Source organism: Malaclemys terrapin, chromosome 15 (assembly GCF_027887155.1).
Source record: "Malaclemys terrapin pileata isolate rMalTer1 chromosome 15, rMalTer1.hap1, whole genome shotgun sequence".
In the NCBI taxonomy this organism is placed as follows: Eukaryota; Metazoa; Chordata; order Testudines; family Emydidae; genus Malaclemys; species Malaclemys terrapin.
In genome coordinates this window covers 3,248,035-3,462,634 of record NC_071519.1, presented here as the reverse complement: position 1 = coordinate 3,462,634, position 214,600 = coordinate 3,248,035, and the positions used below count along the sequence as shown (strand labels likewise).

At 60.6% G+C, this 214,600-nt stretch overlaps 5 protein-coding genes and 1 long non-coding RNA gene across 7 annotated transcripts in view; 2 read left to right on the top strand and 4 right to left on the bottom strand.

Moving 5' to 3' along the window:
• Positions 1 to 13,190: 13,190 nt before the first annotated feature.
• DNAH2 (dynein axonemal heavy chain 2) lies at positions 13,191 to 157,154 on the bottom strand. Its single transcript, XM_054005333.1, is given in 88 exon segments — positions 13,191 to 13,379; positions 13,712 to 13,862; positions 14,471 to 14,545; positions 15,025 to 15,201; positions 15,657 to 15,771; positions 16,292 to 16,443; positions 16,735 to 16,963; positions 17,798 to 17,982; positions 18,968 to 19,159; positions 19,270 to 19,460; positions 20,229 to 20,412; positions 21,196 to 21,344; positions 28,111 to 28,297; positions 29,357 to 29,483; positions 30,667 to 30,866; positions 31,149 to 31,293; positions 39,513 to 39,646; positions 39,814 to 39,962; positions 40,288 to 40,438; positions 40,663 to 40,729; positions 42,001 to 42,149; positions 42,416 to 42,541; positions 43,149 to 43,313; positions 43,390 to 43,506; positions 44,028 to 44,197; positions 44,686 to 44,827; positions 44,958 to 45,074; positions 45,512 to 45,722; positions 46,823 to 46,962; positions 48,035 to 48,167; positions 49,039 to 49,178; positions 49,709 to 49,869; positions 49,958 to 50,125; positions 50,592 to 50,741; positions 50,974 to 51,104; positions 51,897 to 51,982; positions 52,515 to 52,703; positions 52,967 to 53,071; positions 53,875 to 54,099; positions 54,712 to 54,910; positions 62,618 to 62,709; positions 63,079 to 63,231; positions 64,339 to 64,497; positions 64,730 to 64,867; positions 64,949 to 65,085; positions 66,319 to 66,436; positions 66,657 to 66,776; positions 66,778 to 66,876; positions 67,477 to 67,602; positions 67,883 to 68,035; positions 68,432 to 68,559; positions 68,809 to 68,989; positions 69,216 to 69,405; positions 69,986 to 70,089; positions 80,311 to 80,499; positions 80,647 to 80,757; positions 81,406 to 81,531; positions 81,910 to 82,008; positions 82,503 to 82,720; positions 85,429 to 85,567; positions 85,674 to 85,854; positions 87,027 to 87,109; positions 87,688 to 87,844; positions 90,163 to 90,266; positions 90,648 to 90,809; positions 90,903 to 91,066; positions 98,578 to 98,752; positions 99,440 to 99,596; positions 100,370 to 100,570; positions 119,744 to 119,936; positions 120,496 to 120,643; positions 121,639 to 121,827; positions 123,232 to 123,471; positions 123,778 to 123,934; positions 125,888 to 126,034; positions 126,139 to 126,353; positions 128,363 to 128,545; positions 128,977 to 129,106; positions 129,605 to 129,810; positions 131,618 to 131,705; positions 139,310 to 139,467; positions 140,009 to 140,200; positions 140,593 to 140,831; positions 145,638 to 145,748; positions 146,453 to 146,681; positions 147,304 to 147,474; positions 148,663 to 148,754; positions 157,034 to 157,154. Coding segments are annotated over 88 exon segments (13,512 nt in total). The 3' UTR covers positions 13,191 to 13,224.
• Positions 157,155 to 162,206: 5,052 nt separating this feature from the next.
• Positions 162,207 to 164,373, top strand: LOC128823344 (T-complex protein 1 subunit theta-like). Its single transcript, XM_054005586.1, has 2 exons — positions 162,207 to 162,308; positions 162,718 to 164,373. The coding sequence occupies exons 1-2, from the start codon at positions 162,207 to 162,209 to the stop codon at positions 164,371 to 164,373; spliced, it is 1,758 nt and encodes a 585-aa protein (XP_053861561.1).
• Positions 164,374 to 174,202: 9,829 nt separating this feature from the next.
• On the bottom strand, positions 174,203 to 189,278 carry EFNB3 (ephrin B3). Of its 2 annotated transcripts, XM_054005871.1 has the most exons (6): positions 189,206 to 189,278; positions 188,386 to 188,506; positions 183,685 to 183,977; positions 178,450 to 178,542; positions 177,221 to 177,325; positions 174,203 to 175,701 (listed from the first exon to the last, which is right to left on the bottom strand). In XM_054005871.1, the coding sequence occupies exons 2-6, from the start codon at positions 188,502 to 188,504 to the stop codon at positions 175,301 to 175,303; spliced, it is 1,011 nt and encodes a 336-aa protein (XP_053861846.1). In that variant the 5' UTR covers positions 188,505 to 188,506; positions 189,206 to 189,278; the 3' UTR covers positions 174,203 to 175,300. The 2 variants fall into 2 exon arrangements, with proteins under 2 accessions (XP_053861846.1, XP_053861845.1); XM_054005870.1 differs by lacking the exon at positions 189,206 to 189,278 and having other exon boundaries at positions 188,386 to 188,984.
• On the top strand, positions 186,840 to 189,056 carry LOC128823528 (uncharacterized). The gene is made up of 2 exons (XR_008441775.1): positions 186,840 to 187,324; positions 188,978 to 189,056. It is a non-coding gene; the product is annotated as an uncharacterized LOC128823528 (long non-coding RNA).
• A 4,804-nt stretch (positions 189,279 to 194,082) lies between the features above and the next one.
• Positions 194,083 to 200,162, bottom strand: WRAP53 (WD repeat containing antisense to TP53). Its single transcript, XM_054005270.1, has 11 exons — positions 199,888 to 200,162; positions 199,134 to 199,506; positions 198,373 to 198,471; positions 197,676 to 197,784; positions 197,197 to 197,285; positions 196,880 to 196,970; positions 196,500 to 196,632; positions 195,542 to 195,750; positions 195,335 to 195,438; positions 194,723 to 194,866; positions 194,083 to 194,364 (listed from the first exon to the last, which is right to left on the bottom strand). Exons 2-11 carry the CDS (start codon positions 199,379 to 199,381, stop codon positions 194,181 to 194,183), a joined length of 1,410 nt encoding a protein of 469 aa, XP_053861245.1. The 5' UTR covers positions 199,382 to 199,506; positions 199,888 to 200,162; the 3' UTR covers positions 194,083 to 194,180.
• A 1,827-nt stretch (positions 200,163 to 201,989) lies between these two features.
• LOC128823343 (uncharacterized) overlaps positions 201,990 to 214,600 on the bottom strand; it is a 19,251-nt gene continuing 6,640 nt past the window's right edge. Inside the window, exons 3-14 of the mRNA XM_054005584.1 lie at positions 214,231 to 214,315; positions 213,712 to 213,762; positions 213,215 to 213,250; positions 212,568 to 212,689; positions 212,123 to 212,365; positions 210,753 to 210,928; positions 207,798 to 207,972; positions 207,226 to 207,343; positions 204,245 to 204,292; positions 203,803 to 203,921; positions 203,209 to 203,350; positions 201,990 to 203,057 (exon numbers count right to left, since the gene is read on the bottom strand). Coding sequence (XP_053861559.1) covers positions 202,948 to 203,057; positions 203,209 to 203,350; positions 203,803 to 203,921; positions 204,245 to 204,292; positions 207,226 to 207,343; positions 207,798 to 207,972; positions 210,753 to 210,928; positions 212,123 to 212,365; positions 212,568 to 212,689; positions 213,215 to 213,250; positions 213,712 to 213,762; positions 214,231 to 214,315 — 1,425 coding nt within the window. The 3' untranslated portion in view covers positions 201,990 to 202,947. The remainder of the gene's footprint in view (positions 203,058 to 203,208; positions 203,351 to 203,802; positions 203,922 to 204,244; positions 204,293 to 207,225; positions 207,344 to 207,797; positions 207,973 to 210,752; positions 210,929 to 212,122; positions 212,366 to 212,567; positions 212,690 to 213,214; positions 213,251 to 213,711; positions 213,763 to 214,230; positions 214,316 to 214,600) is intronic.

Below are 214,600 nucleotides of genomic sequence, written 5' to 3'. Positions count from 1 at the left end.
CCAGCGCAGCGAGTGCAGTGCTGTAAAGCGCGAGTGTACTCAGCGCCTGCAGCGCTGCAAACTATTCCCCTCGGAGAGGTGGATACCCACCCCCCGCTGGCGGTGCGACTACACTCGCGCTTTGTGAATCCGCAACTGTAGCCAAGGCCAGGGATGTGTGGGTGGGTCGATGGTTGGATGGGTAGGGAAGGGAATGGAGGAAGATTGATGTTTGGATGGGTGGGGACGGGGATGTGTGGGTGGGTCGATGGTTGGATGGGTAGGGAAGGGAATGGAGGAAGATTGATGTTTGGATGGGTGGGGACGGGGATGTGTGGGTGGGTCGATGGTTGGATGGGTAGGGAAGGGAATGGGGGTGGATTGATGGTTGGACGTGTGGAGACCGGGATGGGTGGGGAGATCGACTGTATGATGGTTGGGGAAGGGGATGGGTGTGTAGATTGATGGTTGAATGGTCGGGGACAGGGTGGGTGGATTGATGGGTGGATGAGTAGGGAAGGGGATATGTGGGTGGATCGATGGTTGGACGGGTGTGGAAGGGGATGGGTAGCTGGATTGATGGTTGGACATGAGGGGACAGGAATGGGTGGGAGGATCGATGTTTCGATGGCTAGGGAAGGGGACGGGGGTGGATCAATGGTTGGATGGGTAGCGAAGGGGTGGGTAGATTGATGGTTGGATGGGTGGGGACAGAGATGGGTGGGTAGATCGATTGTATGATGGTTGGGGAAGGGGATGGGTGTGTAGATTGATGGTTGGATGGTCGGGGACAGGGATCAGTGGGTGGATCGATGTTTGGATGGGTACGGAAGGGAATGGGGGATGGATCGAAGGTTGGATGGGTGGGGAGGGGATGGGTATGTAGATTGATGGTTGGATGGGTGGGGACGGGGATTGGTGCCTGGATCTATGGTTGGATGCCTGGGGATTGGTGGGTGGATCGATGTTTGGACAGGTGGGGAAGGGGATGGGGGAGGATCCATGGCATGACGGGTGGGGAAGGGGATAGGTGCGTGGATTGATGGTTGGATGGTCATACACAGGGATCGTGGGTGGATGGATGGTTGGATGGGTAGAGAAGGGGATGGATTGATGGTTGGATGGGTTGGGTGGGTGGGTGGGTGGATCGATGGTTGGATGGGTGGAGATGGGGATCTGTTCCTGGATCTATGGTTGGACGGGTAAGGATATGGATGGGCAGGGAGATCGATGGTTGGACGGGTGGGGACGGGGATGGGTGAATGGATGGAACAGGAATCGGTGGGTAGATCGATGGTTGAATGAGAAGGGAAGGGGATGGGTGCGTGGATCAATGGTGGGATGGGTGCGGATGGGGATGGTTGAGAGGATCGATGGTTGGATGGGTAGGGAAGGGGACAGGGATGGATCGAAGGTTGGATGGTTGGGTGTATTGACGGATGGGGATGGGGATCAGTGGGTGGATTGATGGTTGGATGGGTGGGAACGGGGATGGAATGGATTGATGGTTGGACATGATGAGATGTGGATGGGTGGGTGGATCGAAGGTTAGACGGGTGTGGAAGGGGATGGGGTGGGTGGATCGATGGTTGGACGGGTGTGGAAGGGGATGGGTGGGTGGACTGATGGTTCGACGGTGAGGACGGGAATGGGAGGTGGATCAGTGGTTGGACGTGAGGGGACAGGGATGGGTGGGAGGATCGATGGTTGGATGGGTAGGGGAAGGGGTGGGTGGATTGATGGTTGGATGGGTGTGGAAGGGGATGGGTGGGTGGATTGATGGTTCGACAGGTGGGGATGGGTGGGAGGATCGATGGTTGGATGGTCGTAGGACAGGAATCCATGAGTGGATGGATGGTTGGATGGATAGAGAAGGGGATGGATTGATGGTTGTATGGGTTGCATGAGTGGGTGGATCGATGGCTGGACAGGCAGGGAAGGAGATGGGTGGGTGGATGGGTAGTTGGACGTGTGGGGGACAGGGATGGGTGGGTGCATCGATGGCTGGACAGGTGGGGAAGGAGACGGATAGTTGGATGGGTGGGGAAGGGGACGCAGATGGGTGGGTAGATCGATGATTGGATGGGTGAGAAGGGGATCGGTGGATGAATCGATGGTTGGATGGGTGAGTATGGGGATGGGTGGGTGGATCGATGGTTGGACGGGTGGGAATGGGTGGGTGGATCGATGGTTGGATGGATGGGGAAGGGGATGGGTGGGTGGGTGGATGGATGGTTGGACGGATGGGGACGGGGGTGGGTGGCTGGATTGATGATTGGACGTGAGGGAACAGGGATGGGTGGGTGAATCAATGGTTGGATGGGTGGGTACGGGGGTCGGTGGGTGGATTGATGGTGGGATGGGTAGGGAAGGGGGTGGGTGGATCAATGGTTGAACATCTGGAGATTGGGATGGGTGGGTGGATTGGATAGGAGGGGACAAGTGGTTGGATGGGTGGGAACGGGGATGATATTGTGGATCGATGGTTGGACGAGCAGGGATGGGTGAGTGGATGGATGTTTGGACGGGAGGGGAAGGGGATGGGTGGCGACGGGGATGGGGTGGTGGGTCGATGGTTGGACGGTGGGGACGGGGATCGGTGGTTGGATCAATGGTTGGATGGGTGGGGACGGGTGGGTGGATCGATATATGGTGGTTGGGGAAGGGGATGGGTGGGTGGATGGGTGACGACGGGGATTATAGGGTGGATCGATGGTTGGACAGGTAAGGAAGGGGACAGAGGGGGATGGGTGGGTGGATCGATGGTATAATGGGTGGGGATGGGATGGGTGGTTGGATCAATGGTTGGACAGGTGGGGATGGGTGGGTGGATCGATTGTATGAGGGTTGGGGAAGGGGATTGGTGGGTGGATGGGTGGTGACAGGGATGATAGGGTGGATTGATGGTTGGATGAGCAGGGACGGGGATGGGTGGGTGGATGGATGGTTGGATACATGCGGACAGGGATCGTTGGGGGGATCAATGGTTGGATGGGAAGGGAAGGGGACGGGTGGGGACGGGGATGGGTTGGTGGGTCAGTGGTTGGATGGGAGGAGACGGGGATGGGTGGTTGGATCAATGGTTGGATGGGTTGGTGGATTGATTGTATGATGGATGGGGAAGGGGATGGATGGGTGGCGACGGGGATGATAGGATGGATCAATGGTTGGACGGGTAAGGAAGGGGGGGATGGGGATGGGGTGGTGGGTCGATGGTTGGACGGGTGGGGACGGGTGGGTGGATCGATTGTATGATGGTTGGGGAAGGGGATGGGTGGGTGGCGACGGGGATGATAGGGTGGATCAATGGTTTGATGGGTAAGGAAGGGGACGGGCAGGGACAGGGATGGGTTGGTGGGTCGATGGTTGGACGGTGGGGACAGGGATCAATGGTTGGACGGACGGGGACAGGGATTTGGGTGCATCGATGGTTGGGGACAGGGATCTAAGCAGGGGGCGCTGTGCTGATCGAGGCAGGGGAGTTACATGGAGGTGGAAGGAACTGGACAGTTGTGTGATGAATGCTTTGTGCAGAGCCTGGGTGAGTATGTGCATTCACGTATCAGGTCGTATGTATCTGTTTGGAGGGGTGTGCTTGTAAGCGTTGTGTAGCGAGCTGAGTACGTTTCAAGGCACGGAGGCAGTGAGTGTGCATCGGGGGCGTATTTGTTAAAGTGTGCGGTGAACTCCGCGTCTCACATTGTGTGTGCTTTGGTTTTGCGTTGGGTTGTGTAGAAGGTGACGTGTATTTGAGTTAGGTGTTAGCTCAGGTTGTGTAGCCTATGTGTGTCTGGGGGTGGGGGTGTTTTGAGGGGTGTGTGGGGAGGGTGGAAGGTGTTGTAGGGGATGTGCAGTGGATAGGGGTGTATTCTGCAAGGGTGCAGGTGTGTGGGCGGAAGGGTGACTGTTCTGTGTGTAACTGGGTGGGTGTAAAGCAGGGTTTGTGGTCTATGGGAAGAGTGGAGCAGTAGTGCATATGCAGAAGAGGTTTTGTATTCTGTGTGCGCGCGCGCAGCAGGAGATGTGTGTGTGTGTGTGCGCGCGAAGGGGACTTGGGCAGCAGGGTGTGCGCGTTCTCCCGGTGTACGCCCGGCAGCAGGGTGTGTATTCTCCGGGTGTGCGCCCAGCAGCAGGGTGTGTATTCTCCGGGTGTGCGCCCGGCAGCAGGGTGTGTATTCTCCGGGTGTGTGCCCGGCAGCAGGGTATGAATTCTCTGGGTGTGCGCCTGGCGGCAGGGTGTGTATTCTCTGGGTGTGTGCCTGGCAACAAGGTGTGTCTATTCTCCGGGTGTGCGCCTGGTGGGAGGGTGTGTGTATTCTCCGGGTGTGAACCCGGCGGCAGGGTGTGCATGTTCTCTGAGTGTGTGCCCAGCAACAGGGTATGTCTATTCTCCAGGTGTGCACCTGGTGGCAGGGTGTGCATGTTCTCCGAGTGTGTGCGATGGGTGTGTGTGTTCTCTGCGTGTGTGCCCAGCAGCGTCTGTGTAAACAGCAGGGGTGTGTGTGTGTGTGTGTGTGTGTGTGTGTGTGTGTGTGTGGAGAGAGATAGAGAAAGAGGACAGCTCCCTTTCCCCCCAGATTCAGAAGGACAATCCAGCCCAACACAGCCCCACCCAAACCCTGGCCCCAGGACCAAGGAAAGGGGGGGAAGAGAAGGGGAATTAGTCCTTTTGGCAGAAAGTAGGGCAGTGGGATCTGGTGGTTAGAGCAGGGGGGGCTGGGAGCCTGGACTCCTGGGTTCTCTCCCGTCAGAGCAGGGGGGGCTGGGAGCCAGGACTCCTGGGTTCTCTCCCCCGCTCTGGAAGGGGAGTGGGGGCTGGTGGTTAGAGCAGGGGGGGCTGGGAGCCAGGACTCCTGGGTTCTCTCCCCGGCTCTGGGAGGGGAGTGGGGGGCTGGTGGGTCAGAGGAGGGGGGGAAGAGCCCAGATTTCTGGGTTCTATTAACCCTTCCCCCACAGCTGCCTGCCCTGTGGGGGGGGGGGGGGGGGGCTTCCAAACCCCCTCAGCCCCTGGCTGCAGGCACGTCCGCAATGGCTGATCTCTCCCCCCCGCCAGCCAATGGCAGCGCACACAGCCTCAGACAGCCAATGGAAGAGGAGCAATAACAGCAGCTGGGCTGGGAGGGTCTGAGAGTGACCCCGCCCCCCACAGAGCCGCCCTTTCCCTTCCCTGCACGTGTAGGGCACAGCCCCAAGTGTGTGTGTGGGGGGGTCAGTCACACTAGGGTGCCCCTCATTCCTGACCCGCAGCCCCTGCCAGCCCAGCCCCCTCCCAGCCCCTCACTCCCGACCCACAGCCCCTGCCAGCCCAGCCCTGCCCCCCCCAGCTCTGCCGGTGCCCCTCACTCCCGACCCATAGCCCTCGCTAGCCCAGCCCTGCCGGTGCCCCTCACTCCCGACCCACAGCCCCTGCTAGCCCAGCCCTGCCCCCCCCAGCTCTGCCGGTGCCCCTCACTCCTGACCCATAGCCCTCGCTAGCCCAGCCCTGCCCCCCCAGCTCTGCCGTGCCCCTCACTCCCGACCCGCAGCCCCTGCCGCCCCCCCAGCTCTGCCGGTGTCCCTCACTCCTGACCCACAGCCCCTGCTAGCCCAGCCCTGCCCCCCCCAGCTCTGCCGGTGCCCCTCACTCCCAACCTACGGCCCCTGCCAGCCCTGCCCTGCCCCCCCCAGCTCTGCCGGTGCCCCTCACTCCCGACCCGCAGCCCCTGCCAGCCCAGCCCTGCCGGTGCCCCTCACTCCCGACCCACAGCCCCTGCCAGCCCAGCCCTGCCCCCCCCAGCCCTGCCAGTGCCCCTCACTCCCTGTGCGGTTCCCAGAGGCAGGTTCGGTTGCTGGGGCCCAGCTGCTCAGAGGATCATGTTCCCTCGGTAGCTGCCCGCCCCCCCCCCCCGGCCCCGTTTGGGGTTTGTCACCTGGGGAACCAACCGCCTGGCCTGTGTCTGCCACCTGCACCCACCATGCCCGGGGCGGGGGGGGAGGGGGGCTGTAGTCTTCAAAATACCAGATCCGTACCCCACAGCACAGTGCCCCCAGCCGAGCCCCCCCCCCGCCAGCTCCCCTGCTCAGTGCTCTGGGCTGGGGTCTCTGCTGGCAGGGCGGGGGGGAGGGCTGTTACACAGGATGCAGCTGTAACTGGTGCAACCGCCAGGCAGGTGCCAGTTGTGGGGGTGGTCTCGGGTGTCAGCCTGGTGGGGGAGGAGTGCAGAGGGGGAGGTGTTCAGTGGAGGAGGGTGTGGGGGTGCAATGGGGGGAGAGTGTGGGGGGTGCAGAGGGGGAGGGGGGAGAGCTGGGGTGCAGGGGGAGGGTGTGGGGGTGCTGTGGGGGGTGCAGAGGGGGGAGGGTGTGGGGTTGCAGGGGGGAGGGGTGCAGTGGGGGGAAGGTTGCTGAGGGGGGAGGGTCTGGAGGTGCAGGGGGGAGGGTGCAGAGCGGGGAGGGCGTGGGGGTGCAGGGGCGAGGGGTGCAATGGGGAAGGGTGTGGGGTGCAGAGGGGGGAGGGCTGCTGAGGGGGGGGTGCAGAGGGGGGAGGGTCTGGAGGTGCACTGGGTGAGGAGCAGGGTTACGCCGGTGGGGTGGGGGCTCCGGCACGTTCTGGTTCCTTCCTGCTCAGCACTTGGCCGGGTGCCCGGCCCGGGCGGCTATTTATATCCTGTCCCCATGTGCCCTGCGCTGGCAGCCACGCGGCGGTGGGGGAAGGGGTGGGGCGGGGGCTGGGCCCCACGCGTGTGCAGAGCTGGGGGAGACACGCTGGCACATGCGTGTGTGTTTTGGATGTTCGCATATGCAGGCGTGTGTGTGTGTCCCCCACCCCCTCTCTCTGTGGCTCGCAGAGCGTGTTCAGGTGTGTTTGGGGACCGGATCAGTGCTTGAGAGAAGATTACCATGTGGCTGCCCTCATGTGTACTGACATGGCCCCTGTATGTGTCAGTGTAGCCAGGATGTGTCTTAGCATGTCTGCGTAGCCATGGCTGGCATATGTATTAGTGTGTCTTGGCATGTCTAGCCATGTTTGCTAATTTAGGACTCAGTGCAAGCGTGTCCTGCATAGTGAGGTATGCGTTAGTGTGTCTGGCGTATGCAGTGATCTGGGTGGGTCTGTACATGCCGTTGTAGTGAGTTTGGTGGGTGCGCTGGCATGGCCGGGGCGTGTCGCAGCGTGTCCAGGCGTGTGGCTGTACATGGCACGTTAGCATGTTCAGTGTGTGTGTTGCCATGGCCGGGGCGTGTTGCAGCGTGTCCAGGCGTGCGGCTGTACATGGCATGTTAGTGTGTTCGGTGTGTGTGTGTTGCCATGGCCGGGGCGTGTTGCAGCGTGTCCAGGCATGTGGCTGTACATGGCGTGTTAGCGTGTTCTGTCTGTCGCCCCCCCATATCCTGACCCCCCACGTGTGTCTCCAAGCAGCTGTTTCCCAGCTCCCCTTCCATCACCGAGCAACAAGGCAGAGCCGGGCCCCCATTGGCTGACAGGGCGATGACATAAGCAGCCCAGGCACAATTAATAGGGCGGCCCTGGAGCCAGGTCATCGTTCCTGCCTCTGTTACCATAGCAACAGGGTAAGCGCTGGGCTCCATCACCTCTCCACACGGGCCAAAGGCCCCCTCCTTCCCTGCCCGCCCAGTCTCCCATTTCTGGGGGGGCAGGGTAGGGCTGGCAGGGGCTGTGGGTCGGGAGTGAGGGGCACCGGCAGAGCTGGGGGGGGCAGGGCTGGGCTGGCAGGGGCTGCGGGTCGGGAGTGAGGGGCACCGGCAGAGCTGGGGGGGGCAGGGCTGGGCTATCAGGGGCTGCGGGTCGGGAGTGAGGGGCACCGGCAGAGCTGGGGGGGGCAGGGCCGGGCTGGCAGGGGCTGCGGGTCGGGAGTGAGGGGCACCGGCAGAGCGGGGGGGGCAGGGCCGGGCTGGCAGGGGCTGCGGGTCGGGAGTGAGGGGCACCGGCAGAGCTGGGGGGGGCAGGGCCGGGCTGGCAGGGGCTGCGGGTCGGGAGTGAGGGGCACCGGCAGAGCTGGGGGGGGCAGGGCCGGGCTGGCAGGGGCTGCGGGTCGGGAGTGAGGGGCACCGGCAGAGCTGAGGGGTGGGGGCTGGGCTGGCAGGGGCTGCGGGTCGGGAGTGAGGGGCACCGGCAGAGCTGGGGGGGGGCAGGGCTGGGCTGGCGGGGGCTGCGGGTCGGGAGTGAGGGGCACTGGCAGAGCTGGGGGGGGCAGGGCTGGGCTGGCGGGGGCTGCGGGTCGGGAGTGAGGGGCACTGGCAGAGCTGGGGGGGGCAGGGCTGGGCTGGCGGGGGCTGCGGGTCGGGAGTGAGGGGCACCGGCAGAGCTGGGGGGGGCAGGGCTGGGCTGGCAGGGGCTGCGGGTCGGGAGTGAGGGGCACCGGCAGAGCTGGGGGGGGGCAGGGCTGGGCTAGCAGGAGCTGCGGGTCGGGAGTGAGGGGCACCGGCAGAGCTGGGGATCAGGGCCGGGGGGCAGGGCCTGGGGGGGAACCCCTGGCCTAGGGCAGGCTGGCTCCTGTCTGTCTCTCTGTGGGGGCGAGGGGGGGGGGGCAGAGATCAGCGGGTCCCAGGCTCCCAGTTACTGATTAACTCCTGCCCAGGGCTCAGGGAGCTGTTGGGGAGGGGACGGGGCCTGCGCCCAACCCTACAATAACAACCCTTCACCGCACGCTCCGTTGGCCAATCAGCATCCTTCACGGCATGGTCCAGAGAAGGGAAACCGAGGCAGAGAGATGCAGGGACTCACCCTCATATAACCCCCAGACCCCTCCTCCCCGTCTCGTACCCAGCCCCACCTCTGTGCCAGGGCAGGCAGGTCGGAGCAGAGTGCTGGGAGACAGGACTCCTGGGTTCTCTCTTGGCTTTGGGAGGGGAGTGGGGGCTGGTGGGTTAGAGCAGTGGGGGCTGGGAGCCAGGACTCCTGGGTTCTCTCCCGGCTCTGGGAGGGGAGTGGGGGCTTGTGGGTTAGAGCAGGGCGGGTTGGGAGCCAGGACGCCTGGGTTCTCTCCCTGGCTTGCGGGTGGTGGGTTAGAGCAGGGGAGAGTGGTGCAGGGAAGCTAAGATGCCTGGGGTCCTTCCCCAGCTCCATCACTGACTATGGGGGAGTTCCTGCCTCTCTCTGTGCCTCTGTTTATACAGATTTCAAGCTCTTTGGCACAAGGGGTGTGTGAAGCTTGGCAGTGCCCGGTGCGACGGGGCCAAATCTCAGTCGGGGGGGTCTGGGCAGCGCCCGGCGCAACGGGGCCCCACCAGCCTGGCTCCTGCAGCCAGGAAACTGGTTGGCATGAGACTTCATCGCCACCACCCGGGGGCGGGTTGAGGCGTTGGCACTGTGAGCCGGCCCCCAGGGCACCGGCTCCTGGTGTCATCTGCCAGGCCCCCCGGCTGGGAGAATGGACGATTGTGCCCGACAGGGTAACATTGCCTGAGTCTGCCGAGAGCCTGATTTGTGGGAGGGGGAGAACTGCCCTGAGCCTGTCAATGGGGTGTTAACTCCAGGCCTCAGAGCTCTGCATGACCTGAGGGGACTGCCCTCAAGGGGGGGAAAGGAGCCACCAAGCCCCATGGACCCCCTGGTGAAACCCATTCAGATGGGGGCGGGGCTATGACAGTGGGTGGGGCCACAAGGCACCGCCTCCCCCCCAGATGGGGATCCATAGGGTCACATGCAGGGGCCAAATGGAATCGGCAGATGGGCCAGACCAGAGACAGGGACGGGGGACACAGGGTACCTGGGTTCCATTCCCAGTGCGTTGGAGCTATGGCCCAGCTGTGCGACTCAGTTTTCCCTCCTGCCTTCGGCTAATTGGACTGGAAGGAGTTTGGGGCAGGGGTTTCTGAGCCGCCCCTCGTGTCAGGACAGCGTCGGGCACTACGGGCAATGGGTGGCATGATGTAGCTAGCAGTAATTAGTGGGTCTCATCCATTTTCCTGGGCTCTGCATGACCTGGGCACCGGGAGATCCCCTAGCTGGAGCACCGCAAGGGAAACCGAGGAAGGCCGGGGTGGAAAATCCTCCCCCCGCCCCGCTAGCCCTCTGCCCCTGTCCTTTGGCACACCCGTCACCCCAGCTTTAGGGGGGTGCAGAGCGGCTGCGTTTGCTGGAAAGGGTCATGCCAGACCCCTCCAGCAGCAGAGGTATGCCACAGAACCGAGCTGAGGGCTGGCAGGAGGAGCCGGAGTGGGGGGGAGAATATCCCAGGCCCCAAAGGGAACCAGCCCAGTGGGCACCGAACATGTTCACACTGGAAAATGGTCCTCAGTGTTTAAGCAGGAGGGGGAGGGGTATGCAACAAGCTGCCTGAGGAACAGGGCAGGGGGCAGGGGGAGCTGGCCCAGCGTTGGGGGTTCGGATCAGCCGGGAGGCCTATCTGGAAGGCGCTTTACTGGCCTCCCTCCAGGGGGAGATTCTCTGGCCTGGATCAGTCAGGAGTCCTGGCTCCCAGCCTCCCCTGCTCTAACCCACCAGCCCCCACTCCCCTTCCAGAGCCGGGGAGAGAACCCAGGAGTCCTGGCTCCCAGCCCCCCCTGCTCTGACCCACCAGCCCCCACTCCCCTTCCAGAGCCGGGGAGAGAACCCAGGAGTCCTGGCTCCCAGCCTCCCCTGCTCTAACCCACCAGCCCCCACTCCCCTTCCAGAGCCGGGGAGAGAACCCAGAAGTCCTGGCTCCCAGCCCCCCCTGCTCTGACCCACCAGCCCCCACTCCCCTTCCAGAGCCGGGGAGAGAACCCAGGAGTCCTGGCTCCCAGCCTCCCCTGCTCTAACCCACCAGCCCCCACTCCCCTTCCAGAGCCGGGGAGAGAACCCAGAAGTCCTGGCTCCCAGCCCCCCCTGCTCTGACCCACCAGCCCCCACTCCCCTTCCAGAGCCAGGGAGAGAACCCAGGAGTCCTGGCTCCCAGCCTCCCCTGCTCTAACTCACCAGCCCCCACTCCCCTTCCAGAGATGGGGAGAGAACCCAGGAGTCCTGGCTCCCAGAGCCCTCTGCTCTAACCCACCAGCCCCCGCTCCCCTCCCAGAGCTGGGGAGAGAACCCAGGAGTCCTGGCTCCCAGGCCCCCCAGCTCTAACCACCAGCCCCCATTCCCCTCCCCTCCCGGGGTGTCCCACTAGGCGTGTAAGGAAAGTGAATTAAAGGCATTGAAGGAATCTCTGTGCCATGAGCCCAGGGAACTCCCTGGCACTAGATGTCGCAGCTCAGCAGGCTGGGGGGGCGGGGGGGGGCTGAGAAAATCACCCAGAATGACAGGAAGGGGGTGTTAACCCCCATGCGTCACGGCAGGGACTGGCTGGGTCAGGAAGGTGCGTCCCCCTGCGCCTCGGTCTGACCGAGAGCCGCCCGCAGAGCGCCTCGTTCTGTCGCCTGTCGCCCTCTAGTGGGCAAATGTCAGAACAGCTCCCACCCGTCCCCAGGGCGGAGACTGGCTGGCTCAGGGGGGCGAGGAAGGGGCTAGGGGGCGCCGGCTCCCACCCGGCCCCAGGGTTCACGGCTCAGCCAGCACTAGATTTCTAACCAATCACGGCGAGGCGTGAGAGCCCCACCCCCCCGGCTCCCTATCGCCCGGTTGGCTGAGCGCGGGGGAGATTGAGATCTTGCTGCCCAATCAGAAATGGCTGGAAAACTCACAACTCTGCCGGGCGTGGGGAGGTTCCTTTGGGCGGGGCCAGATCCAGGGGGGCGGGGCGTGCGCGCTGGATGCGGGGTTCAGGGGGATGGCAGGTGTAGGTGGGCGCTTCTGAGTGGGGGATCCGGACCCCAGGAAGGGGAAGCCTATCGCGGGGGGTGGTGGTGTCTGGGTTAGATCCAGGCGGGGAATCCAGGCTGGACCAGTGTGTGTGTGTGTGGGGGGGCCTGCACCCCACCCCCGCCGGCTCTGCCCGCACGGCCCCCGCCCCGGCTCTGCCCGCACCCCTTCGCCGGCTCCCCGCACTCTTCCCCGCCGATGTGACGCATCGAAAGTTGCATCCACGCCCCCCCACTCCATCCCGTTACCTGCGCGCGGGTCCCGCCGCTCGCAGCCGGGCTCGGCGGGGGTAGGGGGGCGCCCCAATCTCCCTCCGCCGCCCTTTGATTGACAGCCGGGCGGCCCCGCAGCCCGCGGGCCCCCACCCCCCATCCTCGGGCGGCTGGGGGCGGGGGCGGGGCCGGGCTGGGCCGTGGCGCAGTTCGGGCCCCGGCTCCGGGCTTCGCCTTGCGGCTCAGGCTGGTTCTTCCTCCGGAGCCAAACCGGAGTCAAACCGCCCCGCCCCCTGCACCCCCCTCCCGCCGGAGGGGGAGTCACAGCGGCTCTACCCCTCCCTCCCCCCCCCGTGTGTGTAGGGGGTGTCATAGCCCCTGTACCCCCCCCGTGTGTGTGTGGGGGGTGACAGTGTCTTTACCCCCCCATCTCTGAGTGTGGCGGGGAGGTCACACCGTCTCTACCCCCCGTGTGTGTGTGTGTGTGGGGGGGTGTCACAGCGTCTCTAACCACCCCCCCGTGTGGGGGAGGGTCACAGCGTCTCACCCCCCCATGTCTGTGTGGGGGTCACAGCACCTCTACTCCCCCGTGTGTATGTGTGTGTGTGGGGGAGTCACAGCGTCTCTTCCCCCCCCGTGGGTGTCCCACAGCGCCTCCTGCTGGGGAGACTCATCTCACCTGTTCCCCCCTGCCCCCCAAACGCCGTGGGCTGGGACGCCCCGCCCCCCCGTGCAGTGAGTGTGTTTACACCCACACCCCGTCACACGCCTGGTGGTGGAGGCGCCCAGACAAGGACCTGCCCCCGCCTCCTCCCCCCCCAGGGCCTGGGCTGCAGCTGGGGAGGGGGCAGGGCGCTGACATGGGGGGTTCAGGGTTCTGGGGAAATCTCACCCTCCCCGGCATTGCAGAGCCCCCCCAGATTACACTCCCCTTGCCCCGCTCCAGCTTGGCTCTCCCGGTGGGTACCACGGCCGCTAGCCCAGGGCCCCATGGGGCAGCTGCTCCCCGAGCCCCCCCTGGTGGCAAGTTGTGGGATTGCTGCGGGCCTCAGTTTCCCCACGCGCCAAGCAGCCGTTCCGCTGGGGAGGCCCCGAGCCCACACGGCCCCCGGCTACTGGGGAACGCCGGGGCCTGGGGGACAGAGCTGGGTTCGAGTCTGGCCTCAGCAGCACGACGTGGGGACCCGGGAGAAGCTGGGAAACTGAGGCCCGGGGCCCAGACTGTGGGCCTGTCCCACCCCATCTCCCCGTGGGGAGGGTCACACACAGGCCCCGCGGCGCTCGGCCAAAGGGTGGGTTTATTGCGGGGGGGGCTCAGCTGTCCAGGCTCATCAGCAGGGCGGTGCCCCGTTTGATCCAGTGGTCGGGGGGGGCGGCGCCGGCCCGCAGCTCCACTCCGATGACGAAGGAGGGGCGCCCGGGGGAGCCAGTCCGGTTTGGGTAGTAATAGCAGGGGCAGGCGTAGGTCCCTGCGAGAGAGGGGGGTCAGGGGGTGGGGCCAGGCTACCCCCCGTCAGCCCCACGCCCCCCCAGACCCCTCCCCCCTCAGCCCAGTAGCCCCCCCAGCCGGTCCCCCATGTGGTCAGCGCCCCCACACCCCCCGCCCCCCTCAGCGCCCCCAGCCCCAGCCCCTCCTGTCAGCCCTGCGCCCCCCAAACCCTCCCCCACATGGGAAGCCCCCCTCAGCGCCCCCATCCCCAAACCCTCCCCCACGGGAAGCCCCGACCCCCAGCCCCTCCCCCGTCAGCCCTGCACCCCCCAGCCTCCTCCCCCCACTGTCAGTGCGCCCCCGACCCCCCACCTTTGCTGCTCTTCTTCTTGCTCTCGGCGGGTTTGAAGTGCACCGTGGGCAGGGGGCAGACGAGCTGCATCGGCTCCGCTTCCACCAGACACGAGTTCTTCTTGTCCCAGCCCGCGCCCTCCAGGTACAGCCCCCGGACCCACACGCCATCCTGTGGGGCAGGGAGCGTCACCCGGCGCGCCCCCCCCATCACCCCGGTATGCCCCCTCCCCGGACCCACACGCCGTCCTGTGGGGCAGGGAGCGTCACCCAGCATGTCCCCCCCATCACCCCGGTATGCCCCCTCCCCGGACCCACACGCCGTCCTGTGGGGCAGGGAGCGTCACCCGGCACGCCCCCCCCCATCACCCCGGTATGCCCCCTCCCCAGACCCACACGCCGTCCTGTGGGGCAGGGAGCGTCACCCGGCACGCCCCCCCCCCATCATCCTGGTATGCCCCCTCCCCGGACCCACACGCCGTCCTGTGGGGCAGGGAGCATCACCCCGGCACGGGCCCTGGACCCACACACCATCCTGGGGGGCAGCGAACGTCACCATGGGCACGGTCCCCAGATCCCCACACCGTCCTGGGGTCAGGGAGCATCACCCCAGGTACAGCCTCCCCAATGCCGTCCTGGGGGGCAGCAGGTGTCAGGGGGTGGGGCGAGGCTGCCCCCCGTCAGCCCCGTGCCCCCCCAGACCCCTCCCCCCTCAGCCCAGTGGCCCCCAGCCCCCACGCCGTCCCGGAACCCCCATGGGCTCTGGCCCCAGCCACGCACCTTGGGCGGATACACCAGGTTGTTGTCATCCACCGTGGAGACGATGAACTCCCAGGACAGGGCGTCCACCGAGATCTGGAGGGGGGGGGCAGTGAGAGGGGGTGGGACGGCCCCAGCCCCCCATCCTAGGAGTCTCCCCGCCCCCCAGCAGAGCTGGGAACTGCCCCAGGTGCCTCCAGCCCCCACTCTTCTCCCAGAGCCAGGGAGATAACCCAGGAGTCCTGGCTCCCAGCCCCCCCTGCTCTAACCCACCAGCCCCCACTCCCCTCCCAGAGCCAGGGAGAGAACCCAGGAGTCCTGGCTCCCAGCACCCCCTACTCTAACCCACCAGCCCCCACTCCCCTCCCAGAGCCGGGGAGAGAACCCAGGAGTCCTGGCTCCCAGCCCCCCGTGCTCTAACCACCAGCCCCCACTCCCCTCCCAGAGCCGGGGAGAGAACCCAGGAGTCCTGGCTCCCAGCCCCCCCTGCTCTGACCCACCAGCCCCCACTCCCCTCCCAGAGCCGGGGAGAGAACCCAGGCGTCCTGGCGCCCCGCCCCCCCAGCGGTACCCACGTTGTTCTGGCGGGCTGCTGCCTGCAGCACGGCTGTCAGGAACCCAGTGGGGAAGGTGAAGCCGGAGAGCCAGAAGAGCACGGGAGGATGCGCCGTCTCGGCCCAGCGGGCAAACTGCTCCACCCGCTGGCCCAAGTCCCGGGTCCAGGCGGCCAGCGGCTTCTGCGAGGGGTAGGCCTGCGAGGGGCAGAACACAGGGGCTGGGGGGGGGGTGGGCACATGGCACAGCTCAGCATCGCTCGCCCCCCCAGCACTTGGAGGCTTTCACACACAGGGAAACGGAGGCACAAATCAGACAGGAGCCCCCAGTCCTAGCTCCACTCCCCCACTCTCTCCAGAAGGGCTCCTCAGACTGGGGGGTGGGGGTGATAAAGGGGGTGGTGCTTCTCCAAGCCCTGCCCACACCACCCGTGCAGCAGTTGAAGATTTGATGTGGGGGGGTCACTGGGCTCAGGGGGGGCAGGAACCTTCCTAATCGACCCACCAGTGGCCCCAAAGCCAGACACCCCTGGGCCCCCCAACCCGTGTGGGAGGGCAGGACTGGGGAGTCTCTGGGCCCCCAGGAAGGGCAGGGGGCACTCCCATGGGGCAGCAACTCCAGCTTTTCCCCCGGCGGCCGGGGGCGCCCTTACCCTCTCCCACATGGGGGGCACGCGGGCGTCGAAGATGCAGTTGAAGATCTCTTCCAAGGTGGTGGACATGACCACCAGCCCCTGGATGCCCCTCTCCAGCTCCACCAGCGAGGACCTAGGGGGAGGGCACAGGTCAGGCGGGGTCCCCCTTGGCCGGCCCCAGACCCGACCCCCAACGCTGCCCCCTGGGCCAAGGAGCTGCCAGAGTCGGGGCAGCATCGGTCGGGGATTGGGAGGTTCCTCGCTACCCACCGGGATCCCACGTTCGGTTTTCTGACTTGCAGGAGGCTGGGCAGGGGTTTGCTGTAGTCTGGGCACTGCACAGAGCCCCAGACCAAGATTGGGGCCCCGTCGTGCCAGGCGCTGCCCACACCCCCCCGACCGAGATTGGGGCCCGTCGTGCCAGGCGCTGCCCACACACCCCCGACCGAGATTGGGGCCCGTCGTGCCAGGCGCTGCCCACACACCCCCGACCGAGATCAGGGGCTCACCCTACCGCACTGCACAGCCCCACGGAAAGGCAGTCCCTGGAGTGGGGATAACAGCTAAGCCGGACCGGGGCCCATCCAGCCACACGAGCCAGGGTTGAGCCTTGTGCCCCCCAGGCCCCGAGGCCCGGCAGTCGTGGCGCTGACCTGATGACCTGCAGCAGGGCGTTGTAGCGCTGGATCTCCTGCAGCAGCACCACGTTGAGGGGCGAAGGGTCGTCAGCCAGCACCTTCTGGGTGCCCCTGTAGTCTAGCTCCTGCGGGATCTTGCTCAGCACGTCGGCCGACAGCTCCAGGACCTGCCGGGCGAGGGGCGCGTGAGCCGCGGGCGGGACCTGGGGGAGATCCCTGCGGGATGGAGCCCCCGTGCCCCAGAACTGCGGGCAGGTGGGGACCGTGGGGGTGTCCCCGCAGGATTGAGCCCCCTCGTCTCAGAACCACGGGTGGCTCTCGGAGTCTGCAGGCAGCCAGGAGAGTCGGTGGCGGTGCCTGATTGGGAGCAAACCCCCAGACCCAGGTTGCAGCACCCAGGACCCTCCCCTCTAGAGTGCAGGTGGCACCGGAGCCCGGGTCCCCCTGCCACCAGGTACCTTGTCCTCGCGGCTCTGCCCGGCGGCCCCGCTGGGCGTGATCTGGGGCTGCAGGGACAGTAGGGTCTCAAAGAGGGTCCTGGCCTCGGTGATCTGGGAGGCCACGTCGGCGTTGGGGTGCTGGCCGAAGGCCTCAGGCAGGTCCATGCCGGGCAGCATGCTGATGAACTCCCGGTAGGAGGCCAGGTTCCCGTCCTTGGGGATGTAGTAGGTGTCGAGCACCGACAGCCTGAGGGCACGGGGAGACTCAGGGCTCGCAACTACTCGGCCCCCCCAGCCCCGCTCACCCAGCCCCCCCACTTGGGCTATTTCTGCCTGCACAGGGCGAGCCATCCTCACAGGAGACCCCCGAGGAGAGGAGCGGGCAGGGAAGCACCCACGAGGGGGGTACAACTCAAAGCGCCACTGTTACTGCCCTCTGCCTCCTTTGAGCCGGGTCCCTTGGGTGCCCCTCTGCAGTGGTGCCCCAGGACACTTCCCCACCCACCCCAGCGATTTCAGCATCCCTGCTTTATACAGAGTGAAACGGATTTATTTGGGGGTTGGATCCCATTGGGAGCTGGGGAGCTGGGTGCTGGAGACAGGAGCACTTGCTGAGCAGTTTTTGGTTAAAGTCTGCAGCGTTGGGGGCAGGCTGTAGCAGGCTGGCGTGTCTGGCTCAACAAGGCAGGGTTCTGGAGTCCCAAACTGGCAGGAAAACGGGCTCAGAGGTAATCTCAGCACGTCAGGTGACAGTGCCAAGGGGGCCTCTGTGATCAAACCCGTCATAAACAGGATCCAGAGGTAGACGGGAAGGACAAGGGGGATCAGGATCACGAAAAGCCCAGAACAACCCTCAGATGGGGACAGAACAAACGAAGGGGAAAGCCAGCATCAACCGGAGTGACACCGACCCAGCCGTGTGAACGAGGCTTGGGGCAGACGGAAGCTGGTTGAGAAGGGACTGAGGGCGGATTGCTGGCGCAGCCCTATGCGCAGGGCGTGTGGGTGGGCCGAACGGGCACCGACACTGCTCGCAGGAGGAGGGGTTGAGGTTGACGCTGAGCAGGCCCCGCCCCCGTACTTGTAGAAGGGCGCGGCCAAGCTCTGCTCGCAGAAGTAGTCGTTGATGTAGGTGGTAAGCAGGCGCCGGTCCCAGCTGTCTGTCACGTGTCCCCCGTAGTTGACACCTGCGATCAGGTACTTGAGGGCGTCCCAGGGCGTCTCCTCGTACTCATCCAGGTACAGGCTCAGCAGGTTCTCCGACACCTGGGGGGTGCAGACGGCACCACGCCAATGCCACAGGGCCCATGGCGTCCGCTCGGGTGGGCACCAGCGGCTGTTATTGCCAGGTTCAGCAGAGCGCCTCGCAGGGAGCCCTGGGGCCTTCTGGGGGCCCTGGGGCATGAGCTGCCTGGCTCTCGTGGGGGTCCCAGGGTCTTGTGAGGGGAGGGGGGTTGTTATTGTAGGTTCCCAGAGAAGTATGTGGGCTGGTTTGTTACTGTAGGGTCTCATGAAGCCAGGCTTGTTATTGTAGGGTCTGATGGGGGAACACACAGGGGTTTGTTGTTGTAGGGTCTGTGGGTGGTGGTGGTGTGGGGTTGTTATCATTGGCTCTGGTGGCGGCAGGGAGTTGTTATCGTAGGGTCTGACGGGGCAAACACCTGGGGGGGTTTGTTGTAGGGTCTGACCGGGGAATACACTGGGGGGGAGGGTTGTTGTTGTAAGGTCTGGGGGTCGGAGTGGCTTGTTATCATTGGCTCTGGCGGTGGTGGTGGGTTGCTACCGTTGGCTCTGGGGGTGCCAGGAGGGTGGTTATCGTTGGCTCCTGTGGTGGTGGTGCCGGGGGGTAATTACCGTTGGCTCTGGAGGTGCCGGGGGGTTGTTACTGTTGGCTCTGGGGGTACCAGGGGATTGTTACTGTTGGCTCTGGTGGTGGTGGTGCCGGGGGGTTGTTACTGTTGGCTCTGGGGGTGCCAGGGGGTTGTTACCATTGGCTCTGGGGGTGCCGGGGGGTAGTTACCATTGGCTCTGCGGGTGCCGGGGGTTGTTACCGTGGCTCTGGCGGTGGTGGGGGGTTGTTACAGTTGGCTCTGGGGGTGCTGGGGGGTTGTTACTGTTGGCTCGGGGAGTGGGGGTGGTGCCGGGGGTTTGTTACCGTTGGCTCTGGGGTTGATTATCGGCTCTGGCGGGGGGTTGTTCCCGTAGGGTTTGGCCACGGCCGTCACCCCCCCGCCCCCGGTGCCCCGCCCACCTCGAAGTCGGAGTCATTGAAGCCGTACACCACGTTCCAGCCGAGCTGCAGGAATTTCTTGCGCTCCAGCAGGACGCTGTGGAAGAAGCAGAGGGCGAACAGCAGCTTCTTGTACTTGGCCGGCTTGGTGCAGCGCCCGAACTGTGGCTCCGTCACCAGCTGGTACAGGCGCTTCATGTTGGCCTTGAGACCCTGCCAGGGAGAGGGGGAGGGGCTCAGCACGGGCACCAGCCTGCCCCTGCCCGGCTGGGACGCAGGGCTCGGGCACGGCTGGCACAGGGCGGGGCGGGTGCCCCTCTCACCGTGGGAGGCTCCGTGGTCATCTTGATGCTGGCCTGCAGGATGGAGATGGGGAAGTCGGGGTGGGGGCTGGAGCTGAGCCAGAGGCGGAAGGCCGGGTGCGGCTCCTCCACCTGCAGCTGCTCCACCAGCTTGTCCAGCTGCGGCATCCAGGACAGCGAGAGGTGGCAGTTGGCCAGGAACACCCAGTTCCCTGTCGGCGAGCACAGGGGAGAGACGAGTGGGCCTCCAGGACGCCGGGGTCCGCGCCGGCCGGGCCCAGCCCCTCCCCGATCCCACCCACGGATCCCACCCATGGGTCCACCGGCCGGCCGGGCCCAGCCCCTCCCCGATCCCACCCACAGGTCCCCCGGCTGGCAGGGCCCCGAGCCTCCCCGGATCCCATCCCTGTGACTCCTGGCCAGGCCCAGCCCCTCCCTGGATCCCACCCCCAGATCCTACCCAATTAGTCCCCGCCGACCAGGCCTAGACCCTCCCCGGATCCCACCCATGGGTCCCCCGGCCCCCAACCCCAGCTGTACTGGAGATATGGCCTCCCGTCCGGCATGGTTGTCCTGGTTCAGGCACAGATCCTAGCGGGCTGATCTTTCTCTGGGGTCTGGCTTGGATCCACTGGCTGGGCCCCCATCCCTGTGCCCGCTGCCCCTCAGCCCCAGCCCTGGGGGCACAGGATGCCGCGTGGCATGAGGGCCAGCGAACGAGACAGACCATCAGGGCCTGACAGAGCCTCGGGCAGGGAGTCCCCTGGTTCTTCAGCAACCCCTGGCATCGGGCCGGGGCCCCAGCGCGAGCTCTGCTGTGGGAGGCTCTGGGGTTGGCGGGGAGCATGTGCAATGGGGAGTGTGTGGATCTGTGGGTCGGATGGCAGCAGAGGCTCCTGGGGCGCTGCCCACCCGTAACGCCAGGGTGAGGCAAGGATCCCCTGGCGCTGCTGGCAGTAGAGGGGCTATGACACACTCACCGTCCCGGACCCCCTCCTGGATCATGCGGGTGGCGATGGGGGCCTGGCCCTGCCCCAGCGACAGGGCGTGGAAGCGCTGGGCCATGCCCGACTGGTCAGCCAGCTGCAGCAGCGAGGAGGTGGGGTCCACGCCGGGGGACAGCACGAAGATCAGGGGGGTCCGGGGCGTGGAGTCCTCCACCACCTGCGGCAGGGGGAGGGAAGCAGTACGCTCTGGGGGGGGGCAGGGATCCTGGCTGCCCCGTTTGCTGGGGAGCTTGTCGGGGGGAGGGTGGCAGGGCAGGAGGCCGGTTTGGGGGGGCACAGAGGCCCATCTACCCCGGTATCCCACTTCCTTGGACCAGCCCCATGGGCCCATCTACCCCAGCGTCCCGCCTCCTCCCTGGCCCCCCTGGATCAGCCCCATGGGCCTGTCTACCCCGGCGTCCCGCCTCCTCGGACCAGCCCCAGGGGCCCGTCTACCCCGGCGTCCCGCCTCCTCGGACCAGCCCCAGGGGCCCGTCTACCCCGGCGTCCCGCCTCCTCGGACCAGCCCCATGGGCCCATCTACCCTGGCGTCCCGCCTCCTCCCTGCCCGCTGGATCAGCCCCAGGGGCCTGTCTACCCCGGCGTCCCGCCTCCTCGGATCAGCCCCATGGGCCAGTCTAACCCGGTATCCCACCTCCTCCCTGCCCCCCTGGATCAGCCCCTTGGGTCCATGCAGACTGGGATCCTGCCTCCAGCTGTTGCCTGCACCAGATTATCTCTGAGGAACTGCCTGTTGTGCCATGGTGCGGGTGGGGGGGGGTCCTCTTGGGGGGCCCCCGGGAAAATGGTTTCACTGCCCTTATTCCAGCACGTGTCTGAAAGGGGGCCCCGGGGTCCTGGGTAAAGGCATCCAGTGGCAGGGAGTTCCGCAGGTTCCCACATCCGTCTGCCGCTGGCCGATCCCTTCACCCAGGGAGGGGGAGCCCCCCCGCCCACTCACCGACTTCATGTTGAGCACGGGCGGCTCGATGAACTGGGAGCCCAGGTTGGAGACGATGAAGAACGTGACGCAGAAGGCGACGCGGTCCGGCCGCAGGGACCGCACCACCAGCATCCGCTGCATCTGGTTGCAGGAGTTCTCCCACTCGCCTGCAGGGGGCGACACGGGGAGGGGAGGCCAACGGTGGGTTGCTGGTGGGGCAGCCCCATGCTCAGCACACTGTTGGGGGGGGCCCCCCAAGGAGTCGGAGGGAGCCAGGAGGCAGTGGGGAGATAACCATGGCGCCCCCCACCTTCCCCCCACACACACTGCCGCCGCCTGGCATCATCGCTGGGCACGGGACACCATGCAGCGCACCAGCAGCACCTCCTTTCCCTGTCGCTGTCCTGGACTTACCTGGCCAGAGCCAGGGAGAGAAAAGACGGTTACTCACCGTTGTAACTGTTGTTCTTCGAGATGTGTTGCTCATATCCATTCCATTAGGTGTGTGCGCGCCGCGTGCACGATCGTCGGAAGATTTTCTACCCTAGCAACACCGGCGGGTCGGCTGTGGAGCCCCCTAGAGTGGCGCCTTCAAGGCGCTGGATATATACCCCAGCCGACCCGGCGCCCCCTCAGTTCCTTCTTGCCGGCTACTCCGACAGTGGGGACGGGGGGCGGGTTTGGAATGGATATGAGCAACACATCTCGAAGAACAACAGTTACAACGGTGAGTAATCGTCTTTTCTTCTTCGAGTGCTTGCTCATATCCATTCCATTAGGTGACTCCCAAGCCCAACTTAGGTGGTGGGGTCGGAGTGAGACATTGCTGTGTGCAAAACCGCTGATCCGAAAGCAGCATCGTCTCTAGACTGCTGCACTAGTGCATAGTGAGCTGTAAATGTGTGGACTGATGACCAAACCGCTGCTCTACAAATGTCCTGGATCGGAACTTGTGCCAGGAAAGCCGTCGAGGAAGCCTGGGCCCTCGTGGAGTGAGCGGTGAGGTGCGGTGCTGAGACACCTGCCAGGTCATAGCAAGTCCGGATGCAAGACGTAATCCAGGAGGATAGGCGTTGTGAGGAGACCGGTGAGCCTTTCATTCAGTCGGCCACTGCAACGAAGAGTTGTGTCGTCTTTCTAAAGTGCTTTGTGTGGTCAATATAGAAGGCCAGGGCCCTTCGTACGTCCAGGGAATGCAAACGTTGATCCTGGCGAGTGGCATGTGGTTTGGGATGAAAGACCGGGAGAAAGATGTCCTGGTTGATATGAAAAGGAGAAACCACCTTAGGGAGAAAGGCAGGATGTGGACGAAGCTGCACTTTATCCTTATGGAAAACTGTATAAGGGGGCTCGGATGTAAGCGCCCTGAGTTCAGAAACGCGCCTTGCTGAGGTGATGGCTACAAGGAAGGCTGTCTTCCAGGATAGGTACAAAAGTGAACAGGTGGCCAGTGGCTCGAATGGAGGACCTGTGAGCTTGGAGAGAACCAGGTTGAGGTCCCACGTCTGAACGGGCTGACGTTGTTGTGGGTACATCCGGTCTAACCCTTGAGGAATCTAACGACCATCGGGTTAGAGAATACCGAGGACGCGAGTTCCCCTGGGTGAAAGGCCGATATAGCGGCCAGGTGAACTCTAATTGAAGATATCGCCAACCCCTGCTGTTTTAGGGAGAGGAGATATTCCAAAATGAGAGGAATGGGTGCCTGCAACGGGGACATGGCTCGTTGTTCGCACCAACAGGAGAACCGCTTCCACTTGGCCAGGTACGTGGTGCGTGTTGAGGGCTTCCTACTGCTCAGCAGAATCTGTTGGACAGAATGCGAGCATTGCTGCTCTGCCTGGGTGAACCATGGAGCAGCCACGCCGTGAGGTGGAGTGATTGCAGGTCGGGGTGACGCAGCCGGCCGTGGTCCTGAGAGATGAGATCCGGACACAACGGAAGCGGGATCGGTGTCTGAACCGAGAGTTCCAACAGTGTGGTGTACCAATGTTGTCTCGGCCACGCTGGAGCGACCAGAATTACCTGTGCCTGGTCTCTGCACAATTTTAACAGTACCTTGTGGACCAGAGGAAACGGAGGGAAGGCATAAAACAGGTGGTCTTTCCAGGGAAGGAGAAACGCATCCGAGAGGGAGCCCGGAGCTCGACCTTGCAGGGAGCAGAACACGTGGCACTTCCTGTTGTCTCGAGATGCAAACAGGTCTATCTGGGGAAACCCCCACCTCCGGAAGATGGAATGTATGATGTCCGGACGGATAGACCACTCGTGCGTCTGGAAGGACCTGCTGAGTCGGTCCGCTAGAGTGTTCTGGACTCCAGGGAGGAACGATGCCGTGAGATGGATTGAGTGGGCGATGCAGAAGTCCCACAGGCGAATGGCCTCTTGGCATAGAATTGACGAACGTGCTCCTCCTTGCTTGTTGATGTAAAACATGGCCGTGGTGTTGTCGATGAGAACTAACACACATCGGCCACGTAGGAGGTTGAGAAATGCCTGGCACGCCAGGCGCACCGCCATCAGTTCCCGAACATTGATGTGCAGGGCTAGCTGGGGTGCAGTCCACAGGCCCTGGGTATGGTGTTCGTTGAGATGGGCGCCCCAACCCAGAGATGAAGCGTCTGTGACCAGGTGCAGAGAGGGTTGTGGGGCGTGAAATGGCATCCCCTCGCAGACCACATTGTGATCTAGCCACCAGGTGAGGGAGGTCAGGACCGAGATCGGGACCGTGACCACCATGTTCAGGCTGTCCCGATTTGGTCGATATATTGACGACACCCAGGTCTGGAGTGGGCGAAGCCGAAGTCTGGCATGCCTGGTTACGTACGTGCAGGAGGCCATGTGACCCAGCAGGGTAAGGCACGACCTCACCGTGGTAGTTGGGAACGCCTGGAGCCCTTGAATGAGGCTCGTGATGGTGCCAAATCGGTTGTCTGGCAGGATGGCTTGTGCACGTCTGGAGTCTAGAACTGCGCCTATGAATTCTATTCTCTGGGTAGGTTCTAGAGTGGATTTGTCCTTGTTGAGTAGGATGCCCAACTCGTTGAATGTGTGCACTATTATGTGGACGTGAGCTTGAACTTGCTCCTTGGTGCGACCGCGTACCAGCCAGTCGTCTAGGTACGGGAACACCTGTATCCCTTGCCGACGAAGGTACGCTGCCACGACAGCCATACATTTCGTGAACACTCTTGGGGCCGAGGATAGGCCGAAGGGAAGGACTGCAAATTGGTAGTGCACCATGTTTACCACGAATCGCAGGAAGCGTCTGTGAGGTGGGTAAATTGAGATGTGAAAGTATGCGTCTTTCATGTCGAGGGCGGCGAACCAGTCTCCAGGATCGAGGGAAGGGATAATGGCCCCCAAAGAGACCATGCGGAACTTCAACTTTACTACGAATTTGTTGAGTCCGCGCAAGTCCAAGATGGGCCGCAGACCTCCTTTGGACTTGGGGATCAGGAAGTAACGGGAATAAAATCCCCTGCCCCTTAACTCTACTGGAACCTCCTCTATGGCCCCCATAGCAAGGAGCGTGGAAACCTCCTGTATAAGAAGTTGCTCGTGAGAAGGGTCCCTGAAGAGGGACGGGGAAGGGGGGTGGGAGGGGGGGATAGAAGAAAACTGGATAGCGTATCCCCTCTCCACTGTGCGGAGGACCCAACGGTCCGAAGTTATAAGGGACCAAGCACGGTGGAAGTGGGAGAGACGATCCCGAAAGGAGGGGGCTGGATCCTGGGGGATGACTGGGGCGCCGTCCTCGACCGCACCTTCAAAAGTTCTGCCTGGGGCCTGAAGGTGGTCTAGGTGGCCCCTGGTTCTGGCCGGGTTGAGGGCCGGCCCACCTTCTTCTACCACCTCGCCCTCGCCTCCGGGTCGAGTCCTGTCTCTGACGAGGCGGGGGGGGGGGGGGGGTAGAAGCGCTGAGGCTGCGGCCTAAATGGTCTGCGCTGAGGGCCCACAACATGCATCCCCAGGGAGCGCATGATTGTTCTCGAGTCCTTGAGGCTCTGCAGGCGAGAGTCCGTCTTGTCCGAGAACAATCCATGTCCCTCAAAGGGCAGATCCTGTAGGGTTTGCTGTAGCTCCGGAGGCAAACCCGAAACTTGAAGCCAGGAGATCCTCCGCATAGCGATACCCGAAGCCAGGGTCCTCGCAGCTGAGTCTGCTATGTCCAAGGAGGCCTGCAAGGAGGTCCGAGCCACCTTCTTACCCTCCTCTACCATGACTCCAAACTCTTCCCTGGACTCTTGGGGAATCAACTCCTTAAACTTCCCCATAGAGTTCCAGGAGTTAAAATTGTAACGGCTCAATAGCGCCTGTTGGTTCGCCGCTCTAAGTTGCAGCCCTCCGGCTGAGTAAACCTTACGGCCAAACAAATCGAGCCGCTTAGCCTCTTTTGATTTAGGCGCTGCAGCCTGCTGGCCGTGGCGCTCTCGTGCGTTCACTGATTCCACCACCAGTGAACACGGTTGGGGGTGGGTATACAAGTACCCGTAGTCCTTAGACGGGACAAAGTACTTCCTTTCCACCCCTCTCGCTGTGGGTGGGATAGAGGCAGGAGTTTGCCATATCGTATCCGCATTGGTTTGTATCGTGCGGATCAGGGGTAGCGCCACCCTCGATGGGGCATCCGCTCCGAGGATGTTCACGATAGGGTCCTGTACTTCCATTATCTCCTCCGCCTGCAGGTCCATATTACGGGCCATCCTACGCAGGAGATCCTGGTGAGCCCGAAGATCTATCGGAGGGGGACCCGTACATGAAGTGCCCGCCACTGCCTCATCCGGAGAGGAGGAGGAAGACGCCTCCGGTGGTACTGGATCCAAGGGGGGGTCCTGATCCCCCTGCTCTTGGGCCGGAGCATCACCTGTACTCGGGTCTATGGTGTCAGGTGGCGTGGACACGGAAGCCTCCATGCCCCCTGGCGGAGGCCGAGAGATGGTGGATTCTGGGGCCCTTCTAACCGAGTGACCCGAGCGAGAGGTCGATGGTATTGGAGCCCCTTGCTCCTGGTGGTACGCCCACGGGGTCCAAAATGACCAGTGAGATGGTCCATGAGAGTGGTCCTCTGCCATCTCCTGCCAATGGCCCAAGTTCCGTTCCTCGGCTTGCCCTTGAGGGGGGTATGCCGATCTCGACAGGTCCTCCGAGGAGCGAGACACCGATCTTGACGGCCATGGCGGTGCCGAGAGAGATGAAACGACCCCCGTGGGCTGCGGTGCCGCACGGTACCGGTCCGGAGATGATCTATCTCTGCGCGGTGCCGGCGAACGGTGCCGGGACCGCGATCGGTGCCGATGACCTCGTCGGTGCCGGGAGCCGGATCTGGACCTCGACGAGGACCTGGAGTATGCCCGGTGCCGGGAGCGGCCTCTCGACGTCGAGCGTCGACCGTAGCGGTGCCGAGAACTACGTCTCGACGTTGATCGGTGCCGACGATCATAGCGGTGCCGAGACGTAGACCGGTGCCGCGACGAAGATCTTGGCCGCGAGTACGACCGGTGCCGAGGTGATATTCGGTGCCGGGACTGCGAGCGGCGTGGGGACCTGCTTCTGGACCTGGACCGGTGCCGAGGTTCCAGCCCTTGTGATGGAGGGCGCATCAAGGCAGGTTTCCCCCTTGACTGGACCGGGCGGGTCAACGGTGCCGTCGGTGCCAGTGGTTGAGGCGGTGCCGGCTCTGTGAGAGCTATCAAGTCTCTCGCCGCCACGAAGGTCTCCGGAGTCGACGGGAGTTGTATTACCGCCGGTCTCGGTGGAGACGCTATCTGCACCGGACTCAACGGCCTCGGTGCCGGAGTCGACAGTGCTGGAGGCACCTGTTTCCGGTGCTCCACCGGCGCACTCGGCTCTACCCCCGGCACTGGGGGAGCCGGCGTCTTCGGTACAGAGGTCCCCGTCTTATGGGCTTTTTTATGCCCCGGGGATAATGACCGGCGCCGAGGTGCCTGCTGCGGTGCCGACGAGGTCCGGTGCCGGGGAGGTTTGTCCGACACCGCCCGCGTTGTCGGCATTGCCGGTGCTGCTGGGGCACTGCGCACCGAGGCGCTAGGTGCCTGGGCCTGGCTCGTAGAAGGAGTGTCCGGGCTAAGTGCCGCCTCCATCAGGAGTTGCCGGAGCCGAAAGTCCCGCTCTTTCTTGGTCCTTGGTCTGAAGGCCTTACAGATCTTGCACTTATCTGTTTGGTGGGACTCTCCCAGGCACTTCAGACAGGAGTCGTGCGGGTCGCTCGTGGGCATAGGTTTAGCGCAGGAGGCGCACTGCTTGAAGCCGGGAGCTCTGGGCATGAGCCCGGGCCCGCGGCCGGGGGAGAAAGGGGGCGACGACCCCCTTAGTCCCCTGGACTATTATAACAAATCTAACAACTTTAAACTATTTAACTATTAAACTACAAACACTAGAACTATAACTATAACTACAACTGCGAATAACTAATTAAGCTAGGGAGAGTGGAGAACAGCTATGCCGCACTCCACAGTTCCAACGACCGTCAGGGGCGGTAAGAAGGAACTGAGGGGGCGCCGGGTCGGCTGGGGTATATATTCAGCGCCATGAAGGCGCCACTCTAGGGGGCTCCACAGCCGACCCGCCGGTGTTGCTAGGGTAGAAAATCTTCCGACGATCGTGCACGCGGCGCGCACACACCTAATGGAATGGATATGAGCAAGCACTCGAAGAAGAACCCAGGAGTCCTGGCTGCTTGCCCCCCTGCTCTAACCCACCAGCCCCCACTCCCCTTCCAGAGCTGGGGAGAGAACCCAGGAGTCCTGGCTCCTTCCCCACCTGTTCTAACCCACCAGCCCCCACTCCCCTCCCAGAGCCAGGGAGAGAACCCAGGAGTCCTGGCTCCCTGCTCTCACCCACCAGCCCTCACTCCCCTCCCAGCGCCGGGGAGGGAACCCAGCCGTCCCGGCTCCCGTGCCCGCGGCTGACCTGGCAGCAGGGCCTTCTCGGGCTTGGCGCTGGTGTACCAGAGGTGCCAGTCCCGTGGGTACTGCTCGAAGGAGTTCATGATGCCGTGGAAGTTGGTGAGCTTGTCCAGCTCGGTGACGTTGTCCCAGTAGGTGTCGGCCAGCCAGCCACTGCAGGGGTTGTCCATCTGCCCCTCCCGGTCCAGCACCTGCGGGGGGCAGCTGAGCCGGGCACCATGCGGAGCCAGCCCCCCTGCACCAGGAGGGTGCCGGGGGCCCCAGCAACATGTGCCAGCCCCCAGGGGGCAAATACGGCCAGGACGCCGGGGCTCCTGGGCTAGAATTCACTGTAAAATGGCACCTCCAGCTTCACAGAGCCCCCTAGTGCTGCCCTGGGGCCAGCCGCCTGCCAGGGGAGAGCGCCCCCTGCTGAACCCCCCGCCCTGCTGTGACGAACTGGGACTGTTCTTAACGTGGCCTTTGAATGCTGAGTGGGGAGTGTTGGCTGGGAAGGTCGCAGGGGAGTGTGGCTAGGACGGTCTGCATTGGGGGGTGGGAGACTGGCCGAGGGAAGATACCTGAGCATGTAACATGAGAACCCAGGAAGGGGTTAGAGGCCAGGTGACACCTTTGCCCGGGAAACTGAACAAAGTCTGGGGGAGGAGTTTTTCAGGAGCTGGCTGGTAATGGAGGGAGCCCTGACGGGGCTCTGCCCCCCAATGGGGCTGTGGTGCCCCTGGGACCCCAAGATGGACGTAACTGAGGGGGGTCCTGTTGTCTGTGCCTGCAAGACCTGTCTTGGACTGTATTCCTGTCGTCTAAATAAACCTTCTGCTTTACTGGCTGGCTGAGAGTGCAGGGCTTTGTGTCCCCCCACACTCTGTGACACCCGCTCTCTGCCCCACAGCGCCCCCTAGTGCTGCCCTGGGGCCAGCCCTGCCTGCCAGGGGAGAGTGCCCCCTGCTGAGCCCCCTGCCCTGCTCCCTGCCCCACAGCGTCCTCTAGCGCCACCCTGGGGCCAGCCCCCTGCCAGGGGAGAGCGCCCCCTGCTGCCCCCGCCCCGCTCCCTGCCCCACAGCGCCCCCTAGCGCCACCCTGGGGCATTGAGGTCAGCCCGCCCCATGTTGGTGGCAGCTGTGCTGGGGTTGCTCTAACAGCTGCATTTCAAGGGAGGCTCCGTAGGGAGCAGAGGGGGTTCCAGCCCCGTTCCCCAGCAGGGAGGAGAGGAGGGTGCCCCCTGCTGGGGAGCAGCTCGCTGCCGCACTCACCACGCCCCCTCGCAGGAAGAAGTTGTACTCGTCCATCTTGAGGTTGCCCGAGGTCTCCAGGATCTTGGCGCACATCTGGAAGCTGAAGAGCAGCTTGTGGCGCTCAAAGAGGCCGCGGCAGGTGAACCTGCGGGGAGAGCAGGGGGTCCTGGCCATGGGGCAGGACGGTCTCCCCTCGGCACCCACCGCGGGCCGGGCTGGAGGCCAGTCTCCCATCCCCCACATCTCTGTCTGTAGCTCCCCATGCCCCGGGACCTGTACGCAGTGTAGGAAGGGAGATCTCCGTACCTGTACCCGGTGTCCCCATACCCATACCTGGCATGGGGGGGTCCCTGTACCCATACCCGGCGTAGGGGGCTCCCCGTACCCGGTGTGGGGGTCCCTGTACCCGGCGTGGGGGGATCCCCGTACCCATACCCGGCATGGGGGGCTCCCCGTACCCAGCGTAGGGTATCCGTCCCCGGCGTGGGAGGTCCCCGCCCCCGGCTCGGGCCCCGTACCTGTACACGACATAGGGGGCGGTTCCCGTCCCCAGCGTGGGGCCCCGTACCTGTACACGGCGTAGGGGGGCGGTTCCCGTCCCCGGCGTGGGGTCCCGTACCTGTACACGGCGTAGGGGGGCGGTTCCCGTCCCCGGCGCGGGGTCCCGTACCTGTACACGACATGGGGGCGGTTCCCGTCCCCGGCGTGGGGCCCCGTACCTGTACACGGCGTAGGGGGGCGGTTCCCGTCCCCGGCGTGGGGTCCCGTACCTGTACACGGCGTAGGGGGCGGTTCCCGTCCCCGGCGCGGGGTCCCGTACCTGTACACGGCGTAGGGGGGCGGTTCCCGTCCCCGGCGCGGGGTCCCGTACCTGTACACGGCGTAGGGGGGCGGTTCCCGTCCCCGGCGCGGGGTCCCGTACCTGTACACGGCGTAGGGGGGCGGTTCCCGTCCCCGGCGCGGGGTCCCGTACCTGTACACGGCGTAGGGGGGCGGTTCCCGTCCCCGGCGCGGGGTCCCGTACCTGTACACGGCGTAGGGGGGCGGTTCCCGTCCCCGGCGCGGGGTCCCGTACCTGTACACGGCGTAGGGGGCGGTTCCCGTCCCCGGCGCGGGGTCCCGTACCTGTACACGGCGTAGGGGGGCGGTTCCCGTCCCCGGCGCGGGGTCCCGTACCTGTACACGGCGTAGGGGGCGGTTCCCGTCCCCGGCGCGGGGCCCCGTACCTGTACACGGCGTAGGGGGGCGGTTCCCGTCCCCGGCGTGGGGTCCCGTACCTGTACACGGCGTAGGGGGGTGGTTCCCGTCCCCGGCGCGGGGCCCTGTACCTGTACACGGCGTAGGTGTGGTACTCGTTCAGGTAGCGGATCCGCTCCTCCAGTTTGGCGCTGCGGTGGCTCTTGTGGATGCTCATGTTGAACAGGTCGATGTAGGCGTCCAGGGAGAACTGGTACATGGGGTCGATGCGGCCCATGTCATTGAGCACGAAGAAGAGGATGGAGGCTCTCTGGGCGCAGGGCCTGTAGGCCTGTGGGGAAAGGCGGGAGCATGGCGCCCGTCAGCCTCAGGCAGGACTCCCAGAGGGCGCCCACACAGCACCCACATGCCCTCCCGGGGCTCGGCACGTCTCCACTGGCACAGGCCAGCAGCGGGCGTCTAACCGCAGTGTGGATGGCCTCTCCTGCCGAGCCATCTGGGCCCGGATCAGAGCCCCCATTCCCTGGGCATGGCTGGCATTGCCAGGGAGCCAGGCTGAAGCCCATGCGGAAGATGGGCGGGGGGTGCCGGACACAGCCCCGGCCCCCCTCACCTCGCGGGCGGTGTCGATCTTGATCTCCGTGGTCTCGCTGGTCTCCAGCTGCTCTGTCACCTCGTTGGCCGTCACCTTGGAGGTCTGCAGGGTGTTCACCAGTTGCACGTCGTCCAGCAGCGAGCCGGTGGCTTCGTTCAGCAGCCTGCGGGGATGGGCGGCAGGCAAGGGTCAGCAGGCTCCCGCCGCCCCCCAATCCTGCCCTGTGCCCCTGTCACGGAGTATTGGGGGACTCAGGGCCCTGCACCCCCGGCTTCCTGCGATTCACCATGACTCTCAGCCAGCCAGTAAAGCAGAAGGTTTATTTAGACGACAGGAATACAGTCCAAGACAGGTCTTGCAGGCACAGACAACAGGGCCCCCCTCAGTCAGGTCCATCTTGGGGTCCCAGGGCGCCCCACCCCTTTGGGAGGTCAGAGCCATCTCTGCCTCCCAGCCACATCACCAGCCAGCCCTGAAACTCTGCCTTCAGCGACCCCTCCCACAGCCTTTGTTCAGTTTCCCGGGCAAAGGTGTCACCTGGCCTCTAACCCCTTCCTGGGTTCTCATGTTACATGCTCAGGTATTCTCCATCGGTCAGTCTCCCATCCCCCAATGCAGACTATCCTAGCCACACTCCCCTGTCAGCATTCACACACCACAGTAAGAACTGTCCCAGTTCGTCACATCTCCCCGCCTTTTGAGATCGAACTGAGCAGGGTCACTTTAGCCAGTGACCCGGGGAAGTTTGAACCTACCCCCGTTCCCATGGATGCCCCCGCATCCCTCCCATTCCTTGGTGAGAATTACACCAGGCCCCTCCAGTTTCACGCCCCCCCCTAGGTCGGGGGTGCTCGATGGCACTCGCAGTTCGCATGTGGGAAGGTTTATGCGGCCTGTGCCCTTTTCCCACCCCAATACCCCTGGGGTTCCAACTGGGCTGTGGTCTTCTCCCAGCGCTCCAGTCTGGAGGTCGGTGATTCGGGCTCTCTGGTTCAGAGCCCCCCTTTTAACCTTGGCCACCCTCTGGAAAAGCTCCTCTATGCTGAGCAAGGGTCCTAAGGCCATTTTCCCCTTGTCCCAGGCCTTCCTCCCCCTCTGACAGGGGTCACAGGATCTGCAGTACTGTCGGACAGTAACAAAGACCCCAGGCCAGTAAAAGCCCCATAGCAGCCTCTGCTGGGTACGCCAGGTTCCCTGGTGCCCTGAGAGGGGACTGTTATGGGCCCGGTACAGCAGCTGGCAGCGATACTTCTGGGGTACCACCAGCTGCCTCCTGATCCCCCCTGACTCCATTTTCCCTGGGGGAGCCCATTCTCGGTACAGGAACCCCTTCTCCCACAGGAACCTTTTCCGGCCACCTCGTCCAATGGTCTGTACCGCACTGAGGTTGGCCAGGTCCCTTATCTTCCGCAAGGAGGGATCTTTCTGCACCTCGGCCTGGAACTCAGCATCTGGGACAGGGATGGCCACCTGCTCTTTCTCGCCCGCTGGGTCTGAAGCTGCAGCCTCCCTGAGCCGTGTCCCTGGGCGTTCCCTCCCCACCAGGTTAGGGTCCTGCGCCTCAGGCAAGGCACCCCCCCCAAGGCCAGGGCGCAGGGCCCCTCGCCGGCTCTGACTGCGGGTCACAACCAGTGCCCTTTGGGGGTTGCTTGGCCAGTCCTCCAGGTCCCCCCCCCATCAACACCTCAGTGGGCAAATACGGGTGTACCCCCACGTCCTTGGGGCCCTCCTTGGCCCCCCACTTCAGGTGTACCCTCGCCACGGGCACTTTGACTGGTGTCCCGCCCACCCCCCTCAGGGTCAGGTAGGTGTTGGGCACCACCTGATCTGGGGCCACCTGTCACGGAGTATTGGGGGACTCAGGGCCCTGCACCCCCGGCTTCCTGCGATTCAGCATGACTCTCAGCCAGCCAGTAAAGCAGAAGGTTTATTTGGATGACAGGAATACAGTCCAAGACAGGTCTTGCAGGCACAGACAACAGGGCCCCCCTCAGTTAGGTCCAGCTTGGGGTCCCAGGGCATGCCAGCCCACCCCCCTTGGGGGGTCAGAGCCATCTCTGCCTTCCAGCCATCTCTCCAGCCTCCTTCCAGCCTGCTTCCCGCACTCTCCTTTTAGCGACCCCTCCCACAGCCTTTGTTCAGTTTCCCCGGGCCCCGGAGTCACCTGACCTCCAACCCCCTCCTGGGTTCTCATGTTACAAGCTCAGGTATGTTCCCTTGGGCCGACTCCCATCCTCCGATGCAGACCATCCTAATCACACTTCCCTGTCAGCATTCACACACCCCAGCAAGAACAGTCCCAGTTCGTCACATCTCTCCCCCCTTCGAGACCGAACTGAGCGGGGTCACTTTAGCCAGTGACCTGGGGAAGTTCGAACCTACCCCCGTTCCCATGGATGCCCCCGCATCCCTCCAGTTCCTTGGTGGGAATTACACCAGGCCCCTTCAGTTTCACGCCCCCCCTTAGGTCGGGGGTGCTTGATGGCACTCGCAGTTCGCATGTGGGAAGGTTTATGCGGCCTGTGCCCTTTTCCCACCCCCATACCTCTGGGGTTCCAACTGGGCTGTGGTCTTCTCCCAGCGCTCCAGTCTGGAGGTCTGTGCTTTGGGCTCTCTTGGTTTAGAGCCCCCCTTTTAACCTTGGCCACCCTCTGGAAAAGATCCTTTATGCTGGGCAAGGGTCCTAAAGCTGTTTTCCCCTTGTCCCAGGCCTTCCTCCCCCTCTGACAGGGGTCACAGGATCCGCAGTACTGTCGGACAGTAACAAAGACCCCAGGCCAGTAAAAGCTCCGTAGCAGCCTCTGCTGGGTACGCCAGGTTCCCTGGTGCCCTGAGAGGGGAATATCATGGGCCCGGCACAGCAGCTGGCGGCGATACTTCTGGGGTACCACCAGCTGCCTCCTGATCCCCCCTGACTCCATTTTCCCTGGGGGAGCCCATTCTCGGTACAGGAACCCCTTCTCCCACAAGAACCTTTTCCGGCCACCTCGTCCCATGGTCTGTACCGCATTGAGGTCGGCCAGGTCCCTTATCTTCCGCAAGGAGGGATCTCTCTGCAACTCAGCCTGGAACTCAGCAGCTGGGACAGGGATGGCCACCTGCTCTTTCTCGCCCGCTGGGTCTGAAGCTGCAGCCTCCCTGAGCCGTGTCCCTGGGCGTTCCCTCCCCACCAGGTTAGGATCCTGCGCCTCAGGCAAGGCACCCCCCCCCAAGGCCAGGGCGCAGGGCCCCTCGCCGGCTCTGACTGCGGGTCACAACCAGTGCCTTTTGGGGGTTGCTTGGCCAGTTCTCCAGGTTCCCCCCCCATCAATACCTCAGTGGGCAAATACGGGTGTACCCCCACATCCTTGGGGCCCTCCTTGGCCCCCCACTTCAGGTGTACCCTTGCCACGGGCACTTTGACTGGTGTTCCGCCCACCCCCGTCAGGGTCAGGTAGGAGTTGGGCAGCACCTGATCTGGGGCCACCACCTCGGGCCGAGCCAGCGTCACCTCTGCGCCCGTATCCCAGTATCCATTGACCTTCCTCCCATCCACCTCCAGGGGAACAAGGTACTCTCTCCGGAGGGACAGCCCCGCGCCCACCGTATAAACCAAAAACCCTGAGTCTGGGGCATCCAGCCCCCTAGAGGAGCTGGCCTGGGGCCCTTCTCTCTCTTGAGCAGTTGATAAGCTGCCAGCCCCTCTTGCGTGAGAAGCCTGCCCCTCGTCCGTCTGGGCCTCTACCAAGTTAACCCTATGCGGGTTCGGTCTGCTCAGTCTGTCCTTGAGCTTGGGGCACTGGGCCCGAACGTGGCCTCTTCGGCCGCAGTAATAGCAGCTCATGTCCTGTGGGTCCCCTCGAGCCGGTCGGTTGTCCCTGACGCTGGGCATTCCCCGTGGGAGGGGATTCCCCATATTCCCCCTTTGGGAGGTCCCAGGGTGACTCTCTCTCTGCATCGCGGCGGGCCTGTTCCTTTGGGGCTCCTCCCTGCCACCCCCTGACTGGCTCTTTACAAACTCATCGGCCAGCTGCCCTGCGTGTCGCGGGTTCTCTGGCTTTCGGTCCACCAACCACAGCCTCAGGTCGGATGGGCACCGCTCATACAGTTGCTCCAGTACCAGCAGTTTAATCAGGTCCTCCTTCGTCTGGGCCCCACCAGCCCACTTGCTGGCGTATCTTTCCATGCGGACGGCTAGTTGCAGATATGAGATCTCAGGGGTTTTATCCTGACTCCGGAACCTTTCCCGGTACATCTCAGGAGTCAGCCCAAACTCACGTAGCAGGGCCTTTTTGAATAGTTCGTAGTCCCCTTTCTCTGCCTCTCCCAGTTGGCGGTACAATGCCACGGATTTGGGGTCCAGTAAGGGGTAAGGACCCGGAGTCTGTCCGCGGGATCAACCCGGTGCAGCTCGCAGGCCGTCTCAAAGGCCTCCAGGAAGTCATCCATGTCCTCCCCCTCCTTGTATGGGGCCATGATGCACTTATCAAAGCTCCGTCCAGTCCCGGGTCCCCCCTCACTCACCGCAGCCGGGGGTTCACTGCCCCTCAGTCTCGCCAGTTCCAGTTCACGCTGATGCTGTCTCTCATTCTCCTCCCGTTCATGCTGTCTCTGTTGTTCACGATCCTCCAGCTCTCTCAGTTTTAGCTCTTTCTCCCATTCCAGCCAATTCCGCTCCACGGATGCCGAACGTCGCCGGGAGGATCCTCTGCTGGCCGGCGAGCTTCGCCGGGAGGGTCCCCTGCTGGCCGGGGGGCCCACGGCGCCTTCGGTATTTGCTGGGCTCCTCCCCACCCTTCCCCTAGGCATAGGAAGGAGGGGTCTCGGGAAGCCCTCAGCAGCCGGCTGACCACTCCCAGCTGGGACAGACACTGGTGCCTGCGCTGCATTTGCCAGGCTGCTTCCCTGAGACACAGGGATCAGTTCATTCGCGCGATCTTCCTCCTCCAGCCGGGCAATGAGCTGTGCTTTGGTGAGCCTCCCAATGCGCAGCCGCCTCTGCTTGCACAGCTCCACCAGGTCGCTCTTAAGCCGCTTGGCATACATCTTCCTGCTGGCCACTCACCGGCCTGTGTGCTCACAGCTCCCCACAGTTCCCAGGGGGACCCCTAGTGTGCCAGCCCTTCTCGAGGTCACCGCCTCTCTGCCAGGGTCGAGCTGCAGACTCCTCCGCCCCTGGGACCACTCGCTGCGATCCCCCCGGGGGACCCTGTTACTGCAAAAGTCCTTCTCACTGGTCACACACTCCCAGGGGTAATAACCGTCTCTCTCTCACTCTTCAGCACGCCTGGTCCCCGTCAATCCCCCTTCGTTTTACTGCTCCCCAGTCACTTACTGCAGGAAGCGCCGTCCACGGGGTGCAGTAGATCCCGCCGCTGCCACCAGTTGTCACGGAGTATTGGGGGACTCAGGGCCCTGCACCCCCGGCTTCCTGCGATTCACCATGACTCTCAGCCAGCCAGTAAAGCAGAAGGTTTATTTGGATGACAGGAATACAGTCCAAGACAGGTCTTGCAGGCACAGACAACAGGGCCCCCCTCAGTTAGGTCCAGCTTGGGGTCCCAGGGCATGCCAGCCCACCCCCCTTGGGGGGTCAGAGCCATCTCTGCCTTCCAGCCATCTCTCCAGCCTCCTTCCAGCCTGCTTCCCGCACTCTCCTTTTAGCGACCCCTCCCACAGCCTTTGTTCAGTTTCCCGGGCCCCGGAGTCACCTGACCTCCAACCCCCTCCTGGGTTCTCATGTTACAAGCTCAGGTATGTTCCCTTGGGCCGACTCCCATCCACCGATGCAGACCATCCTAATCACACTTCCCTGTCAGCATTCACACACCCCAGCAAGAACAGTCCCAGTTCGTCACACCACCACCTCGGGCCGGGACCAGCGTCACCTCTGCGCCCGTATCCCAGTATCCACTGACCTTCCTCCCATCCACCTCCAGGGGAACAAGGTACTCTCTCCGAAGGGACAGCCCCGCGCCCACCGTATAAACCAAAAACCCTGAGTCTGGAGCATCCAGCCCCCCAGAGGAGCTGGCCTGGAGCTCTCCTCCCTCCTTAGCAGGTGGTACTCTGCCAGCCCCCCTTCTCTGGGAATGCTGCCCCTCGTCTGGCTGGGTCTCTACCCCGTCAACCCTCTGTGGGTTCGGTCTGCTCAGTCTGTCCCTGAGCCTGGGGCACTGTCCCGTATGTGGCCTTTCTGGCCACAGTGATAGCAGCCCATGTCCCGTGGGTCCCCTCGAGTGGGTCGGATGGACCTGATGCCGGATGTTCCCCTTTGATGGGGGTTTTCCGTATTTTCCCACGGGAAGGTCCCATGGTGACTCTCCCTCTGCGTTGTGGTGGGACTGTTCCTTTGGGAATCCTCCAGGTTATCCCCTGACTGGCTCTTTACAAACTCATCGGCCAGCTGGCCCGCATGTCGCCGGTTCTCTGGTTTTTTGTCCCTCAACCACAGCCTCAGGTCGGATGGGCACCGCTCATAGAGTTGCTCCAGTACCAGCAGTTTAACCAGGTCCTCCTTTGTCTGGGCCCCATCTGCCCACTTGCTGGCGTATCCCTCCATGCGGACGGCTAGTTGCAGATATGAGATCTCAGGGGTTTTATCCTGACTCCGGAACCTTTCCCGGTACATCTCAGGAGTCAGCCCAAACTCACGTAGCAGGGCCTTTTTGAATAGTTCGTAGTCCCCTTTCTCTGCCTCTTCCAGTTGGCGGTACAATGCCACGGCTTTGGGGTCCAGTAAGGGGGTGAGAACCCGGAGTCTGTCCGCAGGATCAACCTGGTGCAGCTCGCAGGCCGTCTCAAAGGCATCCAGGAAGTCATCCATGTCCTCCCCCTCCTTGCGTGGGGCCAGGATGCACTTATCAAAGCTCCGTGCAGTCCTGGGTCCCCCCTCACTCACCGCAGCCGGGGACTCGCTGCCCCTCAGCCTCGCCAGCTCCAGTTCATGATGCCTCAGCCTCTGTCTCTCTTCATGCTGCCTCTGCCTCCCATTTTCCTCCAGTTCATGATGCCTCTGTCTCTCTTCATGCTGTCTCTGTTGTTCACGATCCTCCAGCTCTCTCAGTTTTAGCTCTTTGTCCCATTCCAGCCATTTCCGCTCCATGGATGCCGAACGTCGCCGGGAGGATCCCCTGCTGGCCGGGGGGGTCACGGTGCCCTCGGTATTTGCTGGGCTCCTCCCCACCCTTCCCCTAGGCATAGGAAGGAGGGGTCTCGGGAAGCCCTCAGCAGCCGGCTGACCACTCCCAGCTGGGACAGACACTGGTGCCTGCGCTGCATCTGCCAGGCTGCTTCCCTCAGAGACAGGGATCAGTTCATTTGAGTGATCTCCCTCCTCCAGCTGGGCAATGAGCTGTTCTTTGGTGAGCCTCCCAATGCGCAGCCGCCTCTGCTTGCACAGCTCCACCAGGTCGCTCTTAAGCTGCTTGGCATACATCTTCCTGCTGGCCACTCACCGGCCTGTGTGCTCACAGCTCCCCACAGTTCCCAGGGGGCCCCCTAGTGTGCCAGCCCTTCTCGAGGTCACCACCTCTCTGCCAGGGTCGAGCTGCAGACTCCTCCACCCCTGGGACCACTCGCTGCGATCCCCCGGGGGACCCTGTTACTGCAACAGTCCTTCTCGCTGGTCACACACTCCCAGGGGTAATAACCGTCTCTCTCTCACTCTTCAGCATGCCTGGTCCCCGTCAATCCCCCTTCGTTTTACTGCTCCCCAGTCACTTACTGCAGGAAGCGCCGTCCACGGGGTGCAGTAGATCCCACCGCTGCCACCAGTTGTTGCGGAGTGTGGGGGACTCTGGGCCCTGCATCCCCGGCTTCCTGCGATTCACCGTGACTCTCAGCCAGCCAGTAAAGCAGAAGGTTTATTTAGACGACAGGAACACAGTCCAAGACAGGTCTTGCAGGCACAGACAACAGGACCTCCCTCAGTTACGTCCATCTTGGGGTCCCAGGGTGCCCCAGCCCCTTTGGGAGGTCAGAGCCCTGTCTGCCTCCCAGCCACATCACCAGCCAGCTCCTGAAACTCTGCCTTCAGCGACCCCTCCCACAGCCTTTGTTCAGTTTCCCGGGCAAAGGTGTCACCTGGCCTCTAACCCCTCCCTGGGTTCTCATGTTACACGCTCAGGTATTCTCCCTCGGTCAGTCTCCCATCCCCCATTGCAGACTATCCTAGCCACACTCCCCTGTCAGCATTCCCAGACCACAGTAAGAACAGTCCCAGTTCATCACAGCCCCCTAAGATATACCGCCCTTCTGTTCACCGGGGAATGGGGCATGGGGCCGAATCTCCGCGCTGGGCGAGGCGTCCCTGGATAACCAGCCACCCCACCCCAGAGGTGGACGCATCTCAGCGCTGGGCGAGGGGTCCCTGCGTCACCAGCTGCCCTGCCCCAGCCCCACCTCAGAATCTCGTCCTCCAGCTCCTTCAGCTTGGTCTTGCCAGCCGCGATGTTGAGCACGAGTGAGTCCTTCTGCTCCTCCAACTCAGGCCGCTCCTTCCGCACCACGGTGCCCAGCAACTGGGCCTCCAAGCTCTGCCGAGACGAGGGGCGTCAGGCCTGCCCGGGCTGCTGCAGGCTGGGGGTCCCTCCAGAGCAAGCCAGCCCCCATGTGCCACCCATCTCCAGTCGTCCCCCTAGCCCTGGAGGTTTCAGCCCCCTGGCAGTGACCCCTTACCCCCCAGGAACCGGCCCTGCCCCACCTGCTCCTTGACGGCGAAGTTGACGATGGTGGTCTGGGAGGAGGTCTCCGGGGTGTAGTGGGGGTTTGACAGCTTGGTGGTGAGGTAGAAGCGGAAGTCGGGGCTGTACTCCACCTCCTTGTCCGCCAGCCGCAGCAACAGGCGCCCACCTGGCACACACATGGGGGCAGTCAGGGCCCCCCGAACGCAGCCGGGCCCTGCCTGGGGATGTGAGCAGGGGCCCCAGGCCAGCCCCCACTCCCCTCCCAGAGCCAGGAGAGAACCCAGGAGTCCCGGCTCCCAGCCCCCCCTGCTCTAACCCATCAGCCCCCACTCCCCTCCCAGAGCCAGGAAGAGAACCCAGGAGTCTCGGCTCCCAGCCCCGCCTGTTCTAGCCCACCAGCCCCCACTCCCCTCCCAGAGCCGGGAGAGAACCCAGGAGTCCTGGCTCCCAGCCCCTGCCCCCACAGCGGAGGCCCGGGTGCCTGGCCTCACCAACTCTGGTGACGGACTTGTTGAGGATGGGGGCGAGCGAGGGGTCCAGCTCTTCCTGCACGTTCTGCAGCAGCACGGGCGAGCCGAACTGCACGGCGCCCTCCAGCACCCGCAGGTAGTCGCCCATCTGCAGGTCGATGATCTTCAGGCCCTGCAGGGGGCGCCAGCACCGGGGTGAGCAGTCAGTCCCCCACTCCCGGACCCTCTGCGCCCCCAGCCCTCGCCAGCTGCCAACCCCCGGGGGCACGGGATGGACAGGAGCCGGGAGGAGAGTGCAGAGGGCACACGGCAGGGTGTGGCCTAGTGGGGGCAGTGGCTCTGGTCAGCTCCGCCCCCCGAGTGAGTGGATCCCAGGCACCGCCCCCTGCTGCTCACCTTGGCAGCTTCCATGTTCTTGATCCACTTGGAGGCCTGGCACTGCGGGTCGATCATCAGCGGCCACCTGGCAACGGGGACAGGGGCAGATCAATGGGGCTCAGAGCTGGGCCGCCTCCTGCCAGGATCTCAGCGCCAGCCAGCACCTAGCGTTCGCCCCCCGTCCCCGCCTCAGCCGCTCCTCTGCCCCCCAGCGCAGCTGGGAAACAGCTGCCATGCCCCACCCGGGGCGAGGGATCCCTAGGTAACCAGCTGCCCGCCCCAGAGGTGGCTGCATCTCAGCTCCGGGGGAGGAGTCCCTGGATAACCAGCCACCTCGCCCCAGAGGTGGCTGAATCTCAGCGCCGGGCGAGGGGTCCCTGGGTAACCAGCCGCCCTGCCCAGAGGTGGCTGCATATCAGCGCCGGGCAAGGGGTCCCTGCCAGGGGCAATGCGTTGGGCGGGGCCGGGGGCAGTGTGTCGGGCGGGGCCGGGGGCAGTGCGTTGGGCGGGGCTGGGGCTGGGGCCAGCGCGGTGGACGGGGACAGGGCCGGGGGCAGCGCGGTGGACGGGGATAGAGCCAGGGGCAGTGCAGTGGACGGGACAGGGCCAGGGGCAGTGCGTCGGGCAAGGCCGGGGGCAGCGTGGTGGACGGGAACAGGGCCGGGGGCAGTGCGTCGGGCAGGGCCGGGGGCAGCGTGGTGGACGGGGACAGGGCCGGGGGCAGTGCAGTGGACGGGACAGAGCCGGGGGCAGTGCGTTGGGCGGGGCCGGGGGCAGTGTGTCGGGCGGGGCCGGGGGCAGTGCGTCGGGCGGGGCCGGGGCTGGGGCCAGCGCGGTGGACGGGGACAGGGCCGGGGGCAGCGCGGTGGACGGGGATAGAGCCAGGGGCAGTGCAGTGGACGGGACAGGGCCAGGGGCAGTGCGTCGGGCAGGGCCGGGGGCAGCGTGGTGGACGGGAACAGGGCCAGGGGCAGTGCGTCGGGCAGGGCCGGGGGCAGCGTGGTGGACGGGGACAGGGCCGGGGGCAGTGCAGTGGACGGGACAGAGCCGGGGGCAGTGCGTTGGGTGGGGCCGGGGGCAGTGCGTCGGGCGGGGCTGGGGCCGGGGCCAGCGCGGTGGACGGGGACAGGGCCGGGGGCAGTGCAGTGGACGGGACAGGGCCAGGGGCAGTGCGTTGGGCAGGGCCGGGGGCAGTGCATCGGGCAGGGCCGGGGGCAGCACGGTGGACGGGAACAGGGCCGGGAGCAGTGCGTCGGGCAGGGCCGGGGGCAGCGTGGTGGACGGGGACAGGGCCGGGGGCAGTGGATCAGGTGGGGCCGGGAGCACCGGAGGCAGGCCGGCGGCCAGGCCCCTCACCGGTTGCCGCGGGTGACGATGAGCCCGTTCTCGGTGGAGAAGGCATCGGAGGGCAGCCCCTGCAGGTTCCAGGTGCGCACGATGGTGGGGTTGCAGAGGAAGCTGTCGAAGGTGAACCGTGGCGAGCAGGGCACCTGCAGCTCCCGGATCTGCGGGCACAGAGCACAGGGTCACCGGGGCTGCCCGCCCCCCAGCTGCCCCATGGCGCGGGGCTCACAGGGGCAAGTGCCCGGAGCCCAGTGGGAGGACTTGGCCAGCGTGACTCAAAGGCAGCAAGCCCACCTGCCCCCTGGAGCCTCAGGGACATGTGGGGCCGGAGGGGGCGGCCCCCAGGCAGAGCGCCAGGCAGGGACAGCAGCAGTCGGGGCTCCGAGCGCTCGGGGTGCCGTGCCCAGGGCCCGCGGGTGCCAGACACCTGCTTCATCCAGATGCTGGAGACGATCTCGTCGCGGTAGCCGGACAGGAAGGGCCCCATGTAGGACAGGAAGGCAGCGGCCAGCAGGCAGTCGCCCACCACGTAGCCCAGGTCCTCCTCCAGCCCCTGCGGAGACAGCACGGCTGAGAGCCCCGCACCGCTGGGAGCCCCACCCCCCTGACCACCTTGGGATCCACGCCCCCCCCCCCCGGGATACATGCCCCCCAGGATCCCCGCCCCCACTGCCCCCCTTAGGATCCTGCCCCCTTGGGATCCCTGCCCCCACTGCCCCTCTTGGGATCCACACCCCCCGGGATCCCTGCCCCCCTGGGATCCCCACCCCCACAGCCCCCCTTGGGATCCATGTCTCCTGGGATCCTCCACCCCCACTGCTGCCCTTGGGATCCCCGCCTCCCAGATCCTGCCCCTGGGATCCCCACCCCACTGGGATCCCCGCCTCCCAGATCCCATCCGCTGGGATCCCTGCAGCCCCCTCCGGGATCCCCACCTCCCAGATCCCATCCGCTGGGATCCCTGCAGCCCCCCCCCCCGGGATCCCCGCATCCCAGATCCCATCCGCTGGGATCCCTGCAGCCCCCCCCCCCCGGGATCCCCGCATCCCAGATCCCGTCCGCTGGGATCCCTGCCCCCTGGCCTGGCTATGGCATTGCTGTACCCGACCCCCTGCCCCCCAGATCCTCCCCACTGGGATCCCTGCCCCCAGCCCCCATACCTGCACCGTCTCCTCCCAGCGTGCCTTTTCCCCCGCCAGCCCCGACACCAGCTTGTCAGCGCGGTCCAGCTTGATCTCCATCTCCTCGGAGCGCTTGCGCAGGTCCTCCTTCTGCGCCAGCTTTTCCTCGTACTCCTGCTTCAGCCGCTCCAGCTTCTCCGCCACCTGGGGGGGCAGAGCCGTGAGCCCCCCAGCGCCATGCCCAGCCCAGCGCCTCCCCCTCGCCCCTGGGCACACCGACCTCCCGCAGCTTCTCCTGTGCCTCGGCCTGCGACGCCTGCTTCTCGGCCAGCTGGGCCATGGCGGCGTTCATGCGGGCACGCTTGGGCTCCACCACCCGGTATATCCGGCCGTACATCTGGGGTGGGACAGCGAATGGTGAGCCCCCCGCACAGCACTGCCGCTGGCCTGGGAGAGGAGAACCCTGGAGTCCTGCCCCCCCCAGCTCTAACCACCAGACCTCACTCCCCTGCCAGAGCCGGGAGAGAACTCAGGAGTCCTGGCTCCCAGCCCCCTATGCTCTAACCCACCAGACCCCACTCCCTTCCCAGAGCCAGGGAGAGAACCTGACATTTGTTTCTCTTTCTCCTTCTTGTCTTCTGAGTTTTCACTCACAGCCATCGTCCTGCCAAACCTGGCACTCCCCTCCCCCAGCATGGCACCACTTGCCCTCAGCCTGGCACTCCCCTCCTGCCACCTCCCCAGCTCCCTCCCCCTAACTGTGGCCGGTCCCTCCGCACCCCAGCTCCCTCCCCATGCCTGTGGCTGGTGCCCGGCCCCTCCCCTCCCCAGATCCCTCCACCTGCCCGTGACTGGTGCCCGGCCCCTCCCCTCCTTGGCTGGCACGCCTCCCCTGCCCCACCCGCGCCAGCCCCTCACCTCCATGGCGCGCACCCACATGCAGAGGGACTTGGCGGCGAGTGAGACGCGCCCGATGATGTCAGGCTGGAAGTCGGGCTGGGAGCAGTACCCGCTGATCTTCTTCAGCACCTTGTCCGAGATGTTGTCCTTGTCGAAGTTGATCAGCTGTTTGATGAAGGTGGCCTCTCCTGGGGGGGCACCGGGATCAGGGGGGGCGGGGCCTGGGGACTGGCACATGCTGGGCACAGCCTGCCTGGCAATGACCCGCGAGGGGCAACCCGTCTCGGGGCCCAGCAACCCTCTGGGTGCCGGGCAGGGCCCTGCCTGCTCCTCCAGGCTGCTGCTGGGATCCCACTGCACACGGAGCAGCAGGACAGGGTGCCCACGGTGCCCACCTCACCCACTGCCCACCTCACCCACTCCCCCCCAGCCCAGTGCCAGCCCTCAGCTCCCCCTGCACTGTCTTCTGCGCCCCAACCACTGCCCGCCTCCTCTGCCCCCCAGCCCAGCGCCCGGCCCTCAGCTCCCCCTGCACCGCCTCCTCTGCCCCAGGTACTGCCCTCTTGCTCGCAGGCTCCACCCCTTAGTTCTCCCCCCAACCCCAGGCTCCTCCTCCTCAGCCCAAGCCCCGCCTCCCTCGGTCCCCCATCTGCCCTGGCCCCTCCCCACTCTTCACCCAGCTGCCTCTTGGCTTCAGCCCAGGTCGGCTCGTTGCCGCGCAGGATCATGACGGCCTGCATCACCGTCTCCACCAGCGTGGGCGGGCGCCCGTAGGACTTGATCTCCGTCATGTCCTTCTTGTTGAGCGACTCCAGGGCCTGTGGGGGCGGGGAGGCAGGTCGGGGAGGTGCCCGAGGGGAAGGGCCCCGCTGCCAAGGGCTCTGGAGCACCACCCGCAGGACAGACCCCAGAGCCAGAGCAGCTGGGTCCCACCCCTTTGCCCGTTACCTTCATGGCCTCCTCTAGCGCGGGCAGCGCCTCCTCCAGGTCCTTCTGGGCGTTGTCAGCCAGCGTCTTGCACTTGATCTCCTCCGCGGCGATCTTCTCGCTGTTAGCGCCCACCGTCTGGGGAGAGGGGCCAGGCAGGACAGCCGTGGGGCAGGGGCTTTGCCGAGTCTCCCCTCCTGCCCCACGCCCTCACCGCGTGTCTGGATCCGGGACCCCCCACGCCCGTCACCTGCGTACAGATCCGGATCCCCCGTTCCCATCACCCTGCGTCCGGATCCGGGCCCCCCATACCTGTCAGCCTGCGTCAGGATCCAGGCACCCCGCGCTCATCAGCCCACGTCCGGATCCGGGCCCCCTGCGCCCATCAGCCGAAGTCCTGATCCAGGCCCCCCCGTGCCTGTCAGCTCGCATCCGGATCTGGCCCCACCGTGCCCGTCAGCCCATGCCTTGATCTGAGCCCAGCGCCAAGCCCCACACTCAGATCCAAGCCTTGCCCCTGCACCCATCAGCCTGTGCCTGGATCCGAGCCCAGCCCCTGCCCCCGCCCGCCTCACCTTCTGCTGCTCGTCGGCCTCTCTCTTCTGCCGCACGATGATGACCAGGTACTCCTCGCACTGCTTCTGGAACTCCGCCACCTTCTTCTTGGCGTCCTCCAGCTCCAGCGACATCACCTCCACCTTGTGGCGTGTCTCGTCGATCTTGAAGAGCCCGTTGCGCAGCTTGTTGGCCTGGTCCGAGAGCTCCTTGCGCTTCTCCGCCAGGAGCCTGCGGGAAGATGGCCCCGGGGCCCTCCCACCTGAGCCACGCCCCGCAGCGCCGGGCAGGGCTCTCTGCCGGGCTACAGCCCCCACGATACACCAGGGACCCCTCTGATGCATCCCCAAGAGGGGACAAAGCAATGCCTCATGGGAGATGTAGTCTGGCTGGGGCGCCTGCCTAGAGAGGAGGATGGGAGCACGAGGCACCCGAACTACAACTCCCATGAGCCACTGTGGTGCCCATTGCCAATGAAATATTTCAATCCGGGGCTGAAACGACATTTGCCATGGGAAACCCGCCCCCCCTTTTCCCATCAATTCTGGGCCTCAGCCCAGGGGATGGGGCTACCGGAGCCTGGCAGATCCCCTCGGCTCCCCTGCCCCCGGGGAGACCCCTCCGCGTCCAGGCAGATCCCCTCGGCTCCCCTGCCCCCGGGGAGACCCCTCCGCGTCCGGGCAGATCCCCTCGGCTCCCCTGCCCCCGGGGAGACTCCTCTGCATCCAGGCAGATCCCCTCGGCTCCCACTGGCCCACCCCCGGGGAGACCCCTCCGCGTCCGGGCAGATCCCCTCGGCTCCCCTGCCCCCGGGGAGACCCCTCTGCGTCCGGGCAGACCCCCTCGGCTCCCCTGCCCCCGGGGAGACCCCTCCGCGTCCAGGCAGATCCCCTTGGCTCCCCTGCCCCCGGGGAGACCCCTCCGCGTCCGGGCAGATCCCCTCGGCTCCCCTGCCCCCGGGGAGACCCCTCCGCGTCCGGGCAGATCCCCTCGGCTCCCACTGGCCCACCCCCGGGGAGACCCCTCCGCGTCCGGGCAGATCCCCTCGGCTCCCCTGCCCCCGGGGAGACCCCTCTGCATCCAGGCAGATCCCCTCGGCTCCCACTGGCCCACCCCCGGGGAGACCCCTCCGCGTCCGGGCAGATCCCCTCGGCTCCCCTGCCCCCGGGGAGACCCCTCTGCGTCCGGGCAGATCCCCTCGGCTCCCACTGGCCCACCCCCGGGGAGAGCTCTCCACGTCCGGGCAGATCCCCTCGCGCTCCCACCGGCCCCTCGGCTCCCCAGCCAGTATCCCGGTGGCCAGCCCGCGGGACCGTGAGGCAGGGACTCACTTCTTGTAGCCCGAGACCAGCTCCAGGTAGTTGGTGGGGGTGACGTAGTTATGGCGCCGGAGCTCCAAGAGCATCTTCTGCGAGTAGGAGGCCACGGACCAGTGCATGGTCACAAAGATCCTGGCCACTTTCTTGTGGATCTGGGGAAGCAGATGGGTCCGGGTCAGCAGTGGGGAGGGGCGCCCAGACTGAGAGGGGTTGGTGGAGGGGAGGGGGCACCACCAGAGGCCCTGCACCCCCCTTGAGGGAGAAGATGGGAAGGGACCAGCTTTCGAGTAACCGATGTGTCTGCAGGGGGCACGGAGATGCAGCCACCTCTGGGGAGAGGCATGGCTGGCTCCAGCAAGGGGCGCGGATGGACGGTTGGCTCCGGGGAGGGGTTTGGCCAGTGATGGCGGCTCTGGGGAGGGGCACGGCGGCTGTCTCTGGGGAGGGGTGTGGCTGGTGATGGCAGCTCCGGGGAGGGGCGTGGCGGCTGGCTCCAGGGAGGGGCATGGCTGGTGATGGCGGCTCCGTTGAGGGTGGCCGGCTGGCTCTCAGGAGGCGTGTGGCCGGTGATGGCGGCTCTGGGGAGGGCGGCTGGTTGGGTCTGGGGAGGGGTGTGGCCAGTGATGGCGGCTCTGGGGAGGGGCACGGCGTCTGGGTCTGGGGAGGGGTGTGGCCGTTGATGGCGGCTCCAGCGAGGGCTGTGGCGGCTGGCTCTGGGAATGGGTGTGGCCGGTGATGGTGGCTCTGGGGAGGGGTGCGGCGGCTGGCTCTGGGGAGGGGTGTGGCCAGTGATGGAGGCACCAGGGAGGGGTGCGGTGGCTGGCTCCAGCGAGGGGTCTGGACGGTGATGGCGGCTCTGGGGAGGGGTACGGCAGCTGGCTCTGGGGAGGGGCACGGCGGCTGGCTTTGGGGAGGCGTGCAGCCGGTAATGGAGGCTCCGGGGAGGGGTGCGGCGGCTGGCTCTGGTGAGGGGTCTGGCTGATGATGGAGGCTCCGGGAAGGAGTACGGCGGCTGGCTCTGGGGAGGGGCGCCCAGCTGGAGAATCCTGGGTCCGGTTCGAAGCCCAGGGGAGTCTGGGAGGCCGAATGGGAACCCCGGGGCTGGGCTGCGGCCGGGACCCCGACTCCACGCCAGGCCGACTGACTCTGAGCACCGGCTCCCCCGGACAATCTCCCAGGGGGCCCTGGCCTGCCCCCCCAGCACAACCCGCGTGCGGCTCTCACCTCTGGCAGGCCCCCCAGGTCCACACCCTCAAGGTACTTCTCTGCTACCTCCAGCAGCGCCTGGCGCGGCCACTCCGAGAACCAGTCGATGGTGGTGCAGTTCACCAGCGCCGGGTACTGACGGATCCAGTTCCTGGGGAGACAGGGGGGTGCCAAGCTGAGCACTCCCACACCTCTGCCCCTCCCATCCTGCCCCCCATCCCTGGCCTGCTCCCACCCCACCCCCCAATTCTGCCCCGCCCCATCCCCATCCCTGCCCCGCTCCCGCCCCCATTTCTGCCCTGACCCCTCCCATCCTGCCCCTCATCTCTGCCCTGCTCCCACCCCCTCCCATCCCTGCTCCCTCCCGCTATGCCCCATCTCTTCCCTGCTCCCACCCCACCCCCCAATTCTGCCCCGCCCCATCCCATCCCTGCCCCACTCCTGCCCCTGCCCTGCTCCCGCCCCCATCCCTGCCCCGCTCCCACTCCTGCCCCATCCCCATCCCTGCCCCGCTCCCACCCCGTCCCCATCCCTGGCCCGCTCCCACCCCTGCCCTGCTTCCGCCTCATCACCGCCCCTTCCCGGTTCCCACCCCTTCCCTGCTCCCACCCCTGCCCTGTTCCCACCCCGACCCCATCCCAGGCCCGCTCCCACCTCATCACCACCCCTAAACCTGCTCCCACCCCCGTCCCTTCCCTGCTCCCACCCCTGCCCTGTTCCCGCCCGTCCCCATTCCTGCCCCTCTCCCACCCCTGCCCTGCTCCCAAATCCCCCCCGCCCCGTCCCCATCCCTTCCCTGCTCCCACCCTGCCTCCATCTCTGCCCCGCTCCTACCCATGCCCCATCTCTACCACGCTCCCACCCCACCATCTCCCTAGCTCCAGCCCTCACACAGCTGTGAACTCCTAGCTGTGCTCCCCCCCCCCCCCCCCCCGCTTTAGGTCCTGGCTGCCGGTGACTCCTGAGCTGCCCACCAGGGGGCGCTGTTTCTCCAGGCAGCAGCGCAGCTCCGGGCCCCTCACCTGAAGGGGTCCCCGATGGGGCTGAGGCAGACCACCACGTGCAGGTTGTTCCGCACCCTCTCGATCAGGTACCCAAAGAGGCTGTCGGCCGTCTCGGGGATGCCATCGGCTCGGGCCGCGTCAAGGATCATGGACTGGATCTGGGACAAAAGGGAAGTGTCTGCAGCTGGGCACAGAGTCCTGGGCACTGCCCCCTACAAGGGGCCCACCTCCCTCTCCAGCCACCGTGGGCAGCACCCACGTGCCGGCTGCGGGGGGGGGGGGGGAAATTGGGACAGTTCCTCCAGGGAAACGGGGGCAAAACTGCACATCAGGCCACAGTTGTGTGTAGGAGCCCAGGGCCAGGCTAGCAGGGGCTGTGGGTCGGGAGTGAAGGCCACCAGCAGAGCTGGGGGGGGGCAGGGCCGGGCTGGCAGGGGCTGCGGGTCGGGAGTGAGGGGCACCAGCAGAGCTGGGGGGGCAGGGCTGGGCTGGATAGGGCTGCGGTCAGAGGTGAGAGGCACCGGCAGCGCTGGGAGGGGGGGCAGGGCTGGGCTAGCAGGGGCTGCGGGTCGGGAGTGAGGGGCACTGGCAGGGCACTCCTTTGGCACAGCTGTCGCAGGGAGACCCCTGGGCCCTGCCAGCCCCTCGCCCGTGGTGCCCCCCAGCCGGTGCTGGCACATGCTCGCACCTCCTCAAACTCGTCGGCCTTGTAGAGGTTGGGCACCTCCCCGGAGCTCAGGATGTTGTTGATGTCCTCCAGGAAGGAGTCGTCCATGATCTGCGTGTCCACGAAGAGGAAGGTGGTGGGTTTCAGGTCCACCCCCGCCTGCCGGTACAGCTTCTTGATGTCTGTGGGGAGAGGCCGGGAGGCCGTCAGCTCCCGGGGAGCTGGCCACGTGGGAGGCCGAGGGCCGGGAGCAGGTCGGGGGGCACTCACCGTCTCTGAACTCCTGCTTGCGGTAGTGCTTGGTCACCTCGATCTGGAAGGTCTGGTCCTCGCAGATGGAGGAGGCCAGGCGTGCCAGGCTCTGGCGCCCGCTGCCCCCGATGCCCACCAGCAGCATGTTCCCGCGCGGCTGGCCGATCACCCTCACGATCCGGGTAACTGCCGGGGGAGCCGCTGGTCAGAAGGGGGCAGCCTGGAGCCGGAGTGGGCTGCTGACCGGTAGACCAAAAGGCTTGCATTGCATGCTGGGATTTTTCCTCCACCAAAAGTGGAGGCTGCAGTCAGCTCCCTCCATGGCACCCGAGGTGGGGTAAAGATTTAACTCCGAGAGATCTCGAAGAGCAAGGGGCCAGGACTCCTGGGTCCCATCTGCCGTTCCACTGCTGCCCTGAGCGGTGTGCCCCGGTTTCCCACGTTTGGGGAAGCGTGCGCGGCCTGCTTGGTCACGTGGGGCTCCGTGTCGGTTCACTCAGGGGCAGAGCAGGTTCTGGTCTGCAGCCAGGTGCCAGGGCTGGGCTGGCGATGGGGAGTGAGGGGCACCAGCGGGGCTGAGGGGGGAGCCATGGTGGCACCTGGCAGGGGCACAGTGCGGGAGGCGCCGCCTGCCCCGGCCAGCGTCACTCACTGTGTTCGATGGCATCTCTGAAGAGCACGAGCTGCATCTGCACCACGCCGGGCGTCTGGTTGTACTCGTCCAGCACCCGCTCCATCTCCAGCTTCAGGGCCGACAGGTCCACCAAGTCCTCGTACACCCGCGGCTCCCGCATGAAGTCCCCTGGCCGGCAGGCAAGAGGAAGGGTCAGTGCTCCCTGTCTGGGTCACCATCCAGCACGGACCCCAGGAGTCCTGGCTCCTAGGCCTGAGTCCCGCTCTAACCACTACAACCCTGCCCTCTTCTCCCAGAGCCGGGGAGAGAACCCAGGAGTCCTGGATCTCCCCACTAGCCCCAGAGCGGGGGCTTGGCAGTGCCAGTCAGACCGCCAGGCCCGGCGCCCCGTGGCGCTCACCGAAGATGGGCGGGCACTTGCTGGGGCAGAGGTTGTGGAAGGTCAGGTCGAAGAAGGAGCCCAGCTTCTCGCTCAGGAGGGCGACGAAGGAGTCCTTGTCGGCCGAGTCCACCAGGCGGTCGGAGAAGACCCTGCCGAGAGAGGGGGCTGGACTCATGTGCTGGGGGTTGCCCCACCCCCAGGAGCAGGGAGAAGCCAGGCCCCACGTGGGAGGAAAGAGGGGGGGGCGTCGTCTCACGGAACCCCCGATGCCACAGGAGGACCCAGGAGGCTGGACGCAGCGTGGCCGGCCGTGGGGGGAGGGGAGATGTCCCCCGGCACCGCGATGGCAGTGCCCGGGAGGCTGGAGGCGGGGCGTGGCCGGCCGTGGGGGGAGGGGAGATGCCCGCTGGCACCGGGATGGCAGTGCCCGGGAGGCTGGAGGCGGGGCGTGGCCGGCCGTGGGGGGAGGGGAGATGCCCGCCGGCACCGGGATGGCAGTGCCCGGGAGGCTGGAGGCGGGGCGCGGCGTGGCCAGCCGTGGGGGAGGGGAGATGCCCGCCGGCACCGGGATGGCAGTGCCCGGGAGGCTGGAGGCGTGGCGTGGCCGGCCGTGGGGGGAGGGGAGATGCCCGCCGGCACCGGGATGGCAGTGCCCGGGAGGCTGGAGGCGGGGCGCGGCGTGGCCAGCCGTGGGGGAGGGGAGATGCCTCCCAGCACCGGGATGGCAGTGCCCGGGAGGCTGGAGGCGGGGCGCGGCGTGGCCGGCTGTCGTGGGAGGGGAGATGCCCGCCGGCACCGGGATGGCAGTGCCCGGGAGGCTGGAGGCGGGGCGCGGCGTGGCCAGCCGTGGGGGAGGGGAGATGCCCGCTGGCACTGGGATGGCAGTGCCCGGGAGGCTGGAGGCGGGGCGCGGCGTAGCCAGCCGTCGGGGGAGGCTCTACCTGAAGCACTCGTGAATCCACAGGCGGGTGAGGCTGGGCTTGGTATCGTGGAAGTCCTTGTGCGCCCGCAGCATGCCCTGGAACACCTGCGCCAGGGGCAGAGCCTGAGCCACCGGCTGGGGACCCTCCCCCACCCGTCCCGCCCCCCCAAGCTGAGCCAGCCAGTCCCCGCCCTGGGGCTGGATGGGAGCCAACGCCCCCTAGAGGGGACAGGCCCCTGCCCCATTCCCCGCCCCCCTGAGCCAGCCAGTCCCTGCCCTGGGGCTGGGTGGGAGCCGGCGCCCCCTAGAGGGGACAGGCCCCAGGCCCATTCCCCGCCCCCCTGAGCCAGCTATTCCTAGAAGTCTCTCGCCCAGAACCCGTCTGCGTGTGGCTGCTCCTGTGATGGGCAGGACAGGGACCCAACGTGCAGGACACACTGAGGGGCTGGCACTGGGCACCAACACCAAACCTCTGCTGGATTCCTCCCTGTGCCAGCCCCGGTCTTGCCAGGGGCCTTCTGTGCCCCCAACCCCCATGTGTGGGCACAGCAGATACTGTGAGCGGGGCCCCCTGGCTCCATGCTGGGCTCCGGGCTCAGCTCTGACCCAGGGGGCGAGCGGGGCACCAGCCGGGTACCTTGGAGATGTCGCGCAGGTTGAAAAGGTAGTGGATCTTGGCGGGCGTGGGCAGGAACTTCTGCACCACAGCATGGTACAGCTCGACCGTGGCCTCGGTGGTGACGTTCCCAAGCGGCTTCACCGCCTCCTCGAAGTTCTGCAGCTTCTGGTTGAGCATGGTGCCGAAGATGCGCCGGATCTGCGTCTCCTGTGGGGTGCCCAGAGTGGCACCTAGCGCCAGTTGCTCTCCACCCCGCCCGCCTGTGGGTCCCCCTGTTCCCAGTGCAGGAGAGAGGGGACGCAGCTGACTGGGCTGTGGGCATCCTGGGGGCTGAGAGGCCTGGCACCCACCTGCTCTAAGGAAAGGGTGCCCAGGGGCAAATGGCACCAGGGAGAGGGGGCCCCAAGGCCCAGCTGTTGCACAAAGCTGCTCTGACTCTGCTGTGTGGCACGTGGCTAAGCCGTCCTTACCGTGGGGAAGGTCATGTTGATGAGGTTGAATCTGCTCTGAAGCCGGCCGGATATGACGGTTCGGCCGCCTCCCGGGGGGCCCATGGCCGCCATCAAGAACATGTCCTGAGGGGAGACAACCAAAGTCAAGCGAGGCCTTTCTTCTCCCCCCAGCTGGAGGGGCCTGCGGCGCAGGAGGGGCGGCACGGCTGCCGCATACTAATAGCACTGCAGCGGCAGCACCCGGCGCTGACATCTGCTGTGGCCCACGCCAACTAGATTCCGGGCACAGGCGCCCACCTCAGCAGGTGCCCTGTCCGCATGGACTGTTGGAACGACCTCCCCGCGGTGCAGCCGCCATCCTCACCAGCTTTTCCCACCAGGATGGGGGGGGCTCTTAAGTACCCGTCCCAGGAGGGGTTGGGACAGTTCTCTGGCCTGTGCCAGCGCGCCTGTCCCGCTTTGGAATCCATCCAGCTAGTACCCGGAGGAGAGCAAAGCGCTGCCCTGGGCCCCGGCGCTGCCAGCTGCCCCGGCCTGCAGGGACCCCGCCTCCGCCGAGCTCCCCCGACCTGAAGGGGGGACACGCTGAAGAAAGGGGGCAGGCCCAGCAGGTGACACAGCTGAGCCCCTCCCCGGGCAGCGAGCCACTCAGCGCCCGGCAGAGAGGCGGCACCAAGGGGGCTGGGGTTGGCACAGCTCAGTGCTGGGTGCCCCCCCCAAATGAGACTGTGCAGAGACCCCTCGGAGAAGTGTTTCCAGGGGCCGAGCCAGCCGCCCGTCTGGCTGCAGAATAGTCCCTGGGAGGACGTGCCCGCCCCGCCGGCCACCCCCGAGACGCAGCAGGTGTGAGCCATGGGGCTCGCAGCCCAAGCCCCGGAGGGAGTCAGACGGGCAGCGACGCAGACCGGCAGTGCCGGGCTCCTCACCTTGATGTATTTGATGGTTTGCTTCTCGCGGTCGTACCAGAAGCCGTAGTCGATCCAGAGGCGCAGCAGCTCCAGTGGGGGCTGGGAGCCGAAGGCGTCCTTGGCCGGCATGTTGAGATCATCCATGAAGGTGATCATGCTCTTGCCGCCCATGGGCACGTAGACCCCCTTGGTCCTCTTCTCTACCCGGCTCTCGATGATGTTCTGCACATTGTTGGATGTGGTCTGGGGGCGGGGGGGGGGGGGGGGGGGGAAGGACGTGAGGTTGAGCAGGGACCTGAGTCCACGGACAGCAGGGGGCTTGTGGCTCCATGGGACGGGCCCAGGGCCCAGCCCCACCCAGGGGTCAGCCCTTCCCCGTGGGCCAACAGGCACGTCACTGGACTGAGAGTTTGGATGTGACTGCCAGCCTGTGACTACCCGGTACCTGCCCAGCCGCCAACGCCTGCCCAGCACCTGCCCAGCCTCCCCGACACCTCCCCAGCCTCCGTCTGCCAGCCACTGACTGCCCGGCACCTGCCCAGCCACCAAAGATTGCCGGGCACCCATTAGCTCTGGGAGGGGAGTGGGGGCTGCAGGGTTAGAGCAGCGGGGGCTGAGAGCCAGGACTCCCGGGTCCTCTCCCTGGTTTGCTCTAACTCACGTGTGACCAGAGCTAAGTCCCTTCCCCCACACATTTGCCACTGTTTCCCCTGCGTATAAAGGGCTGAGGATACTTCCCTCCCTCAAGGGGGCTGTGCCACTACATGGCTCCATGGCCCCCCTGGCCCAGCACAGGGGGCTCTCCATGGCCCTGCCCCCCTAGCCCGGCACTGGGGGATCTCCATGGCCCGTTACCTGTGCCGACATGTTGACGGTCAGCACGGCCCACTTGGTGTTGTCCAGGGACTGCAGCACGCTCTGGGCAATGGAGGTCTTCCCGGTGCCGACCGGGCCCACGAGCAACACTGGGTTCTGATTGGACACCAGGGCGTTCACCAGGTAGTTGTAGCGCACCGTGTCCACCGTGGGGACGATGATCTTATAGAAGGGGGCGCTGGGGAGAGGGGGACAGATGGGAGCATCAGCCCGAATCATAGAATATCAGGGTTGGAAGGGACCACAGGAGGTATCTAGTCCAACCCCCTGCTCAAAGCAGGACCTAATCCCAACTAAATCATCCCAGCCAGGGCTTTGTCAAGCCGGGCCTTAAAAACCTCCAAGGATGGAGATTCCACCACCTCCCTAGGTAACCCATTCCAATGCTTCACCACCCTCCTAGTGAAATAGTGTTTCCTAATATCCAACCTAGACCACCCCCACTGCAACTTGAGACCATTACTCCTTGTTCTGTCATCTGCTACCATTGAGGACAGTCTAGATCCATCCTCTTTGGAACCCCCCTTCAGGTAGTTGAAAGCAGCTATCAAATCCCTCCTCATTCTTCTCTTCTGCAGACTAAACAATCCCAGTTCCCTCAGCCTGTCCTCATAAGTCATGTGCCCCAGCCCCCTAATAATTTTTGTTGCCCTCCGCTGGACTCTTTCCAATTTTTCCACATCCTTCTTGTAGTGTGGGGCCCCAAACTGGACACAGTACTCCAGATGAGGCCTCACCAATGTCGAATAGAGGGGAATGATCACGTCTCTCGATCTGCTGGCAATGCCCCTACTTATACAGACCAAAATGCCATTAGCCATCTTGGCAACAAGGGCACACTGTTGACTCATATCCATCTTCTTGTCCACTGTAACCCCTAGGTACTTTTCTGCAGAATGGCTGCCTAGCCACTCGGTCCCTAGTCTGTAGCAGTGCAGGGGATTCTTCCTTCCTAAGTGCACTTGTCCTTTTTGAACCTCATCAGATTTCTTTTGGCCCAATCCTCCAATTTGTCTAGGTCACTCTGAACCCAATCCCTACCCTCCAGCGAATCCACCTCTCCCCCCAGCTTAGTGTCATCTGCAAACTTGCTGAGGGTGCAATCCATCCCATCACCCAGATCATTAATGAAGATGCTGAACAAAACCAGCCCCAGGACCGACCCTTGGGGCACTCCGCTTGATACCGGCTGCCAACTGGACCCGGCGGGCTGAGGTGATAGCCACTAAGAACGCCACCTTCCACGACAGGTGGGACCACGAACACGTGGCTAAGGGCTCAAAAGGAGGCCCCGTGAGACCAGGTTTAGATCCCAGAGCGGGACCAGGGGTCTGGCATAAGGAAATGCCCAATCTAACCCTTTCAGAAACCGGGCTATCATGTGATGTGAGAACACAGACAGGCCCAGCACCGGGGGATGGAAGGCTGAAAGGGCTTCCTGGCATAAGGCCCGGGAATGTGTGCCCCCGTTTGTTGATGTAGTACATGGCGGTCATGTTGTCCGTGAGGACTCTGACCACCTTCCCCTGTATGTGGTGGCAAAAGGCCACGCATACCAGATGTACAGACCTGAGCTCCCTGACATTTATGTGCAGGGTTAGCTCCTCTGGTGACCACATACCCTGGGTCCTGAAATCCCCCATGTGGGCTCCCCAGCCCAGGTCCGAGGCGTCCGACACTAGATCTAGTGAGGGATGAGGCTCTCGGAAGGGGATACCGTGGAGCATGTTGCTCGGGAGGGACCACCAATGGAGGTTTGCCACCACCCTGGGCGGCACTGTGACAACCTTGTCCAGGCAGTCCCTGGCCTGGGAGTACCGGGAGGCCAGCCAAAGCTGGAGGGGCCTCATCTGAAGCCTGGCATGTCGCACCACGTAGGTGCATGCTGCCATGTAGCCTAGTATTTGAAGGCACACACGATAACCGTGATAAGCTTTTCACGGTTATCGGAAAAGCCGTGATGGAGGCAATGAGAGCCTTGAGCGTCTCGAACCTGTCCCGTGGGAGGGAGGCCGTGGCTACTCGGGAATCTAGCAGCACCCCTATGAATTGTATATGCTGGACTGGGAGTAACATGGATTTCTCCTCATTTACCAGTAGGCCTAGAGCCCCGCAGGTGTCTAACAAGAACTTCACCTGCTGCTGCACCAGAGCACGAGACCGGCCCTTGAGTAGCCAGTCATCGAGGTAGGGGAAGATCTGCAGCCCTCGCCTCCTGAGGTGGGCCGCCACCACTGCCATACACTTTGTAAATACCCTGGGGACAGTAGAAAGGCCAAAGGGGAGGACCGTAAATTGGAAGTGGTCCTGACCCACCAGGAAACGGAGGTAGCGCCTGTGACCCTTGAAAATGTGGATGTGAAAGTACGCACCCTGGAGGTCCAGCGCAGTAAACCAATCCCCCTGGTCTAGGGATGGAATAATAGAGGCCAGGGACACCATGCGGAATTTGCAACGCACCAGAAACTGGTTGAGGTTCCGCAGGTCGAGGATGGGCCGAAGCCCACCCTTTGCCCTGGAGATGAGGAAATACCTGGAGTAAAAACCCTTGCCCTGGTATTCCTGAGGTACTCGTTCCACCGCTCCCAGAGAGAGGAGGTGCTCTACTTCCTGGTAAAGGAGTAAGGCATGCTCCGGGGACCCGTCCGGCTGCCTGGACGGGGGACAAGTGGGAGGGGCCGAAACAAACTGCAGCTTGTACCTTTGGGAGATGGTACTGAGGACCCATTGGTCCGACATGATATGGAACCATCGCAGTCAGAAGTCCGATAAATGGTTTAGAAAAGGTAACTTATTAACTGGGTGGGGGTACACTGGCAACAGGCTCGGTGACCCCCCTCAACAAGTCAAAAACGCCGTTTTCCCTGCCGTTTGGCCTTCGAGGCCTTAGGCCGTGGGGCCAAGCGGGATTGGCGTTGGGACTGACGTCTTTGATCCCTCTGCCGCTTAGGCAGGGGTTCATATCTGCCCTTAGCTTGCGGAGCAGAGGGTTGAGGCCTGGGTTTGTCCTTAGCAGGCAGGACGTAGAGGCCTAGCGTCTGCAGGGTAGTACGGGAGTCCTTCATCCCGTGCAGACGGGTGTCTGTCTGGTCCACGAAAAGGGCCTTGCCATCAAATATGCATTATGGACTGGAATTCTGATGACAGCCCCGAAAGCGAGAGCCACACCGCCCATCGCATGGAGACAGCGGTCGCCATCGAACGAGCGGCTGTATCTGCAGCATCCGAAGCCGCCTGGAGAACCGCTTTGGTGGCGGTCGCACCCTCTTCAACCAACACCCTGAACTCCTTCACCTCCTTGTCAGGAATGAGGGGCTCAAATTTGGGGAGGGATCCCCACAGGTTAAACTCGTAGCAGCTCAGAAACGCCTGATGGTTGGCCACTCTGAGCTGGAAACTCGTTGACTAATAAACCTTTTTACCAAAGGCATCAAGTCTACGAGCATCCTTGTCCTTTGGCGTGGGTGTGGGCTGGCCATTCCATTCACGGTGGTGGACCGACTCAACCACTAGGGAGTTTGGAGCTGGGTCGGTATAAAGGTACTCGAGACCCCTCGCAGGGACGAAGTACTTCCTCTCGGCCTTCTTGGAAATAGGCCCAAGAGAGGGTGGGGTCTGCCAAAGGCCAGTGGTGATGTTGGCAACTCCCTGATGGAAAGGGAGCGCCACACACCCCGGTACCGAGGAGGCGAGGACATTGAAGAGGGTGTCAGCGGGCTCCTCAATCTCCTCAGCCCGGAGCTTGAGGTTGGCTGCCACCCTCCGAAGCAGCTCTTGGTGGGCTTTAAAGTCCTCCTGGGAAGAAGGAGGCGGTACCGCAACCGAATCGCCCTGCACCGAAGGGGTGGGTGGCGTGGCGACTTCAGTGGCTAACGGCACCGTGGGCTCCCCATACGGGTTCGGTGCTGGAGTCGGTGCCGGAGGTTCGGCACCCACGAGTTGATCTCGGTGCCGTGAAGGTGACACGGGTCGGCACTGAGAAGCTCCAGCCACAGAGTGAGGGCCTGGCTGCGCAGGTGCCTGAGGCCACGGTGCCCACTGGCACCACTGTCCCTGCCAGGGCACGGCCTGGAGCAGAGGTGCATCGGGCGCCGGCAGGGCAGGCTGGTCCTGCGGTGCCGTGCGGCCCTGGGAGAGATGGCTGCGCGCCAACGCCGAGGCGCGGGAGGAGCGCACGGTGCCGTAAGAGCGGCTGGAGCGGTCCTGATCGTGACGACTCCTTCCCCGAGACTTCGACCTAGAGGAGGTCGAGACATATATGTCTGAGGAGCTGTCCCTGGATTCATTGCGGCGCCTGTGGCCACGGTGCCTCGGTGCCAGGGACTCTCGGGACGCGCCACAAGCATGGGATCTGTGACGGCGGGTGCCCGAATTGGAGCATCGGTGCCGACGGCGTCGCGACTTGTCCCTCTCGGACTTGCTGGAAGAGGAACAGCGCTGTCTCTTGCCTCTTCCTCGACGGCGCTCAAGGCCGGGAGTGGGATCTGCTCTTGGAAGAGTCCAGATGCGGAGTCGACGCGGGGCTCTAATAGGCACCTTGACCAGGGAAGGTGCGTCGGCCTCCGACACCTCCGGAGAGTGCTGATGGGCGCCCAAAGGCGGCTTTCCACGGGACCGGGGGCCCGACTGCAGTGGCGCTCCCGGCACCGGAAGTGTCAGTATATCGTGTGCAGCCTGAGCTGCCTCCAGTGTCGAAGGCAGGTGTACCTCCAGTGAGGCTCGCGCGGACAGGACTGGACTACTCCGCTCAGCGTGAGTCGGAGGTCTCTGTCCCGGTGGGGATCGTGGGCTGCCCAACTTGGGTCTGGCCTCACCCTTATTCTTCTCGCGGTGCCACTGAGACTTCCCTGGCTTCTTAGCTGGGGAGCGGTGCCGTGACGTCGACGGTGCTTTGCTGTGCATCGGGGAGGCGGTGCCTGGTGCCAATTCAGAACGACACACTGGAGGCGCCTCACCACGTGCCGATGACGCGGAGCCCGGCGCGGTGTCAGGTTGACGCACTGGTGCCGGGGCCAATGCCGACTCCATTAAAAGAGCCCGGAGTCGGATCTTACGCTCCTTCTTCGTCCGTGGCTTGAAGGAGCGGCAGATCTTGCACTTCTCACTACCGTGAGACTCGCCCAGACAGCGAAGACACTGATTGTGGGGATCGCTTCTGCGCATAGAATTGCGACAGGAGTCGCACGACGTGAAGCCTGCGCCACGGGGCATGCCCTGAGCCAGGCACTCACGAAAGAAAGTTCAATAACGGAGAGAGATTAGTGAACCGGATACCACTAAGCTACCTACGCTGCAGGTACACTAAGCTGGAGCAAGTTCTGACTACCTTCACTGGCGGCAAGAAGGAACTGAGGGTGGGGGGAGCCCCCTTTATGGCCCGATATACCGGCGCCACTCCAGAGGTCGCAGCGACGCTCCCCCACTACGGATACTGCTAAGGGAAAAACTTCCGGCACCGGTGCACGTGGCGAGCACGCACACCTATAGTGGAATACACATGAGCAATCACTCGAAGAAGAACAATCAGTTAGACACATACACAATGGGAAATGACTACCTAGGAAGGAGTCCTGCAGAAAGGGATCTGGGGGTCTGGTGGACCACAAGCTAAATATGAGTCAACAGCGTAACACTGTTGCAAAAAGAAGGAACATAATTCTTGGCTGTATTAGCAGGAGCGTCGTAAGCAAGACACGGGAAGAAATTCTTCTGCTCTACTCCGCACTGATTAGGCCTCAACAGTTCGGGGCGCCACATTTCAGGAAAGATGTGGACAAATTGGAGAGAGTCCAGAGAAAAGCAACAAAAATAATGAGGGGTCTAGAAAACATGAGCAATGAGGGAAGATTGAAAAACTCAGGTTTCTTTAGTATGGAGAAGAGAAGACTGAGAAGGGACATGATAGCAGTTTTCGAGTACCTAAAAGGTTGTTACAAGGAGGAGGGAGAAAAATTGTTCTTCTTAACCTCTGAGGATAGGACAAGAAGCAATGGGCTTAAACTGCAGCAAGGGCAGTTCAGGTTGGACATTGGGAAAAATGTCCTCTCAGGGTGGTTAAGCACTGGAATAAATTGCCCAGGGAGGTTGTGGGATCTCCATCTGTGACGTTATTGACATAAACTGGGACCATATAGATCATTGTTGCAACCAAAGTCCTGCAGTGGCATCAAATCTTGTATAAAGGGGGTCAAATGGGGTGTCTAAGACAAGGTTATGGTTTGCTGGTTATGATTATGCTGTCTATATGTGTGTATCAGTTTTGTAGTTGAAGTTATGAATATTGGCTCTGTACTGTCCGTATGGCAAACTTATGCTATGCTTCTGAGTGACATCCCAGACAAGCTGAGATTAGCTCTGTCTAGCCTGCTTAATGGCCCATTAAGGACCATCAGCTATACATTGAGAGAAGGCAAATATGCCTTCTGACTCAGCAAAGTATGCAGGAACTGGCCCATGTGACTCCAGGCTCCATTTTGCTGTAATTTTCCACAGTAAGAACAAAGAGATGTTCTTACACCTGGAAAAGACTATATAAGGCTGATGCCTCATCTCCATCTGGTCTTCAGTCCTGCTTCTTATCTCTGGAGGAACTTTGCTACAAGCTGAAGCTTTGAACAAAGGACTGAGGACCCATCCCAGCTGGGGATGTTCCAGAGACTTGATTTGAACCTGCAGTTTATTCTATCGCTGCTGCAAGCCTGAACCAAGAACTTTGCCATTACTGTATGTAATTGATTCCATTTAACCAATTCTAACTCTCATCTCTATCTTTTTCCTTTTATGAATAAACCTTTAGATTTTAGATTCTGAAGGATTGGCAACAGCGTAATTTGTGGATAAGATCTGATTTGTATATTGACCTGGGTCTGGGGCTTGGTCCTTTGGGATCGGGAGAACCTTTTTCTTTTACTTGGGTATTGGTTTTCATAACCATTTGTCCCCATAACGAGTGGCACTGGTGGTGATACTGGGAAACTGGAGTGTTAAGGAGATTGCTTGTGAGACTTGCGGTTAGCCAGTGGGGTGAGACCGAAGTCCCCTTAGTCTGGCTGGTTTGGTTTGCCTTAGAGGTGGAAAAACCCCAGCCTTGGGCTGTAACTGCCCTGTTTGAGCAATTTGTCCTGAGTTGGCACTCTCAGTTGGGTCCCATCAGAACCGCATCGTCACACCATCATTGGAGGTTTTTAAGAGCAGGTTACACAAACACCTGTCAGGGATGGTCTAGATACCTAGTCTTGCCATGAGTGCAGGGGACTGGACTAGATGACCTCTTGAGGTCCCTTCCAGCCCTATGATTCTATGATGGCTGGTATGACTCTACAAGGACATGTGATGTGACCACATGTCTCTAGACTCCATCTTGGGATGTCAGTAATTTTCCACAGACCAGTCTCGGAGCCAAGCTTTGACACAAAGGGCTAACAGCTACATAAGGGAGGGAGTGACATCATCTGGGGTTCTTCACGCCCTACCCAAGACTCCTGGAAACACCTGAGGAACAAAGACTGACCTGAGGGAAGTGTTGGACCCAGGCTAAAGGGATTTTTAGCCTGTGACTGGAGCCTGGGGATCCAAGTGTTAAGCAAGTGCAGCTTGCCCCTTAAGGATCTGCAGCCTGCTTGTATCATCTCATAGGGTGAGGATCTGCTATTCAGAGCCGATCTATGTAGTATATTGAGCTTAGTTTGCGTTTTTTGTTTATTTTCTAGGTAATCGTCCTTGATCTGTTTGCTATCCCTTAGAATCACTTAAAATCTATCGTTTGTAGGAGATTCCCAGAGCGTGCGCTTCTCCCCCCAGCTTAGGAACCCCACTTCTCCTGCTCAGACTGGCTCCAGCTTAGGTGATGAGAGCCCATCTCAGCCCCCAGCAACCAGTTACTCACTTGGATGGGTACCTCCACATTTTGGGCAGCTTGTCCTCAAACGAGGCCCAGTTCTTCCTCTTGGGGTCAACAAAATACTCGTAGACGGTGTCCTGGAGGGAGCAGGGAGAGCCCGTGAGGGGCCCGGGCCTGGGAGCGCCCAACACGTGGCCAGGACAGGAGCTGGAGCTGGGGCCCATCAAGGGGATCAGGCCCTGGGCTCAGCAGAGCCTTTTGGCTGGGGACTACGGAGGGCTTGAGGTGTCAATGCCATGAAGAGAGATGGAAGCGGGGCAGGAATGGGAGGAAATGACATGGAGCTGCTCACCCCCGGCAAGCGCTGTCCCTCTTCCCTTCCCCTATTGGCCATTCCCCTCCCATCACCCTCTTGGCTCTGCTCTGGTCACAGCACCACCATTCCTCTGGGCTCCCTCGTGCCCACAGAGAGGGAGGTCGCCTGTGTGGGGAGACGCGCCAGGGACCTTGTTAGGGAAGGAGCCTTCCATCTCTCGCAGGTAGCTGTCAATCTTCTTCCTGCCCTCCTCGTCCACTGCCGCGCACACAGACCAGATCATGCTGAAGATGAAGTACATTTCCACCACTGTGGTGTAGTTCTCGCCATCTGCTGGGTTCACCTGGAGAGCAAGAGATGGGAACCTTGCGCTGAGCTGGCTTTCTAACCTTACCGCAGGCTACCAGAGCATTCCCCATAAACACACATTGACACACCCGGAACATAGGGTGACACAGCAAGAAGTGTTCTGTATTGATGTACCCAGAACATCAGGCTGCACAATGGGAGCGTTCTAGACCTACGTACCCAGAACATCAGGCTGCATCGTGGGAGTGTTCTAGACTGACATACCCAGAACATCAAGCTGCATCATGGGAGTGTTCTAGGCTATCATACTGGGAACATCAGCCTGCATGATGGGAGCGTTCTGGGCTGATACAGCTGGAATGTAAGGCTGCATGATGAGAGTGTTCTAGGCTGGCATACCCATACCCTGAACCCTTAAATCAGCAGCTATGATGGGTGAGTTGTAGGTTGACACACACAGAACCTTTAAACTCTGTGAATCAATCTTTGTTTCTTCTCTCCCTACATGGTACTTGTGTATCCTCCAAGCTCAGGAGGCTTTGCTGGCCAATGGTACCAGAACATAAGAATAGAACATAAGAACGGCCGTACTGGGTCAGACCACAGGTCCATCCAGCCCAGTATCCTGGCTTCTGACAGTGGCCAATGCCAGGTGCCCCAGAGGGAGTGAACCTAACAGGTAATGATAACGTGATCTCTCTCCTGCCATCCATCTCCACCCTCTGACAAACAGAGGCCTGGCTAATAGCCATTAATGGACTTAACCTCCATGAATGTATTGCCCCGGCAGTCAGGGGGACGAGAACACGGAGAGGCTGAGAAACAAGGGGGTGCCAGAGCACTAGCTACTAGGGATGATTCTTAAACCAAACTGCTACAGAAACCCCCTGCTCTGGATTCCGAAGGGCCGGCTTCCCAGTTCCCACAGCTGGGTACCTCTGTTGACTTAAGCAGAGTCACTCCTGGTTTATGCCAATGGAAACACAGTCAAGGAGTGAAGCTCATGCTGATTACCATGCCCAGACACACACCAAGGGGTACCAGGGGTGCAAAGGAGCCCACCAGTGCTCTGAGCGATGGTAGTGACAGGCGGAAAGGCAGCCAATGAGAGCGCAAGGGCGGGCTCCCGCCCGCTACCTACCCCGTTCTCTGGGGTGGCCAAAGCAGAGAAGAGCTTGCAGAGTGACACGATCCCACTGTACTCAGGGATGGGGACCAGCTCCTCGCAGTTTTCCTTCTTGAAGGTCAGCATCTTGTCGATGAACTTGTCAAACATCCGCTGCAGAGCTTCCGTCTCCCCCTGAGGAGTGAGGGGCCCAGAGCAAAGCTCCCGCACGGCCGGTTTGGGCTATTCCACCACACCCAACCTGCAGCCCCTCCCCCAGCTCCAGCCCTGGACTCCCCCTCACTCCCAACCCGCAGCTCCAGCGCTGGGCTCACACCCCCGGCTCTGCCAATGCCCCTCAGCCCAACTCCACCACCCCTAGTGCTGCACTGCGCCCCTGTCCCATTCCCTCCACACTCCCGAGGACCTTGGGGCGCTTCTCGATCCAGGAGTGGACGTAGGGTTTCCAGCCCAGGTCGCTGTAGTCCGTGTAAACCATCCCGCAGCGGGAGACGGTGGCGGGCGAGGCCACCGCTAGGTTTTCCACCTCGAAGAGCAGCGAGACCTAGAGAAGGGACAGGATCAGTCGGGGCAGCGCGCGGCCTTCCTGGCCCCGGCGCTCAGAGCCGCCCCCGGGGGGACTTGCCTGCTCGGGCAAGGAGATCCGCTCCCCGTTGATCAGGGTCAAGACTTTGTTGTCATCCATGACCGAGTTCATGCTCTCAATCCACAGGGTGTCCACCGGCCCGTCAAACAGGATCCACTTCTCATCGGGCTTCTCGTCTAGCGGGACCGGGCGAGCAGGGGAAGCCCCCTTAACGCTCTGGGAGGAGCGGCACGGGGAGCTCCCCACCCTTGCCCCAAAGCTCTGCCTCCCAGCCCTCTCTGCTCCCCCCAATCTGCTCCCACTGCCCTCAAGGTGCCCTCGGGCCTCCGACCGCAGAGGCAGGTGCTGGGACAGGAGATGAAATGGAGATGTGCATGTGCCATTCAGGGGGTCGGGAGTGAGGGGCACCGGCAGAGCTGGGGGGGGGGGAGGCAGGGCTGGGCTGGCAGGGGCTGCGGGTCGGGAGTGAGGGGCACCTGCAGAGCTGGGAGGGCAGGGCTGGGCTAATAGGGGCTGGGGTCAGGAAGGGCACACACACACTGCCACATGAACCGAGACTCAGTGGCACCTCGCCTGGGCATCACATGTGAATTGGAACCAGACCCCTGGCGGGCACCGGCCCCATCCCCCTTCCCCGGCGCTGAGCCAGCCAGTCCCCCTGGCAGCTCCCGCCGCCTGTCACCTCGCTGTCATCCTGAATTACCAGTGATATTGGGGTCAGGCCGAGGCCCGCCCCCTTCCCCTTCTCCTAGTAATGGCAGAACTCTCTCACATGCCACCGCAGCCTGGCACGCACACGCCACCCCCTCCGGCGTGCAAACCGAATCTCCTGGGCTCCCGTGGGGAGACCCGGCCACAAGCCATGAGACTGCAGGTCGCTGAGCAGCCACGCACGGCAGGGGCTCCCCCACGCGGTGCCGGTGGGTACGGCCTGGCATCTGGTGCCCACGCAGCGCAGCACGCCGGGCCCGGGGCACAGCTCCCCGCGGCATGCAGCTACAGCATGGTGCACGGCTGAGAGCACCTCCCCTCCCGGCGCTGTTTGCGGAATGCTGGTGCCAACCGGCGGCACCGGCCGGCACGCTCTGGGGGCACCCCAGCACCCGGGCACGGCCAGTCTCCCAGAGAGGGGCAGGCCAGCGGAGAGATTGGAACAGACAAGCCAGAGTGAGGAGCAGAAAGCAGTACACGGGGGTTTGGCAAAGCCACCAAGCCAGGCTGGGAGCAGCCACCCCTCTGCCCAGTCCTATCGGCTGTGCCCTGCCCACGGGCACATCCCCCCACCCAGTCCTATAAGCCGTGCCCTGCCCCTGGCCATGCCCCCCCCACTCCTATGGGCTGTGCCCTGCCCCCATCTCTGGCTGCAGTTCACTCCTGGTCCTGGCCCTGGTCCCGGCGGCCGTGGGTACCTGCGCAGGCTGCCCTCATGACGCTGGACAGGATGCCATCTGTCCACTCGCCGGTGCTGAGGTCGTACTCTCCATACAGCTCCCCCAGGGACACAGCCTTGGGGTTCAGGGGGAATTCCTGCCGGTGCCAATGCCCGCCGGAGGAGAGAGAAGCACATGGACATCACCGGGGCGGGAAGCCAGGGACCCCCGCCCAGCCCAGCCCCGGATCCCAGCCCCCTCCCCACTCCCCCCCCCGGCGCCAGGGCAGTCTGTGCCCCCTGGAGATGGCCCTAGCCCCCCACCCACAGGCGGTGCAGGCCCCGGCCCCGGCCCCGGCCCCAGCAGCGCCCACTGACCCGGACGAGGTTGTAGGCGGCGTCCCCGCTCCGGCACAGGGTGGACATGGTGGCCTGCAGGGTGCGCCAGGTGACCGTCTTGCCACTGCCCGTGTTGCCCACGATCATGGTGGAGTGGCGGGGAGTTCTTGGTCTCGTAGAGCTGGATAACCTTGGTGATGGTGAAGGGGATCACCTGCAGCCCCATCCCCTTCAGCTCCAGCTCGATGGCTTCCTTCAGCTGCAGAGACAGGGCCGGGCCTGGGGTGACGGGCCCCAGCCACACAGCGGGGAGCCCGGGACGGGGCATGGCCCAAGGCAGAGCCTGGAGCAGCCCACTCCACGCCTGGCCTGAGCTCGCTGGGCATGCCCCCAAGACCCCGCTCCCCTCCCAGAGCCGGGGAGAGAACCCAGGAGTCCTTGCCGCCAGCCCCCCATCCCCTGCTCTAACCCCTCGACCCTGCTCCCCTCCCAGAACCAAGCGAGAACCCAGGAGTCCTGGCTCCCAGCCCCCCTGCTCTGACCCACCAGCCCCCACTCCCTCCCCGAGCCGGGGAGAGATCCCAGTAGTCCTGGCTCCCTGCTCTCATCCACCAGAGCCAGGGAGAGAACCTAGGAGTCCTGGCTCCCGGCCCCCGCTCTAACCACTACACCCTGCTCCCCTCCCCGAGCTGGGAACAAAACCAAGGACTCCGAGCTCCCTGTCTCCTGCTCTCTGGAAGGAAATGCCGCGGCAGTGCAGCCTCTTGGCACTAGAGGGCGCTGAGCTCCGTCTCACTTGGCTCCTTGGCTCCACCCCGGGGGAAGGAGCCCAGCTGAGTGGCCGGGCAGGCTAGCTGACCTTCCCGTAATCAATGGCCGGCGACTCGATGCCCGGGAAGAGGTCCTGGACAATGCCGTTGAAGAGGGGCACGTCGACCGAGGCGAGCTTGGCGATATTCATGTCCTTCATGGCCATCAGGAGGATCTGAAAGCCACCAGGAGAGCCACGTAAGCCGGGCACCCTCGGGTGACGGGGATCCGGCTGGCACACTGACTGAGTTGCTCCACACAGCCAAACCGCCGGCAAAACTCCCCTCCAGCACTGCCCGTGCCACCAGGAGAGCCAGGGGAGCCAGGCACCCTTGGGGTACTGGGGATCCGGCTGGCACACTGACTGCGTCGTGCCACATGGCCAAAACGCCAGCAAAACTCCCCTCCAGCCCGACACCGCCTGGCACAGACGCAGGATCCCAGGGGCACCTCACCTCTTCGTCGATGATGTCGGGGTGCACCCTGCGCTTCTTCCCGGCATAGCGGAGCAGTGACGTCAGCGCCCGCAGGCCAAAGTCGTAGTGGTCCTGCTTGGACAGCTGCTGCACTGCCAGCGAGTACAGGGTGTAGACCTTCTTAGCCAGGAGCTGGGACACAGCGGAGACCGTCAGCGGGGAGCGAGGTAGCCCGGGGCACACTGGCTCCATTTCGGGGGGCTGGGGCACCAGGCTTCGGAGGGGGCATCTCGCTAAGAGCCCCGGGAACCCCCACCTCACCCCAGGCTGCCGTCCCCTGACCCTCTTCTAACAACCACGGCTCCAACCTGGGGCCATACCAGAGCCAGCACCCCCAAGAGCAGAAACCCCCTCACCCTGGCCAGCTGGTCCCCCAATCTTGGGGCCAGATGGGAGCCCGCGCCACCCACACGGGAAAGGCCCCATGTCCCATTCTCTGAGCCCGGCAGGGAGTGGACCCACTGACCAAGCCACAAGCGCTCCCGAGGGCGACTCTCTGAGACCCGGCGGCCCCAGGCCCGCAAGTACCTTACAGTTGCTGAACCCTTCTCCGAAGAGGATGATCTCTGCGATGAGCGTGGAGTCCGGCACCACCATGGAGATGGGTCGGAACATGGACTTGAGGTTGTCGGGCAGCTCTGTGCGTCCGGCGTAACCTGCCTCATGGCACCCAGCAGCACGTTAGCCCTGGCCACCTGCCATCTCCGCCCCGCTCCCTTTACCCCGACCCCAGGCCTGGGACTCTGAGCCGAGGCCCCTGCATAGGGACGGGCTGGTCTTGTGTTGTTCCCTAGTGGCCGTGTGGTGCCCATCTGAACTCTGAATGGGGAAGGGGCCTGCCACACCCAAGCCAGTGACTCCGCCAGCGAGAGAGACCTTTCCGTGGGCACGCCCATGTCTCCTACCTGGGTTCATAGTGATGAAGATGCCACAGGACCACACCAGCTTGATCTTATGGCCCTCAAAGATGAAGGCGGTCATGCTGGCGGCCAAGGCAGAGAGAATGGAGAGGATCTGCTGGGCCACCACAGACAGCACCTCAATGTTGATGCGGTTGAACTCGTCAAAGCAGCCCCAGGCTCCTGTCTGTGGGGCGAGAGCAGAAAGGTGGGGGTGGAGCTGCAGCGCACAGATCCCCCCATTCACACCCTGCCCCGGAGAGGGAGTGGGGTCTAATAGTTACAACATGGGGGGCCAGCAGCCAGAGCTCCTGGGTTCTGTCCCCAGCTCTGGGAGGGGAGTGGGTCTGGGAGTCCCAGCCCTGGGAAGCACCCATGGGCTCTGGAGCCAGTGCAGTGGCCTGACCCCTTACCTGAGCCAGGCCCGAGTACATGCGCCCCATGGATTTATAGTCCAGGCCTTCAGAGCAGTTCACTACAATCACATACATGCCCAGGGCTTTGCCCAGGTCTTTCACAGTCTCCGTTTTCCCTGTGCCGGCAGGGCCTTTGGGAGACCCTCCCCGGTGGAGGTGGAGGGCTGTGGTCAGAGTGATGTAGCACCTGGAAAGAGAGAGGGGAGATCACACATCAATCTCCCTGCTTTCCCCAGCCCGCCCCCAGGCCATCCGCCACTGGGATCTCCTCTCTCCCTCACTCTGATGTCCACTCTGCTCTTCTCCTGCCCATCCAGCCCCTCTGCCACGGAAACAGACCTCAGCTGAAGCCATCATGAAGCCAAAAAAGGGGGGAGGGATAGCTCAGTGGTTGGAGCATTGGCCTGCTAAACCCAGGGTTGTGAGTTCAATCCTTGAGGGGGCCATTTAGGGACCTGGGGCAAAAATCTGTCTGAGGATTGGTCCTGCTTTGAGCAGGGGATTGAACTAGATACCTCCTGAGGTCCCTTCCAACCCTGATATTCTATGATAAGCTCAGCAGTTAGTCCCTAGCTCTCCTGTGGCACTTTCTTCAGGAGATCTCAAAGCATGCGGCCTCATCAGCTTCACTGTCAGGGATCAAGCGATCACCTTAACTTAGCCAACGAGCTCTAGGTGCTTCTTGTGATCCCCCTGAACTCCCAGCGCACCCTGGGGGGCTGCCGACCGCCCTGCAGCGGCAGGGGCTGGGCACACCGTGCCTGTACCTGTCGGTGAGCGGCGTGATGACCAAGCGTCCGGAGTTCCCCAGGTACTCGTAGCCGTAGGGGAACTGGGTGTTGGTTTGCCTGATGACACAGTCGTCCAGATCCTGCCGAGGGAAATGTGGGGGAAGTAGAGCCAGGCCTCTGGACTCCCACACCTGCCCATGGGGCTCCCGTGACAGAGGGCAAGCAGGCACCAAGGGAGAGACTCATCAGACTGCAGAGAGGACGGCTGTGCAGGTCCCAGGGGAATCCATCTGGCAGCCCATGAGGTCAGGTTCATCCCCTCTCCTGCCATACCCGGGCACTCTGCAGACACAAACCTGTTAGCCCTCTGACCGCCCCCACCCGGGGAGGTGGGTCATATTGCTGGGGAGAAAAGGAGGCACAGCTGGAAAAGGGGCTTGGCCGAGGCCAGGTGGAGGTGAAGCTGCGGAGTTCCCAGCTCCACATCCCGTGCTGAGCCCACTGGGCCGCGCTGCCACCTCAAAGGAGCGATGAAAAGCAGGGAGCAGGGCTGGGGGAGCACCGGACATGGCGGAGAGCTCCACAGGGACAGTTGGGCAGTACTAGTCCCGGGGACTCTGTCTCAAGCAATGGAGCTCCCACCAGGTACTCCCTGGTGAAGGAAAAGGCCCAAGTAGGGACCATCGAATTGTGGAGGTAAATGCGTGGTTATGCAGGTGGTGTCGGAGAGAGGGCTTTGGATTCTTCGACCACGGGATGTTGTTCCAGGAAGAAGGATTGCTAGGAAGAGATGGGATCCACCTACCGAAGAGAGGGAAGAGCATCTTCGCAGGCAGGCTGGCTAACCTTGTGAGAAGGGCTTTAAACTAGGGTCACCGGGGATGGTGACCTAAGCCTGGAGGGAAGTGGGATATCAGGAGGAAACGCAAGGAGGAGGGTGCAACAAGGGAGGCCTCCTGATTCATACCAAGAAAGCAGGGCAATTGGCTAGTTAGCTTAGGTGCCTGTACACGAATGCACGAGGCCTGGGAAACAAGCAGGAAGAATTGGACGTCCTGGCACAGTCAAGGAGCTATGATGTGACTGGAAGAACAGACTTGGTGGGGTAACTCACATGACCGGAGCACTGTCATGGATGGGTAGAAACTGTTCAGGAAGGACAGGCGGGGGAGAAAAGGTGGAGGAGTTGCACTGTATTATTGCTCAGAGCTCCAATATGAAACTGGAGAAAAACCCGTTGAGAGTCTTTGGGTTAAGTTTAGAGGCCAGAGCAACAAGGGTGATGTCATGGTGAATGTCTGCTATAGATCATCAGACCAGGAGGAGGAAGTAGACGAGGCTTTCTTCAAACAACTAACTGAAGTTTCCAGATGAGAGGCCCTGGTTCTCATGGGGGACTTCAGTCCCCCTGACATCTGCTGGGAGAGCAATACAGCGGTGCACAGACAATCCAGTAAATTTTTGGAGAGTGTTGGGGACAACTTCCTGGTTCAAGTGCTGGAGGAACCAACTAGGGGCCATTCTCCTCTTGACCTGCTGCTCACAAACAGGGAAGAATTGGTAGGGGAAGTAGAAGTGGGTGGCAACCTGGGCAGCAGTGACCATGAAATGGTCGAGTTCAGGATCCTGACAAAAGTAGCAGAATACGGACTCTGGACTTCAGAAAAGCAGTCTTGGACTCCCTCCGGGAACTGATGGGCAGGATATCCTGGGAGGCTAATATGAGGGGGCAAGGAGTCCAGGAGAGCTGGCTGTATTTTAAAGAAGCTTTATCGAGGGCACAGGAACAAACCATGCCAATGTGCAGAAAGAATACTAAATATGGCAGGTGACCAGCTTGGCTTAACAGAGAAATCTTCGGTGAGCGTAAACACAAAAAAGGAAGCTTACAAGAAGTGGAAACTTGGACAGATGACTAGGGAGGAGTATAAAAATATTGCTCGAGCATTCAGGGGTGTAATCAGGAAGGCCACAGCACAACTGGAGTTGCAGCTAGCAAGGGATGTGAAGGGTAACAAGAAGGGTTTCTACAGATACGTTAGCAACAAGAAGAAGGTCAGGGAAAGTGTGGGACCCTTACTGAATGGGGGAGGCCACCTAATGACAGATGATGTGGAAAAAGCTGAAGTATTCAATGCCCTTTTGGCCTCGGTCTTCACAGACAAAGGCAGCTCCCAGACTGCTGCGCTGGGCAACACAGCATGGGGAGGAGGTGAGCAGCCTCAGTGGTGAAAGAAGAGGTTAAGGGCTATTTAGAAAGCTGGAGATGCACAAGTCCAATGGGGCCAGATGCGCTGCATCCAAGGGTGCTGAGGGAGTTGGCTGATGTGATTGCAGAGCCATTGGCCATTAGCTCTGAAAACTTGTGGCGATCGGGGGAGGTCCCGGACGACTGGGAAAGGGCAAATATAGTGCTCATGTTTTAAAAAGGGAAGAAGGAGAATCCGGGCAACTACAGACCGGTCAGCCTCACCTCAGTCCCCGGAAAATCATGGATCAGGTCCTCAAGGAATCCATTTTGAAACACTTGGAGGAAAGGAAGGTGATCAGGAACAGTCAACATGGATTCACCAAGGGCAAGTCATGCCTGACCAACCCGATTGCCTTCTATGAGGAGATAACTGGCTCTGTGGATATGGGGAAAGCAGTGGATGTGGTACACCTTGACTTTAGCAAAGCTTTTGATACAGTCTCCCACAGTATTCTTGCCAGCAAGTAGTATGGATTGGATGAATGGACTATAAGGTGGATAGAAAGCTGGCTAGATTGTCGGGCGCAACAGGTAGTGATCAATGGCTCGATGTCTAGTTGGCAGCCGGTATCAAGCGGAGTGCCCCAGGAATCGGTCCTGAGGCCGGTTTTGTTCAACATCTTCATTAATCTGTGGATGATGGGATGGATTGCACCCTCAGCAAGTTTGCGGATGACACTAAACTGGGGGGAGAGGTAGATACGCTGGAGGGTAGGGATTGGGTCCAGAGTGATATAGACAAATTAGAGGATTGGGCCAAAAGAAATCTGATGAGGTTCAACAAGGACAAGTGCAGAGTCCTGCACTTAGGATGGAAGAATCCCATGCACTGCTACAGACTGGGACCGAATGGCTAAGTGGCAGTTCTGCAGAAAAGGACCTGGGGGTTAGAGTGGATGAGAAGCTGGATATGAGTCAGCAGTATGCCCTTGTTGCCAAGAAGGCTAACGGCATTTTGGGCTGTATAAGTAGGAGCATTGCCAGCAGATCGAGGGATGTGATTATTCCCCTCTATTCGGCACTGGTGAGGCCACACCTAGAGTACTCTGTCCAGTTTTGGGCCCCCCACTACAGAAGGGATGTGGACAAAGTGGAGAGAGTCCAGAGGAGGGCAACAAAAATGATTAGGGGATTGGGGCACATGACTTACAAGGAGAGGCTGAGGAAAAAACGGTTACTTACCTTTGTAACTGTTGTTCTTCAATATGTGTTGCTCATATCCATTCCAATTAGGTGTGCGCGCGCTGTGTGCACGAGTGTCGGAGAATTTTCTACCCTAGCAACACTCGGTGGGTCGGCTGTGGAGCCCCCTGGAGTGGCGCCTTCAAGGCGCTGGATATATACCCCAGCCGACCCAGCGCCTCCTCAGTTCCTTCTTACCGGCTACTCCGACAGTGGGGAAGGGGGGCGGGTTTGGAATGGATATGAGCAACACATCTCGAAGAACAACAGTTACAAAGGTGAGTAACTGTTTTTTCTTCTTCGAGTGCTTGCTCATATCCATTCCATTAGGTGACTCCCAAGCCTTACCTAGGCGGTGGGGTCGGAGTGAGACATCGCTGAGTGCAGAACTGCTAATCTGAATGCAGCATCATCTCTAGACTGCTGTACAAGTGCATAGTGAGCAGCGAAGGTGTGGACCGATGACCAAACCGCCGCTCTACAAATGTCCTGGATCGGGACATGAGCCAGAAAGGCAGTTGAGGAGGCCTGGGCCCTCATGGAGTGGGCGGTGAGGCGCGGCGTCGGGGCACCAGCCAGGTCGTAGCAAGCACGAATGCAGGATGTGATCCAAGAGGAGAGACGTTGCGAGACCGGTGAGCCTTTCATCCGGTCGGCCACTGCAACAAAGAGTTGCGTCGTCTTCATAAACGGCTTCGTACGCTCAATATAGAACGCAAGGGCCCTGCGTACGTCCAAGGAGTGCATACACTGGTCTTGACAGGTAGCGTACGGCTTAAGATGGAAGACCGGGAGAAATATATCCTGGTTCACATGAAAGGCTGATACCACCTTGGGAAGAAAGGCAGGGTGGGGGCGAAGCTGCACCTTGTCTTTATGGAAGACTGTGTATGGAGGCTCAGACGTGAACGCCCTGAGTTCAGAAACACGCCTTGCTGAAGTGATGGCTACAAGGAAGGCTGTCTTCCAAGATAGGTAAAGGAGTGAGCAGGTAGCCAATGGCTCGAACGGGGGCCCCGTGAGCTTGGAGAGAACCAGGTTAAGATCCCACGCTGGAACCGGTTGACGTTGCTGTGGGTACAGTCGGTCTAAGCCCTTGAGGAATCTGACGACCATCGGGTTCGAGAAGACCGAGGAAGCGTGTTCTCCTGGGTGGAACGTTGAGATAGCGGCCAGGTGAACCCTGACCGAAAATAACGCCAAGCCCTGCTGTTTTAGGGATAGGAGATATTCAAGTATAAGAGGAATAGACGCCTGCAAAGGGGGCGTGGCTCGCTGCTCGCACCAACAGGAGAAACGCTTCCACTTGGCTAAGTAAGTGGACCGTGTAGAGGGCTTTCTACTTCCCAGCAGAATCTGTCCCAGATGTGAGCATCGTAGCTCTGTCCGATTCAGCCATGGAGCATCCATGCTGTAAGGTGGAGCGATTGCAGGTCGGGGTGACAAAGTCGGCTGTGGTCCTGAGAGATCAAGTCCGGGCACAAGGGAAGCGTGATCGGAATTTGTACCAATAGCTCCAGAAGCGTGGTGTACCAGTGCTGTCTTGGTCAAGCTGGAGCGACTGGAATCATACGTGCCTTGTCTTTGCGTAGCTTGAACAGTACCCTGTGGACCAGTGGGAATGGAGGGAAAGCGTAGAACAGCTGGTCTTTCCACGATAGCAGGAAAGCGTCTGACAGGGAGCCTGGAGATCGCCCTTGGAGGGAGCAGAACAAGTGGCACTTCCTGTTGCCTCGTGCGGCGAACAGGTCGACCTGGGGAAATCCCCACCTCTGGAAGATGGAATGGATGATATGCGGGCGAATTGACCACTCGTGCGTCTGGAAGGATCTACTGAGACGGTCTGCTAGTGTTCTGGACTCCAGGGAGGAACGATGCCATGAGATGTATCGAGTGGGCAATGCAGAACTCCCACAGGCGAATGGCCTCTTGGCATAGGAGAGACGACCGGGCTCCTCCTTGCTTGCTGATGTAGAACACGGCCGTGATGTTGTCTGTGAAGACTGACATGCAACGGCCATGTAGGAGACCGAGAAATGCCTGACAGGCTAGGCGCACCGCCATCAGCTCTCGGACATTGATGTGCAGAGCTAATTGGGATGCGGTCCACCGGCCCCGAGGTGAGCGCCCCAACCTAGAGATGAAGCATCCGTGACCAGGTGCAGGGAGGGTTGTGGGGCGTGAAATGACACTCCTGTGCAAACCACCTTGTGGTCCAGCCACCAGGTGAGAGAGATCAAGACTGAGTTTGGAACCGTGACCACCATGTTCAGGTTGTTCCGATAAGGACGGTACACCGATGATACCCAGCCCTGAAGTGGACAAAGCCGAAGTCTGGCATGCCTGGTTATGTAAGTGCAAGAGGCCATGTGTCCCAACAGGCCGAGGTACGTCCGTACCGTGGTGATCGGGAAGACCTGGAGTCCGTGGATGATGTTTGTGATGGTGTGAAACCGAGTGTCTGGCAGAAGAGCTCGGGCGAGTCTGGAGTTCAAGACTGCCCCAATAAACTCTATTCTCTGGGTTGGCTCCAGAGTGGACTTTTCTTTGTTGAGTAAAATGCCTAACTCGTGGAATGTTTGCAGTGTTATCTGGACGTGAGCTTGAACTTGCTCCCTGGTGTGACCGCGCACCAGCCAGTCGTCTAGATACGGGAACACCTGTATCCTTTGTCGACGAAGGTATGCTGCCACGACAGCCATACATTTGGTGAACACTCTCGGAGCCGTGGACAAGCCGAAGGGAAGGACGGCAAATTGGGGTAGTGCACATTGTTTACTACAAATCGAATGAAGCGCCTGTGTGGGGGGTAGATTGCTATATGAAAATATGCGTCCTTCATGTCGAGGGCGGCGTACCAGTCTCCAGGATCCAGGGAAGGGATGATGGTCCCCAAGGAGACCATGCGGAACTTCAACTTTACTATGAATTTGTTGAGTCCACGTAAGACCCCCTTTTGTTTTGGGGATCAGGAAGTAGCGGGAGTAAAACCCCCTGCCCGTTAACTCTGACGGAACCTCCCCTATGGCCCCCATAGAGAGGAGCCCAAAAACCTCCTGTGTAAGGAGATGCTTGTGAGAAGGGTCCCTGAAGAGGGACAGGGAAGGAGGTGGAGGGGGGGAAATGAAGAAAACTGGAGAGCGTATCCCCTCTCTACCGTGCGAAGGACCCAACGGTCCGAGGTTATAAGGGACCAAGCACGGTGGAAACAGGAGAGGCGATCCCAAAATAAAGGGAATGGATCCTGGGTAGTGGCTAGCACGCCGTCCTCGACCGCACCTTCAAAAATTTTGTCTAGGCCCTGAAGGTGATCTAGGAGGGCCTTAGTTCTGACCGGGTTCGGGGCAGGTCGACCTCCGTCTACCACCTCGCCCCCGCCTTCTGGGGAAGTCCTGTCTCGGACGAGGAGGAGGAGGGTAGAACCTTTGTGGCTGGGGCCTAAAGGGCCTGCGCTGGGGTCCTGGGACATGCATCCCCAGGGAGCGCATGATGGTTCTGGAGTCCTTGAGGCTCTGCAACCGAGAGTCCGTCTTGTCCGAGAACAACCCCTGGCCCTTGAACGGCAGATCTTGCAGGGTCTGCTGCAGTTCTGGCGGTAACCCCGATACCTGAAGCCAGGAGACGCGTCGCATGGCTATCCCAAACGCTAGTGTCCTGGCGGCAGAGTCCGCTATGTCCAGGGAGGCCTGAAAGGAGGTCCTAGCCACCTTTTTACCTTCCTCCGCTAGGGCCCCGAACTCCTCTCTCGAGTCCTGGGGGACTAACTCTTTAAATTTACCCATGGAATTCCATGAATTGTAATTGTACTGACTCAAGAGCGCCTGTTGGTTTGCGGCTCTGAGCTGCAGACCCCCCGCTGAGTAAACCTTACGTCCAAACAAATCAAAGCATTTGGCGTCCTTCGATTTGGGCGCTGCCGCCTGCTGACCATGACGCTCTCTTGCGTTCACTGAAGAGACTACTAGTGAACATGGCGGAGGGTGTGTATAGAGGTACTCATGGTCTTTAGAGGGGACAAAGTACTTCCTCTCTACACCTCTGGCAGTGGGAGGGATGGAGGCCAGGGTTTGCCATATGGCATTAGCGTTAGCCTGGATCGTACAAATAATGGGCAATGCCATCCGGGATGGGGCATCAGCTGAGAGGATGTTCACCACCGGGTCCTCCACCTCCACTATCTCCTCAGCCTGTAGGTCCATGTTCCGTGCCACCCTACGTAACAGGTCTTGGTGGGCACGGAGGTCTATTGGAGGTGGGCCTGAGGTTGTTGTGCCCACCACCGCCTCATCTGGGGAGGATGAGGAGGACGCCTCAGGGGGTAACGGATCCAGATGAGGGTCCAGCTCCAAGGGTCCCTGATGTCTAGGGTCTGGGGCCTGCGTGGGTGTCGGCACGGGAGCCTCCATGCACCCTGCGGGAGGACGGGAGATGGTGGCCTCAGGAACCCTGGGCTCAGAGTGTGCCAAGCGAGAGGCTGCTGGTGGAGGCCCTGGAACTTGGCGATATGCCCATGGGGTCCAGAAAGACCAATGTGCAGGGTCCTGTCTAGGGTCCTCTGCCCCCTCCTGTCAATGGCCCAAGTCGTCCGCAGCCTGACCCTGAGCAGGGTATGCTGATCGGGAAGCCCCTTCCGACGAGCGAGACGCCGATCTTGAGGGCCAGGGCTGTGCCGAGCGTGATTGCAGGGGCTCGTCCTGGAACGGTGCCAAGCGGTGCCGGTCCACAGGCGAGCGGTCTCTGCGCGGTGCCGGGGAGCGGAACCGGGATCGAGAACGGTGCCGATGGCCATGCCGGTACCGGGATCCAGATCTGGATCGCGAAGACGAAGACCATCGGTAGACTCGGTGCAGGGAGCGGCCTCACGAACAGGAGCGGCGCTCATATCGGTGCCGGGAACTGCGTCTGGACTCCGACCGGTACCGATGCTCAAATTGGTGCCGAGAAGTAGACTGGTGCCGGGAGGAAGATCTGGGCCGCGAGTACGACCAGCGCCGAGATGAAGACCGGTGTTGGGACTTCAAGCGGCGTCGGGACCTGCTCCGAGACCGGGAGCGGTGCCGCGAGTCCACGCTCAGAGATGGAGGGCGTACCAGGGCAGGCTTGCCCCTGGATTGCACCGTGGGAAGGGGATGCGGTGCCGCGGTCTGAGATGGCGCCGGCTTCGTGAGGGTGATGAGGTCTTTCGCCGTCGCAAATGTCTCCAGCGTAGAGGGGAGACAGGGCTCAACCACAGGATGAGGCGGTGAGCCAGTCCGCACCGGACTCAATGGCCCTACAACCAGTGCCGGAGTCAACAGTGTCGACGTTGCCTGCACCCTCTGTCACTTCGAAGCCGGACGTGGCTCTACCACCGGTGCGGGGGGAGCTGGTGCCTGTTGGACGGCAGCATCCTGGGTCTTGCGGGGTCTTTTATGTCCCAGATACAGGGAATGGCGCCGAGGGGCTTGCGGCGGACGCGGTGTCGACGGAGGACGGTGCCGTGGGGCCTTATCCACATCAGCTCGCGGTGCAGTACCGGAGGGTGTTGCTGGGGCGCTGCGCACTGAGGCGCTCAGTGCCGGGACTTGGCGCGCCGAAGGAGGATCTGGGCTAAGTGCCGCCTCCATGAGGAGCTGCTTAAGTCTAAAGTCCTGCTGCTTTTTGGTCCTGGGCCTGAAAGCCTTGCAGATCTTACACTTGTCCATCTGGTGAGACTCCCCATGACACTTCAGACAAGAGTCGTAAGGGTCTCCCGTTGGCATAGGCTTAGTGCAGGTCGCGCACGGCTTAAAGCCAAGAGCCTTGGGCATGAGCCCGGCTGCGCGCCGGGGGAAAAAGGGGGGATAAAAGCCCCCTTAACCCCCGCTAACTATTTATAACTACTCTACAAAACTATTAACAACAAACCACTTATATATAAGTATATAACCAACAACTATGTACAAGAACTAACAAGTAAAGCTAGGGAGAGTGGAGAACAGCTAAGCAGCGCTCCACAGTTCCAACGACCGTCAGGGGCGGTAAGAAGGAACTGAGGGGGCGCTGGGTCGGCTGGGGTATATATCCAGCGCCATGAAGGCGCCACTCTAGGGGGCTCCACAGCCGACCCACCGGGTGTTGCTAGGGTAGAAAATTCTCCGACGATAGTGCACACGGCGCGTGCACACCTAATTGGAATCAATATGAGCAAGCACTGGAAGAAGAACTGGGATTGTTTAGTCTGCAGAAGAGAAGAATGAGGGGGGATTTGATAGCAGCCTTCAGCTACCTGAAGGAGTGTTCCAAAGAGGATGGAGCTCGGCTGTTCTCAGTGGTGGCAGATGACAGAACAAGGAGTAATGGTCTCAAGTTGCAGTTGGGGAGGTCTAGGTTGGATATTAGGAAACACTATTTCACTAGGAGGGTGGTGAAGCACTGGAATGGGTTCCCTAGGGAGGTGGTGGAATCTCCTTCCTTGGAGGTTTTTAAGGTCTGGCTTGACAAAGCCCTGGCTGGGATGATTTAGTTGGGATTAGGTCCTGCTTTGAGCAGGAGGTTGGACTAGAACCTCCTGAGGTCCCTTCCAACCCTGAGATTCTGTGTTTCTATGACTGTATATTGGACCCCGTCCCTGGCAATGGACACCGGGGGCAGCCCATAGGGAAAGGGAGGGGGTGAAACAGAGCCGGTGCCTGAGGCCGCTGGCGAGAGCGAGGCGGAGAGAGGTGGCTAACGGCCCAAGCAGGAAAGCAAACTGCAGGGAATTACAGGAACATTGGAGGCAACATCTTCCCCTCTGCTCAGTGCAGCTGCTGAGGTGGAACAGCAGGGGGCAGTGATGCGGACGAGGGCATGTAGCTAGGACTGATTCTGCCCCACAGGGGGGCGGCAGAACTAGCCCCGCATACACACATCCAGCCAGCAGGGGGCAGTGTGGGCCCCACTCACTCAGAGGCCAGTCCATCCTCACCTTGTCCCAGTAGAGGCGGAGCTGACTTAGCCACTCGAAGGACGTCACGTCCATCAAGCTGCTCTTGTAGAGCTTTTCTATGACGTCCCGTGCGTGGATTTCCACCGTCACCAGCGCGACGATCTTCAGGCGCATGATCTTGGTCAGGCTGCCCCGGATGGCCTCCGAATATTTATTCAGCAGGGACACCTAGCGAGGAAACAGCCAGTGATCAGACGTATGCGAGGGCGTGGAGTAGTGAGCAGTGTGCACGTGTGCGAGCACGTGAGCGTGCCTGGGAGGGCCAGTGACAGCGTGCGAATGCGCGCATGGCTAGTGCCGCGCTCTCCCCTTCACCTGCTTCTTCTTCATGACCTTGAGGAATTTCTTGTCACCTCGCTCCTTGCAGTTGGCCAGGCACTTGGTGACGTCCATCGTCCACTGGATCTGGCTGGCAGTGATCACCATCTGCAAGAGATGAGGAGTGGGGTGGAGGGAGGGGCACTGGCAAATCCCCTCTTCCCCAGCCCCCTGAGCTCAGTTCTGGGGAGCCCCCTGCCCATAGAGCTCCAATACCCTAATCCTAGAAATGACCATTCGTCCTGGGCCCCACGTCCCTCTTCCTCCGCCCGGCCTGATCACTTAGGAGTGCCTTCCCCCCAGCCTAGGGGCTCTAAGCACTTTACCCAGGGGGGTCAGGGTCACTGGATCCCTTTTACGCGGGGGAATACTGAGGCCCACGCCGGGAAAGTGACTTTCCCAGCTCTGGCAGAATGAAATCCAGGGTACGGAGCCCGGAGTTCTAATTCCCTAGTGCCTGCTCTAATGGCTAGGACCCACTCCCCAGAGCCGGGGAGAGAACCCAGGAGTCCTGACACTCAATCCTCTACTCTAAATTCTGAACCCTCCTCCCCGTGTTCAACTGAGGCTCACCAAACTCATTTCACGTATGACCTGAGTGTACCAAAGGCCTGATCCAACCCATGGCAATAGAAAGACTCCCACTGACTTCAGTGGAGCTGGATCAGGCTGTAAGGCCAGTCCCTGTGGCCCAGAGGCCATCCCGAGCTGCTGGCCGAGCCGCGGCCCCCCGTGCCCTGGAGGCGCAGCAGTCACCTGTCCGGCCCACTCCTTCACCCACTTGTCCCTTTTCGTCAGCATCTTCTTCAGGGCCAGGCGGCAGTTCCTCAGCAGCTCCTTCAGGGTCAGGCGCATGGCCCGCTCCACGTCACACAGCCACTCCTGGGAGGGAGGCAGACAAGGGGCTGAGGGGACGTCTAGGGGGGTTCCCCCTGCTCCTCTTCAGGGCAATGCAACCCGATTCCTTCACACCAACTTCATCTCCCTCGCAAAGTAGGCGCCACCGACCCAGAGCCTGGCGCCGGGGGGCAGAGGGGATTTCACAGCGGAGGTCTGAAAGGGGAGAGGGGCTGGCACCCGCAGTGGGAAGGCTGCCGCAGACCCAGGAGTGGGAGTGATTTTGAATTGGATCGGACCAGAGCTGGGGAGCCAACGGAGGTGCCCGAGGACGGGCTGGTGCATGGGTGGGCAGAGGAACCAGGCTTGGGCTACCCAAAGCCCCAGCTCCCACCGCCCAGAGCAGGCCCAAAGAGCCCTCACCTCCACAGGCCCTTCCAGCAGCACTGAGTGGGCGAACTCCACGTACTCCCCGTCCAAGGAGTACATGCCCACGGCTTCGGACTTGTTGCCCATTCCCACCTGAGAAATGAGAAGACTCATGACCATCTCCAAGTGCCTCCCGGACTCCCGTGCTCCGGGTGAGGTGGGCATGAAGATCAGAGCCCGAGGGCGGGCCAAAGGGGGGGGAAGGGGTTGGGGGCTCAAATTCAGAGGGGCTAGCAGCTGGCTGTACCAGGGCAGAAGCTGTCCCCTTCTGCTGTAACCACAAGGTCACCCTCCCAATCCAGAATCTGTTTAGACGGGTTCCCTCCTCCGGTACTGAGATGCAGCCACCTCTTGGGATAGCTGTTTATACAGGGGTCCCTCGCTCAGTGCTGAGGTGCAGTCACTCTGCGGAGGTGCATGGTGACTGCTACCAGCTCCCCCGCATTGTTAAACAAGAGAGAATCCCCTCTCTGGCTTTGGGGAAGCTGGATGGCACCACCCAGGTTGGGATTTAGCCAAGGCCCCGGGGTTGAATGGAGAGAAGGACCAGGGGCAGGAGGGGGTTGGGCCTGGGGCTGACTCCGGACCTTCTGGATTTTGAGGGACTTGATGTTGTCAAAGCACTTCTTAAGGTGGGGCTGGACGGCCTCGGGGTTGCGCGACTGGCCCAGGATCTCCAGCAGGTCGTCGTTGGACAGGAAGTAGAAGCGGGGGAAGATGTGGCGCTTGGTCTCCAGGTACATGTCCAGGGATTTCTGGATCTCCTCCAGGGCACTGTTCATCTCCACCAGCTTGTCCAGGAGGCCTGGGGGGAAAGCGCCACAGGCCCCCTGACTCCTGCTGGCCCCACCCCAGCCAGGTCACATGGTTCCTCCCTTGGTCTTCAGCAGCAAGGTCAAGTCCTGGCCCGCCCTCTCCGCTCCCCAGGTTCCCTTGAATCCACCTCCTTCCATCCCTGATCCCCGCTCCCCGCCCCCATGAGGCTCCGAGTCACCCTGGCAGATCTTCAGGGGGGGAACCCTGTTGTCTCCCAGCCTCAGCCCTAGGTGTAGTGAGTTTGATCAGCCTCAGCCCCAGACCTCAAGGTGCTGCAACCTTTCATCCTGCAAGCAATGGCCTCGCTTTCCATTTGGACGAGAAAGGGGTCACAAGCAAGATCAAGCCTTTTAAAGGGGGCTGCTTCCATGAAGCGCTCTTCTGTGTAACCAGCGCCGGCCCCTCCGGAGCCCCGCACCCTGCTCCTGCAGCCCATGCTAGGGACCTGGGCTCAGCCCTGACTCAGAGGAGAATGACCCTCACCTCCACCCTCTCTCCCTAGGGCTCAGAGCCCTAGCACTCCACTGGGGTCAGCGCTGGCTGAGAGGGGAGAGTGCCCCATACTGAGCCACCACCATGCAGCACTGAATCTCCTTTGGAGGCCTCTGAGCCAGTTACTCATAGAGTCATAGAAGATCAGGGCTGGAAGGGACCTCAGGAGGTTTCTAGTCCAACCCCCCTGCTCAAAGCAGGACCAACCCCCAACTAAATCATCCCAGCCAGGGCTTTGTAAAGCCGGGCCTTAAAAACCTCTAAGGAAGGAGATTCCACCACCTCCCTAGGTAACCCATTCCAATGCTTCACCACCCTCCTAGTGAAATAGTGTGACGAAGTGGGGGATTTTCTTGTTTTTTCTTGTTTTCGGTGAGGTTTCAATGGTTTGCATGCGGAGGGGGTGGGACTCAGTTTCCCCTGGTGTTACTGGTTTAACGAGGGGAGGGGAGAGGGAGTTTGTTGGTACAGAGGACCAGAGAGGGAATGTGGGACCCCAGCCAATGGCCTCGAGGATGGATACCCCAGCGACCAGTGACCTGAGACCCCGACCCGGAGACCCATCTCAGGAGTTGCAGCTGGTTCTGGCCAGTGAGAGAACAATGGGCTGCAGAGTGAGGACCCAGTGACCTAACCAGCCGGTTCCAGCCAGAGGACAGAAGGCCGCAGTTTACGGCCCTGTTTACCTGGAGAGAAGACAATGGACAGAGGTGGGGCCTGGGGCCGGGGATCTCAGATGCCCAGCTGGGAAGCAGGGGGGCTCGGGGCTGGAGAGGGGGAGCAGGCAGAGCCCACCTGGATGCAGAGAGACTGGGATGTGCTGGGCTGAGGGAGGCCAGGCCTGAGGGTCAGAGTTTCCGGTGCTGTGTTCACCTCTCAATAAACCCTCCTGTTTTACGCTGGCTGAGAGTCACTCCGGCCTAGAGAACAGGGTGGCATCAACCCCTTTGGGGGTGGAGGCCTGGTGGGTCCAGAGCGAGTGGACTCCCTGAGGGGGCCCACAGTGAGAAACAGGCGTGCTAAGGCTCAGAGAGGTGCGGCTCTAGGAGGTGGAGGGGCCTGACCCCAAGAGAGAGTGGACCCCTGAGAAGGGCTGTTGCACTGAAAGAGGCACCCCCCACGGACCGCACAGGGCGAGGAGTGGGCACGATTTGTGAGTCCGTGACACATAGTGTTTCCTAATATCCAACCTAGACCTCCCCCACTACAACTTGAGACCATTGCTCCTTGTTCTGTCATCTGCTACCACTGAGAACAGCCGAGCTCCATCCTCTTTGGAACACTCCTTCAGGTAGTTGAAAGCAGCTATCAAATCCCCCCTCATTCTTCTCTTCTGCAGACTAAATAACCCCAGTTCCCTCAGCCTCTCCTCATAAGTCATGTGCTCCAGTCCTCTAACCATTTTTGTTGCCCTCCGCTGGACTCTCTCCAATTTGTCCACATCCTTCTTGTAGTGGGGGGCCCAAAACTGGACGCAATACTCCAGATGTGGCCTCACCAGTGCCGAATAGAGGGGAATAATCACGTCCCTTGATCTGCTGGCAATGCTCTTACTAATACAGCCCGATATGCCGTTGGCCTTCTTGGCAACAAGAGCAAAATGCTGACTCATATCCAGCTTCTCATCCACTGTAACCCCCAGGTCCTTTTCTGCAGAACTGCTGCTTAGCCAGTCAGTCCCCAGTCTGTAGCAGTGCATGGGATTCTTCTGTCCTAAGTGCAGGACTCTGCACTCGTCCTTGTTGAACCTTAGATTCCTTTTGGCCCAATCCTCCAATTTGTCTATATCACTCTGGACCCAATCCCTACCCTCCAGCGAATCCACCTCTACCCCCAGCTTAGTGTCATCTGCGAACTTGCTGAGGGTGCAATCCATCCCATCACCCAGATCATTAATGAAGATGCTGAACAAAACCAGCCCCAGAACCGACCCCTGGGGCACTCGGCTTGATACCGGCTGCCAACTAGACATCGAGCCATTGATCACTACCCGTTGAGCCCGACGATCTAGCCAGCTTTCTATCCACCTTATCGTCCTACTCCTCCTGAGCAGACTCCCCTCAGGAGCTAGAGACGAGAGGAGATCACTGCTCTCAGAGGCGGCTCAGTGGCAGGAAACAGGGCCTAGGCTGGGTCCGGAGTGTAAGGTGGGAAGAGGCAGGTGACTTGTGGCTGGGGTCCGGAGAGAAGGGGAGCAGCAGCTACCTGGGAAATGCGTCCCGCGCAGCGCGTTGTTATCCTTGTTCAGTCTGTCCATGATCGTCTTCCAGCTGGCGTTGATCTGATCGAAGGAGGCCGACTCCTGGGGCAGCTGCTTCCGGATGTCTTCTCCCAGGAAGATGTTCTGTGGGGGATTGGCACCAGAGAGAGAATGGCCCAGCCCAGCATTAGTGGGGAAGCCTGGCCCTGCGTGTGGGCCCCTCGGGGATGCTGAACTGGGGGCTGCTCACCTCCAGGTACATCCACTGCCTCTGCACGGTCAGCACCATCTCGATCACCTCCAGGATAAGCGAGAGGCAGCGCTCCCAGCGGTCCACCTCCTTCTCAAAGGGCTTGACAAAGCGCGAGGCCTTCATGGTGGAGAGGGAGACCTGGTTATCCTCCAGCGCCTGGAACACCTCGTCCGTCCCCCTGCGGGAGCCAGGAGCAAGAGGTCAGTGGGAGGCTGAAAGGCCTGGGCTTACAAGAAGCAGAGTGGCTATGGGGCACTCCCACCAATGTGCCTTTGGGGGCATGCCGCCCGTGGCCCATTCTGCCCAGGGCCTCTCTGCAAACGCTGCCCACAAAGGGGCCCGGTAGGATGGCAGTTCTGTCCTCAAATGACGCCCCAAACTCATCTCATGCAGGGCCACAAAAGACACATCAGAGAGGAAGAACTTTCACTTCCCTAGAGGGGAAAGGCCCCGTGTCCCATCTGGCCAGCCAGTCCCCCCCACCCTGGGGCCAGATGGGAGCCAGCACCCCCTAGTGGGGAAAGGCCCCGTGTCCCATTCCCTGCCCCCAGCTCTTTTCCCTGCTTCCCAGGCGAGTCCCCCAGCCTGGAAGTCTGGTCTATGCTCTTTCGTCCTAGCTGTACGAGTTGACATTTGGCTGTGTTAAAACACTCACTGTTTGCCAGCAATCCAGATCACTCCCTGGCTGTCCCTTGTTCCTAGTCCCCCTAGACTAACACCAGTTTCTTTCTCTCCCTTCAGGCACAAACACATTTTCATCACAGAGCTGAGCAAGCCAGCCACGCGCCGAGCCCTGCAGCGCCCAGGTATTAATCCAATCACGGAGGGACATCCCTGCTGCAGCCAGCAACTGCAGAGGTCAGGACGCCCTCAGCAAACTCGCTCCCTGCTAATAAAACTGGGTTAGTGAGAAAGACGGAGGGGAAATCTGGAGGCCACAGCCTGCCCTGCTGTTCTGTTCTTCTGGAATGAAAGGAAGCCATGCTTAGTGGCTAGTGCCGGGACTCAGGACTGCTAGGCTGTGGAAGGGGAGTGGAGACTAGCAGTCAGAGCAAGAGGACTGGGCGTAGGACACTGGGGCTCTGTGAGGACCAGGGGAGCCTGGTCTGGTGGTCAGAATGGGAGCTGGGAGGATTCTAGTCTCAGCTTTGGGAAGGGAAGGAGGTGTTCAAAGGAGGGTCTATCTATCTGTACTCAGACAAACAGAGAAACAATTAAATAAACCAGCTTTTCCCCTTGGTAACGAGCAGGAGACCACACCCTGCCACGCTCAGCTGCTTGTCTACCCAGGAACCCTGCCCCCCACGTCTCTCCTGTCAGTGCTGCACAGCAGACCTTTGGAAGCCCTACCTAAGGCGGTGGTGTCCCTTGTCCTTGTACGGCACAATATCTAGCAGCACGACATCCCAGGTCTTGGCGATGGCTTGCAGGGCCTGGGAGAAAGACAGGGATGGACAGCATGAAATACACAGGGAAATCTTACCACGTTTGGATGATTTAATTGCGGATTGGTCCTGCTTTGAGCAGGGGGTTGGACTAGATACCTCCTGAGGTCCCTTCCAATCCTGATTCTATGATTGACTGCCCCCAGGTGTCCAAGGGGCTAAGGTCAGAAAGGAGAGGCCATGCGTCTAATGTCAGAACTGAACCTGGGATCTATTCCTGGTTCGGGGAGGGGAGGTAGTGGGTGAGAGCCAAGGAGGTGCGGGGGGGGAGAGGCATCAGGATTCCTGGGTTCCATTCCCAGATCTGAGATGGGAAGTTAGAGAGAAGGAGGGGAGCTGAGACTCCTAGGTTCTACTCCAAGTGCCGAGCAGGAACATATCTAACAGTGACTGGGAGTCAGGACTCCTGGCTCCAGATGATAGTTGGCAAATCAGTACCAAATATGACCGTAGGTTTTGCGATGTGGACTCCTGTCCTGCTAAGATCTGGGCAGAGACATTCAACATCTGCTCAAAAGGAGCCTGTGAAATGAATGAGGAAAGAGGGACGGACAGACAGACTCTACCAGCTCGATAGACAGCTCCTTGGAGGCTGACGCAGAGATCTCACTGATTTTCTCCACGTGTTGATCCAGGCCAAGCTCCACAATATTCTCCAGCCTGAAATCTTCAGCATCCTGGTCAAACGTCCTGAGGACCAAGTCCTTCACCTGATCCCAATGCCTGCAGGGAAGCCACCGACAGCATTAAACCAGGGAATGGACAGGCCCTCTCTGCTGATACACCAGGATGAGTTCTAACCCCTTCAGTACAGAGACTTGGCCAGCCCCAAGAAAGGAAATCAGTACGCTCTCCACCACGGAAATAGAGATGTTGAGATGGTCAAATGGTTGGCCGCTCCGGGATAGGAAATGAAACGAGGTTGGAAGGGGCCTAATGTGGGTTGCTCCAACTGGAGAGAAGTTGAGGGAGTCGAGGCTACACTGATGTGGGCATATTCAGCGGAGACCGGGGAGCTATATCACTTGGACGGCTCTTTCAATGACTGTGGATGGAAGAAAACCAAGGGGGAAAGCGAAGACTTGGCGCATGGCCCGGATATCAGCAGACCTCAAAAGATCAGTCTGCACTGATGTATGATCACCAGCTTTGGAAGAAGGCTATAAATGTCGCTAACCTTGAACAGGGAAGTGGCAAGAAGGAAGGGAGAAGAGTTCTCTACCCTTCAACCCCAGAGATCTCGGTTCCCAGATCATGCAGGGAACAGCCCCCCAGCCTGGGCCCATGCACTCCCACAAGCAAAGTGAGGCGATAGAGGGGCTCAAGGGAGGCTGCATACATTTCTAGGTAGTTCAGCAGCACCCAGATAAAGCCGGTGAGAGGAAATTCAAAGCCGAGCGACAGAACCAGTCCTGGGAGCGAGGCTGGGAGGGACGGGGCTAGCTCTGTGGACCAGAAGAGAACGCAGTGGGCTGCACTGCCCCCAGGTGTCCAAGGGCCATTTGGAGCACCACTGCGAAAGCTGGGATGAAGGCGATGCTCCAGGCTCAGTGGCCAATGGGTTATTAACCAGCGCTCATGTGTGGGCTTGTTTGAAGGGCGCCGCACGGCAGGACACTGGAAAAATAAGCTCTTCCTCCTTCCCACTCAACTACGGCCTCTTTCCCACCACCCACATCCACACACCTCCCCCTGGGTGCAGGCGTGGTGTCGGGCAGTGAATCACCAGTGTTAGGTAGGAGAGGAATTCTCCCCCGCCAGCTCGCTAATGAGCGTATGTTCGTGTGGGGCTGACAAACGAGGTCAGAGTCAAGCCCCTTTGCTTTTAGCTCCCCAAGAAGGTGCAATAACCACGTGGTAACAAACCAGCTGTGCTGGCTGAGTCCTCCAAGGGAACATACTTCATGTCTGAGCCGCACAACACCCAGAGCCAAGCATGTGGCTAGGACACCAGGAACAGTCATACGCAATCTAGCAGCTCCAGCTCCAGGGTTCTAATCCCACTCTGGGAGGGGAGTGGAGGCTGGTGGTTAGAGCAGGGGGGGCTGGGAGCCAGGACTCCTGGGTTCTCTCCCCGGCTCTGGGAGGGGAGTGGGGTCTGGTGGGTCAGAGCAGGGGGGGCTGGGAGCCAGGACTCCTGGGTTCTCTCCCCGGCTCTGGGAGGGGAGTGGAGGCTGGTGGGTCAGAGCAGGGGGGGCTGGGAGCCAGGACTCCTGGGTTCTCTCCCTGGCTCTGGGAAGGGGAGGGGGGTCTAGTGGTTAGAGCAGGGGGGGCTGGGAGCCAGAACTCCTGGGTTCTCTCCCCAGCTCTGGGAGGGGACTGGGGTCTGGTGGTCAGAGCAGGGGGGGCTGGGAGCCAGGACTCCTGGGTTCTCTCCCCGGCTCTGGGAGGGGAGTGGGGGCTGGTGGGTTAGAGCAGGGCGGGCTGGGAGCCAGGACTCCTGGGTTCTCTCTCTGGCACTGGGAGGGGAGTGGGGTCTGGTGGTTAGAGCAGGGGGGGCTGGGAGCCAGGTCTCCTGGGTTTTATCCCCAGCTCTGGGAGGGGAGTGGGGGCTAGCGGTTAGAGCAGGGGGATTGGGAGTCAGGACTCCAGCGTTCTATTCCCCAGCTGTGGGAGAGGAATGGGGTCTGGTGGTTAAAGCAGCAGGTTAGGACTCCTGGGTTCTCCTTCCTATTGGGGCAGGGGAGTGTGGTCTGAGGGGGGTGGGGATGCTCTCAGGACTCTCCAACCCTACCACTCACTCTCTGTGACCTTGGGCACATCCCTTCTCGTCTCTGGGCCTCCCGGGAACAGCGAATTTACCCAGGCCACAGAGGGGTTGGGAAACGTCTTACTTGGGCTAAGGTGCGCGAGCTCCTCAGACAACAGGAGCTAAGAAAGGCAAAGGACAATTCATTCCCTCAGTGGGACTCTGCCCCATCACAGACAGACCCTGGGGCGCAGTATCCCATATATTCCTCCCCGGAGGAGCAGCTTTCAGCCACTCTCCAGAGGGCCAGCAATACGCATGCAGACGGTGCCCTCGGAAGAGCCGGACCTACCTCTCCCGCAAGGCCGGGTTCCTGAGGTCTGAGATCAGGGGCATCGTCCTCTTAAACTGCTCGACCTTCGCCTTGGAAGTCTCGATAATTTCCCAGTCCCGATCCTTTGGTTGGAAAGGAAACAACGCCAGGTTTGGGGGGTGGGGGCTCGGCAGGGATGGGGGAATACTTTGACGTGCATCACACCCACCCACAAAACGTCCCGCACAAGAGATCACACTGGGAGATCCTCTGCACCACATCTAATGAGGACAGGAAGTGAGGGCCCTGCAGCTGCACCAGCCCTATTGGTTCTCCCAGCACAATCCCACAGTGCTCCTCCACTGACCTCCAGCTAAGGTCTGCAGGAGCAGGGAGCAGAGCTCTAGGAAAGGCCCCCTTCTCTGCTGTCCCTAGTTCCCCAGCTGTCGCCCTCCAAAGAGCCCTTCCCGTACACCACAAGGGGACCGGCCGGCAGTGCCGGGCCACGGGAGCCTCTCTCTTACCTTGAGCTCCCGGCTCAGCTTGTTGAGCTTCCGGAAGAGCCCATAAGCCGTGGTCTCCATCACCTCCGTTTGCAGGGTCTTGAAGCTGCCTGTCTTCCACTCGTTCCAGTGGTCTTCCCACTCTTTGGTGATCTCCCACACCTGCTGCAGGTAGTCCAGCTCCTGCAGGGCACCACACAGAGAGAGCTTAGCCACAGCTGGAGAGACACCGTCCACCAAGGAGGAGAGGGGAGCTCAGGCCTTGGAGGTTCCCACCTTCTCGAGCTTCTGCAGGTCTTTGGAAGCAGGCTGTTCAATTTTGAAGATGCCCAGGTTGGAGCGCAGGGTGCTCTCCTCATCCTTCATGGTGGCCAGCAGCTGCCGCATCGCCGTGATCTGCTCCAGGGCCGTCTCGCAGCTCACAGCACAGGTGAACGGACCTACGCGACAAAGAGCTCAGCGGCCTCTGCCCACACGGCACCTCTTCTGAATGACTGAGCCATCGGCCAGGGACCCTTTTTCCTGCGCTTGGAGAGGTCAAGGGAGGCTGAACGAGGAAGTGATTAGAGCATGGAAGTGGGAGCCAGGACTCCTGGGTTCTCTCCCCGGCTCTGGTACGGGAGTGGGGTCTAGTGGTTAGAGTAGGAGGGGCTGGGAGCCAGGACTCCTGGGTTCTCTCCCTGGCTCTGGGAGGGGAGCAAGGGCTGGTGGGTTAGAGCGGGGGGGCTGGGAGCCAGGACTCCTGGGTTCTCTCCACGGCTCTGGGAAGGGAGTGGGGGCTGGTGGGTTAGAGCAGGGGGGGCTGGGAACTAGGACTCCTGGGTTCAGCCCCGGCTCTGGAAGGGGAGTGGGGGAGGGGCGTTAGAGCAGGCAGGGCTGGGAGCCAGGACTCCTGGGTTCTCTCCCCGGCTCTGGGAGAGCAGTGGGGGCTGGTGGGTTAGAGCAGGGGGGGCTGGGAACTAGGACTCCTGGGTTCAGCCCCGGCTCTGGAAGGGGAGTGGGGGAGGGGCGTTAGAGCAGGCAGGGCTGGGAGCCGGGACTCCTGATTTCTCTCCCCGGCTCTGGGAGAGCAGTGGAGGCTGGTGGGTTAGAGCGGGGAAGGGGGCTGGGTTCTGATCCCGGCTCTGGGAGAGAAATGGGATTCAGTGGTTAGAGCAGATGGAGCTGGAAGGCAGGACGCCGGGGTTTTATTCCTAGCTCTGGGAAGGTAGTAGGGTCTAGTGGGTTGGAGCAGGGGATGGGGGTAAAGAGTCCTGGGTTCTCTCCCCATCTGTGGGCAGGGAGGGCAGTCTGGTGGTTAGAACAGTTAGGACTAGGGGGTAGGAATCCTGGGTTCTATGTCTTGCTCTGGAACAAAAGTGGGGTCTAGGGGGTTTGAACAGATGGGGCTGGGAGTCAGAATTCCTGGATTTTATTCCCAAGCCTACAGAGCATGGTGGAAGCTCAGCAGTGCTCGGTTTCCTGAAAAGTTGTTTGGTGAGGAGGTACGGGACAGTGATTTACAAAAGGACTAGAAAAATTAAGGGTCATACTAGTAGGGAGGGACGTTAGATTCAAACTCACTATCTGTAAATAGCTCAATCTACTGAACCAGTTTCTTCAAACCTGGCTTGTTCTGCAGGTTGCACTGAGATCTAGACAAAAAACGGTTACTCACCTTTGTAACTGTTGTTCTTCGAGATGTGTTGCTCATATCCATTCCAATTAGGTGTGCGCGCGCTGCGTGCATGATCGTCGGAGAATTTTCTACCCTAGCAACACTCGGTGGGTCGGCTGTGGAGCCCCCTGGAGTGGCACCTTCAAGGCGCTGGATATATACCCCAGCCGACCCAGCGCCCCCTCAGTTCCTTCTTACCGGCTACTCTGACAGTGGGGAAGGGGGGCGGGTTTGGAATGGATATGAGCAACACATCTCGAAGAACAACAGTTACAAAGGTGAGTAACTGTCTTTTCTTCTTCGAGTGCTTGCTCATATCCATTCCATTAGGTGACTCCCAAGCCTTACCTAGGCGGTGGGGTCGGAGTGAGACATCGCTGAGTGCAGAACTGCTGATCCGAATGCAGCATCGACTCTGGACTGCTGTACAAGCGCATAGTGAGCAGCGAAGGTGTGGACCGATGACCAAACCGCCGCTCTACAAATGTCCTGGATCGGGACATGAGCCAGGAAGGCAGTTGAGGAGGCCTGGGCCCTCGTGGAGTGGGCGGTGAGGCGTGGCGTCGGGGCACCGGCCAGGTCGTAGCAAGCACGAATGCAGGATGTGATCCAAGAGGAGAGACATTGTGAGGAGACCGGTAAGCCTTTCATCCGGTCGGCCACTGCAACAAAGAGTTGCGTCATCTTCGTAAACGGCTTCATACGCTCAATATAGAACGCAAGGGCCCTGCGTACGTCCAAGGAGTGCATACACTGGTCTTGACGGGTGGCGTGCGGCTTAAGATGGAAGACCGGAAGGAATATATCTTGGTTCACATGAAAGGCTGATACCACCTTGGGAAGAAAGGCAGGGTGGGGGCGAAGCTGCACCTTGTCTTTATGGAAGACTGTGTATGGAGGCTCAGACGTGAACGCCCTGAGTTCAGAAACACGCCTTGCTGAAGTGATGGCTACAAGGAAGGCTGTCTTCCAAGATAGGTAAAGGAGTGAGCAGGTAGCCAATGGCTCGAACGGGGGCCCCGTGAGCTTGGAGAGAACCAGGTTAAGATCCCACGCTGGAACCGGTTGACGTTGCTGTGGGTACAGTCGGTCTAAGCCCTTGAGGAATCTGACGACCATCGGGTTCGAGAAGACCGAGGAAGCGTGTTCTCCTGGGTGGAACGCCGAGATAGCGGCCAGGTGAACCCTGACCGAAGATAACGCCAAGCCCTGCTGTTTTAGGGATAGGAGATATTCAAGTATAAGAGGAATAGACGCCTGCAAGGGGGGGCGTGGCTCGCTGCTCGCACCAACAGGAGAAACGCTTCCACTTGGCTAAGTAAGTGGTCCGTGTAGAGGGCTTTCTACTTCCCAGCAGAATCTGTCCCAGATGTGAGCATCGTAGCTCTGTCCAATTCAGCCATGGAGCATCCATGCTGTAAGGTGGAGCGATTGCAGGTCGGGGTGACAAAGTTGGCTGTGGTCCTGAGAGATCAAGTCCGGGCACAAGGGAAGCGTGATCGGAATTTGTACCAATAGCTCCAGAAGCGTGGTGTACCAGTGCTGTCTTGGTCAAGCTGGAGCGACTAGAATCATACGTGCCTTGTCTTTGCGTAGCTTGAGCAGTACCCTGCGGACCAGTGGGAATGGAGGGAAAGCGTAGAACAGCTGGTCTTTCCACGATAGCAAGAAAGCGTCCGACAGGGAGCCCGGAGATCGCCCTTGGAGGGAGCAGAACAAGTGGCACTTCCTGTTGGCTCGTGAGGCGAACAGGTCGACCTGGGGAAATCCCCACCTCTGGAAGATGGAATGGATGATATCCGGGCGAATTGACCACTCGTGCGTCTGGCAGGATCTGCTGAGACGGTCCGCTAGAGTGTTCTGGACTCCAGGGAGGAACGATGCCATGAGATGTATCGAGTGGGCAATGCAGAACTCCCACAGGCGAATGGCCTCTTGGCATAGGAGAGACGACCGGGCTCCTCCTTGCTTGTTGATGTAGAATATGGCCGTGGTATTGTCTGTGAGGACTGACATGCAACGGCCATGTAGGAGACCGAGAAATGCCTGACAGGCTAGGCACACCGCCATCAGCTCTCGGACGTTGATGTGCAGAGCTAGTTGGGATGCGGTCCACAGGCCCTGTGCATGGTGCTCCCCGAGGTGAGCGCCCCAACCTAGAGATGAAGCGTCCGTGACCAGGTGCAGGGAGGGTTGTGGGGTGTGAAATGGTACTCCTGCGCAAACCACCTTGGGATCCAGCAACCAGGTGAGAGAGGTCAAGCCCTATTTCGGAATCGTGACCACCATGTTCAGGTTGTTCCGATAAGGACGGTACACCGATGATACCCAGCCCTGAAGTGGGCGAAGCCAAAGTCTGGCATGCCTGGTTACGTAAGTGCAAGAGGCCATGTGTCCCAACAGGCCGAGGCACATCCTTATTGTGGTAATCGGAAAGACCTGGAGTCCTTGGATAATGTTTGTGATGGTGTGAAACCGAGTCTCTGGCAGAAGAGCTCGGGCGAGTCTGGAGTCTAAGACTGCCCCAATAAACTCTATTCTCTGGGTTGGCTTCAGAGTGAACTTTTCTCTGTTGAGTAGAATGCCTAAGTCGTGGAATGTTTGTAGTGTTATCTGGACATGAGCTTGAACTTGCTCCCTGGTGCGGCCGCGCACCAGCCAGTCGTCTAGATACGGGAACACCTGTATCCTTTGTCGACGAAGGTATGCTGCCACAACAGCCATACATTTGGTGAACACTCTCGGAGCCGTGGACAAGCCGAAGGGAAGGACGGCAAATTGGTAGTGCACATTGTTTACTACAAATCGAAGGAAGCGCCTGTGTGGGGGGTAGATTGCTATATGAAAATATGCGTCCTTCATGTCGAGGGCGGCGTACCAGTCTCCAGGATCCAGGGAAGGGATCATGGTCCCCAAGGAGAACATGCGGAACTTCAACTTTACTATGAATTTGTTGAGTCCACGTAAGTCTAGAATGGGTCGCAGACCCCCTTTTGCTTTGGGGATCAGGAAGTAGCGGGAGTAAAACCCCCTGCCCCTTAACTCTGACGAAACCTCCCCTATGGCCCCCATAGAGAGGAGCCCAAAAAAACTCCTGTGTAAGGAGATGCTCGTGAGAAGAGTCCCTGAAGAGGGACGGGGAGGGAGAGTCAGAGGGGGGGAACGAAGAAAACTGGAGAGCGTATCCCCTCTCTACCGTGCAAAGGACCCAACAGTCCGAGGTTATAAGGGACCAAGCACAGTGGAAACAGGAGAGGCGATCCCGAAAGAAAGGAAATGGATCCTGGGTAGTGGCTGGCATGCCGTCCTCGAGCGCACCTTCAAAAGTTTTGCCTAGGTCCTGAAGGTAGTCTAGGAGGGCCTTCGTTCTGACCGGATTGGGGGCCGGTCGACCTGCGTCTACCACCTCGTCCCCGCCTTCTGGGGAAGTCCTGTCTCGGACGAGGAGGAGGAGGGTAGAACCTTTGTGGCTGGGGCCTAAAGGGCCTGCGCTGGGGTCCTGGGACATGCATCCCCAGGGAGCGCGTGATGGTTCTGGAGTCCTTGAGGCTCTGCAACCAAGAGTCCGTCTTGTCCGAGAACAACCCCTGGCCCTCGAACGGCAGATCTTGCAGGGTCTGCTGCAGTTCTGGCGGTAACCCCGATACCTGAAGCCAGGAGACGCGTCTCATGGCTATCCCAAACGCTAGTGTCCTGGCGGCAGAGTCCGCTATGTCCAGGGAGGCCTGAAAGGAGGTCCTAGCCACCTTTTTACCTTCCTCCGCTAGGGCCCCGAACTCCTCTCTCGAGTCCTGGGTGACCAACTCTTTACCCATGGAATTCCATGAGTTGTAATTGTACTGACTCAAGAGCGCCTGTTGGTTTGCGGCTCTGAGCTGCAGACCCCCCGCTGAGTAAACCTTACGTCCAAACAAATCAAAGCGTTTGGCATCCTTCGATTTGGGCGCTGCCGCCTGCTGACCATGACACTCTCTTGCGTTCACTGAAGAGACTACTAGTGAACATGGCGGAGGGTGTGTATAGAGGTACTCATGGTCTTTAGAGGGGACAAAGTACTTCCTCTCTACACCTCTGGCAGTGGGAGGGATGGAGGCCGGGGTTTGCCATATGGCATTAGCGTTAGCCTGGATCGTACGAATAATGGGCAATGCCATCCGGGATGGGGCATCAGCTGAGAGGATGTTCACCACCGGGTCCTCCACCTCCACTATCTCCTCAGCCTGTAGGTCCATGTTCCGTGCCACCCTACCAACAAGTTTTGGTGGGCACGGAGGTCTATTGGAGGTGGGCCTGAGGTTGTTGTGCCCGCCACCGCCTCATCTGGGGAGGATGAGGAGGACGCCTCAGGGGGTAACGGATCCAGATGAGAGTCCAGCTCCAAGGGTCCCTGATGTGCAGGATCCCCTGCACTAGGGTCTGGGGCCTGCGTGGGTGTCGGCACGGGAGCCTCCATGCACCCTGGGGGAGGACGGGAGATGGTGGCCTCAGGAACCCTGGGCTCAGAGGGTGCCGAGCGAGAGGCCGCTAGTGGAGCCCCTTGAGCTTGATGATATGCCCATGGAGTCCAGAAAGACCAATGTGCAGGGTCCTGTCTAGGGTCCTCTGCCCCCTCCTGCCAATGACCGAAGTCGTCTGCAGCCTGACCCTGAGCAGGGTATGCTGATCGGGAAGCCCCTTCCGACAAGTGAGACGCCGATCTTGAGGGCCAGGGCTGTGCCAAGCGTGGTTGCAGGGGCTCGTCCTGGAACGGTGCCGAGCGGTGCCAGTCCACAGGCGAGCGGTCTCTGTGCTGTGCCGGTGAGCGGTACCGGGATCGAGAACGGTGCCGATGACCATGCTGGTACCGGGATCCAGATCTGGATCGCGAGGACGAAGACCGTCTGTAGACTCGGTGCAGGGAGCGGCCTCGCGAACGGGAGCGGCGCTCATACCGGTGCCGGGAACTGCGTCTGGACTCCGACCGGTATGATGCTCAAGTCGGTGCCGAGAAGTAGACCGGTGCCGGGAGGAAGATCTGGGCCATGAGTACAACCGGCGCCAAGATGGAGATCGGTGCCGGGACTGTGAGCGGCGTTGGGACCTGCTCCGAGACCGGGAGCGGTGCCGCGAGTCTACGCTCGGAGATGGAGGACGTATCAGGGCAGGCTTGCCCCTGGATTGCACAGTACGAAGGGCATGCGGTGCCGCGGGTTGAGATGGCGCCGGCTCCGTGAGGGCGATGAGGTCTTTCGCCGTTGCAAAAGTCTCCAGTGTAGAAGGGAGACCGGGCTCAACCACAGGACGAGGCGGTAAGCCAGTCCGCCTGGACTCAACGGCCCTACACCTGGTGCCGGAGTCAACGGTGTTGACAATGCCTGCACCCTCTGGCGCTCTGAAGCTGGACGCGGCTCTACCACCGGTGCGGGGGGAGCCGGTGCCTGTTGGAAGGCAGCGTCCTGAGTCTTGCGGGGTCTTTTATGCCCCGGAGATAGGGAACGGTGCCCGAGGGGCTTGCGGCGGACACGGTGCCGAGGGAGGACAGTGCCGTGGGACCTTATCCGCGTCAGCTCGCGGTGCAGGCTGGGGCGTTGCGCACTGAGGCGCTCAGTGCCGGGACTTGGCGCGCTGAAGGAGGATCTGGGCTAAGTGCTGCCTCCATGAGGAGCTGCTTAAGTCTAAAGTCCCGCTCCTTTTTGGTCCTGGGCCTGAAAGCCTTGCAGATCTTACACTTGTCCATCTGGTGGGACTCCCCTAATCGCTTCAGACAAGAGTCGTGAGGGTCTCCCGTTGGCATAGGCTTAGCACAGGTCGCGCACGGCTTAAAGCCAGGAGCCTTGGGCATGAGCCCGGCTGCGCGCCGGGGGGAAAAGGAGGGATAAAAGCCCCCTTAACCCCCGCTAACTATTTATAACTACTCTACAAAACTATTAACAACAAACTACTAATATATAAGTATATAACCAACAACTATCTACAAGAACTAACAAGTAAAACTAGGGAGAGTAGAGAACAGCTATGCCGCACTCCACAGTTCCAATGACCGTCACGGGCGGTAAGAAGGAACTGAGGGGGCGCTGGGTCGGCTGGGGTATATATCCAGCGCCATGAAGGCGCCACTCCAGGGGGCTCCACAGCCGACCCACCGGGTGTTGCTAGGGTAGAAAATTATCTGATGATTGTGCACGCAGCGCGCACACACCTAATTGGAATCGATATGAGCAAGCACTCGAAGAACAAGCCAAATATGGTGTTTCTAGCAGGAACAATTTTGGAGTTCACCAAGGCCTCTGTTCTGTGCGTGGCGCCACCCCTCACCTTTGGTGCCAAAATCCTGCAGAAGGATCTGGGCCTTTTTCTTGAAATCGTCCGCAGAATGGATCAGGCCCGTCTTGAATTTCTCCTTGTGTTTCTTTAGCATGACATCGCTCTCCAGGATGCACTGCTGGAAGGACAGCCACTCCGAGTTGAGTGCTCCTAGCGTCTGCAGCACCTGGCACAAGGAGAGGGAGAAAGATGTGTTCTCCCTCCAAGGTTACCGCAGCTTCAAGGAGAAGGCTGAGCACGGTGGGGTCCAGAAATGTGGCTAGGAACCTCCTCCACCCCCATGGCACGGGAATCTTATCCATTTCTTCGGGGCTGGGCAGGACTCAGGTAATTTCTACAAGTCATCAAAATCTCTGCCAGTTACAGTAAAAGCTTTTTTATCCGGCGTATTGGGGAGTGCCCGTAAGTGAAAAATTCCGGTTAATTAAGTGAGAGGGAGTTTGGGTGCGGGAGGGGGTGTGGGGCGCAGGCTCTAGGAGGGAATTTGGGTGCGGGAGGGGGCTCAGGGTAGGGGCACAGGAGGGGGTGCAGGGCACAGGCTCTGGGAAGGAGTTTGGGTGCGGGAGGGTGCTTGGGACAGGGGTTTGGGTGCGGGAGGAGTTTCGGAGCGCCAAATCCAGGGGGCGCTCACCTCGGGCAGCTCCCCGCAACCAATGACCTGTCCCGGCTGCTCCTAGGCGGCAGCACGGCAGGCGGCTCTGCGCGCTGTCTCCACCTGCAGGCACCGCCCCCACAGCTCCTATTGGCTGTGGTTCCCGGCCAATGGGAGCTGTGGAGCCAGCGCTCAGGGCAGGACAGAGGCAGTGCAGATCCCTTTAGGGTCTGGGCCAGCGTGGCAGGGGTCCATACTTACCCCCTCATCCACGGCCACTTCGTACTTCTCCAGGATGGCAAACTGCTCGTGGATGGGCGGGATCTGCCCCTCTAGCTTCGGCAGCTCGTGCTGCAGGGTGTCCAGGAGCTGCAGGCTTTGGCCCAGTTCCTCCAGCGTCTGTGGTGGCCGGCTGACTCTGTGGGCCAGAGCGGGGAAGAGATGGAGTGAGCCAGGACTGGGTCAAATGACAGGGGCTCTCTCGTGCCCGCACATTCGTTCGGACTTGCCACAGCTGTTCTGCTCGGGGAAAGGCGTTGATACTGTGAGCCAACACTGGTCCTCTCCATGGGGGCCAGCAAGGGGTCTGGTCCGAGCCAAGGCGGGGGCCCTATTTAATAGCAAGGGGCCAGCTGACCACTCCACCCGTAAGCTGCCGAACCTCAGAACCACAGAAGGGGTGAGTGATCAGGCCCGGAGAGGGGATGTCTTGGGGCTTTTGCTATTTTCCGTTACTCTCAAGTGCTTTAAGAGTAAAATCACTGTGGTTAGGAAGTTCCTCTGCTGAGCCTGGGTTCCTCGCTTTCCTGCCGTGTTTCTCTCTGATGGGGTTAAACTAGGAGCCCGGAGTGCCCCCTAGATGGGGCTTTGCAGGACTGGAGGGCTTGGCTGGACAAGGGCATGCCACGTCCCAGGGAAAAGCGTCAGCCAGGGCCCCAGAATCCCAGAGCTAGACACGGTGATTAGACTCTACCCAGACCCCGCTGGCATGGAAGCACGTGGGACCCAGAGATGGTGACGGTACAGTGGGTAACTGGGCCAGTTTATAACAGGAGAACTCGCATCGGTGGGGAGAAGGGAAGGCCAGAGAGGAGCCTGCCCAGGGAGAAAGGCATGGGCTATCTCTGCCCCAGGGTATGGGGTGCAGGTAATGGGGCAGGAAGGAAGAAGCCTGTCCAGGGAAGGCCTCACTTCTTGGCATTCTCCTGGAGGTAGGCGTACAGCTCCTGCAGCTGGGTACTGGCCATCTCGTTCAGCAGGTTGGTGAGCTTGTTCTGCCACTCGTTGCAGTGCTGGACCACGGAGAACTTGAGGTGGGAGCAGTCGAGCATCACGAACTGGATGTTCAGCACCGTCTCCTCCTTCTGCACGTTGTTGGCCACCTCCATGTACCTGCCATGCACAGACACAGACCCACCCTTCAGCCAGCTGCTCAGTGCAGAGCAGGAGGGCCGAGCTCTCCGGCGCACACATCCACGGGGCAACGGTGGAGAATCCCAGGGGGACTCTCTGCATGGAGGTGACTCGTTGGGATTAGTTCCTTCACTGGAGACACTGGAATTCACACAGAATGGATCAGAGGAGAGATTGTCAGATCCTTCTCTCCCGAGCAACAGGTGCCTGTGGAAAACCAGCATGGCACTAGGGGGCGCTGTGCTGGAGGCAGCTCTCTCTCTCCTCGCAGTCTGTGCTGACGCCAGTGCCCCAGCATGGCACTAGGGGGCGCTGTGCTGCAGGGAGCAGGTTGAATGGGTCCCTAGGGGGTGCTGTTCCCTCAGAGGCAGTGCTGATGCCAGTGCCCCAGCATGGCGCTGGGGGGCGCTGTGCTGAAGGGAGCTCTCTCTCCACACAGTCAGTGCTGACGCCAGTGCCCCAGCATGGCACTAGGGGGCGCTGTGCTGCAGGGAGTTCTCTCTCCTCACAGTCAGTGCTGACGCCAGTGCCCCAGCATGGCACTAGGGGGCGCTGTGCTGCAGGGAGCTCTCTCTCCTCACAGTCAGTGCTGACGCCAGTGCCCCAGCATGGCACTAGGGGGCGCTGTGCTGAAGGGAGCTCTCTCTCCACACAGTCTGTGCTGACGCCAGTGCCCCAGCATGGCACTAGGGGGCGCTGTGCTGCAGGGAGCAGGTTGAATGGGTCCCTAGGGGGTGCTGTTCCCTCACAGTCAGTGCTGACGCCAGTGCCCCAGCATGGCACTAGGGGGTGCTGTGCTGCAGGCAGCCGTGTAGTTAACCCAGTAGCCGAGTTCTCCGTTTTCAGTCAGTACACGCCCCCCCCCCCCCCAAACTCCTGCCCATGAAACAGAGGCCAGCACTCTCGTGCTCATTAAAGACCACCTGGGCTTATTGAGAAATCAATAGCATTGGTAGCTCCTGAGTGGGGGGGGGGGCAGGGCACTGGTTTGGGGGGGGTTTATGGCTGCCATGTGGGGGGTTCACCAGCACAGCTCCACACCTAGCTGCAAGGTGTCCAAGTCTCCTGATATGCCAAGGGGCCTCTTGTCCTCCCGCCTCCTGAATTAATGTTGTCTCCCGCATGCAGCGGCATCCATCAATGCCAAATTCCAAAACTCAACAACATTGTCCAGGGCCGCCTGCGTCAGTCACACATCTGCACCAGCCAGGGCCGGCTCTAGGCACCAGCAAAGCAAGCAGTTGCTTGGGGCGGCAGATTTGCAAGGGGCGCAAGACTCCAGCATGGGAGCTAAGAACCAACAGGGGCCCCTGGGAGCTGTAGTTCCTTGGTTAGCTCCCTGCCTATAAAGCCAGCCCTGGAGCAAGGAAAGAACTACATTTCCCAGCATTCCCTTGGCCACTAGCAACAGGAAGGGGTGTGGGAAAGGAGTATGGAACTGAAATCTGCAGCTTGCTGTGAATGGTAGGAATAGCGCCAGCTCTAGGTTTTTTGCCGCAACCCCCCCCGCCGCCCTGGGCTCCCTCCGCCCACATCCCCTGCCGCTCCAGCTCTGGCCCCCACCTGCACTCCCCTGCTGCCCCAGCCCTGGGCTCTCCCCCCACCCACACCTCCTGCCACCCCAGCCCTGGGCTCTTCCCCCGCCCCCTGCATCCCGGCCACCCCAGCTCTGGCCCCCACCTGCACTCCCCTGCTCCCCCAGTCCTGGGCTCTTCCCACCCACACCTCCTGCCGCCCCAGCCCTGGGCTCTCCCCCAAAGAAGGAATTGGGGGGACTAAATGGACGGTGCACCTCTCTATCTGAAGCCTAGCAAGGGAGGTACGTGGATCCCACTAGAATTTAAAATGAAAAGTAAGGGAGGGGAGGCTCTGGACCTGGGCAGCTTTAGATATAGTACCAGGCACTTAGGAGGATTTCCACTTCTGAGCCATGGAAGCAGAAATTGACTTTTCCTCTCCAGATATAGCTAATATTCAGAAAGGGAATCCAGCACCTGCCTTCCAGATTTGAACACCCTCAAAATTCAGGAGTGCTCAAGCTCAATTTGGGCAGCTGTTACTTCATTTCCCCCAAATCAAATATACTGATCCACTGTAACTTGCTGTAGAAAAAGTAGAATAAACTGAGCAAGAAACGCTTCCCAGTGGTTATTAGGACTGGAATTGCTATTTTCAACAGCCATTGCTTTTTTTGTTTGTTTTTTAAGTTTTAGTTTTATTTGTTTAAAAGGAAGCCAGTGATAGTACATTCCCCAGAGAAAGAAAGAGAGGAACAAAAGAATAATAAAGGCACCTCAACTTTTCCTCATTTATGGAGGACAGTCTTATAATATGCATCCAGATATCCTCCAATCACACAAGCTGAAAATTGTTCCACTTTACTGCAGTTCTGTAACCATATGGGAACCAATCCTGTCTGTGTTCTGTGCACATCCAAAATTCCTGCTGAATGACCCGCCCTGGGAGCGAGTTACCAGTGACCCAGGGCTGGGGCAGCAGGAGGGTGCAGTTGGGAGAGGGAGAGCCCAGGGCTGGGGTGGGGGACAGCCAAAAAATTTTTTGCTTGGGGCAGCAAAAAACCTAGAGCTGGCCCTGGCACCAGCCTAGGCTGCGGAGCTATGGGCACCTGACCGTGGCCTGGCCACTTTATGGCCACTTTATGGCCAGGCCAAACCCGAGTGGAGCCAGGTCACAAGACCATTCACTCCAATTTGGCCTGGCCGTCATCACAAATCTCCTCAAAATGACTCTGAAAAATGTTGATCAATACTCCTAGATGGCAGCACTTCCTGCTTCCAAGCCCTTTGTGCTTTAGCCCTCATGCCAGTCTGGTGTCCTAGCAACCTGATGATTCCCGGGGAAGGTGACGACCCAGAATGCATCTGACCAATTGTGCAATGCTATCCCAATCCCTCCGGAATCCTGCAGGGATCAGCTGATGCCCTGATCAGAACTGATCACTAATGTCATTCCTTAAATTTCTCCCACTGGTGTTATCCCTAACTCATAAGTTAGTTATGTAATTTACTGAAGAGTCTGTCCTATCTCGGGGCCTCTCCTTTTGTCCCTCCAGACCCATGAATATGATACAGTTCTGCGGTGACCTAGAATCCTACTTTCGACGTCTCCGACTCAAAGAATATTTCCAACATAATTCTGAACAGCATACTAACCCACAGAATCCCCCCTACCAGCACTACAAAAAAAAGGATTCTGCGTGGACTCCTCCGGACGGTCGAAACAACAGACTGGACTTCTACATAGATTGCTTCCGTCAACGTGCAAAGGCTGAAATTATGGAAAAGCAACATCACTTGCCCCATAACCTCAGCCATGCTGAACACAACGCCATCTACAGCCTCAGAAACAACCCTGACATCATAATCAAAAAGGCTGACAAAGGAGGTGCTGTCGTCATCATGAATAAATTGGAATATGACCAAGAGGCTGCTAGACAGCTCTCTAACACCACATTCTACAGGCCATTATCCTCTGATCCCACTGAGGATTACCTAAAGAAACTACACCATCTGCTAAAAAAACTCCCTGACTAAGCACAGGAAAAGACGGTTACTCACCGTTGTAACTGTTGTTCTTCGAGATGTGTTGCTCATATCCATTCCATTAGGTGTGCGTGCGCCGCGTGCACGATCGTCGGAAGATTTTCTACCCTAGCAACACCGGCGGGTCGGCTGTGGAGCCCCCTAGAGTGGCGCCTTCATGGCGCTGAATATATACCCCAGCCGACCCGGCGCCCCCTCAGTTCCTTCTTGCCGGCTACTCCGACAGTGGGGACGGGGGGCGGGTTTGGAATGGATATGAGCAACACATCTCGAAGAACAACAGTTACAACGGTGAGTAACCGTCTTTTCTTCTTCGAGTGCTTGCTCATATCCATTCCATTAGGTGACTCCCAAGCCCAACTTAGGTGGTGGGGTCGGAGTGAGACATTGCTGTGTGCAAAACCGCTGATCCGAAAGCAGCATCGTCTCTGGACTGCTGCACTAGTGCATAGTGAGCTGCAAATGTGTGGACTGATGACCAAACCGCCGCTCTACAAATGTCCTGGATCGGAACATGTGCCAGGAAAGCAGTCGAGGAAGCTTGGGCCCTCGTGGAGTGAGCGGTGAGGTGCGGTGCTGAGACACCTGCCAGGTCATAGCAAGTCCGGATGCAAGACGTAATCCAGGAGGATAGGCGTTGTGAGGAGACCGGTGAGCCTTTCATTCGGTCGGCCACTGCGACGAAGAGTTGCGTCGTCTTTCTAAAGTGCCTTGTGCGGTCAATATAGAAGGCCAGGGCCCTGCGTACGTCCAGGGAATGCAAACGTTGATCCTGGCGAGTGGCATGTGGTTTAGGATGAAAGACCGGGAGAAAGATGTCCTGGTTGATATGAAAAGGAGAAACCACCTTAGGGAGAAAGGCAGGATGTGGACGAAGCTGCACTTTATCCTTGTGAAAAACTGTGTAAGGGGGCTCAGATGTAAGCGCCCTGAGTTCAGAAACACGCCTTGCTGAGGTGATGGCTACAAGGAAGGCTGTCTTCCAGGATAGGTACAAAAGTGAACAGGTGGCCAGTGGCTCGAATGGAGGACCTGTGAGCTTGGAGAGAACCAGGTTGAGGTCCCACGTCTGAACGGGCTGACGTTGTTGTGGGTACATCCGGTCTAAGCCCTTGAGGAATCTAACGACCATCGGGTTAGAGAATACCGAGGACGCGAGTTCCCCTGGGTGAAAGGCCGATATAGCGGCCAGGTGAACTCTAATTGAAGATATCGCCAACCCTTGCTGTTTTAGGGAGAGGAGATATTCCAAAATGAGAGGAATGGGTGCCTGCAACGGGGACATGGCTCGTTGTTCGCACCAACATGAGAACCGCTTCCACTTGGCCAGGTACGTGGTGCGTGTTGAGGGCTTCCTACTGCTCAGCAGAATCTGTTGGACAGAGTACGAGCATTGCTGCTCTGCCTGGGTGAACCATGGAGCAGCCACGCCGTGAGGTGGAGTGATTGCAGGTCGGGGTGACGCAGCCGGCCGTGGTCCTGAGAGATGAGATCCGGACACAACGGAAGCGGGATCGGTGTCTGAACCGAGAGTTCCAACAGTGTGGTGTACCAATGTTGTCTCGGCCACGCTGGAGCGACCAGAATTACCTGTGCCTGGTCTCTGCGCAATTTGAGCAGTACCTTGTGGACCAGAGGAAACGGAGGGAATGCATAAAACAGGTGGTCTTTCCAGGGAAGGAGAAACGCATCCGAGAGGGAGCCCTGAGCTCGACCCTGTAGGGAGCAGAACATATGGCACTTCCTGTTGTCTCGAGATGCAAACAGGTCTATCTGGGGAAACCCCCACCTCTGGAAGATGGAATGTATGATGTCCGGACGGATAGACCACTCGTGCGTCTGGAAGGACCTGCTGAGTCGGTCCGCTAGAGTGTTCTGGACTCCAGGGAGGAACGATGCCGTGAGATGGATTGAGTGGGCGATGCAGAAGTCCCACAGGCGAATGGCCTCTTGGCATAGAATTGACGAACGTGCTCCTCCTTGCTTGTTGATGTAAAACATGGCCGTGGTGTTGTCGATGAGAACTAACACACAGCGGCCACGTAGGAGATTGAGGAATGCCTGGCACGCCAGGCGCACCGCCATCAGTTCCCGAACATTGATGTGCAGGGCTAACTGGGGTGCAGTCCACAGGCCCTGGGTATGGTGTTCGTTGAGATGGGCGCCCCAACCCAGAGATGACGCGTCTGTGACCAGGTGCAGAGAGGGTTGTGGGGCGTGAAATGGCATCCCCTCGCAGACCACATTGCGATCTAGTCACCAGGTGAGGGAGGCCAGGACCGAGTTCGGGACCGTGACCACCATGTTCAGGCTGTCTCGATGTGGACGGTATATTGATGACACCCAGGTTTGAAGTGGGCGAAGCCGAAGTCTGGCATGCCTGGTTACGTACGTGCAGGAAGCCATGTGACCCAGCAGGGTGAGGCACGACCTCACCGTGGTAGTTGGGAAGGTCTTGAGCCCTTGAATGAGGTTCTTGATGGTGCCAAAGCGGTTGTCTGGCAGGATGGCTTGTGCACGTCTGGAGTCTAGAACTGCGCCGATGAATTCTATTCTCTGGGTAGGTTCTAGAGTGGATTTGTCCTTGTTGAGTAGGATGCCCAACTCGTTGAATATGTGCACTATTCTGTGGACGTGAGCTTGAACTTGCTCCTTGGTGCGACCGCGTACCAGCCAGTCGTCTAGGTACGGGAACACCTGTATCCCTTGCCGACGAAGGTACGCTGCCACGACAGCCATACATTTCGTGAACACTCTTGGGGCCGAAGATAGGCCGAAGGGAAGGACTGTAAATTGGTAGTGCACCGTGTTTACCACGAATCGCAGGAAGCGTCTGTGAGGTGGGTAAATTGCAATATGAAAGTATGCGTCTTTCATGTCGAGGGCGGCGAACCAGTCTCCAGGATCGAGGGAAGGGATAATGGCCCCCAAAGAGACCATGCGGAACTTCAACTTTACTACGAATTTGTTGAGTCCGCGCAAGTCCAAGATGGGCCGCAGACCTCCCTTGGACTTGGGAATCAGGAAGTAACGGGAATAAAATCCCCTGCCCCTTAACTCTATCGGAACCTCCTCTATGGCCCCCATGGCAAGGAGTGTAGAAACCTCCTGTGTAAGAAGTTGCTCGTGAGAAGGGTCCCTGAAGAGGGACGGGGAAGGGGGGTGGGAGGAGGGGATAGAAGAAAACTGGATAGCGTATCCCCTCTCCACCGTGCGGAGGACCCAACGGTCTGAAGTTATAATGGACCAAGCACGGTGGAAGTGGGAGAGGCGATCCCGAAAGGAGGGAGCTGGATCCTGGGGGATGACTGGGGCGCCGTCCTCGACCGCACCTTCAAAAGTTCTGTCTAGGACCTGAAGGTGGTCTTGGTGGCCCCTGGTTCTGACCGGGTTGAGGGCCAACCCATCTTCTCCTACCACCTCGCCCTCGCCTTCTGGCAGGGTCCTGTCTCTGACGAGGTGGAGGGGGGTAAAAACGTTGAGGCTGGGGTCTAAATGGTCTGCGCTGGGGACCCGCAACATGCATCCCCAAAGAGCGCATAATTGTCCTGGAGTCCTTGAGGCTCTGCAATCGAGAGTCCGTCTTCTCCGAGAACAACCCCTGTCCTTCAAAGGGCAAATCCTGTAGGGTCTGCTGTAATTCAGGGGGTAAACCCGAAACTTGGAGCCAGGAGGTCCTGCGCATAGCGATACCTGCGGCTAGGGTTCTCGCGGCCGAGTCCGCTATGTCCAGGGAGGCCTGTAAGGAGGTCCGAGCCACCTTCTTACCTTCCTCAACCAAGGCCCCAAACTCTTCCCTGGACTCTTGGGGAACCAATTCCTTGAACTTCCCCATAGAGTTCCAGGAATTAAAGTTATAGCGGCTCAGGAGCGCCTGCTGGTTAGCCGCTCTAAGTTGCAGCCCTCCAGCTGAATAAACTTTACGGCCAAACAAATCGAGACGCTTAGCCTCCTTCGATTTGGGCGCTGCAGCTTGTTGACCGTGTCGCTCCCTTGCATTCACTGATGACACCACCAGTGAACACGGTTGGGGATGGGTGTACAAGTACTCGTAGTCTTTGGAAGGGACAAAGTACTTTCTTTCCACCCCTCTCGCTGTAGGTGGGATAGAGGCAGGGGTCTGCCATATCGTAGTTGCGTTCGCCTGGATCGTGCGGATCAGAGGCAACGCCACTCTTGATGGGACATCCGCCGCGAGGATATTTACAATGGGGTCCTGCACCTCCACTATCTCCTCCGTCTGTAGGTCCATGTTACGGGCCATCCTACGTAACAGGTCCTGATGAGCCCGAAAATCTATCGGGGGTGGACCTGTGCACGACGTGCCCGCCACTGCCTCATCCGGAGAGGAAGAGGAGGATGCCTCTGGTGGTAAGGGATCCAGGGGAGGATCCTGGTCTCCCTGTTCCTGGGTCGGAGCGTCACCTGCCCTTGGGTCCGGGACGTCAGGTGGTGCGGATACAGAGGCCTCCATGCCCCCTGGAGGAGGGCGAGAGATGGTGGACTCTGGTGCCCTTGTATCAGAGTGACCCGAGCGAGAGGTTGTTGGAGCCCCTTGCGCCTGGTGGTATGCCCACGGGGTCCAGAACGACCAGTGAGATGGGCCCTGGTCAGGGTCCTCTGCTCCCTCTTGCCAATGGCCTAAATCTTGTTCCCCGGCTTGCCCCTGAGGGGGGTATGCCGATCTTGGTAGGTCCTCAGAGGAGCGAGACACCGATCTCGATGGCCATGGCGGTGCCGACTGCGCCGAGACGAATCCCGTGGGATACGGTGTCGTCCGGTGCCGATCTAGAGATGTTCCATCTCTACGCGGTGCCGGCGATCGGTGCCGAGATCGCGATCGGTACCGATGGCCTCGCCGGTGCCGGGAGTCGGACCTGGATCGAGACGATGACCTAGAGTAGGCCCGGTGCCGGGAGCGGCCTCTCGAAATCGAACGTCGATCGTATCGGTGCCAAGAGCTACGTCTCGACGTTGATCGGTGCCGACGATCATAACGGTGCCGAGATGTAGAGCGGTGCCGCGATGATCTTGGCCGCGAGTACGACCGGTGCCGAGATGATATCCGGCGCCGGGACTGCGAGCGGCGAGGGGACCTGCTTCGGGACCTGGATCGGTGCCGCGGTTCCAGCCCTTGTGATGGAGGGCGCATCAAGGCAGGTTTTCCCCTAGATTGGACCGTGCGAGTCAACGGTGCCGACGGTGCCGGTGGTTGTGGCGGTGCCGGCTCCGTGAGAGCGATCAAGTCTCTCGCCGTCGCGAAAGTCTCCGGTGTCGACGGGAGGCACTGTATCACCGCCGGTCTCGGTGGTGACTCTGTCCGCACCGGACTCAACGGCCTTGGAGCCGCAGTCGACGGTGCTGGAGGCACCTGTTTCCGGTGCTCCACAGGTGGACGCGGCTCTACCCCCGGCACCGGGGGAGCCGGCGTCTTCGGCACTGAGGTCCCCGCCTTATGGGATTTTTTATGTCCCGGGGATGATGAACGGTGCCGAGGCACTTGTTGTGAGTGCGGTGCCGATGAGGTCCGGTGCCGTGGAGGCTTGTCTGCCGTGGTCGGCATGGTCGGTGCCGCTGGGGCACTGCGCACCGAGGTGCTAGGTGCCGGGGCCTGGCGCGCCGATGGAGCGTCCGGGCTAAGTGCTGCCTCCATAAGGATTTGCCGGAGTCGAAAGTCCCGCTCCTTCTTGGTCCTCGGTTTGAAGGCCTTACAGATCTTGCACTTATCTGTTTGATGGGACTCCCCCAGGCACTTCAGACACGAGTCGTGCGGGTCGCTCGTTGGCATATGCTTAGCGCAGGAGGCGCACTGCTTGAAGCCGGGAGCCTTGGGCATGAGCCCGACCACGCGGCCGGGGAAAAAAGGGGGGAGACAACCCCCTTAATCCCCCTTTTTTTAACTATATAACAACTATAACAAGTGGATAACCAACTATATAACTATAAACTACTAAAACTACAACTATAACTGTGAATAACTGGATAAGCTAGGGAGAGTGGAGAACAGCTACGCCGCGCTCCACAGTTCCAACGACCGTCAGGGGCGGTAAGAAGGAACTGAGGGGGCGCCGGGTCGGCTGGGGTATATATTCAGCGCCATGAAGGCGCCACTCTAGGGGGCTCCACAGCCGACCCGCCGGTGTTGCTAGGGTAGAAAATCTTCCGACGATCGTGCACGCGGCGCGCGCACACCTAATGGAATGGATATGAGCAAGCACTCGAAGAAGAACAGATCTGTACAGACACATGCCTAGAACCCCGACCAGGGGTATTCTATTTGCTACCCAAGATCCATAAACCTGGAAATCCTGGACGCCCCATCATCTCAGGCATTGGCACCCTAACATCAGGCTTGTCTGGTTATGTGGACTCTCTCCTCAGACCCTACGCTACCAGCACTCCCAGCTATCTTCGAGACACCACTGACTTCCTGAGGAAACTACAATCTATTGAAAGAACAGGAGTACTTGTGGCACCTTAGAGACTAACAAATTTATTAGAGCATAAGCTTTCGTGGACTACAGCCCACTTCTTCGGATGCATATAGAGTGAAAGTTTTTTCTTCCACGAAAGCTTATGCTCTAATAGATTTGTTAGTCTCTAAGGTGCCACAAGTACTCCTGTTCTTTTTGTGGGTACAGACTAACACGGCTGCTACTCTGAAACCTACAATCCATTGGTGATCTTCCAGAAAACACCATCCTGGCCACTATGGACATAGAAGCCCTTTACACCAATATTCCACACAAAGATGGACTACAAGCTATCAGGAACAGTATCCCCGATAATGTCACAGCTAACCTAATGGCTGAACTTCGTGACTTTGTCCTCACCCACAACTATTTCACATTTGGGGACAATATATACCTTCAAGTCAGCAGCACTGCTATGGGTACCCGCATGGCCCCACAATATGCCAACATTTTTATGGCTGACTTAGAACAACGCTTCCTTAGCTCTCGTCCCCTAATGCCCCTACTCTACTTGCGCTACATTGATGACATCTTCATCATCTGGACCCATGGAAAAGAAGCCCTTGAGGAATTTCACCATGATTTCAATAATTTCCATCCCACCATCAACCTCAGCCTAGATCAATCCACACAAGCGGTCCATTTCCTGGACACTACTGTGCTAATAAGCGATGGTCACATAAATACCACCCTATACCGGAAACCTACTGTCACGGAGTATTGGGGGACTCAGGGCCCTGCACCCCCGGCTTCCTGCGATTCACCATGACTCTCAGCCAGCCAGTAAAGCAGAAGGTTTATTTAGACGACAGGAATACAGTCCAAGACAGGTCTTGCAGGCACAGACAACAGGGCCCCCCTCAGTTAGGTCCAGCTTGGGGTCCCAGGGCATCCCAGCCCACCCCCCTTTGGGGGGTCAGAGCCATCTCTGCCTCCCAACCATCTCTCCAGCCTGCTTCCAGCACTCTGCCTTCAGCGACCCCTCCCACAGCCTTTGTTCAGTTTCCCGGGCCCCGGAGTCACCTGGCCTCCAACCCCTTCCTGGGTTCTCATGTTACAAGCTCAGGTATGTTCCCTCGGGCAGACTCCCATCCCCCGATGCAGACCATCCTAGCCACACTCGCCTGTCAGCATTCACACACCCCAGCAAGAACAGTCCCAGTTCGTCACATCTCTCCCCCCTTCGAGACCGAACTGAGCGGGGTCACTTTAGCCAGTGACCTGGGGAAGTTCGAACCTATCCCCGTTCCCATGGATGCCCCCGCATCCCTCCCATTCCTTGGTGGGAATTACACCAGGCCCCTCCAGTTTCACGCCCCCCCTTAGGTCGGGGGTGCTTGATGGCACTCGCAGTTCGCATGTGGGAAGGTTTATACGGCCTGTGCCCTTTTTCCACCCCCATACCTCTGGGGTTCCAACTGGGCTGTGGTCTTCTCCCAGCGCTCCAGTCTGGAGGTCTGTGCTTTGGGCTCCCTTGGTTTAGAGCCGCCCTTTTAACCTTGGCCACCCTCCGGAAAGGATCCTTTATGCTGGGCAAGGGTCCTAAAGCTGTTTTCCCCTTGTCCCAGGCCTTCCTCCCCCTCTGACAGGGGTCACAGGATCCGCAGTACTGTCGAACAGTAACAAAGACCCCAGGCCAGTAAAAGCTCCGTAGCAGCCTCTGCTGGGTACGCCAGGTTCCCTGGTGCCCTGAGAGGGGAATGTCATGGGCCCGGCACAGCAGCTGGCGGCGATACTTCTGGGGTACCACCAGCTGCCTCCTGATCCCCCCTGACTCCATTTTCCCTGGGGGAGCCCATTCTCGGTACAGGAACCCCTTCTCCCACAGGAACCTTTTCCGGCCACCTCGTCCCATGGTCTGTACTGCATTGAGGTCAGCCAGGTCCCTTATCTTCCGCAAGGAGGGATCTCTCTGCAACTCGGCCTGGAACTCAGCAGCTGGGACAGGGATGGCCACCTGCTCTTTCTCGCCCGCTGGGTCTGAAGCTGCAGCCTCCCTGAGCCGTGTCCCTGGGCGTTCCCTCCCCACCAGGTTAGGGTCCTGCGCCTCAGGCAAGGCACCCCCCCCCAAGGCCAGGGCGCAGTGCCCCTCGCCGGCTCTGACTGCGGGTCACCACCAGTGCCCTTTGGGGGTTGCTTGGCCAGTTCTCCAGGTCCCCCCCCATCAATACCTCAGTGGGCAAATACGGGTGTACCCCCACATCCTTGGGGCCCTCCTTGGCCCCCCACTTCAGGTGTACCCTTGCCACGGCCACTTTGACTGGTGTTCCGCCCACCCCCGTCAGGGTCAGGTAGGTGTTGGGCACCACCTGATCTGGGGCCACCACCTCGGGCCGGGCCAGCGTCACCTCTGCGCCCGTATCCCAGTATCCATCGACCTTCCTCCCATCCACCTCCAGGGGAACAAGGTACTCTCTCCGGAGGGACAGCCCCGCGCCTACCGTATAAACCAAAAACCCTGAGTCTGGAGCATCCAGCCCCCTAGAGGAGCTGGCCTGGAGCTCTCCTCCCTCCTTAGCAGGTGGTACTCTGCCAGCCCCCCTTCCCTGGGAATGCTGCCTCTCGCCGGGCTGGGTCTCTACCCAGTCAACCCTCTGTGGGTTCGGTCTGCTCAGTCTGTCCCTGAGCCTGGGGCACTGGGCCCGTATGTGGCCTTTTTGGCCACAGTGGTAGCAGCCCATGTCCCATGGGTCCCCTTGAGTGGGTCGGATGGTCCTGATGCCGGATGCTCCCCTCTGATGGTTTTTTTCTGTATTTTCCCACGGGAAGGTCCCAGGGTGACTCTCTCTCTGCATTGTGGTGGGACTGTTCCTTTGGGACTCCTCCCTGTTATCTCCTGACCGGCTCTTTACAAACTCATCGGCCAGCCGGCCTGCATGTCGCGGGTTCTCTGGCTTTCTGTCCACCAACCACAGCCTCAGGTCGGATGGGCACCGCTCATACAGTTGCTCCAGTACCAGCAGTTTGACCAGGTCCTCCTTCGTCTGGGCCCCATCAGCCCACTTGCTGGCGTATCCTTCCATGCGGACGGCTAGTTGCAGATATGAGATCTCAGGGGTTTTATCCTGACTCCGGAACCTTTCCCGGTACATCTCAGGAGTCAGCCCAAACTCACGTAGCAGGGCCTTTTTGAATAGTTTGTAGTCCCCTTTCTCTGCCTCCTCCAGTTGGCGGTACAATGCCACGGCTTTGGGGTCCAGTAAGGGGGTAAGGACCCGGAGTCTGTCCGCGGGATCAACCCGGTGCAGCTCGCAGGCCGTCTCAAAGGCCTCCAGGAAGTCATCCATGTCCTCCCCCTCCTTGCGTGGGGCCAGGATGCACTTATCAAAGCTCTGTGCAGTCCTGGGTCCCCCCTCACTCACCGCAGCCGGGGGTTCGCTGCCCTTCAGTCTCGCCAGTTCCAGTTCATGCTGACGCTGTCTCTCATTCTCCTCCCGTTCATGCTGATGCTGTCTCTCTTCACGCTGATGCTGTCTCTCTTTCTCCTCCCGTTCATGCTGACGCTGTCTCTCTTCATGCTGTCTCTGTTGTTCACGATCCTCCAGCTCTCTCAGTTTTAGCTCTTTCTCCCATTCCAGCCAATTCCGCTCCCCGGATGCCGAACATCGCCGGGAGGATCCTCTGCTGGCCGGCGAGCTTCGCCGGGAGGGTCCCTTGCTGGCCGGGGGGGGTCACGGCGCCTTCGGTATTTGCTGGGCTCCTCCCCACCCTTCCCCTAGGCATAGGAAGGAGGGGTCTCGGGAAGCCCTCAGCAGCCGGCTGACCACTCCCAGCTGGGACAGACACTGGTGCCTGCGCTGCATTTGCCAGGCTGCTTCCCTGAGACACAGGGATCAGTTCATTCGCGCGATCTTCCGCCTCCAGCCGGGCAATGAGCTGTTCTTTGGTGAGCCTCCCACTGCGCAGCCCCCTCTGCTTGCACAGCTCCACCAGGTCGCTCTTAAGCCGCTTGGCATACGTCTTTCTGCTGGCCACTCACCGGCCTGTGTGCTCGCAGCTCCCCACAGTTCCCAGGGAGACCCCTAGTGTGCCAGCCCTTCTCGAGGTCACCACCTCTCTGCCAGGGTTGAGCTGCAGACTCCTCCGCCCCTGGGACCACTCGCTGCGATCCCCCCGGGGGACCCTGTTACTGCAAAAGTCCTTCTCGCTGGTCACACACTCCCAGGGGTAATAACCGTCTCTCTCTCACTCTTCAGCACGCCTGATCCCCGTCAATCCCCCTTCGTTTTACTGCTCCCCAGTCACTTACTGCAGGAAGCGCCGTCCACGGGGTGCAGTAGATCCCACCGCTGCCACCAGTTGTCACGGAGTATTGGGGGACTCAGGGCCCTGCACCCCCGGCTTCCTGCGATTCACCATGACTCTCAGCCAGCCAGTAAAGCAGAAGGTTTATTTGGATGACAGGAATACAGTCCAAGACAGGTCTTGCAGGCACAGACAACAGGGCCCCCCTCAGTTAGGTCCAGCTTGGGGTCCCAGGGCATCCCAGCCCACCCCCCTTTGGGGGGTCAGAGCCATCTCTGCCTCCCAACCATCTCTCCAGCCTGCTTCCAGCACTCTGCCTTCAGCGACCCCTCCCACAGCCTTTGTTCAGTTTCCCGGGCCCCGGAGTCACCTGGCCTCCAACCCCTTCCTGGGTTCTCATGTTACAAGCTCAGGTATGTTCCCTCGGGCAGACTCCCATCCCCCGATGCAGACCATCCTAGCCACACTCACCTGTCAGCATTCACACACCCCAGCAAGAACAGTCCCAGTTCGTCACACCTACTGACCGCTACACTTACCTACATGCCTCCAGCTTCCATCCAGGACACACCACACGATCCATTGTCTACAGCCAAGCTCTAAGATATAACCGCATTTGCTCCAATCCCTCGGATAGAGACAAGCACCTACAAGATCTCTATCAAGCATTCTTAAAACTACAATACCCACCTGCTGAAGTGAAAAAACAGATTGACAGAGCCAGACGAGTACCCAGAAGTCACCTCCTACAAGACAGGCCCAACAAAGAAAATAACAGAACACCACTAGCTGTCACCTTCAGCCCCCAACTAAAACCTCTCCAGCGCATCATCAGAGATCTACAACCTATCCTGAAACATGATCCTTTACTCTCACAGATCTTGGGAGACAGACCTGTCCTCGCTTACAGACAACCCCCCAACCTAAAGCAAATACTCACCAGCAACCACACATCACTGAACAAAACCACTGACCCAGGAACCTATCCTTGTAACAAAGCCCGATGCCAACTCTGTCCACATATCTATTCAAGTGACATCATCATAGGACCTAATCACATCAGCCATACCATCAGGGGCTCGTTCACCTGCACATCTACCAATGTGATACATGCCATCATGTGCCAGCAATGCCCCTCTGCCATGTACATTGGCCAAACCGGACAGTCTCTACGCAAAAGAATTAATGGACACAAATCTGACATCAGGAATCATAATACTCAAAAACCAGTGGGAGAACACTTTAACCTGTCTGGTCATTCAGTGACAGACCTGCGGGTGGCTATATTACAACAGAAAAACTTCAAAAACAAACTCCAACGAGAGACTGCTGAGCTGGAATTGATATGCAAACTAGACACAATCAACTCCGGTTTGAATAAGGACTGGGAATGGCTGAGCCATTACAAACATTGAATCTATCTCCCCTTGTAAGTATTCTCACACTTCTTATCAAACTCTCTGTACTGGGCTATCTTAATTATCACTTCAAAAGTTTTTTTTTTTTCTCTTACTTAATTGGCCTCTCAGAGTTGGTAAGACAACTCCCACCTGTTTATGCTCTCTGTATGTGTGTATATATATCTCCTCAATATTTATTCCACTCTATATGCATCCGAAGAAGTGGGCTGTAGTCCACGAAAGCTTATGCTCTAATAAATTTGTTAGTCTCTAAAGTGCCGCAAGTACTCCTGTTCTTTTTGCGGATACAGACTAACACGGCTGCTACTCTGAAACCTGAGTTCAGTTAGGTTCTCGCTTAACCTATTAACCAGGGCAGGGCCGGCTCCAGGCACCAGCCCACCAACCATGTGCTTGGGGCGGCGCCTGGAGGGGGGCAGCACGGCGCGGCGCTCTGGCCCGAGAGCGGGGCCACGACTGGGCTCGCCGCCCTCCCGCCGGCGCTCTGGCCACCGGCGAGAGCGGAGAGCCCCAGCCGGGCTCTCCGCCCTCCCCCGGTGCTCTGGCCGCCGGGGAGAGGGGAGAGCTGAAAGCCCCATCCGGGCTCTCCGCCCTGCTCCCGGCGCTCTGGCCACCAGGGAGAGCGGAGCCATGGCCGGGCTCGGTGCCCTCCCCTGCCGCGCTGGGGGGGGGGGGGGGTGGCGGGTGAACCAGGGCTAGATTCCAAAGGGAACACCACTGAATCTAGAGGAAATAGATTTATTACATTTTACCAACGAGATTAGATTTCAGACTCGATCAGAGATTAGTGCAGGGGTCCCCAATGCGGTGCCCGCTGGGGCATCTAAGTGCGCCCGCGTACTGGCCGGCGGACGAGCATCTGCTGAAATGCCGCCGAGAAGTGGCATCGCCGCCTAAATGCCGCCGATTTTCAGCAGCATTTTGGTGGCGACGCCTCTGGATGACGCTGCTTCTAGGCGGCATTTCGGCGGCGATGCCTATTGACGTTGGCATTTCGGCGGATGCTCGTCCGCCGCCACAGTCCTCCGTGGCTCGTCGTCTGGCACCCGTCAGACGAAAAAGGTTGGGGATCACTGGATTAGTGGATTATAATCTCATCCAGCAGAGAACATTTGGATGGAGAAAGCCTAAATGCAATCAGGAGCTGCCCTGTGTGGGATTCTGAAGTTGCCTCAGGCAAAAGGAGCATTTAATAAAGGAGCAGGGAATGCTTCATGGCGATGCAACAGGAGCAGCCGCTGTGAGGAAGGAGAAATTCGCTCCCTCCAAACGATTTGTTAATTGAAACGTGTTTTGATGTCTTTGCTCCTGACTCATCCAAGCGAGGTCAGCAGGTGGAGGACAGTTCCAGCCCCGAGGGATCTTATTAAATCTTCCGGACTAGTCCATTAATTAATTCCCTGTCTCCAGGTCACTGGAAACACGAGGCCGAACTTTATTAAACAAGGAAACCAAAAAGGGCCCCAGAAGAGACAGAGGCAGAGAGGGGCACCCAGCTCTGGAGAACAGGCAGAGATGGATGGGGAGGCAGCGTCCCTCCCACCTCTCTCTAGTTACGGATCCAAATTTACCTCCGTCCTGCACTGAGCCTGAAAATTGTGTGTGTCAAACGCTGAGTCAGCACAGCACCCAGGATGGGAAAATGCTGCTTGTGCTGAAGAAATTAATCCTGCATCACTCCTCCGAGCAGCTGGTTTTCAAGTGGGCCTCGTTCTGGGGCTTTGTTCCACCTTCTGGCTCACAACTGGGCCATGCCAAGGCGGGAGGCTCAGATCACGCTGTGGAATCGCTCTTCCCGGGGCTGCTCTAAACGGCTTTGGGGGCTTTAATGGGGAGTTTTTCTCCGCACTGTTGAAACGCATTTGAGGAAGTGGAGAGTAGAAAGCCCATAAGCGGCCATGGAAACTAAAGTATCCCACAGGCAAAAATGCAATTGGTTTAGGGAGTGGTTACACTGTAATAACAACCGATGCCAGGGCCCGGCTCACAGCACGGCTCTCTCCTGACCTGCTTACAGCACAAGTCCGTTGCTAGTCGTTTGTTATCTTCCTTCAGAGACTGAGGAAAGCAAACCAGAACTGCCAAGACACAACCAGGCCTCAACTGCGGAAGTGCCTGATCTCACTGCTGGAACGCCTCACCCCATTAGTGCTTTTCCTCCATCCCAGGAGGGCAGCATCTTTATCCCCATTTTCCAGAGGGGGAAACCGAGGCAGAGAGGTGCCCGGACTTGCCCCAGGGCACCCCGAAGGCTAGTAACGGAGCTGGGAAAAGAACCCAGGTCTTGTGAGTCCCAATCCGGTGCTCTGAGCGCTGGAGAAGAAAGGCTTCTAAGCCAGCCACTTGTCGCTAACAGAGCCCTCACCGCGATGCCTGCAGGGAAGCTATACAAAGGATCTGCTTGTCTGTGTTTCTCTGACTCTTAACAACAACAACAAAAATTGCTTGCGACATTTGCATGTAAACAGACTTTTGCTTTCTTAAGAATTCAGCTGCTCCTGCTGCTTCCTCTCCCAATCCCGTCATTCACACAGCGCGGAAAGCTTGCCACCTCCGGGGCGGGGCACGGCCCCCCCCCCACCGGCACACACCGCGGTGGGCCGCAGCATGTTCCAACAGGAAGCACAGGCAATACTGCGGCGGTTGAAACAGCAGGGGCGATTTCGAGCGGCAGAATGGAACCGACCCGCCCCCGCTGCTCCCCGGCACCTCCTGGGGATCGGCGCCGTCTGTGGGGAGAATGCCCCCTACCGACCCACCCCTGCTGCTCCCCGGCACCTCCTGGGGATCAGCGCCGTCTGTGGGGAGAATGCCCCCTACCGACCCACCCCTGCTGCTCCCCGGCACCTCCTGGGGATCGGCGCCGTCTGTGGGGAGAGTGCCCCCTACCGACCCACCCCCGCTGCTCCCTGGCACCTCCTGGGGATCAGCACCGTCTGTGGGGAGAGTGCCCCCTACCGACCCACCCCCCCTGCTCCCCGGCACCTCCTGGGGATCAGCACCCCCTACCGACCCACCCGCACCACTCCCAGGCTCCTCCCGGGGATCAGCGCCATCTGTGGGGAGAGTGCCCCCTACCGACCCACCCCCACTGCTCCCCGGCACCTCCCGGGGATCGGTGCCGTCTGTGGGGAGAGTGCCCCCTACCGACCCACCCCCGCTGCTCCCCGGAACCTCCCGGGGATCGGCGCCGTCTGTGGGCAGAGTGCCCCCTACCGACCCACCCACGCTGCTCACCAGGACTCTGATTTTCCTTTGCATCTCACATTCAATATTGAACAGGGCAGGCCTGGCTTCGCTTGTGAACTATGTCCATTTCAAAAGGGCAAGGGGGTGGACTTCCCTGAATCTGAAGGCTCTTGGCCCTCATCAGTACAGGTACAAGAGACCCATCTGGTCCACGAGGGGCATGCAGGATTCGAGCATCCATGGACACAGGTCCTCCCTTACCGAGCAGTGTCTGCATCGAAGGAAGACACAAGTGGGTTGAGGTGCCGGTAGCGGTTAATGAAGGAGTCCTTGTTGACCTCCCAGATCTCCCGGTAGACATCCCAGGTCTTCAGGTACGCCTGGAGGTGCGTGGCATTTGCTTGCATGCCCCCACTGATCAGTGCCTGGATTTTCTTGATATCCTCATCACGCTCTGAGTGAGGAGGGAGGACAAACAGGACAGTGACCAGCTGTTTCGATGCCCAAACAGCCAGTCCTAGTCCATCAGAACCCCTTGCTTCTCTTCCATGCTGGTTCTGCCAAGCCTCACCAGCCCGCTGGGAAATACTGGCCCTGTGTTAGAAGGGGAGGAAACTGAGGCACAGAAATGACTTCTAGGGGATTGGGTGTGCGCAGGCAGGAACTCATTCCATGACAGATGTAGGCTATATTCAGGCTAAGCCAGCTACCAAGTGCCACGGAGAGAAAATAAATAAAAATAAAGTGTTAGCGGCGAGGAAACTGAGCTAAAGGAAAATGTCAGGCTGGGAAATCGTCTCCTCCGGGGATAGGGTGGGAGCCGATTCATTGTGGTCTGAACACAGAGGGCATCGCTACACTGGCTTTTCAAACCCCCAGCGGCGAGTCTCGGAGCCCAGGTCTACCCAGGAAGTGCCTATCACGGGAACAAGACAGTGTGGATGCACAACTCAGCAAGGCAGCTGCAGACTCCCCCACAGGTAGCACATGAGAGCAGGGGGAGGTCTCCTTACCCACGAGGACCGAGATGGGATCGCGGTGGAATTTGCGTTTGGTCAGGATCTCTGGCAGGTGGCGGAAGACGGAGATGCTGGCGATGAGATGGCTGCTGATGTCATTGACCATATTCGCGAGCTGGGCCAGAGTTGGGGAAAACTCCACCTGGAAACTCAAAACAGCAGGTCCGGTGGAGAGAGGAACCCAACCCAGAAGAGGGGCAACGACTGCTCAGCGAACCCAAAGCGATCCACGGGGTGAGTGCTGGAAAATCTATTCCATTCCCACGTCTGCAAAAGCCCTTGCAGTGGCAGGCTGCAAGATCCCAGATCTGAAAATCCCGTCATTCTGATTTCCATCTTGCTTCCCCACCTCGCTCCCACGCACTGCTTGAGGAGTGCTACAGGTTACAGGCCAAACCCCCTAGTCCAACAGCTATGCTTGGGGGAAGACCAGGGCAAAGGTGGCCCAAAGCCACCATTATGGGTCTCTCGCTCATGGGGCTGATCTGCACTGGCTTGTACCTCCAACACAAGACTCAACAATCCTACAGTAGTGGTCAAAGGCACCATGGGCCCGTACTGTCAGCCAGGAAGCGCTAGGCCAGGCCTCAGGGATGATGGGGCCATGCTCCCTTGTCCCCTGGATACCCCCATGCAGCAGAAGCCCTTAGGGTCTGTCTACACTGCAGTGGAGAGGTGTGACTGCAGCACTTGTAGACATACCCGAGCTAGCTTTGATCGTTCTAGCTAGCTCTGGTAACAGCAGTGAAGCTGTGACAGCACGGGCAGCTGTCGTCTGTGGATGTACCCAGGGTCCTGGGTGGGCGGGATTAGAGGGAGAAAGAAAAGCAAGAAGGTAATCCGACAGCCGGGATTTTAAGGTCAAGTATCTTGTGCCAGGACAAGGCTTGAAGTGAACATGTTATCCTGGCACGACTGAGCAGCTGGGAATCCCAGCCTCCATTTCCGGCCCTGATGGCATGCGTAATATTGGCTCTTCCCTCTCTCACCGGCCCTTGGTCGAGCAGTGCTTCTGCGGGGACACTAATTCAGGACTGAACTCCCCACCACCACCACCCCGACATGCTGCTAATTCCTGGCAGGGACCTTGGGGCGGGGCTCAGATGGGTGTCTGAGGGCTGCAGTGGAAGGGCTCACCTGTGCAGATGGTGCCGGGTAGTTGTCCTGTAGGATCACCTTGACCCTGAACAGGGGATTAGGCGTGGTCTTACCATCTCCATTGATGGCCTTGGAGAGTTCCAGTAGGGACCATTTGACGTTGAGCCTGAAGGCCTCTTCCATCATTCTGTTCATCTTGATGGTGTAGGCCATCCAGTACTGCTGCACCTGAGGGGAGAAACAAGCCGGCTGAGAAAGGCAGCGAAGACAAGGAGGAGCCACCAGAGTGAGGGACAGCCAGGGTAAAAGACAGTCAGGGCTGCAGAACTGTGCTCCTGGCTCTGACCACTGGCCCTTCTGGCTGCGAAGGTGACCTTCGCTGTGTGACCCAAGTAGCTCCTCGGTCTGTCCACCTTGAAGAGCTGTAACTATTTCACTGCCACTCATTGAGATAGAAGCAACCAGGGAATGTCCTACTCTGTTGTCGGAAGTAGTGCCAGATACCAGGGCACAGGGGCAGGGTAAAATGGAGCAGCTAGACGCTGGCACGATTTGCTGGGGGCAACTCAACCTCCTCCTCCCTAATCTAATGTCGCCTCATGCCATGCCCAGGGGGGCCCTATGCCCACAACTTGCTGCAGAAAGAAACTGAGGGCCATAGAATTTAAGCCGTAAGGGTCTGCTGTATATCACAGACCATTACATTTCACCCAGCACCCTTATACTGAGTTAGACTAAAGTACCTCAGTCTTCGTAAGACTAAACTGTTGGGTCCTACAGGGTGTGACGAAGTGGGAATGTTCTTAATGTTTTCTCTGAATACTGTGCGAGTGCCTCAGTTTCCCCTATGCAGTTCTTAAGTATCAAGGTGGTGGGATAAGGGGGGATGATTGTTGCAGAGCCCTAGAGGGCCAGTGCGATGGTGTCTGCACAGAGAATGGCCGACACCCTGTCTCCTGGCCACTGATGGCCTGGACCCCTCCCCTGCAAGATGCCAACTGAAGGTGTTGGAGAACAAAGAGATCAGGTGACCTCCTGGCCTGGAAAAGAGACAAAGGCCAGAGGAGGGGCTGGAGAGTTTCAGTTTGCAGCTGGCTGGGGAAATGGAGGGAGCCCCAGGGCTGGGGTCTAAGCTCCCTGCCCCCCAAGATAGACCTGACTGAGGGGGTCTTGTTGTCTGTACCTACAAGCTCCATGTTGAACTGTGTTCCTGTCTTCTAATAAACGTTTTGTTTTACTGGCTGGCTGAGAGTCACGTCTGACTGTGGAGTTGGGGTGCAGGACCCTCTGGCTTCCCCAAGAGCCCCGCCTGTGCGGACTTGCTGCGGGAAGCACACGGCGTGGAAGGGGAGGCTGGATGCTCTGAGGTCAGACCCAGGAAGGTGGAAGCTGTGGAAGCTTCTTGCCCTGGAGGGGGTGGTGCTGGAAGGAGGCAAGTGAATGGAGTTGGGTAGGTAGGTGGGCGGGCAGGGACAGCCGTTGGAGAAGATGAAGAAGGTCTCTGCCACATTGTCCAGAACACAGGTCCTTACACAGAGATCTCCGGACAGAATCAAAACGAAGCACTGCATGCTGGGACCCGCTCCCAGAGCACTGCCTGCTGGGAACTGCCTGGCCCGGGCCTGGCCTTACCTCGGCGCTATCGTGTTTGAAGACTTCATAGGTTTGCCGCATGATGTTTATGACCTCCTCGTGGATACCCATCAGCTTCTGCTGCACCCAGGCCCGGTGCTCCTTCTGGTCCTCCTCAAACTCCAAGTCATTGTAGACCCGCTTGCCGGTGATCCGCACCAGCAGCGCCTCGCTGATCTGCTGGGCACTGTGAGCGATGGTCAGGGTGGCTGCCTTGTATTCATTCACAATGGTCTGCACCTGAGGGTCAGGGGCAGCAAGGCGGGCTCAGGGCAGGGCGCACTCCGATCAGGCACCTTAGGGCTCCAGGGTTTGACGGAGGTGAAACCCGATCAGCTACACCGGGGGGGGGTGTCGTCTGCCATGCTGGGTTCTCTGCTCCCTACCTCCACAGATGTGTATTAAGCAGCGAACACCCGTGTTCTGAGTTTCTCCCTCTCCACCTAAGCCTAGGCAGACTGAGCAGAGTGCGGGTCAATGGGACGCCTTAAGGATGGCGCTTTGGGGGCTGGCCGTGGGGGCAGCGGAGGCCAGAGGAAAGCTCACCTTGCTGGCGTGCAGTCGGCACTCACTGATGAAGGCCGTGCTGGCCCCTTTCAGCGACCAGTGCAGTTTCTTCAAGCCGGGCTGGATCTTCTTGTCCAGGTATCGGATCCGCTCCTTGAACAAGGCCCTCTCCTCCGGGGACAGCATCGCAATGATCCTAAGGAGGGCAGACGAGGAAGGCTTCTAGCCCCATCAGCAATTCAGATCTATGTCGTGCATTCGTCCCCCACCAGCCCACAGAACGGGCCTGGCTCCAGATGGGTGAGTCCCCAAGGCCCGATCTGTCTTTCCGATCACCTCCCAGACCGTGCCGGCTGCATCTTTGAGCTTGTTAACTTCCTGGCCTGGCTGGGTGACTTCCCCTCCCCCCGGGCCCCTGTTTCCCTATCTGTAAAATGGGCCTGCCCTCCTTTGGAAAGCACTTTGAGAGGTAGGGATTAATATTATTACAGATCGGCTGAAAGGAGGTTCCAACGGGGGCCATCGCTCTCCTCAGTCACTAGGGCCAGGCCGGGAAGTTAACAAGCTCAGAGATGCAGCCAGCACGGTCTGGGAGGGGATCGGAAAGTCAGATCGGGCTAGGCTGTGACCAGACCCCAGTCTGACCAGGACGGTTTTGGGGGGGAGGGGGGGTGGAATTCCGCCACCCCCGTCCCAGCCTGGGAGGATGTGGATCACCCAGTTACATCTGTTCCAAGCCAGCTGAGCGCCACGAGTCAGCCTGACACAAACACTCCCGCTGTGGTCACGTTAAAAATACACTTGCCAAAACGAACCTGTTTCAAGCAACACTTTCTCTGCAGAAAAACACCCCCACGTCACACTTTTAAAAATACCGGAGCCAAGCAAATTGAAAACCTCCCCCCACCCCCACCCCCCGACAGTTGAGTCATGAGACAGCTCCGACGGATGGTGGTACCAGACCGGTAGTGGTGAAGCCTGACTCACGGTGCGTCCTCCACGCAACCTCCCCCCAAAACACACACACTCCCCCAACCGATGGGCCTCGGCTCTTCTCTGGAGGGACCCGCTCCACCAGGGAGAGGGAGTTCTGGCTGCCAACGCGGGGGCCAATCAGCGTCAATTCTCCTGGTGGGGTTTGTGATGGGGACATCTGTTCTGCTAAGAACTGGATTCAGATCCCATCCCCCTACAATCCATTTACACGGGGGCCACCAAATGGGAATGACTTTCAGTCACTGCTGAAATAGAGAGATTAGAGCAGAGGCCTGGGGGCCACATCGGGTTTCCAAAATTGTATGGAGGGCCAGTTAGGGGAGCTCTGTGCCTGGCCCCCAACCCCTATCTGACCCCCCTGCTTCTTGCCCCCTGACAGCCCCCCGGGACCCGTGTCCCATCCAACCACCCCTTCTCCCTGACTGCCCCTGGAACCCCTGCCCCTGACTGCCCCCCCGCCCCTTCCAACCGCTCCCTTCCTGACTGCCCCCCCGGGACTCCTGCCCCATTTCAACCCCCCTGTTTCCCACCATCTGTCCACCCCGCCCCCTGTCCACCACCCCGAACTCCCCTGCCTCTACCCAACCCCCCTGTTCCCCACACTCTGACCGCCCCGACCCCTATCCACACCCCCGCGGTCTGTCCACCACCCCAAACTTCCCTGCCTCTATCCAACCCACAACCCTGCTCCCTGCCCCCTTACTGCGCTGCCTGGAGCTCCAGTGGCTGGCAGCACTACAGCCGCGCTGCCCAGAGCACCAGGACAGGCAGCCGTGCCTCCCGGCTGGAACCAGCCCCACCACCGCGCAGCACAGAGCACCGGGTCAGGCCGCGGCTCTGCCGCTGCGCTGCCCGGCAAGAGCTCACCTCCCCGCCGCCCACAGCCTTGCACCGGCAGGGGAGGGGCCGAGCCTCCTGGGCCAGGAGCTCAGGGCAGGAGGATCCTGCGGACCAGATGTGGCCCACAGGCCGTACTCTGGAAATCAGGCTTCTCTCTGCTCACTGATGCCTAGAACAACAGGTAGGCGACAGGTTCTGTGTCCCACTCCCAGCCGTCTGCTGAACAGCACGGCCAATGCCATACAGAGCTCAGGCCCTGCCTAGGAAAGCCGAGAGGGAGCCGACCAGCAGCGGCAGGGCAGGGATGGCAAACCTGTTATAGTCCCGGGCAACCAGGAGCAGGTTCTCGCGGAGGTTGCGCAGATCCTCCTTCCGGTCATAAACTTCCACCACATAGTGGGGGATCTCGAAGAGCAGCCGCTCCCAGTAATGGATTTCCACAAATAATTTCAGCAAGTCCCTGCGAAAGGAAGCAGAGGCGGTCGCGAAAGGAAGCAGAGGCGGTCGCGAAAGGCCTGTCTCACCCAGCGCCAGCCTGAGCCTGTCCCGCCCAGTCCCACTTACTTGTCAAAATTAATGTCCAGCATGCCGCTCTTCTCGGCGCTGGGGATCAGGAGCGGGGTGTCCAGGCGTTTCAGGCTGTCTTTGTCCAGGGTCTGCGCCCACTCCTGGAAGGTCTTCCTCTCAATCTCGTCCATGGCCTGGACAAGCAGCTGGTAGGCCTGAAAGCTCTCCTCCCCCGTCCCAATGTGGGGCAAGAAGTGGGCATTGGAAAGACACTGCAAGGCAGACAGAGAACTCCAGCCAGTGTTTCTACTTCCACTGGGGAGGAACTGGGGGGGGGCAGATTTTGCACAGGTGGGACAGAGGACGTTAGCTAGGAAGAGGGTTCATGGGGGTAGGGACTGCACCTCGATCCTGACTCCTCCCTCCGCTATTCCAGTCCTGAAATCCACTCAGCTCTGCTGATGTCCTTCATTCCTGACACACAGTCCCCATAGCTATTGCAACTCTGGACTACACACACACACAGATGCACACACCTACCTCTGCTGATGCCCCTCAGTCCCCACTTACAGCCCCTTGCTGTCCCAGCCCTGCACTCCCCAAACACTGCTAGGTCATTAGCTGATTGCTTGGGGAACAAGTGAAATCCGAAGATAAAATTCTCACTAGACGTTCAGCTCTTGCCAACCAGTGCGCACACATGGAGCCGCTTAGTCATGCGATAAAACAAACGGCGTTAGGGCAACCAAGAGCCATTGACAAGCGAGTGACAAGGCTGCTTCAAGCCTCCCGGTGTAGGGTTCTGCAACACCGTGCTGCTGGAGGTGCCCTCTTTCAGCCCACCCCTCTCACCCTGTTTGTTCCCCTCTCCATCCCTGGACTCTCAAGGGGTAAAAGATGGTTACTCACCTTTGTAACTCTTGTTCTTCGAGATGTGTTGCTCATATCCACTCCAGGGGGTGCCTCAGCCGACCCACCAAGTGTTGCTAGGGTAAAAAATCTTCTGACAATTGTGCACGCAGCGCGTGTACACCTAATTGGAATCGATATGAGCAAGCACTCGAAGAAGAACAGAAGAAACTGAGGAAGGCGGAGGCTGCATGACCCCTATATAACTACAGCCCCAACTGGGATGTCCCAAGAAAGAGTTCTTGAGGCCCCAGCCGGGCTCCACTCGCTGGCGAGTTCCAACGCTGTGCAGAACCCAGCACAAAAGTGGGAATATGCAGAGGGCACTGGGTAGAAAAGTGGTGTCCTGGCCAACTTGGGTGACTCCTTCAGCCGGCTACGGGCTTCTCCTTTGCATCCTGTTTTAAACTGCTGAGCAGCAACACTGTTAAACAGCAGCTGTGTCCCACACCAGAGGCAGCTGCATTTCAGTGCTGGGTTAGTGACACTGGCGTGTGACTGGCAAACTCCTGCAAGGCTCCACCCCAAGGGAAGCTGCCTTTCCATGGCGTGTTAAGCGATCATTATAGCTTGTAAAGCGCTTTGAGATCCTTCCCGATGAGAAATAGGAGCAGGAGGTATTTCTGCGTTCCAACAAGAGCTATGTTCCGGGACTGATGCAACCCACGACTGTATGACTAACACCTCATGCAGCGCAGAGAAACAGGAGCCACAGGGTGTTTGCCAGACAGAGGAGAGGTGAGCCCCACAACGCCGAGCCCTGCGCTGGGCAGGTAGGAAAGGCAGAGGTGATTTTTCAGGCCTAGATTTGGCAGTTTCAAGCCTGCACGTCCTGGAGGGTTTGTGATTGATGCTGGAAACGCTGTTCTGTTGTTACACAACGTATAATTAAACCTGTCAAAGGAACTCACTGACAGAGACTGTTATTGAGGCAAATAGTCAAAAACAGATGAGGCAGTTAGATGAATAAAAACAACATCTGCCATGACAATTGCTCGGGCAGAAATTCCAAGTCTTCAAGATACAGGGAGGGCTGACCGACAGGATGGCTTCAGCCATACATACACTCCCTCAAGCAACAACGGATAGTGCTGGCCTGAAACGGGGTGGCATGTTACACCTGGAAGCAGTAGGTGTTGGTGTCTAACTGGGTTTTCAGTCCTGCCCTCTCTCTCTGACGGGCAGACTTTGGAGTGTCTCTCCAAGAACACTCTCTCTCTCTCGGCACTGCCCCATAATCAGCTGCAAACAGGTCCCCAAGGAGAGCTCTGTCCCATTCGCCAGAGGTAGAAAGGGCCCCTGACGTGGGGGCATGAGACAGGGAGACATGGACGCTGGAACAGGGGTCTTGCCATGGACGTGGGATCCTCACCTTTAGGGGTCTGTCGATGCGCCGGCGCAGAGCCCGCAGCCAGTGCGCCAGGCCTGAATAATGGCACATGTGCGGCGGCAGGAACGGTAGCTTCTTGCTCAGCTCCTTGTTGACCAGGGAGAGCTCTCGGTTGAACAGCATGTAGACGTCCACGGCTTTCTTGTCAAAGGTGCGCTTGATGGCCTGGGGGAGGGAAGAGGCCAGCGGAGCCCCATAGGGGTGTGAGGCGCTGGGCCAACGCCACTAGCCCACACAATACAGCAGCTGCACCAGCAACCCACTCCCCATCTAGGGGCTGGTCCCCCCAACTTCCCTGGAAGATGCACTCGTTGACATAACCCGTACTCCCCAGCAAACCAGTCTGGGAGCAGCCTTCCCACAGCTCACAACAAGCCTGCACCCCCTGACGGCCATGTCTGAGAACTGCCCCCACTCAGAACCACCTGGTCCAGAGGCTGTTCCCCATGGACACCCCAATCTCCCCTGTTCCAGGAGCTTCCAAACTTCCCAGCTAGCCGGTCAATAGCTAGCTAGGAGTTTGGCATCTGTGTCTGGAAAGGTTACTTGTCTTCGGGACACAGCGCTCTGCTAGGGTCCTGGCACTGGCCCCGTACCTCTCGTGCGGAGAGGTGGTGGAAGATGTCCTGGATCTCCACGCCATGCTCCACGTCCCGCACCGTCTCGAAGGCCGAGGTGATCAGGTTTTGGGTCATCACCTCCAGGTCTTTGACGCCAGAACGGAACCTAGCATGTCAGGGCGGCGGGAAGGGAAACAGCAAACAGAGGACACAAATTCATCCCCACCTTGCTGGGACAACACCCCCACCCCGCCCCAACAGGCCGTGTCTCCACTTTTCCCAGCATGCCTACCACTCACACAGTCTCGCCCCCTGCAACGTATCACCCCCACCCAGGAGTCGACTCCCTGTCCCCCTGTCCACTCATCCACTATCCCTTGCTCTGTGACAATGGATCCGTCTGTAACCTCCTGCCCTCTCGACCTGACGATACGGAGGGAGTGCCTCTGTGACACGGAGCTGACTCCATTCTTCCACTGCTGGACACGGGGGTAGGAAATGGGGCCAATCCGTCCCTGCCAGCTCAGGCCCCTGCCAATGCTCTTAGTCCAGGCCTGACCCATGCAGTCTCAGCACACTGGGCTGACCCCCATGCCCACTGCGAGAGCTGCCAGAGGGGGAAGACTCTGCCACCTGGTCCTGCAAGCCAAGGGCCCCCTCTCACCGGTTAAAATCCTCGTGCCAGAACGTGTTCTTCACGTCCAGGATCCCCCCCTTCATGTTCCGCAGGGTGTGCAGGTGCTTCTGAAAGGTCTCCTCTATCTCCAGCAGGTTCCGGGTCATCTGGGGACCCCGGTGCCCAAAGAAACAGGGCAGCGGGGTCTGCTTCCCGTCCTCCCAGCGGGCGAAGTGCTGCTGGCAGTCGCAAACCTGTTGGCAAGTGCACCACCGCATTTTCGGGTTTGCCTTCCCATTGCTCGGCATGAATCCCACCCTCACCCCCATTGACTAGCTTCGGACACATTTCTAGGCTGTGGGAGCACCTAGTGGCTGCTGGGAGATGTAGTTTAACCCCATCCCATCTTGGCAGGGCAGCCACCCACCCTCATGTTATTATCGTTATCTATATAATAAGATTCCAGGGCTGTCACCCGTCTGTGTGTCACTCTGGAGCCTTAAATGTCTGTTGAGTCAGTGAGGAGGGATGGAAACACCTACAAACATGCTTGGGAGCTCTTGCTGTTCAGAATATCACCAAGTTCAACCATCACTGGGGTTTGCCATCTGCTACCGCCCAATTTTTAAGGTCCCAGCTATTCTGACTTTACGAATTACACCTGTGCAAAGCAAGGCATGTATCTGTCATGCCCAGAGTCCGTGATATCAACCAAACATCTGTCAGGGAACGTCTAGGGTGTAGAGGTGGCCCTTGAGTGCAGGGAACCGGACTGGAGGACCTCTCCAGGTCCCTTCCAGTCCTACGGGTCTATGATTTAACCACCACCCTTACTTTACAGCTAATTTGCATGCAACAATTTAATTGGCTGTATGAGACACATAGTGGATTCCTTGGCCCAACTGCCACAACCATGTGACAGCTCGGGCTCTCAGCTACTCATTTATCATAGAAGATCAGGGTTGGAAGGGACCTCAGGAGGTATCTAGTCCAACCCCCTGCTCAAACCAGGACCAATCCCCAGATAGATTTTTGCCCCAAATCCCTAAATGGCCCCCTCAAGGACTGAACTCATAACCCTGGGTTTAGCAGGCCAATGCTCAAACCACTGCACCTAGGAGCTCTGGGCACATCCTAGGACCCCACTGTGCTTAGGTGCTCTGCAGCCAAGAACAAAAAAGACAGTCCCTCTCCCAAAGATCTTACAATGTAAAGCCACAGGTAAGTCTACACTAGGAAATTAGGTCACTAGGACAACTCAGAGGTGTGAAAAATCCACACCTCTGAGCACCAGAATTAAACCGGCCTAACCCCAGTGTAGACTGAATTCTCCCTTCAAGCTAGCTACCCTCTCTCGGTGAGGGGGAGCGTCTGCACTGACTGGAGAACCCTTCCCACCAGCATAGGTAGCATCTTCACCGAAGTACCGCTGCAGAGTTTGAAGTGTAGCCAAGCGCTGGGGCTGCCTGAGTCTGCAGACCAAGGCGGGCGCCAGGACCGCATGCACGATGTGCTGCTGTTGCATGCGCTGCGGGGAAGGAGCGTCTGCCCCAGTTGCCCACACATCCCCACCAGAATGGGGCACTGTCGTGAAAGCTGCCTGGAGCATCAGGGACGACCAGACACTCTGAAAACTCCAGCTGATGCAGAAGGCTGCATTCCCACCACCACCCAGGGTTGGCTACCTCCTTGTGGGGGTCCCCACTGTGACATAGGGCTGGGTACCTCCCGCACAGCTCCCCACATCACGCTCTTGTGCTTTCGGTGTGAGGAGCGTTTGATGCCAGACTGATCACTACACAGCACCTGCTACTTGTCTCAGGCACGGTACAAACCGCTGAGCGCCAAACCGCTCTGTCATGGAAACAGATGGATTTGTCCTGCTGCACCTGAGAGCAGCCGTTGGCTCCAAGTAAATGAAACACCAGTAATTGTCAGGCTGAGATGCAGCCTCCTCTCACAACGACGGCAGGGGGCCAATGCTGCAGGGAGATTATCATCCCAGGCCACGTCCCTAGTCCTGTCAGCACGCGGGGGGAACCACGTGCCACTGCCACGTACCTCCAGGAGGTCTTTGCAGCGCTGAACGAAGGCGTCCACTTGGGCGAAGATGCTCGTCTGGTCCAGGACCCAGCCTTTCCCGGAAAGCCTGTTAGAAGTGCGGAAGGAGAAAAGGTTTGTCGTGCCCCACGGCCGCCTCAGAGGCAGGCACCGAGATGGGGAGTAGATTCTCCTGGGTGGGCATGTTAGCTCCGTCGCTTCTCAGAGGCAGCAGCAGGTCTATCGTCCAGGGCCCTGCAGAAAAGGCAGAGCCGCGCCCTGGGAACAGAAGCCAGTGCCCTGCTGGCACAAGGGATAGGAATGTCACCCAAGTATAGGCGTCGACTCCATGGGTGCTCCGGGGCTGGAGCACCCACGGAAAAAAATTGGTGGGTGCTCAGCCCCCACTGGCAGCTCCCCGCCCTGCCCCCCTGCTCCAGCTCACCTCCGCCTCCTCCGCGAGCGAACCACCGTGTCCTGCTTCTCCCCTCTCCCTCCCAGCACTTGTGCTGCGAAACAGCTGATTCGTGTGGCGGGGAAGAGGGGGAACAAGGCGCGCTGGGGGAAGAGGCAGGGCTGGGGCGGGGATTTGGGGAAGGGATCCAATAGGGGCAGGGAGGGGGCAGAGTTAGGGCAGGGACTTTGGAGATGGGGTGGGGCCAGGGGCGTTGGGAAAGGGGCGGGAGCACCTACTGGCGCTGGAGAAAGTTGGCGCCTATACACCCAAGAGTTTCCTCGCTCACAGACTCTGGGGTCTGGGATGTGACTCCCAGGATTTCACAAACGGGGGGGAGGGATAGCTCAGTGGTTTGAGCACTGGCCTGCTAAAGCCAGGGTGCTGAGTTCAATCCTTGAGGGGGACCATTTGGGGATTGGTCCTGCTTTGAGCAGGGGGTTGGACTAGAGGCCCGTATGTGACCTCTCTGGTCACAGTGATAGCAGCCCGTGTCCCGTGGGTCCCCTCGAGTGGGTTGGATGGACCTGATGCTGGATCTTCCCATTTGGTGGGGGTTCTCCCTATTTCCTCACTGGGAGGTCCCAGGGTGACTCTCTCTCTGCGTTGTGGTGGGACTGTTCCTTTGGGACTCCTCCCTGTTATCTCCTGACCGGCTCTTTACAAACTCATCGGCCAGCCGGCCTGCATGTCGCGGGTTCTCTGGCTTTCTGTCCACCAACCACAGCCTCAGGTCAGATGGGCACCGCTCATACAGTTGCTCCAGTACCAGCAGTTTGACCAGGTCCTCCTTCGTCTGGGCCCCATCAGCCCACTTGCTGGCGTATCCTTCCATGCGGACGGCTAGTTGCAGATAGGAGATCTCAGGGGTTTTATCTTGACTCCGGAACCTTTACCGGTACATCTCAGGAGTCAGCCCAAACTCACGTAGCAGGGCCTTTTTGAATAGTTCATAGTCCCCTTTCTCTGCCTCTTCCAGTTGGCGGTACAATGCCACGGCTTTGGGGTCCAGTAAGGGGGTAAGGACCCGGAGTCTGTCCGCGGGATCAACCCGGTGCAGCTCGCAGGCCGTCTCAAAGGCCTCCAGGAAGTCATCCATGTCCTCCCCCTCCTTGCGTGGGGCCAGGATGCACTTATCAAAGCTCCGTGCAGTCCTGGGCCCCCCCTCACTCACCGCAGCTGGGGGTTCGCTGCCCCTCAGTCTCGCCAGTTCCAGTTCATGCTGTCTCTGTCTCTCTTTCTCCTCCCGTTCATGCTGACGCTGTCTCTCTTCATGCTGTCTCTGTCTCTCTTTCTCCTCCCGTTCATGCTGTCTCTGTTGTTCACGATCCTCCAGCTCTCTCAGTTTTAGCTCTTTCTCCCATTCCAGCCAATTCCGCTCCATGGATGCCGAACGTCGCCGGGAGGATCCTCTGCTGGCCGGCGAGCTTCGCCGGGAGGATTCCCTGCTGGCCGGGGGGGTCACGGCGCCCTCGGTATTTGCTGGGTTCCTCCCCACCCTTCCCCTAGGCATAGGAAGGAGGGGTCTCGGGAAGCCCTCAGCAGCCGGCTGACCACTCCCAGTTGGGACAGACTCTGGTGCCTGCGCTGCATTTGCCAGGCTGCTTCCCTGAGGCACAGGGATCAGTTCATTCGCGCGATCTTCCGCCTCCAGCCGGGCAATGAGCTGTTCTTTGGTGAGCCTCCCAATGCACAGCCCCCTCTGCTTGCACAGCTCCACCAGGTCGCTCTTAAGCCGCTTGGCATACATCTTCCTGCTGGCCACTCACCGGCCTGTGTGCTCACAGCTCCCCACAGTTCCCAGGGGGCCCCCTAGTGTGCCAGCCCTTCTCGAGGTCACCACCTCTCTGCCAGGGTCGAGCTGCAGACTCCTCCGCCCCTGGGACCACTCGCTGCGATCCCCCCGGGGGACCCTGTTACTGCAAAAGTCCTTCTCGCTGGTCACACACTCCCAGGGGTAATAACCGTCCCTCTCTCACTCTTCAGCACGCCTGGTCCCCGTCAATCCCCCTTCGTTTTACTGCTCCCCAGTCACTTACTGCAGGAAGCGCCGTCCACGGGGTGCAGTAGATCCCACCGCTGCCACCAGTTGTTGCGGAGTGTGGGGGAGTCAGGGCCCTGCACCCCCGGCTTCCTGCGATTCACCATGACTCTCAGCCAGCCAGTAAAGCAGGAGGTTTATTTGGATGACAGGAATACAGTCCAAGACAGGTCTTGCAGGCACAGACAACAGGGACCCCCTCAGTTAGGTCCATCTTGGGGTCCCAGGGCATCCCAGCCCCCCTTGGGAGGTCAGAGCAATCTCTGCCTCCCCACCATCTCACCACCCAGCTTCCAAGACTCTGCCTTCAGCGACCCCTCCCACAGCCTTTGTTCAGTTTCCCGGGCCACGGTGTCACCTGGGCTCTCATGTTACACGCCCAGGTATTCGCCTTCGGGCAGACTATCCTAGCCCCACTCCCCTGTCAGCATTCACAGACCACAGTAAGAACAGTCCCAGTTCGTCACAGCCCCCAAAGGGCACATCAAGCCTGCAGACCCTCTCAAGAGTGCCCCACGAAAGAATGGAAGAGCTCACAGCCTTTGAGGTGATGTGACGAATTGGGACTGATCTTACTGTGGTCTGTAAATGCTGACAGGGGAGTGTGGCTAGGATAGTCTGCATTGGGGGAGGGGAGACTGACCAAAGGAGAATGCCTGAGCATGTAACATGAGAACCCAGGAAGGGGTTAGAGGCCAGGTGACACCTTTGCCCGGGAAACTGAACAAAGGCTGTGGGAGGGGTCGCTGAAGGCAGAGTGCTGGAAGCAGGCTGGAGAGATGGCTGGGAGGCAGAGATGGCTCTGACCTCGAAGGGGGGCTGGGATGCCCTGGGACCCCCAAGATGGACGTAACTGAGGGGGGTCCTGTTGTCTGTGCCTGCAAGACCTGTCTTGGACTGTATTCCTGTCATCCAAATAAACCTTCTGCTTTACTGGCTGGCTGAGAGTCATGGTGAATCGCAGGGCGCCGGGGGTGCAAGGCCCTGAGTCCCTCCATACTCCGTGACAATTGGTGGTAGCAATGGGATGTACTGCACCCCGTGGACGGCGCGTCCTGCAGTAAGTGACTGGGGAGCAGTAAAGCGAAGGGGGATTGACGGGGACCAGGTGGGCTGAAGAGTCAGAGAGAGACGGTTCAGGGGGTGATTGACCCCTGGGAGTGTGTGACCAGAGAGAAGGACTGTTGCAGTAACAGGGTCCCCCGGGGGATCGCAGCGAGCGGTCCTGGGGCGGAGGAGTCTGCAGCTCGACCCTGGCAGAGAGGTGGTGACCTGAAGAAGGGCTGGCACACTAGGGGTCCCCCTGGAACGGTGGAAAGCGGAGAGCACAGACCGGCGAGTGGCCAGCAGGAGGATGTATGCTAAACGCCTTAAGAGCGACCTGGTGGAGCTGTGCAGGCAGAGGGGGCTGCGCATTGGGAGGTCCACCAAAGAACAGCTCATTGCCCAGCTGGAGGAGAGGGATCGCTTGGATGAACCGAGCCCTGTCCCTAAGAGAAGCCGCCCGGCGGATGCAGCGTGGGCCCCGGGGCCTGACATGGCTGCGAGGGGTCAGACTGCTGTCGAGGACATCCTGAGACCCTGCCTAGCTATACCTAGGGGAGGGGTTGGGGGAAGCCCAGCGAATACCGAGGGCACCCTGACCCCGGCAGCCAGCAGGGGATCGTCCCGGCGGAGCTCCCCGTCCCAGGAGCGGATGCGACTGGAATGTGTCAGGGAGCTGAGACTGAAAGAGCTCGAGGTAAGGCGGCAAGAACTGAAGAAGGAGCGGGAAGAGGAGAGACAACGTCAGCATGAGCGGGACCAATGTCAGCATGAGCGGGAAGAACGGGAAAAACAGCGTCAGCATGAGGAGAACCAACGTCAGCAGGAGCTGGAACTGGCCAGGCTGAGGAGCAGTGGGGCCCCGGCTGCGGCGAGCGAGGGGGGACCCAAGACTGCAAAGAGCTTTGATAAGTGCTTGCTGGCCCAGCGTAAGGAGGGGGAGGACATGGATACCTTCCTGACAGCCTTTGAGAATACCTGCGAACTGCTCCAGGTTGACCCTGCAGACAGGCTCCAGTTTCTCATTCCCTCACTGGACCCCCCAGCCAGGGAGGTGTGCAGCCGACTGAAAGGGGCGGAGACAGGGGACTACGAACTGACAAAAAGGCCCTGCTCCGTGAGTTTGGGCTGAGCCCTGAGATGTACCGGCAAAGGTTCCGGAATCAGCGTAAAACCCGTGAGGTCACATACCTACAACTAGCCAACCGGGCGCAGGGGTATGCCCGCAAGTGGACGGCTGGGGCCCAAACTATGGAGGACCTACTTGACCTAGTCGTACTGGAGCACGTGTATGAGCAGTGCCCACCCGACCTGAGGCGATGGTTGATGGACCAAAAGCCAGAGAACCCGCAGCACGCAGGCCAGTTGGCCGACGAGTTTGTGAACAGTCGGGCCGGGGATAACTGGGAGGAGTCCCAAAGAAACAGTCCCACCACAACGCAGAGAGAGAGTCACCATGGGACCTCCCAGTGAGGAAATAGGGAGAACCCCCACCAAACGGGAAGATCCAGCATCAGGTCCATCCAACCCACTCGAGGGGACCCACGGGACACGGGCTGCTATCACTGTGACCAGAGAGGTCACATACGGGCCCAGTGCCCCAGGCTCAGGGACAGACTGAGCAGACCGAACCCACAGAGGGTTGACTGGATAGAGACCCAGCCGGGCGAGAGGCAGCATTCCCAGGGAAGGGGGGCTGGCAGAGTACCACCTGCTAAGGAGGGAGGAGAGCTCCAGGCCAGCTCCTCTAGGGGGCTGGATGCTCCAGACTCAGGGTTTTTGGTTTATACGGTGGGCGCGGGGCGGTCCCTCCGGAGAGAGTACCTTGTTCCCCTGGAGGTGGATGGGAGGAAGGTCAATGGATACTGGGATACGGGCTCAGAGGTGACATTGGTCCGGCCCGAGGTGCTGGCCTCAGATCGGGTGATGCCCAACACCTACCTGACCCTGACGGGGGTGGGTGGGACCCCATTCAAGGTACCTGTGGCGAGGGTACGCCTGAAGTGGGGGGCCAAGGAGGGCCCCAAGGACGTGGGGGTACACCCGTATTTGCCCACTGAGGTGTTGATGGGGGGGGACCTGGAGGACTGGCCAAGCAACCCCCAAAGGGCACTGGTTGTGACCCGCAGTCAGAGCCGGCGAGGGGCACTGTGCCCTAACCTTGGGGAGGGTGCCTTGCCTGAGGTGCAGGACCCTAACCTGGTGGGGAGGGAACGCCCAGGGACACGGCTCAGGGAGGCTGTGGCTTTAGACCCAGCTGGCAAGAAAGAGCAGGTGGCCATCCCTGTCCCAGCTGCTGAGTTCCAGGCCGAGGTGCAGAAAGATCCCTCCTTGCGGAAGATAAGGGACCTGGCCGACCTCAGCGCGGTACAAACCATGGGAGAGGTGACCGGAAAAGGTTCCTGTGGGAGAAGGGGTTCCTGTACCGAGAATGGGCTCCCCCAGGGAAAATGGAGTCAGGGGGGTTCAGGAGGCAGCTGGTGGTACCCCAGAAGTATCGCCGCCAGCTGCTGTGCCGGGCCCATGACATTCCCCTCTCAGGGCACCGGGGAACTTGGCGCACCCAGCAGAGGCTGCTACGGGGCTTTTACTGGCCTGGGGTCTTTGCTACTGTCCGACAGTACTGCCGATCCTGTGACCCCTGTCAGAGGGGGAGGAAGGCCTGGGACAAGGGGAAAACGGCTTTAGGACCCTTGCCCAGCATAGAGGAGCCTTTCCAGAGGGCGGCCAGGGTAAAAAGGGGGGCTCTGAACCAAGAGAGCCCGAATCACTGACTTCCAGACTGGAACGCTGGGAGAAGACCCCAACCCAGTTGGCACCCCAGGGGTATTGGGGTGGAAAAAGGGCACAGGCCGCATAAACCTTCCCACATGCGAACTACGAGTGCCATCGAGCAGCCCCGACCTAAGGGGGGTGGGGCGTGAAACTGGAGGGGCCTGGTGTAATTCTCACCAAGGAATGGCAGGGATGCTGGGGCATCCATGGGAACGGGGGTAGATTCGAACTTCCCCGGGTCACTGGTTAAAGTGACCCCGCTCAGTTCGGTCTGGAAGGGGGGAGAGATGTGACGAACTGGGACTGTTCTTACTGTGGGCTTTGAATGCTGACAGGGGAGTGTGGCTAGGATAGTCTGCATTTGGGGAGGGGAGACTGACCAAAGGAGAATACCTGTGCATCTAACATGAGAACCCAGGGAGGGGTTAGAGGCCAGGTGACACCTTTGCCTGGGAAACTGAACAAAGGCTGTGGGAGGGGTCGCTGAAGGCAGAGTCTCAGAAGCTGGCTGGTGAGATGGCTGGGAGGCAGAGATTGCTCTGACCTCGAAGGGGGGCTGGGATGCCCTGGGACCCCAAGATGGACGTAACTGAGGGGGGTCCTGTTGTCTGTGCCTGCAAGACCTGTCTTGGACTGTATTTCTGTCATCCAAATAAACCTTCTGCTTTACTGGCTGGCTGAGAGTCATGGTGAATCACAGGGCGCCGGGGGTGCAAGGCCCTGAGTCCCCCCATACTCCGTGACAGGTCCCCCAGAATCTCTTCCCACTGACAGGGCTGTAGGAAAACCCCGGGGCCTTATCCTACCCAGGAGCTCTGGGGAGATCACAGACCCTGAGAGCAAAGCTCGAGTACCTAATCCCCACTCAGCTGTATTTGCCTGGCTTGCACGCTAATGTCTTTGTCTTATAAAATATTGATCCAGCCCGACAAAGCTGAACCTGAAGCCGACAAGTAACACTTAGGCTTAATTGTCAAGGACCAGGCGCCCACTTAAACCTGACATCCCTAATCATAATGATAGATTCTGGTTTCTACAGCTCAGGAGAAGCAGGGAAGGGAGACTGGAGCCAGTCAGAAGGGGCTGGGGACTGGGACACGGGGCCTTTCCCATCCAGCTCACTGGTTCCACTCATCCCCATCTCCCAGCCACCAAGCGGATTTTTTGTCCCTAGTGGGCTGCAAGTTTCTGGCCCAACTTTTGGCAGTCTGGGCAAGGTCCCAAGAACTGAACAGGCCACCCAGACTGACAGCAGGGCTGCAGCGGGGAGGGGGAAGACAATACCCAGGTGGTCCCCACTCTGGGGACATCCGGAGGAGTCGCTAATCTGGGCTCTTTCACGCATTCCCTTTACATCCTTCCGCTGGTTCTGCAGGGCGCAGGCTGTCCCGCTGCCCACCTGTTGTGCATCTGAGCTGCGTACAGGTAACAATCCTTCCAGGCGTTCATACATGAGATACAGTCATGGAGCGACTGTCTGCTGGATACCACGTAACCCTCAAAAATCCGGTCCAGGGAAATGTCTTGGCAACACATCAGGATAATTTTGTTGCTCATCTAAGGAGAAATGATTCAAGGGTCAGCACAGCTCTGCGTGGGCCTCTTAAAGTAAACAAAGACTCTTCCTGGGCAATCATTTTTAGCAATAATGAGTCCAGCTCTCCATGAAGTTCAATGGCAACACACATCAGAGTGACGGGAAGAAATGATTTGGGGCAGAGGATAATTAACCTGAGGAACTCGCTGCCACCAGATATAACTGAGGCAGGGAGCTTGGCAAAGTTCAAAGCCAGAGGAGACTAAGAATAGTCCCTAGGTGGGCTACATCGCATCCCTGCTCTAACTGGGAGGAGAGACCCCACTCTCCTCCCAGAGCCGGGGAGAGAACCCAGGAGTCCTGACTCCCAGCCCCCCCTGCTCTAACCACTAGCCCCCACTCCCCTTCCCTCCCAGAGCCAGAGAGAGAACCCAGGAGTCCTGACTCCCAGCCCCCGCACCTAACCACTAGCCCCCACTCCCCTGCCACAGCCAGAGATAGAACCCAGGAGTCCTGGCTCCCAGCCCCCTCCCCCACTTGCTTTAACCCACTAGCCCCCACCTTTCGGAAGAGGGCTGTGATTCTCTCTCTGGTATTGTAGTATGGGGAGTTGACCCATATGATGCGGACAAGGCTGATGAGGTGGGGCAGCTTGTCAGGGATGTCTTTGGGCCGCAGCGTGGACAGCTCCTGGAACGGCTCTTTCAGGATGGAAAGGAAGCGGAGGTTCGACTGCGCTTGCTCAGACCCGTCCTGCAAAGCAATCCCCGAGGGGGAGAGAAAAAGGACTCATCTCACCCGGGTTTCTAGCAGGCGGGCTAATCCTGAGGACCCAGGGCTAGTGGGCTCCGAGTGAAAGCAGGACACTCGGCCTGCAGGGTTCCAAGGCCCAAGTTAGACTCTTGACGTCTTTTCGGTTCCTGCACCGAAGTAAAACTGCATTCCCTCTCCAGGGCTCGAGGGACATCGGCCGAGCTGTGTGCGCAGAGCCCCGGACTGGACCAGGAGCAGTGCATGTACAGATGGGGGTTACTGTAGGGATCCCCTCCCTTTCATGAGCCAACATTCGGCACAAGTTTTTACAAAGTGGGACCCGGCTCTGGTCCACTTCTCCCCACTCAGCCGGGCACTGTCTCCACCCCTACCTGTATCTGTCTAGCAAGCCTCTGGAAGGGTGCCACATAGGAGGACTTGGAGAGCACCAGGATGGACTCGATGTGCGTCACTCCCTGCCTGCATAGCTGTTTGCTGATCTCAGACAGGTCGGTGCAGCGGTTCGTCCAGAACTCAATCTCCTCCAACGGCCCCGTGCTCTCCCTGCTCTCCACCGCCTCCTGCGCTCGCAGCACCTCCTTGATCTGCCGCGTCCAGTGGATCATGGAAGCTGGAACAAAGAGTCAGACGAGGCCGAAGGCGTTAGGGATTTAGCCATCGCTGATTTTAATGGGCGCCAAATACCTTTCTAGCTCTGGGCTTTAGCACCCAGGACTGTCTGACAGGGTGTGAGAAGCGTTAAGGTTAAGGTTGAGGATTTTCCTTTCTGTTTCTCCGCCCTGGCATGATAGGGACATTCCACTGTGCTGCCGAATAATGGACCCCGGTGGAATGTGGTTTGAGCAAAGGAATGGGGCATCTGGACGCCGGGATTCTGTTTGCAGCTCTGGGCGGGAAACGCGGCCTGGTGATTAGAAACAGGCTAAAATTCAGGACTCCTGCGTTCTAACCCGCATCAGCTCTCTGGCCTCCTGTTTCCCTCTCTGCAAACTGCAGGCGATGATATCTCCCTACTTCAGAGGCGGGTTGTGAAACTAAATTTTTCATTAGTGTCAAGAATGTGATTCATAAATGCCCAGGGAGCAAAGCTGGGGTGGGGGGTGCTATTCTAGTATCACTGTTGTGATCCAAAACACACTGTAAAACAGATAGAAACTGCCGTAACAAGCTCCTCTTCATCCCAGGTGCAGCTGCAGAAAGCTGAGCAGAGCGGTATCGCAAAGACGAGGGGACCTACGTGGGCGAACCCTAGCGGAGATTCGCTGCACCCCAGGCAGAGAGCCGAAAGGTGCCGGATACGTGAGTGCATCGAACTAGGAAATAACCCAAGTAACTGACCAGATGGCGGCAGAAGGAAAAAGTTTATTTGAACTCAATTAACTACGCTTGCAGCTTCCCCCCTGTTCCATAGAGTGGAAGCTGCTAATAGTCACAGTGCGCCAGTCGAAGAGTTAGGAGCCCAGGATGAGAGCAGCAATCTCGGCACCAAATTATAGGGGTAAGATAATCACGCAGCCCAGCCATTAGAATAGCCAGGCATCGCTAAGTACTTGATAACATCGAAGATGTAGTCATAATGGAAGCTACCCCCAAGGTGTCCAATTGGATGTTTCACCCAGACACATATTGCCAGGCATAATAGCTGGCCCTGCAAAGATTTTAGTGGGGACAGTGCTGGGTTTTGTGGAACACACAGTCCTTCTCATTATGGGCCATTCATGTCCACTGCATACCCTCTGCATCTCCTTAGCAGTGGGAATTTGTTCATGGTTCAAAAGAAACATGGGCAGGGGACACTTTTCAGGGACATATTTAACTTTTGTAAAAGGTTCTGTCAAATCTCAGATCAAACGTGTTCTTGAGTTTTATAACATTAACATTGCGATGGAATCAATGAGAAATCAGCTCCCTCGACCCAAACTCAATTTTTTTGACTAAAAGAAAGACGCAGGGTATCTCGGGACGCACATATCTGCAAATGGGGCCCGCCTTGGCCAGACAAGAAGTCCTGTTCACGTCACTGGCACCGCTTGCATTAGGAACAATAGGGGAATTTAGCCACTGACGAGCCAAATCCAAGCATAGTTTTCGCTTTATTACTTATAATCAAGACATATTGCATAAATAATTCAATCTACAGCTTTTGACTTGTCCTGAGCGATCCATTCAATTGAATTTGTGTATACAGTAACAGAAGACTCAAACAAAGTCCCTCGAGCCCAGTATCCTGTCTCTGACAGTGGCCAAGATCAGATGCTACAAAGGAAGGTACAAAAATCCCTCTAAATAGTCAATTATGGAATAATCTCCCCGTAGAGGATGTTTCGGTGTCCTGAACCATGAGACTGTATAGCTCTTATACATGTTTTATGCTATTTAATGTAACTGTAGAGGGTCTCGATAGCCATAGAAATGTCAAATCCTTTTGAAATTCAGCAGAACTTAATGGGCCCAACAAGATACCGGGGCAGTGAGTTCCACAGTTGAATTACACGTTGGGTTACTGCTCAGTTTCACTGGATGTCTCTTCCCTCAGCACTACAGTGCTGTGAGGCTATAGATACGTTAGACAGGCCAGGTAAAGCATACAATGTACTTGAGGAAAGCTACACCCCCACCAGATTAACAAATGAGCCTGGCTGGTGTTCCGGCTGCCTGAGGGTTGCTCCGGATAAGGGTGGAGGGACACGGGCTGCGGGAGGGAGGGAGATCAGGGCAAGAAGGGAGCTGATGAGAGCCACGCAGATGAGGAGCTGAATCATTTAACTGCTTTTTCCGGTTTGCATTGGTGGGATACGCAGCCAGTGCTGAGAGAGAACGGTTTTCATGGGGGATAGAGGGTGTACGTGCTTGCTTTATGTAGCAGCCGCACCATTATAATTAACTTGAAGTTATTAATTATTATTAATTATTTCAATTAGAGTAGTGCCTACAGGCCCCCATCAGGAAGCAGGGTTCCATTGTTCTAGCTGCTGTGTTTTTCTGTGTCGGGTGCAGCACTTGAGCCTGCAAATATTCACACGGGAGTAAATATCCTAACTAAATAAATGGACCACTCGTGTGAATGAAGTGACGAGTGTCAAACTGAACACCCATGGACTTGGGGCTTAGACTGTCATTTCCCGGCTTTCCTCTAGGGCCCTGAGCCAGCAATCTGAGCCGTGCAGAGAGCCCTCTGCGCTCGGGGGTGGGGGGGGGAGCCCCATTCATTTCAATGGGACTCCACACGGGCGTAATGGTAAGCGGATCCGAGTGCAAATGCAGCGCTGGTGCTTAATAAAGCTCGTGCCCCGAGGAGCTCTTGATGCCAACCGGCAGAGGGGTCCATAGGGGTACAGAGCCCCCCTGACTTCACCGCAGAATGTCAGGTAAGGTCTCTAACGAAAGTCCGTGCTGCCCTGGCTAGCGTCACCATTGCGAGAGGTATGCACGGCAAATCCATTAGGAGTTCCGTACACACGCTGAAAAGGATGTTCTCTGGGTCTTGCAAGTTAAAGGCAGGTTACCCTGCCTGGAGACACATTTCCCCCAGCAGGCAGGAGACACTTATCTCCTAGTGGGGCAGGGAGGCATTGTGTAGCATACAATAGAAGTCGATTTGCATACTGGGTCAAATACTAATGAAGAGCTAGTGGAGACTTGAGAAGGAAAGTAAGAGGCAGATGTAAACAGTGCGGGGGGGGGGGGAGGGACACCCTGTTCTTCAAGTGAAGATCAAAAGGTCTGGTTTAGTACAAAAGGGGTGCAGATAAATCCCCATTGAGGAAGTCAACTAACCATGGGTTTACTTCAGGAGGCTTGGCTGAAAATTCTAGGAAGAGGGCTTGGGGAAGCTACTCTCTAGGAAACCAGGGAATTGTAACGAAGTGGGACTGTTCTTAATGTTCTCTCTGAATATTGTGTGAGTGCCTCAGTTTCCTCTATGCAGTTCTTAAATATCTAGGTGGTGGGATAAGGGGGTGTGATTGTTGCAGAGCCCGAGAGGGCCCGTGCGATGGTGTCTGCACAGAGAATGTCTCCTGGCCACTGATGGCCTGAGCCCCTCCTCTGCAAAGGTGCCAACTGAAGGTGTTGGAGAACAAGGAGTTCAGGTGACCTCCTGGCCTGGGAAAGAAACCAAGGCAGAAGAGGGGCTGGAGCCTTACAGTTTGGAGCTGGCTGGGGAAGGGGAGGGAAGCCCAGACTGGGATCCCTGGCCCCCAATATGGACCTGACTGAGGGGGTCCTGTTGTCTGTACCTGCAAGCTCTGTTTTGGACCGTGTTCCTGTCATCTAATAAACCTTCTGCCTTACTGGCCGGCTGAGAGTCATGTTGAATCGCAGGAAGCCGGGGGTGCAGGACCTCGTCTCCCCCACACTTCTTGACAGGAATATCTTGGGAATTAAAGGTATGCACTAAAAACTGTGCTATGGTTTTGTTGTATATGTAACCATTTGTTTCCAGCATCCTTGCTTTCTCTCATTTGCATCTCTGTTCTTTGATCATAAACTAATTCTTGCTTTCACTATAAACATATTTGAGTGGTGTACGTGAAGCAACTTGGCGATCTGACGTTGAATCTCCCAGACTGGTGTGCGCGAGTCCTTTAGGAGTAGCACACCTGAGAGCTGGGTGAGCGTTCGGTGAATGGGTGCTGGGCACTCCACAGCGATGCTCAGTTGGTGTGCGCCTACTGCTAACCTGTGCAGAGAAAGCAAGGCAGGCGGGGGCCCAGAAGGTGGAACGATCAAAGGCATTTGATGGTCTGTCTCCTGCTCTCTTTGGGTGATCTTTTTTGAGTGCTCCCCAATTTTTCTAGTGTTACTAACCCTTCCCTCCACAAAGTTCTAGCTGGGGACTAGTCAGGCATCCCTTTGCCACAAGTCAATACCAGAAAAGTTATTTTAACTGCACCAGTCATGAGCGCTTTCCCCTCCCACTCGGAACCCACATGGCAGGGCCTGGACTGACCCTGTCCAGCCTCACATCCTCCAAGGTCATGAAATCAAGGCCCACTTTATGCCCTGATCCCTGGGAGAGGCACCTGAGGACAGTGCAGTGAGTCTGTCCCCAGGTTCTGGGGAATGCAGAGTCCCGCCATGGAGCCGCTCCAGCTGGTCTCGCCTCTGCCTAAAACTTTTTACTGCCTGGTGGCCGCCAGCTCCTTGAAGACTATCTAAAGTGAAAGCAATAACCCGGCCAAAGGATCCTCCGTGCTCCGCCGAGCCGCTCAGAGATTGGGAATGATGGATGCAGCTCATATGCTGCTGGAGGTTAATTCACTTAACGCCGCACACTGCGATTCTCACCGGCTCCTCTGTGGAGTTTATCCTGCCACCCAGCCCCTTTCCCATTACATTGATCCCATTATTGCTCCCCTCTCCCAGGCCAGGCAGCACAACGGCCCCCCGAGAGCCAGGCTGGGGAGTTACTCACTTTCCAGTCTCTGAACCAGTGCTTTGTCCTTCACTACCACTTCGGGCTTCATGCTCAGGGCTTCAATGGGGATGTAGAGCACCGTGCGGCCCTTCATTTTCGAACGGGTATCTGGAGAAGGGAGAGACAGATGAAGTGCTGGGACACAATCAAACCCTCTCTCTGGGTCCTCTCTCCTGCATTGGCTTTGGGGCTGGGGGGCAGAAGAGGGTTTATTTTCTCAGAGGAATTGGAGAATGGCACACGGGTCCTTTCACCTCTAGGAACCAGCTCCAATCAAGGAACACTGGCTGGCTCAAAGAGGGTCAGTGAATGGGATACGAAGCCTTTCACCACTAAGGACCAATTCCACCCTGGCCCTCGGTCAGTGGTGACAAAGATGAAGCGGGTGAGATGGGACCTTCGGCTCTGTGGAGCTCAAAGGCTTGTCTCAGAAACTGGTCCAACAAAAGATATTACTTCACCCACCTTGTGTCTCTCATATGCTGGGACCAACACACACTGCAAACAACAGTGGTGCCAAACTCATTCTCCTCTGAAGGCCGGAAATCATAGAAGATCAGGGTTGGAAGGGACCTCAGGAGGTATCTAGTCCAACCCCCTGCTCAAAGCAGGACCAATCCCCAACTAAATCATTAATGGCACTGTGCAAAATACTGCTGAGCACCCCATTTTCTACTGGGGACATCATTGGAGTCTCCGGAATAGGAGAGCCCAGAGCAAGCCAACAAGTGTGTAACAAGAAACTGGCCATCCTGGTGGAGAGAACCAGCACTGCGAGGCAGCTCAGAGCGAAAGGGCATCGCTCACTCTACCTGTGAGAGAGGTCATGAAGTGGTATATTTCCGAGAAGAATTCGTTCTTGATGCTCTCGGGCCAATTGGTGTTGTGGAAGAGGCGGGGGAGGAAGACGCTATTGAGAATTCGCACAAGGGAATCAATGTAGGGTCTCCGGACGGTGCCAAATTGCACTGTCTTCTGGAAATTCTCGGCGGTGATCTCGGCATTCTCATGGCGGATGAAGTAGGTGAGCTGTTTCTGCTCCTGTGATGAACAGCCAATGACAGGGTGAGGTTAATTAGCAGCAGGCTTTGCTGTATCTATGGGGAATGCATCTATGGGAACGCGTCTTGTCCCCACACCCAACACGCAGAGTTAAAGCAATGGGCCGTAGGTTTGAAACATAATCAGAGCAAGGAAATGATAGTTATGAACAAGATACGACAGGGATGAGCTGGCCTGGCTTCTGCACCTCTCTTACCTGTTAGAATTCCCTGAGCATCTCAGCCAACGAGTGAATAAAGGAGAACAGGCTGACATCATGTATTTAGCATTTCAAAAAGCTTTAGGCAAAACCCATCCCAAAAGACTTTTAAGGAAACTAAGGCCCGGAGCCTGCAAACATTTATGCGCGAGCTTAATTTTATGAATGTGATGAGCATGCCATGGAAGGCACCATGCTGAACCACCAGGTTCCCCTCAACATCCCCTGCAGCACAGCACCCCCTAGTGCTGGGGCATTAGGATCAGCAATAACTCATAGGGGAGAACTAGTCCCAAACCTGGTTAGCTCACGAGGCCAATAGGATGACAGCACAAACTGATATGACTGCAGCCCCTCCACGGGAACTCTTGTAGGATCTAGGCAGCATGGTGCCAGACAAACCTGATGTGGCATATTCTGCTCAACCTTCAGTCCGGCAAACTCATCTATGTAGACGACGAGCAATTGCTTACTGACATTCTTCAGAAAGAGATCCAGGGTTGCAGCATGCTCTTCTGTCCACATGTCATCCCTTAGGCCGCTCAGGACCACCCGGCTTCGGATGCAGGGTTTCTGGGGAAAGAGGACAGGACAGTGACAGCCTTAGCAAAGCCAAGGAGAGATGAGGCAGTGGTTTCTGTGAGGTGGACACCGGCTTCTCTCTGAACTGGACTGAAACATACAGACACGGCCTTCCCATTTCACAGAGCGGGCCTGAGAATGGCCATCAAATGGGAGTGGATTCTCCTCCGCACCAACCTGCACTGCATTGGGAATGGATACCAGAAAGTGAAAGCCTCCTGATCTCATTACAAATCCTCATTAGCCAATCGCTGTCCCCTGAGGCCCCTCAGGAATGTATAGGAGAGGATAATTTGTCAAAGTAGTTGAAGGACAATCAAAGCTCCCATAGCTTTCTGGGCTAGGCTGTTAGGCAACCTGATCCCTGCTGGGGAGGAGAAGGTAAGAGACAATAAAGAGCCGAAATGTAAGGAATGAAAGCAGCAAATTCTGAGCTGGGCAGAGCAGCTGTTTGGGTTTGGAAAGGTTTTTTTAGAACAGACATTAAGCCTTGTCTCCATTTCTCATTCTCAGGAACGTCGAAAGAAAACCTGGAAATTAGGATCAAATTGAGGTAACATCTGGCATGAAAGTTTAGAGCCAGATGTACCTGCATTAATGTGACAAAACTCGATTCTGTGCCACCCTCCTTCCTTCTATCCTTTCTGTTCGGGGCTCTGAGTGAGGAGCCATCGGGGCTGGGAGGCGCCTGATGGCAGGTGAGAACACAGTTCAGAAACAGCATCGCATCCAATCCCTCCGTGTGACTGATCGGAGAGGGGAGGATGGATTAATGGTCATTGCCAGTAATCATCATCAGAATCACTTACGGGGCCATCGAATCTGGAAGAGCTTTGCAGCGTGAAATGCAACACTCGGAAGGGGGAACGAGGCAGCCATTTCACCGTTCCACAGGGAGTTTGAAACAGAAAATGAAGGTGGATTCCACATCCAACTGCAGTGGCAGCAGGGAATTGAGAGCGGTAAAATGGGATCACCTGAGCTGGAAGCTGGCCAGAACATCAAGATAACACATTAGTAGTTCCACGTATAGGAAAGTCTTGTATTTGATGGCCGTCCTTTCTCACCCCAGCCCCGTCATGCAGGCTGCATCATCCTTTCGTGATATTACGGAAAGGGAATGTCATATGCATGGGTGACACAATGGCCCACAAAGCACATCGGGGCCCTCTGACCTACCAGATCCACCTCTTTTTCCTCTGGGATGGTGACTGCAACCACGTCTGCCTCACCTTCTCCCCCGCCATCGCAAGGTCCAAGAGGACTGCCTCCTTGGAGAAGACAAAATGTAAAGACACAAAAAATAAGGGGCTCTTCTCTGAGCCTTGACACTTTCCCCCTCCTTTAATGACTAGTGAGTTTAGCACTGGTGGAAGGTGTCAACTCAACAGCCCCTGGAGAATGAATCATAGAAATGTAGGACTGGAAGAGACCTCATAGGTCATCTAAGTCCAGTCCTCTGCATGACTCTAGCCCACCCTGACAGGTGGTTGTCTAACCTGTTCTTAAAAACCTCCAGACAGAGATTCCACAACCTCCCTAGGTAATTTGTTTCAGTGCTTAATTAGGAAAAATTTCCTAACTGGAAGGGTAATCTCCCTTGCTTTAACCCATTACTTAATTGTCCTGTCCTCAGTGGATAAGGAGAACAATTTATCACCCTCGTCTTTATAACCACCCAAGACCCCTCTCAGTCTTCTCTTCTCCAGACTAAACAAACCTGATTTTTTCACTCTTTCCTCATAGGTCATGTTTTCTAGACCTTTCATCATTTTTGTTGCTCTCCTCTGGACTTTCTCCAATCTTTCCCAAAGTTTGGACACTGTACTACAGCTGAGGCCTTATCAGTGCTGACTACCGTGGAAGAATTACTTCTCACCCCTTGCTTACAATACTCCTGCTAATACATCCCAGAACGAGGTTTGCTTTTTTTTGCAACAGTATTACCTGGCTGACTCATATTTAGCTTGTGATCACCTATAGCCCCTAGAACAGGGGTAGCCAACCTGAGCCTGAGAAGGAGCCAGAATTTACCAATGTACATTGCCAAAGAGCCACAGTAATACATCAGCAGCCCCCCCATCAGCTCCCCCACCCTGCTCCCAGCACCTCCCACCCACCGGCAGCCCCGTGATCAGCACCTCTCCCTCCCTCCCAATCAGCTGTTTTGCGGCGTGCAGGAGGCTCTGGTGGGGGGAGGAGCAAGGGCACGGCAGGCTGAGGGGAGGGAGCGGGAAGGGGTGGAGTGGGGGCAAGGCCTGTGGTAGAGCCAGGGGTTGAGCACATTGGAAAGATGGCGCCTATAGCTCCAGCCCCGGAGTCGATGCCTATACAAGAAGCCACATATTAACTTCTGAAGAGCCGCATGCGGCTCCGAAGCCACAGGTTGGCCATCCCTGGCCAACATCCTTTTCCACAGTACTCCTTCCTAGGCAGTCATTTCCCCTTTTGTATTTGTGCGATTGATTGTTCCTTCCTAAGTGGAGTACTTTGCATTTGTCCTTACTGAATTTCATCCTATTTATTTCAGACCATGTCTCCAGTTTGTCCAGATCATTTTGAATTCTAATTCTGTCCTCCAAAGCGTCTGCAACCCCTCCCAGCTGGGTATCATCCACAAACCTTATAAGTGTCCTCTGTGCCACTCCCAAATCATTTATAAAGACATTGAACAGAAGACCCAGGACAGATCCACGCAGGACCCCACTTGATTTCCCCGGCCAGCTTGACTGTGAACCGTTGATAACTACTTTCTGAGTACAGTTTTCCACCAGTTGTTCACCTACCTTGCAGTAGGTTCATCTAGGCTATATTTCCCTAGTTTGCAAAGTCATGAGACTCAAAAACCTTACTAAAGCCAAGCTGCAGGACACCTCCTGCTCTCCCACATTCACAAGGCTTTTCACCCAGTCCAAGAAAGATATTCTCTCTGTGTATCCCCAGAGCTGGAGGCAAGGGACGCTTATGTCCCCTCTCCAAAGAGCTTTACTGTGAAGGGGCCAATGAGGACATCTATTAGTGCTAGTTGCTATGAGGTTTTACCCGTGTGGCTGGTACTAGGAACTGGACTCAAACTCCTACATAATTACACACAGGGACCCCGGAATCATAGAAGATCAGGGTTGGAAGGGACCTCAGGAGGTATCTAGTCCAACTCCCTGCTCAAAGCAGGACCAATCCCCAACTACATCATCCCAGCCAGGGCTTTGTAAAGCCGGGCCTTAAAAACCTCTAAGGAAGGAGATTCCACCACCTCCCTAGGTAACCCATTGCAGTGCTTCACCACCCTCCGAGTGAAAAAGATTTTCCTAATATCCAACCTACACCTACACTGCAACTTGAGACCATTACTCCTTGTTCTGTCCTCTGGTACCACTGAGAACAGTCTAGATCCAGGTCCAGATCTAGATCCAGAATGGCTGCCAGATGGGAGCACTCAGTCACCACTGAGCCACCTTGGAAGTGGTGCCTTTGAGCTGAAAGCCTCGGTATCCTATTCCCCGATCTTGTGAAGCAATCCATCCACCCTGACCTGAGGCCAAACTGGAACCAGCGCCCTCAATATGAAAGACCCAGTGTCCCATTCCCTGAGCCAGCCAGCCAGTCCCCATCAACCGGAAGCCAAATTGGAACTGGTGCCCTAGATATGAAAGTCCCCATTATCCCATTCCCCAAACCCCTGAGCACAACAAAACAGCTTCATTAGTAATTGACTATTCCATTGTCGTGGCACATGGAAAGAGAGAGGAGGAAAAGGAAATGGGGCTGTAAGAAGAGATGAAGGCTCATGGATTTTGGAGCACTTTGTGTTGAGGGTTCCTAAAGCACCGTGAGCCTCCCTCGAGCCGAGTGACAAGGCTGCCTCTGAGCCTTTCTAACACATTAGGTTACGGAAGCGTGACGTACAGCTAAATGTTTCTGTTCCTGAACGTCGGCACTACGAACGCGACACCCTGTAAACCCAGCAGAGAGGGACCTCGGGGACACTTACAATGTTGTCATGAAGCGTGACAAATTAACCGTCAAGCTGAAACAGAAACGCTTGAATATCAACTCTTTAAATTAACTGTCCCCCACTACCACCCCCTGCTCCTCAAATCAAACGCAGTGGGACACGCCACTGCCCATAACGAGCCATCATTTGTGTTTCAATTACACCAGCATCCAGAGTGAGGCACCCTCTGCTCAGAGCGAGGGAATGAAGAACAGTCGTCTTCTGATTGGCCACGAATACTTTTCCTTTATATGAAACTGTTAACAAGCGAATTTATGGGTTGGTGGAAGGTGCCAGCTTGGCCTTCCCCGGACATGGAGTCCTTCATTTATCACCAAAGCGGGTATGGCAGCAGAGTAAACTTCTCCCCCCAGTTCGTACACTGTCCACATCAGTGTGCCGCAGCCAGGGGAATCCCTTGTAGGGGAAGACAAGAGTTAGTCTACCTGGGCTAGATTTTAAAGGTATTTGGGCGCCTAACTCCCACTGCTTTAAAATCGGTGCCTATAACCCATTTGGCCTTTGCGTCTCCGCCGGGCTGCCAGCACCGGAGCAGACAGTGGTGATAATCTTAATGTGGAACTGACCTGAATTCATTTCACAAGTGGGCAATCGAATGGCATCAGGTGGGTATGAATTCCACCCACGCCAGTTCTACACCCATGACCCAGAGGTGGAAGAGACCAAGCTCCACCTCGTCCCCACCATGAGCTAGCGATCCCCACCCTTTAGCATTTTGTGATCATGTTTAAAAGTTGCTTTGGAATTTCTCTCCATTTGAATTCACAGCTAAAAACCAGCCAGCTAGAATCCGACAGAGCGATGTAGCAATCTGCTCGCTCAAACAGACCCACCCGAGGTTCTGCATTTCTAGAGCATGTGCCCTAGTCACAGAATCAGGGAAGTGAGAGATGGAAAACTATCTTGCCCAGATCCAGCACAGAGCACCCTAAAACTCGGGCATTTAAGGTCTCGTCTAGGAGACCCCCGCACAAGGTGTCCTTGTAGCAAACCTGTAATCATCTACGGATCAGGTCTGAAATCTCTAGGGACTCAAATCCTAGGAAGGTTGTTTGCTCCCTCCACATTTTGGAGCCCAGGCAAGGTCTTGTTTGCTTCGCATGAGTATTAATGATCCAGGGGGGTGCTTTCTGTAAGAGTCAGAATTTGCCTCAGCTAAAATGTCCTTTCCCCCCACTCCTCTCTGCTGCGCTCTACTTCAGAAGTGGCTGCAGTTCACCAGGGAAATTAAATCCAAAGGGGAGCAAGATCCACACCTAGACATCATCACTCCAAGTGCTAATTAACAACTTCCAGGGGCATAACTACTCCACCCAGAGCAGAAAAAAAACAAGACTAGAGCAAAACTTAAAACACCACTGGAGACATCCAAAACAATGAGTTAGACCAGTGGTCCCCAACTTTTTTCATCTAGTGGGTGCCAGACGAGCCACGGAGGACCGTGGCGGCGGACGAGCATCCGCCGAAATGCTGCCGACAAGCGGCAACATCAGTAAGCGGCGCCGCCAAAATGCTGCCAATTTTTGGTGGCATTTCGGCAGCAACGCCTCTGGATGACGCTGCATCTCGGTGGCATTTCGGCGGATGCTCGTCTGCCGGCCAGTACATGGGCGCACTTAGACGCCCCAGCGGGTGCCATGGCGCCCGCGGGCACCGCACTGGGGACCCCTGAGTTAGACTGCTTCAGGCCTATTGCACTAGCAGATACTTCACTACAGTAACACATGCAAAGCTGAGGCTATATGCATCCGAAGAAGTGGGCTGTAGTCCACGAAAGCTTATGCTTTAATAAATTTGTTAGTCTCTAAGGTGCCACAAGTACTCCTGTTCTTCTTAAAGCTGAGGCTGATTCTCAACAAATACAGAATCAGTGACCATAAACGAGATGTGGAAACCGGGCGCCACGGTTCCAAGCTAGAGAGAAGTGCCGGTGCCAGCCAGCGTGACACAGGAGGAGAGACTGAGACAGAGAGACTTCCTACTGCGGTGTCTGAAATAAGAGGGAGTACCAGAGAAATGTCCTCAAACTATCAGGAATCACACAAGCCTTTTCATCCCAAAACTAGAGCAGCTTTCCACTGCTACGAGCTGAGGGAGAGTCTCCTTTCACGCAAGTGCTCGGGCCCTGAGCTTCTGGAGCAGGAGGAACTATGGGCCAGGGCGAGACTGTCCGCAGCCGACTAGCCCATCCTGCTGCAACTATACTGCTACTCTTAGCAAGCCAACTCAAGTAACGCTAGCTTGGGTATGCCGCCCCGTGCCGCTATCGCCCCTCCTGACTGCTGTGCACGCATTCCCTGAGTTCTAGATCTGCCTCTGCTGTGCGGCTCTGAGCCACCACCGTGCCCAGCGCAGGACCTCCTGGCTGTCACTAGCCATCACCTGTTCAAATCCAGGCGCCTCTAATACTCACAGCCCCATTTTAGAAATTCGGACCCCGATCTTCAGAGGGGCTGAGAATCCCCAGCTCCTAATGGCGCCAGCGGGCGTTGGGGGTGCTCTGCAGCTCGGAAAATCAGGCCCAGGGTGTCCCAATATAAGAACCCAAAAAAACGAGTGGCCACCTCTAAAGGGATTCATTACCGTGAACAGCTAGCTAGACAAGGTGGGTGAGGCAATATTAGACCAACTTCCATTAGTGGGAGCGACCTGGGACAGACATGGCTACAAAGATGGCAAGAGAAAGACAGACAGGCCAGGGGAGACAGCTGCCAACAGGGGAGGTCTGGTTTACATCTGGCCCTGATGACTCAGAGTACGTCAAGGGGGACCAGCAGGCGGTCAGGCCATGCCTGGGTGCTGGTGTTACAGACCTAATCTTTGCTCCCTTTCATCTTGTCTTCTGTTTCATGCTCCCTTGTCCCTAATCAAACCCTCTGCACTTGCTGACTGAAACCCTTCCGCGGCTTCACCTCCCAGGGAGCAGGCCCATGGAAGTGCTTCCCAATTCAGCCAGCGTTCAGCCGCCTGACAGGGGATGTCATTTCACTGACTGTCGCAGCAGATTGGATTGGAGCAGAAGCTCTGAGCAGAGCTGGCTTCGTGCACGTTACATTAGGCAGCGATGATCACTGGAACGTAAGAGCTAGCGTGAGCTCCGAAGAGCTGCTGCTGGAAATCCGGGTGGGTTACTGTGGTAACACACTGAAGGGAAACAATTTGAGGGGGAGGGGGGGCTCACAGACCTGGTTAAGATAAACATCTCCAGCTAGGAGTTTTAAATGATAAGTCTGAAGAAAGGAATGATTGAAAAGACAGCATAGATCGGGAGTCCAAGACTGAGAGACAGCTTTTCACCTCTAGCGCATCAGTTCCAGTATTGTCTCTCACATGGGGGGACCAGCTGGTTTATGGGGGGCAAGGAATGGGATATAGGGCCTTTCACCTCTAGGACACTGGTTCTGATCCAGCCCCACATGGGGAGCGCGGGCTGGCTCTTGGGAGGCAGGGAACAGGACACGGGGCCTTTCACCTCTAGAGCAGTGGCTGCATCTGGCACCATGTCCGAGATGATTGGTTAGTTTAGGGCAGGGTCCCCGACGCGGTGCCCGCAGGCGCCATGGCGCCCGCTGGGGCATCCATGTGCGCCCGCCTACTGGCCGCCAGACAAGCAGCCGCCGAAAAGCGGCAACGTCAAGAAGCGCTTCCGCCGAAATGCCGCCGATTTTCGCCAGCGACGCCTCTTGATGACGCTGCTTCTCGGCGGCATTTTGATGGCGACGCCTCTTGACGTTGCCGCTTCACGGTGGCATTTCGGCAGCTGCTTGTCCAGCGGCCACGGTCCTCGGCGGGTAGTCGTCCAGCACCCGCCCCATGGAAAAGGTTGGGGACCACTGGTTTAGGGAGTGGGATGAAGAGCCTTCCACAGCTACAACCGCAGTTGTAATCCAGACCCAAGTTTTTTACAAAAAAAACCCCAAATATTAAAACGATTGGAACGGCAGCTGGGGCTGGAGGGTGCCCATGAACAAGACTAGCAGATGTCTTCACCTTGCCTGTATCTTTAATAGGGCAAAGGGTCGGGCTGCACTTCACTCCCTCTACCAGGAGGCCAGGAAGGGAACACTGGGTTTGATTTAACAAGGTGAGGCCTACACTTGACATTTTTATGTCCGGTGTAACTCCCCACCCTTTCAGCTCCAGCAGTGCGTAGAAAGGACCCAGATTGCTGCCTGGGTTTCAGCCAGCATCTCCTGTGGACCTGTAGTTACACCACCGCACTAGGACCCACGAGACCTGGCTTCTATTCCTGGCTCTGCCCGAGATCTGATGTATAGCCGTGGGCAAGCTCCCGTGCCTCTGTTTCATTCTCGCTCTTTGTCTAGCGAGACTGTTAGCTCCGCGACGGGGACTATCCCTCACCCAGTGTTTATACGATGCAGCACTGCAGGTGCGACTGTCATCATAATAGACTTGCTGAGAGCAGGTTAGCTCAGCGGTTTGCCACTTTTTTTCATTTGCGGGACCCTGAACATTTTGGAATGGAGGTGCGGCCCCCTTTGGACATGATAGACAGTCTACGGATCCCCCATGGACCACAGGTTGAAAACCATTGTTCTATGGGAACAACAACCTTTCGTGGATCCCTTAGATATAGTCTGTGGATTCCCCCGTGGACCACAGGTTGAAAACCACTGGGTGAGACGAATTTTATGGTGACTAAAATGCCCAAACCCTGTCCAGAACAATGTTGACACAAGAATAAAAGGGAGAAAGAAAGGAATCTAGGCTGGAAATGAGAAGAAGGTTTCTAACTCTAACCTGACCTTCCTCCTGTGGTTTCCTCATCTGGAGTGGGCCGGATTTTGAAAGATCTATCTCCTAGCAGGGTCTAGGTGCCTAGGCTTAGCACAACCCAGATCTGAGATTCTCACGGTGCCGGGAGGTTCTGGAACAGCCCCCCAGTAGGAATAGTGGGGGCAAACAACCGAACTACACCTCTACCCTGATATAACGCATCCCAATATAACACAAATTCAGATATAACGCGGTAAAGCAATGCTCCGGGAGGAGGTGGGGCTGCGCACTCCAGTGGATCAAAGCAAGTTCGATATAACGCGGTTTCACTTATGACGCGGTAAGATTTTTTGGCTCCTGAGTACAGCGTTATATCGAGGTAGAGGTGTAGTTTGAAGCTGGAGCATGATAAGTTTAAACGGGCTATGACAGGGTGAACTGGGACTGGACTCCATGACCCAGGAGGACCTTGTCAGTCCTATGTACAATGGTGGAGCTGCAACAGTCAGAACACTGGCGGGGAATTTGAAGGGCCTGCAGCTCTCATTGACTTCAGCTCAGCACTTGAAAACCAGGCCCGAATAGTGTAGACAAGGCCCAAGAGGCTGCAGTCTGGCCAAATGTCTGGTTACTGACATGACCTTTGCACCCGGGTTTGGTACAAATGAGGGTCAATAGAGCTAGTGGCCGGATTTGCCGAGGTGCTGAGCACTTATGACTCCCAGGAAGCCACGGGGTGCGCAGAGAGTTGGATCATCGGCGCAGCAGGCAGCGCTAGTGAATGGTTTGGGGAAATACCAGTCTCCTCCGGGGGCGGTGCCAGCAGACCCACTTCACTATCCGATACCAAGGAGGGTCTCCGCGCAGCACTTTTGCGCTGCTTTTTGTCACCGGGCGCGCCGCGGCGGCGAGCACTCATCGTTCACCAAAGGCGCTGTGAAAAAAACCAAACCTGTATTTAGGAAACTGACTGCATAACCGGAAGGGAAAACAGTTGAACAGAGCAGATGGGACAGAGAGTCAAAGTCCTATTCCCAGCTCTGGGAGGGGAGTGGGATCTAGGGGGTTAGAGCGGGGGGGCTGGGAGTCAGGGCTCCTGGGTTCTCTCCCTGATTCTAGGAGGGGAGTGGGGTTCCCCTGCCCCTCCCGCACCTGCAGCTCCCCTCCCACACAGCTATCCCCACCTGCCCCTTCTCCTCCACTTCACAACTGCCCCTCCCCCATAGCTGCCCTTCCCACTTCTCTGCCCCTCCCCTCACCTGCCCACCTCTCCCCCAGCTGCCCTTTCCACCTGCCCCTTCCCCCACCTACTCCCACCCTCTGCAGCCTACCCCCTTCCCTCATTGGCCCTCTCCCCCACACCTACCCCTCCCTCTGCAACCTGCCCCTCACCTCACCTCCACACCCACCCCTCCCACTTCCCACCGCCCCTGCTCCCACAGCTACTCCCCTCACCTGTCCCCTCTCCTCCCCTCACTCCTCCGCCATGCCTCCCCCACCCCTTCACATGTGCCCCTTCCCTCACCTGCCCCCTCCCCCACAGCTACCTCTCCCACCTGGCCCTCCCCTCATCTGCTCCCTCCCCCAGATTCCCCCTCCTTCAACCTAACCCCTCCCCTCACTCCCCCCACACACTTCCCACTCCCCTTTCCACCTGCCCCTTCCCTCACCTCACCTGTCCCCTCCCCCAGCTACCCTTCCCACCTGTCCCTTCCTTCCTTTGCCCTCTCCCCCAGCTGCCTCCTCCTTCAACCTGCCCCTCCCCTCACCCTTCCCTTCACATCTGCCCCTTCCTTCACTTGCCCACCTCTCATCCAGCTGCTCTTTCCACCTACCCTGTCCCCCACCTACTCCCTCCCTCTGCAACCTGGCCCTCAACTCACCTCCACACCCACCCCTCCCACTTCCCACCTGCCCCTGCTCCCACAGCTATCCCTCCCACCTGCCCCTTCCTTCCCCTGCCCTCTTCCCAGCTACCCCCTCCTTCAACCTGCCCCTCCCCTCCCCTCACTCCTCCACCATGCCTCTCCCACCCCTTCACATCTGTCCCTTCCCTCACCTGCCCCCTCCCCCAGCTACCCCCTCCTTCAACCTGCCCCTTCCCTCCCCTCCCCCATCCACCATGCCTCCCCCACCCCTTCACATCTGTCCCTTCCCACACCTGCCCTCTCCCTCACAGCTACCCTTTCCACCTGCCCCTTCCCTCCCCTCTCCCCCACACACTTCCCCCTCCCCTTCACATCTGCCCCCCCTCACCTGTCCCCTCCCCAACCTGCCCCCTCCCCTCATTCCCCCCACACACTTCCCCCTCCCCTTCCCACCTGCCCCTCCCCTCACCTGTTCCCTATCCCGAGCTGCCCCCTCCTTCAACCTGCCCCTTCCCTCACTCCCCCCCACACTTCTCCCACCCCTTTACATCTGCCCCCTCACCTGTCCCCTCCCCCACAGCTACCTCTCCCACCTGCCCCTTCCCTCCCCTGCCCTCTCCCCCAGCTACCCCCTCCTTCAACCTGCCCCCTCTCCCACACACTTCCCCCTCCCCTTCACATCTGCCCCCCTCACCTGCCCCCTCCCACACAGCTGCCCTTCCCACCTGCCCCTCCCCTCACCTGCTCCCTACCCCAGCTGCCCCCTCCTTCAACCTGCCCCCTCCCCTCACTCCCCCCACACACTTCCCCCTCCCCTTCACATCTGCCCCTCACCTGCCCCCTCCCCCCACCTCACTCCTACCCCACCTCACCCCTGCCCCGCACGCGCCGCTCCAACTCGCCCCTCGGGCCCCTCCCACCCGCAGTGTCTCCCCGGGCAACCGAGCAACGGACGCTGCGGGGAGGAGCGCGAGCCGGGGCGGGAGCCAATCAGGAGAGGTCCGAGGGAAGGAGCGCGCGCCGCTTGAGTGGCAGTTGGGGCGAGGGGAGGAAAGCGCGCGCCGCTTGAGTGACAGTTGGTGAGGAGGAGCGACTGGGATGGGAAGCCGCTCTGTCAATCCTACCGAGAGAGGCGCCTGATTGGAGAACCAGGAGTAGAGCGGCGGGAGCAGAAGGGATGGGTGGGACTAGGAAAAACTGTCAATCTTGCCCAGGAAGGAAGCTGATTGGCGGGATGGGGGAAAGGGGTGGGAAGAAGGAGAGTGACACCTCAAATTCCCTGAGGAGGAATTCAATCCTCCCCCCCCACACCCCTCAAAGTCTGGATAACAGCTCCCATCATGCAGCGGGAGTGGGATGCCTATGAGAGCTTGGCAGTAGTCCCAGAATGCATTGCACCGATGGAACAGGAGCAGAGCTTTACCTGAATGTGAGCGAAAGTCCCAAAATGCATTGCTCCACACACTACGAGGTGCAACCCCGGAGCGAAGGTCCCAGAATGCATTGCTCCACACACTATGAGCCGCAGGCCCGGAGCGGAGCTCCCAGAATGCATTGCTACACACACTATGAGCCGCAGGCCCGGAGCGGAGCTCCCAGAATGCATTGCTACACACACTATGAGCCGCAGGCCCGGAGCGGAGCTCCCAGAATGCGTTGCTACACACACTATGAGCCGCAGGCCCGGAGCGGAGCTCCCAGAATGCGTTGCTACACACACTATGAGCCGCAGGCCCGGAGCGGAGCTCCCAGAATGCGTTGCTCCACACACTATGAGCCGCAGGCCCGGAGCGGAGCTCCCAGAATGCGTTGCTACACACACTATGAGCTGCAGGCCCGGAGCGGAGCTCCCAGAATGCGTTGCTACACACACTCTGAGCTGCAGGCTTGGAGAGGAGGTCCCAGAATGCATTGCTACACACACTATGAGCCGCAGGCCAGGAGCGGAGCTCCCAAAATCCATTGCTACACACACTATGAGCCGCAGGCCCGGAGCGGAGCTCCCAGAATGCATAGGGGGGAGGGATAGCTCAGTGATTTGAGCATTGGCCTGCTAAACCCAGGGTTGTGAGTTCAATCCTTGAGGGGGCCACTTGGGGATCTGGGGCACACACACTATGAGCCGCAGGCCCGGAGCGGAGCTCCCAGAATGCGTTGCTACACACACTATGAGCTGCAGGCCCGGAGCGGAGCTCCCAGAATGCATTGCTACACACACTCTGAGCCGCAGGCTTGGAGAGGAGGTCCCAGAATGCATTGCTACACACACTATGAGCCGCAGGCCAGGAGCGGAGCTCCCAAAATCCATTGCTACACACACTATGAGCCGCAGGCCCGGAGCGGAGCTCCCAGAATGCATTGCTACACACACTATGAGCCGCAGGCTTGGAGAGGAGGTCCCAGAATGCATTGCTACACACACTATGAGCCGCAGGCCCGGAGCGGAGCTCCCAGAATGCATTGCTACACACACTATGAGCCGCGGGCCCGGAGCGGAGCTCCCAGAATGCATTGCTACACACACTATGAGCCGCAGGCCCGGAGCGGAGCTCCCAGAATGCATTGCTACACACACTATGAGCCGCAGGCCCGGAGCGGAGCTCCCAGAATGCATTGCTACACATACACTGAGCCGCAGGCCCTCAGGAAAGGTTCCAGAATGCATTGCTACACACACTACAAGCTGCAGGCCCATGGAATAGGAACACTTTATGTACCCCGTTTCTTGAGACCCTGGAGCCAGCCAATTCCCCTGATTGGACCTAGCCCCCTGCAGAGGTCAAAGGCCCTTTATCCCCCCATCCTCCTGACTCTGCTATCCTCGGACTTTTCCTGCTCCCCAGTCACTTACTGCAAGAAGCGCCATTCACGGGGTGCAGTACATCCCACCTCTAACACCAGTTGTCACGGAGTCACCGGGCGATGCTCTGGAGCTGCTCCCCACGAAGCCGGGCAGGACTTTGGGGGAGCCTCCTCTCTGTGAGCAGACTGTCGCCAGGGCAAGAAGCTCCCACGGCTTCCACCTTCCTGGGTCTGACCTCAGAGCATCCAGCCTCCCCTTCCACACTGTGCGCTTCCCACAGCGAGTCCGCACAGGTGGGGCTCTTGGGGGTGCCAGAAGGCCCTGCACCCCAACTCCACAGTCAGATGTGACTCTCAGCCAGCCAGTAAAACAGAAGGTTTATTAGACGACAGGAGCATGGTCTAAAACAGAGCTTGTAGGTACAGAGACCAGGACCCCTAAGTTAGGTCCATCTTGGGGCAGGGAGGCCAGAGCCCCTCTGGCCCAACCCTCCATATCCCCAGCCAGCTCCAAACTGAAACTCTCCAGGCCCTTCTCTGCCTTTGTCCCTTTCCCGGGCCAGGAGGTCACCTGATCTCTTTGTTCTCCAACACTTTCAGTTGGCACCTTGCCGGGGAGGGGCCTAGGCCATCAGTGGCCAGGAGACTGGGTGTCGGCCATTCTCTGTGCAGACACCATTGCACTGGCCCTCTAGGGCTCTGCAACAATCACACACCCTTATCCCACCACCAAGATACTTAAGAACTGCATAGGGGAAACTGAGGCACACACACAGTATTCAGAGAAAATATTAAGAACATTCCCACTTCGTCACACCATCCCCACACACGCCATCTATCCACCCACCCATCCCCATACACAGCTATCCATCCATCCGTCCGTCCCCGTCCCCGCCATCTATCCACCCACCCATCCCCATACACAGCTATCCATCCATCCGTCCGTCCCCGTACATGCCATCCATCCGCCCATCCCCGTACATGCCATCCATGCATCCATCCACCCACCCACCCCCACACACAGCTATCCATCCATCTGTCCGTCCCCGTACACGCCATCCATCCACTCATCCCCGTACACGTCATCTATCCTTCCGTCCCCGAACACACCATCCATCTATCCATCCATCCCCATACACACCATCCATACATCCATCCTGGATTCTCCCAGCTCCCTCCCCCTCCCAACTCCTGTGATTCTGCTCCCACCCTTGTTCCCACCGCTGCCCCACCTAGTGCTGACCTCACTCCCATTCCAGCCAATAGGGTGGCAGAACAGCTCCCGCACGGAAGGCGCCACTATGACATCGCCCGTTTACGTACGGTTTGCAGCAGTCGGTTACCGGCCCCCCGGTGCCGGCGACAGGACCCCAGCGTCCAAGTCCCTGCCTCCCACTTGCACCGTGAGCAGAGACGGGGTCGCCCCTGGCGGGGGGTAACCCTGGATATAGTGGGGAAACCACCCCAGATCCAGTGCCCCCTAGAGGGGACAGGCCCCTGCCCCATTCTCCGCCCCCCTGAGCCAGCCGGTCCCTGCCCTGGGGCTGGATGGGAGCCGGCGCCCCCTAGAGGGGACAGGCCCCTGCACCGTTCTCTGCCCCCCTGAGCCAGCCAGTCCCCACCATGGGGCCAGAGGGGAGCCGGTGCTCCCTAGAGGGACAGACCCCGTGTCCATTCCCTGCCCCTCTGAGCCAGCTAGTCCCCGCCCTGGGGCTGGATGGGGGCTGGTGCCCCCTAGAGGGGACAAGCCCCTGCCCCATTCCCTGCCCCAGCCAGTTGTAACATGGCCATTGGTTGTCTCTCTCTCCGCAGACCATGGCCGCCCACGTGCCCCTGCCCCCTGGCCTGCCCCAGCTGCTCAAAGCCGGCACCAAGTACTTCTCCGGCCTGCAGGAGTCGCTCTTCAGCCACATCACGGCCTGCCGGGCCCTGGCCATGTGCCTGCGCACCTCCTACGGGCCGCTGGGCCACAACAAGCTGGTGATCACCCACCTGGGCAAGGCCCTGTGCACGGCCCACGCCGGCACCATCCTGCGGGAGCTGGAGCTGGAGAACCCGGTGGCCCGGATGCTGGGCGCGGCCAGCCAGGCCCAGGAGGAGGAGACGGGCGATGGGGCCAATGCTGTGGTGCTGCTGGCCGGGGCGCTGCTGGACAACGCCGAGAAGCTGCTGCGTGCCGGCCTGCCCGTGGCCGCCGTGCGGGACGGCTACGACGCAGCCTGCAAGGAAGCCGTGCGGCTGCTGCCCGGCCTGGCCTGCCACGTGCTAGCGGATCTCCGGGACCCGGCCGGGGTGGCCGGGGCCCTGCGTGCCGCCGTGGGCAGCAAGCTCTTTGGCTACCAGGATTTCCTGGCCGGGCTGGTGGCCCGGTGCTGCGTGGCGGCACTGAGCCCGGAAGGCGCCTTTGAGCCCAATAACGTGCGCCTCTGCAAGGTGCCGGGGGGCGGCGTCACCGACTCCTGCCTGCTGGAGGGCATGGTCTTCTGCACCGAGGTCGAGAGCCAGGTGCACCAGGCACATGAGGCCCGGATCGCCGTCTACTGCTGCCCCTTCGGCCTGGCCCGCAGCGAGACCAAAGGCATGGTGCTGTTCCAGGGGGCGGCGGAGATGCGGGCGTACGGCGACGCCGAGGAGGCGCTGCTGGGGCAGCGCGTCCGGGCCATCGCTGAGGAGGGGGCCAGCGTGGTGGTGGTGGGCGGGCGGGTGGACCCGCTGGCCCTGCAGTACGCCGACCAGCTGGGGCTTATGGTGGTGCGGCTCAGTTCCCGGCTGGAGCTGCAGTGTCTGTGCCGGGCCGTGGGCGCTGTCCCGCTGGCCAGCCTGGTGCCCCCGCCGCCCGGCGCCATAGGGCACTGCCGGCGCGTCTACCTCAGCGAGATCGGGAGCACGGCCGTGGTGGTTTTCCGCCAGGACGGCGGCGCCTGCCCTGTGGCCACCATCCTGCTGCGGGGGGCTACCCACGAGCTGCTCTGCAGCCTGGAGGAGGCGGTGACAGACGGGCTGAACACCTACAAGGCCCTGGTGAGTGACCGCCGGCTGCTGCCCGGGGCAGGGGCGACGGAGATGGCCCTGGCCGTGCGGCTGGCCACGCTGGGCACCTACCTCCCCAGCCTGGAGCAGTACGGCATCCTGGAGTTCGCCCAGGCTTTGAAGACCCTGCCAGCGGCGCTGGCCGAGAACGCGGGGCTGCCGGTCAACGAGACCATGGCGGCGCTGGAGGCCCTGCACCAGCTGGGCACGGCCACCGCTGGTGTCCGGCCGGGCGAGGGGGGGGCTCCCACCATGGACGCTGCCCGGGAGGGGGTGCTGGACTCCTTGCTGGTCAAGGAGAAGGTCCTCCGCCTGGCGGTCCACACGGCCACCACCCTGCTGGGCGTCAGCCACATCCTGGTGGCCAAGAAGAGCGGGGGACCCAAGGTCCGGGGGGAGAACCCCAACTGGGACCTGGAACCCGACGCCCTGGAGTGAGCCGCTGTCAAGGGAGAGGGGGCTGCCCCGCGGCCACACGGAAACGGGCCCCCACCGGCCCTCCGGCCCCTGCCCCCCATCCGCCCGTTGGCACCCCAATAAACAGCTTCTCACCATGTTACAGAGACTCCACTGTCAGTCCTGCCCTCCTCTCTCCCCGTCGTGCCGGGCACTGCACAGACCCCCGAGTACCTCCCAGGGGAGAGCACCCCCTGCTGAGCCCCCCCACCCCGCTCCCTGCCCCACAGCACCCCCTAGCGCCGCCTTGGGGACAGCCCTGCCTGCCAGGGGAGAGCGCCCCCTGCTGAGCCCTCTACCCCGCTCCCTGCCCCTAGCGCCCAGCCCGCCCTGCTCTAACCACCAGCCCCCACTTCCCTCTCAGAGTCGGGGAGAGAACCCAGGAGTCCTGGCTCCCAGCCCGCCCTGCTCTGACCAACCAGCCCCCACTCTCCTCCCAGAGCCAGGAAGAGAACCCAGGAGTCCTGGCTCCCAGCCCCCCCCACATTCTACCAGATGGGGAGGGGAGACTTTACCCCTGGTGGGCTGATGGGGGTGGGGGAGGAGAGGCTGAGCGGACTCTCCAGGGGCCGTAATTAAGCCCAGGCAGGAGACGTGCCCTTGATTGCATTTCCCTTTAAACCAGCGCTAATGACACTTCCCTTCCCTGTCCCTAGGCCCAGCCCTCCTTCCCCCCCCCCGCCCCGCCGCAGCTAAGGATGGGGGGGCAGTGACACCCTGTCTCTATCCCCACACGCACCCATCCCCTCCCTCTCACCCCATGCCCCACTCCTGCCCAAGCCAATCCTGTCCCAAATCTTGGGGGTTTCCCCTTCCCCAGCCCCACTCCCCCATGTGTTGCGGCACCGTAACTATAACAACCCGGACCGGGGGGGGGGAGTCTGGCGGGGGGCTGGATCTTGCCAAGGCGGGGGGCTGGGAAGGGCCTGGCGCAGAAGTTAAACATTGATGGCTGGGAAAGGTCGGGTCCCTGTGGGGGCACATGTCAGGGTCGCCCTGCCCGGCTACGAGCCGCCCCCCCCCCCCGGCCCCGCGCCATGGGGCCCCTGGGAGCCGGCCTCTGCCAGCCGTCAATGTTTAACTCCTGCGCCAGGCCCTTCCCAGCCCCCCGCCTCCTTGCGGGGGGAGGGTGTATCAGCCGGGGGGGGGGGAGGGCGGGATGTGCCAGGCTGCAGGGGAGGAGGTAGGGAGGGCAAAGACATGAATCCCCCACATCTGCCTTAGACTGAACAATGGGGTCAGTGCCAAGGGCTGCCGGTGCCCCTCACTCCCGACCCGCAGCCCCTGCCAGCCCAGCCCTGCCCCCCCTCAGCTCTGCCAGTGCCCCTCACTCCCGACCCACACACCCCTGCTAGCCCAGCCCTGCCGGTGCCCCTCACTCCCGACACGCAGCCCCTGCCAGCCCAGCCCTGCCCCCCCCCAGCTCTGCCGGTGCCCCTCACTCCCGACCCGCAGCCCCTGCCAGCCCAGCCCTGCCCCCCCCCCCCCCCCCAGCTCTGCCGGTGCCCCTCACTCCCGACCCGCAGCCCCTGCCAGCCCAGCCCTGCCCCCCCCCCAGCTCTGCCGGTGCCCCTCACTCCCGACCCGCAGCCCCTGCCAGCCCAGCCCTGCCCCCCCCCCCAGCTCTGCCGGTCCCCCTCACTCCCGACCCGCAGCCCCCACTAGGCCAGCCCTGGGCTCCCCGAATGGCTCTGTCTGTGCCACACAGTTGAGCTCAGGATGGAAGGCCATGTGGGGGTGGCTGGAACCGGCTGGCTCACAGACGGGGGCCTGTCTATAGAGCTGTTTGGGGCTTGGGGGGGCGGTGGGGCGCTGGTATTACTCCTTTCCCAACAGCAGGAAGGGAACCCAGGAGTCCAGGCCCAGGGGCGGGGGCGGGTTGGGCCCATCTCTGGTTTCCATTTGATTTATCCCCTTTTTAATGAAGCTGGATTCCAGACGTCGCCTGGGATCTCACCACGATAGGGGGCGGGGGGGAGCTGTCAAGGAGAAACCCCCCCTTTCCCCCTTCCCCCACAGCCCTCTCCAACATCCCTCTCCTCCGCCAGCCCCCCAGGGCCCTTGTTCACACTCGCTGGGTTCTGCATCGCTTTGTGACACCTCTCCTGACACCTTCAGAGACAGCCCCCCAACCCCCCGCCTCCACCTGCTCCCTCCCCCCACCCCCTGCTCCCCCATATCCCCCACCCCTTGCCTTCCCAGCAGCCTCCTCCTCACTGTCCTCCCCCGCACAGTCACCCCCTTCCCCCCCGCATTAGTTAGTGCCACTCACTCCTGACCCACAGCCCCCGCTAGCCCAGCCCTGCCCCCCGCCCCAGCTCTGCCGGTGCCCCTCACTTCCAACCCGCAGCCCCTGCTAGCCCAGCCCTGCCCCCCGCCCCAGCTCTGCCGGTGTCCCTCACTCCGACCCGCGTCCCTCACTCCGACCCGCAGCCCTTGCCAGCCCAGCCCTGGGCTCCCCCCAGCTCTGCCGGTGCCCCTCACTCCCGACCTGCAGCCCCTGCTAGCCCAGCCCTGCCCCCCCCCCAGCACTGCCAGTGTCCCTCACTCCCGACCCGCAGCCCCTGCTAGCCCAGCCCCCTGCCCCCCAGCTCTCCCAGTGCCCCTCACTCCTGACCCACAGCCCCCTCCTACCCCCATCCCTGTCTCTCCCAGACGCCCGCCCTGATGCCAGGCTGGCCCGGGAGTGTGGGAAGCCGGGGACATTTGCAGACTGCCCTGCCCCCCCACCCCCCCGTGTGTGATTGATGGGGATTTTTAATTAAAACTCAATATTTTCTCTCCTCTATTAAATGGCTGTTTCTAGGGAACCCCTCCCCCCGCCCCCCTGCAGCCTGACAGTGCCGGGCCTGGCTTCTCTCGCCCTGTTTGCTGCCCCCCCCCCCCAGCTCCCCCCTGCACACTCCGGCCCCAGCTGCAGCTGGGATGCTACAGAGACCACATGGGGCCTGTCCCCTCTAGGGGGCGCTGGCTCCCCTCTGGCCCCAGGGCGGGGACTGGCTGGCTCAGGAGGGGCAGGGAATGGGGTAGGGGCCTCTCCCCTCTAGGGGGCACCGGCTCCCCTCCGCAAAAATGAGCTGCTGGCGGGGGTTGAGGGGCAATGGGGGTAGGAGATCGCGGGGGCAGGGGTGGCAGTAGGTTATGGGGGGGCAGAGGGGGAGCTGGCTGCTGGGGCTGGGGTGGGGTTTGGGGAGCTCACGGCTGTGGGGGGCTGGGGAAGCTGGCAGGACGACACCCTGCGGAAACCAGAGACACTGATGGCCAGACACGGACCTGCCTCCGAGGGAAGGGGCTGCCGCCAGCCGGGACCCCTCCCCCGCCGCGAGCCAGGACCCTGACCCCTCTCCCGCCTCGAGCCCAGACCCCGACATCTCCCCCGCTGCTAGCCAGGACCCCAACCCTAGCGTAAGCTCCAGCCCCGCAAACCCAGACCCATTAACCCTGAGACCCCTAACCTCTGAGCCCCACCCCAACCTCTGACCCCAGTCCCTAACCGTGGACCCCTAACTTCTAACCCCCACCCCAACCTCTGACCCCGGTCCCTAACCCCAATTCTTAACCTCTGACCCCAACCCCTAACCTTTAAACCCGGCCATAACCCAACCCCCAATCTCTAACCCTGCCCTCTAACTCCTAACTTCCATCGCCAGTCATAACCTGTGACCCCAGCCTCTGACCCCGATCCCTAACCCCAACTTCCACCCCTAACAGCAGATCCCAACCCCTAATCTTTAACCTTGGCCACAACCCGACCCCCAATTTCTAACCCTGACCTCTGACCCCAACCATAACCTCTGACCCCAACCCCTAACCTCAGCCCTGACCTCTAACCCTGCCCCCTGCCCCCTAACCCTTCACCTCTAACCTGATCCGTAACCCTCACCCCTAACCTCTGACCCTCAACCCTGATCCCTAGCCCCTCTCCCTAACTCCAAACCCAGCACTACCCCGAACAACCCCCCGCACTGGTCTGCACCCCCTGCTTCCCCCCATCCCCAGTGTGGGACCCTCATCCCCCAGCCCCTGCCTGGGGCAGCCAAGATCCCACCCCCCAACTCTGTGAGTTCAAGTCCCCCCAGGCCACGCCGAGGGGCTTGGTCGCTGCTCCCCACCTGGGTGTCCCCCCCCATCGCCCACAGGAGGTCACAGCTCGCTCCCGCCCCCTGCCACGCCCCACTGAGCACCGGGGCACAACTGCCCAGACCCTCGCCCAGCGTGCAGCCAATCACTAGGGAGCTCGGGGGGGGGGGTCTGCTTCCCACATTCCCCGAGCCCCCGCCCTTCCCCTCGCTCTGTACCCCACACCTACACCCCACTTCCCCTGCCATTCTTCCTGGAGGGGGGAGAACCCAGGCATGCTGGCTCCCAGCCCCCGAGCTCTGACCACCAGTCCCCTCTCCCCTCCCAGAGCTGGGGAGAGAACCCAGGCATGCTGGCTCCCAGCCCCCGAGCTCTGACCACCAGTCCCCACTCCCCTCCCAGAGCCGGGGAGAGAACCCAGGAGTCTTGACTCCCAGCAAAACCCCCACACACACCATCACGGCAGGTCACTGTGACCACTACAGGCTACAGCTGGGCAGTGGCTGCACATGCAGCTGCCAGATGTCCCACTAGGGGGCAGCGTTTCCCCAGGACTCTCGCCTGCCCCACATATTTGTGCCAAGGGGCGATGGGTCAGGCTGGGCCAGGCTCTGCTCCGGGCCTGGCCCAGCCCGTCTGCGGCGGGGAGCTGTGATTGATGCTCGGCCCCACAACAGCTGCCTCCAGTCACAGTGAAGAGACCCTGTCTGTCAGGGGGGCCCTGCAGCGCTGGGGGGAGGGGCAGAGTGAGGTGATAGATCGATCGATAGATAGATGAGGATGGGGATGGATAGACAGAGGGGTATGGATGGGGATAGATAGATAGAGGGTTGTCTGGAGATAGATGTGGGGGATGGGGTGGGTGGGGGGACACTGCTGTACACACACGGGGAGGACGGGGCGGGCAGGGAGAGATGGGGAGGATGGGAGGGCCGGGGGGACACTGCTGTACACACACGGGGAGGACGGGGCGGGCGGGGAGAGATGGGGAGGATGGGAGGGGCGGGGGGGGACAATGCTGTACACACGCGGGGAGGACGGGGAGAGATGGGGAGGATGGGAGGGGCGGGGGGGGACACTGCTATACACACGCGGGGAGGACGGGGCGGGCGGGGAGAGATGGGGAGGATGGGGTGGTCGGGGGGACACTGCTGTACACACGCTGGGAGGACGGGGCGGGCGGGGAGAGATGGGGAGGATGGGAGGGGCGGGGGGGGACACTGCTGTACACACGCGGGGAGGACGGGGAGAGATGGGGAGAGATGGGGAGGACGGGGCGGGCGGGGGGGACACTGCTGTACACACGCGGGGAGGACGGGGCGGGCGGGGAGAGATGGGGAGGATGGGAGGGGCGGGGTGGGACAATGCTGTACACACGCGGGGAGGACGGGGAGAGATGGGGAGGACGGGGTGGTCGGGGGGACACTGCTGTACACACGCGGGGAGGACGGGGCGGGCAGGGAGAGATGGGGAGGATGGGAGGGGCGGGGGGGGACAATGCTGTACACACGCGGGGAGGACGGGGCGGGCGGGGAGAGATGGGGAGGATGGGAGGGGCGGGGGGGGGACAATGCTGTACACACGCGGGGAGGACGGGGCGGGCAGGGAGAGATGGGGAGGATGGGGTGGTCGGGGGGACACTGCTGTACACACGCGGGGAGGACGGGGCGGGCAGGGAGAGATGGGGAGGATGGGGTGGTCGGGGGGACACTGCTGTACACACGCGGGGAGGACGGGGCGGGCAGGGAGAGATGGGGAGGATGGGAGGGGCGGGGGGGGACAATGCTGTACACACGCGGGGAGGACGGGGCGGGCGGGGAGAGATGGGGAGGACGGGGCGGGCGGGGGCACACTGCTGTACACACGCGGGGAGGACGGGGCGGGCGGGGAGAGATGGGGAGGATGGGAGGGGCGGGGGGGGACAATGCTGTACACACGCGGGGAGGACGGGGCGGGCAGGGAGAGATGGGGAGGACGGGGTGATCGGGGGCACACTGCTGTACACACGCGGGGAGGACGGGGCGGGCAGGGAGAGATGGGGAGGACGGGGCGGGCCGGGGGGACAATGCTGTACACACGCGGGGAGGACGGGGCGGACAGAGAGAGATGGGGAGGACGGGGTGGTCGGGGGGACACTGCTGTACACACGCGGGGAGGACGGGGCGGGCGGGGAGAGATGGGGAGGACGGGGCGGGCGGGGGCACACTGCTGTACACACGCGGGGAGGACGGGGAGAGATGGGGAGGACGGGGCGGGCGGGGGGACACTGCTGTACACACGCGGGGAGGACGGGGCGGGCGGGGAGAGATGGGGAGGACGGGGCGGGCGGGAGCACACTGCTGTACACACGCGGGGAGGACGGGGCGGGCAGGGAGAGATGGGGAGGATGGGGCGGGCGGGGGCACACTGCTGTACACACGCGGGGAGGACGGGGAGAGATGGGGAGGACGGGGCGGGCGGGGGCACACTGCTGTACACACGCGGGGAGGACGGGGAGAGATGGGGAGGACGGGGCGGGCGGGGGCGGGACACTGCTGTACACACGTGGGTGGGCGGGAGGACGATAGCTAGCCGGGGGGCACTCTCCGACATAGGTGTCTATGGGGCTGGCTAGTTTTCCTCTCTCCTGGCAGCCAATACTGGCCCCAGGGCCGTTCCAAAGCTGAGGCTGGAACCCAGGCGTCCTGACTCCCAGCTCCCCCCACCCCCCAGCTCTGAGCCCGAGTTAATTCTCCATGTCCTGTCCCAGCCCCCTGCCAGGGCTGGGGGAGGGAAGGGGAGAGATTTAAAGAGACAGGAGCGGATGTGGCCACCTGAACTTCCACCCAGCCCCCTCCCCATGTCCAGGGGCCTCCACCCAGCCGGGGCCAGCACCCCCTCCCCCCAACCACTAGACCCCACTGCCTGCCCAGCGCCGGGGAGAGAACCCAGGAGTCCGGGATCTCTGCACAGGGAGAGGGGAGCGGGATGGTGCCTTCAGGCCGCTTTACTCAGCAGTAGACAAACGTGACCTAATTGGGGACTGACCCCAGGCGACCCCTGGCTGGCAGTGCGGACCTGGTGCTCGCTGATCTAATAGCCAGTCCCGTCCCTCGTTAGCAGCACACACACCCCACTCTGTGCCCCCCACATCGTTCCTGTGAGGGTTGGCGGGGGGGCAGGGAAGTGGTTTAGAACAGGGACAGCTAAGTGCCAGGACTCCTGGGTTCTCTCCCAGGCTCTGGGAGGAGAGTGGGGGCTGGTGGGTTAGAGCAGGGGGGGCTGGGAGCCAGGACTCCTGGGTTCTCTCCCTGGCTCTGGGAGGGGAGTGGGGGCTGGTGGGTTAGAGCAGGGGGGGCTGGTAGCCAGGACTCCTGGGTTCTTTCCCCGGCTCTGGGAGGGGAGTGGGGGCTGGTGGGTTAGAGCAGGGGGGGCTGGTAGCCAGGACTCCTGGGTTCTCTCCCTGGCTCTGGGAGGGGAGTGGGGGCTGGTGGGTTAGAGCAGGGGGGGCTGGGAGCCAGGACTCCTGGGTTCTGTTCCGAGTCACTCCCAACCCTCCCATCCCCGACCCAGGGCCTGATCCTAACCAGTGTCCCCTCGAGGGGAAACACCCCACCCCACCCCCACGAGCTGCCCATCCCCGGACCCCCACCCCCTCCACAGCTTCTGCAGCTACTTCTGCCACTAACTGTGTTGCGTGAGGCCGTTATGTGAACGGATCTGACAGCAGCCGGCGCGGCCCCCCCACTGTCTCCCCCTCCCCAGGGCAGAGTCTGTCCTATGCACCATGGATCTAATGGGGCTTCTCACCCCCCCCCCCCGAATGCAGCCCCTCTGGCGTTGTGGGAGGAGGGTGGCGAAGGCCTGGCTTAGATCAGCTGGGAACAGAGACAACCCCCCCATCACATCGAGCCCTCCCCCCGCCCCGCCACATCCAGGCCCCTTGTCAGGGTGAGGGTGAGACAGGGACAGGGACATGGGAGGTTATTTCGGGGGAGAGAGACACCAGGCAAAACGCACTGAGAAAGGCAGAGCGAGGGGGGGAATGGGGCAGAGGCCTGTCCCCTCTAGGGGACGCCGGCTCCCACCCGGCCCCAGGGTGGGGACTGGCTGGCTCAGGGGGGCAGGGAATGGGGCAGGGGAACTTTTCTCTCTCGGGGGCACCAGCAGTGATCCAGACCCAGGTGCCCCCCAAACTAGGGATATGAATCCCCAGTGAATATTCCCCCCTTGCTGAGAGAAAGGGGGCAGTGTGTGGGGATAGAGAGATAGATCAATGGGAATAGATAAGGAGACAGACAGGGTGCTTATAGGAATATACAGACAGACAGGATATGAACGAGAATAGATAGATAGACAGGCAGAGGGTGCAAACAGGAATAGACCGACAGACAGACAGGCAGAGGGTGTGAACGGGAATAGACCGACAGACAGGCAGACGGTGCAAATGGGAATAGACAGACAGACAGAGGGTGCAAACAGGAATAGACCGACAGACAGACAGACAGGCAGAGGGTGCGAACGGGAATAGACCGACAGACAGACAGACAGGCAGAGGGTGCAAACGGGAATAGACCGACAGACAGACAGACAGGCAGAGGGTGCGAACGGGAATAGACCGACAGACAGACAGAGAGGCAGAGGGTGCGAACGGGAATAGACCGACAGACAGACAGACAGGCAGAGGGTGCGAACGGGAATAGACCGACAGACAGACAGAGCGTGCGAACGGGAGTTGACAGAGAGGCAGAGGGTGCGAATGGGAATAGACCGAAAGACAGACACAGAGATAACCGAGCAGGAGGGATGTATTTTTATATATTTTCCAGGAGTGAAATTCCAGTCCAAGCAGGTCCCAGGCAAGGTATGTGCAGGGTCAATTGATATAACATGTCTTTTCTCCCCGCCAACGCCCCCCACCCAAGTGCCCCGCGCTGCCCCATGGTTGGTCTCTGCAGCAGATGCATCTCGATTCTCTGCTGGGCTCAGCCTGCACCTCCGGAGAGCCCAGCAGAGCCCCTACATCATCCTGGGGACCGGCTCCTGCCTAGGCCAGTTCATCCCACCTGGCCCCCCGGGATCCAACGTCCCCTCGAGCTGGCCCGGCTAGTTTCACTGCTTCACCATCGAAACTTTGTGCCTAATTTCCTGTGTGAACGTGTCTAGCTTCAGTTTCCAGCCGGAGCTCCGCCAGGATCATGACCGCTGTCAGCCTGGCTTGGCCGGACCCCTTTCCACCATCCCCTTACCAAGGCGCAGGGACGACTCGTCCCCATCCCTTTTGGCTTTCGGAGGCGGCTTTCTCGGGCTCGGCTTCGGAGGGACCCAGCCGCCTTTCGGACCTGTGGTATCCTGCTATCCCCTGGCGACATGGGAGGCCGCGAAATTAAGCGTGGGGAGGGGGTTGGTTTGTGTTCATGTAGACCCACCCAACCCCAGAAACTTCCCGCAGCTCGCTGGCAGATCCCAGGGGTGGAACATGCAGGGGGGAGCAGCCCTGAACTCTTAAAAAAATAGATTCATCCGTTACGAAGTCAAAATCACCTCTATAGTCCTGTTTATCATACTGCTTTCCCAGGAGACGAGGCCTCTGGTGAAATATCTCTTCTCTCTCACATCACTCACCAAAGCCAGGGGGCAGAATCACAAGTGTAACCACCCCCTCCCCCCTCCGAGGCTCCCTCGTGAACTCACAAGGGAAAAGGGGGCAGGGGAGAGACGGGTAGGAAATAACCAAGGGCGTCCGGACAGATGCACAAGAACCTCTATAATGCACGTGATCGGACAGTAAATTCCACCAACAAAAGCTAAGAAATTCCCAGGTCAAAAAATGTCGTTAAAGCCCGCAAAGATCCGTGCCCCTCCCCCGCCTCTCCCCCCCCCAACCACTTCTTTTTCCCCTTGAAGCCATTTCCGGGCCCGAAACAGGAAGTCCCACCCGAAACAGGAAGTCCCCATCCCAAAAGAGGAAGTCCCACCCTCGCCGGAGTGTCTTCCTCCACCTCATTTCCTGGTGGGCGATATGTCACTTCCTGTGGCTTAACGTTCGCTTCTTGCTGAATGGCAAGGGGGGTGAAAAATGACGAGCCCACTCCCATACCTCCATGCCTGCCCCCCCCCGGACGAAAATGTCTCTCTGATAAAGGGGGGGTGGGGGGAGGGCGCGTGCGTCTGGCAGCCACTTTTGTTGAGTCACATTTTCAAACAGCGACATAGAAAAGGTCCCAATGGTTGAAATAACCAAACCTTTCGCCCCTCCCTCGAATCCCACCCCCACTACATGTGAACTGGGACTGGGTGTGTGGGGGGGGGTAAAACTGCCCCCGCCAGTCCTTAGGACAGGGGGAAATCTCCTGAACAGGGCTGATCTCCCCTCACCCCACCCCAGGACATAACACTGCTGCTCCTGGCCTTCCCCCTGACCCCACAGACCCCCATCCCGAGGGGGGGAAGAGGTAGGACCTGGCCTGGAAGGGACTGTAGGGATGGGAGGAGCGGAGCTGGGGGGGGTCTGGGGAAGGGACCCGCTCCGAGCCCCCCCCACATCAGTGCCAGAGAGCAGAATGGCACAGGGACCCCCTAGGCCCCCATTAACCCTGTCAGCGCCAGAATATAGGGCCCCCCCATCTCTGCTTTAACCCTGTCAGTGCCGGGGGCTCTTCACACGAGGAAGAATTGGGAGTGGGGGGCATCCGTCTCCGTCAGCACTGGGGGGGCCATCCGCATTGGGGGGGTCGCCGTCCTGGATCCTTGTGAACCCCATCAGCACCGGGGGGGGGGCGTCCGTATTCGGGGGGAGAGGCATAAGTCCATAGCCAACACCGGGGTGGGCCCGGCCCCCCCTTCCCCCTCACACTTTGTAGTAGATGTTGGCGGGGCTTTGGGGGGGCATCTCCTGGACAATGTAGACGGGGTGCCCATAATCCCCGCTCACTTTCTCGTAGTGGGGGCAGAAAGTCCCATCCGATGTCCGTAGCGGGATGATGATGTCGCTGGGCTCCGACCCGTTGTTGTTCCCCCCCCCGCCGGCCCCGCCCCGCTTGGGGCTGGTCAGGCTGCTGAGCGAGAGGGGCGGGAGGTGAGTGTCGCTCTGCTTGGCCCGCCGCCGGCGCCAGCACACGGCCCCCGTCACGCCCGCAGCCACCAGGGCCACGAAGGCGGCGCCCCCCGCCGCCCCAGCCACCACGGGCACGTTGGACTGGGGCAGGGGCCCGTTCGCGCCCCCCGCCGGGCCTGTCGCGTTCCCAGCGCCTGTGGGGGGAGAGAGAGAGAGAGAGAGAGAGAGAAAGGGCTCAGGAGAGAGAACCCAGGAGTCCTGGCTTCCAGCCCCCCCCTGCTCTAACCCACCAGCCCCCGCTCCCCTCCCAGAGCCGGGGAGAGAACCCAGGAGTCCTGGCTTCCAGCCCCCCCCTGCTCTAACCCACCAGCCCCCGCTCCCCTCCCAGAGCCAGGGAGAGAACCCAGGAGTCCTGGCTCCCAGCCCCGCCTGCTCTAACCCACCAGCCCCCACTCCCCTCCCAGAGCAGGGAAGAGAACCCAGGAGTCCTGGCTTCCAGCCCCCCTGCTCTAACCCACCAGCCCCCACTCCCCTCCCAGAGCCGGGGAGAGAACCCAGGAGTCCTGGGTCCCAGCCCCGCCTGCTCTAACCCACCAGCCCCCACTCCCCTCCCAGAGCAGGGAAGAGAACCCAGGAGTCCTGGCTCCCAGCCCCCCCTGCTCTAACCCACCAGCCCCCGCTCCCCTCCCAGAACCAGGGAGAGAACCCAGGAGTCCTGGCTCCCATCCCCCCTGCTCTAACCCAACAGACTCCATTCCCCGCCCAGGAGCCCAGGGCTGGGCTAGCAGGGGTCAGGAGTGAGGGGCACCGGCAGAGCTGGGGGGGGGGGGGCGGAAATGGTATATGGGCCTTTCCTCTGTAGGGGGCACTGCCCAGGTTGCTCCCCCTCTGGGATCCGGGGTGGGGCTATCGAGCCAGCCCCCGCCCCCGCCTTGCTGGGTGTGAAGGGGTTAATGGCTTGTCGCTCTGGCCCGGGCAAGCAGAGGCTGGTGGATGCTGATGCCTGTAAAGGACCCAGGGCTGGGGGACCCATCACAGAGACAATTAGCTTCCTTAACCCGCTTTGACAGACAGGAAGGGGCTGTAGTCCACGAAAGCTTATGCTCTAATAAATTTGTTAGTCTCTAAGGTGCCACAAGTACTCCTGTTCTTCTTTTTGCGGATACAGACTAACACGGCTGTTACTCTGAAAGGAAGGGATCAGAAACCCCCCTGGGCCCAGCCAGTCAGCCAGCTGCCACCATGAACAGGGCTGAGAGCCAGGACGCCTGGGTTCTCTCCCCAGCTCTGGGAGGGGAGTGGGGGCTGGTGGGTAAGAGCAGTAGGGGAAGGAGTCAGGACTCCTGGGTTCTCTGCCCGGCTCTGGGAGGGGTGTGTGGGGGCTGGTGGGTTAGAGCAGTAGGGGAAGGAGTCAGGACTCCTGGGTTCTCTGCCCGGCTCTGGGAGGGGTGTGTGGGGGCTGGTGGTTGGGGGCAGGAGCCAGGACACCTGGGTTCTGTTCTGAGTCACTCCCCACCCCCCCATCCCCGATCTGGGGCCTGATCCTAACCACACCCCCTCAAGGGGAAACCCCCACCCCACCCCCACGAGCTGCCCATCCCCGGCCTCTGGACGCGCATGGTCGGGGTGAGCCATCTAGAACATGCTGGGGGAGGGGCAGGGACCCCCAGTGCTGGGTGGGGAACTGGGGGGGGGGGGAGGGCAGCTCTGTACCTGCACCGCTTTCCCTGCCGGCGTCTGCCCTGTCCAGCGTCCCGTGCTCCTTCTCGGGCGGCGTCTCTGGCCCCGATTTCTGGGAATTGGACCCCGTGCCGGGATCTGGGGGGGCAGAGAGAGAGAGAGACCTGCATGGATGGGGGAGCAACAGGTGCTCACAGACCAGGGTCCCCAACACACTCTTCCTGCTGGGTGGGTGCAGAGCCCCCTGTACCCGACTTCTCCCAGCCCCCTTCCCCTCTGCGTGCTGCAGTACCCGGCCTGGCCAGGAGGGGGTGCCAGTCACCACTGCAATCTATGGGAGGCAGGACCAACACCAACACCCTCACCCTCAGCTCTGCCGGTGCCCCTCACTCCCGACCCGCAGCCCCTGCCAGCCCAGCCCTGCCCCCCCAGCTCTGCCGGTGCCCCTCACTCCCGACCCGCAGCCCCTGCCAGCCCAGCCCTGCCCCCCCCCAGCTCTGCCGGTGCCCCTCACTCCCGACCCGCAGCCCCTGCCAGCCCAGCCCTGCCCCCCCCCAGCCCTGCCAGTGCCCCTCACTCCCGACCCGCAGCCCCTGCCAGCCCTGCCCTGCCCCCCCCAGCTCTGCCGGTGCCCCTCACTCCCGACCCGCAGCCCCTGCTAGCCCAGCCCTGCCCCCCCCAGCTCTGCCGGTGCCCCTCACTCCCAACCCGCAGCCCCTGCTAGCCCAGCCCTGCCCCCGCAGCTCTGGGGTGTCCCTCACTCCCGACCCACAGCCCCTGCCAGCCCAGCCCTGCCGGGTGGGGGGGGGAAGGGAGAGTTGAGCAGAGGCTTCCCCAGAGGCTGTGGGTCATTCACCCCAGTTCGCGGCCCAGGGGTAGGGCCCTCCCTCCCCCTTTCCCCTCCCCCACTCGCTACTTCCTATCCTCTTCCCACCCTGGCGCTGCAATCATGCAGCGCTAATTAGCTCATTGGAGGGGCTCAGTGGCAATCACCCAGATCCACCCAGATGGGAGAAAGGCTTCCAGAGCCGGGGAGAGAACCCAGGAGTCCTGGCTCCCAGCCCCCCTGCTCTAACACACTAGACCCCACTCCCCTCTCAGAGCCAGGGGGGAGAACCCAGGAGTCCTGGCTCCCAGTCCTCCAATTCATGCTCCCTGCCCCACAGCGCCCCCTAGCACCGCCCTGGAGCTAGCACCCCCTGCTGAGCCCCCATCACACTGAATTCCCCCCCACACACACAGACAGCAATTTTGTGACTTACGCTGCCCCACTTTCAAGACGACTTTCATCCCCTTCGACAGGCAGGCGCCGCCCCTCAGGTTCTCCAGCCCCTCCTTGGTGCCATCCGATGTGGCTATGCGGAGAGACAGGAACATCAGAGCGGGGCAGGGGCAGAAGGGGGCGCTCTCCCCTGGCAGGCGGGGCTGGCTCCAGGGCGGCGCTAGGGGGCGCTGTGGGGCAGGGAGTGGGGCAGGGTGGCTCAGCAGGGTCAGTATGGGGGGGGCGGGGTTGCTCTGCAGATGGGACGCTATATGTGACATGTGTGTCTGTGTTGGTTGGTGTGGGGGTGTGTGATCTCCCTGTCACGCCCGCCGTGTACGTGGGGGTCTCTGACCGCGGCGTGTGATGGGTGTGTGTGGGGTGAGGCTGTGTGAGCTCCTTGTAGTTCTGTGGAAGGAGAAATTAGACCCTGGTGCTTATAGTTCAGAGACACACACACACAGAGACGCATACACAGAGACACACACAGGGCTAGATCTCTCTCTCACACAGACACACACACGGACACACGGGCCTAGATCTCACACACACACACACACACGGGCCTACATCTCACTCACACACACACACACGCACTCACACACGGGCCTAGATCTCACACACACGCACACACACACACGGGCCTAGATCTCACACACACACACACACACACAGGCCTAGATCTCACACACACACACACACACACACAGGCCTAGATCTCACACACACACGGGCCTAGATCTCACGCACACACACACACTGTGTTACTAGGTCACTATTGTGCTGCTCTCAGCAATTTGCCTCTCGACCCGACCCGCAGGGACAGCGCAGCCTCCATCCCCCACGGGACCCAGTAGTCCGGGCTCCCAGCCCCCACCCCCACCCCCATTGTCTCCCCAGCTCTGAGAGGGGAGTGGGGACTGGTGGTGAGAGCAGGGGGGCTGGGAGCCCATTGGGAGGTCAGTGCTGAAGACGAGCGGGGGTGGTGGCCCGGACGCCGGGGTCCCCAGGGAGTGGTGTGTGTGTGTGGGGGGGGGTTGCATGCGTGCGGTGGCAGCAGGTGCCGGGGGCGCCGGCAGGACAGGCCGTCACATCGCGTTAGCCGCGCATGGCCAGGCCCTTTCACTGCCAAACATGGGGGGGTCCGTGCTCAAAGATGCCGGCTCCCTAGGCCAGCCCCCCCCGCCGCAGTCAGTCTTCTCCACGGACCCCCCCATCCCCTCCATGGTACCCTGCCCCCCAGTCCCCTCCCACATGCCCCCCATCACCCACCCCACCCCCACAGACACCCCCACACATTCAGCCCCCCGATGCCCCCCACCTCGTCGGCTCCTGCCGCAGCCCAGCGACTCCCCACCCCCCACACCACTCCGTGCCCCCCCCTCAAAACCACCAGCCCCCAGCCGCTGGCCCTGGTCTGTTCTGTCCCCCCACACCCCGCGCCGTGCCCCCCCCTTCAAAACAATCGGCCCCCAGCCACTGGCCCTGGTCTGTCGTCCCCCACCCCCCAGCACTGGACCCAGGAGTCCTGGCGTGTTTAAAGATCTGGAACAAACATTTGTGTATTAGATACGGCCACCTCTGGGGCGGGGTGGCCGGTTACCCGGGGACCCGTCACCCGGTGCTGAGATGTGGCCACCTCTGGGGCGGGGCGGCTGGTTACCCGGGGAACCCTCGCCCGGTGCTGAGATGCGGCCACCTCTGGGGCGGAACGGCCTGCCCGGTGCTGAGATGCGGCCACCTCTGGGGCAGGGCGGCCAGTTACCCAGGGACGTCTCACTCGGTGCTGAGATGCGGCCACCTTGGGGGCGGGCGGACGGTGACACAGGGACCGCTCGCCTGGTGCTGAGATGGGGCAGCTGGTTACATGGGAACCTCTCGCCTGGCACAGAGATGCGGCCACCTCTGGGGCAGGGCGGCTGGTTATCCAGGGATTTTTTACTGGGGGGGGGGTGTTCCGGTTCTGTCACTTCCTGTCCTACTTGGCACCTGACCCTCCGCACTTCACCCCCTCATGTCTGGTTGGGCAGAACAATCATCTGACAAGAATCTGGGTCAGCTCCTCTCCCTCCCCCACCAGGCCCTTCCCCCCACCATGCTCCTGCCCCCCTTCCCCCTGCATCTCCCCCCCCTCCACCCTGCCATCTCCCTTCCCTGCTTCTCCTGGCCTCTCTCTCTTCCCTCCAGTGCCCCCCCCCAGGGATCCCCTCTAGGCCCCTTCGTTCCCCCCACCCACACCAGTAAAAACCCCAACACCCCCCAGGAGACGCTGGGGCAGGTGGGTGATAGCAAAGGGGGAGGGGAGGGACAGGAAGGGAGGGGAAAGGGTGGGAATGGGGGGTGGGGAAGGGGAGGGGTGGGATTGCGGGTGGGAATGGGGGTGGGGAGGGGCAGGGAGGGGGGAATGGGGGTGGGAAGGGGTAGGGGTGGGGATGTGGGGTGAGGAGGGGCAGGGAGGGAGGGGGGCGAATGGAGGTGGGGGGGGCCTGAGGACTTGAGTGTCCCTTCCCCAGGTGACGTCAAGCCCCCATGAGCCCGCCCTGCCCCCCCGCTGAGCCCCCCCTTCCCTGCGTGGGGGGGCTGCAGCCTCTCTGGGGTGGTGTCGGGGGGGCGGTTGCTGTGGCGCGGTTGCCAGGATGCCCGGAAGTCACTGGTTTATTGGGAGACAGTTGCCATAGCAATGGGGGAAAGACCACCACGGCCTATGATGGGAACCGCGGGGGGGGGGGGGGGAATAGACATGCGGGCCCTCCCACCCCTCCCCACCCCCCGAGGGGCAACGATTGCCCCCCCCATGGGGCCTTGCTGATTCCAACCGGCCCCTCCCCCCTGCTCCCCTCCCCCTCTTACTGCCCCTCCCCCGTCCTATTCCCTCCGTGCTGCTCCCCCCCCCGAACCCCTCGCCCGTGACCCAGATGTCAGGAAGCGTCAGCGCCTGGATGTCAAAAGGGAAAATATCCCGGAGCAGACGCCAGGCTCCAGGCTGTGGGGAGGGACTGCTCAGCCCAGGCCCCCCCGAGCCCCATCTCGCACGCGCCCTGTCTCGCACGCACAAGCATGTGAGCAGCAGCTGGGGGACGAGGCCTTGTGCCTTCTATAGGGAGGGGGCCAGGTTAGTTTGCAAGGAGAGCGGGCGTGTGAGAGCCTGTGGATGGCAGAGGAGGGGGCGGTGCCCTGGGCATGTGAGTGTGCGTGGAATGGAGCGTGCAAGAGGTTGAATGTCCAACCTGTGTGTGTGTGTGCGAGAGACGGAGTGTGTGAGGGTGTGAACGTGCAACGGGCGGGTTTGACGGAGCAAATGTTCACCCCGTGTGCATGCCAGGGACCACTTGAGCGTGCGAGGGGCCGAACAGCTCTACCGTGCGTGCAAGAGGGGGATGGTGCATGGGTGTGAGTGTGCAATGAGCCACATGAGTGTGCAAGAGACCAAACAGCTGCCCCAGTGTGTGTCTGTGGACCAGCTTGAGCGAGCGGGCCAGGAGGCGTGTGCAGGCCCTGGTCTGAGGGGGGTGAGCAAGAGGGTGTGCAAATGTTTGTGTAAAGGACCAAGTGGCTACGAGTGTGCGACAGAGGCCATGGCCAGAGGGTTGGCGCGCAAAGGTGAAAGGTACCCCATGTGTCTGCAGGGGAGTGAGTGTGCAAAGAATGAGGGGCATGCAAGGGACTGTGTGTGTGTAAATGCACATGAGGGCCTGAGTGTGTGAGGAACATTTTGGGGAGGAGGAGGGGGCAGTCTGAGTGTGCAAGCAAACTGAGCTATCCCCTTGCATGCCCACTCCTGTTCCACACCACACCAGTCCATGTGCACACACCCTTGCACGCGTTTCCCCCCATGCAAGGTGCCTTGGTCTCTTGCACGCTCACCCCCTGACATGCAAACGCCTCCTCTTGAGAGCCTCCGTCCCATGCAAACAACCCCTCACCCCTAGGACACAACACTGGACTCGAGGGGGGGTCACCCCACGACTCCAACTCTGCCCCCAACTTCTCAGACCCTGTGATCCCGGCTGGGAGCCTGCCACTGTCACCCCAGGCACGGCCTCGGGAGTCGCAGGGAGCCCAGGGCTGGGCTGGCAGGGGCTGCGGGTCAGGAGTGAGGGGCACCGGCAGAGCTTGGTGGGGCTGGGCTGGCAGGGCCTGTGAGTCGGGAGTGAGGGGCACCGGCAGACCTGGGGCGGGGGCAGGGCTGGGCTAGCAGGGACTGAAGGTCGGGAGTGAGGGGCACCAGCAGAGCTGGGGGGGGCAGGGCCGGGCTGGCAGGGGCTGCGGGTCAGAAGTGAGGGGCACCGGCAGAGCTGGGGGGGCAGGGCTGGGCTGAGCAGGGGCTGTGGGTCGGGAGTGAGGGGCACCGGCAGAGCTGGGGGGGCAGGGCTGGGCTGGCAGGGACTGAAGGTCGGGAGTGAGGGGCACCAGCAGAGCTGGGGGGGGCAGGGCCGGGCTGGCAGGGGCTGCAGGTCAGAAGTGAGGGGCACCGGCAGAGCTGGGGGGGCAGGGCTGGGCTGAGCAGGGGCTGTGGGTCGGGAGTGAGGGGCACCGGCAGAGCTGGGGGGGCAGGGCTGGGCTGGCAGGGGCTGCAGGTCGGGAGTGAGGGGCACCGGCAGAGCTGGGGGGGCAGGGCTGGGCTAGCAGGGACTGAAGGTCGGGAGTGAGGGGCACCGGCAGAGCTGGGGGGGCAGGGCTGGGCTAGCAGGGGCTGCGGGTCGGAAGTGAGGGGCACCGGCAGAGCTGGGGGGGCAGGGCTGGGCTAGGAGGGGCTGTGGATTGGGAGTGAGGGGCACCGGTGGAGGTGAGGTTGGGGGTGGGACGGGAGAAGCCGACAGATGCCAGCGGCTCGTGGGCGGCGAGCGATTGACTCTGCAATACACAGCGTAGGAGGGCAGGAGACAGACAGACAGAATGACGGACAGATTGTGTTGGGGAGGGGAGAGGAGCTGGATTTCACAACACAGAGCCTAAGAGACAGGAGCCCCCCCTCCAAATCCCAGCTGACTGACCCCCACCAGGGACCCCCACCAGCTGCATCTGTCGCCTGGCGCTGAGATGCAGCCACCTCTGGGGCAGGGCGGCTGGTTACCCAGGGACCCCTCGCCCAGCGCTGAGAGGCAGCCACCTCTGGGCCAAGGCGGCTGGTTACCCGGGGACCCCTCGCCCGGCGCGGAGAGGCAGGAGGGAAATGCATCAGACCTGGCTCCCAGCCCCACAAGCTGGGGGAGAACCCAGGTGTCCAGGCACTCACTGATGATGTAGTAGTCTTGGTTGCTCTTGAATTCGTGGCCCCACAGGTTGGGGCTGAATTCCTGGAACTTGATGGTGAATCGCACGTCGTGCTCAGGCCGGTCGCACGTCAGCAGCAGGTTGGGGGCCCGCAGGATCTCGCACGCCCGGGCCTGCTCACCCGGCACCAGGTACAGCTTGTAATATTCGTACTCCTCTGCTGAGAAAGGGCCCGGCGGGCGGGACCGCGGGCAGATCAGGTCCAGACGGTCGCCAATCTGCGGGTACAGGACGTAGCCGCCCGCCGCCTGGAACCTGCCAGAGACGGGGTGTCAGAGAGGGGACCCCAACCCGCGTCCCCCTGAGCCAGCCAGTCCTCACCATGGGGCCAGAGGGGAGCTGGCGCCCCCTAAAAGGGACAGGCCCCTGCCCCATTCCCCGCCCCCCTGAGCCAGCCAGGCCCCTCCCGACAAACCAGCTACCCACCTGGCAACAGGGCCTCTCCCGGCCCTCGTCTATGTGCAACACCCATCCCCTCACCCTTCTGCTGCCCCCCCCCCCAGCCCCGCGCCTGGGGGAGCCACCCAGACCCACCCCCGCCCAGAGTTGGGGGAAAGATCCCAATCAGCTGCCTATGGTCCCCGAGGGACCCCTCACCTGGCGCGGAGATGCGGCCACCTCTGGGGCGGGGCGGCTGGTTACCCAGGGATCCCTCGCCCGGCACTGAGATGCAGCCACCTCTGGGGCAGGGCGCAACTACTACTCTAGTGGGTTGGGGGCGCGGGCCTGGGAGCCAGAACTCCTGGGTTCTATTCCTGGCTCTTGGAGGGGAGAGGGGCTAGTGGTTAGAGCGGGATGTGGGTGGGCTGGGCGCCAGGACTCCTGGGTTCTCTCCCTGGCTCTGGGAGGGGAGCGGGGGCTGGTGGTTAGAGCAGGGGGGGCTGGGAGCTAGGCTCTGGGAGGAGAGTGGGGGCTGGTGGGTTAGAGCAGGTGTGTGGTGGGGCTGGGAGCCAGGACTCCTGGGTTCTATTCCTTATCTATGCCAGAGTCAGGGCTAGAACCCAGACGTCCTGATGGCCACAGGCCTTTAGCCCAAGAGCCGATGTAACACCAAGGGGCGGGATCGAACCGGGGACCTCTGGAGCATAGAACATGAGCCTCTACCGCATTTTCTCTCCAGGACCGGTGGCCTGATTTCGCGGTTCCTGGGAATTTCCCCCACATTTCCTCGGCCAGCCCGGGCCCCGTTCAAGCCCCGTAACCCCCCCACCCCGGAATCTGCACATATCGATACGGGCCACAGCAGACCATCACGCCCACTGCCCCCCGCCTCATCCAGCCCTCCAGGTCCCCTCCCACCCTCCCCACGGCACCGCAAAGCAAGATCTGAAAATCGTCCACCACGCCCTGCGGCCTTTGATCTCTCGGTCCCCTGCAAATCCCGCAGAGGCCCAGGGTTCTCTCTCAACTCTAGGGGCAAATCCTCGGCCGGCGAAGATGCAAGAGGCCCTGAGTTTTTCAGTCAGTTGCCATGCTGGGGCGCGAACCCTTCGTCTTTCCCACTGGCACGTCTATCTTGACTAAGGGCAAGTGATTTGAGAGGACACTGGCGTTGTAATGATGCTGTATCGCTCAGAGGGGCAGCTGGTTTGCGGCTTAGCTATCTGGTCAGAGGGCTGGATTTTTCAGCGCTTCACAGGGCACTTTTGTGGCCGATGGACTTAAAAAACAAAGTCCAGTGTCTTGAACACAAGCGGAGGTCGCTTTGAAAATGACCTGGGCGCTGCTCCCCACCCCAGAGCCAGCTGCGTTGGAGCGTTAAAGGTCTGATCAGAAGTCACACGAATCAGTGTGGATTCCCGGCTGATAAAGTCTGATCCGTGTACCTCCCGGATGTTAAAATATTCATTTGCGATCAGACCAGCTCAAACATATGGGGCCTGCCTCTAGTTAATAAGAGAAACTCATTTTCAGCGGCTTGGCGCATCCGTCGGGCATTGCATTTGCCTTCTTAATTTTAAGCAAACGACAGCATTCGTGAGGAATAACTCCACCAGAATAACTTCTGGCCAGCTTCATCAAAACCGACAGCGATGACCGAGAATAGCCGCCGGAATATTTCCTGTGTCCTTCCGGCCTGGGCAGCTAAAAATTATCCCAATGGCTTCCAAAACCAGGATTCGGGGGCAGGAGTTTGCGGGAGAAATCTGAGCTCCGGCTGGGAAAGGGAGTCCCAGATTTTTCCGCTTTTGGAAAACGTCCGGTTTGAAGATCATTCCAAAAAAATCAGTCGATGGATCTCGCCGGATTGGACACCGAAAATCTTCATGGAACCCCCCTCCCCAAACGGGGCTATTGGATAGTCACAGATACGGTTTCTGGCTGGGCCGTAGAAGTTCCCAGAAAAAAACTGGTGCCGAGGGAAACTCAAGAGAGAAACTGGTTTGCGGGGAGCCCGTTCCCTCCAGCCTCGGGACCGGCCAGCTCTCCAGTGTCCCAATCGCCTACCACGCACACACAAAGCCACGGCTCGTGGTCCCGGGAGATTTAGAAGCCTTCCACTGAGTCTCAGACTGCTAGGTTCCAGTTTTCCCCAAGGGGTTTAGGCACCTCGTTTCCATTGATTTCGCCAAACAGCCCAAGCGGTGCTTAATTTTTACATTCGCGACTGATGCAGAGGTGCTGGGGCTCTGCCCAGCCAAGCCCTGGCCCAAATTAAGCGCTGGGCCCGAGTGATCTTTGAAAATGGGACTTGGCGTTCGGGGGTTTTTAAAGCCGGTCAACAATTTTCTAGCCTTAGGCCGCTCAGCCAATCGGCATGTGTGTGTGTTTATATATATATATATAGGAGTATCAGAGATCTAAGCTTGTGCGTGTGTCCAAGATCATGTCCTAAGCAAGCCAGTGGTTTGCTTTAAAAAGAAAGTGGCGTTAAAAAATGACAGGAAGTATTCCCAGATACACACACTGCCCACTCCCCAAGAGACAGCAACATTGGTCCCCATACGCCAATGTCGCCAGCGGCTGATCTGGTCTGATACGTTCATTCTGCGCTGTGAAATAAATACATTTTAAAAATAAAGCGGCCTCTCTTTTTATTCTGTTTTAAGATCCACACATCCCTTGGATGTGGGGATGGGGGAGAGGGAAAAAAAACAGCCAGGATGCCGCCGAAAAACACCCTTCTCCCTCGATCTGCAAGGAGAGGCCACTGGGAGACGGCTACCCCCTTTTTCAGGCCTGGGGGCTGGTGGAAAAGATTTAGACGAATAGATCCATTAGCTCGAGTATGTATTTGTTGCTAGGAAGCACTGCCACACGCTGATGGGAGTAATTGTCGCGTTGACGAATGCTCCATATTTCTGGCAACCAGGCTCCATCCCTCGCCAGCCTGTCGGACCCCCGAAAACTTTGTCGTTTGCTCCGAAGGGGGAAGGGGTTTTGATTGAGCCCGGAGCAGATGCAGGACTCGGGTGGTTTCGATGGATCTCGTGTCTGGAGTGATACGGCCAGGAGGGAAGAAAACGTATCTTCCAGATCTACCCGGGCAGAGAAATGCCTGCTTTGACCTATCAGCCACATAAAGCGCAGTCCAGCAAACAGGCCCGTGTGCGAAATGAAAAGGATTCGCAGAGCCCCACAACACAAGGCAAGACCCAAAGGTCAGTCTCAAGAAGCCGTCTGGAGCGGGATAAATTCATATATTCTGCTTTGAGCCAAGGGTTGGACTAGATACCTCCTGAGGTCTCTTCCAATCCTGATCTTCTATGATACCCAGTCAGTTGTTTCAAGGGGATATCAAACTACACACAACTTTAAGAAGCTGCCAGTATAAAGCTAAAGAAACACACACGCACACACACACACACAGAATAACTAATTTTAAGGGCATCCCCCCCTCCCCGTTCGATACACACACACACACACATGCTTGATCTACACAGACGTACACACTGAAGGCACCAAAACCAACACCCACAACTCGGAAGATGCACATTTATAGACCGCACCAGCGGAGATCACCACTCATTTTCTAAAAAAGACAATGCCAACCCAAAATCCGCCGTTCAAGAGGCCTACCACAAATTCACACCCATCTCCAGTTTGCCTGCACAAACTTCACCAAAACACCGCAATATCTCTCTTAAACACACACACACACACACTCGCTCTCCTGCGCTGGACAGCGTCAAAAGGCCACCAGATATTTTCCCCCCTAAAAAACAAACACCTCTCACCTTTGCACTGAAAACACCGATTTGTCCAGAATTAAAAAAAAATATATATGATTATAAAGAGCAAAAACAACAATCCCCCCCCTCTGATTTTGTTAAATAAAACATCGTCCTTGATTTTGGGGGGGGAGGTCCCACTCCCAACACACTTTCCAGGAAATGGGTTGACTGAAGAGGGATAAAGGGAAAGAAAGAAAAGTTTGACAAGGGGATTAAAGGGCAGACTTTTGAGAGTGAAACTGACACAGGTCCTTATAAAACCCTTGTCAGTTACACTGGAAATTGACTGGATTGGGGGAAATGGAAAAAAAATGCAATTTCTTTTTCCCTTCACTCCCCCCCCCTTTCTCCTCTGGGATTTGCAGCCCCAAAATCAACCACGATTTAAAACTTGGGCGTGCCTTCCCTCTTCCCCCCCAAACCCATCCCCTCTTTATAGCAGAAAAAGCAGCACGAAACCAAGGGAGTTCCCCCCCTTCCCCACTTACTTTTTATTTGCTGTATTCCAGTATATAGGCTCCAGGCTCACAGCTGATATAACCCAAAGTTCCAGCAAGGAAAACAGTAACCCTATAGAGAGTCCGAGCAATGAAGTCCTCAATGCCATGACTGCAAAGGAAAAGGAATGTTTTTACCCCTCCTCTGTGTTTTCTTCTTGAGATTCACACACACACACAAATCAAGAGGCTCCCAAAGACTTTGCCCCCCTCTCTGCCTAGGCTAGATAAAGTTTTATGGATTTCCCCCCCCCCATACACGCCTGGATTTTTCATGCCAGAACTGGAAAGTTGGTTGTTTTGTGTGTGTGTGTTGTTTTTTTCTTCAAGATCCTAATGCCATCTTCAGCCTTGGAGAAAAATACATCTAGACACACACACACACACAGAGAAAATTCGCCTCCACTTCTCTTGTGTGTGTCTTTCTGGTCTGATCTCCTGAGCAGGGAGGACACAGAGTTGTAAAACACAAGGAAGGGAGGGAGGGGGAAGGAATTCATTTGAAAGCCCCCTCCTGGACTCCTTGTCTTTGGTGAGGTTTTTTTTTTTTTTCTTTTTCTTTTCTTTCTCTTTTTTTTTGAAGGTTCGGCATTGAGTAACTCCAGAGATGAGGACAGAGAATGGGAGTTAGCAGAGAGGAGGAGGAGCAGGATAGAAGAAGTGGTGAATGGGAAATACTGGAGGAAAGAGAGAAAGAGAGAGACGGGGCACATACACAGAGAGAGAGAGACTAGGATCTGGAGTCTGGACTTTAAGGAAGACGTGGAATCCGGATTCAGGTATAAAATTCTCCCCAGTGAATAGCACACACATAAACCAGCAGAGCCAGCCAGCAAGGTTGCTTGAAGACAGGAATATTTTGCAGCTCAGTTCACTCGGCCTCTCCGCTTCCCTGTCAGGACTAATCAGAGACACAGTCGCTTCTTGACCAAAAAAAAAAAAAAAAGAGAGAAATCAGGGTCCTTTTCCCGAGCCGCTTTGCGCAGCGACGAAACAGAGAAATGTCGCCAAGCCTCGATTTATTCGTCAAATGCCCAGCCCAGTTCTTTGTGTGTAGGGAAAGGTGGATTTGTGTTACAAAGTCACTTTTCATCCGGTGAGGGAGACGGTTTTTTTAGGGGGAGGAAGATGTGGGGTTGGAAATCAGTCTGGGATTGGAAAGGGACCCAAGAAACAAATCCTCTGATTTTGGCCCTCGGACCAGGCGGGATGGGTTTTCGTTGGGGCTCCCAGGCCAGAGCGTCAGGGAGCATCTGGGGCCTGGGAAGTGCCTTGCTGAAGCAATATTTGCGAGGTGGGATTTCTCCATGAGAATCGGGGGGATCGATTAAACAAGCAAGAACCCCCCTCGATTGCCAAATCCGGTTGGAGATGAATCCAGTGGCTTTTGAAACCCCGCACAGATTCGAAGGCCGTTTCCGAGCTGCTGGGCCCATCAAAGAGTTTCCCCAGGGGCTGTTCCTTCGCCGAGAACAACTCGCGGATGTTAAACCGGCTGGGAAACCCTTTCATTAAAAATTCAATCCGGGATCTCCGGGGTTCGCTCGTTTTAAGGGCAGCGGCGGTTCCTACAAACGGGTAGATCCTTGCGGCCGGGGGGCTTTCCCGAGACAGGAGTTGCCCAGATTGGGATCTTTGACCGGGCCTCTGGGATTTCTCGGCCCGTTGGGCTTCCAGGGTTTTGATGTTTGCTGGGGTGTGGGGGTCAAATGGGCCAGGTGGGATCCTGAGGCCGAGGCGGGAAGCCAACCAGCATTAGCAGGCATTATTGGGGTTCCCAGACGGGCCTGGGGCAAAGGGGGTGTGATTTTAGTGTCAGGAGCAGGGAGGGGCATTTTCGACATGTGGCTCTTGAGCCGGGGAGAGATCCCAGGAGTCCTGGCTCCCAGCCCCCCTGCTCTAACCCACCAGCCCCCACTACCCTCCCAGAGCCAGGGAGAGAACCCAGGAGTCCTGGCTCCCAGCCCCCCCTGCTCTGACCCACCAGCCCCCACTCCCCTCCCAGAGCCGGGGAGAGAACCCAGCAGTCCTGGCTCCCAGCCCCCCTGCTCTAACCCACCAGCCCCCACTCCCCTCCCAGAGCCGGGGAGAGAACCCAGGAGTCCTGGCTCCCAGCCCCCCTGCTCTGACCCACCAGCCCCCACTCCCCTCCCAGAGCCGGGGAGAGAACCCAGGAGTCCTGGCTCCCAGCCCCCCTGCTCTAACCCACCAGCCCCCACTCCCCTCCCAGAGCCGGGGAGAGAACCCAGGAGTCCTGGCTCCCAGCCCCCCTGCTCTAACCCACCAGCCCCCACTCCCCTCCCAGAGCCGGGGAGAGAACCCAGGAGTCCTGGCTCCCAGCCCCCCTGCTCTAACCACCAGCCCCCACTCCCCTCCCAGAGCCGGGGAGAGAACCCAGGAGTCCTGGCTCCCAGCCCCCCTGCTCTAACGCACCAGCCCCCACTCCCCTCCCAGAGCCGGGGAAGAGAACCCAGGAGTCCTGGCTCCCAGCCCCCCTGCTCTAACCACCAGCCCCCACTCCCCTCCCAGAGCTGGGGAGAGAACCCAGGAGTCCTGGCTCCCAGCCCCCCCTGCTCTAACCCCCCAGCCCCCACTCCCCTCCCAGAGCCGGGGAGAGAACCCAGGAGTCCTGGCTCCCAGCCCCGCCTGCTCTGACCCACCAGCCTCCACTCCCCTCCCAGAGCCGGGGAGAGAACCCAGGAGTCCTGGCTCCCAGCCCCCCTGCTCTAACCCACCAGCCCCCACTCCCCTCCCAGAGACGGGAGAGAACCCAGGAGTCCTGGCTCCCAGCCCCCCTGCTCTAACCCACCAGTCCCTCCTCCCCCCTAGCGTCGGGGAGGGAACCCAGGCGTCCGGGCGCCCCGCAGGGCAGGCCGGAGCAGCACAGAGCTGAGTTTGCTTTGGGGAAACTGTGATTTGGATGCAAATCTTCGCAGCATGTTGTTCCCAAGGCACAATCCGCAGCTGCGAGAAACCGTCTGCCCCCGTGTGTCGCCCAGCTCCCGCCGCGAGCCAGGAGCCGGGATGGAAGACTCCCCAGCCCCACGGATGTCATGTGGGGCGGGGGGCTCAGCAAGGGGCAGGGGCACGCTCCCCAGGCAGGCGGGGCTGGCCCCAGGGCGGCGCTAGGGGGCGCTGTGGGGCAGGGAGCGGGGCGGGGGGCTCAGCAGGGGGCGCTCTCCCCTGGCAGGCGGGGCTGGCCCCAGGGCGGCGCTAGGGGGCGCTGTGGGGCAGGGAGCGGGGCGGGGGACTCGGCAGGGGACAGGGATGGGGGCGGCTGTAGCCCACAAGAAGGGGGGGGGGATATTTGCCCAATGCAAACAGAGGCTGCTGGCACCATCTGGTGGCCGAATCTGTTATTGCAGCGAGTCTGCACCAGCAGCCGGGACCGGGGTAGCCAGGAGCTGCCCCTCCCTCCACTCCCCACAGCACCCCCTGCTGGCAGGGGCCGGGGCAGCCAGGAGCTCCCCCTCCGCCCCAGAGCGAGTGGGGGCATTTCTCCAGCCCCGATCTCATCGCCCACTGGCTGGTGAAGAGGCCGTTTCGCCCCTGAAGCCCACAGCCACACACCCCGCGCCGGGGGAGCTGGGCACGTCCGGAGCCGGCTGGGGAAGGTGGGATATTGGGACAAGCAGGGACAGGCTTTGGGAAGGAACGAGTCAGAGCTGCTGCGCGCCAGAGAAAAAGGGGGAATTAAATCCCGTTCTGGGAGAGCCCAGCCTAGTGCGTGTCATAGCCCCTTTACTGCTAAGAGACCACAGAGATTCCTCAATTCCTATCCCACACCCCCTATGCTGAGATCTGCCCCATCCCAACCCCCCCGTTAATTAATCTAGCAGAATAAACAACCCCCCCCCAAAAAACAGAACCTGTTGGCAGAGAGAGACCCTACAATAATAAATCATTAGATGGTTTGAGCACCCTGCATACTTGCCCCTCTTTGTTACTGTAGGGTCTTATGAGCACCGGCAGTGGCTGTCACTTTTTCATCATAGGGTCTTCTGGGAACACTGGGCCCAAATGTCACTTTGTTATTATAGGGTCTGCCAGAGGCACAGTAGGCCGCCCCCGTCACCCCATAGCGGCAGGTCCACGGGCCCATCTACCCTGGCATCCCGGCCCCTGCCAGGATCAGACCCAGCAGTCAATCTAATCTCAGGTCTCTCCCCACCCCTTGACCCCTCTGGGAAGGGAGTGGGGGCTAATGGGTAGAGCGGGGGGGCTGGAAGCCAGGACTCCTGGGTTCTCTGCCCGGCTCTGGGAGGGGAGTGGGGGCCAATGGGTAGAGCAGGGGGGGCTGGGAGCCAGGACACCTGGGTTCTCTCCCCAGATCTGGGAGGGGAGTGAAGACTGGTGGTTAGACCAGGGGGGCCCCTCCCAGAGCTGGGACAGAACCCAGGAGTCCTGGCTCCCAGGTTGGGATGGGAACCCAGGAGGCAGGGTCCCTTTAAGGAGGAAGGGGGGCTCCTGTTGCCCCTGATCCCGTCTTTGTGACATCAGAGGAGGTTGCTGTGGCAACCGGATGCTGCTGGAAACAGGAGACTCAGGTGGGGAGGGAAGGAGGCCCGAAGGTGAGCTCTTAAAGGGACCCTGACCCACATTAGGAGAGCCAGGCAGGGAGGGTAGGGGGACGGCTGGTTCTCCAGGGACCCCTCGCGCGGCACCGAGATATGGCCACCTCTGGGGCGGGGCGGCTGGTTCTCCAGGGACTCCTCACCCGGCACCGAGATATGGCCGCCTCTGGGGCGGGGCGGCTGGTTCTCCAGGGACTCCTCGCCCGGCACCGAGATATGGCCACCTCTGGGGCGGGGCGGCTGGTTCTCCAGGGACCCCTCGCTTGGCCCCGAGATATGGCCACCTCTGGGGCGGGGCGGCCGGTTCTCCAGGGACCCCTCGCCCAGCACTGAGATGCGGCCACCTCTGGGGCGGGGCGGCGGTTAATACAGGGACCCCTTGCCCAGCGCTGAGATGCAGCCACTTGTGGGATCTATCCAAGGATTCCTCCCCCCCGCCCCCGTTCCCAAACTCAGGCGTCCTGACTCTCAACCCCCCGCCCCAGCAACATTTAGATGGACACTCACGCCAACTCCCCCGGCCCGCTGGCCCCCTTCCCTCCTGCGTGGAGAGGGCTATTTACCCATCTCCAGCTGTGTTTGGACAGCCGCTGCCAAGACAAACCAGCCCCGCGCTGGGCCGCCTGGCCCCAGACAGCGGCTCTGGGGTGGGTTTCACACGCCTGGGGTGGGGGTGGGGGGGCGGACCTGCCTGCTCCCCGTTACTGGGACGACTGGGGGGGGGGGGGTGCAGGGCAGGTAGACCGTGCCCCCTTATCCGTCTTCCTTCTTTTCATTTTCCTCGGGGACTTGGTCAATTCCCCACAGGCGCTTTGTTATCTCGTAGGGTCTCCTGGTTGGTTGTTATGGTAGGGCCTACCAAAAGGGATGAAATCCAGGGAACCCAGAGCCCAGGCCCCAGGCGTGCGAGGGAGCTAATGGTGAGAGCAGGCTAGGGTGGAAGTGCCCCCGGTCAGGGTATTGGCCCCAGCTCTTGTCCGTCATCCGCCCCCCAAAAACGTACAGGGGGATGATAAAAAACCCAAACATTTTATGTCTCCGAACAAGCCGGTGGATAGACAAAGCCGAGAGCGTTATGTACAGATCCCCCCCCCCCCCCCCCAAGCAGTGCCCCTCCATCTCCCCCCAACCTAAGCCACCCCGAAATCTCCAGCCGAGCCCCCCCGCCGCCCTTCCCGAGTCATCCAGGCCACACAGTCCGGGCAGGCAGCATCATGGGGCAGGGCTGTGCCCCTTGCTCTCCCCACACCACCACAGCTGTAGGCAGTTCTGGCCACGGGCCGGGCGCTGGGGGGCCCTGGGCTCCCCTTCCTCGTCCTCCTCACTGCTGTCCCATGGCTCCGGGAACTCGCGCTGGCCGGATGCGCTGGCCAGCAAGGGAAGGCTGGGGTGCAGGCTGGACAGAGGGGAGACAGGGTCAAGAAGGGGCCACCGGCTCCTCCCCCTCCCTGCTCTAACCAGTAAGCCCCACTCCCCTCCCACAGCCAGGGAGAGAACCCAGGGGTCCTGGCTCCCAGCCCCCCCTGCTCTAACCCACCAGCCCCACTCCCCTCCCAGCGCTGGGGAGAGAACCCAGGAGTCCTGGCTCCCAGCCCCCCCTGCTCTAACCCACCAGCCCCCACTCCCCTCCCAGAGCCGGGGAGAGAACCCAGGAGTCCTGGCTCCCAGCCCCCCTGCTCTAACCCACCAGCCCCCACTCCCCTCCCAGAGCCGGGGAGAGAACCCAGGTATCCGGGCTTCCCGCCCACCAGTACCTGATCCCATTGACGCAGTCCCGCAGGGCCTGGAATTGCAGCACGGGTTCCAGCACCGGCTTGGGGTCTCCGGTCGGGGGCTGAGCCGTGTCCCACACTGAGACCAGCCCCTCCGTGGTACCGCTCAGCAGGAACTGGCCGCTCCTGAAGGGGGGGGGAAAACGACACCCCATCTGGCCCTTAGAGGCTGCAGCTGGGGGAGGGTTATGGCTCCCAGGGGTCCTTGGGCTCCCACACTGGCAGTGGCTGGGTGTGCCAGGAGGCCTGGGTTCCATCCCCAGACCTCAATAATTATCTGAAGGGGCACTATTAGGGGTGTTATGGTAGCAGCGAGACCCCCCCCCGTGCCAAGGGTGGGGTGGCCCCGTCGCCCAGAGCCCCACCCCAGCCCCTCCGCGAGCGCTGCTCCCCGCGCCACGGGCAAAGGAAGGAGCCTTATCCCTCTTCTGCCAGGTGGGGAAACTGAGGCACACAACCGCAAAATGACTCGCCTTCTCTTGTACCAAGAGCGTGTGCCATAGCTGGGGGAGAGAATCCAGGAGTCTGGGCCCCCAGCCCCCGCCGGGCAGGGATGCGGAGGAAGGAGGGAAAATGTGTGGAGGGGTCACTCACGGCTCTAGGTCGAAGTAGAGGCGCTGGTTGGTGGCCACGGTGCGGTGCATGGAGAACAGGACCCGGCCCGGCTGCCGCAGGTCCCAGCACAGGATCTCGGGGTCCTGTGGGGCAGGAGAAGCTGTGAGTGCCCCGGGACTCCACCCCCGCCCCCCCCTCCAGCAGCCGCTTCTCAGGCCCTGCCCCCGCTCCACGAGCTTCGCCTACCTTGCGCCCACCGGTGAAGAGCTGGGTGCCGTCGGGGGAGAAGAGGGCGTGAGTGACGCCGCCCCGGTGGCCCTGCAGCATGGCCAGCGGCGCACCCTCGGCCCGCGAATACAGCCCCACCGTCCGGGAGTAGGAGGCACAGGAGTAGAGGGGCTGGGCCGGGCTGAAGGCGATGCAGGAGATGATACCGCACTGCCCCTGTTTCTTCACTGCATTGGGGGAGGGCGAAGGAGAGGTTAAAAACCCCCAAACGACACCCCCCCCCCCCAGAACAGCCCTCCCACCCCCTCCACTCAGTGCCGGGCCGTTCATTGTGGAACCTAATGGTGGCAGGCTGGGAAAACAGACACCACCGAGACCTAATTCCCTGGGGTGGGTTTGACCCAACGCGCCCCCTCCGCATACCCTGCCTGCCCCCCCCAAAACCTGGCCAGGGTGTTAACTCTGGACCCTAATGATGATGGTAAACTGCCAGCTCCCCGTTTCACCACAGAGAGGAGGGGCCGTTCCTCCACAGCCTTCCTGAGCTGAAAGGGCAACTTCAAATCGGGGGGCGGAGGGGAGGGGGGCGTATTAACTCTGGAGCCCAATGATGGCAGTGAGATACCTGATGCCAATTTCACTGGAAGAAGGGGAGTAGCTGGGGTTGAGACACACACATTTCACCCCCACGCAAACCCCAGTGGTTTGTTAACTCTGGAACCTAGCGATGGCCAACTGACCGATTACCAAAGATTCGCGGCAGAGGCAAAATGTTACCTCTGGAAGCTAACAACGGCGACAAATAATTCCCTATTTCTCTCCAGAAGCCCAAGCGTCACCCCGAATCCGCCTTCCCTGACCTCCACGGGGCCCCTCCTTTCCCTGCCATGGAAGTGTTAACTCTGCAACCTAATGGGTTTTTCACAAAGCCAGCGCTGTGGTGCCATCAGCTGGGGTGGTGCCGGGGGGGACTCACCAAAAGTGGGACGGCTCTCGCACACCCGGCCCGGGCGCTCCGTCTCGAACACCCGCACGGTCTTATCGAACCCGCAGAATAGCTGGGAGCCGTCGGGGGTGAAGCAGAGGGAGTGAGCGGCCGTCAGCTCATCCTGGGGACAGACCCACAGAGAGGGGCGTCAGGACGCCTGGGTTCTCTCCCCGGCTCTGGGAGGGGAGTGGGGGCTGCTGGGTTAGAGCAGGGGGGGCTGGGAGCCCGGACTCCTGGGTTCTCTCCCCGGCTCTGGGAGGGGAGTGGGGGCTGGTGGGTTAGAGCCGGGGGGGCTCGAAGCCTGGACTCCTGGGGTCTCTCCCCAGCAGTGGGCGTGGGGGGGGCCGGGCGCCAGGCTCTGTACGCACCAGGTGGTTGTAGCTGCGGAATGTGGCCCGCAGGTCCCCGCGGAAAGCGTCCCACACATGGACAGGGTTGTCCCGGCTGCTGCTGGCAAAGCTGCAGGACCACAAGAGAGGCAGAAATGTGAGGGGCGGGGGTGGGGGCGGGGACAGCTGGGGAGTGCAGGACGGGGGGAGCCGGCGCCCCCTAGAGGGGACAGGCTCCTGCCCCATTCCCCGCCCCCCTGAGCCAGCCAGTCCCCGCCCTGGGGCCGGGTGGAAAAGAGCTCCACCCCCTTCCCCGTGGGCCAGCAGGGGGCGCCCTCGCGGACCGCAGCATTTACAAGCAGGTGGGTGGGTCGGCGGAGCTCATCAGCGGGAACCAGCAGTAGTCGTAGACGGTGTCTCCCTCGGCCATTCGCAGCACGGGGCTCTGCGGGGAGACAGACCCACGTGCGGTCAGGCTGCCCCTTCGGGGGGGGGTGTGTGTGTGTGGCAGGACTCCTGGGTTTTCTCCCCGGCTCGGGGAGGGGAGTAATGACTGGTTGGTAAAGCAGGGGGGGATGGGAGCCAGGACTCCTGGGTTCTCTCCCCGGTTCTGGGAGGGGAGTGGGGACTGGTGGGTAGAGCAGGGGGGGCTGGGAGCCAGGACTCCTGGGTTCTCTCCCCAGCTCGGGGACGGGAGTGGGGGCTATTGGGGGGAAAAACGGCCCCGCACCCACACCCCCATTACACCAGCACAGTTCCACGGCACACAGGGGGAAGGTGACTGTCCCTTCAAGAGCACTCCCCTTTCCCACCCGCTCCGCCCCTTCCCCCCTACCATCTCGGCCACGGCCCCCCACTCCTGGCCGTAGTGCTCAGGGGGCAGGTTGTAAATGCGCAGGGTGTTGTCGGCGCTGTTGGTCAGGAGACAGGAGCCGTCGGGGGCCCTGCGGAGAGGGGGAGGGGCAGAGCCAGGCAGTCAGGGTGCCCCTGTCCCGGCCCAGAACGGGGGAGAGAACCCAGGCATCATGCTCCAAGCCCGCCCCCCTCCCCCGCTTTAACCACCGGACCCCACTCCCTTCCCAGAGCCAGGGAGGGAACCCAGGAGTCCTCCCTCCCTCCCCTGCTCTAACCACTAGACCCCACTCCCCTCCCGGAACTCAGCTTAAAAAAAACTCCCGTGCCTCAGTTTCCCCTCCTACCCATGTGTATTTAGGCTGAAGGCCCTGTGGGGAAAGAACTGCCCTGAGCACCCAGCCCCTTGTGGGAAGCCCCCACCCCCATTCTAACTTGGGGTCCCCTCAATCTTCGCCAGCGGTGTCCATGCAGCACCCACTATGAAGTGTCTGGGTCCTGGTCCTGGCCTGGGGCTCTGTCCAGCACCGAGAGGGCAGGGGCGGGGGGAGGATCCGATCTCCTCAAGGGGGCTCTGTGTGACACTCAGCCGATCCCTGATCAGAGTCCCGGGATGTGACCCCAAAGATCTATGCCCCCCCACCCCGTCCCCGAAACCAGGGCCCGGCCCAGCATCTTACCACTTGCAGCCCTTGAGGAAGTTCTCCGGCAGGCAGCCGTATTCGCCCCAGGCGCCCGTCAGCAGTTTGGGGGGCCCCAGGAACTCGTAGCCCGGCAGGCTGGGGGGAGAGAGAGGGGGAGACACTGCTAAAGAGGTCACCCAGCCCCTCTGGAGAGAACCCAGGCGTCCTGCTCCCAGCCTGCCCCCCTCCCTTGCTCTAACCACCAGCCCCCAGTCCCCTCCCAGAGCCAGGGAGAGAACCCAGGAGTCCTGGCTCCCAGCTCCCCCTGCTCTAACCCACCAGCCCCCACTCCCCTCCCAGAGCCAGGGAGAGAACCCAGAAGTCCTGGCTCCCAGCTCCCCCTGCTCTAACCCACCAGCCCCCACTTCCCTCCCAGAGCCAGGCAGAGAACCCAGGAGTCCTGGCTCCCAGCCCCCCCCGCTCTGACCACTAGCCCCCACTCCCCTCCCAGAGCCAGGGAGAGAACCCAGGAGTCCTGGCTCCTCGCCCCCCTGCTCTAACCCACCAGCCCGCACTTCCCTCCCAGAGCTGGGGAGAGAACCCAGGAGTCCTGGCTCCCAGCCCCCGCTGGCCGTTCTAAGCATTGACACACGCCCGGCCTCGAACCACCCCAGTGGATCAGGCCACCCCGACCCAGCCCCTGCTCAGCGCCAGCGACCAGATCCAGGCGCTCCCCGCCCCACTGAGGCTCCGTGTGTGGGGGGCCCATGCCCACGCCTGGCGCAACGGGGGGCCTGGTTCATCGTTCTGGCCCTTACTAGTACTCCTCTTCCCACTCCGGTCCTGGTCCTCCGTCCTCCACCACTTCGTTCCCTGCTTCCGCCAGCCCCTCTCCACCAGCCGGCTCCCAACCTGGGTCCTCCTGCGGCATGGATCCCGCCCCCGGCACCTCGCCCCCGGGTGAGCCGTTCTGCCGGGCCAGCTTGGCGGGCGGCTCCAGGGACCCAGCAGCTCCCCCGGCCGGATCATCCACACAGGCATCGCCAGCGAGAGTCTCTGCCTCCATCGCCTGGGGGCTCAGCTGGGCGGGCGGCGGGGAGCGCAGCCGGGGACGTGTCTGCTCCGGCGGGTGCTGCAGCGGCCGACGTGCCCCAGTGAGTCGAGCATCCCCAGAGCATGGGGCGGGGGCGCCTGGCGAGGCAGGAGACAAAGGGTTAATGGCGGGAGAGAACCCAGGAGTCCTGGCTCCCAGCCCCCCCTACTCTAACCCACCAGCCCTCACTCCCCTCCCAGAGCCGGGGAGAGAACCCAGGAGTCCTGGCTCCCAGCTCGATCCCACCAGCCCCCACTCCCCTCCCAGAGCCGGGGAGTGAACCCAGGAGTCCTGGCTCCCAGCCCCGCCCCCCCAGACCACGTGTCCCTCTTCCCGGCTGGAATCTGGGCTCTTATCCCGGATAGCGGGGGAAGGAGAAAGGTGTTGGGGTGCATGGACGGGCCCACTCTCTGTCGGGGGGGGGTTACATGGACGGGCCCACTCTCTCCCGGGGCGGGGGAGTGGATGGGCCCCGTTACCTCCCAGGTTCTCACTCCGACAACACGAGTAGCTCAATCGGTGGAGGCGGCCATGACAGCACCAGGCTCCGCCCCTCGGGGAGATCTCGCGAGACCGGCCTGGAAACTCCGCGAGACCTGAAACCCTTGCTCTCACGACGCCACCGCCCACCCCAGCTACCCCACATAGCGCGAGATCTGAGCTGCTGGCCACACTCCTCCGCAAATCCCGCGAGATCTCAGGCCTTGGCCACACTCCTCCAAATCCGCCCCCCCAGCTCTGCCGGTGCCCCTCACTCCCGACCCACAGCCCCTGCCAGCCCTACCCTGCCCCCCCAGCTCTGCCGGTGCCCCTCACTCCCGACCCACAGCCCCTGCCAGCCCGGCCCTGCCCCCTCCAGCTCTGCCGGTGCCCCTCACTCCCGACCCACAGCCCCTGCCAGCCCAGCCCTGCCGGTGCCCCTCACTCCCGACCCACAGCCCCTGCCAGCCCAGCCCTGCCGGTGCCCCTCACTCCCGACCCACAGCCCCTGCCAGCCCAGCCCTGCCCCCCCCCCAGCCCTGCCAGTGCCCCTCACTCCCGACCCGCAGCCCCTGCCAGCCCAGCCCTGCTCCCCCCAGCTCTGCCAGTGCCCCTCACTCCCGACCCGCAGCCCCTGCCCCCCCAGCCCTGCCACACACCCCCCTCCCATTTCCTGTTTTTCGTAACTCTGTGGTTTGCGTTTGCTTGTGACACTGTAGGGCCTTTCCGGGGCCGGGGGGAGGAACTGTTCGCACTCTGGGTTGCGCCAGCAACCCCCACGCTCCCGTGTCCTGGGCCTCCCCTCCCCCAATCCCCCCCCCCCGTCCCCATCTTCCATGCACAGCCCACCCCCAGGTGACAGACCGATGGGTCCCTCCATGGAGGGGGATTGGAACATATTGGGTGCCTCAACCCCTCCCCCCCCCAGGGATGGCCAGGACCTCTGCTGGGGGGGGCTGGGCTGGACAGGGGTAGCTGGGGGGGGCTGGGCTGGAGGGGGGCAGCTGGGGGGCTGACTGGAGCCTGAGGGCAGGGCCCAGTTGTGGGGGCCTGGCTGTAGTCTGGGGGAGGCTGAGATGGGAAGGGGGCTGGTTCGATAGGGGGCGAGGGGGAGGTCTCGGCTGGGGATGAGGCACGAGTCGAATGGGGGGGGTCTGGGGGCGAGGGGGGACCCACCTGGGAGGGGAGGCTCATGGGGTTAGTAGGTGGAGCTGGGGGGCGTGAGGGGGCCCAGCCAGGACAGGAAGCTGGCTGGGTGGGGGGGTTGAGTGGGGGGGGCAGGTAGAGCTAGGGGGTGTGGAGGTTGGCTGCGGGGGGCAGTGGGGTGGGGAGGTTGGCTGGTGGGACAAGTGGGGGGGTAGGTGGAGCTGTGGGGGGAAGGGAGGTTGGCTGGAGGGGGAGTTGAGTGGGGCGCAGGTGGTGGGGAGGGACGGCTGGCTGGAGGGGAGTTGTGTGGGGGCAGGTGGGGGGGAGGGGCGGCCTGCTGGAGCGGGGGTTGAGTGGGGGGAGGTGTAGGGGGAGGGGCAGCTGGCTGGAGTGGGGGGGGCAGGTAGAGCTAGGGGGTGTGGAGGTTGGCTGGGGGGTCAGTGGGGTGGGGAGGTTGGCTGGTGGGGGAACAAGTGGGGGGGGTAGGTGGAGCTGTGGGGGGGGAGGTTGGCTGGAGTGGGGGTTGAGTGGGAGGCAGGTGGAGGTGGGGGGAGGGGTGGCTGGTTGGGGGGGTTGAGTGGGAGGCAGGTGGAGGTGGGGGGAGGGGTGGCTGGTTGGAGGGGGGGTTGAGTGGGGGGCAGGTGGAGGTGGGGGGAGGGGTGGCTGGTTGGAGGGGGGGTTGAGTGGGGGGCAGGTGGAGGTCGGAGGGGAGGGGGCCCAGCGGGGAGGGTAGGTTGGTTGGAGGGGGGCAGATGGAGCTGGGGGGAAGGGTGGTTGAGTGGGGGGCAGGTGGAGCTGGCGGGGCAGGGAATGGGACACGGGCAGGGGGGCGCAGCCCGGTCTCCGTAAGGACAAAGCCGGAAGGTGTTTGTGACGGACCTGCTGGGGTCCGAGCAGATGGGGGCACGAGGGGGGTGTTTGGCAAGTGGAATCAGTTTTTATTAGCAGGTAACAAACCCACAGCAGAGCCCCCAGGCGAACCCAGCCCCCCGCCACTCCCCTGCTCCCACCCGGGACTGTAACAAACGGGATGTGTCCTCTTAACGCCCCCCTGTGGCTCCTCCCAGGCCAGCTGAGTTCCTTGGCAACTCCCCGGATGCCTGGGTCCCTTCCTCCCAGACCGGCCGAGTGGTCTGTATCCCTGTCGCTGCCGGGCTTCGGACAAAGCCAAATAAGAACCCAGGAGTCCTGGCTCCTCCCCTGCCCTTGTTCCAAGCCACTAGACCCCACTCAGAGCTGAAGAGAGAACCCAGGAGTCCAGGCTCCCAGTCGCCCATCCCCTGGGCATGTTTGTTCACCATGCCCCATTCGCCACCTTCACAAAGTTTTGGTTCGGTTCAGGCTGTCCTCGGGGGTGCCCCCTGGTGGTCAGGGTGGAGTCCTGCACCCGCCCCAATGATGAGACCCCAAAATCACAGCCCTGGGATTTTCCCGGGCACCTGGGTCCCTTCTGGCCAGGTCCCTCTGCAGCTCTCCTCTGCAGGTCCCCTGGGATCCATCCGGCTGAGTCCCTCTGCAGCTCCTTGGATGCCTGGGTCCCTTCTGGCCTGGTCCCTCTGCAGATCCCCTGGGTCCCTTCCGGACGATTCCCTCTGCAGCTCCCCGGACGCCTGGGTCCCTTCTGGACGATTCCCTCTGCAGCTCCCCGGACGCCTGGGTCCCTTCTGGACGATTCCCTCTGCAGCTCCCCGGATGCCTGGGTCCCTTCTGGACGATTCCCTCTGCAGCTCCCCGGACGCCTGGGTCCCTTCTGGACGATTCCCTCTGCAGCTCCCCGGATGCCTGGGTCCCTTCCGGATGATTCCCTCTGCAGCTTCTCGGACGCCTGGGTCCCTTTTCTAGCCGAGTCCCTCTGCAGCTCCCCGGACGCCTGGGTCCCTTCCTCTCCTGGGGGCGGGGGGGTGGCCGGCCCTCTACAGGCGGACCAGGCCCAGGAACGTCCCATGCGGGCTGAGATCTAGCGACGCGTTGGCCCGGGGCACCCGGAGACTCAGCTGGTCCCCACGCTGCAGCTGGAAAACGCCTGAGGGGGGGGGACACATCATCATGGGCGGGGGCCCGGACAGCTCCCTGCTGCCCCCCCTTCCCTGTAACTGCCCCCCCAGTGGCTGCAAATTCCTGCCCCTGGGGTGGTCTCCCCCCCGAGTAGCTATAACATCCCCCCCCCTGCTCACCTCCACTGTAACAGCTGTTGTAAGCCTGCTCTGGCTCACGGGGCATGCTCTGGACACACCGCAGCAGGATCTGCCCTGGCCCCCCGGCCGACGCCCGCCACAGCACCTGTCCCATGGTGAACGTGGGGTCGTGGAACAGCACCTGGGGCGGCGGCAGGGGAGAGGGGCTGAGGGTTGGACTGGGGGTCCCGGGGCCCGTCCCCTCTAGGGGGCGCCGGCTCCCCTCCAGCCCCAGGGCGGGGACTGGCTGGCTCAGGGGGGCGGGGAATGGGGCAGGGGCCTGTCCCCTCTAGGGGGCGCCGGCTCCCCTCCAGCCCCAGGGCAGGGACTGGCTGGCTCAGGGGAGCGGGAAATGGGGCAGGGGCCTGTCCCCTCTAGGGGGCGCCGGCTCCCCTCCAGCCCCAGGGCGGGGACTGGCTGGCTCAGTGGGGCAGGGAATGGGGCAGGGGCCTGTCCCCTCTAGGGGGCGCTGGCTCCCATCTGGCCCCAGGGTGGGGACAGGCTGGCTCAGGGGGGCAGGTAACGGGGCTGGGGCCTGTCCCCTCTAGGGGGCGCCGACTCCCACCTGGCCCCAGGGCGGGGACTGGCCCTTACCTGGCTGTAGACGAGGTACAATCCCGTCTGCTTCACGGCCACGTCCGGACCACTCACTTCCAGCGCTGGGCCCTGCTGCAGGAAAGGCTGCCACCAGATCTCAGTCATGTCCCCCTCATCTGTGGGGGTGATGGGGGGCTGTTAGGACCCCCTGGCTCCCAGCCCCCCCTGCTCTAACCACCAGCCCCCACTCCCCTCCCAGAGCCGGGGAGAGAACCCAGGAGTCCTGGCTCCCACCCCCCCCGCTCTAACCACTAGGCCCCACTCCCCTCCCAGAGCTGGGGAGAGAACCCAGGAGTCCTGGCTCCCAGCCCCCCTGCTCTAACCCACCAGCCCCCACTCCCCTCCCAGAACAGGGGAGAGACCCCAGGAGTCCTGATGGTCAGTGTGGGTCACACAGGCAAGGGGAATGCTGGGGTGGGGGGTGGGGACAACGACTTACTGTTGGTGGAGCGATGGCTGGGGGCCAGGTGCAGAACCGAGCGTTTCCCTAGGAGTCAGGTGGAAAGACAGAGACAGTGACTTGCCAGTTTCCCTCTCCTCACCCCTGCGCCCCTTTGCCCCATGGCTGCCAGAGCCTGGATCTCGGCGCCACTGGGAACTTTAACAGCCCTATCAAGCGGCACTGCGATCCCACCGTTGCCACCAAGCGGTGTGAACTTAAGGGCTTGTGTGATCTCCCCAGAACTGCTGCCTGCACCAGGGTCAGAGCCCGAGGTCTCCACCCCAGGGGCCAACCCCGGAGCATCTCCCCCCACACCGCAAAAGACAGGTGGGTTAATGGAGATAATCAGCGATCGATCCCACTCCTGACATCAGCTCAACGGGGTGATTCACTGCGGGGGGCGCCGGGGCAACAGCTATTACCAGAAACTGACCTGTGTGACGGGGCAGGGAGCGGGGCAGGGAGCGGGCGGATTTGACCTGGCAATGTTGCAGGGGGGTTACATTGGGGGTGGGGGGCTTCCCTTGAAGGAAGCTACCTGAGCTGTAACCTGAGACAGGAGGGGGTGGGTGGGAGAAGTGACACCTTCTGTCCGGGAGACTGAACAAAGGAGAGGAGGAGCAGCGGGAGGGGGGAAGAGAGCTGCTGGAGGAGTTTTTAGTTTCAGTATAGTGCTGGGTGGTGCAATGTAGGGAACCCCAAGCTGGGGTGTAAGCTCCCTGAACCCCCCAGAAGGACTTGACTGAGGGGTCCTGGTTGTACCTAGAAGCTCTGTTTCAGACTGTGTTCCTACTGTCCAATAAACCTTTCATTTTACTGGCTGGCTGAGAGTCATGGTGAATCGCAGGAAGCTGGGGGTGCAGGGTCCTGACTCCCCCAAACTCTGTGACAACTGGTGGCAGCGGTGGGATGTACTGCACCCCGTGGACGGCGCGTCCTGCAGTAAGTGACTGGGGAGCAGTAAAACGAAGGGGGATTGACGGGGACCAGGTGGGCTGAAGAGTCAGAGAGAGACGGTTCAGGGGGTGATTGACCCCTGGGAGTGTGTGACCAGAGAGAAGGACTGTTGCAGTAACAGGGTCCCCCGGGGGATCGCAGCGAGCGGTCCCAGGGGCGGAGGAGTCTGCAGCTCGACCCTGGCAGAGAGGTGGTGACCTGAAGAAGGGCTGGCACACTAGGGGTCCCCCTGGAACGGTGGAAAGCGGAGAGCACAGACCGGCGAGTGGCCAGCAGGAGGATGTATGCTAAACGCCTCAAGAGTGACCTGGTGGAGCTGTGCAGGCAGAGGCGGCTGCGCATGGGGAGGTCCACCAAAGAACAGCTCATTGCCCAGCTGGAGGAGAGGGATCGCTTGGATGAACCGAGCCCTGTCCCTAAGAGAAGCCGCCCGGCGGATGCAGCGTGGGCCCCGGGGCCTGACATGGCTGGGAGGGGTCAGACTGCTGTCGAGGACATCCTGAGACCCTGTCTAGCTATACCTAGGGGAGGGGTTGGGGGAAGCCCAGCGAATACCGAGGGCACCCTGACCCTGGCAGCCAGCAGGGGATCGTCCCGGCGGAGCTCCCCGTCCCGGGAGCGGATGCGGCTGGAATATGAATGGGAGATGACACGGGAAGAGCTTGAGTTAAGGAAGCAAGAACTGAAGGAGGAGCGGGAAGAACGGGAAAAGCAGCGGGAAGAGAAGGAAAAACAGAGTCAGCGTAGGCTGGCGTAGAAGGAGAACCAACGTCAGCAGGAGCTGGAACTGGCCAGGCTGAGGAGCAGTGGGGCCCCGGCTGCGGCGAGCGAGGGGGGACCCAAGACTGCAAAGAGCTTTGATAAGTGCTTGCTGGCCCAGGGTAAGGAGGGGGAGGACATGGATACCTTCCTGACGGCCTTTGAGAATGCCTGCGAGATGCACAGGGTTGACACTGCAGACAGGCTCCTACGCGGCCATCGAGAAGGAATGCCTGGCCATGGTGTGGGCCCTCAAGAAACTAGAGCCATCTCTCTTTGGGCGACACTTCACCGTGCACACCGACCACTCTCCCCTGACCTGGCTGCACCAGATGAAAGGAGCCAACGCCAAGCTCCTGAGATGGAGCCTGCTCCTGCAGGATGAGGACATGGACGTGGTCCATGTGAAGGGACGTGACAACCTGATAGCGGACGCATTGTCCCGGAGAGGGAGCCCTGAACTTCCCCAGGTCACTGGTCAGAGTGACCCCGCTCAGTTCAGTCTCGAAGGGGGGAGAGATGTGACGGAGCAGGGAGCAGGGCGGATTTGACTGGGAATGTTGCAGGGGGGTTACATTGGGGGTGGGGGGCTTCCCTTGAAGGAAGATCCCTGAGCTGTAACCTGAGCCAGGAGGGGGGGTGGGAGAAGTGACACCTTCTGCCCCGGAGACTGGACAAAGGAGAGGAGGAGCTGGGGGAGAGGGAAGAGAGCTGCTGGAGGAGTTTTTAGTTTCAGTTTGGGGCTGGGAGGTGCAACGCAGGGAACCCCAAGCTGGGGTTTAAGCTCCCTGAACCTCCCAGAAGAACTTGACTGAGGGGTTCTGGTTGTACCTACAGACTGTGTTCCTACTGTCCAATAAACCTCTGTTTACTGGCTGGCTGAGAGTCACGGTGAATCCCAGGAAGAGGGGTGCAGGGCCCTGACTCCCCCAAACTGTGTGACAACCTGGGAGGCAAAAATTGGAAATGGAATCTAGGCCTCACCGCACTGCAATCAGGAGTGACTCCGGATTCACCCGGGGAGGCACCTGGTATCCGCAGCTGGCCTTTCCCCTGCTGAGTTTGTCACTTTCTACTTTCATTTCTCAATATCCCGTTCCCCCACCACACACACCACCCACAGCCAGCCCCCGCCCTGGGGCCGGATGGGAGCCTGCGCCCCCTAGAGGGGACAGGCCCCGTTCCCCACCCCCACCCAAGGGTGGGACACCCATTATCAGCTGCAGCCACTTGTCACTTCCACTTCATCCCCAGCCACTCACTGTGTTGGTGCCGCTGGTCCTGCTGCCTTGACTTCCCCTCAGAGCCCCTTTTCCCCCTTCGCCAAACCATGGGGGCCTGGACCCCCGCAGCCAGGGGGGGCTCCAGCTCCCCGGGCCCCTGAACCAAGAGCAGACAGGCGAGGGTTAACCCTGGAAGAGATCCCCTGGCGCCAAACCCCACTCCCCTCCCGGAGCCGGGGAGAGAACCCAGGAGTTCTGGCTCCGAGCTCCCCGCCACCCCCCCGGCTCTAACCACCAGCCCCCACTCCCCTCCCAGAGCCGGGGAGAGAACCCAGGAGTCCTGGCTCCCAGCCCCCCCTGCTCTAACCCACCAGCCCCCACTCCCCTCCCAGAGCCGGGGAGAGAACCCAGGAGTTCTGGCTCCGAGCTCCCCGCCCCCCCCCCCCGGCTCTAACCACTAGTCCCCACTCCCCTCCCAGAGCTGATGAGAGAACCCAAGAGTCCTGGCTCCCAGCCCCCCCTGCTCTAACCCACCAGCCCCCACTCCCCTCCCAGCGCCGGGGAGAGAACCCAGGAGTCTTGGCTCCCAGCTCCTCCCCCCCCCCTCTAACCACTAGGCCCCACTCCACTCCCAGCGCCGGCAGTAATTGGGTCGCTCTGCACATTCCTTTCTGCCATGTGGGGTTTTCCCAGGGAGGCGGGCTGTTTCCGCCTCCTCGCCGAACGCTGAAGGTCGGTGCCAGGTTTATGTTCGCGGCTCCCCCCAGCCCCGATGCGGGGGGGCAGCTTAATCTTTAACCCTTCAGGGGTCTCCTCCCTCCCGGCTGCTGCCCCGTGGAGGACAAGGGGGAAGCGAGAGCAAAGCAGCACCTCCGATCTTCCCCGGTAAGTTTCACCTGCCCCCTGCACCTCCTTCCCCTCCCAGAGCCGCTTAGAGAACCCAGGAGTCCTGGCTCCCAGCCCCCCCCAGCTCTAACCCACCAGCCCCCACTCCCTTCCCAGAGCCGGGGAGAGAACCCAGGAGTCCTGGCTCCCAGCCACCCCAGCTCTAACCCACCAGCCCCCACTCCCTTGCCAGAGCTGGGGAGAGAACCCAGGAGTCCTGGCTCCCAGCTCCCTCTGCTCTAACCCACCAGCCGCTCATGTGGATCAGTTTTGGGGGGTCTCACCTGCATCTCTCCAGGGGGCCTGGTCTCTCCCCTCCTGGCAGCCGCCAGCTCCCCCCGGAGCTGGGTCAGTTCCCCCCGCAGGGCTCCCAGGTGGGCCTGCTGGGCCATAAGGGCGATGACACATGCCAGCACCCCCAGGGCCGCGCCCCCCCCCAGCCACAGCCCCCCCAGAGCCTGGCGCCCCGGGGCCTCGGCCATGAGGGCTGGGGAGCGTCACCTCCCCCCTGGCTTTTCCCCCACCTGATGCCCCCCAAGCCCACTCCCGGAGCCCCCCCTTGGTAGCTGCTCCCCCAAATTCCTGCCCAGATACCCCCAAATCCCCCTTCCAGAGCCCTCCACCCCCTCCCTAGCTGTGCCCACAAATCCCTCCTCGATACCCCCAAAAATCTCACACCCAGAGCCCCCTCCCCCTCCCTAGCTGTGCCCCCAAATCCCCTTCCAATCCCTCCCTGACACCCCCACACATCCCATTCCCAGAGCCTCTCCTCCCCCTCCCTAGCTGCTCCCCCAAATTCCTGCCTGGACACCTCCAAAATCTCTCCCAGCCTGTTCTCAAAGCCACCCCCCCGAAAATCCCCCTGCTCACTCCTCCCCCAACCTCTCCGGAGCCCAGTGAGGCCTGGGTTGGCCTAGGGGGTGCAGCTGGGATCTGGTGGGGGCCCCTTTGCAGGTTCCAGGGGGTGGCCGGCGAGCCCCAGGATGTGGCCGGCTAGTGGCGGGCGCTGGCGTCTGGGTCTTGCGTAAGGGGACGTGGGGAAGAGGGCGTGTGGGGAGGAAACTGCCGGGTGCCCGGGGCCTTGCCAGCTGTATCCGTCTGCCAGCTGGCCGGGACCGTTAGCCTCCCCACAATGGCGAATGGGTGGGGGTCCCCCTGTTTCAGATCTCTGTGGGTTCCCTGAGGTCCCCCCCAAATCTTTCCCCTCTCCTGAAAAATCCCCCCTAAAGTCCCTCTCTTGGGAAGTCCACAAAATCTCTGCCCCTGAAACCTTCCTCCCGTGGGGAGGTCACCCACAAGTCTCTGCACCCCAAATCTCTCCCCCAACCTTTACCCCCTCTGTGGAGGGCACCCCCAAGTCTCTGAGCTCACCCTGAATTTTCCAGGGACCCCCTGAATTCTTCTGCAAATATCCTGCTCCCCCTTCTTGCCTCAGACCTCCAGAACTCAAAGTCACCCCCTGATTTCTATCTCCCCCCACCCAAATGCTTGGCTTCATTCGTATTTGCATAGGAAGGATGAATGCACTCAGGTCCCAGGGTGTTAGCAAAAGCTGGGAAACTTCCCTGCCCCCCTGAATAGACTATAACCCAGCAGTCCTGGCTCCCAGCCCCCCCTGCTCTAACCCACCAGCCCCCACTCTCCTCCCAGAGCCAGGGAGAGAACCCAGGAGTCCTGGCTCCCAACCCCCCTGCTCTAACCCACCTGACCCCACTCCCCTCCCAGAGCCAGGGAGAGAACCCAGGAGTCCTGGCTCCCAGCCCCCCTGCTCTAACCCACCTGACCCCACTCCCCTCCCTCACACTGGGCTACTGCCTATCCCACATCTGCCTGCAGCCCCCTCCCAACCAATAGTCCCCTTGTGCCTTTTGAGCCTAAAGCAGTTGCCAGGTTGGGTACCCAGGGACCCCTTGCCCGGCGCTGAGATGCGGCCACCTCTGGGGCAGGGCGGCTGGTTACCCAGGGACCCCTCACCCGGTGCTGAGATGCAGCCACCTCTGGGGCGGAGCGGCTGGTTATCCAGGGCTTCCTCACCCAGCGCTGATATGCGGCCACCTCTGGGGCGGGGCAGCGGTTGAGATAACCCGCGTTCAGGCTTTCTCAGGAATTGAAGTGTTTGATCATCAGTTTGTTCTGGTGAGTGCGAACACAAGATAAGCTACTGCAGGCCTGACCCAGCCACCCACGCAGCCGCCGGCTCTGGGAAAGCCATCGATCGAGGCCTGGTGGCCTTCACCCCAGGGGGCAGGATCAAGGGGCCCTGGCGGGGCTGGGCTAGCAGGGGCGGGGGGCTGCAGGTCTGGACCAAGAGGGGGCAGGGAGCGGAGGCCTGGGACAGCAGGGCGGGTAGCTAGGTGGTGTACGTCATGATGGATGGAGGGGGCCGTGGGGAGGGTTGGCCGTCTCAAGGTCGGGGGTAGACATATGCAAGGTGTAACCCCTCCCCTTTCTCCCCACAGTATCATGTGATCCAATGAATAAGCAGCGTTCACCAGGGCACCTGGCTGAGCGTGATTCTATTGAGGCCTGCCTCAGTTTCCTCAAAACAGCACCCCTCCCTCCCTCGTATGGCCTCTGGTCTATTAAGCCCTGCATGAAGACTTTCAAAAGAAAACTCACACCTGTTTCTCTGGGGCCAGCCGCCTCCTCCCTCGGCCCCTGGCTTCCTGTTCTGCCAGCACCTGTCGCCTGGAATTTGGCCTCCCTCCGGGCGCCGTCTACCAGCAGCCGTCTCCGCCTTTATAAGCTGCCCCTTTTTGGCAGCTGGTAATGCGTCTAGCTGCCCAGGACTCCGCTCCCCTTCTCGCACCCCGTGACAAACCGGTTCACGGCTGTTTTGCTCGACAGACGGCCCCGGCTGCGCGGACCGATCTGGCTCAGCAGAAGGAGCAACTAAGTGCACCATGTGTGTAGCGAGAGATGAAACCACGGAAAGCCACCGCCCAAGGTGCTAAGCCCTGCGGATGGAGGGGTTTCCCTGGGACTGAGGGGTAAGGGCATGGGCTGAGGGATCGACGGATCGCCGCTGTGTGTGAGAAACAGAAAACGATGGAGGCACAGAAAGCCAGAGAGGCAGGCGGGGCGGGTCACCCGGAGAGGAAGTCAAGAGACAGAGCTCCTTGGGGCACAGGACCGGCTGGAGAAGCAGGCCTGGGGATTTCTGAGCCAGGAAGACAGCTGCGGCTGTCAGTCTCTGCCATGGCCAGGGAGGTGGGCCGGTGTTGGGCGTTCGTGGTAAAATAAATGGGTGGGTGCCGAAGAATAAACCTCAGTGGGACCGTCCACTTCTTCTCCTATGCGAAACACCCTTGCCCGCATATAGATCTAGGGAGAGAACCCAGGAGTCCTGGCTCCCAGCCCCCCCTGCTCTAACCACTAGCCTCCACTCCCCTCCCAGAGAACCCAGGTCAAGCAATTCGCCACAGATGAGGCCACGGCATTTTAATTCTCCTTTTAATAATTGTTTCTGGTATAAAATACTCTGTGTCCCGTGAGTCCCGGCCCCACCCCGCACGGGCACCGGTGTGTGTGTGCCCCGCCCACCCATGGTGCAGCCAATCAGGCATCGGTGGTCCCGGCGTGCTATTGGCCGCCACTGCTGTCGAGTGGTGGGCGAGGCAGGCAGGCCAGCCAGCCGAGAGCAGCCGTGTGCCCCCTGGTGGCAACAAGGGGCACTGCGCCCCCCCCCCCCCATGTGCCACTTTCCCCTGCTGTGGGGGTCAGGGCTTTGGTTGGGTGTTTTATCCCCACCCTGAGCATTGGGGACAGGAAGAGCCAGGGAGAGAACCCAGGAGTCCTGGCTCCCAGCCCCCCCTGCTCTAACCCACCAGCCCCCACTCCCCTACAAGACCCAGGGAGAGAACCCAGGAGTCCTGGCTCCCAGCCCCCCCCCCCCCCCCCCGCTCTAACCACTGGACTCCACTCTCCTCCCAGAGCTGGGGATAGAACCCAGGAGTCCTGGCTCCCAGCCCCGTCCTGCTCCGGCCACTCAACAGCACTGCTCTCCCAGGGAACCCAGGAGTCCTGCCCCGCCGCCCCGGGCTCAGTGCACCTGGAAGAGGCCGAAGAAGGTGAGATAGGGCTCAGCCTTGAGCCTCACGTCGCGGATGGTGCGGAGGCGAAGGACTGAGTGCGGCTGGAGGAGCAGGAGCCCGGAGACCTGGCAGACATGCAGCTCGGGGTCCTGCGGGCCGGCGCTGGTCGGGGGAAACTGCTCCAGGCACCGCAGGGCCAGCACCCCGTCCACCACCACGTCCAGCTTGATGTACACTGTCCGCCCCTCGTTGAAATGCACCTGCCGGGGGCAGAGGGGGTCAATAGAACCCAGGAGTCCAGGCCCCAACCCCCCCTGCTCTAACCACCAGCTCCCACTCCCCTTCCAGAGCCAGGGAGAGAACCCAGGAGTCCTGGCTCCCAGCCCCCTCTGCTGTAACCCACCAGCCCCCACTCCCCTCCCAGAGCCGGGGAGAGAACCCAGGTGTCTGGCTGCCCCTCACCTGGCAGTACAGGTAGTACAGGCCCTTCCGGAGGACGTCAAATTCCCCGCTGGCCGGATTGTAGTTCAAGGGTTTCGTGGCATTGAGCGTCTCCTCCCAGCCCCGGATGGTCCCGTCAGGCCCTGGCATGGTGGGGGAGGGGGAGGCACAGAAGGGGGGGGCAGGTGTATTACACATTAGATTCCCCCCCAGCCACACTCAAGACTGAGGGCTGCACTGGCCCACCCCTCTGCCTGGCTCCCCCAGCCCCACTCCCACCTTCTCTGCCCCCATTCCCGGTTTATAATAAACTGCCCCCGATGTATTATCCTCAGGGTGTGAGGCTGCCCCCTGCTGGCTGCCCTCGGAACTGCAGGGCGCTCAGGCTGGGGAGGGATGTTTGTACAGGTACCAGGCTCCCCACCCCTAACGCGGTGGCAGGGAAAGCGTAGCTAGACTGAAAGCTCCCAGCCCCCCCTGCTCTAACAACCAGCCCCCACTCCCCTCCCAGAGCCAGGGAGAGAACCCAGGAATCCTGGCTCCCAGCCCCCCCTGCTCTGACCCACCAGCCCCCACTCCCCTCCCAGAGCCGGGGAGAGAACCCAGGAGTCCTGGCTCCCAGCCACCTCGTGGAATCGTGGGCTTCACACAGCCCCTCCTAGAATTACCTGAATTGATCCCAGCTGGGTCCTTTGGCAATTGCACTGAAACAGAGAGCAACACGAACCGTTATTACACTGGGGGCACTGGGAGCCAGGACTCCTGGGTTCTCTCCCCGGCTCTGGGAGGGGAGTGGGGGCTGGTGGGTTAGAGCAGGGAGGGCTGGGAGCCAGGACTCCTGGGTTCTCTCCCCGGCTCTGGGAGGGGAGTGGGGGCTGGTGGGTTAGAGCAGGGAGGGCTGGGAGCCAGGACTCCTGGGTTCTCTCCCCGGCTCTGGGAGGGGAGTGGGGGCTGGTGGGTTAGAGCAGGGGGCGCTGGGAACCAGGACTCCTGGGATCTCTCCCCGGCTCTGGGAGGGAAATGGGGGCTGGTGGTTAGAGCAGGGGGGGCTCAAAGCCACAATGACTTAACCAGCAACAAGCCAGCTCCAAATATGTGTATATATATTTTTTAAATCCACCACCTCCCAATCTCAACCCGACCAGATGCCTCCCAGGTCTCTCACCTTTATAGTGCGCAGCAACAGGTTTTGAGCGAGGCCTCTTCCCCCTGGACACTGCCGAATACAAGCAGGGAGAATCGCACTTACCTTTATGCCATATGGGTCTCATGACACACACGGGCGCTATATGGTGAGCTGCCACTAGGGGGCAGCATTACATGGAGATGCATATGCAGACAACCACAGAATCCACCCGCCCTTGCTCTGACCTACCAGCCCCCACTTCCCTCCCAGAGCCAGGGAGAGAACCCAGGAGTCCTGGCTCCCAGCCTCCCCTGCTCTAACCCACCAGCCCCTGCTCCCATTCCAGAGCCCGGGGAGAACCCAGGAGTTCTGGTTCCCAGCCCTCCCTGCTCTAACCCACCAGCCCCCACTCCCCTCCCAAAACCGGGGAGAGAACCCAGGAGTCCTGGCTCCCAGCCCCCCTTGCTCTAACCCCCCCATGGTGGGGAGGGAACCCAGGAGTCCGGGCTGCCAGACCCCCCTTTGCCGGGTTGAGGACAATGCTGGGGGTTCACTCACCCGATCTCCTCTCCCGCGGTGCTTCCTCTTGGTCCAGGTGTTGCAGGAACCAGCCCTGGGGGCTGCGGCCAACAGGGGGCACCAGCTGGGTGGGGGACAGTTGAGTGAGGAAAGGGTTAATGGGGGTGTGTAAATGACACACACACAGCCCCCCTGCAGCCCCCCTGTCACGGAGTATTAGGGGACTCAGGGCCCTGCACCCCCGGCGCCCTGCGATTCACCATGACTCTCAGCCAGCCAGTAAAGCAGAAGGTTTATTTGGATGACAGGAATACAGTCCAAGACAGGTCTTGCAGGCACAGACAACAGGGCCCCCCTCAGTTAGGTCCAGCTTGGGGTCCCAGGGCATGCCAGCCCACCCCCCTTGGGG

Excerpts from the sequence above, each read along its gene's own strand:
- WRAP53 (XM_054005270.1), bottom strand. The coding sequence starts at position 199,381 with ATGGAGGCAGAGACTCTCGCTGGCGATGCCTGTGTGGATGATCCGGCC. Across the intron at positions 198,472-199,133 it reads GAGTGGGAAGAGGAGTACTA|CCTGCCGGGCTACGAGTTCC; the intron begins GTAAGGGCCAGA and ends CTCTCCCCCCAG. Across the intron at positions 195,751-196,499 it reads CGAGAGCCGTCCCACTTTTG|TGAAGAAACAGGGGCAGTGC; the intron begins GTGAGTCCCCCC and ends CCCCCAATGCAG.
- LOC128823344 (XM_054005586.1), top strand. The coding sequence starts at position 162,207 with ATGACATCGCCCGTTTACGTACGGTTTGCAGCAGTCGGTTACCGGCCC. Across the intron at positions 162,309-162,717 it reads CCCTGCCTCCCACTTGCACC|ACCATGGCCGCCCACGTGCC; the intron begins GTGAGCAGAGAC and ends CTCTCTCCGCAG.
- EFNB3 (XM_054005871.1), bottom strand. The coding sequence starts at position 188,504 with ATGGCATTGAGGACTTCATTGCTCGGACTCTCTATAGGGTTACTGTTT. Across the intron at positions 183,978-188,385 it reads TGGAATACAGCAAATAAAAA|GTTCCAGGCGGCGGGCGGCT; the intron begins GTAAGTGGGGAA and ends CGTCTCTGGCAG. Across the intron at positions 177,326-178,449 it reads CGTCTTGAAAGTGGGGCAGC|ATCCCGGCACGGGGTCCAAT; the intron begins GTAAGTCACAAA and ends CTGCCCCCCCAG.